Source organism: Rana temporaria, chromosome 5, assembly GCF_905171775.1.
Source record: "Rana temporaria chromosome 5, aRanTem1.1, whole genome shotgun sequence".
In the NCBI taxonomy this organism is placed as follows: domain Eukaryota; kingdom Metazoa; phylum Chordata; class Amphibia; order Anura; family Ranidae; genus Rana; species Rana temporaria.
This window is the reverse complement of record NC_053493.1, coordinates 101,529,564-101,797,036: the sequence shown is the minus strand read 5'-3', so window position 1 is coordinate 101,797,036 and position 267,473 is coordinate 101,529,564. Positions and strand designations below refer to the sequence as shown.

General features: G+C 43.6%; 2 protein-coding genes across 2 annotated transcripts; both read right to left on the bottom strand.

Moving 5' to 3' along the window:
• Positions 1-27,538: 27,538 nt before the first annotated feature.
• OXNAD1 (oxidoreductase NAD binding domain containing 1) lies at positions 27,539-146,697 on the bottom strand. Its single transcript, XM_040352953.1, has 9 exons — positions 146,596-146,697; positions 141,504-141,593; positions 109,793-109,945; positions 109,391-109,457; positions 101,336-101,442; positions 84,171-84,312; positions 74,264-74,506; positions 35,165-35,273; positions 27,539-27,970 (listed from the first exon to the last, which is right to left on the bottom strand). Exons 3-9 carry the CDS (start codon positions 109,912-109,914, stop codon positions 27,816-27,818), a joined length of 945 nt encoding a protein of 314 aa, XP_040208887.1. The 5' UTR covers positions 109,915-109,945; positions 141,504-141,593; positions 146,596-146,697; the 3' UTR covers positions 27,539-27,815.
• A 45,754-nt stretch (positions 146,698-192,451) lies between these two features.
• Positions 192,452-232,930, bottom strand: GALNT15 (polypeptide N-acetylgalactosaminyltransferase 15). The gene is made up of 10 exons (XM_040352952.1): positions 231,964-232,930; positions 224,215-224,381; positions 220,302-220,506; positions 210,854-211,021; positions 208,270-208,387; positions 207,004-207,198; positions 206,561-206,692; positions 204,491-204,592; positions 202,173-202,301; positions 192,452-193,682 (listed from the first exon to the last, which is right to left on the bottom strand). The coding sequence occupies exons 1-10, from the start codon at positions 232,434-232,436 to the stop codon at positions 193,548-193,550; spliced, it is 1,824 nt and encodes a 607-aa protein (XP_040208886.1). The 5' UTR covers positions 232,437-232,930; the 3' UTR covers positions 192,452-193,547.
• Positions 232,931-267,473: the final 34,543 nt, after the last annotated feature.

Sequence of the window (267,473 nt, the reverse complement as noted above, 5' to 3'; positions counted from 1 at the left end):
TCAAATGATTACGCTTCAAGGGGCAGAGCGAAACGCATTGGGAGCATGGCCAGGCTGAGGCTGCCATTCCTCTCATCTCATGCACATGAGTCTGCTTCATGTTGTACAGCTTATGGATCTTTTCCGTTAACATTGCTGCAGCTTGGACGAGCTCCCTGCCTGCACTCATAGCGGTCTAGTTGGACTTTACCCTTTCTACCTGAGCGGCACCCAAATGTTGTCTTTTTTGAACGCCCCCCACCCCCTCACAGTTATTCAATGGAAAGACCAGTGGACTGCTTTCACCTTGTCTCCTGCTGATGTGCCCATCTGCAGTCTCCACCCCCACTCTCTAAGCCCCTTATGCAGCTGAGAACAGGGGTCATGTGATCACTTCAAAAAGTTATTTTCTGAACTGAACGGGTTGCTTTACAAGGTCAGAGTTCAAATATACTTTAATGTGCATGCAGTAGCACACAGAAATTATGATCAGCACCACTTGCCATGTGATGTGGGGCTATGAGGACTTAGGTGGGGGCTTTCCAAAATCACAGACAATGGGGGTTATTTCCGAAAGGCAACTCCACTTTGCACTACAAGTGCAAACTACAAGTGCAAAGTGCACTTGAGAGAGGTATCTTAATATAGCGCGGTCTTCCCCCGAAGCGTCCCACTTGAAATTGCACTGAAAGTGTACTTGGATGTGCAGTCGCTGTAAATTGGAGAAGTAGATCTGAAATTAGGGGAAGCTCTGCTGATTTTATCATCCAATCATGTGCAAGCTAAAATGCTGTTTTTTATTTTCCTTGCATGCCCCCCTCAGATCTACAGTGACTGCACTTCCAACTTTCAGTGTAATTTCAAGTGCACTTTGCACTTGTAGTGCAAAGTGGATTTCTCTTTAGTAAATAACCCCCTCTATGTGCTTTCCATACGGTATGTTTTAGGAAACCTTCAGCCTATTAAATCTGAGCTGCTATAATATATGATTTTAGATCTTAGAAAACATGTTTAAATGCAGTTTGGAGTTTCATATGTTAGATGCTAAAATAGATGTCATGCAATATACTGTATATATATATATATATATATATATATATATATATATATATATATATATATATATAAAAATAGTATACAAAACCTGCACTTAAACCTAAATGTACGCATTCTATTCTATGCACTGAACCAATCCCCTTGGAAGCAACTGGAAAATAATTTATCCCCCAGGATAAACAATCATAAACAAACCAAAAAAGCTGTGCTATCAAAAATCAGTGCTATACTAAATCATCAAATATTGCATACAATGTGCCATAATAAATAATAAATAAAAATCTAATTGTATAATTAATATTTGATTGAACACTCTGACCAAATTCCCATACACCAGCACTCAACATGCGAATCAATCAAAAAATAGGGTAGTCCATGTAGCCAGTTCTTTAATCAGTGCGTCCACCATATGCTGGTACTCATTCTTCCCTTAATCCATCACCTTTGTGCACTATATATATATATATATATACACAGAATGCTCACCAGATGTATATGACCTTTTATTTCTAAGATGGATGTGATGTGAGATGTGGAGAACCTGGAAGTTTTTTTTAGTGTAATGAATCACATTCATGTTGGCCTTATGTAAGTGTAATTTTATAAGCAGAATAAAAGTGTTTTTACCTACTGAACTATGGTGATTGCATTAATTTCTGATGCTGAGCGGAGGGCTGGAGAAGTAAGAATCTAACAAGAGAGGAAACTGAAATTGGAGTGGTGTCAGAGGCGATTAACCCTTTGATTATCAGGCATTATATGACTATCCTAGAATAGAGGTCATATAAATCTGATACGTGCTCTGGATTTACATACAGTATATGTGCTGCACAAAGGTGATGGTTTAAGGGAAGAATGCGTACCTGCATGTGGTGGAAATACTGATTAAAGAACTGCCAAATACTTTGATTCATTCACATATGGAATGCTGGTGTAGGTGTGGCTCCCGGTACCATAGAAGTCTATGGGGTTCTGCTGCATATGAATGATAATGCAACATAAGGTGATCTGTTTTTTAATATCTCATAAGCCTTCCCGATATATACCGTATTTATCGGCGTATAACGCGCCCTTTTTTTCCCCATTAAAATCAGAGGAAAATCGTGGGTGCGCGTTATACGCCGATCCCCGCTTTCTGAGTGCCGACATATACCGAGTGCAGTACACTCGGCTGGGCTCGACCACGCTCGGCTCCAGTCACGGTCATGCCCTATGCTGCCTCCTAGCCTTTATACGAGAGGAGAAGAGCGTGGCCGAGCTTAGCCGAGTGTACTGCGCTCGGTATATGTCGGCGGCGGCATTAAAAAAAAGCGGGAGAAGCGGGGAGGACACCACGAATGCCGCAGACGGACGCCGGACCGGACAAGGCTGCCGATGGACACCGGGCAACTGTAAGTAACTGTAACTGTAAACTGTTAGTATTTATTTTTTTTCCTTAGGATTTCCTTCTAGGTTTGGGGTGCGCGCTATACGCCGGTGCGCGCTATAGGGCGATAAATAAGGTATTAGCATGCCGTAAGAAAGAGAAAGAATTTACACTGTCTGTACTATTTTCCATGATCCATATAGTCAGTCATTGCACAGCTTGTCAGTCAGTGTTACGGACCACCAACATGCTTGGAGGCTAATTTCTCAATCATCAAGCACAGGTGTATGGGAGATTTCCTGGGAGTTCAGATGCTAAAATGATCTTCATCTTCACAACAAATATTTTTATTTATTGCTTGTCAGATGGCAGGAAATTTAACAAATTGAACATCTCCAGTAGAGGTAAAATATACATTTATGAAGACAATGGAGCCTTTCACATGAGCAGTCTGATCGAGTGCGCCTGTCTGCTTTTCAGGTGAACCCGACCGGACCCTCCATTCTCCTCTATGGAGCGACAGATGTAAACAGACTTGTGTCCGTTTACACCCAGCTACCTACAATCTGATCCAATCTGGCAAAACAAAAAAAAAAAACAGAAGGGGATCAGTTCCTCTCCATCTGATTGTATCAGACCAGTTGGGTTTAAACAGACAGCTGGTCCAATTAAATCCGACTGCCCATAGGTCAGAGTGGGCTGTGTCCATGTCTGCTCTGCATAAGTGGAGCAAGCATGGACCTATCATTTGCCTGCCCCTCAGCAGGGAATGGACAGAGCTTCTGCTGAGATCTGGCCCGTGTGAAAGAGGCCTTACTTATATACAATTGTGTTTCTAAGATTATAAATATTTTTTTTAAAGTAGAATTACTTGGCCCTTTCAAATGGGTATTCAGCGTTTGTCAGTTTTTCAGATAGGTCCAGACTAAACCATAAAGTATGTCTATGAGGGTGCAGATGTAAACTGACTTATATCTGCTTGAGCCCTGGTTCACACTGGGCTGCGGGAGTGAAGCCGTGCGAGTTCAGCTGAACTCGCACGATTTCACTCCCGCCAGCAGTCCCGATTTCGGCCGCGATTTAAGAGACATCTGTGCAGGTTTCTGCACAGATGTCTATGTAAATCGCGGCCCGAAATCGCAAAAAGTAGCACAGGAACTACTTTTTGAAATCGGTGTAGCGCCGCAAGTGCGGCGTCGCACCGATTAGGACAGTGTCATTGCCGACAATTGGCGGCAAATGCCGCCGATTTGAGATGCGATTTCACATGTGAAATCGCATCTCAAATCGAAGGAAATTGTACCCAGTGTGAACCTGGGCTGAATCTGAGTCCGTTTATGATGGAACTTATGAGCCTTGTGTGAAAAGAGCAGCTGATGGCTTAATGAAATCTATATATTATTCAGTTGGGTTCCTTAATTTTGTTTACATACATTTTCGATTAGATATTAGTAAACCAAAAATCCAAAATGAAATCTATTGCAGCTTACCAGTCCTTAAATCAGTGTCTGAATTTGTTTTCCCTTTTTCAGTCCTAGGGTGACAACACTTGCTTACTGGACTGCTGTATCAATAAATGCCCGTTACACACAATGAGATTATCGGACGAATAACCTCTTTTTTTATTGCATGCTAGTCTTTATATTGAAAATGAAGAGATTGTTAAGGTTATGAAATTTCTTGTACGACGGAATAACAATTCAGAAGTGATGTCATGTATTGTATTGTATTGTATATGTATTGTATTTTCGGATGAAGACTGTACTGATTACACATAAATCGTACAATCTGGTATCGTACGAGAAACATTTTTGTGTTTATCCCTTCGGATAATATCAGATAAACGCTCATGGTCGGCTCTCGAAAACTGTGTACTAACGATCAGATTATTGATCGCTTTGAAAGCAGTGTTTTTTCATCGGGTGTACGGGCCTTTAGACTAACAACAACCCCCCACCCCAGGCCTCCTGAGCCTTTGGATTAAACATTTAGCTTCATGCTTTTTTTGCAAAAGCTGATCACTAAGGTGTGGATCCAAGCCTACTACAATGGAAAGTCACAATTAGTGAATTGCTAATATATAAGAAATTGATTTATGACCATAGAGGTTGCCCCCAAAAAGTGTAGGTCTGATGTATTCAGGCTGCACTGCTATATACTCATTTGTGATTTGTTACAGTGCTCAGCATAAATGAGTACACCCCTTTTGAAAAGTAAGGTTTTAATGAATATCTCAATGAACACAAGAATAAATTAGAAAATTTTGACAAAACTGAGTTCAATTTGTTAAGTTTTTCCATTTGTTTAGCTCATCACATGAGAGTAAGGTTAATAATATAACTCTGATTACAGAATCTTCACTTTTGCTCAAATTAGTTGATGCAAAAATGAATGTACCCCCAAAAACTACTACATCTGTATTTTGTATGACTGCCATGATTTGTAAGGACAGCACCAAGTCTTCTTGGCATGGAATGAATAAGTTGGCGACCTATTGCAACATCTCTATTTTTCCATTCTTGAACGACCTCTTTTAAAGCCTGGATGCTGGCTGGAGAGTGATGCTCAACTTGTCTCTTCAGAATACCCCATAGGTGTTTGATTGGGTTCTGATCAGGAGACATACTTGGCCACTGAATCACTTTCACCCTGTTCTTCTTTAGAAATTGGCCTTAGATGTGTATTTTGGATCATTGTCATGGAAAAGTGCATGACGACCAAGGGCACGGAGTGATGGTAGCATCTTCTCTTTCAATATGGAGCAATACATCTGTGAATTCATGATACCATCAATGAAATGCAGCTCCCAGACACCAGCAGCACTCATGCAGCCCCACAGAAGGACATTGGCACTAGCATGTTTCACTGTAGGCACCATGCATTTTTCATGGCACTCCTCACATTTGCGACTGCATACAGTTTTGAAACCATCAGTACCAAAAACATTTATCTTAGTCTCATTTCTCCAGAGTAGAGTCTTAGTAGTCTTCTTCTTTTTAAGCATGGGCCCTGGCAAATTCTAGGTGGGCTTTTTTGTGCATGGGCTTTAGGAGAGGCTTCCTTAGTGCACGACAGCCATGCATGTCATTCCTCTCCCATGTACGCCATATTTGTGTCAAGGGAAACAATCAACCCAGATTGGCTTTCTACTTCTTTAGCTAACTGCAGTGAACTTGTATGCTAATTTTCTTCAACCCTTCTCATCAGAAGACGCTCATGTCGAGGTGTTAACTTCCGTGTACGGCCTGGATGTCTCTGTTAGATGGTTGCAGTTCCATCTCTGTTAAATTTTTGTATCACGTTTGCTACATTATTCTGACTGATAAGCAAAGCATTACTGATCTTCTTGTAGCCTTCACCTTTCTTGTGTAAGGCCTCGTACACACGATAGGTTAAACAGAGGACAACGGTCTGATGGACCGTTTTCATCGGTCAAAATCGATCGTGTGTGGGCCCCATAGGTTATTTAACCATCGGTTAAAAAAAAGCCAACTTGCTTTAAATTCAAAAATCAAAACCGATCGTTAGTAGGCACAACCATCGGTTAAAAATCCATGCATGCTCAGAATCAAGTCGACGCTTACTCGGAAGCATTGAACTTCGTTGAATGAATGAATGAATGAAAACTTATATAGCGCAACACATGCGAACTTAATCGCCTCTGGGCGCTTGTTGTTCCTGTCTCCTTTGGTATCAAAAGAGATGAGTCTTGATTTTTCTCCTGAACGCCAAGTGGTTCTCCTCCAACCGAATGCTGGTTGGTAAAGCGTTCCATAGTCTAGGCCCTTGGACCGCGAATCTCCTTTCTCCTTTGGACTTGTATCTGGCTTTGGGTATCTGGAGGAGATTTTGATTGGTGGATCGCAGAACGCGATTGGGATTATGAGCTTTTATTTTTTCGCATAGATAATGGGGAGCATTCCCATAGATACATCTATGCGTTAGACAGAGTGCTTTAAAAGTGATTCTGTCTTTTACTGGTAACCAGTGAAGGGATCTCAGTGAAGGTGAGATTGATTCCCATGGTTTTTTCCCAGTCACAAGTCTAGCGGCCGTATTTTGAACGACTTGCAGACGAGCGATTTGGTACTTGGGGAGTCCGAGGTAAAGGGCATTTGTATAGTCCAATCTTGAGTTTACAATAGCTCCCACCACGACCGCTATGTCTTCCTTGGGAATAAAAGGAGTAAGTCTGCGTAGTAGGCGCAGCAGATGGTGAGATCCGCTGACTACTGACCCTATTTGTGCATCCATTGTCATGTAGGAGTCAAAGTCACCGCGTTCTGACACGATCGTTTTTTTAACCGATGGTGTGTAGGCGAGACGGACCATCAGTCAGCTTCATCGGTTAACCGATGACAAGGGTCCATCAGACCGTTCTCATCGGATGGACTGATCGTGTGTACACGGCTTAAAGAAATTATGTTCTTTCCCAGACCTTGTGACATTTCTCTTCCATGTGGTGCCATTGCCGACAGCATGAAATAGGAAGGGGTTTTCTTTGTTAAGTAACACCCTTTTATAATTAACTGTCAGCTGGACACCTGTATAATGAATAATTAGACTCATCTGTAATTTAATTCTTGTTATTTAGGATTTTGTTGTCTAAAACTTAGCTTTGCGCCTAAGCCTTTCATTGGGGTGTATTCATTTTGCAACGTGGTCTTGAATTAATTTGTTAGGAAAAATACTTTTTTGTGTGTGTAAATTAACAAATCTTGGTTTCAATGAAAGGCCCACATTTGTGGGAGTATTTTGTAGTATAGTGTCCCATAGAAGATATTGATTCTGAAAGGAAAGTAAAAGGGATTTTAAAGGTTTGTTTTTTATTTTTTAAATAGGTTCCTTTAAAGTGGTTGTAAACCCACTTTTTCACTTTTACCTACAGGTAAGCCTATAACAAGGCTTACCTGTAGGTATAAAGAATATCTCCTAAACCTGTACGGTTTAGGAGATATTCCCCTTGCAATGCGGGCGGCGCATGCGCAGGGGGGAATCCACGGCGAAAGGACCGGCATCCGCCGGACACTGCCGATTTTAAATCTCCCACGCACACGCGCGAGAGTGACGTCATCGCCACTCCAGCCAATCACAGCGCTGGAGCGGCTATACCTGGAAGACACGCCGGAGCAAGATGACATCCTGCTCGGCGTGGACCAGGTAAGTGGTGTTCACCTCGTTCCGAGGTAAGTATTTTTATGCGGTGCATACTAGCCGATTATGCCTTTTGCCTTGCAGGTTTTAAAAAAAAAAGTTTATGCGGTTTACAACCGCTTTAAGCTACTGCATTGTTGGTTCACTAACCTTTTCCTTCGATTTGCCTTCTAAATGGTTTTTTTCTTTCTTTTCTTTGTCTGAATTGCTCACTTCCTGTTCCTCCTCAGTAAGCTGTTCTGGCTGACTAACCCCCAGCCAGAACAGCTCAGATGATGGGGGCAAGCTTACTGAGGAGAAACAGGAAGTGAGTAATTCAGACAAAGAAAAAAAACATTTAGAAGGGAAATCGAAAGAAAAGGTAAGTGAACCAACAATGCACCAGCTTAAAGGAACCTATTTAGAAAATAAAAAACAAACCTTTACAAACTCTTAAAGATTTATGCTGAGCACTGTATGTCTAAGATTACAACTAAGGTCCAAAAGCTCCAATATTTGAGGTGGAATACAAGACTTTAGGTTTAGGTCTTCATTGTTTCTAAACTGATTATACGCTAATTATATTAGATTTGCCATATTCTTGCAGACAGTCTTTGATTAGGTTTCTAATTTGTATTTGTTTAGAGCAATATAATAACTTGCCAATTGTCTATTAATTGCATTTCTTCTGAGCATGCTGACTTGCATATACCTTGTCTTATCTATTCCTTTGGTACAACATTGGTGCATGCCATTGTCAGAATTGATATTTCCCATTTTATTACCAATAAAAACTAATTTCGATTAAACCCCCCTTATATCCATTACGTGAGTAATCTCTATTACATGATGTACTCTGTAGTTCACATAAGATATGGGAGGAAAGGCTAATAACAGGCTGCCCAAAAAAAAAAAAAAAAAAAAAAAAAAAAAATTAGGGACTGGCAAGCTGCAACATATTATGTTTATGTTCCTCAGTGTGGATATACTTTAACACAAAAACAGGAAGAAGATCGCGCTAATATATACGACAAGCTGTCTGCAAAAACAGTATATCAAATTGAATGACACCATATACAGTGAGCTGTGACATATACGACTATATTTAGTGAAAAAATATATAAATATAATGTCCTTAGTGAAAAACATGTAACTCTTTGAAGAAAAATGTTAAATTAAATAAAAAATATATTGATAAATGGGTCTTATAAGTGAGCCAAAAGTCCACCATGCAGAAGGTTCAAATCAAGATGTCCCCAGTGCAGAATATATGAAACATCCCAGGAAAGGTGATGAGAAAGGCACTTCCACCAAAGACAAACACTGCCTCTTACCGAATTTTATTGGTCTCTGTTTAAGGAGACCAAATACAGCATGTAATGATGTAATTCAAGCAGGTGTTCCCACCGGTTTATCCAACTCAAAGCTTTCAGAATCGATCAGTCATCTCAGCCAACCAGGGTAAGTATATGCAAATAGAAGAGGGACTCACAATAGTGTAAAATCCTCGCGATTTAATAAGGTAAAAAAGGGTATGCACTTACATCACAATAGATCAGTCAAGGCATCCAACAAGTAAACAAGCCGGCCAGCTCTAAAAACGAACGCCCGTATCTTCCGGGTTCAAACGATATGCGCGGTGACGTCAGAAAGTGTTCTTTTGGCTCACTTATAAGACCCATTTATCAATATATTTTTTATTTAATTGTATTTTTTTCTTCAAAGAGTTACATGTTTTTCACTAAGGACATTATATTTATATATTTTTTCACTAAATATAGTCTTATATGTCACAGCTCACTGTATATGGTGTCATTCAATTTGATATACTGTTTTTGCAGACAGCTTGTTGTATATATTAGCGTGATCTGCTTCCTGTTTTTGTATTTGTTTGGTGTGGTATAACACTTTTTGATCGCAGCTTTTTATTTCATTTTTATATTCAGAACGAGCGCAATAATTTTTTACATTGGATATACTTTAAGTTTACAGCTGCATCAGCTTTTGCTGGTATTCCTAAACAATTGAAACAAATTGTTAAAGTACACGATAACAGCACAATACAAATCCCTTTGCAAGCAAACTTCAGCATGGCCATATATGGATGGGGAGGAAATTAGTCTGGAAATGAAAGGGTTATCAATCATCTTTCTGTAACTTAAAAATGTAAGTCTGTGCATAACACAGGAAGCGAAACAAGTGCAGAGGGAAAGAGCTGAGGTTTGTCTGGTAGAACAGGAAATTTGGTGCATATATCGTGACACCAAGTTTGTAATAATTAGTAACCCTATCTAATACACACACCTGTGCTGAGGAAATCCACATGACATGTATTTGGTGAGGCCTGAGGACAGGGACAAGAAATCACGTATGCAGCTGTTGCTCAAAAATACCACCACTAAAAGAAAGTTCATTTATTAAAATTAAAAGGACGGTTCTGTAAGAGGGTGCAAAATGAGCCCTGTTGGGAGTTTCAGGTCTTCTGGTCTGGTACCACATCTGCATTGTTCAGTAAAAATCAAGACAACTACTTAGCAATCTACTTTGTTTTTTTTGGCCACTATAAACTGACAGAAGGTGCAATCCAGTTTTGTCAAATAATTATAAAAACACTCCCAATTTGTTAAATACTAATAAAGTGCATAAACTCACTACACAGGCCAATAAAGAGTTCAACCACTTAAGGCCCGGAAGGATTTACCCCCTTAACCACTTCCCTACCACACCAATGTAATATGACGGCCGCAGGAACCCTTTGTCCCTCCGGGCGGCCATCGTATGACATCCTCGGCTTCCCGACATTGTGGAGAGCGCGCGCGCACGCCACATCACTCGAGACACGATGTGCGTGCCCAGCGGCCGCGATGTCCGCTGAGTACCTGTGTTTGCTCATCACAGAGCAGGGACATGGATCTGTGTGTGTAAACCGATCCATGTGTTCCCAGTACAGAGGAACACCGATCGGTCTCCACCCCTTGTGAGTCCCCTACAGTAAGAATCACTCCCTAGGTAACACATTTAACCCCTTGATCGCCCCCTAGTGTTAACCCCTTTCTTGCCAGTGACATTTATACAGTAATCAGTGCATTTTTATAGCACTGATCGTTGTATAAATGCCAATGGTCCCAAAATAGTGTCAAAAGTGTCCGATATGTCCGCCACAATGTGGCACTCCCGATAAAAATCGCAGCTCGCCACCATTACTAGTAAAAAAATAATAATAAAAATTACATAATTCTATCCCCTATTTTGTAGATGCTATAACATTTGCGCAATCCAATCAATATACGATTATTGCAATTTTTTTAATCAAAAATATGTAGAAAAATACATATCGGCCTAAACTAAGGAAAATAATTTTTTTGTTTTTTTGTTAAATGGTATATTTATTATAGCAAGAACTAATAAATATTGTGTTTTTTTCAAAAATGGCTGTCTTTTTTTGTTTATAACGCAAAAAATTTAAACCGCAGAGGTGATCAAATGCCACCAAAATAAATCTTTATTTGTGGGGAAAAAAATTAGCAAAATTTAATTTGGGTACAATGAAGCATGACCCCACAATTGCCATTCAAAATGTGAGTGCTGAAAGCTGAAAATTGGCCTGGGCAAGGGGGTGAAAATGTCCTGTATTGAAGTGGCTAATGACCAGGTAATTTTTTTGCAATACGGCACTGCGCCACTTTAACTGAGAAATTGTTACACTGTACGCAAATAAAATGTATGTCCTTTTCCCCCCCACAAATAGAGCTTACTTTTGGTGGTATTTGATCACCTCTACGGTTTTTATTTTTTGTGCTATAAACAAAAAAAGAGCGACAATTAAAAAAAAAAAATACAATTCTTTTTACTTTTTGCTATAATAAATATCCAAAAAAATATAAAAATAATTGTCTTCATCGGTTTGAGCCAATGTGTATTCTTTTACATATTTTTGGTAAAAAATCACAATAAGCGTATATTGATTGGTTTACACCACAGTTATAGGGTCTACAAAATAGGCGATATATTTATGGCATTTTTATTATTATTATTTTTTTCTAGTAATGACAGTAATCATCGATTTTTAGCATGACTGCGCCATTGCGGCATATGTCTGAGGTACCTTTTCCAGGCCATTTCAGCTGTCCAAACTTTTAGACATACGATCTTGTGCATGTGAATGGAGTTTAGAGCCATTCTCTTGACATGTTTGTTCTAGGCTAGGGCATGCAAGCACAAAAGTAGAGCAGAAGGCAATTGCTGTGTAACAGCACGATCCTTAAATACAGGGTTGTTTGTATATTATCCTATTCCAGTTAGCTGCATGTTGACATGCTGACATTGCAGCAAGAGTTCCTAGGGTTAAAGTTCAGTAAAGATTTTGGGAGGGGTGAAAATTATTTTAGAAGTCATAGAATTGTCATAGACTACACATTTTATCTGTTCTTGATAGGTCTCTTTGTACCCAAAGCAGCATGTCCAGACCGATGAGGGTCAGCTTGCACAATGTCATGATTTTTGCAGAGAGAGGCAATGAGCTTTTAAAATGTTAGCAAGCATGTTGTGATAAGCTCCCTCTACAATATAATGCCAATCTGGTGAAGAAAAGTCTTTCGTAGCTCCCTCCAATATTTCCTCAATATCCTTTTAATTTCCCTTTGTGTCTGTGTCCTCTAAGGCTGGATTCACACCTATCCCTTTTTAGTGCTTTTTGCATTTTGTAGGTTTGCACTACAGTCCATTTACCATGGTTTCCTATGGAACACGTTCTGTAGTGCAAATCTGAAAAAAGCACTAAAAATGCATAGGTGCAGCCTAAGACTGGCATAGCAGAATCCGACTCCGGTTGAGAAGCCGGAGTAGGAGAGGATGCATTACTTTTTTTATGGACTGGATGGACATAATCTGTCCAAGGAAATATGACACAGATGTAGAGAATTTTGTTTTTGTCAAATAGGCTGCTTCTTACGTGCCTGAAATAGAGCTGGGAGCAATGATAGAACTGGTTCTTGCTGCGGTGCAAGGGATGCATGGTCACTCTGAGGTTTATTGTGCAGGCCTTTGGCAGAGCAGAGCGAATGGTTGCATGTGAATTTGCATCTATTCCCCCTTGACCGGTCTCCACCATATCTAAATGTTAGGGTATTTCCCTGTTTAGTACTCACGGAAGAGGGTGCATAGTATAGAGCAAGCGTGTCTGTAAGGTATACACGGTAACCCAGATGTAGACCATCCTGAAACAATAGCAGAACAGTCCAAGATACAGGGTGACCCTGTCTTGTCCACGACACTAGCCTGTAAATAAATTCCAGGCAGGTTTCACCCGTCATGGTGAGCATATCCCCCGAAGTTGGCTTTAGGAATTGTATTCCAAAGTGATTGACCTTGACCTGTATAGTATTGTGCAGTTAACTCAACGTGTTACATCAAGTGCCAAGGAGAGTGCCCATGCAGGTTCCAGTGCCTGAACCAATATTATGGGCACTCCACAGTGTGGGGGCCATGTATGGCTCCCAAGGTTTTATAAATACAGATATATTGCTTCTATGTAGGAATTAAAAGACAGTGAGGGTTGATTAAGGATTTGGAAAATAAAAAAATATTTAAGCTAAGGGTAAATTTCTCTGTGAAGGAGAAAAGGTCCATCACCTTTAGACATTAGCAAAAAAACTGATATCTCACAGAGTGGGATAGGGTTTTAGGGTAGACGCTCTGGGGATGTCCTTCAAAACGTTGTCAATCCCCTGAAGGTGAACACCTATAGCCTATGAATGTTCTGCATGTCTCCTGTACTGTACAATTAAGATATAGTGGGCCAGATTCAGGTACATTTGCGGCAGTCTAACGTATCCCATTTACGTTACACCGCCGCAAGTTTTAAGTGCAAGTGCTTGATTTACAAAGCACTTGCCTGTAAACTTGCGGCGGCGTAGCGTAAATGCGTCCGGCGCAAGCCCGCCTAATTCAAATGGTGCGTGTATCATTTAAATTAGGCCCGTTCCCGCGCCGAACGTACTGCGCATGCTCCGTTTTGAAATTTCCCGTCGTGCTTTGCGCGAAATGACGTTGCACCGACGTAATCTTTTGAACGGCGACGTGCGTTACGTCCTTTCCTATTCACCTATAAGCTATGAAATAGCAGCCGTAACTATACGCAGGGAAAAGCCGACTAGCGACGACCTAAGAGAATGCCACGAACGCGCGTACCTTCGTGGATCGCCGTAAACAGCTAAGTAGCATACCCGACGCGGAAAACAACGCAAACTCCACCCAGCGGGCGGCAAAGTATTACACCTACGATCCAAAGGCGTACGAAGCCGTACGCCTGTCGAATCGAAGCCTAAAGCCGTTGTATCTTGGTTTGAGAATTCAAACTAAAGATACGACGCGGCAAATTTGAAAATATACGCCGGAGTATCAGTAGATACGCCGGCGTATTTCTACTGTGAATCTGGCCCAGTGTTTTCAACTTTCTTCATTATTTTTTGCATCTCAGTACTGTTGACCTCCTGCAGCCTCTTTATGCCACTTCCTGTCTACGTGCACTTGCTCCAGTGCTGGGAGCACATCATTGCTCTAGACCAGCATCCTGACGGCAGCAACTGTGTACTATGCCTACGCAATATCATTCAACTGCACCAGCAAAAGGAATACTGCACACAGAGATGCAAAATAATATTCTTCCTTTATCGAAACACTCAGTGGGAACAAGTTTGATTCAGAAATGTTTATGCTAGGCACAGAGCTTTCTATAAGAGTCTAGCGTGTGACATGTTGGAATAGAACTTGTTCCTGCTGGCTATATTATTAAAGGAAGAATATTATTTTGCATTTCAGTGTGTGGTATTCCTGTTGCTGGTACAAATTATTGCTTCCATGGAGATGAGCAAGCCAGCACCTGAGATGTGAAAGTGGTGTGTGCAGCCTTTTCTCGACTGGAATGGGATGTGAATTATCTGACATTGGATGGATACACAATGTGCTTATGGGGAATAAGGGTGAGCTTGAGTTCGGTCTAAACCCAGAAGGAAGCCTTCAATGCCAGCCCAATCAGCTGCATTTCAGAGCAATCCCTGTCCATGTGTGTATGTGCAGCTGAAGGACAGGGAATTTTCTATCTGCAGCTTATTGGGCTGGCACTGACAGCTTCCTTCTGGGTTTGGCCAACATGGGTTCTGGTCGAAAACATCTTCATCCCCAACTGGGTATAGGTAGATATAAAAGACACTCAAGCTAGCAAACACTTCCAGCACTATGAGGTCCTCTGTAGTGGGAAAGAAGGAGGGACAATTAAAATTCCGGATTCTAGGCGGATGCAGCCCTCCTCAGACAGGGTAATCCAACAGATACTACAAAAAACAAACCGACAAGCTGATGCGTTTTGGGGTGCACCTCCTTCCTCAAAGCCCTGAGGAGGAGGGTGCACCCCGAAACGTGTCAGTTCTACAGCCCTTTGTTGTCAATGTTTTTGACATTTGTTCTCGGCACTGCAAGACATTGGGGCAGATCCACAAAGAAATTACGCCGGCGTATCTATTGATACGCCGGCGTAATTTCAAAATTCCCGCGTTGTATCTTTGTTTTGAATCCTCAAAACAAGATATGACGGCATCTTGGCTAGATCCGACAGGCATACGTCTTCGTACACAGTCGGATCTAAGATGCAATTTTTCGGCGGCCGCTAGGTGGCGTTACCGTCGTAATCCGCGTCGAGTATGCAAATGAGCTATTTACAGCGATCCACGAACGTACGCCGGCCCGTCGCTTTTTTTCCCGTCGTTTGCGTTCAGCTTTTTCCGGCGTATAGTTAAAGCTGCTATACTGAGGCGTACTCAATGTTAAGTATGGCCGTCCTTCCCGCGTAACATTTTGAATTTTTTACGTTGTTTGCGTAAGTCGTTCGCGAATAGGAATTTGCGTAGAATGACATCACCATCGTAAGCATTGGCGGGTTCCGGTTTAATTTCGAGCATGCGCACTGGGATACCCCCAGGGACGGCGCATGCGCAGTTCCAAAAAAAACGTTGTTTACGTCGGGTCACAACGTATTAACATAAAACACGCCCCCATTAGATCCATTTGAATTCCACGCCCTTACGCCGCAAGAGATACACTACGTCGCCGTAAATTACGGCGCAAATTCGTTGAGGATTCAAACCAAAGCAAAGTAAGTTACAGCGGCGTAGCGTATCTTACATACGCTGCGCCAGGCGCAGATGTATGTGGATCTGCCCCATTGTGTGGTCTTCTGGCCATTTCTAGTTGCAATTTTGTGAGTTATTTTTTCGGTGATGCACTAGGTGCGTGCGCTTTCTTGTCCGTTTGTCAGCTCTGTATTAAAGGGTTAGTTCAACTTTCCTACACGTATCCCAAAAATCCCCTTATGAATCACAGGAGCACATTAACCACTTCAGCCAGGGAAGATTTGGCCCCTTAATGACCAGGCCATTTTTTTGCGATACGACACTGCATCGTTTTAACACCGGCCACACGCATAGGCTTCGGGGACACGCTGCGGACGCATGCCCCCTTGCTAGAGTGTCTTAAAGACCCGACATACAGCTATGACGGCTCGCGCGGGGGAGCCAACCGGCTGCAGTTATACTGGTCGGGAAGGGGTTAAATACCACTGCACAGCCAGTAAAAAAAACTCTCCACATTTATATAGGTTATATTACGTTTTAGTTAAATACTTTAACTGAAAGTATTCTTACGCAGCCCTTCTAAAGATGTCATTGTAAAAGAAAAAATGTAAAAGAACAAATGGCCAACAAGCGCCAAAATGATAATGAACTACCATGTGCATTTCACTGCAGTATTAAGGTTGCCTATGGGCAAGAGATTACAGATAAAGTATCACTAAACCCACATAGCTAAAACCAATTAATAAATGATGTATTACATGCTGTTCAAAGTCACTCATTTACTATGGGATTAATTTTCTGTATTCTGTAAAAAAAACTGATTAATCCTGTTCTCTATCTCTTCCTTCTGCCCATATTCCCAATTCAGCTAGGGATTTTACAATGTAGTGATGGCAGCTAGCGCACATGCTCAGTTTTCACTGTATTTCCAAACTTGAGCATTTCCTATACAATCTGGGCAGTCCATGTGACTAAAGAGTCACACATGTAAGCGTATACAAAGTGCTAAAGGACAGCCCACTCCTTCCCTCCTTCATGCCCACTAACCAGCTAAACACAATGGTGGTGTGATATTACATCTGGATCGATGGAGGCTTCACCTCCCTCTAATTCTGACACAGGCTGGAGGGGCGTGGCATAGTCTGTGACAGAAATCCACCCACACCACGTTATTGCCAAACAAATAAACATTTGATTTAAAATATATACGTGTATGACAATTTAAAATGGTTTATTGATACTATTTATTTTTAATCTGTATCCTAAAGACTGTTTTTTTTTTTTTTGAACATGTAACTAGTAGCAGAGGACTAGAAGCTCCTCCTACAACTGTTTCCCTACAGACAGGCTGGGATAGAGCAGGGTCATGTACCAGCTCTATATGGATAAGGTATGAAAGAAGGTACTTAAAGATTGTTTTTGTTATTTAAATACTTACAGTGCCATCGTCCATATACATAAAGAGAAGGGATAATGTAAATTAAACAGTGTTTAAATAAAAGTTGTTCTTGGACAGATCAAGAGACAATCACATATCTATAGGCAGTCCAGGAGCCTACCAGCCAGCTTATCTGAAAGTACACAGTGGTCAGAAAGAAAACCTGACCCAATTACTAATGTAATCTATTCATTGGTGTGGTCACTGTGAACCAAGTTATCACATGTTTTTGTCCAGCTGCTGATCCTGATGCCTACAGGTAGATTGTTTATGGCTAACCTTAAAATAAATAAATATATAATACACATACACACTATATTACCAAAAGTAATGGGACACATCTGCCTTTACACGCACATGAACTTTGATGGCATCCCAGTCGTGGTCAATATTGAGCTGGCTCACCCTTTTTTGCACCTATAACAGCTTCAACCCTTCTGGGAAGGCTGTCCACAAGAGTTTAGGAGTGTGTCTATGGGAATGTTTGACCATTCTTCCAGAAGTGCATTTGTGAGGTCAGGCACTGGTGTGGATGAGAAGGCCTGGCTTGCAGTCTCCAATCCACTCTAATTCACCCCAAAGGTGTTCTATCGGGTTTAGGTCAGGACTCTGTCCAGGCCAGTCAAGTTCCTCCACCCCAAACTCGCTCATCCATGTCTTGATGGACCTGGCTTTGTGCACTGCTGGGGGAGGGGGGTTATGGTGTGGGGATAGTTTTTTTTACAGGGGTTGGGCTTGTCCCCTTAGTTTCAGTGAAGGGAACTTTTTTTTGTTTACAAAAGTTTCTGCTTATTGAAGTATATGAATTATAAAATCTTGTGACAGTATACATCATATAATTGATGTAAAAAGGACATCTTTGATAAAAATAAAGAACAATTCCCAAGCATACATGAAAGTCATTAGAAAATACTGATCAATTGTTGACTAAAATAACAAATAAAGAAGTAGGGGAGGGGTATACCTGAGTGTACTGCTCATGCAAGGTCTGGTAAATTAAACTAGCATTTAGTCATGTGATAGCAAAATATGCCTATGGGCTTTCTACGCTTGAACAGGTGCATTTTGTCCTGTAGGGTCTATAAAATCCTCTCCATTATCATAACCATATGAATTCTGTCTAGAATGGAGGATAGGGGTACTACGGGGGACTTCCAATTAAGAGCAATGGCCCATAAGGTGGATACACAAATAGTAAACACATTGAGATTGTGAGCTGTAGAGGAGTACCAGATATTGCAGAGGCAATACCAGTCACTTTCTTCCATACTGTAGAAAGTCGCCCACAATCCCAAAATATGTGTTTAAAAGGTACCTGGAAGCTGGCAGCCCCTTAAACATAGTCCAGAGTGAAGGTAACTTTTAAGGCATCAGCACACCAAGAAATTTTGGACAATCTCAACCCGACAGAACACATTTGGGATGATTCAGAGCGGAGACTGCGAGCCAGGCCCTCTCGTCCAACATCAGTGCCTGACCTTACAAATGCGCTTATGAAAGAATGGTCAAATATTCCCATAGACACACTCCTAAACCTTGTGGACAGCCTTCCGAGAATAGTTGAAGCTGTTATAGCTGCAAAGGGTGAGCCAACTCAATATTGAACTCTGCAGACTAAAACTAGGATGCCATTAAAGGCAGACGTACTAATACTTTTGGTAATATAGTGTATATAATGCTAGCTGCATTTAGATAAACTATTCTTTTAGCAATGACTTGTGTCATACCACATAAAAAAATTAAATTGGCTAAGGGATGATTAGGGTGCCAAGTGATCTTGGAAATTAAGTCATAATTTCAGCTAAATTTGCATAAATGTTCAAAAATACAGTTTAACCACTTAACCACCAGCCGCCGTCATATAACGGCGGCAAGGTGGTTGCTTAACTGGGGGTTGCCGTTAATTAACGGCGCCCCGCAGAAGCAGCAATGCGCGCCGCCTCGGGCGCGCACACAGAAGATTCTGTGCGCGCCGGGTCTATGAGACCCGGCGCTACACAGATCAGGGAAATTGACCAGTAACAGTGGTCTTTTTCCATGTGATCGCGCCGTCCAATGACGGCGCGATCACAATGTAAACACAGCAAGGTCAATGAAAGTTTATCTCCTCTCCTCACACAGTATCAGCGAGAGAGAAGAGGAGATAAACTGTGAGTTTTGCCATCGATAACAGTGCCCCATAGTGCCCATCTGTGCCCATATTGCCCCATAGTGCCAAATCTGTGCCCATATTGCCACATCAGTGCCACATCTGTGCCCATAGTGCCACATCAGTGCCACATCTGTGCCTAAAGTGCCACATCAGTGCCACATCTGTGTCCATAGTGCCACATCTGTGCCCAGTAGTGCCACATCTGTGCCACCTGTGCCACACCAGAGCCGCACCAGTGTCACCGGAGCCGCACCAGTGTCACCAGAGCCGCACCAGTGCCACCAGAGCCACAACAGTCCTATACCAGTGCCAAAACAGTGCCGTACCAGTGCCGCCTGTGCCCACCAGTGCCGCCTGCGCCCACCAGTGCCGTCTGCGCCCACCAGTGCCGCCTGCGCCCACCAGTGCCGCCTGCGGCCACCAGTGCCGCCTGTGCCCACCAGTGCCGCCTGTGCCCACCAGTGCTGCCTGTGCCCACCAGTGCTGCCTGTGCCCACCAGAGCCACCTGTGCCCACCAGAGCCACACCCGTGCCACTACAGTGCACATAAGTGCCGCCTTCTTCTAATCAGTGCACACCAGAGCCACCTGTGCCCACCAGAGCCACCTGTGCCCACCAGAGCCACCTGTGCCCACCAGAGCCACCTGTGCCCACCAGAGCCACCTGTGCCCACCAGAGCCACCTGTGCCCACCCGTGCCACTAAAGTGCACATAAGTGCCGCCTTCTGCTAATCCGTGCACACCAGAGCCACCTGTGCCCACCAGAGCCACCTGTGCCCACCAAAGCCACCTTTGCCCACCAGAGCCACCTTTGCCCACCAGAGCCACACCCGTGCCACTACAGTGCACATAAGTGCCGCCTTCTGCTAATCAGTGCACACCAGAGCCCCCAGAGCCACCTGTGCCCACCAGAGCCACCTGTGCCCACCAGAGCCACACCCGTGCCACTACAGTGCACATAAGTGCCCACCTGTGTCCATCAGTGCCACCACAGTGCTCTGCAGTACAGCCTCACCAGCCACCAGTATGGCAAAAAAATTCTTTACCGGTGAGCAGGCCGTACATCTTCTACTTGCCATGAGCGATGAGAGCAGCGAGGAGTCTCTGTCCGATTCGGATTCGGCCTATGAACCAGTTATAGACAGTGGGTCGGATTCAGAATCTGAAGAGGAACGTGGGCCCAGGAAAAGAAGGGGTGCTGGCGTGGAGAAGCGGCCTACTCCCAGACGCGCAGGGCCGTCCACCTCAAGCGATGTGCCGTCCGCCTCAAGCGCTGTGCCGTCCGCCTCAAGCGCTGTGCCGTCCGCCTCAAGCGATGTGCCGTCCGCCTCAAGAGCTGTGCCGTCCGCCTCAAGCGCTGTGCCGTCCGCCTCAAGCGCTGTGCCACTGCAACAAAGGGGCCATGCCAGCCTTCCCTATGGCCTTCAAAACCCCCTGTGGCTTCCCCCTAATTCCGGAGCAGCAAATATCCCCCCTTTCACTGCCCAGCCAGGTGTCCAGGTGAACACCGAAAACTTTTCAATGCTTAATTTTTTTAATTTACTTTTCACCGAAGATTTGCTATCCTTCATTGTGGCCCAGTGCAATCTCTACGCACAACAGTACATAAGAAGTAACCCTGGTTCCAGATATGCCCGCCCCTTTGAGTGGAGAGAACTAACCGTGGACGAATTTAAAATGTTCTTAGGCCTAACCTTTACTATGGCACTTTCAAAAAAAAACCAATTGTACTCCTACTGGTCCACCAAACCCATTCACCACATGCCACTCTTCTCCTCCCTTATGCCAAGATCCCGATATTTAATAATTATGCGGTTCCTCCACTTTAACGATAACGCCCAGTGCCCTCCCCGAAATGACCCTGCTTTTGACAAGCTATATAAAATTAGGCCACTTCTAAATTTTTTCGCTCAACGATTTCCCCAATTATATACCCCTGAACAGAACATATCCGTGGACGAGTCCCTTGTCAAATTCTCAGGCAGGCTGGGCATCAAGCAGTTCATCCCCAGCAAAAGGGCCCGATATGGGGTCAAAATGTACAAGCTTTGCGACAGAGCCACAGGGTACCTCTACTCATTCATGGTGTATGAAGGGAAGGACTCGCAACTGCATCCCCCTGAATGTCCAGAGTATATGGGAGTCAGCGGAAAAGTGGTCTGGAATCTGATGTATCCACTCTTTGGAAAGGGATACCACCTTTATGTGGATAATTTCTACACCAGCTTGCCCCTGTTTCGCTGTCTTTACCTCCGGAATACCCCAGCATGTGGCACAATAAGACCCAACAGGAAAGGCTTCCCGCAAAAACTGGTGGATCAAAAGCTCAGACGAGGGGAGTCTGCAGCATTGAGGAACCAGGAGATATTGGCTGTCAGGTGGAGGGACAAACGGAACGTCCACATGCTTACATCAATCCACGACGACACCTGCGTGGAAGTCCCCCAAAGAACCGGCCCAATCCAAAAACCAAAGTGCATCTATGATTATAATTTGTTCATGGGGGGAGTGGACTTCAATGACCAGATGATAGAACCCTACCTGCCCACAAGAAAATCCCGCCACTGGTACAAGAAAGTGTCCATTTATTTTTTTAGTTTGGCCTTTTATAACTCCTATGTAATCTACAAAAAGTCATCAGAGAACCCCGTATCATATCTGGACTATCAAGAAGAAGTCATCACCGCCCTTTTGTACCCCGAAAACCCACCGGAAAATATTCGCTCTGATTCTGTGAGCAGACTCCACGAGCGTCACTTTCCTGAGAAAACCCCCTCCCCTGAAACAGGCCACAGAAATCAGAAGAGGTGCCGGGTGTGCTCCAGAAGAGGAATTCGAAAAGACACTGTGTATTACTGTCCCGATTGTCCTTCCCAACCAGGCCTCTGTATTGGAACATGTTTCCGCCGTTACCATACGTTTCTTCATTATTAGGGACGTATGGTAAACGCAATTCTAATTTCCTGTAATTTCCCCCCCCACACCCCTTATGCCACTGCACTCATACCTCTGCCTTCTCCGGAACCGACCATGGCCTGTTATACAACCACTCTTTTGCCTAACCCTAAACATACCTCTGCCTTCTCTGGAACTGACCCTGGCTTGTTATACGACCACTCTTTTGCCTAACCCTAAACTGTACCTACATCTGCCTGCTCTGGAACTGACCCTGGACTGTTTGACCACGTTTTTTGCCTGCCCCTTGGATTGATCTTTTACCCTGCTATACTAGTGGGAACACAGGGGTCTCACATATGTGAGGGGCTCCAGAATTGTTTTTCTGGATGAAAAAACTATTTTTTTAGTTTTCTCATTCCCGGATTAGGGTCTGGTTGCCCGGAGGCTTCAAAGAGATTTGGGTGGGAGAAGCCTCTACCCCTGTCCCCATTCCCCTACCCATGGCCCGCTACTTGGACCATGTTCCTACCAGGACGAATATTTTTCCTGACTATGGACAATATTCCTGCCTGCTGCCTGCTGCCTGGACAATTCCATTCACTGTCGCTGACCAGTGACCACGTCCCTGCCTGCTGCCTGGATCGGGGCTCTCCTTCTGTGGACAATTGCACTACTAAAACCACAGGTAATCTTCTTTTTTTTTTACCCATTACTCAGCAGAATGTATTTTAGGGTGTAATTCTTGGTATGTACATGCTGTGTTAGAAATATGAAGGCCCTTCAAAAATGTGATAGATTGTAAGGAAATTGGATGTGTAATTTATGTCCCTAGAACACCTGATGGTGCTTCTTGGATGTTGGGCCTCTGTATGTGGCCACGCTGTGTAAAAGTCTCACACATGTGGTATCGCCATACTCAGGAGGAGCAGCAGAATATATTTTGGGGTGTAATTTTTTCTATGTACATGCTATGTGTTGGAAATATCCTATAAATGGACAACTTTCTGTAAAAAAAATGCGTTTTTATTTTTTTCCACATTTTCCAAGAACATCTGGAAAAAAATGAACTGTTCAAAAGACTCATTATGCCTCATAGATTATACGTTGGGGTGTTAGCTTTCCAAAATGGGGTCACTTTGTGGGCGTTTCTATTGTCCTGATGCTCCAGGGCCTTCAAAAGTGTAATAGGTGGTTGAGAGATTAGATGTGTAATTTATGCTCCTAGAATGCTTGAAGTTGCTACTTCGGTGTTGGGCCTCTGTATGTGGCCACGCTGTGTAAAAGTCTCACACATGTGGTATCGCCATACTCAGGAGGAGCAGCAGAATATATTTTGGGGTGTAATTTTTTCTATGTACATGCTATGTGTTGGAAATATCCTATAAATGGACAACTTTCTGTAAAAAAAAATGCGTTTTTATTTTTTTCCACATTTTCCAAGAACATCTGGAAAAAAATGAACTGTTCAAAAGACTCATTATGCCTCATAGATTATACGTTGGGGTGTTAGCTTTCCAAAATGGGGTCACTTTGTGGGCGTTTCTATTGTCCTGGTGCTCCAGGGCCTTCAAAAGTGTAATAGGTGGTTGAGAGATTAGATGTGTAATTTATGCTCCTAGAATGCTTGAAGTTGCTACTTCGGTGTTGGGCCTCTGTATGTGGCCACGCTGTGTAAAAGTCTCACACATGTGGTATCGCCATACTCAGGAGGAGCAGCAGAATATATTTTGGGGTGTAATTTTTTCTATGTACATGCTATGTGTTGGAAATATCCTATAAATGGACAACTTTCTGTAAAAAAAAATGCGTTTTTATTTTTTTCCACATTTTCCAAGAACATCTGGAAAAAAATGAACTGTTCAAAAGACTCATTATGCCTCATAGATTATACGTTGGGGTGTTAGTTTTCCAAAATGGGGTCACTTTGTGGGCGTTTCCATTGTCCTGGTGCTCCAGGGCCTTCAAAAGTGTAATAGGTGGTTGAGAGATTAGATGTGTAATTTATGCTCCTAGAATGCTTGAAGTTGCTACTTCGGTGTTGGGCCTCTGTATGTGGCCACGCTGTGTAAAAGTCTCACACATGTGGTATCGCCATACTCAGGAGGAGCAGCAGAATATATTTTGGGGTGTAATTTTTTCTATGTACATGCTATGTGTTGGAAATATCCTATAAATGGACAACTTTCTGTAAAAAAAAATGCGTTTTTATTTTTTTCCACATTTTCCAAGAACATCTGGAAAAAAATGAACTGTTCAAAAGACTCATTATGCCTCATAGATTATACGTTGGGGTGTTAGCTTTCCAAAATGGGGTCACTTTGTGGGCGTTTCCATTGTCCTGGTGCTCCAGGGCCTTCAAAAGTGTAATAGGTGGTTGAGAGATTAGATGTGTAATTTATGCTCCTAGAATGCTTGAAGTTGCTACTTCGGTTTTGGGCCTCTGTATGTGGCCACGCTGTGTAAAAGTCTCACACATGTGGTATCGCCATACTCAGGAGGAGCAGCAGAATATATTTTGGGGTGTCATTTGTGGAATATACATGCCATGTGAGAGAAATAACCTGTTATAATGACAATATTGGTATGAAAAAAAAAAAAAAAAAAAAAAATCTTAATTTTGCAAAGAATTGTGGGAACAAATGACAACTTCAAAAAACTAACTATGACTATTACTAACTACCTTGGAATGTCTACTTTCCAAAAAGGGGTCATTTGGGGGGTATTTGTACTTTATTGGCTTGTTAGGGTCTCAAGAAATGAGAGAAGCTGTCAGTACTTCAGGTGTGATCAAATTGTTCAATTTTCAGAAATTGGTACCATAGCTTGTAGACCCTATAACTTTCACCCAGACTAAATAATATCCAAATTTTTATTTATTTTTTACCAAAAATATGTAGCAGTATGCATTTTAGGCCAAATGTATGAGGAAAAATTACTTTTTTACAAAATGATATGATAGAAATGAAGAAAAATTCATTTTTTTACAAAATTTTCGTTCTTTTTTCATTAATAGCGAAAAAAAACAAAACGCAGAGGTGATCAAATACCACCAAAAGAAAGCTCTATTTGTGGGAAAAAAAGGACAAAAATTTCATTTGGTTACAATGTTGTATGACTGAGTTATTGTCATTCAAAACGTGAGAGCACCAAAAGCTGAAAATTGGTCTGGTTATTAAGGGTGTTTAAGTGCCCAGTTGTCAAGTGGTTAAAACTGCAACTGCCGCATTAGTGTGCCTTTAAATTCCAACCTAAAGCCCATTTTTTTTCTCCCTCGGATATAGCTGGTAACTGTGTCAAGTGTTTTTTTATTTTGTTTTTTTATTTGAGACCCCCAAGGGGGAGATTTCTCCACATTTCCTGTCCCTGACACAAGAAAAGGAACAGTAATCTGTGGTACAGGAAGACACAGACAGTAATAACGCGATAGAGATTCTAACCCTTCTGCATTTTACGTCTAATGCACAGTACTTACAGGGGTTAGACTTATTCACCGACCAAAGCAAAAAAAATATATTCTGGAGCTTAGCTTTACTGAGAACATTCATATAGATAATACAAAGCGACAGCAGATCATGCACATATTTCTGTAAATTGACAGTATGTTTGTTGTGTGCTACTGCTACTTTCAAGCATTTGTGATGTGCTTTTAGATGCCTTTTCTCTCTGTTGTCTACAGAATAGCTATCTCTTGACTAAAGGCCTTTTCTGTGATTTGCCTTTGTAGTGAATGAACAGTGAAGTACCTATGTTGTGTTTACTGCACTCACAGATGAATTATCTCCAGATCTTCCATTAAACTCATCCTTTGTACTCACTCTACATTTCATTGTCTTTCCCAGACTTGCGTTGTGCATTCTTTCCTCTTCCACATATTACATTTTTTTTCACAGGAGAACATAGGGATGAGTCGCATGGAAACATCTTCACTAGTTGGAAATACCCTCCTTGCAGTTTTTAGCAGGAATGTGTAGGTTTGTTAATTCTTCTGGTTTATCCTGTTTTATATGTACTTAAAACAACTCTCTGATGAACACGAGGACACATTCTAAAGTGGCCTCTCATGGACAGCATAAAAGTGAATTGAGAAAGACGTATTTGTAAAGTCTTCCATGGCCAATATTATTTCTTCTGGATAAGGCCAAACGACAATGTAGGCAGACACTCTTCCACAACAGCTTCCTATCTACGAGAGGGGGGGGGGGGGGTTAAAGACAGTGCACTAGCCATGCTAAAAGTCTGTTTTTATATTGACACGTAACTCAATAGAATGAAGGATCGATTGCTCATTTCTACATAACAGTCACCGTCTGTGCTTGCCCGTCATCCACACTGACTCCTTACTTTCTCTGCCCAGTACTGTTATGGGCTGAACACGACTAACAAATAATGAAGGGCACACCCTGGAGGGGAAAAGAGGGCTGTGCAATGGCTTACAGCACTGACTGGGGTCCTCTTTTTAAAATTCTGGCAAGGACTCTATCTGCATGGAATTTGTGTGCTTTCCCTTTGCTTATATGGGTCCCCCCCACACTCCAAAGAGAAGCTGGTGGGCTATCCAATTAGCCCACGAATGTGTGTGCATGTATGTATGCATGTGAGATAGGGGCCTTAGATTACAAGCTCTTGGGAGGAAGGGACTGATGTGAAAGTACAGTATGTAAAACTCTGCATACATTGCCAAGGCTATATAAATACTTGTAATAGAGAAAAGTGAAGGCATTCTAATGAAAGTGCCAAAAAGATTTCATAGGATACACTGCAAGAAGAACAATTGCACACTCCTTTTTTTGTTATGTCTCTTTCTGAAACTAGCCACTCCCCACTGTTATAACATGGTACATACCCAATGAGATGTGTGCAGCAGAAGACATACGCATGTCTTTAGAGAACTGCCAGATATAATGCAAGCTGGTAAGATATGTTGTGACTGTATTGGCCATTGAAAGGTGATCGATTGACCAACTTGGTAAATTCAGCTTGCCCATTAAACCCTGGTTCACACCTATGCAAGTTGCAGTTTACATATTCCAGATGCATTTTTCAATACATGTTTTTGATCCAGTCTATGGAACCAAATACCAGAAAAAAGTCCCTGGCCCTTTCCATAAAATGTACAGATGTGAACGTGACCCATAGGAAGCTATGTTAAATGGACTGTTGTGTGTTTCTGCAAACCTAAAAACGCACTCAAAAATGTATAGGTGTGAACCAGGGCTAACGGTTCAAATCTCAGCCGGTTCCTGCTGAACCAGCCAAGATTCGAGACGTGTATGGCTAGGCAAAAATTGTAGGAACTCATAGACCAAAATAACATTAATAGAATACTTTTAGCCAGCACTTTTCTGTTAGCTCGTGAGATTTCAGTATATGACAACTAAGACAAAATATAGTACAGTTTTAAAAATTATATTTAAATAAAAGACAGCAGATGATACATTGCTTAAAAAACACTCCACATTGATCTTCTTTGCTTTTCCATGTGTGGACTGTTATACTAGATGTAATAAAAATTACGGAGTGATGGCCATGTTCTTTACCGAACAGTTACTCTATTTAAATATTTTTGTCATTGCATGTCAGTGATTCTCCCTGAGAACAGTACCACTTGCTTCCAGCTGAACATCTCTGGTACTTGGATGAGGATATGGCTCCTCTGGCATTCCTCCTCTACCACCACTTTTCAAAGTAAATCCGTTCTCTGGGCACGTGCAGTTCCTCGAGCTGTTTGCACATGGCCTCAATCATTGGAGGTGGTCCACATATGTAACACAGATGATCACGAGAAACACAATTTGCTAGATGACTCCCGGTGACTCTTCCTTCTGTTCATGTTAGACAAAATAACAGCATTTCATTAGTAGCTGTCAAACCTAGAAATACATTTAAAGTGTATTTATCAACAAAATTAGTGTGAAAAGTTAAAGGGGAAGTAAACCCCCAGGGATAACTTACACCTACAGGTAAGCCTAGATTAAGGCTCACCTGTAGGTGCTTGCAATATCTCAGAGATATTTTCCATCAGGGTTTACTTCCTCTTTAATACCCAGTGAGGAAAAAAAATGCCATTGTCTTGTGCTAGTCTTGCGTAATTTGACACCACAATTTTTATGTATTTTTTATAATTCAAATGTATTTATTTGTTTATTCACCATTGTGATATGTAATTTATGATATAAGAGCGCGGTTCCTTTGTTTCTTTTCACGTTATAGGGTTTTTTACACTTTACAACATGCAGTTATTGTAGTTTGTTTATTTTTTGGTCATTGATTTGTACGGGTTTGGAACCTATTGGTTCCTATATTTTTTTTTTATAAAAGAAAAATTCGGAAGTTGGGCTTTACATTTAGCATTTGAAGGACATGATCAGAATCACACATTGCAGATTTCCCAGTACCGTATTTGTCACCGTATAAGCGGCTGGGCAAATAAGACGACCCCCTAATATTCAGTTTAAAACTGTGGTTTTGTGCTCTATTCACTGTATAAGATGACTACCTTGTGCGGTAATACCGTTCAAAAACTAAGAGGCCGCAGCCCGCCGGGGGCTCTGTAAAGCTGTATGTAATTCAGTATATGTGCCACTCAGCCAATCCCGGCGGGCTATGCACTCTGTTGATGACTACAGAGCGAGCTAAGCCTGCTTGGATTGGAGCAACAACCTCTGTCAATCCGAGCAGGCTACATAATGTAGCCTGCTCAGATTTGCAGAGGTTGTTACTCCAATCCAAGCAGGCTCTAGTCATCAACAGAGTGCATCGCCCACCAGGATTGGCTGAGCGGCGCATATACTGAATTACATACAGCTTTACAGAGCACCCGGCAGGCTGATATCTATTGGGCAGCTGCTTTACCCAGCGTATAAGGCGACCCCCGGTTTTCGGCTGTGTAATTCCTGTGTAAAAGGTCGTCCTGTACGCCGGAAAATACGGTACATGATTTAGCTTAAAGGGGTTGTAAAGGTTCTAAATAGGTTCATTTAAGCTAGTGCATTATTAGTTCACTTACCTGTTTTTCCTGTTTCTCCTCAGTAAACTTGATACCATCATCCGAGTGGTGGTTAGTCAGCCAGAACAGCTTACTAAACAGCTTACTGAGGAGGAACAGGAAGTGAGAAATCCAGACAAAGAAAACAAACATTTAGAAGGGAAATTTAAGGAAAAGGTAAGTAAACCAACAATGTACTAGCTTAAAGGAACCTATTTAGAAAATAAAAAACAAACCTTTACAACCCCTTTAAGTCGTAGTAGTTCAGAAAACCCAAATGCAAAGAATCTTGGGCAGTCCATTTTTAATAAATGTCGATCAGTTCAAAATGGGGGAAAATAAAGCACAATATAATTGTCACCAAGTTCATAAAAGTGAACAATTTATCTTATGTTCTGCATGCTGACCATGAAACTATAAAATTTTATACATCCCTGTTGGAGCACATTGCTTGCCATTATTAAAATACTTCTACTGTTATTTTTAAGTACTGGAGCCCAAATGCCAGCTCTTAGCAGTTTGTGAAATATTTTCGTTGCGGGGACTTCACTACCATTCTTTTTAATAAGACACAGAAGAACAAATGTAAGCCAATTATAAGCTTGAGAACGGCAGTGAATAAATGCACTAGAAAATAATACTAACTGAGAAACTTCACTTGAGCAGTCTATTAAAGCAAAGCATAAGGTTTTATATAAACATTAAACAGACGGCAAGCAGCAAAAACCCACCATATGTTTCCATAAAATTCCAATTTAAGTGCTGGCATGGTCAGGAAGAGGTGTGAAATTCCTGCACCTTTGTGTTCTCAAATGGGAGAGTTTCTTTTTAAGTGCGCAAAAGCTTTGTAAAAAAATTAGACCTAATTAGTCAGGCACTGCCTTTACAATAAGAGTCAAGATCATTACCAATGTCTGCAAAGACAGCAACCTATCAGTATTCCTAGGAAAGATGGTAATTAGAGGATGAAAAAACAAACTGCATCATGTCTGGCATATATTTTTAAAATGTCTTTTAAAATGAGAGAGGCAGAATTTAAACCTCTGTCAAATGTTAACCTCTGTCTGTGACCATTTAAGAAGATTTCCTTTCACATCCTTCTTAATGGTAGTGTAGACAGCATGAAAATATGACAGAGGTTCCAACCCTTTCCTACATAACAGGAAGTGAAGGGAGATCTCTCCATTGGAAGTTGGATTGTACCGATACTGTTTTCTTACTGGCGATTACGAGTACCGATACTTTCGGTCAAGTACTCACCAATACCTTTCCACGACTTGTTCACTCCCCGACTTAGTTGGGGTAGGCGGTACACTTTGGTGGGGGTGGGTCAACCCCGCCTCTTGACCATTGACCTCTGGGGACCCACCTTCTGACCACTGACCTCTGGGGAGGTCCCTATTTCAATCCCAGAGTTCTAGCCTAATTCTTCAAGGGGAAACCCTAACCCTTACCCTTAACCCAACCCTACAAAATTAATTGGCTCAAATCGCACTTCAAAAAATCACATGCAATTTGAACAGGAATGCAGTGCGATTCCTGTACGAATCACATGCGATTTCCCGCAACGCTCCTGTGTGAACCCAGGCTGAAGTCACCAAGACAAGCCTTGGTTCACACAGGAGCAGTGGGGGAAACGGCATAAGATTCGGACAGGAATCCCACTGCATTCCTGTTCAAATTACATATGAATCTGTGCAGTGCGATTTGAGTCCATTCATTTTTCATGGGCATCACAAAGGTATTGGCTTCAGGTACTGGAGCATTTGCACAAGTACTTGTACAAATGCTCAGTATCAGCAAAGATAACAAAACCAGTATCGGTGCAACCCTAATTGGAAGCACAAATGATAAAAGAACAACAGATAACCTTGAAATTATCAACAGGCAGCCTGATAAAGTCAATGCACACCAGGAGCGCCTGCACAGTATGTGAACCTGCTAGCTAGCAATCCAAGGTAGCCAAAGTCAGATTAGAGTGCAGATTTGGCACATGAAAATGAGGCGGGGCCACGCTCTATGTACACACACACACAGAAGGGACCCCGCACGAGCGCCCCACACAGCAAGCGGCTTGCTATGGTTTGCACTTGGAGGGGGGGGGGCATGAGCAGCCAGGAGTGCTGACAGGGGACGAGGAGAATCTGGGCTGCTCTGCGCGAAATAATTGAGTTGCATACATTGTGTGTATATATATATATACACACACACATACATACATACGGAACAATCAGAAATGCAGCACACTAAACAGATGATTTCAACCGTCTTCATTCATTGGGTTATTGGATGCTTTCCCAATGGTCCAGAATCCTAATACACGCATTTCAGGTGCATCCCCTGAAATGGCACATGACACCCGCACTGGATCATGATTTGGTGTATTACTACACCTATATATTTCCCATTTTTGTGAGTATGGATTTGGCTGTTTGTTCTTTATACTAATGAACCTTTGGTAATGCACTAGGCCTTTGCACGCTCCTGTGTGCTTGTCTATAGTCATCTACTAGATTCCCCCATGTGAGGAGGGCTGCACCGACAAAGCATACCACACTGTTGATGGTATGCATAATATTGTGACTTTATGGCAATACTCTAAGTGCTAGAAGTGTTTTATGTACGATTGTGGGTTTGAAATTAATATGTTGTTAATTCTTTTCTTTTTTACATCTACACCCATGAAAGCATCTTAAAAGTAGATAAGGTCATATTACCTATATATTTGTTAACATATCCCCTGTAATGACAGGCAACCTATTTTATATTACAATCAACTAATTTGTTTTACAAACTTTCAGCTCATAAGTATCCTTCGCCTCTCTTCTTGGGTGAACCCTTTGCATATTATGTGTATAAATTGTGTATATATATATGTATATATATATATATATATATATATATATATATATACATACACACCAAGTAAAACCTTGGTTTGAGAGTAACTTGGTTTGAGAGCGTTTTGCAAGACAAGCTAATTTTTTTTATAAATTTTAACTTGATATACAAGCAATGTCTTGATATAAGAGTAGCGTCATGTCACAACTGAGCATAAAAGAGAAGAGAGGCGCCTCTAAGTGTAGCAATATGGTTACATTTAATGACGGTACAACATTTAGAAACTCACATGGTTGATGATTAAAACAGGCACATCTAAGTATGTAGGCATCCGGGGGAAAAGCGGTCCACATAGACCGCCATTGATATAGTCTCTTCCATGAGCAGTTCAAACCTCGCTTTCAGACCGCTCTACTCTAGGGGAGTCTGTCCAGGTCACGATTGCAGACTGATAGCAGTGAGGAGGATGGTCTATGTGGACACCTTTACCCAGGATGCCTGCATACTTATATGCGCCTCTTTTAATCATAAACCATGTGAGGTGCTAAATGTTGTACCCTCATTAAATGTGACCATATTGCTACACTTCGAGGCACCTCTCTTTTATACTCTGTAGATCCTGCTGGGTTTTTCTTCTAATTGCTTCTAATAAAGGACTTGTGAATAAATGGTTGTGGAACGAATCATTTGAGATTCCATTATTTCTTATGGAAAAATTTGCTTTATATACAAGTGCTTTGGATTACAAGCATGCTTCCAGAACAAATTATGCTCGCAAGCCAAGGTTTTACTGGATATATATATATATATATATATATATATATATATATATATTCATATATACACACACACACACACGATCAGCCATAACTTTATGACCTTTTTGACTTATCAGTGCCCATCAATACAGCCTATCAGTGCCCATACAGTAAGTGCAGCCTCATCTGTGCCCGTTAATGTAGCAGGGATGACAGGGAGGAATCAGGAGGATTTCCGGCCAGATCGCACAGAGCAGGGATCTCCCGTTGTGACACAGCTTGGAAAGTAGCAAAAGACGGATGGATGGCCGCACACCAAAGAACTCTTGAGTTGTCTTTATTGAAGGAACATGAGCAAACACCGCAAATACACAGCAGACATCAAAAAGGCCCACCCGTTTCACACTTAGTGCTTATTCATGGCCAGCTTGTATATGAAGCACCGGCTGCTGTCAAAGTCCTGCCTCCTGGACCGGCATTGGACCAGTCTGCTGTCTATCATAGTAGTTGGTCCAGGAGGCGGGACTTACAAGCCGTGTCATAGCAGGAGATCCCCACTCTGTATCATCTGGCCAGCAATCCTCCTGACAGTTTCTTGGCTGATCGCTTCTGGCAGAAGCGGTGCGGCCTTTTTTACAGGGCATCAGATGAAATTGACGGTGCAGTCCACCCCTGCTCCACACTCGCCCTCAACTAATTTCCACTCACCAAATGTGAGCATGCGAGGCAGAGAGTGGAAGTGACATAATTATGTCAACACCACTGTGTGCATCAATATAATGTGACTGCAGACTACCCTTCAGGCAGCGGGCCCATGACGTCCTGCACTCGCGGTATGTCCGCTTTATTCTGTATTTGAGTGATGAGTGATGCTGGGTGTCTTTCAACTAAAAAATCTTGTGGACATCTTGTGGCAGGAAAAGAAGTACTGCGGGTACAGCACTGGATTAAGTATTAGTCTGGGCTGTTTTAAAAAAAAAAAATTGCAGGTAGATCGATTTATAAAAAATATAGATGTGTGTTTTACTTGCTAGTTTGTGTTTAATAGTCATCTATAGCCTTTAGAAAAGAAGGGCCAGATTCACAAATGAGATACAACGGCGTTTCTCCTAATACGCCGTCGTATCTCTGTTTCTATCTATGCGACTGATTCATAGAATCAGTTACGCATAGATATCCCTAAGATCCGACATGTGTAATTGTTTTACACTGTCGGATCTTAGGATGCAGTACCGCGGCCGCCGCTGGGGGGAGTTTGCGTCGTAAACAGCGTTGGGTATGCAAATTAGGAGTTACGGCGGATCCACAACGGTTTTTCGCGTTCGCTACGTCGCCGCTAGTCTAGTTTCCCATCGCAAAGTTACACTTTTTTTTGGTGCCTTAACTTTAGTCAGCAAGTGTATTGCTGTCTAAAGTATGGCCGTCGTTCCCGCGTCAAAATGTAAAAATCAACGTCGTTTGCGTAAGCCGTCTGGGAATACGGAAGTACGCTACGCGCGTCGCCGTTCAAAAAAATTACGTCACGGCGCGCAAAGCACAGCGGGAGTTAGGAAACGGAGCATGCGCAGTAGGTCCGGCGCGGGAGCGTGCCTTATTTAAATGGCACACGCCCATTTGAATTGGCCCGCCTTGCGCCGGAGGCCGCGGGCGTAATTTTCATCGCAAGTGCTTGGTGAATCAGGCACTTGCGATGAAAAATTGCGGCGGTGTAACTTATCTAGGATACGTTACGCTGCCGCGATTCTACGTGAATCTGGCACGAAGTTCAATAGTGATTATCATTAACCGAAGTGTGAATTCTATTTATATATGTGCAGCAAGGAGGTAGCAATGTTTGCTTGTTACATATGCTTGCTCTGCTTCCTCCACTTGCTTCTCAGCAGTGTGGCATAGAGAATTGGCTTTGTGGTTTTTCTCTCTGTACAAGCCTATCTGTCTTTACAGACAACAGAATCTCTATTTGGGTTATTGGTTGGAACATCCCAGCAAAAGTTCAGCAAGGACACTGAATGCAATTCAATTATGGAAAAAGCTGCATCAAAACTATTTCCAGGTGAAAGCTGCTAAATCTAAGGATAACTGTAACCTTTTTTTCCCTGCAATTTAATATATTCTTCCTTTGGGACTACCTAACTCCTCAAAATCAGGCAGGTACACGCACAGGGAAGATATATAGTCATTTATCTAGTAGTTTGTAAACATTTCATCTCATTAAAAGGATGGTGAAAAAAAGGATTTCTGGGCAAGACAAATCTCTCCGCAGGGACTTCCTCAAGCTAAAAATAAAATGGAGTTTGTACAAATGAAACCATCCAGTTGTTGTTGATTTCCCAACATTCCATAAGTGGAGAGGCCTCTACATTCCTCAGTAGTGTGTTCCAGTAATTCATGATGGATATTTGAACTGTATCCAGCCATAAGGACCCACTCACCAGTGATAAACGGCTGAAGCTCTGGACAAATTGGTGTACTCTGTTGCGTGACATGAAAGCTGCATCTTATTTTTTCAGGGAAGCTGTGCATCAAATTAAGAATGTTTTTCTGAAAAAAAAAAAGAAAGAAAATAACTCATTATTTATAGAAAGAGGTTGAAAGGAAAATGCAAAGAATAGACTTATAATCCCAGTAGTACAATTCACAGGATATGGAGAAATACAGATCATTCAATATGGCTGCTGGTAACATCTTAAATCTAATCAAAGCTATAAGACCCTGGGGAACAGAGTGGGAAAAGACAATACTAATGGCTGCATTCACATTGAATTCTTTTTTTGGCTATTAAAGTAAGGAGTTCTGCAGGAGTGGCTGACAAAATCTTCCTGTAACCCATATGCTGGGAAATTTCTGTTGCTCAAGGATTTAAGGCTGATGGGATTGTTTATGTAAATTGCAGCTGAAAAAATGACCACATCAATCCGGACTGACATCTGGACTTATGAACTTCAGGAAGATCTAAAAAACAACATTTGCAACTATGTTTTGATCAAAAATGTTCAGTGTATATTTAAAATTCAGCCAATGTGAATAGCTGAATTTGACTTGGTATTCGTTTTTTGCAACGCCATTTATAGTAGAACTCCGATTAGGGGAGTAATTGGCCAATAATTGGTGCTGCATTTACTGTGATAACAAACAGAACAAGAAAAACGAAAGGTTGGTACACACAAGTCAAATATCGGCCGGTTCAACAGAAACCGGCCAACATTCAGCTAGTGTGTACAGCAGCCTGTCCCATGGAAGCCAGTCTTTACACTGGCTTCTGTTGACCAAATGGAACCATGTGTATTAGAACTTCCACTGTCTCAAATTCCCAGCTCCACCCGGTGTTCAGACTGTCAGGCTGCCAATGCCTGTGTGTAGCATGGATCACTAGAGGAAACAGTTGGCATTCCGGAAAACATCAACTAGTGGTCGATTTTTTTATTGAAATAACATGCATAACAACTGTAAAACAGCTAACGTGCTTTGACCATCAGGCTTAGTTAGTACGGCAACCTCTCGTCATCGATCGAAAGAAAAACTTCCCGTGTGTATCTAGCTTAAGCTAGTTATGGGGAGATGAGCTGTAGGGTGACTAAAGACTGATGACAAATACTTTGTTTGCCTTTTTGGACACAGTACAGGTCCTGTTAAGTGTAACGAAACCAAAAAATGTAATATATAGCTGCTTTTTTTTTTTTTAAATAAGAAGATTTTTAGAAAGTACAGAAAATACCTGTTATTTCTTGCCAGGAATGCTGTACCCTTGTCACTTACTGGGAACTTAAAGTGGATCTCAGGCCCCGTACACACGACAGAGGAACTCGACGTGCTTGGCACGTCGAGTTTTGGGATGAAGCCGCCGAGGAGCTCGGCGGGCCGCCTTCTCCCATAGAACAACGAGAAAATAGAGAACATGTTCTCTATTTTCTCGTCGAGTTCCTCGGCGGCTCCATCGAGCCAAAACTGTACAGACGACAGAGTTTCTCGGCAGAATCCGGGTTTTGACCGAGTTTCTCGGTGAATTCTGCCGAGAAACTCTGTCGTGTGTACGAGGCCTAAGCCCAGGTTCACACTGGGCTGCGGGAATGAAGCTGTGAGAGTTCAGCTGAACTCACACAATTTCACTCCCGCTGGCAGTCCCAATTTTGGCCGCCATTAAGTTTCTGCACAGATGTCAATGTAAATCTCGGCCGAAAATCGCAGAAAGTAGTACAGAAGCGACTTCTTGAAATCGTGCAGCGCCTCAGATGGATCAGGACGGTGTCATTGCCAGCAAATGCCACCGATTTGACATGTCAAATCGTACCAGTGTGAACCAGGGCTAAAGTAACAAGGTTTTAACCTTGATGCATTACTGTATATTCTAAAAAACCTTCTGTGCTGCAGGAGCCCTCCAGCCCCCCCCCCTTTTTTTACCAGAGCCTGATCCAATCTTCACCCCTGTCTCAATTCTCATTGGGCAGATTGATAGCAGCGGCAGCCATTGCCTCCCGCTGCTGTCAATCAAATTCTGAGATGAGGGGGCGGGAGGCAGGGCCGAGTTGCTTGGTCTGTGTCAATAGACGGAGACTGGGCTGCTGGGATCAAGCATGCATAGGTGCCCCCTTGGAAAGTGGCTTTCCCTGGGGACTCTTGCCGAAGAGGAGGGACCTGGAGCACAGGTGGGGTACCCCAGAAAAGGAGGATCAGGGCTGCTCTGTGCAAAACCATTGCAGAGAGTAATATAACCATTTGTTATATTAGTTTAAAAAACCTGAAGGTTTAATGTCACTTTAAAAGAAAACACAAATAACTAACTGCTATTCCCATCATTCCACCATATAATGGAGATTAAAAAAGGTAGACATGTTTGAGGTCCTGCCTGTGTGACAACTAGGGGTGCAACGGATCGTGACCGATCCGCGATCCGTACGGGTCGGCCTGTACGGATCGGCACAGATTGCGATCCGTGAAACGCACCGCTGCCGCAGCCTTAGGAAAGGCCGCGGCTTTGGCCTAGCTCCGGAGCGGTCGGCCATCTTGGTACACCCGGCCGCAAAGCAATCTATTCTGCAGTACAGTGAGTTGGATCATTTTTGGACTGGCTTTTATTATGCTAAAACTACTGGCTAACTAATGTAAATGGCTATTATTACTAATATGTGGGGGCAATGTTATACTAGTACTACTGGCTATTATTACTATTGTGATGTGGGGGCAATGTTAAACTACTGGTTATTATTACTATGTGGGGGCAATGTTAAACTACTGGCTATTATTACTATGTGGGGGCAATGTTAAACTACTGGCTATTATTACTATGTGGGGGCAATGTTAAACTACTGGCTATTATTACTAATGTGGGGGCAATGTTGCACTGGAACAGTGATGGTGATGACGAGTGGGGGGCAATGGTGGACATTTTAAATGTTAAATTTTAAATTAAAAGTGAAAATCAGAGGTGTTCTGTCACATTAGCAACCATGTGAGGTCAGCAGGTTTGCTGCGGCTTTTAAAAATTAACATTAACCCCTTAACGCCCGCCGCACGACTATTTACGTCCGCAAAATGGCACGGACAGGCAGAAGGACGTATATATACGTCCCTGCCTTCTAGCGGGTGGGGAGTCCGATCGGGACCCCCTCCGCTGCGTGCGGCGGGCGGATTTCCTCGGGGAGCGATCCGGGACGACGGCGCGGCTATTCGTTTATAGCCGCTCCGTCGCGATCGCTCCCCGGAGCTGAAGAACGGGGAGAGCCGTATGTAAACACGGCTTCCCCGTGCTTCACTGTGGCGGCGTATCGATCGAGTGATCCTTTTTATAAGGGAGACTCAATCGATGACGTCAGTCCTACAGCCACACCCCCCTACAGTTGTAAACACACACTAGGTGAACCTTAACTCCTACAGCGCCCCCTGTGGTTAACTCCCAAACTGCAACTGTCATTTTCACAATAAACAATGCAATTTAAATGCATTTTTTGCTGTGAAAATGACAATGGTTCCAAAAATGTGTCAAAATTGTCCGAAGTGTCCGCCATAATGTCGCAGTCACGAAAAAAATCGTTGATCGCCACCAATAGTAGTAAAAAAAAAAAAAATCATTAAAATGCAATAAAACTATCCCCTATTTTGTAAACGCTATAAATTTTGCGCAAACCAATCGATAAACGCTTATTGCGATTTTTTTTACCAAAAATAGGTAGAAGAATACGTATCGGCCTAAACTGAGGAAAAAAAAAATGTATATATGTTTTTGGGGGATATTTATTATAGCAAAAAGTAAAAAATATTGAATTTTTTTCAAAATTGTCGCTCTATTTTTGTTTATAGCGCAAAAAATAAAAACCGCAGAGGTGATCAAATACCACCAAAAGAAAGCTCTATTTGTGGGGAAAAAAGGACGCCAATTTTGTTTGGGAGCCACGTCGCACGACCGCGCAATTGTCTGTTAAAGCGACGCAGTGCCGAATCGCAAAACCTGGCCTGGGCATTTAGCTGCAAAATGGTCCGGGGCTTAAGTGGTTAAACAGTCTGTTAGATTTCCAAATACTGTATTTAAGCACATGAGCTCCGTTTTGTGTTGATCCGAAAATGATCCGATCCGTGACTCCTGATCCGAGGATCGATCCGATTCGTGAGTGTTTTGATCTGTTGCACCCCTAGTGACAACCACGGCTACTTTCATAGATACAATAGAGAAATAAGTGTAGACACCAAGGGACTGGAAGTGTGTTACTTGCAGGATTAAAGGGTGAAAAGGGAAGGCCTGGACAACCACCACATCTAAGCACTGGTAAACTGCAATATATTATGTGTTTGTGTTAAGATACACTTTAAATACAGATTTACATTGTATTTGGAAAAATTGACATATTCATTTGTTATCCACCTCTGGTTCAAAAAATATGCTTTTCCTTTCCAACCTATGATATGATCCACACTTGCAACATTTAAAATAGGCAAAAGGGGAAAACACAAAGATTGTTTTGGAATGAGCACAACTAAAAAATGTTGTGCAGTATGGGGTGGACACATAAATGTGTTTATGTTTTGGACTGGCTGCATCAAATTTGATATGGTCTTCAAAAAAAGAAGCCATATTTAAGCCCAATGCATTCATCTACCTTTGTAAGAAGGCAGCATTTGCATTTTCAAGGCATAAAGCTGCTGATTTCTTCTTGTGTGCAGCTGTGAAGGTGGCAGAGGCGAGTCATTTCCACTCAAATTGAATGTAGGCAACAAATAAGCTGCAGAAAGCAGTTTAAAGGCTTTTGTTCACACCATTTATCCCAAGCATAGCTTCTCCCTATCCCACTGGGCACCAGTTACGCTCACAATAAAGCAAGAAGCCAGGCTGAGCGCTAGTCGATAATAAACATCGGCAGGCCATTGTTTACAGGTTCAAATGCGCTGGTCTAAATATAGGAAATAAATAGCTGACTTGGAAATAATGTTTCATACAATTTCATGTTCTCCTTTGGAGAGCTTTTTATCCATTTATGACTTCAACATCCAAGAACAAATATCACGCGTTGATGAAATACAACTGTGGATCATTCAGCTAAAAGATATTGCTACAATACAGATTGTTATATTGTGAGCATGGCATACATACATACTCTAAACGCATAGTATGGCTACGCCTGCCTAATTATGAGATCACAGGGAACTGTCATCCACATGAAAGGAGATCATTACTGTGCTGAACTAATAGGGAACATCAGGAAAGGAAACATGATAACATAGAGCCTGTATACGGAGGTCTAACATACTGTACATTGCTTAGAACAGTGTTTCTGAACTCCAGTCCTCAAGGCGCCCCAACAGGTCATGTTTTAAGGCGTTCCATCATTTTGCACAGGTGATCAGTTTCACTGCCTTAATAATTAGCACATCTGTTTCATCTGAGGGAAATCTTGAAAACATGCCCTGTTGGGGTGCCTTGAGGACTGGAGTTGAGAAAAACTGGCTTAGAAGACCAGAGAAAGCCTTCACATGTAGTCTCTTATTGCTCTCACCTAACCAAATTATATGTCTGGGTACCCCATCTGTAGTGCAATACAAAATGATGCCTTCGTCCCCAAAACATCAAATATTGTGCAGTGTATATAAACTTAAATTAAAACCAGCTACATAAAATATTAAAAGTTACAATTAATACAGGTATCAATCAGGGTACATATCATATCTGGATTCCATCATGTAAAGTTGTCTTCAATTATAATTTGTCAATGGTATTGAACACCTCAATGCATATTAACTCATAAAGAGTCCTCATCAGGAGTGAATAATAATAAAAACCAATGATGCGTGAAAGGAATGAGTGCGTGTCCACAGAAGCCCTAGGTGGATTTTGGCAAGAGATGCCTAACCCAGCCACAAGACACAGGGAAGATTTACCATCTGGTGTATGTGGAGGGATATGGAAAAGCCCAGAACATGGTATCCAAACTCAACAAATTGCTGCGATTACCTTGTCATGCTTGGATACCATGTCCTGTGCCATTCCATATATATCCACATACACCAGATGTTCAAGATTCCTTGTATGTTGTGGCTGTGTTTGGCATTTCTTGCATCATACCAAAATCTACCTAGGGTTTTTGTGGACACACACTCATTATTTTCACGCATCAATGGCTTTTATTATTGTTCCACTCCTGATTAAGAATCTCTGAGTTTAAATGCATTAAGGTTCAATACCATTGACAAATTATCATTGAAGACAACTTTTCATGATGGAATAAAGGTATGAGATGTACCTTTGATTTATTGATTGTAACTATTTATTTGATGTTGCTGGTTTTAATTTGTATTTAGTAAAGAAATGTATTTTATATTAGCCTTCGCATCTAAACCCAAGCACATAAAGCAAATCTGTGGTTGCATATGTATCTATAATGTCAAAAGTTAATTATTTATTCTGTCTGTTTTCATTGAAACCATACCTGGAGATCTTACCAAAACAGGCGTCTTATTCCTGGGATGACAACGCTTACTCTATTCAGTGCAATCATTGTCACTCCTTCCTGCATGCTCCAGAGTTGGACTATAAGCAGCCATGCCAATGTGCAGTGCACTGCCGTACCCAACATAGTAAAACTTATATGCTCAGTCGCCACTGGAGTATGCACATGTCCTCAGAGAGGAAACAGGATGTGCAGTGTATTGAGAGAAAACATGGACAAAGTAAGGGTTATTTATAAAAAAAGATCCTGTTTTTCTTAGAGTGTGCTACAAAATCAAGTACTCTTTTGTAAAAGTTTTTGACTACTTTAAAAGTTAATAATCCTTCAACATTCAAATGGTTTCCCAGTCTAAATTATACACAATTATACAATGGAGAGTTCTGCTGATCCCTCCATATATTAACATAGAACAGGCTGTCCTATTACTGGGTCCACTGGGTGATAGATATGAAAATGAGGGAAAGTAGTTATAGGCCTTAAAGTTTATTATCCACTTGCCGACAGCTCTATAGCAGATTTACAGCTACAGGGTGGCCAATCTGTCTAGAATCACTCACACACACACATATATGTATGTATATATATATATATATATATATATATATATAGACACTGCTCAAAAAAATGAAAGGAACTTTTGAATCAGAACTCCTGGGATATTAATCTGGTCAGTTAAGTAGAAGAGGGGGAGGGGTGTATACAGAGGGGGTTGTTAATCAGTTTCAGCTGCTTTTCTGTTAATTGAAATTAACAACAGGTGCACTAGATGGGCAACAATGAGATGACCTCCAAAACAGGAATGTTTTTTCAGGTGGAGGTGTCTGACATTTTTTTCCCCTACTCATTTTTTCTGACTGTTTTTCACACGTTTTGCATTTGGCTAGGGTTAGTGTTACTACTGGTAGCACAAGGCAATACTTGGACCCTATAAAGGTTGCACAGACAGTCCTAATCCTCCAGGATGGCACATCAATACATGTCATTGCCAGAAGGTTTGCCGTGTCTCCCAGCACAGTCTCAAGAGCATGGAGGAGATTCCAGGAGACAGGCAGTTACTCTAGGAGAGCTGGACAGAGCCGTAGAAGGTCCTTAACCCATCAGCAGGACTGGTATCTACTCCATTGTGCAAGGAGGAACAGGGTGAGCACTGCCAGAGCCCTACAAAATGACCTCCAGCAGGCCACTGGTGTGAATGTCTCTGACCAATCAGAAACAGACTTCATGGGGGTGGCCAGAAAGCCTGATGTCCTCTAGTGTGCTCTGTGCTCACTGCTGGACACTGTGGCGCTCGATTGGCATTTTCCATTGAACACCAGAATTGGCAGGTCCGCCACTGGTGCCCCATGCTTTTCACAGATGAGAGCAGGTTCACCCTGAGCATATGTGACAGACGTGAAAGGGTCTGGAGAAGCCGCTGAGAACTTTATGCTGCCTGTAACATCGTTCAGCATGACCGGTTTGGTGGTGGGTCAGTGATGGTCTGGGGAGGCATATCCATGGAGGGACGCACAGACCTCTACAGGCTACACAATGGCACACTGACTGCCATTAGGTATCGGGATGAAATCCTTGGACCCATTGTCAGACCCTACGCTGGTGCAGTGGGTCCTGGGTTCCTCCTGGTGCGCGACAATGCCCGGCCTCATGTGGCGAGAGCATGCAGACAGTTCCTGGAGGATGAAGAAATTTATACCATCGAATGGCCCCCACGCTCACCTGACCTAAATCCAAAAGAACACCTCTGGGACATTATGTTTCGGTCCATCCGGTGCCACCAGGTTGCACCTCAGCCTGTTCAGGAGCTCAGTGATGCTCTGGTCCAGATCTGGGAGGAAATACCCCAGGACACCATCCGTTGTCTCATTAGGAGCATGCCCTGATGTTGTCAGGCATGCATACAAGCACTTGGGGGCCATACAAACTACTGAGGACCATTTTGAGTTGTTGAAATGAAATTTCAGCAAAATGGACAAGCTTGCTGCAAAAGTTTTTCACTTTGATTTTCGGGGTGTCTCTGAATTCAGCCCTCTGTAGGTGGATAATTTTAATTTCCATCAAATGATGTGCCATCCTTTCATTCCTAACACATTACCCAGTCCATATCAGTATAGATATCCAGCATGAGATTTTTGCCCATTGAGATCTGATATGTTTTCAAAGTGTTCCTTTAATTTTTTTGAGGAGTGTGTATATATATATATATATATATATATATATATACACACACACACACACACACGTGATTCTGCACTTCCGAGTAGGGGGCATGCGTGATTAGTCAAAGCAGAAGCTAAGCAATGGGTGCCAGCCAATGAATGGCTATGTTCATGTTGCTCAGGTATAATATTTGGGAGGTGACATTCAATCCAAGGTTCCTAGATTTGTTGGAATTTATGTAGAACATCATATGTACTGTGGAGAGTTTCTCAAAAACATAAGTTGCCTACAGTGTGTTATTAACCAATTCAGCCCTGGAAGGATTTATCCCCTTAATGACCAGGCAATTTTTTTGCGATAGGGCACGGCGTTACTGTAACTGACAGTTGCACGGTCGTGCGAGGCTGTACCCAAATAAAATTGATGTCCGACAATTTTGAAAAAAACAACAATATTTTTTACTTTCTGCTATAAAACATATTCAATAAAAGTACGTAAAAAAATCTAAATTTCTTCATCAATTTAGGCCAATTTGTATTCTGCTACATATTTTTGGTAAAAAAAAAACAATTAGTGTATATATTGATTGGTTTGCGCTAGGGTTGTCTTGATACCACTTTTTTAAGACCGTGTACAAGTAAAGATACTTTTTCAAGTATATATAATATATATATAATACAGATTACCGATATTTTTTTTTATATGTCATGTGACAGTGGCACATGTGTCAGCCCTTTATACATTTTTTTCAATTTATTTTTTGCTATGTTTTTTAAAATGCTTTCTTTTTTTAAGGGGGTGGGGGTGGATGGTGTCAGTGTGTTTTTTATTTTATTATGTATTTATTTTTTATAACAACTTTTTTTTTTAATCAGCCCTGTTGGGGAGCTTTGGTGAAATTTTACATCTCCCCTTTGTGACAGGCAAAGGGACTGAGGACACAGATTCCCCATTCCCTTTCTCTGAAGTCTCAGCTGCACTGAAAATGAATGGAGGGGATGAATAAATGAATGAATGAGAAACTTATATAGCGCGAACACATGCGAACTTAATCGCCTCTGGGCGCTTGATGTACCTGTCTCTTTTGATATCAAAAGAGATGAGTTTTGATGTTTCAGTTACGTGAATGGACAGTCAGTGATTTACTGGCTTCTTCCTCCGCTGTCCATCATGACAGATCGAGGACAGAGGGGGTGGAGAAGGACATGGAGGGGCACAGCAGAACGGAGGGGGACATGGAGGATAATTTGAGGGGGACACGGAGGATAACTGGAGGGGGACAGCAGAACGGAGGATAGCTGGAGGGGGACAGCAGCAGAACAGAGGGGGACACAGAGGATAATTGGGAGGGGCAGCAGCAGAACGGAGGGGGACACAGAGGATAACTGGAGGGGGACAGCAGAACGGAGGATAACTGGAAGGGGGGGCAGCAGCAGAATGGAAGGGGAAACGGAGCACGGAGGAGGACACAGAGGGGGACTGTAGGAAGATACAGGGACATTCAGCGGTGATCGGTGTGGTGGGGGCAGTTACAAGCACTGATCACCCTGTATAGATTTCACTTAAGCAGCTGTAAACTGCGGGGAAGGGGAGGGGAGAAGCGTCTGTCGGGCTTTAGTAAAATCTATATAGTGGTGATCGGTGATTGTAACTCCCCCCGGCCGCACCGATCATCGCTGACTGTCCAGGTAGTGGGTGACGCATCGGAGCATTTGCCCGAGTACAAATACTTAGGCAAATGCTCTGTATCGAGACAGCCCTAGTTTGCGCAAAAGTTATTGTGTCCACAAATTATGGGATAGATTTAGGGACTTTTTATTTTTAACTGGTAATGGCGGCGATCAGCGATTTTTAGCGGGACTGCAACATTGCGGGGTATCAGCGGCAATCAAAGGGTTAAATGTGTTCCCTTGGAGTGCTTTCTGTGTGGGAGCACAGACAACACACAGTCCGGAACTAGTTAAAGCAGGATTAAACCAAAAATATAACATATTGCAGTTTACCAATCATTGGATGTAGTCGTGTATTAGTTTTATTTTTTAGGCTTTCCCCTGTGTTTTTCGCCTGGTGATCTGGTCCGTAACACACCTCCTGTGTGTACAGACGCTACTCTGTCTAAACAAGAACAGGGGGGGAGATTTGCAAAGCAGCATGGTCAGTCTGGGGGGAGGGGAGTGTTAGATGTAGTAGCAGATTTAAAGTGGTTGTAAACCTCAGACATGAAATCGGAAAAAAGTATATCCCTCTATAGTGTATCTCAATCCAGAGGTCCGTGTCATTTCTGTCTGCTGCCTCGTTCTGCCTAGTATATATATATATATATATATATATATATATATATATATATATATATAATACATGTTTTTGCTTTGGGTTTAATACTGCTTTAAGTACTCAGTTCCTGCTCTTGGGAAGCTAGCAAGCCAACGTCGCTACATAAGCATATTGACTTGCATAAACTGTGGCCAGTTTAACATATTCCTTTTTGGACTCTGGGAAGAAATCAGGTCACCCATAGAATCCCCACACAAAGGGAAACATACAAACTCCATGCAGAAAGTATGGTTAGCAGAAAGAAAATAACCTGTACCCTCACTCCCAAACTCTTTTGTCTGGATATATCCATATTGACATTTACAGTGCTGTTGTGTCTTATGCTTTAAGTCTTTTCATTCTTTGGAGAATATCATCCTTCAAAGGGATGCTGGACATGAAAGCTCCGGTATCATATTATGAAAGTGCTACTGGTCCCACATCATACAGATCAATGCTTGATAACTTCAGAATGTTGCAGTAAACTGGATGGAAGGTGCAATCCCATTTAAGCAAGCATGTAGAGATGTCCATCAGCATACCTTTCTAGTAAAAAATTGTCTTTTATTCATACGCGAGTGATGGAAGATATCATAAAGCAAGTCTGAAAGGGGCAGGTGAGGGGTAGTATAAGTCTAATTTGAGTGGGCTGGTGCTGACTATAGCACCTTGAATTTATATGTTTAATCCTTGTTTTGACTTTTAATAAAATGATATCACACTATCCTGGATTATTATCTCTCCCTGGGTCTCGGTTATTGATGTTTGAGGAGATCAGCTGGTGGTGGTTTCCCATATATCCTTCTTAAGGTGGGACATTGTGAAAACAACGTTCAAAAAGGGTGGTACCCTATGACATCAAAGGTGCAAACGATAGATGCTATTGGTAAATGCGCATTTTGTAAACTTTGTGGTGGAGCCCTTATATGAGGAGTATCTGAGGCACCTTTAAAACCAGGCGCACAGTGATTGGAGCTTTCTTCAGTAAGATTCAATTAAAAACTGTGAAATTCATCTCAAACCTAATAAAAATATATTATACTGTACTTACATGTATTGCAGTGCACAAAAAGTGAAATCAAATTCCAGTGCGCCCGTTGATGTCTCCATGACATAACACATAGTGCGGAGCTTATTGATGCAATTCAGAGGTGGGGTTTTGAAAACAACAATAGAGGCATCTCCATGGAAGGCACTTTTTGCTGTATACACTATACATTTTGTTCCACGATCTGGATGCACCATCTAATTTGAGTTTTTAGATTCATAGTTTTAATGCAAAGCACAATGAGGTTTCTTTATGTTTTCTCTGCTTGAACCATATCTATGCTACAGATTTTGAAGGGAGTCACCCACATCATAAATCTGTGGGTCCACCTTTGCACCAACAATACATTCAATTACTGAAATGTGGTCATTTATTGCTGAATATTTTTTGGAGATTTATACTGGGGCATCCACAGCGCATTACAAACAATTGCACTCTTCATGCACTGCATTTGTATTATATGGACACTTTTTACACATATTATATAATTGTGATCCTATACCTTATTGATGCATGATAAAATTACTGAAAGTGTTCTATGTTGGAAGCCCTAGAATTTTGGTTTCATTTTATGTGCATGGTTATAGATAATGTATATACGAGAGTTTTTAACCTCCCTGGCGGTATCCCCGAGCGTGACTCGGGGTGGGTTTTTTCTGCTGCGATCGGTATCCCTGAGTCACGCTCGGGGTAAACATGCAGAGCCTGCAGCGTGCGCTGGCTTACCTTGTCCTGGATCCAGCGATGTCACCGCGCTGTGTGAGCGAGCGGGACCTCGCTCGATTCACACAGCGTCCTCCTGTGCCGCCGATCTCCGTTCCCTGCGACGTTACGACGCACGGGAGCGGAGATCGGCGCCAAATTCAAAAAGGTAAACAAACACAGTACATACAGTATACTGTAATCTTATAGATTACAGTACTGTATGTAAAAAAAAACACACCCCCCTTGTCCCTAGTGGTCTGCCCAGTGCCCTACATGTCATTTTATATAATAAAAACCTTTCTTTCTCCCTGCAAACTGTAGATTGTCCATAGCAACCAAACGTGTCCCTTTATGTCAAAAATGGTTTTAGATCAGCTAAAAAACAGCGATAATAAATTATAATCACTTGCAGAATTGTGCGATAGCGATTTGTGGGGAAATTAAATAATGACAGCAACAATTCTGCAACTGAGAACATTTCAGTGTTTTTGATTTGATTACATTATTGAATAATTTTTATTAGAATTATATTATTATTTGTTATAATTATTTATTATATTATAATTTATCATTTTGTTTTTAAAAAAATGTCATACCCGGGATGCCTATTAGATTCTTGTTTGGTCAGATTTAAGTGAGTTATTCCTAAGAATTGCAGGCCTACAGTATAAAACGCCAAATTTCCTTGCAAATAATTGTACCGCTTTTGGTACGTAATTCCAGACAGAATCATACCGCCAGGGAGGTTAATAACAATTCTGCACTTTTTTTAAATATAAAAAGGCACAGAAACTTTTTGAAGACACCTCGTTTTTTTTATGTTCGAGATGAATTTGACTATTTATTTCTTAAAGTGATACTAGATTCGTTTTTTTTTCTTTTAGCAGCCTGGATGCTACTCTTCTCAGGTCCCTCTTTGATGCTCCTGGCCAGTCCCTCCTTTTGAGTGCCCCCACAGAAAGCAGCTTCCTATAGGGGCACCTGAGCCGAGGTGCAGCTCCCCGTGTCCATTCAGACACGGAGACGCTCCCGGACCCGCCCCCTTTTTCTCCTCATTGGTTGACTGACTTTAATTGACAGCAGCGGGGGCCAATGGCGCTGTGCTGCTGTCTCAGCCAATGGGGATTGAAGTCTAGGGCAGCCGACAACATCGCTGGATCTAGGTGGGCTCAGGTAAGTGTTAGGGGGGCAGAGGGGAACTGCTGCTGCACATAGAAGACTTTTTATCCTAATGCATAGAATGCATTAAGATAAAAAACCTTCCGCCTTTACAACAACTTTAACATCTTATCAATATTGTGTATTGTCATTTTTGTGCAGCTATAATTTTGTTTGCACGTTTTTTGAGAATCATGAACTTCATTCACTAACTCAGCCCTCAAAAATTCCACTCGCATTTAGAGGGCTGGCAAGCTATGTCTGCCTGGAAGTGAGGGGGCGGGCACCGCCGGCAGCCGAGAGAGAGGAGAGAGAGAAGAGAGAGAGATCCAGGTGATCAGAGCAGGGAAAACAACGATAACAGGTTTCATTTCAATTGCTGTGTTCTCTTCCACTCGCTGTCATATACAGCCCCTCCTCCTGGTCCTGGGACTTTAATAGACAGATCACCCGTCCAATCCCGTGATGGGCGATCTGTCAAAGTTCCCCCGGCCAGGGGGTGGGGCTGTATATGACGTTGAGCGCCGGGAACACAGCAATTGGAATTAAAGCTGTTATCGCTGTGTTCCCTGCGCTCTGACCATCCTGTCAGCTCTCCTGTTCCTCTCTTCCCCTGCACAGGTAGGCCACATAGTGGACACAGGCTGCATGGTGGGCACAGGCTGCATTGGTGGACACAGGCTGTATTGGTGGACACAGGCTGTATTGGTGGGCACAGGAAGGTTACATTGGTGGGCACGGATAAAGTTGTTGTTAATATCTATTTTTATAACTTAATTCTGCATAAAACATTTAGGTGTAATTTCATGAGATACTTTATGAGGGCGTGTTTAGGTGTGGAATTAGAAGCAGGGTTGGGTGGAGCAACTGGTGGCGAGTTATCCTTGAGGTCCAGCTAGTAGCTCAGGGATTGAAATTTTGAGCCCTGCACTAACTGATTGCAGCTTTATCATTGAGGGTTAGGTTAGCACGGAAAAATATATAATATAAAATCCTGATATGTGACTGTATTATATCCCTAACCAGACTCAAATGACCATATAGTTACATATCCCCGGGTACACAAACACATGCTTATGTGTCTATTTATTTCATAATTATTTTTTCAGCATTTGAAAGCCCACACTAATCCCGGTATCCTGCTTCTTCTAAACTGACAGACTTCCACACAGATGGAGGACAAAACTAGCCAGCGCTTGGGATATCTTTTGTCTTTCCAGGGCTTTAACTTTGTAGTCAACATCACAGCTGCAAATGTATGCGCACAGTGAGCAGAGATGTAAATAACTGCTGTTTGTAGTATTGTTCCTCTGCTGCTTAGACATGGCAAATGGCCAGGTGTTGTATAAAGCAGCATTTCAGCAAAGGAAGCCATTCATTGCTGTTCTGTGATGAAAACAGTGAGACATCTTGATGTTCTTGGAGGAAGTGTCTGACTGCCAACTTATAATGCAGAGAAACAAAGCGGCATCATTTTTCTAATTTGTGCAAGATGTATGAAACGGGAAGGCTGATAAATGCTCAAAGCACGTACACAAGTATTCATTATTAGACATATGTATGTAGTGTCGAAGCCATGTACAGAATACACGAGGAGCACGAAAACTTAAACGTAAAAGTAACGATCTTATTGTGGAATTCGCCATGCCTTAATTCTTCATAATGGACTATTAAAGTCACTTAAAGGGCTTTTAAATTGCTTTTTCTTGTCCACACGAGTTTATGTGAATGTAAAATTAATTTATAGCTGACCTCCAGACACATGAAAAAAAAAAAAACATACAAATTAATGCAGATCTGCACTAAAGCAGGTTTGCATTATATAGCATAGCTACAATGATCCAGCTTGATACAAGGTAAGTATGCAAATGTCATATCTGTTGCGAAGGCTGGAAATCACTTTGAAGCCTCCGTTACAACAGTGATCACTGCTGTCTTCCAAGTTCCGCGCTGAATGGCTGCCCTGCTGCATAGTAACCACAGGGGTTCGCCCACTTGGCAGCACGAGCACCATTCACAAAACACCTTGCATTATTCTCAATGAATGCAAGGTGTTCTCATTGGACCAGGTGGAGATTGTGGTATAACCACTCTGCCTTTTCCGATTAGAGAATGCCTTGCATTCATTGAGAAAAATGCAAGGCTTTCTGTGAATGGTGCTTGTACCGCCAATGGGCGAACCCCTGTGGCTACTACGCAGCAGCCAAGCATGGGACCCAGAAAGCAGCAGCGATCACTGTAGTAGTGGAGAATACTACAATGACTCCTAGCTTTCACAGAGATCCTACAAGGTATGGAACATGCATACTTAGAACACTGTACAAGCTATACCAATGTAATTATGCTTTAAAATCCATACCTGAAATAAGTTTATATACAGTTGTGCTCATAAGTTTACATACCCTGGCATAATTTATGAGTTCATGGCTCAGAGAATATGAATGATAAAACAAAATCATTTCTTTCACTCGTGGTTAGTGTTTGGCTGAAGCCATTTATTATCAATTAACTGTGTTTACTCTTTTTAAATCATAATGGCAACAGAAACTACCCAAATGACCCTGATGATTTTGGCCTGATAACATGCACACAAGTTGACACAAAGGGGTTTGAATGACTATTAAAGGTAACCATTCTCACCTGTGATCTGTTTGCTTGCAATTAGTGTGTGTGTATAGAAGGTCAATGAGTTTCTGGACTCCTGACAGACCCTTGCATCTTTCATTCAGTGCTGCACTGATGTTTCTGGATTCTGAGTCATGGGGAAAGCAAAAGAATTGTCAAAGGATCTGCGGGAAAAGGTAGTTGAACTGTATAAAACAGGAAAGAGATATAAAAAGATATCCAAGGAATTGAGAATGCTAATCAGCAGTGTTCAAACTCTAATTAAGAAGTGTAAAATGGGGGGTTCTGTTGAAACCAAACCACGGTCAGGTAGATCAACTAAAATTTCAGCCACAACTGCCAGGAAAGTTGTTCAGGATGCAAAGAATAACCCACAAATAACTTCAGGAGAAATACTGGACTCTCTGAAAACATGTGGTGTGGCTGTTTCAAGATGCACAATAAGGAGGCACGAAACTCCGTGGGCTCGTTCCCGCGATGGTTTTCCCCTGCTTGAGGCGGCAGTGGCTAGCCAGGCAGTGGATGGCCACTTCTTGGCATGCTTTGGAACAGGACAGAGAGAAGGGAAGATAATATAATCATTTAGGAAAAAAGAATAGATCACATTGGGAAGGAAAGAGGATCTAGATTTTAGGAGCATCTGGTCTCTATGAAAGATATATAAAAAATAAAAAGGTTTCTCACAAGAAAGAGTCGGCAACTCGGAGACATGTCTGATGAAGGTAATAGCCACCAATAAGAAGGCCACCTTACTGGTGAGATCCCCCAATGGGAAATCTCAAATTGGTTCAAAAGAAGGTCTTTGAAGAACCAAAAGTACCAGATTCAGATCCCAGGAAGACACGGGAGGTCAAAGTGGATGACTGACGCGAGCAACTTCCTATCAGGGATTCACTAAACAGACATTCACCATCAAAAGGCATGTGTAAAATACAACTTTTGCAAGCAAGTTCAGCAAACCAAGCAGTGTCACCCTAGAGACCAGGCAAAATACATTCTCTAGGGCAGTGGTCATCAACCCTGTACTCAGGGCCCACTAACAGGCCAGGTTTTATGAATTACCTTGGGGAGATGCAGACTAGAATACTGCAATCACTCAGCAGCAAATATTATCACCTGTGATGTATTTCAGTTATCTTGCAAACCTGGCCTGTTAGTAGGCCCTGAGCACAGGGTTGATGACCACTGCTCTAGGGCATCAACACATCAAACTATGGGCATGAGTTGCAATTTTTCCATCAGTACAGGATCCTCAAACACAGGATCACATTCTCTATTCATCTACCACTACCAGGACAGACCATTTGTATTTAAATGTATTTTTTCATAAATAAAATAGATAACTCAGCAAAAGCTTTTGAAAGAAGAATGCATTTTCAGAATTTGGCCAATCCTCATACAGAGAGCACAGTTAATTTGTGTGCAAGAGAAAAAGACTTTCCAAACATCAGTAGCTGTTTTGTGCCTATATTAGCTTGTTAAGGCTGGGGAGATGCCGGTGTCACTAGACAAGACTAGTATGTACCACATCAATTAAGTGAGCCTTAGCTTGTATCTCCTCAGGACCCTCTTCTGCATTCACCTCTCCTTCCTCAATATTGTCTTAAAAGAAATTAAAGATGTTCGGGGTCATACACTTGAATAGTCTCCAGTAGTGAGGAGGCAAAATAGTAATTTTAAGCCCTAAAAACCAAAAGGTTCTGAAAAGGCAAAGAGTTTTCCAAAGAAATCAAACAAAGTTACCGTGAAATCTGCCTTAGTCAGATAGGCCATCTATTTTGGGCCGAAGAAAGAGATAGAATCAGGCCCCGTACACACGAACCGAGTTTCTTGGAAGAATTCAGGCAGAAACTCGATCGGAGCCGTATTCTGCCGAGAAACCCGGCCGTGTGTACACTTTCGGCCAGGAAACCGACGAGGAACTCTATTTCCTCGTTAGTCAACGGGGAAACTTGGCTCGCCGAGATCCTCGGCGGCTTCACAAGGAACTCGACGAGCAAAACGTTGTGTTTTGCTCGTCGAGTTTCTCGGACGTGTGTACGGGGCCTCAGAGAAAGGGAGCTGTGTTATTATATGACTTTCCTCCAATGCAAGCAATAAACCTAAGCATTTTGCTCATTATCCTCAGTGCCATGTGCAGCATAAGTGCTATTGGGCCCTTTTTTCTTAGGTCCTCTGTATCTCATCTCTGCCATTCCTAATTGAGGGGTACTCACAAAACATATGCAGACTGACAGGGTATTTGTGTGTCTGGGAAAGAAGCCACTATAACCCAAATGCTGACCGATGTTCTGTTGCTGTGCCTCTGTAAAAGCAGGCAGTTGTGTTCTCAGCAGAAATGGCAGGTGGAAGTATATCAGCCTAAATCTTATTGCAACTATATCGCCACCTGAGTAGCAATGCTGAGTAGTGGTGAAAAAAAACACCAAAATGTTAAAAAGGTAAAAGTTATGGAAACATTAACTTCTGCCAATGTAGCAGAGACTTCTACAGACCGCATTAAAAACCTGACAGGGGTTCTAATCCATCTCCACTCTGTCAAAAGAAAAAGTTATACCTGTAGTTAACCAATTTTAACGTTAATGTTTTCTTTTTTTAAACGGAGTATAATAACACAAGTTATATATAACAAAGCAGGCTAATTTCCCCTAGCAAAATGTCAATTTTTATGGTGTCTAGAGACACGTGAAGAATGACAAGCAACCTTATCCTGTCAATGTATTCCTCCTGACTTTAGGGGAACCAGTATTTTGTGTGGTGCACATTACCTTTCAATTAGTTGATATGAATTTGGTTTTCCAAATACAGTATCTCACAAAAGTGAGTACACCTCTCACATTTTTGTAAATATTTTAATATATCTTTTCATGTGACAACACTGAAGAAATGACACTTTGCTACAATGTAGTGAGTGTACAGCTTGTATAACAGTGTAAATTTGCTGTCCCCTCAAAATAACTCAACACACAGCCATTAATGTCTAAACCACTGGCAACAAAAGTGAGTACATCGCTAAGTGAAAATGTCCAAATTGGGCCCATTTAGCCATTTTACCTCCCTGTTGTCATGTGACTCGTTAGTGTTACAAGGTCTCAGGTTTAAATGGGGAGCAGGTGTGTTAAATTTGGTGTTATCACTCTAAGGCCACGTACACACGGTCGTTCCAAACTGATGAGAATGGTCCGACGGGCCATTTCCATCGGTTCCTGATGGTCTGATGTGCGTACACACCATCGTTCCAGGTCAGAACGCGGTGACGTCAAACACACGACGTGCTGAATAAAACGAAGTTCAATGCTTCCAAGCATTGCGTTGACTTGATTCTGAGCATGCGCGGGTTTTGAACCGATGCTTTCTGTACTAACCATCGGTTTGGACCGATCGGGCAGCGGTCCATCGGTTCGATTTTGAAGCATGTTTTAAAATTTTGGACCGAAGGAAAACAGACCAATGGGCTATACACACCGTCGGTTTGGACCGATGAAACTGAACCTCAGTCCATTCTCATCGCTTTTGTCCGACCGTGTGTACGCGGTCTCACTCGTTCATACTGGTCAATGGAAGTTCAATATGGCACCTCATGGTAAAGAACTCTCTGAGGATCTGGGAAAAAGAATTGTTGCTCTACATAAAGATGGCCTAGGCTATAAGGTTTCCAAAACCTTGCAGCATGGTGGCCAAGACCATACAGCGTTTTAACAGGACAGGTTCCAATCAGAACAGGCTTTGTCATGGTCGATCAAAGAAGTTGAGTTCACGTACTCAGCATCATATCCAGAGGTTGTCTTTGGGAAATACATGTATGAGTGCTGCCAGCATTTCTGCAGAGGTTGAAGGGGTGGGGGGTCAGCCTGTCAGTGCTCAGACCATATCCATCAAATTGGTCTGCATGACTGTCGTCCCAGAAGGAAGCATCTTCTAAAGATGATGCACAAGAAGGCCCTCAAACAGTTTGCTGAAGACAAGCAGACTAAGGACATGGATTACTGGAACCAAGTCCTGTGGTCTGATGAGACCCAGATAAACTTATTTGGTTCAGATGGTGTCAAGCATATGTGGCGGCAAACAGGTGAGGAGTACCAAAGACAAATGTGTCTTGCCTACGATCAAGCATAGTGGTGGGAGTGTCATAGTCTGGGGCTGCAGGAGTGCTGCCGGCACTGGGTAGCTACAGTTCATTGAGGGAACCATGAATGCCAATATGGACTGTGACATACTGAAGCAGAGCATGATTCCCTCTCTTTGTAGACTGGGCCGCAGGGCAGTATTCCAACATGATAACAACCCCAAACACACCTCCAAGATGACCACTGCCTTGCTAAAGGAGCTGAGGGTAAAGGTGATGGACTGGCCAAGCATGTCTCCAGACCTAAACCGTATTGAGCATTTCTGGGGCATCCGCAAACGGAAGGCAGATGAGCGCAAGGTTTCTAACATCCACCAGCTCTGTGATATCATCATGGAGGAGTGGAAGAGGACTCCAGTGTCAACCTGTGATGCTCTGGTGAATTCCATGCCCAAGAGAGTTAAAACAGTGCTAAAAAATAATGGTGGCCACACAAAATATTGACACTTTGGGTCCAATTTGGGCATTTTCGCTTAGGGATGTACTCACTTTTGTTGCCAGCTCTTTAGTCATTAATTGCTGTGTGTTGAGTTATTTTGAGGGGACAGCAAATTTACAGTTATACAAGCTGCACACTCACAACTTTACATTGTAGCAAAGTGTATTTTCTTCAGTGTTGTCACATGAAAAGATATAATAAAATATGAGGGGTGTAATGACTTTTGTGATATACTGTATTTTTTTAATTGTAATATCCATATTTATCTTATTTATAGAACAATTGTTTGTGAAACAAAATACAGTTTAGGTGATAATGGCCAACTCCATAGGCACTTATAAAAAATGTGTTTGGCAGAGCTGCAGTAGGATTAGACCACGCTCTGCTTTCCTGCAGTCATGCTGATGGTATGTCCTCTGGAGCAGACATTAATGGCTGCACACAAAGCCTCTAAAATACAGAAAAGTATAGCTAATATAAAAGTAACAGGGTTTTCCTGGAGCATTACTGCTGGCAAAACATGAAGGGGTGTTGTTCCATATAGAACTATGCCACACATATGCTAATTTAATCATAACAGCAAAAGCAACAAGAGCATTAAACATATCACTGCTATAAATAGTAAGGGACAGAAGCAGTATGGTGAGATAAGCATCATTTTACAGTCAGATACATGCACTAATCATGCATTCAGAGGCAAAACTTGTGTATTGAATATTTTTAAGCTATGCCTTTGACAAACTTTAACCACTTGCATACTGGGCATATATACCCCCTTCCTGCCCAGGCGAAATTTCAGCTTTCCGGCACTGCGTCGCTTTAACTGACAATTGCGCGGTCGTGTGACGTGGCTCCCAAAAAAAATTGACGTCCTTTTTTTCCCACAAATAGAGCTTTCTTTTGGTGGTATTTGATCGCCTGTGCGTTTTTTATTTTGTGTGCTATAAACAAAAAAAGAGCGGCAATATTGAAAAAACACAATGGGCCAGATTCACAAATGAGATACGACGGCGTTTCTCCTGATACGCCGTCGTATCTCTGTTTCTATCAATGCGACTGATTCATAGAATCAGTTACGCATAGATATCCCTAAGATCCGACAGGTGTAATTGTTTTACACTGTCGGATCTTAGGATGTAGTACCGCGGCCGCCGCTGGGGGGAGTTTGCGTCGTAAAACAGCGTCGGGTATGCAAATTAGGACTTACGGCAGATCCACGACGGTTTTTCGCGTTCGCTACGTCGCCGCTAGTCTAGTTTCCCGTCGCAAAGTTAGTCGTTTTTTTTGGTGCCCTAACTTTAGTCAGCAAGTGTATTGCTGTCTAAAGTATGGCTGTCGTTCCCGCGCCGAAATTCAAAATTTAACGTCATTTGCGTAAGCCGTCCGGGAATACGGAAGTACGCTACGCGCGTCGCCGTTCAAAAAAATGACGTCACGGAGCGCAAAGCACGGCGGGAGTTAAGAAACAGAGAATGCGCAGTAGGTCCGGCGCGGGAGCGCGCCTAATTTAAATGGCACACGCCCATTTAAATTGGCCCGCCTTGCGCCGGAGGCCGCCGGCGTAGTTTTCATCGCAAGTGCTTGGTGAATCAGGCACTTGCGATGAAAAATTTCGGCGGTGTAACGTATCTAGGATACGTTACGCCGCCACGATTCTACGTGAATCTGGCCCAATATTTTTTAATTACGATACGTATTCTTCTACATATTTTTAGTAAAAAAAATAAAAAATCGCAATAAGCGTATAGTGACTGGTTTGCGCAAAAGTTATAGCGCCTACAAAATAGGGGACATAATTATTATTTTTTTACTAGTAATGGCGGCGATCTGTGATTTTTTATTGGAACTGCGACATTATGGCGGACACATCGGACACCTTTGACACATTTTTGGGACCATTCACATTTATACAGTGAACAGTGCTATAAATATGCACTGCTTACTGTATAAATGTGACTGGCAGGGAAGGGGTTAACACTAGGGGGCGAGGAAGGAGTTAAATGTGTATCCTGGCAGTGATTCTTACTGTGGGGGGAGGGGGCTGACTGGGGAAGGTGACCGATGGTTGTCCCTATGTACAAGGGACACAGCATCAGTCTCCTCTCCCTGACAGGACGTGGATCTCTGTGTTTACACACAGAGATCCACGGTCCTGCTCAGTTACTGGGCAATCGCGGGTGGTTTAAAATTACTTAACAAAAAAAAAAAATAGCTTTACTCTTCCTAAAGCTAAGCTACTTGGTAATTCATAATAACCCATTACATGAATCCTTTATTTTCTGCCACTTAGCCCCTACTCTGGACCCATGTCAGTCATGGTAACATATCTATCATATTTTGGATTGCTTTACCAACTTGATCAAAATGCCCTTTAGTTTCCAAATTACTTCACTATGTTTGTGTATTATGTATACCAGTCCCTCACATCTTTTTTGTAACATACAGTGGAACCTCGGTTTAAGAGTAACTTGGTTTGAGAGCGTTTTGATTTGCGAGCGACTTTTTTTTTTAATTCTGACTTTGTTTACAAGTGTTGACTCGCAAGACAAGCAGAATTCAAGCTAAATAGGCCTGCAGTACCTCACTTGGCCTGAGGTACGGGGGCGCAGAAGCTGAGCAGAGCCGAAAATAGGCCTGCAGTACCTCATTTGGCCTGAGGTACGGGGGCGCAGGAGCCGAGAAAAGCTGAACATTGGCCTGCAGTTCCTCATTTGGCCTGAGGTATGGGGTGCAGGAAACTTCCCGAAGTGTCCTCTGGCCTTTTCGGACATTTTTGGCGCTCTCTGGCGCCCCCCCACCTCTGGCCGCATTCAGTATTGTATCCCATTGAAGTCAATGCGGAACAAATTATTTTTGTTTCCATCGACTTCAATGGGAAAACTCGCTTTGATATGCGAGTACTTTGGACTACGAGCATACTCCTGGAACGGAATATGCTCGTAATCCGAGGTTCAACTGTACAGTACAACATGTGGTCTTGTATTTAAACTGGAAAAGGGCAACATCACCCTACTCCTATAAACACTGTAATGTACCCCCCATCCCCACCATTCAGAATAGCCCACTTGTCTTGGCTCCCTGGTCAGGCACTCACTACTGATGTGGGACAAGGTAAAGAATATTTTTTTAAGATATCCACACATATAACACATATGCAGAACTCTACCCTAATTCACTGATAACCTATCATGCAGCCCCCCATGTGTCAAATTATGGAGTATTAAAGTGGTAGAAAACACACCAAAATAGGAGAATCTATCCACTATCAGCACATAAATATTCAAAACAAAACAAAAAAAAAAACATTCCCCTGACTCCTATGCCACGATTCTACAAATGTGTTAACACCGCCTTGACATTAACCTTTACTAACTTTGAAGGTATATATTTGCATACATTTTACACCCCTAAGTTCACCTCTTCCTTATATTTGTCCATTAACTGAACACAAAACACTAATGCCCTGTACACACGATCAGTTCGTCTGATGAAAACAGTCTGATGGATTTTTCCATCAGTAATCCGATGAAGCTGACTGATGATCAGTCTTGCCTACACACCATCAGGTAAAAAAAAACGATCGTGTCAGAACAAGGTGACGTAAAACACAACGACGTGCTGAAAAAAATTAAGTTCAATGCCCACCCACCATTGCCAGGAATGAATGCACCCACCATTGCCAGGAATGAACTCACGAGCACCAAAGATTACCTACAGGAGAATCTCCTTTTTACACGGCGGCCTCTTTAATAGAAAGTCCCGCCTCCTTTGATGGACAGAACAGTTGTCCAATGGCAGTGCCGAAGACGGGACATCTTTTGTGGCCCCGGCACTGGGAGATTGTCGGGGGACACAAAAGATATATATGTCCAAATAACCAGGCGGGCCATTCAAAACCGGGGGGCGAGCCGCGTTTGGCACGCGGGCCGGACTTTGGACATGCCTGGTATACACGGACAGTTTTTTTTCATTCAATCAGCAGGTGGAACTAAAAAAAAAAAAAAATATGACAGATTGCATATCAGCACAAGTGATTTTGTTGCGGAGATCTCCCCTGCTGTTCTATTGAATGCCAACAGCGGGCTCCTCCACCCCCCCAGAATGAACAAATCAGCGTTTACAGCCATTGGCTGTGAGCGCTGATTGGATGCTGGGTTTTCCAGCATGTCCCTTCAACAGAAACCGGTCGTTGGGGAGATAGCTGTACACAATGACCTAAAGTCAGCCGGTTCCTGCTGAACTGGACGATTTTCGGCCAGTATGTACCCAACTTAGTATGTACCCAACTTAACTTAGAGATCAACTTTTGACTCATCGCAGAACATCATCTATGTGATCGTTGTCCCCCTCACATCATTCCAGCACTAACATTTGAAGAATTCAGCTGCTCTGGTAATTTTCTCTCCACAACACCATATTCAAGGAAGTTTGTTGTCCTTTACAAGCTGCAACATTGTTGAGATATGCAAATCTGAGCTTTATAGAAAGTGGTCATCCCAATGTAAAAGTTTCAACTTTTACCCTGTTTAAGCTGGCCATAGATGGGTAGAATTTCCCAAATTTTTTTTTAGGAAAAGAAGGTCCTAAGAAAGCTTGTTCATTTTTGGATCATTAGTCGATCAAATCGATGTTTGTTTTAAACCACAGTGACTAGAAAATCTAAAGGAGCAGGATGGAATTTTTCTTGAACAAACAAATTTCCAACAGTGTATATGGTTTTTGTTTGGTTAAAGGAGTTGTAAATAAAACATTTTTTTTTGCTGAAATGACTGTTTACAGAGTATAGAGACATAATAGTTAACTGATTCCTTTTAAAAATGATTAAAAATAGATAAAAATCAATTATATAATGTACCTGTAGTTTCCAGTTTCGTTTTTGCATGTTGTTTCCTGCCTCTGTTGTACAGAGCCACAGAGCCAAAACAGGGCAGTAATGGTTTGTAAAACGAAACTGATTGGTGCTGAGGGGTTCTAGACACACAGTAATCACACCTCCTTGATTAGTGACCACAGAGAGAAAGCTCCCAGTACTGTGGTTATCAGGAAACAGACAACCAGGAAGTGTGGAGATCAGAGAAGAATTACAGCAACTTGAGAGCAAAAACGAACAATGAGGACATGAAAACAGCACTGCATTAAGGTAAAGGAAGCTATTAAGATAAAAAAAAAAATCCTTTACAAACCCTTTAAGTCCATGCAGTCTAAAATCAAATGTTAAAACCAAACAACATGTTTTGGAAGGACATTTAAACATTCTGATCATTTTCGTACAAAAAAAACATCTTTCTCTTAAACCATCTGTAACAAGTAGTCGGCAGTGTACTGGCTGTGATCTAACTTCTGTATTCATCAATAAAACTGAATACATTTCTCTAAGCAACAGCTATTCATTTTTCACATGCACCCCTGGGTGAGGCTACAAGTGGCAAAGCCAACATATATTGTTGCAGGAATGATCCACCATTCTCATAACACAAAAGCAATTGCTAATAATTTGTGTAGAATTTATGTTTAATGGAGTTTACATTTTTTCCCAAGGAAACAGCTGTCAAAATACAAGGTCAATACCCCTCACACATTTAAGCTAGAAAACTCAGGGGTCAAACATGACAAAGGATGGGAATCAAAAGTGATCACTAAGGCTTTCAGGGGAATTGCTGGAAAACATCAGACTGATGAAGGCTTGTTCCTTTCTACTCACAGAAAATAGTAAAATGCATGGACTGCTTTTGCACGGAAGTTTACTTAAAGGGGTGGTTCCCCCTAAAACACATTGCTAACAATAGATTCGTAAGACCCGTTACACTGCGGGTAGGCTGGCTTTTTTTTTAGTACATACCGAGATCTCCCCGTCTCGTTCCTTGTCGGTGGGCGTTCCTAGTTGATTGACGTTCCTCGGACGGGCGCGTACGTGACGTCACGACTTTCCGAAAGAAGCCGAACGTCGCTGCACATGCGCCGTATAGAGCCGACTCTATACGGCGCATGCGCAGCGACGTTCGGCTTCTTTCGGAAAGTCGTGACGTCACGTACGCGCCCGTCCGAGGAACGTCAATCAACTAGGAACGCCCACCGCCAAGGGACGAGACGGGGAGATCTCGGTATGTACGAAAAAAAAAAAAAAAAAGCCAGCCTACCCGCAGTGTAACGGGTCTTACGAATCTATTGTTAGAAATTAGTTTTAGGGGGAACCACCGCTTTAAGTTCACATATAATATGTGGGCAGGTTTAGAGGCTGCAATGACAACAAGCATCTCTCATCCTCTTTTGTCATCAAAGATTGATGTTTACCTAAGGCCTATTCCAGTGCTGTATGTCATTGCTAATTGTTACAGAGTGCTTCCTGACACTCTGGCAGAACAAGAGAACCAACCTTGTTGGCTCTTCAAAACCAACATTAAGCAAAGCATTAGCTTTGACAATAAGTTAAAGTGTAACTCCAGTCTCTAAGGCCTCATTCACACTTGGCGGACACCGTCCCTACGGAGTCCGCCTGCTCCTGTCGGCTCAGCGGGAGATCAGTCCGCAGATCTCCGCTGGGCCAACGGATGACAAGCTCCTCTCTGCTCACTGAGCGGGGAGGGGCTTGTCAGGCACCGCTGTGTCCTATGGAGCGATCTGATGAAAGCGGACAGCATGTCCGTTTTCATCAGATCTTACCCGATCCGATCCGCATGGACGGATGGGGACTTGGCCCCCATACATCTGTTTTTAGCGGGTCGGATGTCAGCGGACATGTCTCCGCTGACATCCGACGCTCCATAGTGATGCATGGAGCGGCCGTTCAGGTCCGTGACAGACGGACCTGAACGGCCCTAAGGCATGCCCCAATATTTTCAAGAGTTCTACCTACCCAAAAGCCATCTAGAACACCTACTTGGTGTCTTAATGAGATGTTATTGCAAGACCCCGAGGTCAAAGCAGATGTCATTGATGAACTGAATACTTACTACATCAATTAGGATTTTATAGACAGTCGTCTCCCCACTCTGGGCTGCTCATTAATTCTATATAAGGGGGATATTAAAATAGTTTTAACTAAATATGGCCACAGGGCTAGATAACGAAGAGAAAATAAAGCTAGCGTACTTATTTAGTAAATTACACAAACTTGAACTGAGCCATAAACAAACCTCCGATAGACTGTTTGAAAGAGGAACACAGTGACAATAACAGATTAGGGACGACTCCCATTGCAAAGCTAAACACATACTCATGAAAGCTCAACACGTACAAGTAAGGGGACAAGTACAGTGGGTGACCGCGATATTGTGTCAATCTCGCTCCCTTTCCTGGCGAGATTGACCACCTACGAGCCCCATCGCGGGAGCCAGCGCCGAGCAGGGCAGCCGCGATGGAGACAAAGCCGTCATAGAAGCGACGGGAGATCCGACTTGGATTCCCGCCAATTCTAGCATCGGCATTTGGTACGCATTCCTGAGAGGGAGAACTCCACGCCAATATTGGAATAAAAAAACGGCATGGGTTCCCCCCCCAGGAGCATACCAGGCCCTTAGGTCTGGTATGGGTTGTAGGGAGACCCCCATACGCCGAAAAACTGACGTAGGGGGTCCCCCTACAATCCATACCAGACCCGTATCCAAAGCACGCTACCCGGCCGGCCAGGAAGGGAGTGGGGACGAGCGAGCGCCCCCCCCCCTCCTGAGCCGTACCAGGCTGCATGCCCTCAACATGGGGGGGTCGGGTGCTCTGGGGCAGGGGAGCGCACTGCGGGGCCCCCCCACCCCAGAGCACCCTGTCCCCATGTTGATAAGGACAGGGCCTCTTCCCGACAACCCTGGCCGTTGGTTGTCGGGGTCTGCGGGTGGGGGGCTTATCGGAATCTGGGAGCCCCCTCAAATAAGGGGGCCCCCAGATACCGGCCCCCCACCCTAAGTGAATTGATATGGGGTACATCGTACCCCTACCCATTCACCTGGAGGCAAAGTGTTAAAGTAAATAAACACACAACACAGGGTTTTTAAAATAATTTATTAGTTTGCTCCGGAGGCCCCCCCTGTCTTCTTTAGCTCTTTTAGCACGGGGAGCTTCTTCACCGCCGTCTGGTTCTCTTCCGCTCTCCGGGGGGGGCTTCTTCTTCCGCTGTCCGGGGGTCTCCTCTGCTCTCCTTCTGCTCTCCGGGGGTCTTCTCCGCTCTTCAGGAGTCTTCTTCTATTTTCGCTGCTCTCCGCTGTTGACTCGGCGCACCCCGGTTCTTCCTCCCGCTGTCCGGTGCCTTATCCTTCAGGGCTGGCCGCCGCTATACTAGCGGCGGCCAGTCCGCTCTTCTGTGACGTCATCTTCTTCACTTCTCTTCTTCTGCCTTCTCCCGGTGTTGACCCGACGCCTCTTCTCGCTGCAATGACGGGTGCGCGGCTTGCATCCGACTTATATAGGCCTCACAGTCCCATCATGCTCCGGTACCTACCCACGTGGTACCTACCCACGTGGTACCTACCCACGTAGGTAGCTACTGGAGCATGATGGGACTGTGAGGCCTATATAAGTCGGATGCAAGCCACCATCTCGCTCGGCGTGGACCAGGTAAGTGTTCTTCACCTCGTTTCGAGGTAAGTATTTCATAATCAGCTAGTATGCGGTGCATACTAGCTGATTATGCCTTTTGCCTTGCAGGTTTAAAAAAAAAAAAATTTATATATGCGGTTTACAACCGCTTTAATTTCACAGAAAGCTATAATGTGTTTTGCCTTCACCAGATTTATATTTTCCTGGATGTTCACACAAATAAAGTACCTGTCCTCACATGAAAAAAAAATTCTGGCATCTATTTTAGCCCAATTCCTACCACAAGGGCTCATGTACAGATGAAAACAGATTTTGCTATTGGCTGTTATATCTGCAAACCAAGGCCCATTCATAAAATGCATTTTGCAATATGTAACCTGTGATGCAGTTCTCTCTGAAAAATGCAACAGAGAGAGTGAGAGCTCGGTTATTGGAGAACTGGTTGTCTGACTCTCATTGGCCGAAAGAGGCTACAGAAGATCAACAGCACTGAGATGAATAAAACAAAGTAGAAAGTGGTAATAGTTTATCATTCAGCCAACAAAATGTCTTCCAGTTAGGGTTCAGGTATACTATAACAGTCACACTATACTAAATGTCATCCGTTAAATAAAAAAATAAGCCATAATCATTGCTTCCTAAAGTATAAAAATGACAGTAAAAACAAAGGAACAAAACTCTAGCTCACTTGTTTTGCCTAGCATGAACAAATAATCAAATAATTAAATTTACAATGCAGATTCTTGATTAGCTCTGGAGATTAATCTTTTATATGAATCAAGTAAAAAAACATTTTATGATAACTGTACAAATGAGCTAAAACCCCCATTGCACTTTGATTTACATTTCTGTGTGAATGTACAAGTAGTACATGGTAAAACCATTTTTAACTTGTGAGCAACTGTTTCATATTATAGTAAGTTCTCACATTTCACGTAATATTGGGTATCCAATTTCATTTTCAGCCAAGAAGCAAATGTTTTTTTCTGATTAAATAATTTAAATATAGCATATAGGTATAATGGTATGGAAATACAGAATAAGGATAATGGAGCTTTGCTGTATTACGTCTGCATATGTGACCAACCAACAACATGTTCAACCAAGTTACTGGACCCAAACTGTATATTTTAGTTATGTACAGCTCCCTGCAATCCAATTTTTCCCTGATGTGTGCACTACTAAAATGCATGCATAATCCAGGAGAAAATAGTTAGAATGTTGCCATTTCCTATGAGGTTTTTTCTCAAGCACCATTTTATAATTGTGCATCTCTGTGAAGCGGTCTCTTCTGATCTCTGCTCCATTCTCATTAACATTCATGGAGCTGGAATACAACACACTATATGGAAATAGTTTTGTGGACACCTGAATTGATCATCACATCTACATGAGTTTGTTGGACAGCCTATAGCCTATTCCAAAACTATAGGCATTAAAGTGGTTCTAAAGTTAAATGTTATTTACCTTAATGCAATCCCTGCAGTGTGTCAAACTGCACTGTGTGTGTCAATAGACGCCCACAGCCTGGTTTGGCAACGAGCCTGCTTGTCTGCACCAACATCAAGCAGTGTGCTATGGTGGCAGACACAGAAGAGGAGTCATCGAGAGCTCCGGCAGGGAACCTCAGAAGAGGAGGTTCGGGGCCGAACCGTACATTGCGATTGAACAGAGAAGGTAAGTATAACATGTTTGTTATTTTAGGGGGGGGGGAATACTTTAAACCCACTCTAATATGGAGCAATCACCCCACACACACACACTAGGTGGCTAAAACAGCTTCTCTTCATCTAGATAGGCTTTCTACAAAATTTTGGGGTGTCTCTGTGGGAATTTGAAGAAAAGGAAATAATGGCAGCTGCTCTAATCAGTTTGAAACTAACACTTTTACACATGGCAGCGTGACTTCAACATATCTTTACAAATGTATGCAATAAAAAAGGGATTTTTAATACAGCTTACCTGTAAAATCCTTTTCTTGGAGTACATCACGGGACACAGAGCGGCATATTCATTACTATATGGGTTATATGGAGTACCTTCAGGTGTTGACACTGGCAATCTCAAACAGGAAATGCCCCTCCCTATATAACCCCCTCCCATAGGAGGAGTACCTCAGTTTTGTAGCAAGCAGTATGCCTCCCAAAATGGTCCCCAAAAAGAGGGGTGGGAGCTCTGTGTCCCGTGATGTACTCCAAGAAAAGGATTTTACAGGTAAGCTGTATTAAAAATCCCTTTTTCTTTATCGTACATCACGGGACACAGAGCGGCATATTCATTACTATATGGGATGTCCCAAAGCAATGCTCACAATGAGGGGAGGGAGAACATCTCCAAGACAAAAGGATTTAATTTAGAGAATACTCAAATCATAATAAATCCAACTTAGTTGAGAAAAATAATCTTAAATTTTAAATTTAACTCAAAAAAGAGGAGCCCCCGGATTCCGAGGGTCTCAAACTGCAGCCTGCAGCACTGCCTGCCCAAAGGCTGTATCAGAATTCCTTCTTACGTCCAACTGGTAGAACTTTGTAAACGTGTGGACAGAAGACCAGGTTGCCGCCTTGCAAACTTGAGCCATAGAGATCTGGTGGTGTGCTGCCCAGGAGGCGCCCATGGCCCTAGTAGAATGAGCCTTTAATGATACTGGAGGAGGCAACCCTTTCAAGCCGTAGGCCTGAGTGATTAATTGCTTAATCCACCTAGAAATGGTGGACTTTGCAGCTGCCTGCCCCTTCTTGGGCCCATCCGGTAATATGAACAGCACATCTGTTTTCCGGATCTTCTTTGTAGCTTTAAGATAGGCCTTCATGGCCCTGACGATATCCAAGGTATGCAGCAACCCTTCCTTTCTGGAAGTAGGTTTAGGGAAGAAGGATGGTAATACCAAATCCTGGTTCAAATGAAAACTGGATACAACCTTCGGTAGGAAGTAGGGGTGCAACGGATCAAAAAACTCACGGATCGGATCGATCCTCGGATCAGGAGTCACGGATCGGATCAATTTCGGATCAGCAAAAAAAAAAAAAAAAGACAAATCTTGTTACACCCACCAGAGTTTTAGATTTCACAGTTCTTCTCAACACAAAATGGAGCTTATGTGCTTAAATACAGTGTTTGGAAATCCGACGGACTGTTTATTGCTAATGTGACAGAACACCTCTGATTTTCACATTTAAACAGTCCGTCAGATTTACAAATACTGTATTTAAGCGTATAAGCTCTGTTTTGTGTTGAAATAACTGCATCTCGCAATACTTATATGTGCAGCCAAGTGGAAGTCGCAGCCCCATGTACGAAAGTGGTGTCATCAGTTCCCTACTGTGACCTGAACTATCCCAATCATCAGATCCCTTTAGTGTCATTGATCGGCGGGCTGAGTGCTGTGTGCCTAGTGAAAATCCCCCCTACGTGCTCAGTCCATACAGATCCCCCCGATCGCCTCCTCTCTCTTCTCTGGCAAGCAGCAGGACGCCCGGTGCGGCGGCGGCAACAGCGGCTCCCCGTGTGGATTTCTCAAGGTGCAGCATGGAGCTCATCGCTGGGCTGTTAGGAGTCAATGACATATTGAGCTCAAGTGCCCACAAACTTCCGAGGAGCAGCCTGCATCCCCCGCGCCGGGTGGACCTCGATGGCCGCCGCTTTGATAGCTAGGCCGAAGCCGCGGCCTTTCCTATGGACCGGGAGGCCCGTGGATCGCTGTGTGTCCCGACCCGAAGGTGCTGATCCGTACGGATCAGTTGCACCCCTAGTGACAATACTTGATGTGTTCCCACTGTCATATGGCATTCTTGTGCCACAGTGCCTACACACCGTCACGGTTTTATCCACTAACCTCTTTCCTTCATCATTATATTTGACAGGGATGCCAAAATGCTCCCATACATGGGGATTTAAATGACGCGGGGCATTCAAGCTCCTCCGTTCGCCATGACCACGCTGTGTGTGGACTGAACATGCGCAAATTATTATATATTTTTTTTTTTAGAAAACAATCCTCGGATCACGTGTGTGCGGTTCGGATCAATCTTTTTCGGTTCGGATCACGGATCAATGACGATCCGTTGCACCCCTAGTAGGAAGGAAGGATGAGGGCGGAGAACGACCCTGTCCTTATGAAAAATAAGATATGGTTCCTTACAGGATAAGGCCGCCAGTTCCGATACTCTTCTTGCGGAAACTATGGCGACCAAAAATACTAACTTTCTTGTCAGTAAAACCAAAGGAATTTCAGCCAACGGCTCAAACGGTTGTTTCTGTAAACTTGACAGAACAAGGTTTAAATCCCACGGGCAAAGCGGGGATTTAACTGGAGGTTTAATACGTAAGACCCCTTGAAGGAAGGTCTTAACCAGCGAGTGGGTGGCCAGCGGCCGCTGAAACCACACTGACAGAGCAGAAATCTGTCCTTTGATTGTGCTTAATGCCAATCCTTTATCCACTCCTAGCTGGAGAAAACTTAATACTCTATCGATGGTAAATTTGCGAGAAAGCCATCGCTTGGACTCACACCAGCCTACATAGGCCTTCCAGACCCTGTAATAAATCACCCTAGAGACCGGTTTCCTGGCTCTGATTAGGGTAGAGATTACCTTCTGAGACAGACCTCTACCCCTGAGAATCAGGGATTCAGCTTCCAGGCCGTCAAATTTAGATGCCGTAAGGCAGGGTGGAGGATCGGACCTTGCGATAGCAGGTCTGGCCGTAGAGGAAGAGTCCAAGGGTCTCCCACTACCATCCTTAAGATTAGTGAGTACCATGCCCTTCTGGGCCATGCTGGAGCTACCAGGATGACTGGTATGTGCTCCACCCGGATCCTGCGCAGCAGGCGGGGTAGTAACTGGAGCGGGGGAAACGCATAAAGAAGTTTGAACCGATGCCAAGGGCAAACCAACGCATCGGTTCCGCAGGCCATCGGATCCCTTGAGCGGGACATGAACCTGTCTAGCTTCTTGTTGAGTCTCGATGCCATGATATCCACGTCCGGCACTCCCCATCTTTGGCAGAGTGCTTGAAAGATTTGTGGATGCAGAGACCATTCCCCCGGCAAAAGAGTCTGGCGGCTTAAGAAGTCCGCCTGAAAGTTGTCCACTCCTGGAATGAATATTGCCGATATGCAGGGCACATGAGCCTCTGCCCATAGGAGAATCAAGCTCACCTCTCTGAGCGGCTTGACTCCTGGTTCCCCCTTGGTGATTTATGTATGCCACGGCCGTGGCATTGTCTGATTGAATTCTCACCGGGAACCCCTGCAATTTTGACGTCCAAGCCCTGAGGGCTAGTCGAGCAGCTCTGAGCTCCAAGATGTTGATGGGCAACTGCTTCTCTGGCGTTGCCCAAGTACCTTGGCGAGTGCAACCATCCAAAATTGCTCCCCAGCCCGTCAGGCTGGCGTCTGTGGTCACTATCTTCCAAGCCACTGGGCTGAAAGACTTCCCCTTCAGTAGATTCTGAGGGTCTAACCACCAGCACAGACTTTGTCGGACTCTTGATGAGAGCGGCAACGGGATATCCAAGGCCTGCGGCCTTCTGCTCCATGCTGACAGGATGGCTGCCTGCAGGATGCGAGTGTGGCTCTGGGCGTATGGTACCGCCTCGAATGTGGCCACCATCTTGCCTAGTAATCTCATACATAGGCGAATAGTCGGTTCCTTCTTGCTTAGAACCAGTAGGATTAATTCCTTGATGGCTTTGACCTTCCTCAGAGGTAGAAACACTCTTTGTTGTTCTGTGTCTAATCTCATGCCGAGATATTCCAACTGCCTTGTGGGCAGGAAAGCTGACTTTTCTCGATTTAGGACCCAGCCGAACTTCTCGAGGTATTGGACCGTGAGGGCCACTGCTCGCTCCAAGCCGGGAGACGAGTGATCTATGACTAGGAGGTCGTCCAGGTATGCTAGGATCGTGACCCCTTGGATCCTTAGTTTGGCTAGGATTGGAGCTAGGACCTTCGTGAACACCCGGGGGGCCGTAGCCAACCCGAAGGGAAGCGCCACGAATTGGAAGTGACGCGAAGCCACCATGAAGCGTAGATATCTTTGATGTGGCTGATAAATTGGAAGATGAAGGTAGGCATCCTTTATGTCTATGGACGCCATGAAGTCGTCCTTTTGGAGTGTGGTAGCTGCTGACCGCACGGTTTCCATCCGAAATGAGCGGATCTTTAGGTATGTATTTACCATCTTTAGGTCCAAAATTGGCCTGACATCTCCATTGGACTTCGGGATGATGAATAGGTTGGAGTAGAAACCTAGCCCCTGTTCCAGGACTGGTACCTCTACTATTACTTCCTGGGAAAGTAGATGATTTAATGCCGACATTAATGCGGCTCCTTTCTCCGGATCGTTTGGAATCCTCGACTCCTGGAAATGAAGAGGAGGAAACCTTAGGAAATCTAATTTGTAGCCCGTGGCCACGGAAGACCGTACCCACTCGTCGGGAATGCTGGCTTCCCAAACCTCTGAAAAGAGTCGCAGCCTTCCCCCCACCTTCGTGGGTGGGGGCGCCCCTTCATAAGGTCGGCTTGGGGGCTGGGTTTGCTGGTTTGCGAACCCACTGCTTTCTGCCTTTAGCAGCCTGTCCTTGTGATTTGCTGTTGAAGCCGAAGTTTGCTTTCGCAGGAGGCCGTCGATACTGTTTGGCATTAGAGGGCCCCTGCCCAGGGGAGTGCTGTCGTTTAAACGCAGGCCCCTGAAACTTCCTCTTAGTTGGCAAGAGAGTACTTTTGCCATTTGAAATGGTTTGAATGTATTTATCTAGGTCTTCTCCGAAGAGTCGTCCTCCATGGAAGGGGAACCCTACCAGGAGCTTCTTGCATGGGGGCTCGGCCTCCCAGCTTTTTAACCATAAGAGTCTTCTCATATGGATAAGGGATAACGATAAACGTGACGCTTGCTGGATAGAATCCTTAATTGCGTCTACTGTAAAACATATGGCCTTAGGGACATCCGAAAATTCTTCTGCCTGCTGGGCAGGAATAAGTTTAAGCATCTGCTTAACCTGATCCGATAATGCTTGAGCAACCCCAATCGCAGCCACAGCTGGCTGTACTACTGCCCCTGCAGTAGTGAAGGAGTTCTTAAGTAGTGCTTCCAAGCGTTTATCAACTGGATCCTTGAATACCTGTATGTTTTCTACAGGGCATGTTAATGATTTGTTAATACATGAGATGGCTGCGTCCACTGCAGGAGTAGCCCATTTCTTGGAAAATTTATCTTCCATAGGATATAGGGCAGAGAATCTTTTAGGTGGTAAGAAGATTTTTCTGGCTTGTTCCAATCTTGGAACAAAACTCCCTCTAGTAGAGGGTGGATCGGAAATACTGCATTGCTTTGAGGCGCCCTCAGTGAGCCCAAAGCTGAAACCGTAGATACCTGGAGATCTGGTACTGGCAAGTTGAATGCATTTATGGACCAAGTCCGTTAAGGCTTGAGTCCACCAGCTCTCCCCTTGGGAGACTGCTCCAGACTCCTCTGTATCCGGATCTTCGATCCCTGAACCTACTTGGTCCTTGTCCAAGAGGTCGTCCAATTCCCCTGAGGAAAGGACCTCCTCTTCTGAGGGTCTGCGCTCGGGCGACGGAGATCTAATCCGTTTACTGCCCCGCATAGCTGTGGCTATCATTTTTCCCATTCTTTTCTCCATCTCTCTTAAAGAGGTGAGTAATACCTCGTCCGTGACCATCTTAGGGTTGGACTGACCCGCGCCAGCTCCAGCCCCAGATCCCGATGGCCCCAAGGCTCCCTGTGGGGAAAGCAGCGGCATAACTTTGTCCGAGACCTTAGACTCTCCGGATGCCATGGTACAATACCAAGGTACACCTGCTACCTATTGGTATTTGGAACTATAAAAGTTAATTGCCCAAACACCTGTTTGGGGGATAAAAAATGCTTCCTCTCCCCTAGATGACTTTTTTTTTTATTTTATTTTTTTTCGTTTTTGTTTCAAATCCAGGAAAGAAAAAACATTCTGTCCCCCTGAGTAGTATTGCAAAGAAAAACTATGAGATGGAAAAGAAAACAGCCTATTTCTAGGCTTGAAAAAACAGTCTTCTGAAGACTGCAATATCCTTTCTGGCCACTGTGTGTCCTCGGCGCCCCGTGCTGCCGCTCTGGTCTTTCCTCCCCCGTTCCAAAGTATTGAATGGAACAAACAAGGAAGGGCCGCCCCTTCCTTAAGCCACTGACCCGCCCTTCCCCCCCCAGCAATCTCAAACAGGAAATGCCCCTCCCGACAGGGGGGGGGGGGGGGTTTGGGAGGAAGGGACCTCTCTGTTCCAGCAAACTGCAGCCTGCAGCCTGGAACCATGAGGAGGTCAGCTCTGAGGAGGAAGACTGAATGGAGCATCGCCTGGAGGCTTGCAGGTAAGCACAGCTCTCTGACACACACATATATTTTTATATCACACAGGCCCCACTCAATGCTTTTCCAACACTACAAGGGAGGTCACATCTTATGGGGAATAATACATATAGAGCCATCCTATCTTTATGATATGTGACTAGTTTGCCAGATGCAGTGCATAACTTTAGGCATGTCCCCTGTGACCCCCCAGAAAAAAACCTGCTAAGAACCAAGTTCCGCAAGTTTTCCCCTCACTTACCTGCTCCATGCCGCAGGACTTTGCCAAGCAAGAGGCCCAATCTTCCCCCATCTCCGTGGGGATGTCTAGACCTTCAGGCCCTGGGTTCCTATGAAGGATCCACTGTCCTGGGCCCATATAGCACCCTGGCAACAGAAAACATTAGGCACCCCACTGGCGTAAAAACTGAGGTACTCCTCCTATGGGAGGGGGTTATATAGGGAGGGGCATTTCCTGTTTGAGATTGCCAGTGTCAACACCTGAAGGTACTCCATATAACCCATATAGTAATGAATATGCCGCTCTGTGTCCCGTGATGTACGATAAAGAAAGTCGTGTTTTAGACCTGAGTAGTTGAGCAGTTTTTTTTTTTTGGGCCAACTTGAAAGTATGGTCAGGACTCGCTTTGTGGGAATTTGTGCTTATTCAGCCCTAAAAACATTTATGAGGTCAGGTAATGATGTTCGAAACAAACACCTGCTTTACAACTGGCATTCCAATTCATTGGGCAAAGGTAACACATGACATCACTTCCGAATTTTTATTCTGTCTTATGAGAATTATCATACTTTAGTCTTCATTTTTGATCTGGAGACTAGCATGCAAAAAAAAAAAAAAAAAAACACGATCATTCGTCCATAATTCTCATTGTGTATACTAGGCTTTAGGACTTTTTGTAGGCTATGCAAGATTCTCCACACCACACTGGCCAAGAAAAGCCTTTATAGTGCTGGCTTTGTACACAGGGGCACAGTCAAGTTATGACAGAAAAGGGCCTTCGCCAAACAGCTGCCATGAGGCTGAAAGCACACGATCGTCTATAATAACTTTGTACTATAAATTGCAGCATTAACATTACCCTTTGCTGGGGACACCTGAAATCTATAAATTGGCACATTTAATGCATATTCAGTAGTTACCTTAAATAATAATTCGGTAGTGTTCTTGGCACAGTAATAAAGCTTCACATTCCCCATTCGGAAACCTCTGCCTGTTGTCTCCAAGGCTTTGTGAAGGTCAGCAACATGTAGTAGTATAGAAAACAAAGGATTGATTCCTACTCCACCAGCGATTAAGACCAAATCCACTGGTGAGTCTGTTGCCTGTGGATCAAAGAAGAACTCTCCTCCTACTCGTAATGCTACTTCTGAGCCGAGGGAACACTGTGAAAGGGAAATGAGAGGAAAAAAATTTATAAGCAAGGACACCTGAGAAAACCTGTACATGTAGCGCAAACACACAGATAAAATAATATCTGTACACTAGTGTGTGCTTGAGATATATATATATATATATATATATATACACATACATACACACACACACACATATATATATACACATACACTATGTATCTTGCATTCCCCATTACTCTCCCATCCAACTATAAACCGCACCCACTTTGACGAAAAGCAGGCAAGGATTTGATGTAGAAGGGCAGAGCTTAAATAAAATACACCTATAATTACTATAAAAAGAAAACTTAAGGTTAAAAATGTTAGTTAATAAATGTACTTCCCCCCAGCTTCCTGCAAGGGGGGATGTCACCATCGTTCTGATGAGATCTCGGGGGAATGCATCGAAATCTTGTGATGATGCTATAGCACAGTGCAAAAACATCTTCACCCATGATTGGGGCTAATCCGCATCCCCTGAGATCTTGCTGGAAGGATGGTAGCATGATTCGCACATAGGCTCCACAGAAGTAGGAGTAGGGTTAGTATATTAACTAACTTTGGCACTAGCATTTTGGCATAGGGGAGGGGGTGCTCGGTAAATAAGAAGACCTAGCATTTTAAGTGCAAAATCCACTTTGAAGCCATGTCGTATCCAGAATAATACACCACTTTGCAGCAGTTATTAAGTCAATTTGAGCTCTTGGGAGCTGTTTAATGGTCACTTACACCCTCAATGACTTCTAATATTGGTATAACCTATGGTAAAGGGTACAATATCTCCCCAACATACTAATCCTGTGTACTGTGCAGTAAACATCTACTTACACAGCCTAGAACATACACTGATTTTATCTAACTTATAATACCACAAATGTATTTTTCTTTAGCAAGGTCTGAGTACACAGAAAATCTAAATACAATGTAAATGTAGTAAATCATTTTTTTTTCTCCCCTCAGGCAATGTATTAGAAGTAAAGGACCAATATTTTCCATCTGTAACTTGGAAGGCAGATATCTACCATCTGCAACTGGCTGCAAGAATAACATGGTATGGCATTAGAAAACACTTGGCAATGCAGCCTGCTGGCATGATCATGATTATTTCATGTTAATGAGAGTCTATACCATTGTGTCTGCTTGCTCATCACACGTGAGGATATCATTTACGCTATCACATGTGTAATGATAGATATAGTATTGGTTAGATACAACCGGACAAATTGATACTATTTTTTCCAACAGCAGCTAAATAGATTTCACCTACTTTCCTTAGCAGGTGTGAAAATCAAAGCAACCATCTGATTGGCTGTATTGAGCACACTTTCCTTTTTTGCCAGTTTTCTTTTTGCAAAAGTGGAATTGCAGTCAATTTTGTTTTGGAAAGATTGGAGAGGGTTTTAGAATTTTAAACAATGTACAATGGGAGGACTAAAGACATCCAGTACACCCCCTCCAACATCTGTTTTACAGATTTACATATTGCTACCAATAGGAGGGAGAACTTATACCCCTGTTTACAAATGCAATGCAAGATCTCTTCCTTTAACAAAAAATAAAAGGTAATGGGTTATCAGTTTGTGAGCAAAGCCCCGAAGAAGAACCTTCATGTAGATTTAAAGGATGGTCAAAAATTAAGCCAGGAACTAGAAAACAACAGAGACGGCACTTATGCATCAAACAAGTAATGAACATGGCACTGTATATTACTTTGTGTGAACCTCAATAGTAGGGATTTGGTGAAATACCTGTTAGATATCAAGTCAGGAGAGATAACATCATGGAGATAGCGACAGCAAAAAAGAAAGACAGCCTCACTCCAAATGAATGAGTGGTCCCATGCAGTCAACATTACCATCCTTCCTAAAATCCCATACTATTTCTAAACTCTAGCCATTCGTGCTTATCTTTCTTCTTATGCCTGCTACAGAATAGGATACTTTCCTTTATCTGGGAGTATAAACGCACCGGGGTCCCTTGCTCCACTATATATGGACAGACTACAAAGAGGAATTTGGGTTCCTAATATAGCGAAATACAATCTGGCAGTGCAGATCTCCCAACTAACCTTACTGTATGCGATCTCGGACGTTCCTCTGGGGCTGCTTCTGGAACTCCCCGACTGTACCCCAATTCCTGTATCGGCCTTATTATGGCTTCTCCATAAGGTTCATCCTCCTGCTCTAGGCACCCTCATGCTTCATAGCCTAAAACCTAGGGAGTCAGTCCGTTACTCAGGAAACCTCCTGACACCTTTCCTTCTGCTTCTTTCCCATTTCAACAACCCTCTATTTCTGGAATGTTCCAAACCACCAGAATCTTTTTTCTGGTGGTTATCTCATGGATTCACGAAGGTTCACCACCTCCTTACGTTTCTCCTCCTGGTCCTCATTCCAGGGAACTCACGAGGCACCACCCACTGAGTTTTTTCATTACGCCCAACTATGCCACTGGGTGACCTCTCTGAGATGGAATTCTACTTACCCTTAAAAAAAAAGGCCTTTGAGCACACCTGCTTACACTTTCCTGGTTCTACAGGCACCATCTCGAGGATCTACACCACCCCTAAAACCATTTATTCCCCTGCTGCTGCCTCCTACAAATCCTGATGGGAACGTGACCTGAATTGGAGTGGAGTGAAGTAAGGCCTGGTCCTTCATTGCAACATGCTTACTTTAACCCTGCTACTCTGGAGACTGCCTATAAGGTCTTCCTAAGATGGTATTGGGTTCCAGCCCATATAGCAAGTTCAAACCCATCCTATAGCAAGAGGTGCTTCAGAGGATGCGGCCAACAAAGAGATGTTATTCATATCTGGTGGTCCTGCTCCCCTTTAACCGGGTTTCCAGTCCAGGGTTTTTGCTCTTCTTTATACTTTGTTCCATTTGCCCATCCGCAAAGATGCTAAACTGGTCTTGCTACATTGCCCGATCCAGGGCTTATTTTTCTACCAACAAAAGCTGGCGACCTACCTTTTTATTGCTGCCTAAAGCCTCGTACACACGATAGGTTAACCAGGGGACAACGGTCTGAAGGACCGCTGTCATAGGTTAACCGATGAAGCTGACTGATGGTCCTTCACGCCTACACACCATAGGTTAAATAACCGATCGTGTCAGAACGCGGTGACGTAAAACACAACAACGTGTTGAAAAAAAACGAAGTTCAATGGTTCCAAGCATGCGTCGACTTGATTCTGAGCATGCGTGGATTTTTAACCGATGGTCGTGCCTACTAACGATCAGTTTTGACCTATCAGTTAGGAATCCATAGGTTAATTTTAAAGCAAGTTGGCTTTCTTTTAACCTATGGTTAAATGACCTATGGGGCCCACACACGATCGGTTTTGACCGATGAAAACGGTCCTTCAGATCGTTGTCCTCTGGTTAACCTATTGTGTGTACAAGGCCTTACGCACAGTTGCCAGGGACTAGGAAGAAACCAATGAAGACCATTTTGTCTAACCTTATGGTTTCACAAAAAAATGTCCAGCATTTTACACAACTCTTATACTAAATATGTATGGACACCCTGGTGGTCATATGTTCTCCCCACCCTGCATCTGACCAGTCTGGCCATTTTATAACCGACTTCACCTAAACCCAAGCCTGCAGGAACTTAATCCCCCCCTTTCTCCCCTGCTATCGTCTCTTTATCCTTTCTTCCCTTCTCTGTCCCCCCACCCTTTATATATTCCCCCCCTTTCTATTTCTGCCACTTCCCCACCTCCCCATGGTATGCTCCTAAGCCCTCAGGCCCCGTACACACGACCGAGGAACTCGACGTGCCAAACACATCGAGTTCCTCGGCCAGTTCAGCCCTGAAGCCGCCGAGGAGCTCGGCGGGCCGAGAGCTCCCATAGAACAACGAGAGAATAGAGAACATGTTCTCTATTTTCTCGACGAGTTCCTCGGCGGCTCCATCGGGCCGAAAGTGTACACACGACAGAGTTTCTCGGCAGAATCAGGCTCTGACCGAGTTTCTCGCCGAATTCTGCCGAGAAACTCTGTCGTGTGTACGAGGCCTCAGACGTAGGTCTCCTTTGCAGACCCACGGCCTGTCTCACAAAGGTCATATTATAGGCTTTTACCCCACTAAACTGTTACATTATATGTCAATCAACCAATGCCATTATTTTTTGCTTTCTTTTCATTACTGGGTCACCAGTTGTTTTGTTACAGCAAATTTTTCAATAAAGATTATTGTACCAGAAGATTTAATGAATGGCTCAGTGCAAGACAGACCACTTGAACTCTGTCGTCTGATGTATTTCACTCACAATCTCCTTACACTATGAATAAGCTAACTGCAAGTAAAACGCATCAGGGCACGAAGTTCAAGTGGTCTGCCTTGTAGTGAACTCCTCATTAAATCGGTATTAGTCCCGAAACCAAAAATGTAATATAATGCAGTTTACCAATCCTTTAGATATGGTGGCTGGAGTATTGCCTGGTTTGTTTTTTTACCTTCAGTTCCAAATAAATTCCCTTTGTTCCCTGCCCACTATAATTGTTATCACACTCCTGTTCTACTGTACCTTACTGAGTCATCAAAAGGTTCTAATTTACAAAATCCCAAACAGATATCATTCCACAAATGGTGTTTTTGTCAAAGGCAAAGCAGGTACATCTACTAGCTATTCATACAGGAGAGTGGTAGAATCATGATTCTCTACCTTGGAGATGCATGCTTCATCAGAACCTAAGTTTATCAGCAGTGCCAAGTTTCTCAGTCCATGTTCATGGTTACCATGGTAATGACGCACACCACTCCAAAGTATATGAACATAATTCTACTAACCTCTAACATGAATGTAACTCCGCTAAAAAGAAGAGACCTTAGCGGTCATACATAATTTCCTTTATTATTAGTTCATTTTATATACAGTTGTTGCCATATCTGTTGTTATGCTTATTGGTGAGAGTCTAGCTGTGGGCGATAGCCACTTGGCTGACTCTTCCCTCCAATCATTATTGTGACTGTATGCGGACTGTGCCTTCTAATGTTTATTGTCCTTTTTCTGTTTGACATGTCGAAATTTCCAATAAACATATTTTCAACTCTAACGTGAATGTAAGGTGGATACCTCCTTACCTAGAACTTTGGTGTCCAAGTCCTTTTTTGGAAAGTTTCAAATTAATTTACATTAAAATTATTATTATATTAAACACAACATTTTTCAGACCTTAAATACTATTTCTTTTAAAACCCTGGCTCACAGTGAAACTTGAAAAATAAAGCCATAATAGGAAAGATTTATAACAAAATTAAAAACACAGAGCAAAATGCAGAACCCAAGAGCAGAGAAAGCCAATCATGTTATGAACTCACTGAGCCAGTATAATCCTAGACTTAGAGAAAAATCAACACTGCTCATAGCACTGATGTTAAGGAATTGTCTTTTTTCTTTAAAGCTAGTGTTAATAGGAAACACAACCTCTACACCAGTGGTCTCAAAGTACCGGCCCGCGGGCCATTTGCGGCCCGCGGACCAGTTATAAATGGCCCGCAGGCAGGGTGGAAGTGAGGGGAGCAAAAAAAAATAATAAAAAAAAATATATATATATATTTTTTTTTAGCTGGCGCCATCTGGTGGTGAGCCGTTGGTATTACAAGTTATTACCACCAGATGTGAGCTGGCGCCATCTGGTGGTGGCCGTTGGTATTACAAGTTAAGCATTACAAGTTAAACAGCAATTCTAATGTCATTTTACACTATTTTCACTGCCATATTCTTCCCTCTAATTAGAACCCCCAAACATTATATATATTTTTTATCCTAACACCCTAGAGAATAAAATAGCGATCGTTGCAATACTTTCTGTTACGCCGTATTTGCGCAGCGGTCTTACAAGCGCACTTTTTTGGGAAAAAATTACACTTTTTTTAATTAAAAAATAAGACAACAGTAAAGTTATCCCCATTTTTTTTTATATTATGAAAGATAATGTTACGCCGAGTAAATTCATACCCAACATGTCACGCTTCAAAATTGTGTCCGCTTGTGGAATGCCGACAAACTTTTTTACCCTTTAAAATCTTCATAGGCGATGTTTAAAAAAATCTACAGGTTGCATGTTTTAAGTTACAGAGGAGCTAGAATTATTGCTCTCACTCTACCAATCGCGGCGATACCTCACATGTGTGGTTTGAACACCGTTTACATATGCGGGCGCTGCTCACGTATGTGTTCGCTTCTGCGCGCAAGCTCGTCGGGACAGGGTGAGTTTTCTGGCTCCTAACTTTTTTAGCTGGCTAATAGATTCCAAGCAAATTTGTCAAACCCTGACTTACACCAGTGCTGGTGGTAATAATGCGCTCGCTGACACCAGTGCTGGTGGTAATAATGCGCTCGCTGACACCAGTGCTGGTGGTAATAATGCGCTCGCTGACACCAGTGCTGGGGGTTAATAATGTGTTCGCTGACACCAGTACTGTTGTTTTTGAAGTTTGAAAGTTTGCATGCGGCCCCCCATGGCATATGAAAACTTGTCTTGTGGCCCTCAGGTAATTTGAGTTTGAGACCCCTGCTCTACACAGTTAAAGGGAGTGGTTTGGTTTGTACTACCAAAGAAACAACCCATTCCTAGCCACTAAAAGAAAATAAAACACAATGAGAACAGGAATGATGATAACTAAAATATATGCTATAATCTACTATGTTATAGTGATTGTAAATGCATTTTTCTTTTTTAATTAACAGAGCGTTCCAAACTACTATTTCTCGGGTCCCCCACCAGCGCTTCTAGCTCCTCCTTTTTGGCGATTTCCCCCATAGGAAGCTGCTTTCTATGGGGGAATTCATGTGGGTTTACTACCGAGCTGCGCTGTCTTCATCTATAGACACAGACAGTGGGGCTTGGCCCGACCCCCCACTCCGGCATCACTGGCTTTGATTGACAGCAGCAGGTACCACTGGCTTCCACTGCCTCAGCAAGGGCTATGAGACAAGGGGTAAGGGGAGAGAGTTGCTGCAGATGGGCACAGGACTGGACTGAATCAGGGCTCATGTAAGTATGTGGGGTGGGGTGAGGGGGATACTACTTGCAAGGAATACACTAAAGCACAAAATGTTTAGGCTTTATAACCACTTTGAGAAGGCACTCTTTCCTGTAGCACAGGGACTTTTTGAAGGGTGCAGAGTCACTCCCTACTTCCTCCTTGGGTAAATTAAAATTACTTGTAATAAAATTTACTTAAATTCCGGGACACCTGATGCTGTAAACTGGGGGCTGTAAGGGGACAAAACCACAATCTTAATGCCTACCTAAAGCACAAAACTTGTAAACGGGCAATATTAATTCTTGTAGCAAGTGTACGTACAAAATTGAACACAACAGAATAAATTACTTTGGTCCATAATGCCCTTTTATGAACAGATTGTAACAAACAAAGAACATACATTCAAAGGGTAGTAAAATCAAGCATAGAGCCCATATTTTGAGTGCATATAAGAATGACAGAATCCAGTCCACAGTAAAGGATATAACAGGGTTTATAAGACCCCTTTCACACTGAAACGTTTTTACAGCGCTTTAGCGTTAAAAATAGCGCTATTAAAACACTCATAAAACGCTCTCCATGCATCTCAATGGACCCTTTCACACTGAGTCCTGCAAGCAGCATCTTTGGAGCAGCTTTTAGGTGCTGAAAAAAACACTCCAAAAATGCCCCTCTCCATTGAAATGAATTGAAAGCGCTGTAAAAACGCCTTACCCTTTCACACTGAGGCACTTCAAAAACGCCCTAAAACGTTAGGGTCTTAGCGCTGCTTTACCAGCGTTTTCCTGGGCGCTGACAGTGTGAAAGGGCTCCGAAAGAACTCAGGCTTTCACATTGGGATTGCAGATGAGGCCTCTTTCAGGCGCTTTACAAGCTTTTTTAAACACCAAAGCGCCTGAAAAACGCTTGAATAACACCCGAAAAACAGGTGATGTTTCTCATAAGCAATGTCTACCTAGCACCAAAACCCATGCCTCAAGAGGGAAAGGGAGGGGGCATATTAAAGACCTATTTAAGTCAACAATGGGGTTGGGGGGGGGGGTGTTGGAGACCCATTTAACTTAACAGAGGGGTGGGATGTTGAAGACCCATTTAAGCTTAACTGTTATTTTAATAAAAATAAGCTTTTGTTTCAAAGTCGTTTTGTCAGTCCGAATGCAAAATTGAGAATTTATCTTAAAAAATCAGAGAACACAATCAGGGAAAATACTGGAGCTGCACTCCCGGGTCTCTGCCTCATCATTGGTTGAGCGACAGCAGTATTGGCTCCCGCTGCTGTCAATCACAGCTAGAAAGGAGGGAGCAGGGGGTGAGGCTGTGCCCCGTTCTGTGTGTCTTATAGACAAACATAGTGAGTCTCGGGTGCGAGCATGCGCGGCTGTCCCCATAGTAAGTGGCTTGATATGGGGGCACTGGGAGAAAAGGAGGAGCTGGGGGAGCAGAGAAGAGGAGGTTTGGGGTTACTCTGTGAAAAACCATTGCACAGAGCAGGTAAGTGTAAGATGTTTATTATTAAAAAAAAATAAAAGTTTAATATCACTTTCATCAGGAATAGCAACTCTTTCATCAGGAATAGTCTATCAGTGCACAGCAACAGAAAAAAATACCTTTTTTTTATAATGCAGTGCACCACAGCATGTGTTGTGCTGCAGTACGAGTCTGTTGGCACTTACTGTACTAATGTATTGGGGTTCCATACCAAATAAATGGCCCCACAGGTACCATTGTTACCATTGCCCTATTCCTAATGACCACCTCCCCATACTAACTGCAAAAGCCTTCAATATAATTGGGTGTTGCTTAGTCATAGCAGGATTACAAGTAGACAGCTTTTGCATTCAGGCCTATGAAGAATTTAGAAAACCTAGCACTCTGCCACCTAACATTGCACCTTCTCGTCACCCAGCACCTCTGACTTTGAACCTTTCTAAATCCCAGCACCCATACCACTGCACTGTGATTCTGAACCTTCCTTCAGCACCCCTGAGAATGTATCCCAGCACCCAGCCACTGCATCTTTCTTCCAGCTAGCGACTCTGCCACTGCATACTACAACACTGCTCCCCCTTGTAAACTTTGAGGGACAGGAGAGAGGCAGAGCCTGAAGTTTCTGCACTATTCTGCCTACTATCTTCCTCCTCCCTAATGAAGCCTGAAAAGGCAAACCAGTCATCCGTCCCCTGGGGGCACTGTGCACATTGTGTGCGTTTCCAGGGGAAGGAAATTCAAAGGCTAAAGAGTAGAGAGAAACCAAACACTGAACCTTTCTACCACCTCCATTACTATGGAAACCTTCCATTGCGGCAGCCATTTACTAAAAGCCCAATATCAAAGTTCATTATTTCTTTTACTTTCAAGATAAACGTTTTATGTTAAAATAAGACACTGATATTAATCATTCCTCTCTCCTAAACTAATGAAACTTACATATTATTATTTTGAACAAGCAAACACTATACCGGCCGAAAGCAAAGGGGGAAACTAAAACTCCAATTTATTTCCTGTATTCTTCTTACATTAGGCATTGGATATCTGTGTAGTAATCATCAAAACACCTGGCAAATGTTTAATAATCACATCACATTTTATATGGAACATATGGTTTTTTTTCTGCCACTACCCACACTGGGCTGGGGCACTGCAGTATTACCTGTGTGTGAATCCAGTGAGCAGGCGGATGTAAATTATACTTCACTGCAAGCTCCAGTACCCCTTCTTTTTCCAGAAGTCCTGGACTTGAGCAAATGGAGAAACCCCCAACTTTAGGTACTCCAGGAATAAAGAAATCTACCCTGCAAAAAAAATTAAATACCGGTATTACAAACTTTAATAGTTTCCAATTTAGAAAACATGCAGTTTACATTCTGTCTTTACAGTATATCTTACTATAAACTAAATACTGTTACACAATGTCATCAGTAAGGATGAGCTCAGGCGTGTTCGCAACTTCACGTGCCCGCCAAGAAGCTGACACTCTGCATCGCTTATCACAGGCAGTGGGACATTTCCAGATCCGCGGCTGCACAGATCGGGAAAAGTCTCACTACCTGTGATTAGCGTTGTGGAGTGCGAGCTTCCTGGCGGGTGCGGCACGTGGAGTTGCGAATATGTTTCTCTTGGCCAAAGTTACCTTTATAAAACAAGGCAAGGAAAATGTAGAAGTAGACTATGGCGACGCAGCAGAATAGTTTTGAAACAACTTTATCAGCTTCTCTGTCACTTACTGATGCTCCAAAACAAGCACGCACACTAAATTCTAAGTGCAAAAGAGTTGTAAACAACCAATCGCATTTCAGCTTTCATTGGTGTAGAGCAGTCAGAACCATAGCAGATGATTGGTTACTATGGGTTATCATATAGTACTTTGCTCTATTTATAAACTATAGGTGGAAAAGAGATTCATGCAATTTCAATATATTATATTGTACTGCAAACCAGCTTTTGTATTGGGGAAATCAGCATTTGCACTCTATGCCCATTTAACATTCCTGACTCCATTACACTGACTGTCAAATAACCTGAACTTTCAATGGCAAGGAAAGCCAGGCTTAAATCCAAAAAGTCAACACATTCCTAACATAATAAAAGAAACAAAGCACACCATAAAATTTTATTTTACAGCTGGATTTAAGCTAGCTACATTTACTTTAATTGTATGTTAATGAGAAACATGTGGCGCACACATCGATTAACAAGCTAAAATACAATGACGCAAAACAGGCTTTTCAAATGTCTTGGCATGAGTAAAACGAAAAATATAGAAATATAAAAGTTGTTTTCTTTGTTTAACAAAAACAATGATCATAAAATGTTACAGAATCATTTAAAAAGAAACAGAATGGAATCTTACAATTGACAGTAAGTTCTATAAATAGCCGTATTACATGAAGGCATTGTTTTTCTTAATTAATTGAATCTACAGACTCATTATCAGACCTGACCTCAGAACGTCCTTGGATCTGATCATTTTCATGACCCAAATTAGAAAATTAGGTGAGTTTTCTAATCTTTTTGTAATACTTTTTTTTTTTTACACTGCGATATATTCCGAACATAGAACATATTTGCGAAAGTCAGCTAGAGATTTGTACTATTATTATTCTCGACAGCTCTCTGCATGCTAACATATTGTTCTGGTCATGAATTAGTAAAACTAGACAATAGCACCCTCTAATGTTTAATCACTTAAACTGGTGTTTCTCAACCTTTTTCCAGTCAATGCACCCTTTAAAATAAATGCACAAATCTCGAAGCACTAGAGATAGAGAATAAATCATTAGAGATTATAGATTTATGAAACGCAAATTCACTTTTGCACACCGATACTAACCAGCATTCCAGCGTTTGTTCTCCCTACTTTTCTCTCCACCACGCATCTAACTTGGCCTAAGTGCTGACAGATAGAGGCGGGGGGGGGGGGGGGGTCAAACAAGGATTCTGTACAGATGCCAGACATCCTCTTTATCAACCGATGTCAGGAATTGTTGGGACAATGGGGGCTGGCCCACGCAGTGCACAAAGTTGTAATGTTGCATGATGAAAACCTGTGGCCTTGCATAACAAAAAGGCAGACATGATCTACCTGTTGGCTTGTAAACAATTTTGGGCAATTTTTAGGCATTTTGGCATGGCACCCCTAAAGAACTCAGATAGCACCCTGGTAGAAAAAGGCTGATTACTACTGAAAAACTGTATGATAAAATACAATGCCTGCATACAGTAATAAAGCAGGATGAATACATTTCTCTGTAAGCATAAACTAGATTACTAAAGATATACAAAATAAAAATAACAGAAGATATTGTATATTAGAAGATTTTAAGCAGCCTATAAGGGCCCTTTCACACGAGCAGACGAACGAACCGTTTTTTACAAGTCCGCTTCCCTATGGGATTGCAGACGTTAGCGGATGATGCATCCACTAACGTCCGCAAAGATCCGCCTCCGCAAAGATCCGCTTTTTCAGATGGAAGAAAACCCTATTTTTCTTCCGTCTGGCGGAACGGATCGGATGAATACGGACACACGGTCCGTATTCATCCGATTCCCCCTAAGGGGAGAGCGGAAGAAAGACAGGGCGGTCTCTGCACATTGTGCGGGGACCGCCCTGTCCGCCGACAGCGGGGATTTACGGATGATCCCCGCTGAGCAGACGGACACACACGGGGCGGATCAATACGGATCCGCTCCGTGTGAAAGAGCCCTAAATCTCTTCTGCCACTTTCTACGATCATTGCAGCTCAAAAGGGAGCTGAAGCGGTTCTGGCATCCACTGCCAGCAGTGCTCTCACTCTCTGATTGGGATGAAGGGATTCAATTTACAAATCGGAAAGATGGAGTGACCACTACCCACTGTGCTGGTGACTGATGGCTTTTACAGATTAAATACGGCTGCTCTTTAACCACTTTTGTACTAATGTACATTTAGTAACGGGGGATTGGTGAGCCTTATTCACCAAGTGCCGTTTATGAGCGGCACGGAATACAGGTGATTGTTGTGTATAGCTGGGTGTGCATACAAACACTGTAACAAGCCAATCTAAGCGTCTGGGTACCATGGGATCGCTGTGACTGATCATCACATCTATTACATGATTTAATTACAATTCTGATCCCTCCCTTTAAAACAGGGGATAGGGACAGACTGAGCATTTGGTAATGTGCAGCTGCTGATCATTTCATTCTGTTGCAGTGACAGGCAGATCTTTGTTCAACCCTTTCCAGCCTCCCCCTCCAAACCACCTCTCCTACACATGCTAGCTATAATGCTGTCTCCATGTGACCTGTTAAATAATACCTCACCTCCATTATCATGTCTATCTGAACATTACCTCTTCACCTCCATCCTGCCACTGTACACAATCAGCACTTTAATACCTTCAGTGCCCTCTTCCTCTGTGTGCAACCTGTACATTAATGTATCAAGTGGACCATTCTCAGGCTCCGTGTTTAACCCCTTCAGTACCAGCAAAAAATAGATCACCTTGGGGTGTTCTCTTTCCAAAAATGTGTCATTTTGGGGGCTTTGATATTTTTCTAGCATTTTTATTTCCCTCAGAAAGGTAAAAGAATTTAAAAAAATGAAAAAAACGATAGTTACTAAACACCACCAAAAGAAAGCTCTGTCCAAAAAAAAAAAAATAATAATAATATATATACATATATATATACACACACACACACACACACACACACATACAGTTGTACTCATAAGTTGACATACCCTGGCAGAATTTATGATTCTTTGGCCATTTTCAGAGAATAGGAATGACAACACAAAAACTTTTCTTTCACTGATGGTTAGTATTTGGCTGAAGCCATTTATTATGAATCAACTGTGTTTAATCTTTTTAAATCATAATGACAACACAAACTACCAAAATGACCCTGATCAAACGTTTACATACCCCAGTTCTTAATACCGTGTATTGCCCCTTTAACACCAATGACCGCGCAAAGTCATTTGTGGATGAGGCTCTTTATCTTCTCAGATGGTAAAGCTGCCCATTCCTCTTGAAAAAAGCCTCTAGTTCCTGGAAATTCTTGGGCATGAACTGCACGTTTGAGATCTCCCCAGAGTGGCTCAAGGATATTGAGGTCAGGAGACTGAGATGGCCACTCCAGAACCTTCACTTAATTCTGTTGCAGTCAATGACAGGTCGACTTGACCTTGTGTTTTGGATCATTGTCATGTTGGAATGTCCAAGTAGGTCCTATGCGCAGCTTCCTGGCTGATGAATGCAAATGTTCCTCCAGTATTTTTTGATAACATACTGCAATCATCTTGCCATGAATTTTGACCAAATTTCCTGTGCCTTTGTAGCTCACACATCCCCAAAACATCAGCGATCCACCTTTGTGTTTCACAGTAGGGATGGTGTACCTTTCATCGTAGGTCTTGTTGACTCCTCTCCAAATGTAGTGTTTACGGTTCTGGACAAAAAGCAAAATTTTGGTCTTATCACTCCAAATGACTTTGTGCCAGAAGGTTTGAGACTAGTCTTTGTGCCATTTGGCATATTGTAAGTGAAATACTATGCAAATGCCACAAAGTAATGGCTTTCTTCTGGCGACTCGACCATGCAGCCCATCTTTCTTCAAGTGCCACCTTATTGTGCATCTTGAAACAGCCACACCACATGTTTTCAGAGTCCCATATTTCACCTGAAGTGGTTTGTGGGTTTTTCTTTGCATCCCGAACAATTTTTCTGGCCGTTGTGGCTGAAATTTTAGTTGGTCTACCTGACCGTGGTTTGGTTTCAACAGAACGCCTCATTTTCCACTTCATGATTAGAGTTTGAACACTGCTGATTGGCATTCTCAATTCCTTGGATATCTTTTTATATCCCTTTCCTGTTTTATACAGTTCAACTACCTTTTCCCACAGATCCTTTGACAATTCTTTTGCTTTCCCCATGACTCAGAATCTGGAAACCTCAGTTCAGCACTGGATGAAAGATGCAAGGGTCTGTCAGGAGTCCAGAAACGCATTGACCTTTTAGTAGTAGTTTCTGTTGTAATTATGAGTAAACACAGTTGACTGATATTAAATGGCTTCAGCCAAACACTAACCATGAGTGAAAGAAAAGTTTTTGTGTTATTCATATTCTCGAAAAAATGGTTAAATGATGCCAGGGTATGTAAACTTTCGAGCACAACTGTGTGTGTATATATATATTTAAAACTCATTTGGGTACAGTGTTGGATGATGGATAATTATCGGACAAAGTGTCACAGCGGCCTGGTAATGAATGAAGGGGTTAAAAAGGCTGGTACTTAACCACTTAACGACCGCCCACTGCATAGATACGTCGGCACTTTAAAGATGAATATCTCGGTAACAGCAGCCACAACCGAGGTATCCATCTTTTCAGTGGGCAGTCCTGTTTACGATAATAGTGGTCTCTGTGGCGGATTCCCCACGAGATCACTGTTATTGGCGGCGGGAGAGGGCACCCCCCTCCCGCCGCTCTCTGCAGCTTACCGGAGCCGTCGGTAGCAGTGGAGTCAATCGGGTCCTTCACCTTCCTTCATATGGATACGAGTGAGGGGAAGATGACACCCACCCATCTCCAGGTCGGAAGCGACGTCAAAATGTCACTTCCGCCCATACCTCTTAAAGGGACATTTTTTGTCATTTTTTCAAATGACAATTTTTTTTATCTCATATTAGTCCAAATATGAGATCTGAGGTCTTTTTGACCCCCGATCTCATATTTAAGAGGACCTGTCATGCTTTTTTCAATTACAAGGGATGTTTACATTCCTTGTAATAGGAATAAAAGTGACCCAATATTTTTTTTATAAAATCAATAAAATAAAGTAAAATACATTTTTTTTTTTTAAATCGCCCCGTCCCGACAAGCTTTGAGGTATCGCCGTGATCGTTAGAGCGAGAGCAATAATTCTAGCCCTAGACCTCCTCTGTAACTCAAAACATGCAACCTGTAGAATTTTTTAAACATCACCTATGGAGATTTTTACGGGTAAAAGTTTGACGCCATTCCACGAGTGGGCGAAATTTTGAAGCGTGACATGTTGGGTATCATTTTACTCGGCGTAACATTATCTTTCACAATGTAAAAAAAATTGGGCTAACTTTACCATTGTCTTATTTTTTAATTAAAAAAAGTGTTTTTCTTTCCCCAAAAAAAGTGCGCTTGTAAGACCGCTGCGCAAATATGATGTGACAAGAAGCATTGCAATGACCGCCATTTTATTCTCTAGGGTGTTAGAAAAAAATGTATAATGTTTGGGGGTTCTAAGTAATTTCCTAGCAATAAAACTTGTTTTTAACTTATAAGCACAGAGTCTGAAAAACAGGCTCAGTCCTTGAGTGGTTAAAGTATAACAAAAGGCAAAACCTTTTTTCTTAGTTCTGAACAGAGAGTAGTTAGATTAGACCACCTATAGTCTTAGGTTTTTATTTTTGTTTGAACTGAATTCTGAAAAGAATAGCCAAAAAAGGCAAGCAGAGAACAAATGACTTGAAATGATTTCAGGGATTGCCTGTGTAAACTTAAGGTCTATGGACCTCAACTCGCATGAAAGTCAGACCAAAGTAGTACAGGGACTACTTTAAAGTAAGAACAACTTGAAGTTGCAGATATATGAATGGTTATCATTGGAAACCATGGGGAACGACTTGTCATGCAACTTTGCAGTCCCAAGTCGCAGGACAAGTGCCACAAGTGTGAAAGGGGCCTTACTGACTTACCATGCCTTGTTCTTACCTGCCTTCTGTGTCTCTGTGTGTGAGTAGCCATTTTGGTAGTTCCTGGGTTTGCATACTCGTGCCAGAGTCTCCAGCGGGGAGAACAATGAGCCACACAACCAGGAAGTCTCCAAATCCCACCCAAATCACCTGAGACTGGCAGTTAAGAGGCAGCAGTGCCTTAGATCTCACACTGCAGGCACACGAGTGCCTGGGCACCCTTACACCCCAGGATGTGCGCTGTTATTTTTCCTTGCAGACAAAAGATACCTTTGCAGGGTACTGCTTAGTTACAGATAACAATCCTATATACTATGATCCCTATAGCAAGCACATTTTCACTTTTTGAGTTCAGTTCTGCTTTAATGTTTGCTCAATATTTGGTCTGAATGACATAATATGCTTCTGTGAGATACTGTTGGCCTTCTCCCATGCACCTAAATAGCCATTTAACTGGGAAATAATATATTATATATATATATCTTTTTTTTTAAATGGGCTTTCGTCTGAGCAGTAGTTTTGCTCCCAGTACCATCATGATGTCAGGGCAGCTGTGTAATGATATCACCGGGTTAGCTGCAATACCATCATCATATATTTTTTTTAGGAGCTGTTTACATAAATCCTACACAAGGAAAGGCTGGTAATGACATCTAGTTATACCAGAGGTCTCTGTAAATAAAGCAATCTGTAAAGCCCCCAAATTGCTTCTTTGGTTAGTAAATTGGCTACAAGCTACAGTTACACCTCTGGTAAACATTAGACCATTCATTGTTGTCTTCCTGGGTGTTTAACGCTTCATCTAGGCAGAAAACTTCCCAAACTGAGACTATCAGGGCTTTTGTGCTTCAAATTTCATGACAAAATACATAATAAAAGTCAAGCAATAAATATATAAAGAACAACATGCAAACAACGCTTGCACCAGTTGTTTTTTTTTTTTTTTCTTGTTTTTTTTTTAACAGAACAGCTGTGAAACAATGCACATACAAATCACTTCCTTTATTAGCATTTGCTAAGCTGAACATGTGAGAAAATCAGTGAAGATTTGCACAAGTGAATTTTTACATTAGCATTAGACATTAGCTTTCTTAGTAAAATACACATACTGATATAATTGTATAGACAGGTTTACGGACTAAGAAGGTTCAAACAACCAAAAAATATACATGTATTTTTAAATATATGAATCAAACATCATTGATAAAGGGATTTCGCCCCCGTTTACACCTGAGCGATATGAAGTGCTATTCCAGAAGCTTCAACACCCAACATGAAGATTCTCATTATATTCAATGGTGTCCATTCACATCTGGGAGATGTGTCACTTGTACATGACCTTCTTTGGTGTAGAATTGCATGTTTTATTATATACTTTAATGGGAGTGCCTGAAAAACCCAAGTTCTCCTCCTCCTAGTAACTAGCTTTCCATTGGCTAAAACAAAACTGCTTAAGCTTGAAAGACGCTCAAGTGTGAATAGGGGCTTAGGCCCTTTTCACACTACAAAATAAATCCGTTTTAATAATCCGTTTTAAAATTCGTCAGATAATGTTAAAAAACGGAAGTTATACGTCCTTTATAAAATATCATTAAAGTCTATGGGATTTTTTTATGTTCCGTAAAGATCCGTAATAGTCCGTTATAACATACGGACGTTAGTTATAACGGAATATGTGACGGGTCTTGCACTATTTTTTGTAAATTATTTGTCCGTTGCAAGTAACGGATATATTAACGTCCGTTATATTTTAACATTGAAGTCTATGGCACATGGACGTTAGTAAATGTCTCCGTAAATGTCCGTTATGTTAACGGACGTTAATTTTACTGAGCATGGATATTCAGGGGAACCCCGCTGTCAATTTAAAACAAAAATGACGTGCGGTTCCCGGTAAATATCCATAACCAGACCCTTCAGGTCTGGTATGGATATTCAGGGGAACCCCGCCGTCAATTTAAAACAAAAATGACGTGCGGTTCCCCCTAAATATCCATAACCAGACCCATTATCCGAGCACGTTGACCTGGCCGGCCGCAGAAAAGAGGGGGGGACAGAGTGCGGCCCCCCCTCTCTCCTGAACCGCACCAGGCCACATGCCCTCAACATGGGGAGGATGTCCCCATGTTGATGGGGACAAGGGTCTCATCCCCACAACCCTTGCCCGGTGGTTGTGGGGGTATGCGGGCGGGAGGTTTATCAGAATCTGGAAGACCCCTTTAACAAAGGGGACCCCCAGATCCTGACCCCCCCCTGTGTGAAATGGTAATGGGGTACACTGTACCTCTACCATTTCACGAAGGAAGTAAAAAGTATTGTAAAAAAACACACTGACACAAAAGAATAAAGTCCTTTATTAAAAAAAAAAAAAAAAACTCCAGCGCTGAAAAATCCACTCGTTCCCGGCTTCCTGCGTTGTCCTGATCCAGCGACGGGTGCGGGTGATCTCCCGCGATGAGAAGATCCAGCGTCGGGTGATCTCCGCTCCGGCGATGTGGAGATCCATCCATCTGGCGCAGCAGCATCCCGGACCTCCTCTCACCGCTGGGCACAGCCCAGCGAATGAGCGGCTGAAGCGGTGACATTTCTTATATAGAGGAGGCAGAGCCACCCGTCACGTGACCCTGCCCCCTCTGACGTACCTCTGCTACGTCACTGGGGAAGACCATGAAGAGGAAAGGTCTTCCCTCTTCTTGGTCTTCCCCAGTGACGTAGCAGAGGTACGTCAGAGGGGGCAGGGTCACGTGACGGGTGGCTCTGCCTCCTCTATATAAGAAATGTCACAGCTTCAGCCGCTCATTCGCTGGGCTGTGCCCAGCGGTGAGAGGAGGTCCGGGATGCTGCTGCGCCGGATGGATGGATCTTCACATCGCCGGAGCGGAGATCACCCGACGCTGGATCTTCTCATCGCGGGAGATCACCCGCACCCGTCGCAGGATCAGGACAACGCTGGAAGCCGGGAACGAGTGGATTTTTCAGCGCTGGAGTTTTTTTTTTTTTTTTTTTAATAAAGGACTTTATTCTTTTGTGTCAGTGTGTTTTTTTACAATACTTTTTACTTCCTTCGTGAAATGGTAGAGGTACAGTGTACCCCATTACCATTTCACACAGGGGGGGGGTCAGGATCTGGGGGTCCCCTTTGTTAAAGGGGTCTTCCAGATTCTGATAAACCTCCCGCCCGCATACCCCCACAACCACCGGGCAAGGGTTGTGGGGATGAGACCCTTGTCCCCATCAACATGGGGACATCCTCCCCATGTTGAGGGCATGTGGCCTGGTGCGGTTCAGGAGAGAGGGGGGGCCGCACTCTGTCCCCCCCTCTTTTCTGCGGCCGGCCAGGTCCACATGCTTGGATAATGGGTCTGGTTATGGATATTTAGGGGGAACCGCACGTCATTTTTGTTTTAAATTGACGGCGGGGTTCCCCTGAATATCCATACCAGACCTGAAGGGTCTGGTTATGGATATTTACCGGGAACCGCACGTCACTTTTGTTTTAAATTGACGGCGGGGTTCCCCTGAATATCCATACCAGACCTGAAGGGTCTGGTTATGGATATTTACCGGGAACCGCACGTCATTTTTGTTAAATTGACGGCGGGGTTCCCCTGAATATCCATGCGACTTCTGGAGCTGGACTTCAAGAAAGGGTGAAATGTTTTTATTAACGGACGTTAGAAAGGAATGATATAACGGATGTATACGGATATATACGGATAAACATTATCCGTTTTCAATAAAGGAAGAATGGTAAAATATTTATCCGTATGTATCCGTTATTAAATCCGTTAATAAACGTCCGTTAATAGGTGTAATACGGATATTATAAAACGGACATACAATCCATAGTGTGAAAGAAGCCTTAGAGCAAAGCTAATAATTGAGCAGATAGGACCTGCTCAGAGGCGGCTCTCTAAGTAGGTGGCCGCTTAAGGCCTCTCACTCACAGGGGCCTCACGGCCGCATAATTTGCCTCTGCTCGATTACTGGACTGACCAACAGGCTTCAGGTGCCATCTGCAAAAGCTGTGCAGGCATCCATAGGGCACACTGGGTGGGCCACAAGTCCATGTGGGGCCCTAAAGCAGCTGAGCTGCCCCTTCTGCCTCTCTACGTCTGGCAGGCTGCCTATTTGGGTCAGGAGTCGGGCCAGGCGGCGGAAACTATCCCTGCCCTATGACTGTCTGTGAAGGGGAAGGAGGAGCTCCAGTTGATGGATCCCAACATCCCATCCCAGCGCCTGCTGCAGTCTGGCCGACCACCCAGAGAGAAAGTAAGTGCCCAGCCGTGCCGTCCTTCTGTGTGCCTGGATAGGAGAGCGGTGGGACAGCTGCATATGGAGAAATGGATCTTTCCATATTCCTCCTGCAGCCACTTAAAGACTACTTCTTCTGCGGGCGTTCATTGGCTGCAGAAAGAATCCCAGTCTGGGCCTGGTGGGCAAGTTGAGCAGCGAGGCTTGCAAGGATCGATAGTCTTGGAGAGAGAAGAGCTCTATAGACCTCCCAGGACTGGAGGACAGGCTGACTGGGGCCGGAAAACGAGGATGGGTGGAAGGTAAAGGTGACCAGGGACCACTCCATCTCACAGCAAACAGATCCTCTGGAAGGAGCAGGACACTGTCCCCACCGAGAACAAGAATGGACCCTGCTTGCTGCTGGTCATCATGAACATCCTGATGGCATGGACAGCACCGTACCAAGCATCGCACACAGCTTCCCACAGACAGGCACTGCAGACTGGGACATGGTACACAGGAGACAGGGCTAGAGATCTGTCTCTCCCCCTCCCTCCCTCTCTCCATCTCCCCCCTCACTCTCCCCCTTCCTCTCTCTCCCCCTCACACTCCCTTCCTCACTCACTCTCCCTCTCTATGCACTGGGATCCCCCCACTCTCCTTCCTCTGTGGATGTGGGATGATTCAGTGACACTCCCTTCCCATTCTCCCAAGGCACAGGGGAAAATCCTAGAGGGGTTGTCACCTTGCTGGGTCCCAGATGTTGTATTGGCTGCATATGTCTGATGGGTGAGGAGGGTGCCCTGAAAGTGGTGCTGATTGTATGTGTGCTAGATCCACGCATCTTTCTGCAGCCATTTTAACTTGCTTGAATTTTTTTTAGCCATTATGGGCGCGAGTGGGGCCTTGTGTCTAAAGGCCTCACAAAGCCTAAAGCCACCTCTGGACCTGCCTTTGTAGTCAACTATAGAGGAGTTAGTAAGAGCTGTGAAAATGTGGAATAGGCTCCCTCCAGAGGTGGTTCTGGCCAGCTCAGTAGATTGCTTTAAGAAATATTATGTACATTTAGGAAAGAATCTAACTAGGTACTAACAATTATAGGTAAAGTTGATCCAGGGAAAATCTGATTGCCGCTCTGGGATCAAGAAGGATTTTTTTCCCTGCAATAGCAAATTGGATCATGCTTTGCTGGGGTATTTCTCCTTTCTCTGGATCAACTGTGGGTATAGGATTGGGTATAGGGGATTGTATGATATTTTTTATTTAATTTTTATGGTTGAACTGGATGGACTTATTTTTTTTTCAACCTGGCTAACTATGTAACTATAATGGATTTTCACAATCTCTAAAATCAGCATGGCTGATCTTCATTACATGTTTTTAAGTCATCTACTCTCCCTCACCATCTACTTTTTCTATGTCTCCTAAGGCTAGTCATTGATGGGTAGATGCTTCAATGAATATATGTGGGTGCGAAGACACTTACATATTGTTAGCAGTGCCATGACCCACCCAACATCTTCTGCAACAGACTGAAGCAGCAAAATAAATAAATAAGAAAGAGCTGCTTATGTAAAGTTTAATATTTTACTGTAACTGCATAACAGCAATAATCAACATCACATTTCAAGGGCGTGTGCGATCGGTTTTTCATGCCTTGACAAAGAGGTTCTACATGCCCTTGGACAAGTGACATTGGTGACTGCTGTTGTGCAGGAAAAGAACTAAACTTTACAGAGTGCTGGGCTTCTCCCATACTACTTTACAAGTGGCACCACTGCTAGTCCTGCATCCCTAAATCCTAAACGCTCTCTACACAGACACACATACTTAACAACCTTTTGTCCTTTTTGCACAGAAAAAACTTGAGGATGAACAGTAGACCCAAAAACCACCATGTAAAATAAAGAAAAAATAGTTAAAGCGGTTGTATACCCGCAACAATTATTTTTTTTTTTTTACACCTGAAAGGCAAAAGGTATAATGAGCTAGTATGCACTGCATACTAGCTCATTATGAAATACTTATCTGGTCCACGCCCAGGGAGATGTCATCTTGCCTCGGCGTGTCGCCGCTCCAGCGCTCTGATTGGCTGGAGCGGCGATGTCGTCACTCCCGCGCATGTGCGCGGGAGACTTCATTCCGGCAAGGTCCGGGCCTTTAGCCGAGGATCCCCGCTGCGCATGCAAGGGGAATATCTTCTAAACCGTACAGGTTTAGGAGATAGTCTTTATACCTACAGGTAAGGATGAGCTCCAGCGTGTTCGCATAGTACACATGCAGAGCCCGCCAGGAAGTCTGCACGGCACTGCGCTAATCACAGCCAGGGAGACATTATCCTGATGCTCAGCAGCAGAGATTGGGAATGTCGCCCTGCCTGTGATTAGCGCAGCGTGGTGCAGACTTCCTGGCGGGCTCTGCACGTGTACTATGCGAACACACTGGAGCTCATCCTTACCTACAGGTAAGCCTTATTATAAGCTTACCTGTAGGTAAAAGTGGTAGTAGTTTACTAAAGAGTTTACTAATACTTTAGGAAGGGGGACCCAGATCTGAAAAGCGTTGCCACCTTTCACGTGTGATGTCACTGTGACCCAGCTGCAGTCGTTAAAGATATACAGTATGAGTGCAGCGCTAAACAAATTTTAACATCTAAAAATATATACCACAAATCAGTGAAAAGATTTCAAGGAATCATAAAAAAATATTACAAATAACTAAATTCACAAGAAGTGTAAATGTTAATAAATGAGACACAAGAGACCAATCAATTAATGGTATATATTTTTAGATGTTAAAATTAGTTTAGCGCTGCACCCATATATCTTTACACACACTGAGGAGAATTGGGTATGTTAGCAGCTAACTCTTCCTTTGTCCACTAATCGCTGACTCAGCATTTTTATTGAGCTTCATAGCAGCTACTTCTTTTATCTGCACAGCTATTCAAGCTGGTTCTTCCTGATTCATGCCTCTCTGTGCGGTTTCCTGTGTCATCTGGTCACTAAAGGAGCTCTCACTAGCATTTTACACCTGAGTGCTGCTGCCTATTGGGACCCCGGACTTTGCCACCTGATGGTATTTTTTTATTACTACAGTTTTCCATTTGAACATATGTAAGTGCATCATTGTTTATTTTTTTATATATAATGGTTTATTAAATGCTGCACTAAGAGTTTTTCCCATGTTCAGCGTTGAAACCTAGGAAAGTGACCCCTGCTGGATATCCTGCAGATTATTTTTATATATGCCATGTCCATCCGATCTCCTGTGAGTGCAATACTTTATTATTTTTTGCCCGTATGCTGACATGCAAGCTACACTCAACAGTGGCACTCTCTCTCTCCTTTTTTTTTTCCTTTATTTTGCATGAACATTGGTGGGAAGTACCTCAGACCCTACCTGAAGATACTGCAGATGCGGCTGAAATGTGAATCCTTATTATGGACCTTTACATATGTTTATGGACCTTTGAAACCCCATTGGACATTTGCGGATGAACTTTAGACACTAATCGTTATATCTTAGAACCCATCCCTTTTTAAAAAATCTGTACCAGGGTTACTCTCGCTTCTGCCAGGGTGTCCACATGCATCCTTTTTACTGTATCCTTGGTCCATTTAGCATACTAAAAACCACCACGAGCAAGTGGTTACAAAATCTTCTATGGATAAATCAGTCTTATGGTAAAACCTATAAAACTGGCCACATACTTAGCCGAGAATGCATTTTACAAATTCAATGCATGCTTCAGAATTGGATGCATAATCTGCGGCTTCCCAATGTAATACAAATAAATATGTATCTTCAGAATTCCATTGCAACTCATCTGAAAATCCACAGCTTTATGTGTTAAAATGACATTGAATGAGCCCTGAATACCTAGAAATTGTTACATTTCAAAGGCTAAGTGCAGCTTTTGCTTAAAATAGAAATAAAAAAAGGGGGGGGGGGATACAGCAACACTGATGTTATGATCAATGTGCATTTAATACTTATTTACAATCATTCCTCAGGTGTGCACGGAGGTATTAGCTTGCTGTTATGGGGCTGATGGAAGGGCAGCTGAACTATGGCACGCCCCAGGTAGGCACTCTACCATGATAGAAGGTAAAACTAGTAGTAATTTGTAGTGGAAAATCCAGGACCTTGATGTCGTGCCTGTGGCAGCGGAGCCACACACAGCTGCACTAAATTTAAAAAATTACAAAATGATGCAGGTAGAGGCTTCCTGCAATTCAAGAAAGGGTTGGTGGTTTGAGTTTTCAGGATCTTGCTTGCAAATATGGCTCAGGTTAGACCCTAAATGTGAGTGGAACCTGAAACCTGGTCCAAGAATTTAGACTTTTTTACATTCAATGGGCTGAACAGAAAATATACTGACAGCTCAGGTTGCATCCCCCCCTGCGATTCTATTGTGTTCTGACAGGGTGATGGGATGGGACATGACAGGACCCCTCGTACCCGAACACTCAGGACAGTGCTCTCAGCCACTGGTTGATTGACAGGCATTTTACGGTCACGCCCCTTTGACAGAAGCAGACCAGCTTCTGTCAGACCAGCTGCAGTACACAAGGGCCAAATTTTGTCAATTTTTACTATTAAACTGGCCAATATGTGTACAGGGCTTTAGCCTTTAACCTTGACTAAGCTGTAGCAGCATACAGGTTTAAACGGAAGAACTCCAAATTCTGACAAAAGTATATCTGTTGAAATGTGCCCATAGCCTAAATATGAAAATTAGTTCAAACATTCAGTAACTATGTGTCGGTACAGGACTGGTGATCATCCTCTTGCTATATGTACAGCACCATCTAGGGGCTGAAAAATAAAAATGCAGCACATTATGTTGGAAATATGTCGGGTAGTGTAGCGTTTCAAAAATTTGTGTGTAACGATTACATGTAGGAGGAGGAGAAGCCACATATGTATTTTTGATTTTATAATTAGAGTTTATAATTATGCTGTATCTCAGGGACTGTTAAACCTGTGTGGATTCTAAGTCCAGGTTCACACTGGTGCGATGCAAGAACCAGCATCGCATCTGACTTGCAGGCAGTTCACACTACTTCCAACTGCTGCGGGTGTTAATGTAAAGTGAATGACACCCCAAATTGTTTTGCAGATCCCAGTGCAAACTGTGAAATCGGACAAGAATCGGATCGGATTGGTCTGAACACCCATGCGATCTGATTCCAGTGTGGACCAAAATAAGGGTCCTGCACCATTTTGGTGCGAATGCAATGTGATTTCAGCCATACAGTTTGTATGGGTGAATTTGAATTGCACAGACATCGCATGTGATGTGCACAGCTATATGGTGCGTATCACATGCAATGTCTGGCATCGCACTAGTGCAAACCCTAACTAAAGACAGCAAAGATGGGCATATGCTTGGCAATTTTGGTAGTCAATGAAAAAAAAAGCTATTTGCCACCCATGGTCTGCACTATTTCTTGTTTTTAAACAATCAAGCTATTGGAGTCTAATTGCAAATTTGTGGTAGTTTCCATCTATTTCCCCCTCAGTTTTGATCATTTGGTGATTGGGAAACCAAAATATGATACAAAGCTTCCAAAAATGGCAAAAACACACTACTTCACACATATGTTCGCATACACAGGGGGTTGCTGTTTCTCTGAATCAGCACTGGGTTCCAGGAGTTCTGCAGATACAATGACTGGAATAACCAGTTCATCTTTACACCTGATGATTAAAACATGGAGCTTGCGAATGGTGCAATAGATACAAAAGCATTTACAGGCCATTCACAGTGTAAATGGGGAGTTAAAGGGCAATAATCTACAGGCAAACAGGAGGAAGGAGATAAAGGGGTTAATGTACAGATGTGCAGGATAAGGCAGGTAAGAGGTTAATATACAGGTCAGTTTAGAGCCGACACATACTGTAAAAGGGTGATGACTGTAGAAGGGGGTGTGTCAGTGTTTTTGGTAGAGGATACATGTTTTATTATTTTTTTCCTGTGTGCCGTCTGTAATCAGGAACTTCCTTCCATCAATTACTATGTGAGATGAAAGTGAAAGCTGCTGCTAACTACAGCCAGTTAAAACTATGTGTGATTGCTGCGATTGGTCACAGAGATCACATGGTACAATGCCACTCTCATGGGCTCTGTACATTTATTCAGTAAGCTGTCCAGTAAACAGTGCGGTCACATTGTAGTGCTCGTGTGCGCTGTAGAGGGCGCACGCAAGCATGTAAAAAGGAAAGGCCATTTTAAAATGCTCTCCTGCCTGGTTAGCTGCACTGTTCAGCCATTTGTGTACAACTGGCAGACAGTAAGTTAGGCGACAGGTTTTCTTAAAAAAAAACAAAAAAACATAGATCATGAAAAGTGTTCTTACCACTGTCCTGCTTTGAAAGTAAATTCACTGTTTCCTACAGATAGCCGCACTCTTTTTACAGTGGAAGATTCATTGGTAATCCCACAAACTGTTGCCGGAGAAATAACCTGCAAAATGAAGTAAATGAATGCTAAAACAAAAGGTCTAGGAGATAAAGAGCTCAAAAATTAAAATAACCCATTAGTGAATATGTAGAAGACAGGCCATGCATTCTACCTGTACACTTTATTCCTGACATGTAAAACTGAACTGACACTTTTATTTTATATAACAATGACTATGAGGTTTTTAGTGTAACAAGGTACAGGGTGGGTATTCCTATCCCACAAAAATACAATCTTATTTTCTTTTTTTGTGCATATTTTATTCAGGTTGTGCCTCTCTATGCACTCTTTTTAAACATTAGATAATCTGAATAAAACATCCTAAAACTGCAGGAATTAGAAAAATGCATCTAAACTCTATGTGTAATTGTAGTCATTGTTGGATAGAGCTGTTTTCCTTCATTAATACTCCCTAAAGTGTGTGTTACCCCAACATTTCATATTTCTAATATGTTTCTGTGTTACCACAGACTTGTATTAGAAAGTGTCCTGTTCTTTTTTTAATTGCTTCCTTTGTGTGAAATACCTAGTGATCCTGCCAGTCCCCCAATTTCCTATTTCAAACTGACGACCCCAAGGCATGCAAGCACATCCATCCCATTGTGGCAAGTTTGATTCTTTGAATTCTATTTGGGAGCAGAGCCTGCCTGTACAGTGACATCTGTTGACAAACCCCCTGTACTGCTAATCACTGGAAAGATCGATACACTGCGGTTTCTCTGTCTCCTGCAGTGTATGTCTTTCTCTGCAATTTACACAGGACTGTGTCTGTGCTCTGTTCAAGCTGCTCCTTCCACGCCCCCATCGTCACCAGCAGTCTTCACCCCCACAATATATACGGCGCTACTTGCATAAATTAAACTTGCAGTGTTCAGGGGTGCCCTATGTACACAGTGCAGAGTTCAGGAGTGACCTATGTACACAGTGCAAGTTTGAGTAGTGCGCTACATATAGACTGCAGGGTTTAGGGGTGGGGTGCACACAACGTGCAGAGTTCAGCTCTCTTGGCTGTCCACATCTCACTTCCACCCCTCCTCTGACCTCTGCATCATAAAGATTTCCTCTTATCTCACCCACCCAGCCCAGCTCTAGTACCTCATGGCAATGCAGGTGGCTCTGCCCCTCTCTCTCACTTGCAGGGAGATCGTTGGTTGGAGTCTGTGTAACCGGGCACAGTGGAGCTTACCACATATTGCCCCATCCCACACTTCACCTGCCATCTAAATCTTCCCTATCCCTGCCATGAGTGCCGGGCAGGCAGAGATCTGTGAGAGTTTCCACCATGTTTAGCTGAAAACAAGCCTTGTGTGTGAGGACCACATGAAATGGCCAAGAGGGCTGAATTTGGCCCACAGGCCTTGTGTTTAACACGTTGTGTAAACCCATGTAAAGCTATTTATTACCATGGGTGGCTATACGTAGAAGCTATCTATCCTGGGCAAAGAAAAACATCTGCAATTTAAAGAGGTTCTTCACTATGTTTGAAAAAAATAGTCAGCAGATAAAAATACTGTAGCTGCTGATTTTTAACCACTTAAGGACAGCCTAACGCTAATATACGTCGGCAGAATGGCACGGCTGGGCACAGGCACGTACAGGTACCTTGCCCTTTAAGAGCCCAGCCGTGGGTCTCGCACGCCGAAAGCTCCATGACCAAGCAAAACGCCAGTGTCCCGCGATTGGTCACAAGAGCTGGAGAACGGAGAGAGGTGAGTGTAAACACACCTTCCCCGTTCTTCTCTGTGGCAGTGTCACTGATCGTCTGTTCCCTGTTATAGGGAATTAGTAATAATTAGTAAACAGACACCATCACGAAGGTCAAGGAACACACCAGACACGTCAGGGATAAAGTTGTGGAGAAGTTTAAAGCAGGGTTAGGTTATTAAAAAAAGCACTGTATAATCCGTCATCCAAAAATGGAAAGAGTATGCCACAACTCCAAACCTACCAAGACATGGCTGTCCATCTAAACTTACAGGTCGGGCAAGGAGAGCATTAATCAAGAGAAGCAGCCAAGAGGCCCGTAGTAACTCTGGAGGAGCTGTAGAGATCCACAGCTCAGGTGGGAGAATCTGTCCACAGGACAACTATTAGTTGTGCAAAAAATTTATCAGAAAAAACCTGCGGATTATTCTGATCCCAGCGCTCGATGGAAAGAAGGTTAAATGTATAATTGTTTTATGCAGTGGAAAAGCAGCTATTATAATAAAATAGTAACATAAAAACGATGTATTATTAAAAAAATTATTAACAAAACATTAACAGCGCTAGAAAGAGCCTATAAAAGGCTTATGAGACCAATACTCATGTACTGCAATGGTACATTGAGAAAAAAGATTTCTGAGACTATATATATATCGCATAAAAAAATATTATGTAACATGTGTTCCCACTCTTTGTGAGTCCATTAATAATAGTCCGTGTAATTTCTCAGATGTACAGTTCTTTGTTAGGAGTGATCTTCACAGGATAGCTATTTGTCTGCTCAAATGCTGGTAGTGACTCTCTGTGATTTCCCCCTAAGGTTTTGTACTCACCAGAATGTAGTACTTTAAAGGCATTGGATATATCCACTTGTACGCATCGGTTCTCCTCCTCTGGTGTGTGGTGATGATCCGTGTGCTCTTCAATCTCTGCAAAGGTTATAGGTAAGCCTGGACCTCCAGATGGCAGCTCCCTCACGGACTCCTCCACTGAGCCTGAATCAAGGATGGTATCACCTTGGGGGAGTTTTCCCTTCACTTCCTGTCACATAGGCAAAACAGGAAGTGAAAGGAGAGGCTCTTTAGAGGCGCTATTTTTAGCGCTAAAGCTCCTGTAAAGCGCTTCAGTGTGAAAGCAGCCTTGGGGGAGTTTTCCCTTCACTTCCTGTCACATAGGCAAGCAAGTTTGCCTATGTGACAGGAAGTGAAGGGAAAACTCCCCCAAGGCTGCTTTCACACTGAAGCGCTTTACAGGAGCTTTAGCGCTAAAAATAGCGCCTCTAAAGAGCCTCTCCTTTCACTTCCTGTTTTGCCTATGTGACAGGAAGTGAAGGGAAAACTCCCCCAAGGTGATACCATCCTTGATTCAGGCTCAGTGGAGGAGTCAGTGAGGGAGCTGCCATCTGGAGGTCCAGGCTTACCTATAACCTTTGCAGAGATTGAAGAGCACACGGATCATCACCACACACCAGAGGAGGAGAACCGATGCGTACAAGTGGATATATCCAATGCCTTTAAAGTACTACATTCTGGTGAGTACAAAACCTTAGGGGGAAATCACAGAGAGTCACTACCAGCATTTGAGCAGACAAATAGCTATCCTGTGAAGATCACTCCTAACAAAGAACTGTACATCTGAGAAATTACACGGACTATTATTAATGGACTCACAAAGAGTGGGAACACATGTTACATAATATTTTTTTATGCGATATATATATAGTCTCAGAAATCTTTTTTCTCAATGTACCATTGCAGTACATGAGTATTGGTCTCATAAGCCTTTTATAGGCTCTTTCTAGCGCTGTTAATGTTTTGTTAATAATTTTTTTAATAATACATCGTTTTTATATTTTTTTATATTAGTTGTGCACTTTACAAATCTGGTCTTTATGGAAGAGTGGCAAGAAGAAAGCCATTGTTGAAAGAAAGCCATAAGAAGTCCTGTTTGCAGTTTGCCAGAAACTATGTGGGGGACACAGAAAACATGTGGAAGAATGTGCTCTGGTCAGAGGATACTAAAATTGAACTTTCTGCCCTAAAAGCAAACATTAAGTGTGGTGGAAAACTAACACTGCACATCACCCTGAACACACAATCCCCATCCCCATGGGGACGCTGGACAGAGATGATGGGAAGATGGGTGGAGCCAAATATAGGGCAATCTTGGAAGAAAACCTGTTAGAGTCTGCAAAAGACTTAAGACTGGTGTGGAGGTTCACCTTCCAGCAGGACAACAACCCTAAACATACAGCCAGAGCTACAATGGAATGGTTTAGATCAGTGGTCTCCAAACTGCGGCCCTTTGCTTGCCTTTATCCGGCCCTTGGAGCACTGTCACTCCAAATGATACGAGACACAATTCTGCCATCTGACACAGACAATGGAGCACCATTTTTCCCACTGACACCACTAATGGGGCACTTCCTCCCTATGATACCAGCAACGGGGCACTATTCCTCCCCCTAATACCAGATGTTTACACCCACTGATGCCAGGAAAATTTTCACTCCGCTGGCCAAAGTCTGGCCCTCCAAGAGTCTGAAGGACAATAAACTGGCCCTTTGTTTAGAATGTTTGGAGACCCCTGGTTTAGATCAAAGCTTATCCATGTGTTAGAATGGCCCAGTCACAGTCCAGACCTAAATCCAATTGAGTATCTGTGGCAAGACTTGAAAATTACTGCTCACAGATACCATCTGTCCAAAGAATGGACACAAATGTGGTTCTGCAAAGGGGGCTGAATACAAATGCACGCCACACTTATATTTTACATATTAATTTGTAAAACATTTTGAAAACCATTCATTATTTTTCTTACACTTCACAATTATTTGTCACTCTGCGCTGGTCTATCACATAAAATCCCAATGAAATACATTTACGTTTTTGGTTGTAACATTAAAAAATTAGGAACATTTCAAGGGGCATGAATACTTTTTCAAGGCACTTTAATTCGTCTCCCATTTTTTTAAACAAAATGTAACCGTTTTAAAATATCAGACACCGAAAAAAATAAAAAAAGAGAACACAGTTTAAAAAAGCTATATGCATAGCAATAAAAGGGCCTTGTGTGAAGCTCCAGTAATATATACAGTGAATGTCCTACTAAGAGTAACTTTTTATTTTATTAAAACCTCCCCAAATGTGTGCTCTAGCTAGAAGCTCTTCAGAAAAGTAGGTATGTGATGTTAAGAAAAAATAATGAAAAAAAATTACACAATGAATAATAGTGTCATGCCATGAGTGTGCAGCCATGTATACAGAACGGTGGTTGTTGAATTCAGCATAACAATAGCATGAAATGATCATACTATAGCAGAAAAACATGTGGGTGTTTTGTCAATGTGTTTGTATTATATGTCAGGGGAATGGCTGAGTGTGTGTCTTCTTTCATGGACTGTCAGCACATGGAACACGCAAACCAACACACTGATTTCATCACACATGAGTGAAAACATTCAGCTCGTAGGAACAATCACCACCAGGTCTAAACTACACAAAGCACAAATCAAGCACAGCTGTGTGCAATTACATAACCCTTTAGGTATGGGTACCACTGCCATATGTAATAATAGGGAACGCCAGAGATTTATGTATACTACACAAAGTCAAATCCATACAAAGTGTGTAATAAAAGAACATAAAACTTTGTAACAGGACCTCCAGTGACAGACACCAAACCCTGGACCACGTTATGTAATGCAGAACAGGCACCTTCATAAACTGCTTGGATAGAAAGTTATAGAGATTTATATACACAAAAGAATTTATAAAAATTATTCATAATTTCCTGTGGCACAGAACATTTTAGGTTACTTTCGTTCTGTGAGTAGACTTATCACTTGATATACTGAATTAAAAAAAAACACCAACTCTTCTAATTAGAACAAAGTTCAAATAACAATTAATTTGTGTTTGCAAATGCATTTTTTTTACTCTGTTTCAGTATTTTTATCCCAATAACCCCTGTTGACACAAATGCCTGGTTCCCAACTTTGCATTTTTTAATGCGTTTTCAGATTTGCACACACACACACTACAGTCCATTTAACATGGTGTCCTATGGGTCGCGTTCACATCTATGCATTTTATGGAAAGGGCCAGGAACTTTTTTCTGGTTTTTGGTTCCATAGACTTCAATGGTTCAAAAATGTGTATTGAAAATGCAACTGGAATATGCAGCATGCATAGGGGTGTGAACCAGGCCTAAACAAATGGTAAGGGTAAGGCTGCTTTCACATTAAGGCACTTTGCAAAAAAAAAAAAAAAATAGCGCCTGCAAAGCACCTTGAAAGAGCCTTTCACTCCAATGCGAAAGCCCAAGGGCTTTCACACTGGAGCGGTGCGCTGGCAGGACGGTAAAAGTTCTGCTAGCCGCATCTTTGTAGCTCTGTAGGAGCGGTGTATACACTGCTTCTAAAGCGCCCCTGTCCATTGAAATCAATGGGCAGCAGGACTCTGCGAGCAGTTTTAACCCATTTTCGGATGCTAGCGGGGGGTTAAAAGCTCCCTGTTAGCGGCCGAATAGTGCCGCAAAAACAACAGTAAATCGCAGCTAAAAATATCGTTGCTTTACGGCCGATGCCTCAATGTGAAAGCGGCCTTAGGGAAAAATCACCCAATGGGACACCTGCAACAACTCTCTAGGATGGGAGAGATTGACTTTGGAGACACGTCGTTTTAAAAAATGTAGTTTTTCGGGTTGTAAAAAATGATCGTGTGTGGGCAAAAACGACGTTTTAAACCCGCGCTTGCTCAGAAGCAAGTTATAAGATGGGAGCGCTCGTTCTGGTAAAACTATCATTCATAATGGAGTAAGCACATTCATCACGCTGTAACAGACAAAAAAGCGTGAATCGTCTTTTACTAACACGGAACCAGCTAAAGCAGCCAAAAGGCAATTAGAACTTCCCCTTTAGAGTGCCGTCGTACGTCACCGTGCTTTGTTCATCATTTTTTTTTAAACAATGGTGTGTGGGCAACGTCGTTTTTAATGATGAAGTTGGAAAAACTTTGTTTTTTGGACATGCTGAAAAACAACGTTTTTTTTTCAAGCCTGAAAAATGATTGTGTGTACGCGCCATTAAAGTAAGAAAAAAATACACTTTAAAAATGCTCTGTAGGCTAAAACGAACTAATCAAGACAAGACAGTGCTACACTCAATGTGAATAATATAAAAAATAGAAGAAAAGACATTATCAGCTGCTAGCTTTTAACATGTGACTAACACAATGTATACAATTAAAGATATGAAACAATTTGATTTATATTTTTCACCGGACTTTATTCTGGAAAAAATGGTTTCACATGTGTGCATATGTTTGAAGGGCCAATTCACACCATAGAAACGCAGTCCAGACACGTTCCAGATGCTTTTCTGCATGTGTGTATTTGATGCGTTTCAGTTCCAGAAAAAAAAGTAGAACATGCTGCATTTTTTTCTGCACTGGATTGTACTGGAACGCTGTAAAAAGCATCAAAAAGGCCCCGTCAGTGCCAGAATGGTGCTCATTGTATATCGGTGGTCATGTTTATGGAAGTGCCAGTATGGTACTCATTGTATAGCTGTGGACATGTTTATGGGACTGTCAATAAGGTACTGATCGTATACTGTATCTGTAGACATGTTTATGGCAGTGCCAGTAATGTACTCAGTGTATATCTGTAGATATAAAAACAAAATAGGAACTGCACTACATTATAAAGATTGTTTTTAAATTTAAATAGACCGTGCCTTTATTGCACAGACGCCTAAATCTGCTATACGCATTACAGGAAATGTGTTAATTTTGTTTAAATAATGCATTAAAAGCCAACTCTTTTCTAAACGGGTGTTGCAGTTTTGTGTGGTTTCTGGCAAAATTTGTAAAATTCCAGCTTTCTTCTTCTTGGGATCTTGAAAAATAAGTTCTCCCTGCCAAAATGTCTAGTTTTGGCCTAAACATATGATAGTATTCCGCTCCCCTGATAGATTTTACATAATATAGAATAAACAGTAAATGGGGAGTACAGGAGTGAGAGAATGACAACACTGTAATGGCCTTGTGGCAGGGCAGAGATCTAAACTACTGTGTGGAAATCTAACCAATGGGGTCTCTAAGAGCTACAATAACCCAGCTGGTAATTCAATATATCGCTGCTCACACAACAGTGAAAATGTGTGGGTGTTAAAATAAAAGAGATGAAGTAAAAAAGGACAATTAAGCAAGGAAGTATTTTATGATAGATGAACCTGTCCACTCACCTCCTGCCTGAATGTGTTTGCCGTCCTCTCCAAATGATCCGTCTTCCTTTGTGATGTCATTTTCCTTCTATCATTAAATAAATCCAAAATCAGGAATTGAAAAAAATATTCTAGTTAAAAAAAAAAAAATCACTGCATTTTTCCTATCATGATAACATAGAATTATTTAATATCCGTGTTCTGAGTTAGTAGAGCAATCCAGAGCCACGAGCAGCAGAAACAACTGTGCTGCCTTGCTGAACTACACAGTGTAGGGGCTACTTACGAAAAGGCCGTGTTGTACAACAGCAACAAAATCTACTGTTTGAGAGTTTACTGAGCATCTCTATCCTAGAACAACAGAACTGCCATCACATCGCTTTTCAAACAATATTTAATAGTGCTTGCAGACAGCTCACCCACCTATTCAGGGTACAAGAGCACAAAGCAGGAGCTCTCCGCAGCAATGAGGACAACTGACCAGTGAAAATTCCAGTAGTCCCTCTGAGCACTTGACAAGAGGCTGAAACTGCAGCAAGAGCCATGGCTGGGGACAACGGTGATCAGCTCTTTAGTCTGCAAGAAACAATACAATAAAAATAAGCTATGATTAGGAATTATAACACAAGAATAATAGTCCTAAACATGATTCACAGCAATCACAGTTCATTAAAAAACACAATTTGAACTATTTTTGTTTTTCTATAAAAAAAAAAAAAAAAAGATATAAAATGCATCTATGGTCAGAATGTAAAATCATATATTTATTCCCACACTGAATTTCAACTATTTCTAGCCTATTCCTATTAACCACTTCAATACCAAACACTTTCCCCCACTTCCTGCCCAGGCCAATTTTCAGCGCTGTCGCACTTTGAGACATGTCATATCGTATGCCAAATCTCAGCCTATTGGCGGCAATGGCACTGTCCCAATCAGTGGGAAGCCGTACCAATTACCAAAAGTATTTCAATAGACATCTGTGCATGAACCCACACAGATGATGTCTTTTAAATCGCCCCCAAACTCGCACTGAAATGCAATTTTGAACTCGTACAATTTCAAACCCGCGTTCAGTGTGAACGAGGGCTGAATGACAATTGCGCTGTCATGCAACACTGTACCCATATGAGATTTACATCATTTGTTCCCACACAAATAGAGCTTTCTTTTGGTGGTTTTTAATCACCACTGAGGTTTTTAATTTTTGGTAAATAAAATAAAGGAAATAAAACAGAAAAAAAAAACAATGTTTTACTTTGTTTTTTGTTATAAAATGTTACAAATAAATAAACTTTCTTCATAAATTCAGGTGAAAATAGTCCAAATCAGTGTATATTATTTAGTTTGTAAGAAAGAGTCCACAAACTGTGGTATATTATATTATATATATATATATATATATATATATATATATATATATATATATATAGTGATAGTACAGTTCCCTGTCCTGGTAATGGTCGCCCAGGATTCTCAAATAGGCAGGTTGAGGGGCTCCAGGGTTATTTAATGTGGAGGAATCTGTTTGGTCAGTTTCCTCCCAAGTTTATAAAATCCACTTGGGGACCTGGAGCCCAGAGATTCTATAGTGACATGGGTGGGATGGAATCTCCAATCCTGGGACCGGGTTTTGGAAACAGCCAGGAGTCTGGCTGGTTGATTGAACAGGTGGTTCCTGGGCTTATAGTAGAGTCAGGACCAGTGTTCTGGACTCCACCCTCCCGAGGAGTCCAGGCAAGCAAGGGAGAAGCATGCATGTCTGCATGGTATAGACCAGTGTTTCTCAACTCCAGTCCTCGGGGCGCACCAACAGGTCATGTTTTCAGGATTTCCCTCAGATGAAATGGCTGTGGTAATTACTAAGCCAGTGAAACTGATTAAATCACCTGTGCAAAATAATGGAAAGACTGAAAACATGACCTGTTGGGGCGCCTCGAGGACTGGAGTTGAGAAACACTGGTATAGACAGAGGACCCAAAGCTGTGGGCTGAGCAGCACAGAAGCTGAGAGAAGGTACAGTGATTTGTACAGGTACTTTGGTACGTGGCCAAGAGGGCTGAAGTGTAAGCCTAAGGGGCTGTATTTCTGAAGAGAGCCAGGTGGCTCGGCATTTTCGGTTGACTATTTCTTTATTGCTGTAGCAACTTGAAACCCCCTGCGTGGGAAATTCTGGATGGACGTTTTTCTTTCTTTTAATAAAAGTGGGTCAACAAACCCTTAAAAAGCACAACTGGCGTGGACTCTGCTCACTGGTATGCTCTACACAGATGCTAAATAACCCCAACATTACAATATATATATATATATATATATATATATATATATATATATATATAGCACTGACCCCCGAAGGAGCTGCTGGTTTAATTTGGGCCTGCACTCTACCAATAAACCCCACTAACTTGGCTCAATCCCCTTGGCACAGCTGTGATGCAATGCAATACAATACAATGTAAGACAATACAAAATACCTGTATTATAACCCCAGGATCCACTGACTGCACTTGGAGTGAGAAAAACAGTACGCCACAACAACTGGATACTTAACCAGAGATATATTTTACTGTGAAATATGCAAAGAAGTGATTACAGTAATTGTGCTGTCATCCCAACGTAAGACGACAGCACAATTGATTTAAACATAAGCTATTTGAAAACAGTATACATAAACATTTTATACCTGGGAGCTCCCCCTACTTTATTAGCTATGCGTGAGATCTCACTTAAAGTACTTGGTCTTGGATCTTCTTCTCTTCGCTAGCTAAAGTGATTTGTAATCCACAGTTTTGATGAGTCAAATTGAAGTGAAAATGCTCCTGGTGTAACTGCAACAACTATTTTAAAATCGCTTGAAACGTCAAATTAGATAGGCCTCAAGCCTTCTCGGTGTCAGTTTCTCTGCTCCTCTGTGGAACTATAAATCCCAGTGAGGCCTGTATGAGTCTAACTGCGTGTAAACTTAGCAAACTGTGGGTCGTGACCCGCTCACCCACTGGATCGGAGCTCCGGGTAGCAACTTTTGTTCAGGGTCCTGTGACTGCAATTTGCTTCTCCGTCAGCTCCGTTCAGCTCCGCTGGATGGATCCCGTTCCCCCGATGCTCGGATGAGTGTCTCTCGGTCTCTGCAATCCGGCCACTGTCCCTCGGGCACCCTCAGATCACTTGCCCCAACCACCGGGATTGTTTTCCCCTGTCTCTCCTCGTCTCCAAGGCAACCAAAAAAAATCCTCAACAAAACATCTCTCTGCATTACCAGTATTTGGGTCTCTCCTCGTCTCCAAGGCAACCAAAATACTAAACAAAACATCTCTCTGCATAGACGTTGTATTAAAGTATGCAAACACACATCAATATACAAGAATGTAGCGCTATATATATATATATATATATATATATATATATATATATATATATATATATATATATATATAAAAATTTAGTAATGACAGCCTGAAAACTCCAGGACAGTACAAATATCCCCCAAATGACCCTTTTTGGAAAGAAGACAGTTAGTAAGAAGCATGGTGTGTTTTTTTAAGTTGTCATTTTTTTGTCACCAGTGCAGTACAGAGTCATCATATAACTGGTGCGACAGTGAGCAGGGACACTGACTGATGACAGTAGGTAAAGAAAAATAAATTAAAAATTGTAATACATTGTTTACATTTTTTGAAATACTTGTTTTCTTGTTTATTTAATTTTTCTTAATTTTTTTTTACATACTGTGACCAGAGCATTAGTGTTACCATAGTAACACTGTTCTACATTGGAAAGGTGATCAGGTTTTTTTTTACACACACTAGGATTACTTATAGCAGTGAATTTCACTGCTATAATCAAGCATTTTTACTGAATATAATAGATTTTTATTCTTGAGCTTAAATACACTTTAAGTTAGGGGTGACCAACCAGTGGCCCACGGGCCACGTGTGGCCCCCGGAGCCCTCCAATATGGCCCACAACCTCCTACTCTGGAATGGCAGGTTGGCAAGCCCAGATTGCAGGTTGCCGACCCGCCATACCACAGCATCAGTGTTGTGAATTAAGCTGGTGGTAGAAGAAGAAAGCAGCTGCGGAGCAGAGCCCCATAAGCCGATGCTTCCTATACAGCACCAGCTTTTGCCACAGGCGGAGTCTATAACAAAGTTCAGCTGACCCACAGGATAGGCACAGGTGCACTAGGCTACGCCCGTGGTGTCTGTAAACCGCAGCACATCAGTGTGAAAGCAGTCTTAGGCCCTTTTCACACAATTGGCCCTGCCCAATCGGACCCTCAATTCACCTCTACAGAGCGGCAGATATAAACAGACTTTTGGCTGTTTACACCCGCCTAGCTCCAATCCGATCCTCTAAAAATAAAATAGAAGGGAATTCGTCCCCTTCCATCCATGCTGATTGGATCGTAGGGCCTTTAGAGTAGCCGTGACCTGTCATCCGCCCGCTCTGCTCATTGTGGCCCACAACTAGTTACCAAGTTGCTTAAAGCGGAGCTTCACCCTAAAGTGGAACTTCCGCTCTTTAGAACCCTCCCCCCTCCAGTGTCACATGACACCTTTCAGGGGGGAGGGGGTGCAGATACCTGTCTAAAGACAGGTATTTGCACCCACTTCTGGCCACAAAGTCTGCGGGTCCGTTGTGTTCTGGGAAACACACGGCTCCCAGAACACAGCAGGGACCAGTGAGCACGGCGCACATGACTCGCGCATGCGCCGTAGGGAACCAGGCAGTGAAGCCGTAATGCTTCACTTCCTGGTTCCCTCACCGAGGATGGCGGTGGGGGCAGCAGAGTGACGAGCGATCGCTCGTCCTCTGCTGCTGACGGCGCTGGACTCCAGGACAGGTAAGTGTCCTAATTTTAAAAGTCAGCAGCTGCAGTATTTGTAGCTGCTGGCTTTTAATTTTTTTCCGGCGGAGATCCGCTTTAAGTGGCCCTCGCTCTTCAAAAGGTTGGGCACCCCTGCTTTAAGTGGTTGTAATCCCTAAAAAAAAAACCCTGTAAGACAAAGGCATAATGAGCTAGTATGCATCCGTCTGTGGACATCTCTCCCGGAGCTTACTAACGTCACTCCCGCGCATGCGCGTGGGAGCCGCCGGTAGCGGCAGGTCTAACTGAAGCGAAGGCACGACCTGCCGTTGCTTCAGTGCGCATGTGCCGATGACTTTGGCACATGCAGACACAGGGGGATATCTCCTAAACCGTGCAGGTTCATTAGTTATCCAGGGAAGCTACAGGTAAGCCTTAATATAGGCTTATCTGTAGCATAAAGTGAGTTGTCTGCTCTAAAGATTTTTATTGGAGCACACCTGTCTACATATTTTTCCTTGTTAACATGTCATTTGTATTGAGTGTATACCTGTATTCATTAGGACCCTTTTACACGAGCGGACCGATCAGGTCCATCAGTCAGTTTTTCAAGATGGACCCGATGGGACCCCCTATTGTCCTATTTTCCTCTATAAAGTGGTGGATGTAAACGGACATGTGTCTGTTTACACCTTCGGATATCCAGTCCGATTCACTAAAAACAAATTGATAGGGATCGGTTCCCTATCTACCCAGAGAATCAGATCGGATGGCAGTCAGGTGTAAACAGACAGTCGGTCCATTTACATCAGACTGCCCACAAAGCAGTGTAAACATACATTAGGTCACATGCAGACTCAGGGAGATATCTCCTAAACCGTGGAGGTTCAGGAGATATCCAGGGTAGCTACAGGTAAGTCTTAAAGTGGTTGTAAACCCACTATTTGGACTTTTACCTACAGGTAAGCCTACAACAAGGCTTACCTGTAGGTAAGGAGAATATCTCCTAAACCTGCACGGTTTAGGAGATATTACCCCCGCAATGCGGGCGGCGCATGCGCAGGGGGGGACTCCACGGCTGAAGGACCGGCATCGCCGGACCCTGCCGATTTTAAATCTCCCGCGCGCACGCGCGGGAGTGACGTCATCGCCGCTCCAGCCAATCACAGCGCTGGAGCGGCGATACCCGGAAGACACGCCGGAGCAAGATGACATCCTGCTCGGCGTGGACCAGGTAAGTGGTACACACCTCGTTCCGAGGTAAGTATTTCATAATAGGCTAGTATGCGGTGCATACTAGCCTATTATGCCTTTTGCATTGCAGGTTTGGGGGGGAAAAAAAAAAGTTTATGCGGTTTACAACCGCTTTAATATAGGCTTACCTGTAGCATAAAGTGAGTTGTAAGGGTTCACAACCACTTTAAAATACTTGTTCTGCTCCCTACAATCCATCATAAATTATATTATTATCACCACATGCCTGCTCTAAAGATTTTTATTGGAGCACACCTGTCTACATATTTTGCCTTGTTAACATGTCATTTGTATTGAGTGTATACCTGGATTCATTAGGACCCTTTTACACGAGCGGACCGATCAGGTCCATCTGTCAATTTTTCAAGATGGACCCGATGGGACCCCCCTATTGTCCTATTTTCCTCTATAAAGCGGTGGATGTAAACGGACATGTGTCTGTTTACACCTTCGAATATTCAGTCTGCCTGCCATCAGATCGGATGGCAGTCAGGTGTCCATTTACATCCCACCGCCCACAAAGCAGTGTGGACACGGACCAGCCGTCTGTCTGCTCAGCAGGGACCAGCGGACAGATTCCCTGCTGAGCTAGTGGAGTTTGCCCCGTGTGAAGGGGCCTTATCCAAGTTTTTTTGTGTGTAAACATACATTAGGTTACATGGGCCAATCTGGCTTATTGCGTGCTTTTTTGTTTTTTGATTTCTGATTGTCAAATCCCATTTGTACTTTGAAAACTTTAAATAAATAGGTTAAAATTCTTTACAAAACTGAGGATTATGAGACGTTTTTTGTTCTATGGAAAGTGGTCGGGCAACATTTGGGGATACATTTAAAATCGCTGAATCATTTATTTCTGTGCTTAAAAAAAAATATAGCAGTTATACCCATAAACTGTATGTTCATGGTGTGTTGGGATAAAATAAAATATTGCCTCCAGCATATATTTCTTATTGTTATAAAGAGAATACATTGCTGAGTAAATACTGGATCATTTTATTTTCAGTGTGCTTGGAAGGGAAGTTGGAAGAGAAATGGCAAAACATTATATATTTTTTAAAGTTTTTTATTTTATAATAAAAACTGCCTATGGATGTAAACAGAAATAAGATGAAATAAAAAAAATCCATATTTCTCTTGCAAAACAATCTCAAATTTAGATGGGTATCTAACAGAATAAACAAAAAAAGTTTTATCTGGGTGAACTAATGCAGAAATGAAAAGCAAAAATTGCTCTGGAATGAAAGTGATAAAATGTTGTAAATAACAGCATCTGTATACTAAGCTACAAACTGCAATTTCAAGTTCGAATTTCGATTATTTTTCCTATTCGGTACTAAAGATTGTGAACAAAAATGTGAAAAATAATGAAAAAATTCAAATTTTCTAATACTAAAAAATTATATTAAACAATATCCCAATTTATGTCTGCAGAATGGGACCATATCTATCTAAATCTGCATACAGCATGTCTGTGCTATGAAAATCCTGGACTGCTTACTATGCTGCTTATCTGAGATAGAAGAGTTACTATGGGAAGTCTGTGCCATAAAGTTCTACAGTTGCCAACAATATTTAATTAATACTTGGCATCTTTTTTTTGGCAAACGCACAGCGGCCATGCATGATCTGAAATCCTGGATAAGTAGCCAAAAATACATACAAACAAGAAACCCTGTTTTGGAGACGATATTTGATCAAGCTATCTGGCAAAATAAAGACAAAGTCTTCATAACACCAGATATGACTTTTAAATGATCTTTAAAGCAGAGTATTTACAATCACTATTTAATGCACTGCAAGGTCCACAAATCACCCATAAATACATCATTTTAGGTTATCATCACTTTTCCTGTTTTAAAGAGATGCTCCATAAATAGTCCCAAAATTGGCACAGCCAGTCTGCCGACTTGACTTTTCTCTGTTAGTTATCCAGTATAACCACCTGAAGAGTACATACCTTCACGTTGTTACAGGCATCACCTCAGTATTATTGTTTCCAGGAGACTATCAGCTTTTTTGTAAAAGCCATTGAAGCAGGTGGCAGGGGGGGTGATGACCCAAACCCACCCCCCACCAGTGCCCCTTTGGAGAACCCAGAAGTGAAGCCGGCAGATCCAGTGGCTTACCATAGTGCTTTTCGGGGACCAGAAGGTCTCTGATCAGCTCTATGGTATTGGAGAACGGAAGCGACAAGCATTTTTATCACTTCCGGTTTCCCTGGAAGTATACAGCGCCATTTTTAAATAATAAAAGCATCTGATCTCACTGATCTTGGTGGGATCAGATGCTTTTAAGGGCAGAGGAGATATCTGGGGTCTAATAGACACCAGATCTCTCCATAAAGAATACCTGTCAAAGCCCATTGATCACAATGCTTGTGACAGCAATAATATTGATCAAAAAACTAAAAATTTTAAATTGAACAGAACAGTGTAAAAAAATAAATGTTTAAAGCGCCCCCGTGCAGGTGTTGGTCACACACACATACCTAAAGATTGCACAACACATGTGGGGTATAGCTGCAAATGTCAGAGTGAGAGCAATAATGCTAGCACCAGACCCTCCGTGTAACTCTCCACTGGTAACCTGTAAAGGCTTTTAAAGAATCGCCTAGAGAGATTTTTAAATCACGTACCATTCCGTGACCGTGTGCAATTTTGAAGCGTGACATGTTGGGTATCCATGTACTTGGGGTAACACCATATTTAATATTTTACCCAAACATTGGGTAGTATATTGTGTGTGCATTAGTATTCATTACATTTTTTTTTTTTTTTGAAAAATATGTTTTTGAAAAATCGCTGGTGCAAATACTGTGTGACAATTTTTTTTTGCAAAAACCATCATTTTATTGTCTAGGGCCTTTGATGAAGAAACAATATATAATCTTTGGGGGTCGAAGTAATTTTCTAGCACAAAAAAAAAAAAGCAGATTTTTACATTCAGTGTCAGAAAAGGACTGGTCTTAAAGTGCATAGACTCTTAACCTCCCTGCCCCCAGCCTGTAATTTGACAGTGATGGAGCAGCAGTAGGCTTATGTGCTGCTTTCTCCTCCTTTTAGAATGTTCATTGTCAGCACATGTAGCTCACCTAATTGGCTCTTAGTTTTGCCCCTCCCTCTTCCTGTCATAGTGCTACTGTACATTGAATTATAAGAGGCTGTTACCAATTGAAATTCTGGTATTTACACAAGCTACAATAAAAATATATTCAAGAATTTGTATTTAATATATAACTTAATCATCTTTTGTATTTGCCTAGAGTTCGGTTTTAAGAAATGCATCTAGACCAGGGTTTGACAAATTTTCTTGGAATCTAGGAGCCAGCTAAAAAAGTTAGGAGCCAGAAAACGCGCCCCGTCCTGACGAGCTCGCGCACAGAAGCGAAACACATACGTGAGCAGCGCCCGCATATGTAAACGGTGTTCAAACCACACATGTGAGGTATCGCCACGATCGTTAGAGCGAGAGCAATAATTCTAGCCCTAGACCGCCTCTGTAACTCAAAACATGCAACCTGTAGATTTTTTTAAACGTCGCCTATGAAGATTTTAAAGGGTAAAAGTTTGTCGGCATTCCACGAGCGGACGCTATTTTGAAGCACGACATGTTGGGTATGAATTTACTCGGCATAACATTATCTTTCATAATATTAAAAAAAATGGGGTAACTTTACTGTTGTCTTATTTTTTAATTAAAAAAAGTGTAATTTTTTCCCAAAAAAGTGCGCTTGTAAGACCGCTGCGCAAATACGGAGTGACAGAAAGTATTGCAACGATCGCCATTTTATTCTCTAGGGTGTTAGGATAAAAAATATATATAATGTTTGGGGGTTCTAATTAGAGGGAAGAAGATGGCAGTGAAAATAGTGAAAAATGACATTAGAATTGCTGTTTAACTTGTAATACCAACGGCCAGCACCAGATGGCGCCAGCTCACACAAGGAAGAGCTGGGGACTTCACAAGGCCGCAAAGCCGCAGCCTCAATTACCGGACATCACGGGCCCCCCGCGATCGAGCGCCGGGGATGGTGGGGGCCTAGTCCGCCACGATCCTGGGGAAAAGGCGCTCCGCGGACTAGGCCGAAGCCGCGGCCTCACCTAAAACATCCTGCCCACAGCGATCCTGGGAAAAGCACGCGAGCGGCAGATGCCGCTTGCGGCCTTTTCCCAGGATCGCGGCGAGCAGGATGTTTTAGGCGAGGCTGCGGCTTTGGCCTAGCCAGCGGAGCCCCGGTCCTATGGAACAAATTTTTTTTTTTTTTGACCACCCTCCAAGCCAAGTCGCCAGGACGCTATTTCTAGTCACCATAGCGACCTGGCAACCGGGATTTGTCGAGCCCTGATCTAGACTGCGGATAACCACAACTTTATTTGGGTGCTGCTGGATAACATTTTATAGTATGTAATGACTGGTGTTGTCCACAAAGGACTCAAAACCTAGGCTTGAGGTATAAATTCCTAAAACAGTCTTATGTTATCTCTATATGAACTATATACACTATTAGGCATGTAAGCTGCAGTTTCTGCAACCTTTTTGAATATGATGAGCCTTCACCAAAAATCAAACACCTATTGCAGGGGATGGCTAAAATTTGACATCACGGTACAGACCTCTGGAAAAAGCAGTAAGCCAATCACACGAGCTGGAAAATTCGATTTCTGGGAGCTTTCTGCACACCAACAGCAATAAAAAAAAATTGCCTTTTTTCCCCCCATATACTGTAGATTAGGATTTTCTATAGCCTGAAACCCCATTAAAGAAAAAATATTTCTTTCAAGCATGGTGCCCAAAAGCAACCAAAGAGAATTCTTCATGACCTGCTCCTGACCCATTACCACTTCAGTAAAGTGAACTCGGCACAAGGCATATTAGCTACTATAAAGGCCGGGTTCACACTGGTACGACAACTGCTCCGACATTGGGAGCTCATGTCGCATGACGTGTGAAAATCAATGTTTCCCTATGGGAGCCGTCTTAACTGGTCTGACACAAGTCGGTCTGACTTTGAAAATGCTCCCTGCACTACTTTGGTCCGACTTTGATCCTACTTCAGCCCATTGAATATCACTGAAGTCGGATCGCCATCTTGCATGATTCCACTTTGGCATGCAACTTGTGCTCTGATGATCTTGAGGAGGAACTCCACGCCAAATTTTAAATAAAAAAACGGCATGGGTTCCCCCTCCAAGAGCATACCAGGCCCTTCGGTCTGGTATGGGTCTTAAGGGAAACCCTCTACGACGAAAAAACGGCGTGGGGGTCCACACCAGGTCCTTATCTGACCACGCAGCCTGGCCGGTCAGGAAAGGGGGTGGGGGACGAGCGAGCGCCCCCTTCCTGAACCGTACCAGGCTGCATGCCTTCAATATGCGGGGGGGGGTGAGTGCTTTGGGGAAGGGGGGGCGCCCTACGGCCCCCCCATCCCAAGACACCCTGTCCCCATGTTGATCAGGACAAGGGCCTCTTCCCGACAACTCTGGCCGATGGTTGTCAGGGTCTGCGGGCGGGAGGCTTATCGGAATCTGGGAACCCCTTTAATAAGGTGGCTCCCAGATCCTGGCCCCCCACCCTATGTGAATGAGTATGGGAAAAAAGTGTCAATAAAAGCAACACACTACACAAGTTTTTAAAGTAATTTTTTAGGCAGCTCCGGGGGTCTTCCGACTTCTTCTGCCCTCACTGGTTCTTCTCCCTCTGTCTGGTGTCTTCTGCTGGGCCTCCTCCGCTATCTTCTGCTCTTTTGTCCGCTCTTTTTCCAGCTCTTGCCCGGTCTTCACCATTGACTTCTTCCCTCTTCTTTTCTTCTGATGTTGACACAACGCTCTCTCCCACTCTAATTCCCACTGCACGGTGTGCCACTACTTATATTGGCATGGGGCGTGACATCATCCAGATGCCCCGCCCCTGATGATATCACCGTCCGTGGCATGGTGGGTAGTGACGTCATAAGGGGCAGGCCTCTGGTGACCCCAGCCTCATGCCAATATAAGTAGTGGCACACCGCGCAGCGGCCATTAGAGTGGGAGAGAGCGTTGTGTCAACATCAGAAGAAGACAACGGAGAAGACCAGGCAAGAGCAGAATATAGCGGAGGAGGCCCAGCAGAAGACACCAGATAGAGGGAGAAGAAGTCAGAAGAGACCCCCAGAGCTGCCTAATAAATTACTTTAAAAACCTGTGCAGTGTGTTTTTTTTATTGACACTTTTTTCTACAGATGAATGGGTAGGGGTACAATGTACCCCATACTTATTCACATAGGGTGGGGGATCTAGGGAAACCCTTTTTAAAAGGGGGCTCCCAGATTCCGATAAGCCCCCCGCCCACAGACCCCGACAACCAACGGTCAGGGTTGTCGGTAAAGGGCCCTTGTCCTCATCAACATGGTGACAGGATGCTTTGGGATGGGGGGCCACAGGGCACCCACCCCCCATGTTGAGAGCATGCAGCCTGATACGGTTCAGGTCCCACCCCCTTTCCTGACTGGCCGGGCTGCGTGCTTGGATAAGGGTCTAGTATGGACTTTGGGGGGACCCCCACACCGTATTTTCGGTGTGGGGGTCCCCATACCAGACCGAAGGGCCTGGTATGCTCTTAGAAGGGGAACCCATGCCGGTTTTTTATTTAAAATTTGGCGTGAAGTTCTTCCTAAAGATTCTTACCAGATACAGTGCCTAGTATTGTCGAGGATCGAAGTCTGATCCCTGTTCATTTAAGTCGGTCTCATGACGGACTTCAAGTCGCAGGGCAACGTCAAATCCAAAGTAGTACAACTGTCATATCGTACCAGTGTGAACCCGGCCAAATCTGATGTGTCCCTGGTGCTGCTGGCTCCTGCTTTCCTTAAAATCTTTAGCCTACGAGTAGGCAGGTAAGTTTATTTTATTGCAGAATAGAAATTGCTTGCCTCAACTGTAATGAAGAGCCTGCCTGCTCACAAATTTTGTTTTATTTAGAGTTAGACTTTAGTTCCACTTTAAGTAGCACTCCCTATTGAAGAAGGCTGTGCACAAATGTAATAGTATTAGTTACCAGCACAGCGATTCTCTGCCCAAACTGACTTCCTTTTGAAACTCCATATCATTTATTTGTGGTCAGCATTATGTTTAACAGATATTTAAGAGTGGTATTCTTGGAATTGCTGACTCTGCAAATGTTTGACCCATTGGCCCCCAACTTCCTTGTTCTGGGTCAGATGAGGAATGCTAGTGAGCACTTAAGAATAACAAAACACAGACTTCAGTGTCAGGCTGTCTCATACTTGGAAAGTAGTTTAAAAGCTATGAGAATGTCCAGTAGTATTACTAAAATCACATCTGGAGCACCCAGGGTTGTACAGCCCAGTTGTGCTGAAGGACACCAGATAAGACATAAAACTGTAGGGCAACTATGAGAATAGCAACTAATATTACGCCTTCCTTATGTTTTTATTATTTTTTAATAATAAGAATAACAATGATTGTGGATTTTTACCATTTTCCATAAGGAAACAGATGGGTATGGAGAGTGCCTAGCGCTTTTTTTTTTTTAGGCAGGCATCTGGTGGCATCCTTAAAGTGAGAGTAAAGTCTTTTTTTTTTTTTTGTTTAAAAAAAACAAACATGTTATACTTATCTGCTCTGTGTAATGGTTTTACACAGAGCAGCCCTGATCCTCCTCTTCTTGGGTCCCTCGTCGGAGCTCCTGGCCCCTCCCTCCTGCTGAGTGCCCCCACAGCAAGCGCCTTGCTATGGGGTCACCCAAGCTGAGATGTTGCTCTGTGTGTCCATTCAGATACGGAGCTGCAACTTGGCCCTGCCTCCTCTCTCTCCTCACTGATTTTGACTGCTCGCTCGTCCGGGCTGCATGCTCGGATAAGGGTCCGGTATCAATTTTGGGGGGCTTCATGCTGTTTTTTGTGGGGTTCCCCTTAAAAAAAAAAAATCGGTACCAGACCCATAGGACCTGAAATAGCTTGGGGAGGATCCTCAAATTGTTTTTTTTTTCTTTTTTAATGCCAGCATTCTTTTGTTTACATTCAGCTGTCAGCGGGGAATCCCACTGTATGCAAATGTATTATTTGTATTATAAGCAATCAGAGTCCACTCTGCTGAAGTGGGAGCAGGTTAAAGCGGAGCTCCACCCTAAAGTGGAACTCACGCTGATCGTTTACTGCGGGCAGAACGTCACCTCCCGTCGTCCCCCCGTTGTGCTCTGGAAACACTCGGCTCCCAGAGCACATCGAAAGCCAATCAGCGGTGCAGCGCAACTCGCGCATGCGCCGTAGTGAAGCCGGAGCGCTTCACTTCCTGGTTCCCTCACTGAGAATGGCGGGGGGAGCAGCAGAGTGACGAGCGATCGCTCATCCTCTGCTGCGGACGCCGCTGGACTCCAGGACAGGTAAGTGTCCTAATATTAAAAGTCAGCAGCTGCAGTATTTGTAGCTGCTGGCTTTTAATATTTTTTTTTAGTGGCACATCCGCTTTAAGATAGATGCTGGCTGGTTGCCATTGGACACCATGCTTGAAGGAAATCTATTTTGATTTTGTTTCTTTGGGAGAGATGCACAGAAGCCATTGTTGACTTCTCGTTCTTCTAGTTTTAGTTACCTAGCTGTCATGCTGGCATCAATACATTTGGAACACACATGCAGATAAGGAGTTCTGGCTTGTTCCAGGTCAGTGACTGAGGAAGTATTAAAGCCAATGGATCAGTAGAACAGCAAGGCAGCTTGCATTTTCAAAAGAAAATCAGCAATGGCAGCCCCAAGTTTCTATCAGGAAAGGTTTGTAGTAAACAAATTTGGTTTGACTTCCCTGACTTCTGGGCTAAGCCTTGCCATCTATTTCCATGGATCAAAGACTGACTAACCACTTGGTATCTGGGCCAATTCTGACACTTAGGGCCAGATTCTCATACATTAACGTTGCTCCTGGGCAGCGTAATGTATGTGCTGTACGCTACACCGCCGCAGGTTTACAGGTTTACATCCTGATTCTCAGAACACTTACCTGTAAACTTGCGGCGGTGTATCGTTAATTCGCTCGGCGCAAGCCCGCCCAATTCAAATAGGGCGGGCACCATTTAAATTAGGCGCGCTCCCGCGCCGAGCGTACTGCGCATGCTCCGTCGGGTAAATTACCCGACGTGCATTGCGCTAAATGACGTCGCCCCGACGTCATTTGCTTATACATTTACGTAAATGGCATCCAGCGCCATTCACGGACGTCTTACGCAAACGACGTATTTTTTTTAAAATTCGACGCGGGAACGACGGCCATAGTTAACATTGGTTGCCCCTGCTAATAGCAGGGGCAACCTTACGCGTCGCGTACGCTACGGAAACGACGTAAATTCTCAGCGTCGGACGCGCGTATGTTCGGGAATCTCGCGTACTTACCTCATTTGCATAGACGACGGGGAAAACGACGATGCGACACCTAGCGGCGGGAAAAAAAATTACTTTTAAGATCTGACAGCGTAACAGCCTTACGCATGTCAGATCTAATGGGTATCTATGCGCAACTGATTCTAAGAATCAGTCGCATAGATACCCGGGGCCAGATGAGGAGATACGACGGCGCTAATGGTGTTGCGCCGTCGTAACGCCTTTGAGAATCTGGCCCTCAGCTTCTACATGTAAAAATCTACTTTTTTATTTTTTTTAGGTGCAGGCATCATTCCGGTATAACTACTGAAAGAAACCTGAAAACCTGAGGACGTCCATGGACGTCAAGCAGTTAAAATTCGGCTGTTCTCATAGCTGAGAGTCTGGCTGTCAAAATACAAACAGCAAGCAGGGATCCACCTTGATGGGAAAATGGAGAAATACTTTATTTTTTATTTTTTTTGCCCTCCGGCTGAACGAAAAAGAATAACTGTGTATACTCAGCTTTAGTGACTCTTTTTAAACAGGTGATTGGCAGATAGTTTGGGTATTCAGGGATAATATAGGGGCTCACAAAAAGGCCTTCTCCAGCCAAGGAAGGTAACAGCGGACACGCTGGGCTGGTCAATTTTGGGCGGTGGTGAATGGGGGGTGCATTTAAATTTAGTGTCTGACAGTTTCACTTTAAATGTTCTAATTATAATCAACTGAAACCTGATTGGCTACTCTGGGTTACTGCACTTTGCGCTGTCATACTGAATAAGCCCAATTGTCTAGTAATCAGACTACATCAAACCCTCAGCTACAGACGGCACTACATGGAGAATTATTCAGGAGATGATTACAGCGCATGTTGAAGTAGCTCAAGAGTACTCTTCAATCACATTATTCCTCCTTGGCACAAATAATGAAATGGCCATTTGCGTGTAATAGAAGGAGTTACTGTGCTGAATTTACAGGACTGGCCATTCCTAGTTGCAATTTAAAATATATAGCAATTACTAAACCAGCACTAATGCTTAGAGCATTATTTACAGATTAGCAATGCAGCACACCTTCTAATTTACAACCTACATAATGCTAGCTTTTTACTTTACAGCATTGCCAGGATTCAGATCTGAAATGATTAGCAGACGGCAACCCCAGCATGATCCACTAATAGCACTGCCTGCTTCCCTTCTACAAGATTCCTACAGATATTCAGAATTTGCTGCCGGAGGAGGAACCAATCAAAACAAAAGCAGCATTTGGCCAATTCATATTTTATTACGATTGAAGCTTGATCAATAGATTGCTAAACCTGAACATGTTTAGTAAATCTAGTGGGATATGTTTACAATGAAATAAAAAATGCCAAGCCGTTTTGCAAACCCTATGGCATGACCTTACTATTTCATGATAAAAGCTCAAAATATACTTTAAAGTGATATTAAAGTTTTTTTTATTTATTCTAAATATAACAAACATGTTATACTTACCTTCTCTAAACAGCGTTTCGCACAGAGCAGCCCAGATCCTCCTCTTCTCGGGTCCCCCACCGGCGATGCTGGCTCCTCCCTCCTTTCAAGTCCCCCCGACAGAAAGCAGCTTGCAATGGGGACTCCCATCCATCTTTCTCCTCATTGGCTCACTGACTGTGATTGACAGCAGAGGGAGCCAATGGCTCCCACTGCTGTCTCAGCCAATGAGAAGTGAGAGGGCTAGTGTGCACATCGCTGGATTGCAATGGGACTCATGTAAGTAAGTATTAGGGGGACTGCTGCACAAAGAAGTTTTTTTTTACCTTCATGCATAGAATGCAAAAACCTTGAGACCTTAGAATCACTTTAAAGCTGAACTCTGGGTACAAATAGTTTTAATTAAAATATGTCCACATTTATAAATCCCTTTTGTGTGCATCAAATGCCTTTACCAACCCAGATATTACCTTCTAAATGTAGCATTGACATTGTTACAGTCTATTGTGCTATACCTAGCCTGCATGGGTGGGGGGGGGGGGGGGGAAGACGACTCAGCAGGTCCCACCCACTACAGAGTGCCCGCTGAAAACTAGATGAGGGGGTGGAGACAAGACCAGTCATCCTGCACAAGGAGAGAGAGCAGCAGTGACCGGTCTTTATTACAGAATGTTCCTGCAGAGAGAAAAGCTTTATTAGACTGTAAGCTCTAACTAGCAGGGCCCTCTTAGGCCCCATACACACGAGAGGATCCATCTGCTGAAAAATCTCAGCGGATCGGTTTCAGCGGATAGATCCCCTGGTGTGTACGTTCCAGTGGATATTTATCCGCGGATATTTCCGATTTCCAGCAGATAAAAATTTGTAGACATGCTAACAAATCTATCTGCTGGAATCGGCTCCAGCGGATCGATCCGGTGGTCTGTACAGACTCACTGGATCGATCCGTCCGAACCCATCCCTCGCATGCGTCGTAATGATTCGACGCATGCGTGGATATACTTATATGACAGCGTCGCGCACGTCGCCGCTTCATCATCGCGGGGACGGCGCGACACGTCACCGTGATGGGAATTCGGCGCGGATTTTTATCCGATGGTGTGTACACTCCATCGGATCAAAATCCTCAGAGGATTTATCCGCGGATACGGTCCGGCGGACCGTATCCGCGGATCAATCCTATCGTGTGTACCAGGCCTAATTCCTCTTCTACCAAATTGTATTGTAGCTGTACTGTCTGCCTTTATTTTGTAAGGTGCTGCGCAAGCTGTTGGTGCTAAAGAAATCGTGTATAAAAATAATAATGTTTGACTACTGCACAGATCTGGAAGAAACTCACAAATCACTCCAAGGTTCAAGTAATAATACACAGCTTTAACTAGTAACAAGACAGCTAACTTTACACTTCTTTCCTGACGAAATATCACATTTAAATTCTTTGCATCCATGGCAACAACCTTCAGTTTGTATTTAGGATTTCCCAGAATCCTTACCTACTTGCTCCTGTAAATGACTTAGGCCTTGTACACACGACCAGACATGTCCGATGAAAACGGTCCGTGGACCGTTATCATCGGACATGTCTGCTCGGAACTTTTGGTCTGATGTGTGTACACACCATCAGACCAAAATTCCCGCAAACAGAGAACGCAGTGACGTAGAAGACACCGACGTTCTCTGACACGGAAGTTCAATGCTTCCACGCATGCGTCGAATCCATTTGACGCATGTGCGGGATTTCGGGCCGCTGGTTATACATCATAACAAGCGGACATGTCCGATGAGTCGTACTAACCATCGGACATGTCGAACGGACATGATTCCATGCTAAGAAACTTTTGTCTGCTGGAAACCTGTCCGCTAGGCCGTACACACGGTCAGACATGTCCGTGGACATGTTCGGTCGTGTGTACGAGGCCTGACAGAATTATCTCTTCGGAATTCAGTACCACCCCTAAGTTTGCAGTGCTAGGAGCATTTAAAAATAAATTTTGCAAACATTTGCACAGAGTTATACGTGTCTAAAGGCATGCCAGGTGCGTAGCTTGTCCTTTACAAAACTGAAAGTGATAATTTGGTGAAAGTAGAGGCTGAACTTTCTACCTAGCTTACTGTGGATGTTGTTAGCATTTTCAAACATGTTGGTGCATTTCTGTGTTAAAAAAAAACAGGAAAACACCCCTAAAATAACCCTACAGCAAATCAATGTACAATGCCTCAGATACTCTATGAATGGGTCACAGATGGGGATGAGCTCTGGCATGTTCAGATCCTAGTCTGTTTAAAGCGGAGGTCCCGTGAAAAAAAAAATATTAAAAGCCAGCAGCTACAAATACAGCAGCTGCTGACTTTTAATGAATGGATACTTACCTGTCCAGTGCGCCCGCGATGTCGGCAGCAGAAGACGAGCAAACGCTCATTTCTCTGCTGCCCCTGCCGCCATCCTCGGTGAGGGAATCAGGAAGTGAAGCCTTGCGGCTTCACTGCCTGGTTCCCTACTGCGCATGTAAGAGTAGCGCGGCACTTTCCCAGTGATCCCCGCTGTCTCCAGGGACCAGTGTGTTTCCCAGAAGGCAGCGGGGGGGGGGGGGGAGTGGAGTGACTCCCGTGGGTGTCTCGCCACGGAACTGGGTGCAAATACCTAAATTATACAGGTAGCTGCACCCCCCTCCCACCTGAAAGGTGTCAAATGTGACATCAGAGGGGGGGGGGGGGGTTCGACTTCAATCACCAGGGATCCGACTTTGATCCCTGACAATACCAGACGCTGTCTGTTTGGTATGAATCATTAGGGAGAACTCCACGCCAATTTTATTTTTTAAAAACAGCATTGGGTTCCCCCTCCAAAAACATACCAGGCCCTTCGGTCTGGTATGGATTTTAAGGGGAGCCCCCATGCCGAAAAAAACGGTGTGTGGGTCCCCCCCCCCAAAATCCATACCATACCCATAAAAGAGCACACAGCCTGGCAGGTTAGGAAAGGGGGTGGGGACGAGTGAGGGCCCTCCCTTCCTGAACCATACCAGGCCGCATGCCCTCAACATGGAGGGGGTGGGTGCCCTGCGCCCCCCCATCCCAAAGCACCTTGTCCCTATGTTGATGAGGGACAAGGGCCTCTTCCCGACAACCCTAGCCGTTGGTTGTCGGGGTCTGCGGGCGGGAGGCTTATCGGAATCTGGAAGCCCCTTTTAATAAGGGGGCCCCCAGATCCCGGCCCCCCACCCTATGTCAATGAGTATGGGATATATCGTAACCCTACCCATTAACCTGAAAAAAAAAAGTGTCAAAAATAAAACCCAGCACACAGGGTGTTAAAATAATTTATTTGCCAGCTCCGGCATCTCTTCTGACTTCTTCTCCCCCCTCTGGCTCTTCTGTGTCCTCCGCTGACATCTTCTGCCTCTCCGGTTTTTCTCCTTCTGTCCGCTGTCTTCTCCGCTATCTTCTTGCTCTTTTGCCCAGTCTTCTCCCTCTGTTCTTCCAATGTAGACCCAACACTCTCTCCCACGTTAATGCCGTGTGCATCGACTTATATCGGCGCGGGGTCACAGGGTTATTATCTTAAGGTGACCCCGCCCCTTATTACATCACTTTCCGGAGCATGATGGGGTGGTGACAACCATTCGTTCCGACTTCAAAGTAGTGTAGTACTTTCGTCTGACAGTTACACAGGCATTCCCTGAAATCACAGCAAAATCGCGGCCGCGATATCAGGGTGAAATCATGCGACTTTGAAGTTGCAGTAGTGTGAAAGGAGCCTAAAGCAGAGATCCACCCACATTTAAAACTTTGCCCCATCCAGTTCTTTGTTGAAGGTTAAAAACGCATTGGAACTTTTTTGTTGTTGTTCAATTTACCTTTTTATCAATGGCATTTTTGTTCTCTTCCTGTGCACCTCGATGGGGAAGGTACATCTTTTTCTGTCAGCACATCGGCTCCTGGGAGATTAGGGTCAACAATCCAAGGAGCCAATGGGCATCCGCCACGTATAGAATCACAAGTACGCATCACTACGCACAAGAACAAGAGGTGCATGCTGGGTAGCCAGCAGCGCCATATCCTGGAAAGAGAACAAGTGGGCTTCAGATGCCCACACTAAAGATGGGGTTGCACTCCCTGGAGGCTACAAAGTAAGTTTTTTTTTTAACTACTTGCCGATCAGCCGCCGTCATTCTATGGAGGCAGGGCGGCTCTCCTGGGCGAGAGCCCGTCATACTATGTCGGCTCTCTTTGCGGCCACTAGGGGCGCATGCGCGCGCGCCCCCCTGCTTGTCCATGACTCCCCGGCGGGCACGATCGCCGCCGGGCACCCGCGATTGCTCGTTACAGAGCGGGGACCGGGAGCTGTGTGTGTAAGCACACAGCTCCCGGTCCTGTCAGCGGGGGAAATGCTGATCCTCTGTCCATACAATGTATTAACCGAGGATCAGTGTTTCCCCTAGTGAGGCCCCCCCCCCCCCCCCCACAGTAAGAACACACCCAGGGACATACTTAACCCCTTCCCCGCCCCCTAGTGTTAACCCCTTCACTGCCAGTGGCATTTTTATAGTAATCCAATGCATTTTTATAGCACTGATCGCTATAAAAATGCCAATGGTCCCAAAAATGTGTCAAAAGTGTCTGAAGTGTCCGCCATAATGTCGCAGTACCGAAAAAAAAAATCGCTGATCGCCGCCATTACTAGTAAAAAAAATATTAATAAAAATGCCATGAAAATACCCCCTATTTTGTAAACGCTATAACTTTTGCGCAAACCAATCAATAAACGCTTATTGCGGTTTTTTTTTACGAAAAATATGTAGAAGAATACGTATCGTCCTAAACTGAGGAAAAAAATGTTTTTTTATATATTTTTGGGGGATATTTATTACAGCAAAAAGTTAAAAATATAATTTTTTTTCAAAATTGTCGCTCTATTTTTGTTTATAGCGCAAAAAATAAAAACCGCAGAGGTGATCAAATACCACCAAAAGAAAGCTCTATTTGTGGGAAAAAAAGAACGCCAATTTTGTTTGGGAGCCACGTCGCACGACCGCGCAATTGTCAGTTAAAGCAACGCAGTCCCGAATCGCAAAAAGTGCTCTGGTCTTTGGGCAGCAATATGGTCCGGGGGGTAAGTGGTTAAAGAACAGGATTTAGAATACCGACATTTTATACACATTCCATTGTAAATAGCATTAGGTGTGAACATCCCAGGGGTTATTTAAAAAAAAAAAACTGGAACTTCCACTTTAAGGAGAGGTGGGCTCCCTCCAGGCATACCTACATTTAATCTTTCCATTTTATATGTAGGGCTGAAATAACTCATCAACATAGTAAATTATAATTGATTAGTTGGCCTGCATACAGAATGCATTATTTGTTTATAATACAGTGCAGCACACATACAGCTCAGTACACCGCTCACTAATATCAGTATACACAGTGCAGCACACATGCAGCTCAGTACACCGCTCACTTATATCAGTATACACAGTGCAGCACACATACAGCTCAGTACACCGCTCACTAATATCAGTATACACAGTGCAGCACACATACAGCTCAGTACACCGCTCACTAATGTCAGTATACACAGTGCAGCACACATACAGCTCAGTACACCATTCAATCATGTCAGTATACACAGTGCAGCACACATATAGCTCAGTACACCGTTCACTCATGTCAGTATACACAGTGCAGCACACATACAGCTCAGTACACCATTCAATCATGTCAGTATACACAGTGCAGCACACATATAGCTCAGTACACCGTTCAATCATGTCAGCAATGCCTGAGAACATGTGACTGTAGAAAGAGCCATGGCTCATGGACATGTAGTCTGGTTCAGAAGGAAGTGAGTGATTCTAAAAGGAAGAAGTTGTTTTCTCTTGCTATAGCGGCACTCTACTATGCTTTGGGCTTGCTATAGCGGCACTCTACTATGCTTTGGGCTTGCTATAGGGGCACTCTGAAGACAGAAGGAGCCAGAAGTGCCTGGGGGAGGAGAATCAGGGCTGCTCTGTGCAAAACCATTGAATGGAGCAGGTAAGTATATGTTTGTTGTTCTAAAAAAATCACATTAAATATACGTATAAATTAACACCTTATAGTCGTGATTATCTGTTGTTTTTGTATTATAAAGGTCTAAAAAAAATTAACCCCATCATGACGACAAGTGGAAAAAAAAATACATGATGCTGCTGCTGCTGCTACTAAGGCTCAGATTCTCAAAAGAGATATGACGGCGCATCTCCAGATACGCTGTCGTATCTCTGCGTAGCGCCGTTGTATCTATGCGACTGATTCTTAGAATCAGTTACGCATAGATATTTATTAGATCCGACAGGCGTAAGTCTCTTACGCCGTCGGATCTTAACTGCAATTTTTTTTTTGCCCGCTAGGTGGCGCTTCCGACGATTTCCCCGTCTAGCAAATTAGCTAGATAAGCGAATTCTCGAACGTACGCGCGGCCGACGCAGTAAAGTTACAACGTTTACGTTAGGCTTTTCCCGGCGTAAAGTTGCCCCTGGGTCTATGAGGCGCAGCCAATGTTAAGTATGGCTGTCGTTACCGCGTCGAAAATTAAAAAATTTACGTCGTTTGCGTAAGTCGTCCGTGAATGGGGCTGGACGTCATTTACGTTCACGACGAAACCAATGACGTCCTTGCGACGTCATTTGGAGCAATGCACACTGGGATATTTTAGGGACGGCGCATGCGCAGTTCGTTCGACGCGGGGACGCGCTTCATTTAAATGAAACACGCCCCCTACCTGCCGAATTTGAATTCCGCCGGGTGATTTACGCTACGCCGCCGCAACTTTACAGGCAAGTGCTTTGTGAATAAAGCACTTGCCTGAATATTTGTGTCCTGGGTCTCTTGAGACCATAGCAATGTCCCTACTTTCTGCTGATAATCCACAGGTTTTCTATGTTTGTGTAAAAATTAGGGCTGTTACTCATTAAAATGTTCGTGTTTGATTAATCGATTTTCTTTTTTAATTGATTAATCGACTAATTTCGATTAATTATAACGCACATACAGATGCAACTGCTTTTAGCTGATCTCCTTGCAGGCTGATTCCCAGTGCAGCTACCAACCACTGGGAAAATGGATAGCAGGATACAAAACACACACAAAAGGCAGCGCTCAATGGGAATAGCATTAAAACTTTTATAGTCTTCAAGTAGGTAACAAAATAAATATTGCACTGGATATAAAATCGATGTAGCTACATAAACTGTAAAAATGGTGCGAGTAATACCAAACGGTAGCAAAAGCAGTCATAAAAACATGTAGCTAAGTATGATACTGGTATAAAAATGTGTACAACGATACCACTGCTGAACCCAGATGAGGAGGGGTTAACATCAGTCTGTCGGCATGTAGATGTCCTGTGAAGGGAACTATGACAACTCCCAGTGGATGGTTGTAGAATCCCAGGTTGATAGAGAGAAGAGATAGAGGGAAGTGTAACAGCCCTTGCGTGTGGCAGATAGTAAGGTCCCGCCGGCATGCAGATATGAAGACACAGCAAAGGAGCCCTTCAGATAGACACGGCAAGCCCCGCCGGTGTGTCCGTGACGTCACCGGATCTCCGACGGAACTCCCTGAAGACCCGGAAGCCGGCAGAGTAGTGAGTACTAGGGTTGTCCCGATACCAGAATCGGGACAGATACTGAGCATTTGCGGGAGTACTTGTACTCCCGCAAATGCCCCCGATGCCAGATCCGATACTACCCCCCCGCCACCGTAATGCCGCCGCATACCGCAACGCCCCCGTCGCCTATTTAATCAGCGTGCGGGGAACATTACAGCTTTCATTTGAATAGTTGTCTGTTCCCCGCCGCGTATAGACACTCCCCCTTGCTTGTGATTGGACGGGTGATCTGTCTATCAAAGGGCAGATCACCAATCCAATCCCGAGCAAGGGGGAGTGTCTATACGCGGCGCGGCGGGGAACAGACAGCTATTCAAATAAAAGCTGTAATGTTCCCTGCACGTTGATTAACTTGGCCGCGGCATCTAGGTATGGGGGGACATGGCTGCATATGTTGGGGGACATGGCTGCATATGTGGGGGGACATGGCTGCATATGTGGGGGGACATGGCTGCATATGTGGGGGGACATGGCTGCATATGTGGGGGGACATGGCTGCATATGTGGGGGACATGGCTGCATATGTGGGGGGACATGGCTGCATCTGTGGGGGACATGGCTGCATTTGGGGACACATTTAAAAAAAAGTATCGGTATTCGGTATCGGCGAGTACTTGAAAAAAAGTATCGGTACTTGTACTCGGTCCTAAAAAAGTGGTATCGGGACAACCCTAGTGAGTACCGATCAAAAGAATTTTGATCGATCAAAAAAATGTACTATTAATCAAGGAATTAATCGTTAATTATACCTCAGACAGGAGGCTCATATCTTATGCATTATCTTTCTTTAATAATGCCCATAGCAGAAATACAGTAAACATTTATTGTAACTTAAAAGAAAAAATTCAAAGAACTACCCTTCCCAGCAGTCCCTGGGCCAGCCTAGCCCCTCCCAGACCGTAATCTATATAAGGGACTGTCTGAGGTAACCTATTCCTCTTTCTTTTTGCTCATGGCAGAGCACACAAGATAAGTATTTCATGTACCTTTATTATTTACAGGATAGGTACTTCTTGTATCTTTATTATTTACAAGATAGGTGTTTCATGTACCTTTATTGTTTGATTGTATATATGGTCTCTGATACCGGGTGATTTTGTTCAGTCTTGACTGATATGTTTGAGGTATTGTGGAACATGGGGAGTTTCCCTGGAATTCCTCCCTGATACCGAATGCCCCGGTGTCAGGTATTTTGTCGGAATTGATTGTTCTGTAGTTTTTGGAAGATGTGGAATACTGGGGGTTCTCCCTGCTATCCCCCGTTTCTGCGCTTTATTTCTGTCTGCCTGACACCGGAGCGGTGTCAGGCAGATATGTTTGAGAGGCCACGTTTGTTTGTTTCCAATTCTTTGATTCTTTGCTCGAGTTTTTTCCCTTTCTTTGACGCCGGAGCACTGCGGCGTCCGTGCGGGATCCGCGCTGTTTTTCATTCGCTCCCTCGGCGGGCGCCATGCCTGGGCAACTGTGTCCCCCCCCCCTCCCTCCCCGCGCGCTCAGGTGGGGGGCGGGGTCTCCGCCGCGGCCGCTCCTCTCCTCCTCTCCTCTCTTTCGGTGCCTCTCTCGGTATCGAGAGCGAGACGGGGGAGAACGGTTCTCATCGACCGTTCCGTCTCTCACAACCTCGGGCCAATAAGAACTCCAGAGGCTGTAGTCTCGCGAGACTTCGCCTCTGGAGTTAGAATCTCGTCAGGCTCCCCTCACACCGCAGGATGTCCTTCCCAGCGATGTCGTAGCCAGGAACCTGCTGCTGTTTCACCATGCTTTCAACCACTAGATGGCAGTACATCTTTTCAGATATATATATATATAAATATATATATTTCATTCCAATGAATCAATATCTAATAAATAAATAAATAAATAAATTAAATTAAATAATTTAAATAACGAATCTACAATAAATAATTCAATATATACTCAAATTATATTTCTGGGGAATTTATTCCCTAGAACATATACCTTATTTATCCTAATAAATAAATAATCAATATGTAGATAGATCAATAAATCAATAAATTAAATAAAGAAATTATAGCATGTTTATCTCCGGGGAATTTATTCCCTACAACATACTCCTAATAAATAATGAATTAAATAACTATCTAAGGATTGAATGAATAAATACATTTATTATTAATGATTTTATTATTAATATATATTATTACTTATAATATATAACTAAATCCATTATTCAATTTTACATATAATAAATTATAGATGGATTATACAAATTATATATTCATTATATAAATAAATTATACAAATATGTATAAAAAATTGTATTGAATTGTACAAAGATTCTACAATTTAATGAATATCATGGCATTGTTCATGCCGGTCCCCCCCGATAGGGTGGACACAGTCCTAGGAGGCCAAATCTCAACAGTGTTACACAGTTGTCAAAACTGATCGGTAGACCAATCTTTACGACCAGGGCGTCGGTTACCCCCGCCTGCACACCATATGCCCGGACCATCCGGCAACGGTCTACCGCCCCTGAGAAGGGCTGGGCGTTCCAAAACGCTGCCACGTTTCTGTGGCCCTTGACTCCCCGACAGGGGAAGTAAATAATATGTCCCAGGCAGTACCCTACCCGGACTGCCGACCCACTGCCCTCCCAGACTCCGACCGACCCCCGGGGAGATGCACATGCAGAGGCAGCGATCCGTTAGACGGACTAAGCCAGACCCATTCGTGGACTCTTCCAGAGTTGTCCGCAGAGTCTGAGGCGGCTAACACCTTGAGTCTGAGGTTGTAGATGATGAGAATGATGATGAGTGTTAGGGCAGTGGGCACATGGCGCTCTATGACGACGCCAACCCTGTTCCCAGGGTGACACTCTATGAATTCTCGTAGAGAGCCATTATAGATCCGGGGGCGATATGCCATCCACACTCCGATGACTGGGCACCTCCGCCCGAGGTGATCCAATATATCACATAATGGACCCGGAGATCGATCGAAAAACTCACCGAATCATTTTCAGGGCGTAACTCCCTTCCTTTACCATTTATGGCTGTGCACACTCCCGAGGTGAACCCCATACCCTGGGGGTATCCCACCATACACGGGAAATCCCCCAAGCTGGGAATAGAGAGGTCCTTCGGATCATACAGACCAGGGCCTTGGATCTTTGGGACCTATCACCATCATCCCACACCTTAGTGAGCAGGCCACGCCACTAAACAGCCGACTGACCTGTCCCAAATCGGGGCTGGGCCCAACGGGCGGTCGTTTCCTGGGATGCGTGGACACTACGGGTCCGACTGGACACCGCCGCTCGAATCTTAACGTGGCTTGTTCCCCAGCTGTCTCACCTAGCCAAATCAGACCCCGGTCCGACCACCGAGGGCAGGCTAGTCGGGATCACGCTGATTAAGATATTCCAAGACGGTAGGGCTCTATTCCATCCCGGATGAGCCCTAACGTCATCAAAGTCTAACACGGTACAGTGCCGATCTATCAGGATTATAGGACCGGAGATGGACCTAGTCCCTCTTTCCTCGGTCTTCAGACCTGAACACCGCCCTAATAGACAACGAATTGCAGGGCCTCTGGTTCACCCAAACGATAGTGGAGACGGACCCGCTCTCCCCGGGTTTCCCCAACAACGTCTTCCTGGTCAGGAAAGGAGGGCGGTTATCGCCCGGTAGTAACTTGAGAAATCTCTCGTAATTACCGTATACAGTGACGACATTCTGCGACACAAAGGGTGAGGTTGATTATCTACTTGGACGACCTACTCTTAATGGCTCGTACCCCTCGCCTGGCGAACGAACACGCCTCCAGGACAGTCCCCCATAGATCACAGGGAATCTATCCTCTCCCCATCTCAGGAGGTAGAGTTTTAGGGTTCTTGGTGGACACCAACCTAGTGCTCCTTCGGCTACCCATGACCACTTGGCAGCCATCTGCACGAGGTCAGTATCATGCTGGGCTAACGACAGGTATCCTTACGCGGACTGGCTCGCCTGGTCGGCCTGTTTCTGGCGTTAATCCAGGCCATTTGTCCAGCTTCTTTTCACTATCGAGACCTTCAGTCTCAGTCCCTACGTCTTTGCCAGGGGCTTCACTGTGCAGACGTCGTCACTCTGGACACGGAAGCCATAATTGAACTACGGTGGTGGCTACGTCAGGTCGACAGACGGCACGGCAGGTCCACCTGCAACTCCACGACGGATACATCTTGGAATAGGTTGCCAACCACCTTGGTTGGGGTACTCGATGCGGTCCCTCGTCCACAGGAGGGGCGTGGCCCACAGCGGAGTCTCTGCTGCACATTCACACGTGGAAATCCTGACGACCGCCTTGCCATCAGGACTCTTATGCCACACACGTCCACCTACGGTGTGTTCTTGTGTATGGACACCGTATCCGCGGTCCAGTACGACCTTCGCTTGGGGGGTCCTTGACCCAAAATCCTAACGGATCTAGCAAGATCTCTGACATTTCTGCCTGGAACGCGACATCGTTCCAGCTGCGAAATGTACCCCAGGCACTTCCGCTATGGTGTTAGATTGGAATTCTCGTTACCCGCCCAATTCCATCGACTGACGACTGCACCGGTCAGTGTTCCTGGCCCTTGCTCCCTTATGGGATCCTTTCTCTCCCCAGTCTGTACGGGGATCTGCACCCTCTATTCACGACGCACGTCCTACTTCTCTTCGCATGGTTGGGTTTTCGGGGTGTCGGTCACGGACAGCGACCTTTTCTTTTATAACGGGGGTTCCACTTGCCTTGATCTAGGCCTTGGGACTAGATATACATTTCGATCATCCGGAGGACTCTGGGTTAGTTGGTGATCAACGACAAGTTAACCTCATGAAGGCGTTCGTCTGAGATGACCAACTACCTGGTGGACTCGTTTGAGTCCGGGCGGTCCTATAGCTCCCCTGCACCTTCCGCGCTGCGAACTCGGACTACCGCTCCCTTGTAGACTTACTACCGGTGGGATAACACCCATGGTGTACCGACTTAGTAAGCGTTAAGTTTCAACGCCCATCACACCCAGGGTATCAACGCTCTTGGGAGGTGATCAGTGGTCCTGACCACGCGCCAGGACTGGGGGGACAATCTCACTCTGTCGGAGGTTATTGTCGTTTGAGCTACTGCCCCCTCGTGTCTGATTCCGTCAGACGCATATCGGGTGTCACGACGTTGGCCATTCCAGGCGTCGGATCCCGCCTCGGAGAGTCGGGGTTTTTCCGTCGTGCGTAGGACAGCGGCGGCACTTCATAGTTTTTTTCTACCCGTTCTTCCCCGCACATCGTACTCCGTTGTCTACGGATTTCTTAGTCCTTCACGGTCCCACTGCGATCTTCGCATCTCTTCCTACTCCTCATTCCTACGCTAAACCTCAGTTTCCGGTTTCCTCAGCTACGCTAGCCAGAGGGGTACGATCAATCATGGAAATGGCAGGGTCTTACGTAACCCCGTTGGGCGCCCACCCCTCCAGAGGAGCGGTGGCTCCTAGGTCATCACCCCGGGCGGCTCCCTATAGGATTTACGGCTAGCGGCGGACTGGTAACCACGATTGCTTTCCGCCAATTCTGCTTGGATCGGAGGAACACATATCTATATCAATTTTGTAGTTGTTTCATTTGTTATCATCTATATATGCATTGTTATAGCTTTGAACTTGCATAAGATATGAGCCTCCTGTCTGAGGTATAATTCGAGATTTTCCTAGCTTGTGACGGAAAATATTGATTATATGAAGACAGGAGGCGAGTATCTTCCCTCCCGACCCAACCCTGTCACGAGGTTGTCTCTCTCTCGTTCTAGACTGTTGAACCACACACCCTGCAAGTCGGAGGCTGGTACGCCCCGGCAGTTCGTTTTTACTAACCCCGTCGGGATTGCTGTTCCGTTTCGATCCATGGGTTTAGTTCACCGCAGATGGAGGCTCCTACTACGTTCCAGATCCGGAGTCGGTGTGACACTCCTGACACTTTATTAATAGCAGGTACGATTTGATCTCAGCAGAAAGAGGTTTCTCAGGTTTAACCACCAGTGCACTCTCTTATGTATCAGAAAGTTAGGGGTTACATCATCACAACCTCATGTGAGTTAATTAAAGTATATGAGCTTATTCTTCTATAAGTTGAAGTATGGGGATTATATTAAAGTCCTTCAAATACAAAGGTAGTCAGACTGTATTAACTTTACTACACCGTAATTATGATAAGTCTCTATGCAGCAAGTATTTAAACTCTGGCAGTCATATTGTTACTTCACAATATTAAGAGTACTTTTATCTATAGAAACAATCCCTTAGTTTGTGAGTAGAATAGAACCAAGAAGGATCAGCATTCCTTAGTAACAATCCCAACAGCTTGTATGTATTAGATATCTGATCACAATGCAGGGAATTAATCTTAATTCAAGATACTTGCGGTTCTGCTGGTAGTTGTAGTACACAAGTGGAAGGTTGTAGTTCATAGGCGAAGGGGTCCAAGAATCCTGGAAGCTGTGGATCTCTGGTCAAGCTGAGGCTGGGTGTAGTTGGGTACAGGCATGCAGCCTGTGAATCAGGGGGATAGAGATCCGAGGTGTGGAGGAAGGCTGGTGAGGAGTACTGCAGTGGTTCCAGGGCTTGGTGCTGGGAGCAAGTGCTTCTCGAGTGGCGGCAGGGATCCGACAGAATAACCGAACACCCTGCCGCCATCTCTGAGGAGTTTAAATAGCCCCGAATTCGCGGGGAAATCGGGGAAGGACGCAGAGTCGCACTTCCGCGTTCCACGCTGGAGCGCAAACGTCCGCGCACCGGAAATGACGCGGACGTCTTGCAGAACGGAGCGCAGCTGCTTGGACAAGGCTGAGCTGCGCTCGTTCTGTACAGGGAAACATCAGAGATGTTACAGTCGGGATGCCGTTGACTGAATCCGTTGGTCCATGTTCCTGAAGACGACTGACCGGTCGGCTCCGAATGGTTTTGGTTTTCCTATAGTCCCCGTTGGGATGAAGTTGGTCCGGATGAAGTTGGTCCGTGTTGGCCTTGTCCTTTCGTTTCCTCCAGATTCAGATGTTGTGTTCCGGTCGGAAGGTTCCCGGCAGCCGCGGAGATGTCTAATTGGACTTTCGGTTCCTGTTTACACTAATTCGCATGAAGAAAGAGGAATAGGTTACCTCAGACAGTCCCTTATATAGATTACGGTCTGGGAGGGGCTAGGCTGGCCCAGGGACTGCTGGGAAGGGTAGTTCTTTGAATTTTTTCTTTTAAGTTACAATAAATGTTTACTGTATTTCTGCTATGGGCATTATTAAAGAAAGATAATGCATAAGATACTCGCCTCCTGTCTTCATATAATCAATATTTTCCGTCACAAGCTAGGAAAATCTCGAATTTTCACAGCCCTAGTAAAAATTGACTCAGCTCTGCAGGTGATCAGTAAGATTTGTATGTATACATTTCTGAGATCTTTGAGCACTAGAATTATTACCCATAATCCCCCTTGATATAATGTACACAGGAACTTTAATACAACAGGGTTATGGGTCCCTTCCTATCATTATCATTGCTGAAAGTCAGGATCCCAACAACAACAAAAAGAATTTCATGACTTATGACAACACTTTATGTGCAGTCACCTACAACTAACCTGGAATCCCGGCTTGGCAGCTTTGAAAGGTCACAAGGTAATCATGTTCATCACATATAAAGTTGGCAAGATGTTCTTTCATAAGACTACCTGAAATTTCAGCAAATGGAAATGTTACAGAACAAGAAGCATCTCCCAATAGCATATAATCAATATAATGAAATGTTATTTTGACGGTTCAACCAGAATGTACCGACATACAAGAGTCAGCTTGACACTAAAAATCAGATACAAATCAAGTCACCAGCCACTTCTCTTCCTGTCACCCTAATGATTTTGTATAGAAAAAGTCGAAGAGTAAGAATCATTTACTGGTATAAACCGCAGACTAGAGGTCGACCGATATGGGTTTTTCTCTGGCCGATGCCGACATTTGGAAATCGGGGTGGCCGATATGTGTTGCCAATTTTTGCGGCCGATATTGTAGGCTGGTTTTTTTTTTCCCTTCATCTCAAAAAAACTAGGGTGGGGAGGAGATAATTGTTTAGGCTGGAGAGGTGGGGTGCAGCCTGTCAGTGCCACATCAGTGCCCACTGGTGCAGCCCATCAGTGCAGCCTATCAGTATCCATTAGTGCCCACCAGCACAACCTCATCAGTACTCACCAGTGGAGCCTATCTGTGTCCATCAGATCCATATCAGTGCCCACCAGTTCAACCTGTCAGTGCCACCTCATTAGTGCCCACCAGTGCAGCCTATCCGTGTCCATCAGTGCCACCTCAATGGTGTCTATCAGTGCCCACCAGTGCCACCTCATCAGTGCCCACTAGAGCTGCACGATTAATCGCGGAGAGAATCGCGATTTCGATTCTCCGCGCCCATGATCTCCCTGTGGGATGACCCGCGATTCTTCTGTGTTCACCGCTGGTTCCACGTAACCAGCGTGGAACGCAAATGCCGCCGACATCCGCAGCCTGCGCCGCTGGATAGATGCCTGAGCTTCTCTCACAACAGTAGTTTGTATCCATGCGCCACCCAGTGGTTGCCGGCGGTACTGTTTCTGATGTATTAAACCTTCTCACAGTTCTGTACAACTGTGTGTATCCATGCGCCACCCAATGGTTGCTGGCAGTACTGCTTCTGATCTATAAAAAAAAGAGACCAGTGATATGTCTATAATGTTAACCACTTACCCCCCGGAACATATTGCTGCCTAAAGACCAGAGTACTTTTTGCGATTCGGGACTGCGTCGCTTTAACAGACAATTGCGCGGTCGTGCGACGTGGCTCCCAAACAAAATTGGCGTCCTTTTTTTCCCACAAATAGAGCTTTCTTTTGGTGGTATTTGATCACCTCTGCGTTTTTTATTTTTTGCGCTATAAACAAAAATAGAGCGACAATTTTGAAAAAAATGAATATTTTTTACTTTTTGCTGTAATAAATATCCCCCAAAAAAATATAAAAAAACATTTTTTTTCCTCAGTTTAGGCCGATACGTATTCTTCTACATATTTTTCGTAAAAAAAATCGCAATAAGCGTTTATTGATTGGTTTGCGCAAAAGTTATAGCGTTTACAAAATAGGGGGTATTTTTATGGCATTTTTATTAATATTTTTTTTACTAGTAATGGCGGCGATCAGCGATTTTTTTTTCGGGATTGCGACATTATGGCGGACACTTCGGACATTTTTGACACATTTTTGGGACCATTGGCATTTTTATAGCGATCAGTGCTATAAAAATGCATTAGATTACTATAAAAATGCCACTGGCAGTGAAGGGGTTAACACTAGGGGGCGGGGAAGGGGTTAAGTATGCCTGGGTGTGTTCTTACTGTGGGGGGGGGGGGTGGCCTCACTAGGGGAAACACTGATTTTCTGTTCATACAGTGTATGAACAGAAAATCAGCATTTCCCCTGCTGACAGGAACGAGAGCTGTGTGTTTACACACACAGCTCCCGTTCCCCGCTCTGTACCGAGCGATCGCGTGTGCCCGGCGGCGATCGCGCCCGCCGGGCACACGCACGGGAGTCGGGGGCGAGCAGGGAGCGCGCGCGCGCGCCTCCGGCGGCGCGCACGCGCCCCCTAGTGGCGGCTATACGATAGGACGTATAGCTACGGGCTCTCGCCCAGGAGAGCCGACCTGCCGCCGTATAATGACGGTGCGCGGTCGGCTACTAGTTAAAGACCATATAACTCCTATGAAAAAATCAGAATCAAAGTTTTATTCTGCTTTTTTCATAGGAGTTATATGATCTTTAACATTATAGACATATCACTGGTCTCTTTTTTTATATATTCATATTTTCAGATAAATCACAGGTTTATTTATTATTTTTTTTTGGGGGGGGGGGGTTGTGGCATTACATTTTTGAGAATCGTGATCTTTTGTCTAAGCAAAAGAATCGTGATTCTCATTTTGACCAGAATCGTGCAGCCCTAGTGCCCACCGGTGCAGCCCATCAGTGCCACCTCATCAATGCCCACCAATGCACCAGTGCATCCCATCATTGCCCACCAGTGCATATCACCAGTGCCCACCAGTGCATCACTTCATCAGTGCCCACCAGTGCATCACTTCATCAGTGCCCACCAGTACAGCTCAATGCCATTCACTGCCACCTCATCAATGCCCACCAGCGGAGCGCTCCAGGCTCCGTTCCATCTCCTAGCTTAGCACAAGAAAGCTCCATTCGTCCCTGGCCCTGACTTGCTGCCCCGCCTCTGCCTACAATCCTCAGAATTCAGATCGGGCCGGTAAAAGCCAATCGGCGGCCGCCGCTGCCGACATCCTCCACTCTAAAAAAAACGTCCCCTGACGTGCTGCGCCCCCTGCCTTGCCTACAAACCTCAGAATGCATATATCAGTCGACCTCTACCGCAGACACCATTAGATCATTACTAGGGCCATAAATTTGAACTCTGAGCTGTCCAAGGGACTGAATGCTACCTATACAAGCAGCCAAATTCCATATGTGTACAGATGTGCTGCAGGGTTTCAGAGCCACCGGAAACCTATGGCACATCCACAAACATACGGGGGGTTTCCTGCGTATGCACAAAGATATTGCAGGTATGAGGTCCCAAATCTCTGGGTATCTGCTTGTGAGGGAAACCCCTGACATGTGTGTGCGCATATGTGCTGCAGGTCTCCACCATTTCCTGAATGCTGGGCAGAGACATGTGGCACACATCTGAGCACATGCCGGATTTTTAAAGATGGTGGTGCCAAAATTAAGTGGGAATAAAGTCCCTCTTAAAGCGGAACTTCACCTAAAATGGGGAATCCTGCTTATCATCCCCCTCCTCCCTTCCTATTGTTAATCATTAGGGGGGGGGGGGGGCGAGTATCTGGTTTTGACAAGTACCCACTTCCGCTGGGACTTCCTAGACCAGGAGTATTGAAATAAATTTCAATCAGTAAAAAAAAAAAAAAATCCACAGTGATCCAAATTGCATGTTTGCACACACATAGCAGCCCCCCCCCTCTTCTCTCGTAACACAATTGCAATCTTACAATCCTGCCCCCCTTCACATTACTCCCTCAACAGCACTGCCCCCTACAGCAGTGCTCTCTGCCCCCTACATCACCCCCACAGTAGGGATCCCTGACAACCTTTCACATCCACAGTAGGGCTCGCTGCCCCTTTGCATCCCCCCCCCCCCCCCCCACACACACACACTGGTGTCCTCTGCCCCTCTACATCACCCCCCCCCTCAACTTCCCTTCCCACAGTAGACCTCTCCTCTGTACATTGACATCAAGCATGCCCAGCACCCCCATCCTTCAGTGTGAGGTCCTCTGCCCCCCTTACTGCTACTTCACAGGTACACAGCGTGGGAGGCAGGAAAGATCAAGAGCGAGAGGCACAGAAAAACTGCATTGGGTCGGGAGCTGACAAAGTTAAAGCGGATCTCCACTCTAAAGTGGAGTCCCGCTGATCGGCACCCTCCCCCCCTCCGGTGTCACATTTGACACCTTTCAGGGGGGAGGGGGGTGCAGATACCTGTCTACAGACAGGTATCTGCACCCACTTCCGGCCCTACGATGCGGGCAAAAGACGGGTTTTTCCCTTGCTTCCCGTCCGTCCCCCGTTGTATGCTGGGAACACTCGGCTCCCAGCACACAGCGGGAGCCAATCGGCGGGCGCAGCGCGACTCGCGCATGCGCCGTAGGGAACCGGGCAGTGAAGCCGGAGCGCTTCACTTCCTGGTTCCCTCACCGTGGATGGAGGGGGGAGCAGCAGGGTGACGAGCGATCGACTCGTCATCTGCTGCGATCGGCGCTGGACTCCAGGACAGGTAAGTGTCCTAATATTAAAAGTCAGCAGCTGCAGTATTTGTAGCTGCTGGCTTTTAATATACTTTTTTAGTGGCACATCCGCTTTAACTTTGCATTTTAAGGAGCTGGTGATTGGTTGCTAGGACCGCTCTGTGTCCTAGCAACCGATTATCTGCTAGTTGAAATGCAAAGTTAACTTTGTCAACCCTCCACCACCACCGACCACCGACCACCACCACCACCATGCAGTTTTACTGTGCTTCTCGCTCTTTCCCACCTCCCGCTCTGCTGTGATAATGACAGCGGCGGGATTTGGGGGGAAGAAAGGCAACTGCTGTCCACCATTCAGTGATGCCTGGTCAAGGCGATCCAGGCTGAAGTTGCCCCTTCCAATGCCCGAACCTCCTGAGACACATCACGGGAGGCTGCGGGATGTTTCACAGGGTGCAGAGCGGCTTACGCATCTGAAGTGGGGAACCAAATGTGACGGTGCAGGGAGAAACAGCCATCTACCCACAGTCAACATGGCGGCACCGGGGACAAAAGACTGGCGAGGGGACAGTCCCCGGAGAGTACAGCACTGGGTCCCTGGGCAGGTAAGTGTCCTTTTATTAAAAGTCAGCAGCTATATAGCAGTATTTTTTTTAATCTGTCTGAAGCTCCCTTTTAAGAAGAACTCTACATCAATCCCCCAAAAATACAGGAACACAAGGGAGGAAAGAGGGACAATGGAGTTTGATTCCAAGTAAGATTAAGCTATGGGGCTAGAAGTGCCACCATGACCATGGAATGCTGGCATTTGTAGTCCCACACGTGCAGAAATCATGCAGCATCTATAACTACAGACCGGACAGACACGGAGCACTGACCTCCCACCACCTCTGTGATCACACCATTCCACAAACATGCCGGGTGACTAGATTCACCCAGTGACGTCACAGGAAACATGTGACCCGGAAGCAGGAAATAGAGGGCGGGAGCATGAAGTGAATAGGAGGATACGAGCAGAGCACACGTTTTCACCTTGAAGGTCTCTCCCTCCCTCTCTGTGACTGTGATGTATACTCCCTGTATACTCCCCCCCCTCTCTGTATACAGTACCTCTCTCACTGTGTGTATATCGCTCTCTCTCTGTGTATACCCCTTTCTCTCCCTGTATACCTCTCTCTGTGTATACCCCCCTCTCTCTCTATACCCCCCCCCCTGTGTGTGTGTATATCTCTCTCTCTCTGTGTATACCCCTCTCTGTCTGTATACCCCTCTCTCTCCCTGTATACCTCTCTCTCTCTGTGTGTGTGAGTGTGTACCCTCTCTCTCCCCTCTCTCTCTCTGTATACCTCGCTCTCTCTCCGTATACCCTCTCTCTCTCCGTATACCCTCTCTCTCTCCGTATACCCTCTCTCTCTGTATACCCTCTCTCTCTCTGCGTATACCCTCTCTCTCTCTCTGCGTATACCCTCTCTCTCTCTCTGCGTATACCCTCTCTCTCTCTCTCTGCGTATACCCTCTCTCTCTCTCTGCGTATACCCTCTCTCTCTCTCTCTCTCTCTCTGCGTATACCCTCTCTCTCTCTCTCTCTCTCTCTCTCTCTCTCTCTCTCTCTCTCTGCGTATACCCTCTCTCTCTCTCTGCGTATACCCTCTCTCTCTCTCTCTGCGTATACCCTCTCTCTCTCTCTGCGTATACCCTCTCTCTCTGCGTATACCCTCTCTCTCTCTCTGCGTATACCCTCTCTCTCTCTCTCTCTGCGTATACCCTCTCTCTCTCTGCGTATACCCTCTCTCTCTCTCTCTCTGCGTATACCCTCTCTCTCTCTGCGTATACCCTCTCTCTCTCTCTGCGTATACCCTCTCTCTCTCTCTGCGTATACCCTCTCTCTCTCTGCGTATACCCTCTCTCTGCGTATTCTCTCTCTCTCTCTGCGTATTCTCTCTCTCTCTCTGCGTATTCTCTCTCTCTCTCTGCGTATACCCTCTCTCTCTCTGCGTATACCCTCTCTCTCTCTGCGTATACCCTCTCTCTCTCTGCGTATACCCTCTCTCTCTCTCTCTGCGTATACCCTCTCTCTCTCTGCGTATACCCTCTCTCTCTCTCTCTCTCTCTCTGCGTATACCCTCTCTCTCTCTCTGCGTATACCCTCTCTCTCTCTGCGTATACCCTCTCTCTCTCTCTGCGTATACCCTCTCTCTCTCTGCGTATACCCTCTCTCTCTCTCTGCGTATACCCTCTCTCTCTCTCTCTGCGTATACCCTCTCTCTCTCTCTGCGTATACCCTCTCTCTCTCTGCGTATACCCTCTCTCTCTCTCTCTCTCTCTGCGTATACCCTCTCTCTCTCTGCGTATACCCTCTCTCTCTCTCTGCGTATACCCTCTCTCTCTCTCTGCGTATACCCTCTCTCTCTCTCTCTGCGTATACCCTCTCTCTGCGTATACCCTCTCTCTCTGCGTATTCTCTCTCTCTCTGCGTATTCTCTCTCTCTGCGTATACCCTCTCTCTCTCTGCGTATACCCTCTCTCTCTGCGTATACCCTCTCTCTCTCTCTCTGCGTATACCCTCTCTCTCTGCGTATACCCTCTCTCTCTCTCTCTCTCTCTGCGTATACCCTCTCTCTCTCTCTGCGTATACCCTCTCTCTCTCTCTACGTATACCCTCTCTCTCTCTCTCTGCGTATACCCTCTCTCTCTCTCTCTCTGCGTATACCCTCTCTCTCTCTCTCTCTGCGTATACCCTCTCTCTCTCTCTGCGTATACCCTCTCTCTCTCTGCGTATACCCTCTCTCTCTCTGCGTATACCCTCTCTCTCTCTCTGCGTATACCCTCTCTCTCTCTCTCTCTGCGTATACCCTCTCTCTCTCTCTGCGTATACCCTCTCTCTCTCTCTGCGTATACCCTCTCTCTCTCTCTGCGTATACCCTCTCTCTGCGTATACCCTCTCTCTGCGTATACCCTCTCTCTCTCTGCGTATACCCTCTCTCTCTCTGCGTATACCCTCTCTCTCTCTCTGCGTATACCCTCTCTCTCTCTCTGCGTATACCCTCTCTCTCTCTGCGTATACCCTCTCTCTCTCTGCGTATACCCTCTCTCTCTCTGCGTATACCCTCTCTCTCTCTCTCTCTCTGCGTATACCCTCTCTCTCTCTCTGTCTCCCTCTCTCTCTCTGTGTATACCCTCTCTCTTTTTCTTTCTCGGATTTCCTTTTCCTTGGATCTCACTTTTCCTTGGTTTGCTCTGGTTTGAAGTCACCAATTTACCTACAAGAGGACTGTACATCTTTTAGCCTTTTTTTTTTTTTTTTTTTATCATCATCTGATGTGGATGGTGGGGGTGTGTATAGGGGGTGAGGTGTGTGGGAAAGAGGCAGGTGAAAGGGGGGAGAGGAAGACGCCTTAGGAGCAGCATGAATGATTAGAGCTGAGTGGGGCGCTCTTTAACAAACTTTATCTTTTAATCTTTGATGGGTCTCATTTGATTCCCATACAGACTGACCAAAGGCTTCATTAAAACCGTCCGCAAATATCCCTTCCCTGTGAATTTACCCCCCATCTCCAGCCCCACTCAGCTCTGGGCATAATCATTCATGCTGCTCCTATGGGGAGTGTCTTCCTCTTCCCACTTCATCTCCCTCTTTCCCACACTCCTGACACATCACCCCCTATATACACCCCCACCATCCACCGAATTTCTTCCCCCTTCCACCTCTACATTATCTCTTTTCTTCCCCTCCCTCCCCTACCCCTACCCGATCTCTTTTCTCCCTCCCTCCTCCACCTTCTCTTTTCTCCCTCCTTCATCCCTACCCTCTCTCTTTTCTCCCTCCTTCATCCCTACCCTCTCTCTTTTCTCCCTCCTTCATCCCTACCCTCTCTCTTTTCTCCCTCTCTCTTTTCTCCATTCTTTCCTCCACCTCCTACCCTCTCTTTTCTCCATTCTTTCCTCCACCTCCTACCCTCTCTTTTCTCCCTTCTTTCCTCCACCTCCTACCCTCTCTCTTTTCTCCCTTCTTTCCTCCACCTCCTACCCTCTCTCTTTTCTCCCTTCTTTCCTCCACCTCCTACCCTCTCTCTTTTCTCCCTTCTTTCCTCCACCTCCTACCCTCTCTCTTTTCTCCCTTCTTTCCTCCACCTCCTACCCTCTCTCTTTTCTCCCTTCTTTCCTCCACCTCCTACCCTCTCTCTTTTCTCCCTTCTTTCCTCCACCTCCTACCCTCTCTCTTTTCTCCCTTCTTTCCTCCACCTCCTACCCTCTCTCTTTTCTCCCTTCTTTCCTCCACCTCCTACCCTCTCTCTTTTCTCCCTTCTTTCCTCCACCTCCTACCCTCTCTCTTTTCTCCCTTCTTTCCTCCACCTCCTACCCTCTCTCTTTTCTCCCTTCTTTCCTCCACCTCCTACCCTCTCTCTTTTCTCCCTTCTTTCCTCCACCTCCTACCCTCTCTCTTTTCTCCCTTCTTTCCTCCACCTCCTACCCTCCCTCTTTTCTCCCTTCCCACCTCCCTCTTTTCTCCCTTCCCACCTCCCTCTGTTCTCCACCCCCTACCCTCTCTCTTTTCTACATTCTTTCCTCCACCTCCTACCCTCCCTCTTTTCTCCCTTCCCACCTCCCTCTTTTCTCCCTTCCCACCTCCCTCTTTTCTCCCTTCCCACCTCCCTCTGTTCTCCACCCCCTACCCTCTCTCTTTTCTACATTCTTTCCTCCACCTCCTACCATCTCTCTTTTCTCCCTTCCTTCCTCCCTCCTACCCTCTCTCTTTTCTCCCTTCCTTCCTCCCTCCTACCCTCTCCCTTTTCTCCCTTCCCACCTCCCTCTTTTCTCCACCCCCTACCCTCTCTCTTTTCTACATTCTTTCCTCCACCTCCTACCCTCTCTCTTTTCTCCCTTCCTTCCTCCCTCCTACCCTCTCTCTTTTCTCCCTTCCTTCCTCCCTCCTACCCTCTCCCTTTTCTCCCTTCCCACCTCCCTCTTTTCTCCACCCCCTACCCTCTCTCTTTTCTACATTCTTTCCTCCACCTCCTACCCTCTCTTTTCTCCCTTCTTTCCTCCACCTCCTACCCTCTCTCTTTTCTCCCTTCTTTCCTCCACCTCCTACCCTCTCTCTTTTCTCCCTTCTTTCCTCCACCTCCTACCCTCTCTCTTTTCTCCCTTCCTTCCTCCACCTTCTACCCTCTCTCTTTTCTCCCTTCCTTCCTCCACCTCCTACCCTCTCTCTTTTCTCCCTTCCTTCCTTCCTCCACCTCCTACCCTCTCCCTTTTCTCCCTTCCCACCTCCCTCCCTCTTTCCTCCACCCCCTACCCTCTCTCTTTTCTCCCTCCCTTCCTTCACCTCCTACCCTCTCTCTTTTCTCCCTTCCTTCCTTCACCTCCTACCCTCTCTCTTTTCTCCCTTCCTTCCTTCACCTCCTACCCTCTCTCTTTTCTCCCTTCTTTCCTCCACCTCCTACCCTCTCTCTTTTCTTTCTTTGTTTCTTTCTTCCTACCCCCTTCCTTTCTTCCTACCCTCTTCCTTGTCTTCCTACCCTCTTCCTTGTCTTCCTACCCTCTTCCTTGTCTTCCTACCCTCTTCCTTGTCTTCCTACCCTCTTCCTTTCTTCTTTTCTCCCACCCTCCTACCCTCTCTCCCTCCCTCCTACCCTCTCTCTTTTCTCCCTTCCCTCCTCCACCTCCTACCCTCCTCTCTTTTCTCCCTTCCTTCCTCCACCTCCTACCCTCCTCTCTTTTCTCCCTTCCTTCCTCCACCTCCTACCCTCCTCTCTTTTCTCCCTTCCTTCCTCCACCTCCTACCCTCCTCTCTTTTCTCCCTTCCTTCCTACCCTCCTCTCTTTTCTTCCTTCCTTTCCCTCTCCACCTCCCTCTCCCTCTCCACCTCCTACCCCCTCTCCACCTCCTACCCCCTCTCCACCTCCTACCCCCTCTCCACCTCCTACCCCCTCTCCACCTCCTACCCCCTCTCCACCTCCTACCCCCTCTCCACCTCCTACCCCCTCTCCACCTCCTACCCCCTCTCCACCTCCTACCCCCTCTCCACCTCCTACCCCCTCTCCACCTCCTACCCTCTCTCCACCTCCTACCCTCTCTCCACCTCCTACCCTCTCTCCACCTCCTACCCTCTCTCCACCTCCTACCCTCTCTCCACCTCCTACCCTCTCTCCACCTCCTACCCTCTCTCCACCTCCTACCCTCTCTCCCTCTTCTCCCTTCCTTCCTACCCTCCTCTCGTTTCTCCCTTCCTTCCTCTCTCCACCTCCTACCCTCTCTCTTTGCTCCCTCCTTCACCTTTACCCTATCTCTAGTGAGTGTACAGCTCGTATAACAGTGTAAAGTTGCCCCTGCTATATGAGGGGCAACCAATGTTAAGTATGGCCGTTGTTCCCGCGTTGAAATAAAAAAATTTAGGTTGTTTGCGTAAGTCGTCCGTGAATGGGGCTGGACGCCATTTATTTGTTCACGTTGAAACCAATGACGTCCTTGCGACGTCATTTGGAGCAATGCACCCTGGGATATTTTACAGACGGCGCATGCGCAGTACATTTGGCGCGGGAACGCGCTTAATTTAAATACTACACGATCCCTACCCGCCTAATTTGAATTAGGCGGGCTTGCGCTGGGTGATTTACGCTACGCCACCACAACTTTACACGCAAGTGCTTTGTGAATAAAGCACTTGCCTGTAAAACTTGCAGCGGCGTAACATAAATGAGATACGTTACGCCTGCACAGTTTTGCGCGATTCTACGAGAATCTGGGCCAAAGTGTCAATATTTTGTGTGGCCACCATTATTTTCCAGAACTTCTTAATCCTTGGGCATAGAGTTCACCAGAGTTGTATACTATGCAGGATTGTTTATACTGAATAAAGAAATTATTTACAGTAATAAAGTTGAATACACTTATTTGTGTTTTTCATTATGATAATAGATAATAAACAAAATGTATTTTTTTTCTATTTGATTTTGTGTACGTTAAGGTGCCTCGTGTTTGACCTTATGAATGGATGATATCATAAGAGGATCTACATGTCCCCACTATTTGCACAACCCTTAACATCGTAGTGAAAAAACTAGACTGCCCATGTGATAATGTATGAAAATAAACACAAATCTCCTGTTCCCAATATATTATAGAACACCTGGCTTAGAGCTTGAACTTGGCAGATAAAAAATACTTATAAAACCCCAGCTTGTCTAATAGATGGGGAGGGAAAATGATTTAAAAATTAAATCAGGAGCCCATGATAAAGGGAAACAGAAAAAAAGCTTAAATTCTGTGATAATATATACAATTATTTTTAGTTGCCACTTTAAAAAGATCTAGATCAGGGGTCTCAAACTCAAATTACCTGAGGGCCACAAGACAAGTTTCCATATCCCATGGGGGGCCGCATGCAAACTTTCAAACTTCAAAAACAACAGTACTGGTGTCAACGAACACATTATTAACCCTGACCACTACACTGCACACTGACCACTACACACTGACCACTCACCATCAGGGTACAGCACATCAGGGCACGGGGCACAGCACACATGAGTGCACAGTGCACATCAGGGTACAAAGCCCAGCACATCAGGGTACAGGGCACATCAGAGCACAGCACGTAGGGGTACAGCACAACAGGCCACATCAGGGTGCACGGCACATCAGGGCAGGGCATATCAGGACATGGCACATCAGGGCACAGCACATCAGGACAGGGCACATGGCACCCCATGTACCCTGATGTGCTGGGCTTTGTACCCTGATGTGCTGTTTCATGTGCCCTGTACCCTGATGTGCCACGTGCCCTGATGTGCTGGGCTTTGTACCCTGATGTGCCGTTTCATGTGCCCTGTACCCTGATGTGCCATGTGCCCTGTCCTGATGCGCTGTGCCATGTCCTGTACCCTGATGTGCCCTGATGTGCCCCATGTTCCCTGGTTGTGCCTTGATGTGCCCCATGGCACATCAGGGTACATGGGCCACATCAGGGCACAATCAGAGCACATGGGGCATATCAGGGCACATACAAGCACACCAGGGCACAATCAGGGAACATGGGGCACATGAGAGCACATCAGGGCACATGGGGCACAGCACATCAGCACAGGGCACATCACATCAGGGCACATGAGAGCACATCCGGGCACATGAGAGCACATCAGGGCGGGCACAATCAGGGCACATGGGAGCACATCAGGGCACATGAGGACACATCAGGGCACATGAGAGCACATTAGGGCACATGAGAGCACATCAGGGCACATGTCAGCATTTACTTGTCGTTTTCTTCAAAGGCAGAGTAGCGCAGGAAGCGTCTGTTCACTTGTCTCTCATGTCACGCTGCTACTCCCCGACAGCCCCCCCCCCTCTCTTCTCGTCCATCTCAGATAATGTCACAAGCAAATGGGGATGGACGAGAAGAGAGGAGGGGCCGCCGGGGAGTAGCAGTGTGACATGAGAGACAAGTGAACTTATGACAGACACTTCCTGCGCTACTCTTCATGCACCTCGATCTACACTTCCGCGGCACCCGCGGGCCATTTAAAACCGGTCCGCGGGCCGGTACTTTGAGACCACTGATCTAGATATATCATTTATATTCTAAATAATGCATAAAAATCCTTAAAAAAAAAAAAAAAAAAATGTTGTAAGTTACTGGAGACCATGGCTTTGTATTTTGGAGTGGAAGAACCATAATGAGGGATTGTGAAGTTAGTACCACTAAGTCTGTTCTTAACATTCCCGTATACTAATAATCCAAATACTTAAAGGTACATATATATCAAAAAAGAACTAGATCCCTCATAGTGAACTGTCTAGTTCCCTTCCCTCTATATGAGCTGTATGGTAATAATGAAGAAAGGTCATTTAGCAGGATGGGAACTACCTCCTTTATAGTGAACAGTCTAGTTCCCATCCCTCTATATGACCTGTATGGTAATAATGAAGAAAGGTCATTTAGCGGAATGGGAACTAGTTCCCTCATAGTGAACCGTCTAGTTCCCATCCCTCTATATGACCTGTATGGTAATAATGAAGAAAGGTCATTTAGCGGGATGGGAACTAGCTCCCTCATGTTCCCATCCCTCTATATGACCTGTATAGTAATAATGAAGAAAGGTCATTTAGCGGGATGGGAACTAGCTCCTTCATAGTGAACAGTGTAGTTCCCATCTCTCTATGACCTGTATGGTAATAATTAAGAAGCTAATTGGCTTCAAAATGGGTGCTCTGCGCCCCGAACCCACCCACTTGTGTGACATAAGGAAATTAATATTCGCTAATGTTTTCTTGCTTTTCCTCTGATGTGCGGAGGACGGCCTCCCTTACAACTCTGACTCCGAGCCCCTGATAGAGCAGACAGGAGGCTCAAGAGTGCAAAGTCGCACGAGTGCCTGGCAGAATCACTGGTGAGTTGCTGGGCTAGAGTCGCTGAAGGGATCGCAGGAGGACACTGGTGCAGGAGAGGCCCAGGAGCAGCTGTCAGCAGGTAGCAGTAGTAGGCAAGCCGGGTCATACACTATCGGGCACGTCGGGAACCAAATCGGAGGCAGGAGCGAAGTCAAGGTGCAGGCCGGGTCGGTATTTGGCTGGAAGTGAGGTAGCAGGAGCGGCAGGCGGGAGCAGGGTCAAACAAGCCGCGTCGGGTGCAGGCAGAGAGCAGGAGCGTCAGAGACAAGCCGGGTCAGGTAAACGGAACAGGATTCAGGATAACAGGTTAACAAGATCAGGTAAGCTAAACGTTATAGAACGGACAGCACCTGAGTCCAGGAAATGGCTAGTTTAAATAGCCTGTTTGGCGCCAAAACGTTCAGGAGGTGCATGGCGCGTGTGCATGCACGCCAATGGCGTGCCCGCAGGAACAGAAGTTACTGGTCGACCTTTTTGGGCACTGGCATGCCCTTCCTGACAGCCACCCAGGAAGCTGCTGAGGAGGAGAAGCAGTGGAGAAGCCACCAAGGAAGAGAAGCAGTGGGGAAGCCACAAGGAGGAGAAGCAGTGGGGAACCCGCCAAGGAGAAGAAGCAGTGGGGAAGCCGCCAAGGAGGAGAAGCAGTGGGGAAGCCGCCAAGGAGGAGAAGCAGTGGGGAAGCCGTTAAAGGAGGAGAAGAAGCAGTGGGGAATCCGCCAAGGAGGAGAAGCAGTGGGGAAGTCGCCAAGGAGGAGAAGCAGTTGTGCAACCGCCAAGGAGGGGAAGCCGCCAAGGAGGAGAAGCAGTGGGGAAGCCGCCAAGGAGGAGAAGCAGTGGGGAAGTCGCCAAGGAGGAGAAGCAGTTGTGCACCCACCAAGGAGGGGAAGCCGCCAAGGAGAAGAAGCTGCCAAGGAGGAGAAGCAGTGGGGAAGCCGCCAAGGAGGAGAAGCAGTGGGGAAGTCGCCAAGGAGAAGAAGCAGTGGGGAAGTCACCCATGACCTGAATGGGGTAAGTAGTGTGGCAGATTGGGAGTGGGGCGATGACTAGGAGGTTTTTTTTGCTCAAGGAACCCTCAGCAACTCCAGAAGGTAACCTAAGGGGTTCCACAGAACTGATGGTTGACAATGGCTGATTTAAAGCTTCATTCAACACAGGGAAGATGCCCTTAGTGAATTCCACACAATCATCCTTGGCTCACAGGAAAACCGGCTCTAATATATCACTTAGGAAGGTTATAAGGGACACATACTATTCTATGCCAGCCAGCCAGGGCTGTCTTAATGAGAGGGCACACCTGGGCACTGCCCAGGGGCCCCAGTTGCATGGGGGCCCCCTGCACTTTCCCCAAAGCAGCTGGTCCTTGAGCACATGCTGCCCCGGAATTGGGGGCCCCATGATGGCACTGAGAGTTATAGATACACAGGGGAGGCAGTCTGCCTCCTACTATCATCATTGTAGGGGCCCCAAAGCATTATTTTGCCAAGGGGCCCATGATGCTATCAAGACGGCCCTGCAGCCAGCAATGTCTTAAAACTGTCACAATCAAAGCTTTATGTTGCAGAAGGGGAGGAGGGGCAATAGTTTATGTATAAAACAAATCTTAAAATGATTTGAATAATAAATGTTATTTCTTAAGCACAGCTGCTTTCTCATTTTATTATAGACGCATTGTTTCTCTTCTAGACGCTTTGCATGAAATCAAAGGATTTCCTCCAAATTAGATTCTTCCTCTTCAACTATTCAGAACAGCTAAGCAGAGCACATCATTCAATAGTATTTGTAGGTTGTATTCTGTAACACCCACATCTCAGCATTTGTTTTAGTATTTGTACAAGGATGTGGCATACAATTGTGGTATTTTCAGTACTTTTTGGTTCCTGTCTGAGCAAATAATATATGTACGAGAAGAAGGCGGCATGAAGTAAATGTTAGTTAATCATGTTTCCATTGTCTAAACTGACCTCAACAAACCCCATAAAATCATAGTGAAATCTTTGCCAGTCCAGATTTAAGAGAAGAGAGAAATGTGATTTAAAGTCCCATTACAAACCACTGCTCACACATTTGTGTTTCTTACTGTCCCCTTTACCACTTAAAGACCTTAGGTGTTTTTCAGATTTGGTGTTTGCAAGACTAAAACAGTTTTTTTTCTGCTAGAAAATTACTTAAAACCCCCAAACATTATATATATTTTTTTTCTAACACCCTAGAGAATAAAATGGCGGTCATCGCAATACTTTTTGTCACACCGTATTTGCGCAGCAGTCTTACAAGCGCACTTTTTTTGGAAAAAATTCACTTTTTTGAATTAAAAAATAAGACAACAATAAATTTGGCCCAATTTTTTTATATATTGTGAAAGATAATGTTACGCCGAGTAAAATGATACCCAACATGTCACGCTTTAAAATTGCGCCCGCTCGTGGCATGGCGTCAAACTTTTACCCTTAAAAATCTAGATAGGCGACGTTTAAAAAATTCTATAAGTTGCATTTTTTGAGCTACAGAGTAGCTCTAGGGCTATAATTATTGCTCTCACTCTAACGATCGCGGCGATACCTCACTTGTGTGATTTGAACACCGTTTTCATATGGCGGCGCTACTCGCGTATGCGTTCGCTTCTGCGCGCAAGCTCGTCAGGACGGGGCGCTTTAAAAATTTTTTTTTTTTGTTTTCTTATTTAATTTTATTGATTTTATTATTTTTTACACTAAAATATAAAAAAAAAAAAATGATCACTTTTATTCCTATTACAAGGAATGTAAACATCCCTTGTAATAGAAAAAAGCATGACAGGTCCTCTTAAATATGAGATCTGGGGTCAAAAAGACCTCAGATCTCATATTTAGGCTTAAATGCAAAAAAAAAGGAAAATTTGTCATTTAAAAAAATGACAAAAAAAAATTGTCTCTTTAAGAGGCTGGGCGGGACTGACGTTTTGACGTCACTTCCGCCCAGCAGAGCTATGAGGACGGGTGGGGGCCATCTTGCCCTCACTCAAGTCCTCACACACCAGGCGGCAGCATCGGATCTCCTCCGCCGCTACCGACGGCTCCGGTAAGCGGCGGAGGGCGCGGAAAAGCGGCGGGGCCCTCTCCCGCCACCGATAACGGCGATCTCGCGGCGAATCCGCCGCGGAGACCGCCGTTAACGTTTACACGGCCGCCCGCTGAAAACATGGATATCTCAGTTGTGGCAGCAGCTGCTGCCGTTACTGAGATATCCATGTTTAAAAAGAGGACGTACATTTACAATAGGCGGGTCTTTAAGTGGTTATAGAGGTTGTAAAGGTACAATTTTTTTCCCTAAATGGCTTCCTTTACCTTAGTGCAGTCCTCCTTCACTTACCTCATTCTTCCATTTTGCTTTTAAATGTCCTTATTTCTTCTGAGAAATTCTCACTTCCTGTTCTTCTGCCTGTAACTCCACACAATAATGCAAGGCTTTCTCCCTGGTGTGGAGTGTCATGCTCTCCCCCTCCCTTGAGGGGGCGAGCAGGAAAGTCAGGACGCTCACTACGTTGCAGATAGAGAAAGGAGCTGTGTGTTAGTGGGTGTCCTAACTCTACAGTAGTCCAAGGGAGGGGGCGAGCACGACACTCCACACCAGGGAGAAAGCCTTGCATTACTGTGTGGAGTTACAGACAGAAGAACAGTGTCAATTTGCTGTCCCCTCAAAATAACTCAACACACAGCCATTAATATCTAAACCACTGGCAACAAAAGTCAGTACACCCCTAAGTGAAAATGTCCAAATTGGGCACAATTAGCTAATTTCCCTCCCCGGTGTCATGTGTTACAAAGTCTCAGGTGTGAATGGAGAGCAGGCGTGTTAAATTTGGTGTTATCGCTCTTACTCGCTCATTGAGGGAATATGTGAAATATTTTGGTGTATACCTTACCATGCACCCGGTTTCATATATGCTATACTGTTCTCTAGAAGGGATTTACAATTTGCCCGCGACTTATGACTTTAAACAGAAAAATCCTTTTACTTAACCACTTAAGGACCGCCTCATGTACATATACGTCAGCAGAATGGCACAGGCAGGCACATGTACGTATATATACGTGCCCTGCTTGACGTGGATGGGGGGTCCGACCGGGACCCCCCCCCCCCCCTGTACATGCGGCGGTCCCCGTGGCTTCAGGAGCGATCCGGGACGACGGCGCGGCTATTCGTTTATAGCCGCTCCGTCGCGATCGCTCCCCGAAACTGAAGAACGGGGAGAGCCGTGTGTAAACACGGCTTCCCCGTGCTTCACTGTGTCGGCGCATCGATCGCGTCATTCCCTTTATAGGGAAGACACGATCAATGACGTTATTCCTACAGCCACACGCCCCTACACTAGTAAACACACACTAGGTGAACCCTAACTCCTACAGCGCCCCCTGTGGTTAACTCCCAAACTGCAAACTGTCATTTTCACAATAAACAATGCAATTTAAATGCATTTTTTGCTGTGAAAATGACAATTGTCCCAAAAATGTGTCAAAATTGTCCGAAGTGTCCGCCATAATGTCGCAGTCACGAAAAAAATAGCTGATCGCCGCCATTAGTAGTAAAAAAAAAAAAACTATCCCCTATTTTGTAAACACTATAAATTTTGCGCAAACCAACCGATAAACGATTATTGCGATTTTTTTTTACCAAAAATAGGTAGAAGAATACGTATCGGCCTAAACTGAGGAAAAAAAAATGTTATATATGTTTTTGGGGGATATTTATTATAGCAAAAAGTAAAAAATATTGCATTTTTTTCAAAATTGTCGCTCTATTTTTGTTTATAGCGCAAAAAATAAAAACCGCAGAGGTGATCAAATACCACCAAAAGAAAGCTCTATTTGTGGGGAAAAAAAGACGCCAATTTTGTTTGGGAGCCACGTCGCACGACCGCGCAATTGTCTGTTAAAGCGACGCAGTCCCGAACTGTAAAAACCCCTTGGGTCTTTAGGCAGCATTTTGGTCCGGGGCTTAGTGGTTAAGGACTGGCCAACGCCGATATACGTCGGCAGAATGGCACGGCTGGGCACAATCACGTACCGGTACGTGATTGGTTAATGCCTACCCGTGGGCGCGCGCCCGCGACCTGGTCCAAAGCTCCGGGGCCGTGGGACCCGCAGACCCGATCGCTGCCGGAGTCCCGCGATCGGTCCCCGGAGCTGAAGAACGGGGAGAGTTGTGTGTAAACACAGCTTCCCCGTTCTTCACTGTGGCGGCGTCATCGATCGTGTGTTCCCTAATATAGGGACACACAATCAATGACGTCACACCTACAGCCACACCCCCCTACAGTTAGAAACACAGATGAGGTCACACTTAACCCCTTCAGCGCCCCCTTGTTATTAACTCCCAAACTGCAATTTTCATTTTCACAGTAAACAATGCATTTTTATAGCATTTTTTGCTGTGAGAATGACAATGGTCCCAAAAATGTGTCAAAATTGTCCGATGTGTCCGCCATAATGTCGCAGTCACGAAAAAAATCGCTGATCGCCGCCATTAGTAGTAAAAATAAATAAAAAAATAATAAAAATGCAATAAAACTATCCCCTATTTTGTAAACGCTATAAATTTTGCGTAAACCAATCGATAAATGCGAAAAATAGGTAGAAGAATACGTATCGGCCTAAACTGAGGAAAAAAATGTTTTTTTATATATTTTTGGGAGATATTTATTATAGCAAAAAGTAAAAAATATTGCATTTTTTTTCAAAATTGTCGCTCTATTTTTGTTTATAGCGCAAAAAATAAAAACTGCAGAGGTGATCAAATACCACCAAATGAAAGCTCTATTTGTGGTGGAGAAAGGACGGCAATTTTGTTTGGGAGCCACGTCGCACGACCGCGCAATTGTCAGTTAAAGCAACGCAGTGCCGAATCGCAAAAAGGGGCCTGGTCCTTTACCTGCATTTTGGTCCGGGTCTTAAGTGGTTAATTGTTACATTGTATACTAATATTTTAATGCAGATCAATAAAATGTGTTAATTTTATACATACACTATGTGCCTATAAAGTCAATGATTTTTCTAGTCTCGAATACATTGATTTTAGGATGTGGCACGGTTAATATACAGGGTACCCATGGGTCCCAATATGGATACCAGATCTATTTATTTCAATGAATGCAAAATTCAGTGAAGGGAGCAAGAGACTTCTGGAAATATTTTTGGGAGCACACAGAAAAATTTGTTGGTAACATTCTATTTTAATTCTTGTCCTAATGAGCACCGTCACTGGCAAATGGTTTTATCATGGTCTGCTTATGTTTTTGAGCCATTTCTCTTCAGTCTAATAGGAAGTGAGGGAAAGTCATAGATACAGCATTCAGAGGTTGTAATACATTATAGCCCCAGTCAGACCTCAAAAAGGATTTTGGCTCAAGTTCCACAGTAATTCTACAGTGGACATTCACATTTAAATGTGTATTCAACACTCCCAGACTGGAGATAAACAATGCTTTAAGGTGTGCAAGGAAAACTGCTCAATGCTGAATTCTTGCTGGGACCTCTTCAGTCTGTCTGCTAGCAGTTACCAGCTAAGACATCAATAAATATAGTAGCAGAGACATCTACAGGCTCTGTGAATGTACTACATGGTATAGAAAAAAGTGTTGGCCATCACTTATCACTTTGTAACTTTTTTGTTTGCAGTTGTTTGTTCCTTCCCGCATATTTTCCGTGTCTTATTCTCAATTTGTTACTATGGAGTCATTTAAATTCATGGTAAAAGATACTCTGGTTACAATCTAATTTCAAAATCTACCAAAAAAGCGGTTGTAAACCCAGAATTAAAAAAATAAATAAAATAAAAACCTGCAAGACAAAGGCATAATGAGCTAGTATGACTAGCATACTAGCTCATTATGAATTACTTACCTTAGATCAAAGCCATCCTTGTCTCCCCCCTTCTGGCCGCAGACATCTCTCTGGAAGGTTACTTCCGGATATCGCCGCTCCGGCGCTGCGATACTGCCAATAGGAAATTACATCTAAAGGGATGCCGGCCCAGCAAGTTCATTAGAGCCCTGCAGGTGCAGCAGCTGATTGATAATTATGAAACCACTCCTATTAGATTCACTTACCACATGGACACAGACAAACACAGGGATTTCTTCAGAATTACAAAACGTAGGAATCTGCAACATGTTTGTTAAAATCCTTGGAATATACATAGATCACCCAGAGGGGAATTTTTTTTCTCAACAAAAGTGGAGTTACCCTTTAAGCACTTTCCTTGAGAAAAATAACACTTTCATGAGAATTTCACCGGCATTATTGATGCTTTTTTCCATGCTTAAAAGAAAAAAAAATCAATGCTATAGGTCATATACAGGTATCTCTTATACATATGTGGGCTTACAAATCAAATCAAATCACCATATAGTGTAAATACCAGTGATACCAAAAAACAACAAAGCAAGTGCTCTAACCCGTAGCTTCAATAAGTGAAATGAAATCAAATAAAATACATAAATTCAGATATGTGAAAGTGCATAAAAGTCCATTGCTCTAAAACTATTGCAGATTCCATATGTTAAGTGACTCTTCCACCCGTTGTGTCACCACCACCTATTTGCAAAATGCACACTCACCAGAGCAAGCAATAGTAATTGCCTATAGGGATAACCAGATCATGGACTTATTCCTTTCTCTGCAGCTCTCCTGCTGCGTTCCTTTCTCAATGGGGTGAAATGGTTCTTAAAATATAAAGACTTTATTAAAAGTTGTAAAAGATTTACGGTGGTGGGCACAGTGAGTAAAGGCTGCAATGGTGGGCACAGTGAGTAAATGCTGCAATGGTGGGCACAGTGAGTAAAGGCTGCAATGGTGGGCACAGTGAGCAGAGGCCGCAATGGTGAGCACAGTGAGCAGAGGCTGCAGTGGTGGGCACAGTAAGCAGAGGCTACAATGGTGGGCACAGTGAGTAAAGGCTGCAATGGTGAGCAGAGGCCACAATGGTGGGCACAGTGAGCAGAGGCCGCAATGGTGGGCACAGTGAGCAGAGGCCGCAATTCTGTGCGCAGTGAGTAAAGGCCGCAATGGTGGGCACAGTGAGTAAAGGCTGCAATGGTGGGCACAGTAAGCAGAGGCCGCAATGGTGTGCACAGTGAGCAGTGGCCGCAATGGTGGGCACAGGGAGCAAAGGCTGCAATGGTGGGCACAGTTAACAGAGGCCGCAATGGTGGGCACAGTGAGCAGAGGCCGTAATGGTGGGCACAGTAAGCAGAGGCTACAATGATGGGCACAGGTGTGGCTGCACTGATAAAGTTTGTAACTTAATTCTGCATAAAACATGTAAGTGTTATTTCATGAGATAATTTTTGAGGGCGTGTTTAGGGGCGGAATTAGGGGTGGTGAAGGGTAGGGATTGGTTGGGTCAACTGGTGGCGAGTAACCCTTAAGGCCTATCTAGTAGCTCAGGAAATTTTGAGCCCTGCTAGGTGCATTATCGAACGTTGCTATGTACATTAAGTTGTACGTTTCAAACACTATCTTGTTCTGTGCACTGCACTGTATGTTCCCTCTTCGGCCCCATACACACGAGAGGATTTATCCGCAGATACGGTCCAGCGGACCGTATCCGCGGATAAATCCTCTCGAGGATTTCAGAGGATTTCTATGCGATGGCGTGTACACACCATCGCATTGAAATCCCCGCTGAAATCCTCTGCCGATGACGTGTCGCGCCGTCGCCGCTATTATGACGCGGCGACGGGCGCGACGCTGTCATATAAGGAATTCCACGCATGCGTCAAATCATTACGACGCGTGCGGGGAATCCCTTTGGACGGATGGATCCGGTAAGTCTGTACAGACGAGCGGATCCATCCGTTGGAATGGATTCCAGCAGATGGATATGTTGAGCATGTCAGCAAATATCCATCTGCTGGAAATCCATCCCAGGGGAGATTTATCTGCGGATAGATATCCGACGGAGTGTACACACCATAGAATCTATCCGCAGAAACCCATTTGATGGGATTTATCTGCGGATAGATTCTATGGTGTGTATGGGGCCTTCCACGCTGCCTCATTCCATACTGTGTAAATTGTCTCAGATTCTATGTACCGTACTTCATCTCTTTAAGCCACACCCAATAATTAGCACAATGAAATCCACGACCATTTTTCTCCACGGTGCACTGAGCATGCTGCATTTAATTTTTCTCAGATAAGGGGACCAAACCTATGCTCTTGCACAAAGGCATATTGAATACAGAATACTGTACCTCTGTGCCTTGTGGCTGCATTCACACTTGGGCATTTGAAAATTGCGGGGAGATTTGCCATGATTCTGTCCGCGATTTCAAAATGCCCAGGAGTGAACGACAAATCACACAACGCACATTTCAGACGCCATTCATTTGAATGGCACCTAAAAATGCAAACTGCATTGCGTGAAGCGTGTCACCCAAAAGAAGCTCCTCAACTTTTTTTGGGCGACAAGCTTCAAATGATGCGATTTTCTGCGATTGCAGCGAGAACAGAACCACACCACGTTTTTAGGTGCCATTAAATAAATGGCATTTGAAATGTGCAATGTGCAATTTGTCATTCACACCTGGGCATTTTGAAATCACGGGCAGAATCTCTGCAAATCTGCCCATGGTTTAAAATGCCCTAGGTGTGAATGCCGTCTAATGCTGTCGAAGATGTATACAGCACGGAGGGGCTGAGGGACACCATTAGTATGGCTGCTATTTTTTTTTCTAGCCTGTTTTTTTTTTTTTTATCCTTTTCTAAATGTGTCTATAGGCATAACCAATTCAAAATGCAGCTGTGAATGCAGCCTTGTAGGTGTTAAAGGCAACAGCAAAATAGAAAAAAAAAAACATGTTATGTTCCATTGTATTCAAAACATAACAAGGATGCAGAACTTCCACTGGTCTATTTTTTTCATTTAACCACTTTATTACTGGGCACTTAAACCCCCTTCCTGCCCAGACCAATTTTCAGCGCTGACGCATTTTGAATGACAATTGCGCGGTCATACAACACTGTACCCAAATTATATTTTTATAATTTTTTTCCCACAAATAGAGCTTTCTTATTTGATCATCTCTGCGAATTTTATTTTTTGCCCTATAGACAAAAAAAGACAAAAAAGTTGGAAAAAAAGCACAATGGGCCAGATTCACGTAGAAGTGCGGCGGCGTAACGTATCGTAGATACGTTACACCGCTGCAAGTTTTCATCGCAAGTGCCTGATTCACAAAGCACTTACAATGAAGATCTACGCTGGCGGCCTCCAGCGTAAGCCCGCATAATTTAAATGGGCGTGTGCCATTTAAATTAGGCGCGCTCCCGCGCCGGACCTACTGTGCATGCTCCGTTTCGAAATTCCCACCGTGCTTTGCGCGAAGTGACGTCATTTTTTCGAACGGCGACGTGCGTAGCGTACTTCCGTATTCCCGGACGTCTTACACAAACAATGTGAATTTTCAAATTTCGACGCGGGAACGACGGCCATACTTTATACAGCACATACGTGTGCTGTGTAAAGTTAGGGCACCCAAAACGACGACTAACTTTGCGACGGGAAACTAGACTAGCAGCGACGTAGCGGACGCGAAAAAACGTTGTGGATCGCCGTAACTCCTAATTTGCATACCCGACGCTGGTTTAGGACGCGAACTCCCCCCAGCGGCGACCGCGGTACTGCATCCTAAGATCCGACAGTGTAAAACAATTACACCTGTCGGATCTTATGGATATCTATGCGTAACTGATTCTATGAATCAGTCGCATAGATACTCTGAGAGATACGACGGAGTATCTGAGATACTCCGTCGTATCTCCTTTGTGAATCTGGCACAATATTTTTTACTTTTTGTTATAATAATATCCCAATTTTTTTTTTTTCCTCAGTTTAGGCCGATAGTATTCTTTTACATATTTTTGTTAAAAAAAAATCGCAATAAGCGTATATTGATTGGTTTGCACAAATGTTATAGGGCCAGATTCAGGTACATTTACGTTGCGCAGCAGCGGCGTAACGTATCCCATTTACGTTACACCGCCGCAAGTTTACAGCGTAAGTGCCTGATTCACAAAGCTCTTACCTGTAAACTTGCGGCGGTGTAACGTAAATCCGCTCAGCGCAAGCCCGCCTAATTCAAATGGGGCGGGCACCATTTAAATTAGGAGCCTTCCCGCGCCGAACGTACTGCGCATGCTCCGCCCGTCAAATTACCCCGACGTGCATTGCGCTAAATGACGTTGCAAGGATGTCATTGGTTTCGACATTAACGTAAATGGCGTCCAGCGCCATTCACGGACAACTTACGCAAACTACGTGATTTTTCACATTTCGACGCCGGAACGACGGCCATACTTAACATTGGCTAGTCCACCTAGAGGGCAGCCTTAGTTTTACGCGGCGTATCTCGACGGAAACAACGTAAAGTTAGAGCGACGGGTTAAGCGTACGTTCGTGAATCGCCGTAACTAGTCATTTGCATATTCTACGCCGACCGCCGTCGTATCTCTTTTGTGAATCTGGCCCATAGCGCCTACAAAATAGGGGATAGATTTATGTATTTTATTTTTTATTTGGTTTACTAGTAATGGCGGCGATCTGCGATTTTTTTTTTTTTGTCAGGCCTGTGATATTGCGGCGGACATATCAGACACTTTTGACACTATTTTGGGACCATTTACATTTATACAGCGATCAGTGCTATAAAGCCTCTTGAGGGGGGAGGGGGTGAGCAGGAGTGTCAGGACGCCCACTAACACACAGTTCCTTTCTCTATCTGCAAAGTAGAGAGTGTCCTGACTTGCCTGTTCGCCCCCTCCACCTCAAGAGGCTTTCTCCACACCAGGGAGAAAGCCTTGCATTACTGTGTGGAGTTACTTGCTTGGTTACTGTGTGTCCTGACTTGCTTGGTCAGTCCATCACCTTTACCCTTAGCTTCTTTAGCAAGGCAGTGGTTGTCTTGGAGGCGTGTTTGGGGTCGTTATCATGTTGGAATACTGCCCTGTGGCCCAGTCTCTGAAGGGAGGGGATCATGCTCTGCTTCAGTATGTCACAGTACATGTTGACATTCATTGGTTCCCACAATGAACTGTATCTCCCCAGTGCCGGCAGCACTCATGCAGCCGCTGACCATGACACTCCCACCACCATGCTTGACTGTGAGCAGACACACTTGTCTTTTTACTTCTCACCTGGTTGCTGCCACACACGCTTGACACCATCTGAATCAAATACGTGTATCTTGGTCTCATCAGACTCCAGTAATCCATGTCCTTAGTCTGCTTGTCTTCAGCAAACTGTTTGCAGGCCTTATTGTACATCATCTTTAGAAGAGGCTTCCTTCTGGGACGACAGCCATGCAGACCAATTTAATGCAGTGTACAACGTATGGTCTGAGCACTTGACAGGCTGACCGCCCACCCCTTCAACCTCTGCAACAATGCTGGCAGCACTCGTATGTCTATTTCCCAAAGACAACCTGTGGATATGATGCTGAGCACGTGCACGTGAACTTCTTTGGCCTAGTCTGAGTGGAACCTGTCCTGTTTAACCACTGTATGGTCTTGGCCTCTGTGCTGCAGCTCAGTTTCAGGGTCTTGGCAATCTTCTTATAGCCTAGGCCATCTTAATGTAGAGCAACAATTCTTTTTTTCAGGTCCTCAGAAAGTTCTTTGCCATGAAGTGCCATGTTGAACTTCCAGTGACCAGTATGAGAAAGTGAGAGTGATAACACCAAATTTAACACACCTGCTCCCCATTCACACCTGAGACCTTGTAACACATGGCCAATTGGGCCCAATTTGAACATTTCCACTGAGGCCGGGTACTCACGAGCAAACATGTACGATGAAAGCGGTCCGTCGGACCGTTTTCACCGTACATACCTGCCAGAGGGCTTCTGTACGATGGTTGTACACACCATCGTACAGAAGTCCGCGCGTAAACAATACGCGGGGCGTGTCCGCGTCGTCGCCGCGATGATGACGTGGGCGGGCCTGCCATTTAAAGGCTTCCACGCATGCGTCGAAGTCATTCGACGCATGCGAGGGACGGCGGGCGCCTGGACATGTACGGTAGGTCTGTACTGACGACCGTACATGTCCGAGCGGGCAGGATTCCAGCGGACGGTTTTAAAACACGTCCACGAATATTTGCCCGCTGGGAAAAGGCCCGGCGGGCAAATGTTTGCTGGAATTCGGCCCGCTCGCGCCTACACACGACCAAACATGTATGCTGAAACTGGCCCGCGGACCAGTTTCAGCATACATGTTTGGTCGTGTGTACGGGGCCTTAGGGGTGTACTCACTTTTGTTTCCATCGGTTTAGACATTAATGGCTGTGTGTTTAGTTATTTTGAGGGGACAGCAATTTTACACTGCTATACAAGCTATACACTCACTGCTTTACATTGTAGCAAAGTGTCATTTCTTCAGTGTTGTCACATGAAAAGATATAATAAAATATTTACAAAAATGTAAGAAGTGTACTCACTTTTGTGAGATACTGTAAATAAGGAAAATAAATCAAAACTTCTCTTCATTTGGTAAGAAAATTCTTGTTTAGAATGTTGGATTATTTTTTATCAGTCATTTACTTTGCTTTTGTAGAGTTGTTAAAAAAAAAAATATTATATTTAGTTTAACAGATTATAAAATATTACCGTTTTATTATTCAAGAAAAACGTTGAAAAAAAATAAGGAATAATTATTTTTATGTATATTTGTTGTTGCCACCAGATGGCAGTAGAGGAGCACTTTTGTAATGCAAAATACTTGGTTGTTTTTTCCCTTCCCGCTGTATGTTTATAATTTTAGTGGTATTTATCTTGCCGAATGCCAATATGTAATTAATGTGACCGCAGATTTAAAGTTCTGACTGGGCACTTAAGGACGATTTCACTCCAAAACTACAACTTTTCTTGTGGCTATGAACACAACTCTGACCTTAAATTCAAGCAGTAATAAATGAATTAGATCAGGGGTGTCAAACTCAAATTCATCGGGGGCTGCATCAGCAGTTTGGTTGCCCTCAAAGGGCCGGTTGTATCTGCACTCCAGTTTTCTTGCGCTGCATAAGGAGCGCAGGGTTCAGGAGTGCGCTGCGTAGGGAGCGCAGGGTTCAGGAGTGCGTTGCCTCCTCCTCTCTGGTGTCACTGGTGTCCCCCCCCCTCCTCTCTGGTGTCACTTATATATTTTCACTGGTGTCCCCTCCTCCTCTCCCCTCTGGTGTCACTGGGGTCCCCCTCCTCTCCTCTCTGGTGTCACTGTGGTCCCCCTTCTCTCCTCTCTGGTGTCACCCTCCTCTCCTCTCTGGTGTCACTGGGGTCCCCCTCCTCTCCTCAGTGACACCAGAGAGGAGAGGAGGGGGACCCCAGTGACAGCAGAGAGAAGAGGGACCCCAGTGACACCAGAGAGGAGAGAGACCCCAGTGACACCAGAGAGGAGAGGATGGGGACCCCAGTGACACCAGAGAGGAGAGGAGAGTGACACCAGAGAGGAGAGGAAGGGTCCCCCTCCTCTCTGGTGTCACAGGTGTCCCCCTCCTCCACTCTGTACAGACAGCCATACTCCCCGGGTGATGGTGTCTCTCCTACCCGCAGGTGCAGATCTCAGATACTTTCTCCTCATGTCTGCGGTTGTGGTCCCGGGTCTGTAATCAGCGAGCTGAGGTGGTGCAGAGTGTCACGCTGTGCACTGGTTACTAGGCAAGCCGACTGTCTCTACTGGGGTGGAGCAAGATGGCGGCGGCGAAACGTCACTTCCTGACGAGACAGCCGCCGCCCGGTGTACCAAGATGGCCGCCGCTCCGGAGCTAGGCCTAAGCCAGGGACTTTCCTATGGCCGAGGCTGCGGAGCGCTCCGCGGATCGTGTGGTGTGCCGATCCAAACGGGGTGACCCGTTCGGATCACGGATTGGTGACAATCCGTTGCACCACTAATCACGTCCATGAGAGCGATCCCCCTGTTGATGGGGGCTGCTGCGCGGGCCACATGGCAAGGCCTGGCAGGCCGGATTCAGCCCGCGGGCCTTGTGTTTGCCGCCCCTGAATTAGATTGCATCTCACCAGTTCTTAGATGTGATGGCTGCATTTGTTTTACTTTTTTCCACCAGTTGATTCAGGATAGTAATTCTTTTTGTTATCAACTTCCTTTAACAGACCAAGCTGTCTAAACAAAGTAGTAGTTAATTAATTAAGACAAACTATTTAACATTGACGGGGGTGCTTACCCTGGTCAGCTTTTAATCAGTTATGTAAAACCTTTATCTCAAAAGGAAAAAAAAGGTGTTGTAACTGCCTAAAAAGGTTAGAGTTCGGCTTTAAGTTAGATCTAAATTTGCTAGTGCATCTAACAATACCCTCTGAAAATGGAAAAAGGCCCAAATAAAAGAAAACAAATGCAGCCATATTTAAGGATTGTAAACTGCAATAAAAAACATTTTTGTTTTGGGTGTAACACCATTTTAACCTAAATAAATTTACAATTGCCTAAAAAAAAAAAATCCAACGCTCATTGATTTTTTTTCGCCGAAAAGGTATTATAATGTACCCTCAAAATATTGTGACCACTAAAATCTTTCTAATGTTACATACAGTAGTGCCCCATCAAAGGAACTTGAATGACAAAACCAAGTGGTCTGCTATGTAAAATGGCCTATGTAATTTCTCCTTTAGGACAGTCATAATAAATGCAGTCAGAAAACCTTGTTGATCCTTCAGTAATCTTAATTGCCTACTTAAAAGGAGGAGATCCTGTGACAATGACTGTTCAGAAACTATAATGGTGACTGCAAAACAAATAAATAACGTATTAGCATTAGTGAAATATACTTTAGAAATAAGGCAAAGACCTTGTCCTTAAAATATAACTCCAGACACTTTCTTTTTTTTCTAGTGAAGGATAAGGTCCCTTCTAAGTATTTTTTGCTGTCTGAGGATCTGCTGGGGAGATCTCTCCTAGCTTTGTGTGTATACGACCATACATGGCACCAGTATAATAATCCCCAGAGGGGGGAGAAGCATAGTGGGTTGAAGGTCATATCAGGACATCTTAACTAGTTTCATGGCTAAAGTGCCACTTCATCAGAAGAGTCTAAAAACCCCCCCACACACAAAGTAAGCGGGGAGGGCGACCACCACCTCAGAGGGTCCCGTGTAACGACCATGGGGCACGTGTATGGGCGAATGGACCTACTTGAATACAAGGAATTGTAGTACAAGTAGGGGGCCCCGGGTACGGAAGCCCGGGTTGAGATTTCTCGAACCAGATGTGACCTCCACAAGGGGGAATCCATGGTACTGGACCCCAAAGGGAGGGGGACCACAGAGGGTCCCATGGTGGCGTCAGGGTAGTGACGCCTACCAGTGACACTGTGAGCCAGGTAGGGCCACAGGAATCCCGGGGTCCAACATCCATTGCGAGGAAAAGCAGGTAATTGCCACTTGGCTCTTTGGCTCGGACCAATCTTTTTATATATCTATATCCTGGATGATGGTACGCCCCTTTAAATTGTTAATTCTTTACACCCTCAGAGGTTACATATCAATGTACATCACCCAGACCAGTGTTTCTCAACCTTTTTCTAGTCGGGGCACCCTTAAAAAGTATTTTCAGTCTTGAGGCACCCCAGTCCAAGGCTTGGGTCACATTACGGTGTGTCGCAGAACACGGGCAAAATCGTGCTCACAGACAAATGCTCTGCTCTTTAGGGGTACCATTAATTCTTAATGGTACCCCCACAGATTGGAAAACATGGGGTGCTTTTGCTGCAGTGCAATTTAAAAAAAAAAGTTTGGGGACTTGTTTCCCTGCATTTTGTGGGTACGGAAATTAATGGACTGCCCTACATGCAGCTACACAGATGTGAACCAAGGACTTGTTCACATGTCATAGGGGCGGTAAAACCACATGGTTGAGCTGTTTTTACCACCCCCAACTTCTCCACCTTTAGCTGCCAGAGGCAACAGCTGAGGGTGTTCACATGCTGTGGCTGCAACTGGAGGTTTACCGAGGGTGAATAGGGCTGCACTGCAACTACCCCGCAACTGTGTGCATTGCACAGTTGCAGTGTAGTGATGCTGCATTTACGGGCCTAAAACAGGTGGTGAGGAAGCAACATAATGCCTCTTTACCGCCTGTCAAATGCCTCTGAAAAGCGATCTGTGCATGGATTGCTTTTCAGAGGAGCAGCAGTCCTTGCTGCTATCAAACAAGCCCTACAAAAGCCATTCTGATGGTACAGGAATGGGGGGGGGGGGGGTCAGGATTAAAAGTAACATACACACATACATACAGACACATGCTTACACACATGCTTACACACATGCTTACATGCATACACACATGGAAAAGAGAAAAGCCCTAAGGCTGACGCAGCGCTAAAGGAAATTAGTGAAGATAAATGATTGTGTATCATATGTTGAACAAATAAATTAAATAAATGAAGCAGCTAGCACTAAAGTTCAGCACAAAAACTTCAAAGCAATACATAATACAAAGGAGTGCAGCGCTACAATACCCACTCATACAGAAAAATAAAGTGAAAAAAAAAATAATAATTATGGATTTATATACCACTTTTTTTCACTTTACGCATACACACATGCTTACGCACGCATACACACATGCTTACACACACACATACCTACATGCACGCATACACATACATACATACATGCACTCACATGTGCACACACACACAGACACATGTATAAAGCCATTTTAAAATGAATCTAGCTTCTAGCTCAGTACCTTTCCAGATTCCTCATTAAGCCCGGTACTGCACTCTAGGGGGAAGCAGAGAGCACAGCACACTCCTATGCACTTTACTTTCTATTTTGAAGCCGACAGAGCTTCTCACAGTTCGGCAGGAGAGCAGGCTCATCTAACAGCCTTCTCTCCACTGACCCCGCGGCACACCTGAGAACCTCTGACGGCACACCAGTGTGCCACGGCACACTGGTTGAGAAAGGCTGACCCAGACATACATGAGTATGCATTTTATTCTGCCACATCTAATATAAATTCCAGAATTGACTACCTACTGGTCTCACTATCTCTTTCCTTGACATCTCTGAGACCTCGATTGAAACCCAGAATCTCTCTCACCATGTGCCGGTCACCATTAGGGATGAGCCCACTGTTTGAGTCGAACGTAAGTTCGACTCAAACATCGGGTGTTCGCCGAACAGCGAACAATATGCGGCGTTCGCGGCAAATTCGAAAGCCGCGGAACACGTTAAAGTCTATGTGACACTAACATGAAAAACCAAAAGTGCTAATTTTAAAGGCTTATATGCGAGTTATTGTCATAAAAAGTGTTTGGGTACCCGGGGTCCTGCCCCAGGGGACATGTATCAATGCAAAAAAAGTTTTAAAAACTAAAGTTTTTACAGGAGCAGTGATTTTAATAATGCTTAAAGTGAAACTTGAAAAATGTAAAATTCCTTTAAATATTGTGCCTGGGGGGTGTCCTTAGTATGCCTGTAAATTAGCACATCGTTCCCGTGTTTAGAACAGTACCACAGCAAAATTACATTTCTAAAGGAAATGTTTTATTTAAAACTGCTCGCGATTGTCAGATCCCGGCAATATACATAAAAATCATTGAAAAAATGTCATGCCCCCCCCCCAGTCTATTTCCAGGCCCTTTGGGTCTGGTATGAATATTAAGGGGAACCCGCACCAAAATAATGCATTGGGGGGCCCCCCAAAATCCATACCAGGTCCCCCAGGTCTGGTATGGATATTAAGGGGAACCCTGCGCCAATTAAAAAAAATTACATAGGGGTCCCCCCAAAATCCATACCAGGCCCTTCAGGTCTGGTATGGATTTTAAGGGGAACCCCCAGCCAAAATAAAAAAATTGGCGTAGGGGTCCCCATACTAGACCCTTATCCGAGCATGCAACCTCTCAGGCTGCAGAAAAAAGGTGGGGGTTTGCAGGCAGTGCCCCAAGACGAAGTGACCTATCACAAAACGCGTCGGGCGGAGCGAGCGACGTGCTGACGTCATCCCCCTCATCGCAATATTCGAAACACGAGCGGCTTTTCCTGGAAACGTCCGGCCGGCGTTACAGGCCTAAATATTTGTTTTGTCTGCTGAAATGTGAGTTTACATCTACATGTTGGTTTTTAAATAAAATACCCCTGGTTTTTATGCTATGTGGAGCATTTCTTTTTTTCATAGCCCTGTACCACTTGAGCCCTATGTGAAGTCATATCCTGCTGGGGATACACCATTATCCAGTCTCCCTGTCGTGGATACGCTAACATCTAGCCTGCTATTTGGAGTGTTATGCTGGGTTTGGTCCATAGGACTATTGCATCTGGTAAGCAGATTTTGCACACGGTGGTGGATTCACATGTGGTGTGCGGTTATCATTGAACAGTGGGATTGAGCACGGGTGTCCTTTTCAAACTTGAACCCCTCATGAACTTTCTTTCTGCATGTATTCAGACAAACATATGGACTTTGATTACTCATTTGTCTGAATTTATTCATCTATTATTGTTTTGTTTATATAATTTGTTACGTTTATGATTGCTTTTTTGTGGTGTTCAATCACTGAATGTACCAATAGTTGTCCTATCGGCTGAGTGCCGCACACACCTGATCCTGGGTTTCGGGTGGCCGCGGTTTCTTCCGCCCAGATGCACTAATACACTTGGTTACACACAGATTCATTATTTGTTCCTATTAAGGTCATAATTCACAATGGCACACTGTACATTTTTTTGGATATAATTTTGGTTATATACCTTTCACATGGGTTTTTCTTGAGGAACAACCATTTTGGTATAGCGCAATTATTCTCTTTATCCTTGCAGGCAGGGGGCTTATCGGAACCTGGAAGCCCCCTTTAACAAGGGGACCCCCAGATCCCAACCCCCCTATGTGAATGGGTATCGGGTACAATGTACCCCTACACATTCACCCAAAAAAGTGTCAAAATGATAAAAATGACAGTAAACAAATTGGGACAAGTCCTTTATTTAAAAAAATATCCATTCATCTTCAATTACAGCGTCTGAAGGACCAAGACAAAAAAATGCCTCCCCCTGACGTTACGTGATGTCACATGACGTCAAAAGGGTCACCTGTTTACGTCACCGGATAGCCCCGCCCTCAGCTATAAAACAGCTGTCAATGCAAGAAAGCATGCAGTCAGCGGGAGCATCCCATGGAGGCTGAGTATTTTCCAGGGGGGGTTTTCAGTCCTTTGCACGCTGTGATGGAAGATGAATGGACATTGGGGTCCATTTTTATTTCTCTCGTCCCCCCCCCCCCTTTTCCTGCGGCCTGCCAGGTTGATTGTTTGGATAAGGGTCTGGTATGGATTTTGCAGGGGACCCTTATGGCATTTTTTTTTTTTAATTTTGGCTCAGGGTTCCCCTTAAATGGGTTGTAAGAGTAAAAAAAAATTCCCCTAAATAGCTTCGTTTACCCTAGTGCAGTCCTCCTTCACTTACCTCATCCTTCGATTTTGCTTTTAAATGTCCTTATTTTTTCTGAGAAATTCTCACTTCCTGTTCGTCTATCTGTAACTCCACACAGTAATGCAAAGATTTCTCCCTTGAGGGGGCAAGCAGGAGAGTCAGGACTCTCTCTACATTGCAGATAGAGAAAGGAGCTGTGTGTTAGTGGACGTCCTGACTCTCTTTCTTGCCCCCCTCAAGGGAGGGGGCGAGCATGACACTCCACACCAGGGAGAAAGCCTTGCATTGCGGTGTGTAGTTACAGACAGAAGAACAGGAAGTGAGGATTTCTCAGAAGAAATAAGGACATTTAAAAGCAAAATCAAAGGATGAGGTAAGTGAAGGAGGACTGCACTATGGTAAAGGAAGCTATTTAGGGGGAAAAAAATGTACCTTTACAACCCCTTTAACCACTTCAGCCCCAGACCATTTCGCTGGCCAAATACCAGACCACTTTTTGCGATTCAGCACTGCGTCGCTTTAACTGACAATTGTGCGGTCGTGCGACGTGGCTCCCAAACAAAATTGACATCCTTTTTCCCCCACAAATAGAGCTTTCTTTTGGTGGGATTTGATCACCTCTGCAGTTTTAATTTTTTGTACTATAAACAAAAATAACGACAATTATGAAAAAAATTCAATATTTTTTACATTTTGCTATAATAAATATCCCCCAAAAATATATAAAAAAAAGTTTTTCCTCAGTTTAGGCCGATACGTATTTTTCTACATATTTTTGTTAAAAAAAATCGCAATAAGCGTTCATTGATTGGTTTGCGCAAAAGTTATAGCATCTACAAAATAGGGGATAGTTTTATGGCATTTTAATTAATATTTTGTACTAGTAATGACGGCGATCAGCGATTTTTATCGTGACTGCGACTTTATGGCGGACACATCGGACGCTTTGGTCACCATTTTGGGACCATGCATTGCTATAAAAATGCACTGATTACTGTAAAAATTACACTGGCAGTGAAGGGGTTAACCTCTAAGGCACGCTGAAGGGGTTATGTGTGACCTAGGGAGTGCTTCTAACTGTTAGGGGGCGTAGCTTGCTGTGACATGTCACTGATCTCTGTTCCAGACGATCAGCGACAGTGTCACTAGGCAAAACAGGGAGATGCATGTTTACACTTGCCTCTCCCCGTTCTGCAGCTCTATGACCCAATCGTGGGACACCGGCGGACATAGAGTCCGCAGGCACGGTCACTGAGCTTGCGACCACACGGCTGGCAAATTAAAGGCAAATCCACTTTGCACTACAAGTTGTTGTAAATCTGAGGGGTAGATCTGAATTGAGGGGAAGATCTGTTGATTTTATTATCCAATCATGTGCAAGCTAAATTGCTGTTCTTTTATTTTCCTTGCGTGTCCCCTTCAGATCTACAGTGACTGCACTTCCAAGTGCACTTTGCACTTCCAAGTGCACTTTGCACTTGTAGCTTGCACTTCAAGTGAAAAGTGGATTTGCCTTTCGGAAATAACCCCCAATGTGTCCATGTGTCAAAACAAGAGTTTTACCAGCTAGTATGCAAAACACAGAACATACAGTAATTCTCTCCAGGTAGGCAACAATTTCTCACAGTTCCAAAATACATGTAAGATGGAGCCTGGAGTAGTGCATTCATGAAAACAAGAAGAAGAGATATGTGGGGAAATGATATGTAAACCTTGTGGAGTATAGTACCAACTTGTAAAGAGTTTAAGAGCAGTTTCATGTATTATTAAAGATTTGGTACATTTCCGTGTGTTAAGCGATTTAGACTCCCATGTTTGAAGACTCTATTGAATGTTCTTCCAATTGAGATATATAAAGTAATTTACAGTTATCATCAGAGGAAACCATACATTTATAAAGAGTGGAAATGAAACCTTTTGTCCAGGAGAATTGCAACAAATATTCTCAAAAGGAGTATAAGAATTAGTCACATAATGTGCTGACTCTCTTAAATGGATATTACTCCCTAGTTCTTAAAAGACTAAAAGAGATACATTTATTTTCCAATTGTAATTGCTAAAGTGGTTAAACCATTATCTTTCCACCAGTGAAAGGAGTGATAGTCATTATATGCTTCAGAAAATCTAGGATCCCCAAAGAAGGATGGTAAAGGGGAGATATCAGAAATAAGTGAGAAATGGGCTTTGTATTTAATCCAAGATTTCAAAGATTGAGCAACTATTACCTTACGTTTCAAGATATGCGTTATTTAGAGGACCATAGAAGCCCTGGTAAAAAAAATAATGGATAGATTGATTCTTGATCAAATCTAAGCCAAGGGATATGATGATTTTTAACATTCCAGAGAGCCAATTCAGAAAATCTACTAGCAAGATAATATAACCAGATTTGTGGAACACCAAGACCACCCAATTTATGTGAAAGATATAAAACATCTTTAGCAAAACGTGAAGGTTTATTATGCCATATAAAATTATTAAGAGTAGATTGCATTTTAAGAAGAAAAGTTTTGGATAGAAAATGGGTAAAGATCGGAACAAATATAAAAGTTTGGGAAGAATAGACATTTTAATAGCTACTACTCTACCTAAAAAAGAAATATGATATGTGGTCCATGTTTTAAATAGTAATTTAATTTTGCTAAGTAAGGGAGGGTAGTTATAACTAAAAACTCATTTATATTCAATGGGAAGAGTAATTACTAAGTAGGAAAGAGAAGAAGTGGACCAAGTAAATGGAAAATAAATTTTAAGGGAATCAATTTTAGGAGGAGAAAAATTGATCGGTAAGGCCACTATCATAGTGATATTATTTGTAAGGCTTGCTAGCTTATCGAATTTAGCAAGAACCTTAAGTAAATTTGGTAAAGAAATAAAAGGATTGGACAAAAACATCAGAACTTCATCTGCATATGCATACATACAGAGTTTGTAATTAGAAATTCTAATAGAATAACCAATAATATCAGGATGACTTAAAATGGCAGTAGCCAGAGGTTCTATGGCCAGTGCAAAAAAAAGCAGGGATAAAGGGCATCCTTGTCTCGTACCTCGACCAAGTTGGAAAAAAATTGAATTACAGCCTGGTAATCTAATATGCATTTTAGGATGATGGCATAGTGCTTAAAAGGCATGAATTAATTAATCTCTAAAGCCGTAACGTTGCAATAACATGACCATATATTGCCCAGAAACACTGTCAAATGCTTTGTTAATATCCAGGCCAATAAGTAATTGTTTCTTTGAGGTCAAATTAGCATCTTGAATAATGTTTGCAGCTAAACTAATGTTATCTGTAATATAACGTTTGGGAATAAAACCACATTGATATGGTGAAATCAAAGAGGGGAATAATAGAGGATAAGCGATCTCACTATATACTATCTTTATTCATCATAGACTTTTTGGTAGTCACCACCCACTCATCACCCTGATTCACTATGAAGATTGGCAACCTGTGTTCTGGGGGGCTCTGTGTGTGCACCCCATTGGCACGCGGCTCCATAGTACCTCAGCTACCGGGACAGACAACCCTCCTGGCCCTGGCCCCACATTCACCATATCCCATCACTAACTCATTGCATGTAAGTATCAAGGACTGGCCTTCTCCTGTTATGTTTAGTGCCACACTAGATTAATTATATTTCATTCTTCATAGATATCCATGAGCATCCACCCCTGATGAGTGTTCACACATGAAACGCGTCCGACATATAGGATACCGATACATGCCTGTATCAGCAATCAATCCAGTCTATTGTCTACTAAGCAATCATGTTCATATTACTTTACATCATGTTACTTATACTGCAATGTAGCGCCCCAATGACCTGTATATAATTTTGGGGCAATAAAAGGTCTTGGGTTGGGTTTTGGAATCAAGGACATATTGGCTAAGAGCATTTCTTCAGGAAATTCTTTCTTCAGGAAATTTATGACCACTAAGAATAAAATTAAAAAGCTCAACCAATTTAGGGGCTAATAGAGAAGAACATTTTGTATAGTATAATGATGAGAAACCATCAGGACCAGGGGCAGAATTTGTTTTCGGAGATCCAATGACATTTTTTACTTAATGTAAAGTGAAAGGTGCATTCAAGGTAGTTTGTTGTAAAGGTGTCAGAGTGGGAATCTGAAGAGATGTAAACCAAGAAATTTCATTAACAGAGATTTCATGTTGGGGGGGGGGGGGGGCAAGAAGGTTTGGATACAAATGTTCAAAACATTTTTGTATATCCTGTGGATGATAAGTAGGAAGACATATAGATGTATTTAATTTATAAATATGAGGAGTGTTTATAGAGTGATTGAGTTTTTTTTTGCAAACATGGTGGATGAGCTTTTGCCATATAATAAAAAATTAGATTTAGACCTTCGCAGTGCTTTTTCAACTTTAGCAGATAATAAAGAATCGAATTCTAGACGTTTATATTCAATTAATTATCTAATGTTTGAAGTATTAAAGTCAACAGATGTTTTATATAATTGGTCTAGTTACTTCATAAGAGAAAATTATTTTCTGTTGATACATTAAGGGGCAGATCCACATACCTTTCCGCGGGCGCAGTGTATCTAAGATACGCTACGCCGCCGTAACTTATCTTTTTTTTCGAATCCTGAAAGAATTTGCGCCGTAAGTTATGGCGGCGTAGTGTATCTCTCGCGGTGTAAGGGCGCGGAATTCAAATAGATGTAATGGGGGCGTGTTTTATGTTAATACGTTGTGACCCGACGTAAACAACGTTTTTTTTAAACTGCGCATGCGCCATCCCTGGGGGTATCCCAGTGCGCATGTTCGAAATTAAACCGGAACCAGCCAATGTTTACGACGGTGACGTCATTCTACGCAAATTCCTATTCGCGAACGACTTACGCAAACGACGTACAAAATATAAAATTGTACGCGGGAATGACGGCCATACTTAACATTGAGTACGCCTCAGAACAGCAGCTTTAACTATACGCTGAAAAAAAACGAACGCAAACGAGGGAAAAAAAAATCGGCGGGCCGACGTACATTCGTGGATCGCCGTTAATAGCTAATTTGCATACTCAACGCGGATTTCGACGGGAATGCCACCTAGCGGCCGCCGAAAAATTGCAGCTTAGATCCGACGGCGTACTAAGACGTACGCCTGTCGGATCTAGCCGAGATGCCGTCGTATCTTGTTTTGTGGATACCAAAACAAAGATACGACGCGCAAAATTTGAAATTACACGGCGTATCAAGAGATACGCTGGCGTAATTTCTTTGAGGATCTGCCCCTTTATGTTTAGAGGATGCTAAACTAATGCATTTGCCCCTTATAACAGCTTTATGTGCAACCCATTCAGTTGTAATTGGTATAACAGGTGAAGAATTAATAACAAAGTATTCTTTTAGAGATTGTAAAAAAAAAATTCCACATACATATCTGAAAGTAATGTTTCATTAAGTCTCTAATTATATGGAGTAGGAGCAAGTCCAATAAATTTAGTGGTATAGAAAGCGATTTGATGATCAGACCAAACACAACTATGAATTGCAGCATCAACCAAGTTAGCTAAAATAGTAGGTGTACAGAAAATATAATCAGTGTGGGAATATAGCTGTTATGGGGATGGGGGACATTTTTTTATTATTTAGCTCCTATATTATGAGCTCTCCAAGTATCAATTAATTGGGAGCTCTGAATGGAGAAAGCACCTGCCAGTGTCTGCATGTTTTTTTTTTTTTACCCCCACCTTTCTCCCTGTTTCACTGAGTCTAATGTAATATGAGCAGACACACACAGAGCTGTTCACTGTGTAGCCTCCCTTGTGCCCATTTTGGCAGTAAAAAGAAAGCCAATTAAAGGCACAGTTACAGCAACCAATCAGGGAGACTGTACTGAACTGCAGGAAGCAGCTGCAATGGATTCTGGGACATGCAGTTCCCTCACAAAACAGCCCCAATAGACTGGTATACAGAGAGAAACTACAAAGCCCAGCATGCTCTGCACAAAAAGGAGCCGCGGACAACATTTTGTGTCCTGGGGGAAAGTCACTCACAATGAGGCAGTCAGAGAGATCAGATTCTGGCCTCCGCCGTGAGTCGGAATGCCCAGCTTGAGAGAGGGGAATACCAGGAGAATATCGAGGCGCACCTGCACCGACAGTGAAGCGTTCCATTGTGAGGTTACCTGGCAGTCACCTGGAAAGCCTGCTGTTCCAAAGACGTTCGTTTAGGCCTTGATTGCAGGATTGGGTGAGAGGGCATTTTGCCCATCTGCAGGGAACATAGAAGGAGTATGAACACTGTATACAAACATTGTTGCGTGTAGTCATCTCACTGACACTTGTAGTGCCACAGGGATAAGGGATAAGACTAACCATTTCTGGGACACTGTATACAGACATCATTGTCCTCTCACCTTGTTGAGGAGGATCCTGCCTGTTTCACTTGATAAGCTGGGCCAGTTGTGTTGTTTGGGCCCACTATACAGGGGTTTAAGTGCACCAATAAAAGTGGCTAGTTGAAAATACCAAATCTTTTCTTTTCTTCAAAAGGACTGAAGCCAATAGTGCCATACGGATCCGCACACACATTCAGGGCTCTGTATATGCATTGGGTGTGTGGGACAGTTTTTCTAAGAAGTTAAGTCATTACCTGTTGACTTGTATAGAGTGTTTAAAGTTCCTTTGCCTGCACAAACATAGCCGCAGTAAACCGCAATCGTGTGAACCTAGCCTTAGATTAGGCATCTATGTTTGTAAAGGGCTCCTGTTTATAGCAATGTGACATATAAGCTTGCTGATTGCTCTGTATCACTAAATCTATATAATACGTGATTCTGCGCTTCCAGGTAGGGGGCGCACCATTTCTGCTGTGATATGTCACAGCAGAAGCAAATAAGTGGGTGCCAGTCAGTGGATGTCATATGGCACCAGCTGATCGTCTGGAAAACACTGTATGTAAACAGGGCAGAGCTCCATCCTGACAGGGGGGAAATTATGGATTTTCTTTTGTTGCAAGGCAGCGAAAGATAATCCATCACTTCTCTTATCACATGACCTCACACAGTATACACAAACACTGGCTAGGCACACATTTAACCCATTGATTATCCTAGCTGTTTAACCCCTTCCCAGCCAGTGTCATTACTACAGTGACAGAGCATATTCTTAGCACTGATCACTGTATATGTGTTACTGGTTCCCACAAAGTGTCAAAAGTGCCAGTTAGTGTCAGAATTTCCACCACAATATCGCAGTCCTGCTATACGTTGCTGATTGCTGCCATTACTAGTGTTAAAAAATATAAATAAATAAAAATTCCAGTATATATCCCATAGTTTGTAGGCACTATAACTTTTGCGCAAACCAATCAATATACGCTTATTGGGATTTTTTTTCTTCAAAAATAGGTAGCAAAATACATATTAGCCTAAATTTATAAAGAAATTTTATTTTTTACATTTTTTTATTGGATATGTTTTAAAATAAATAACATTTAATTTATTTATTTACCGTATTTATCGGGGTATAACACGCACAGGCGTATAACACGCACCCTAACTTTAAGAGGGAAGTTTCAGGAAAAATACTTTCCACAGCCCCCTGCGTATAACACGCAGGCACAGTTTCCCCTCTATTTTCAGGGTAAAAAAGTGAGTGTTATACGCCAATAAATACAGGGCCAAATCCTCAAAAGGGATACGCAGGCGGAACTGCTGTTCAGCCTGCGTATCCCTGTGCCTATCTTTGGAACTGATCCTCAGAAGCAGTTTTCCAAAGATAGGCAGAAGATCTGACATCTGTAAGACACTTACACTGTCAGATCTTAGGATGCAGTACCGCATCCGCCGCTGGGGAAAATGACGTCACGAGCATGTGCAGTACGGCCGGCGCGGGAGCGCGCCTAATTTAAATTGTCATCGCCCCCTGGATAACAGGACCGCCTTGCGCCGGGAGAATTTAGGTTACACTGCGTGAAATTTCTAGGTAAGTGCTTTGTGGATCGGGCACTTAGGTAGAAATTTTCCGCCAGTGTAACTTAAATGGGAAAAATTAAGTTAGGCTAGGATTTTGAGGATTTGGCCCACAGTATATATTTTTTTCTAAATGTTCAGTTTTTTTGTTTATAGCACAAAAAATAAATAAAAATGCAGTGGTGATCAAATACCACAAAAAGAAAGCTTTATTTGTTTAAAATAAAAATTGACAAATTTTATTTGGATACAGCATTGTATGACCGCACAATTGTCAGTAAAAGGTCAAGTATTTATAGAAGGGCATAGCAAAAAAACAAAAAAAAGTTACTGAATATTAAACATTGAAGAAAGGACAATTTATATATTAGGCCCTGTACACACGACCGGATCTATCCGCGGATCAGTTCCAGCAGATAGATCCGGTCGTGTGTAGGCCCGAGCGGACAATTTTCGGCGGACATTTGTCCAGCTGACGGATTTTCAGCGGATAAAAATTTCTTAGCATGCTAAGAAATCTATCCGCTGGAATCCTGTCCTTCGGACTTATCCAGTCGTCTGTACAGACTCACCGGATAAGTCCGTCCGATCCCCATCCCTCGCATGCGTCGAAATGATTCGACGCATGCGTGGAAGTATTTACCTTCCAGCGTCGCGCACGTCGCCGCGTCATCGTCGCGGCGACGGCGCGGCCACGTCACCGCAGATGTTTTCCGCACGGATTCTGATCTGATGGTGTGTACAGCCATCAGATCAAAATCCGGAGGAAAAATGTCCGATGGAAACGGTCCGGCGGACCGTTTCCATCGGATAACCCCTCGTCTGTACAGGGCCTTACAGGTAGGAAATATGGGGACATGGCTATAAACCTATACATGAGACTAAATGAAGTCTCTCATCAGATTCTAGACAAGGTTTTTTTTTTTAGAACTTTGTTTTTGAGTATGAGAGTGCAGTTCACAATGTGGGTGGCCAATACATTTGACCAACAAGACAATGCACAGATAACACTAGTCAATTTGATAGTATGGCATAATGTTAAGTTAGTAATACCGCATCTTGTGGTGCCCAATAAACAAGATGCCTTAAAGGGGTTGTAAAGGTTCGTCTTTTATTTTCTAAATTGGTTTCTTTAAGCTAGTGCATTGTTGGTTCACTTACCTTTTCCTTCGATTTCCCTTCTAAATGTTTTTTTTCTTTGTTTGAATTTCTCACTTCCTGTTTCTCCTCAGTAAGCTTTCCACCATCATCCGAGCGGTGGAAAGTCATTTAGAACAGCTTACTGAACAACTTACTGAGGAGAAACAGGAAGTGAGAAATTCAGACAAAGAAAACAAAGAAAAACATTTAGAAGGGAAATCGAAGGAAAAGGTAAGTGAACCAACAATGCACTAGCTTAAAGGAACCTATTTAGAAAATAAAAAACGAACCTTTACAACCCCTTTAAGTGGATGGTGGTCAGTTTTGTTTAGCTCACAGCTGCAGGGTCTATACAACTTCTAATATTGTCTTTACTCTATGCACATTTTTATTACATAATGTGGTAGAAACTCAGGAGCCTAGATAAAACTCAGCCATGAAAAACATTCCCATGGCCTCCACAACACTGATTTTAACAGTCTGGGCTTAAAAGTCTGCCAGTCGAAGGCTGATGTATCATATATTCCAATGTGGTGGGTGGCAAGCTTTGTTTTGGTGACAAACCCAGGTTTTACGACTTGGCTAAGCAGTCCCAATTGTAGCTTTGCCAAATATAGGATTTGTGTGAGTTTGTGAAGTACTATGACCCCACTGCCATGGTTTTGGTCAGTTTTAAATAATCACTTCATACAATGACCATTGACATTTACAGTGACCAAGATTTATTGGTCTGAATAGAAACAAACTTTCTCTTCTGCTCTTCTGTATGTGTTTAATGGCAGGCAAATCGCTCCAAGAGTCTATAGTGTAGAGACAACCAAAGCCAGAGCACAGGGGGAACACTAATTCAGCCGCTTTGACTGAAGACTGTATAAAGTATATATTCTCTTTGGGTTGATTTCCTAAGAAAATATATTTTTGATGGCTGAGAGAACCTTTGGTTAAATGAGAACCTGTGAGGTTGTAGATAGAAAAGCTGTGATTTTTTTGTGCTTTTTTTTAAAGATGTAAATTTTGAGGCTTTTATTTTGATCTGGTCTTCACTTCCTAGTGAATCACTGCCCTGAAACAGACATGCAGCCATTGCAATCTGAAAGGTCTGCAATAAGTGTGAATTGGATTAGGATGAGACCCTCAGAACTAGTAATCACCACTTCCATATACAGTTTCTGTCTTCTTAGATTGACTCAATTTTTTGTTTGGACCACAATCAATGAAACCCTGTAGTATAATTTATAGGTATATATGTACAGGGGTCAGCTTCATTTGCTCATTATATATGCAAGTTCTTCTTTCAGTTTTTTAGGGCTGCACAACAGATCTACCGTATTTATTCGAGTATAACGCGCACACGTGTATAACGCGCACCCCTAATTTTCGATTAAAAATCGGTATAAAATGTTGTTTCACACCAAGCATTGTAATTGACAAAAAAACATTGAATTACCGGTAACAATATTTATTTAAAATGCTTCAAAGTCAGATTCATCATCAGATACACTAGCTGCTAGCTGCTCGATTTCCGTGAATTTTAGCACGATCAACAACTTTGAGCTTGAATGAAGCGTCATATGCAGAACGTTTTCTCTTGATACCCTGAGTTGCCATCTAACGGGTACCAGTATATCAATTAAAATATGAAGAACACTGAATTATGGTACGCAAAACACTGAATTGTACAAAAGCAATGCTTACCGTAACGTGTGGGCGAGGCGAGGAAATGAAGCGGCGACCATACAGCGGATAATAAGAATTCTCACCCCCAGTTCGGGCCGCCCACTGTACGCGACGTGGGGACGTTTTTTTTTTCTTCGCCCTCGCGTACAGTGAGCGGCTGTAGCCCGGAAAAGGCGCAGTGCGAACTCACAATTCGCCTGCGCCCTCAATGGACCGGCCGCCACTGCCACCCCACCCCAGCCCTCGTTTATAATGCGCACCCAAACTTTGATTTCTTTTTTTGGTAGAAAATTATGCGCGTTATACTCGAATAAATACGGTACTTGTAATGGGGGTTAGTTCGCCCGCCCTGTTGACAGCTAATCTGGGCTGGGAGGGAGGGGTGGAATTATTTAATAGTAGGGAGTTATAAGAGGTGGAAAAAGATATACAAGAGAAGCTATGTTTCTAGTTGGTTGGCATCCATCTGGTGGCCATCCATCTGAGCCTGGTGATCCAGATACTCTGGAACAGAAAAAGGAAATGCCTAAAATGGGACTATACCATATGCCTGACCAAGGCATAGACAAATTAGCTCAAGCTGCTCATTGTCCAAATGTTTTGAGTGACTCTAGTGGCAAGGACCGTACCATGATACATTGCTTCAATCCATTATCTGGACTATGTACATATGCATTGTTTAAATAAAAATGCAAAATTCAAATCTATCCAACTGGACATTGCATTTCTGTGTGAAGAGCTGGGATCTGCAGTAAATGTTTATACTTCTTTGCAAATTCTGCTATTAGCGAGGGCTGGAGCAGTCGGTGTCCATTCCAAGAGTTGGAGTGTTGAGAGTTCCACTCCTGGCCTGGTCTATAGGAAGAGATAGGGACTTACTTTCAACGCCAGATGTATCACTAGGTCTCTCTAGACATTCAGGGGACCTGAGTAAAACATCCTGCAGGCTGTACAGGCTGTTCTGAGGGAAGGTGATGAGGGAAGTGAGTAGAGAAATGATTGTGCTACTTGGCTTTGAGCCACCCACTTAAAGGGTTTGTAAAGGATTTTTTTTTGTATCTTAATAGCTTCATTTACCTTAATGCAGTGCTGTTTTCATGTCCTCATGGTTAGTTTTTGCTCTCAAGTTGCTGTAATTCTTCTCTGATTTCCACACTTCCTGGTTGTCTGTTTCCTGATAACCACAGTACTGGGAGCTTTCTCTCTGTGGTCACTAATCAAGGAGGTGTGATTACTGTGTGTATTAAACCCCTTAGCACCAATCGGTTTCGTTTTCCAAACCATCACTGCCCTGTATTGGCTCTGTTGCTCTGTACAGCACAGGCAGGAAACAACATGCAAAAACGAAACATTAATCATTTTTAAAAGGAATCAGTTAACTATTATGGCCCAGATTCTCAAAGGAGATACGACGGCATATCTCCAGATACGCCGTCGTATCTCTGAGTCTGAGTCGACGTATCTATGCGCCTGATTCATAGAATCAGTTCCGCATAGATTTCTATTAGATCCGACCGGCATAAGTCTCTTACGCCGTCGGATCTTAACTGCATATTTACACTGGCCGCTAGGGGCGTGTACGCTGATTTACGCCTATAAATATGTAAATCAGCAAGATACGCAAATTCACGAACGTACGCCCGGTCGACGCAGTACAGATACGCCGTTTACGTTAGGCTTTTCCCGGCATAAAGTTACCCCTGCTATATGAGGCGTACATGCGGCGTACCAATGATAAGTATGGACGTCGTTCCCGCGTCGAATTTTGAAAATTTTGCGTTGTTTGTGTAAGTCGTCCGTGAATGGGGCTGGACGTAATTTACGTTCACGTCGAAACCAATACGTCCTTGCGGCATACTTTGGAGCAATGCACACTGGGATATTCCACGGACGGCACATGTGCCGTTCGTGAAAAACGTCAATCACGTCGGGTCACAAGTTATTTACATAAAACACGCACCCCTGTTCCACATTTGACTTAGGCGGGCTTACGCCGGCCTATTTACGCTACGCCGCCGCAACTTAAGGAGCAAGTGCTTTGAGAATACTGCACTTGCCCGTCTAAGTTGCGGAGGCGTAGCGTAAATAGGATACGCTACGCCGGAACAAAGATACGCTCTTCTACAAGAATCTGGCCCTATGTCTCTATACCCTGTAAACAGTCATTTCAGCAAAAAAAAATTTTTTATTTACAACTCCTTTAATGACTCCTTCTCACAATGCATGTTTATGCTGGCCAACTCACTACAAAGTAATCAATACATTCCCTGTGTGGATAATATCTCAACAGCTGATAAGCTTAGTGCTTTTACTCCAAAACAGAATGTTTTCTTATTGTTCATGTACAATTCAAGTGGACCAAAATTCTAAAATTAAACTTATTTAAATTTAACAGCGATATTCCACATATTGAGAAAATGTTCATACACATACTGATTACCTTCTTCTGTCATGCATATGATTCAGAATCCTATTGGAAATGCAATAATTTTAGTAAATGTAAACTGCTAAATATCTTTTTGTCATCAGCAGTTAGCGCAGTCTTGTGACTTCTATCAGTATCCAGCCAAGTACTGGTTAAAGCTTGTACGAGGAGTTTTGTCATTGTCCTATGAAACTGCATAGCATACTAGCTCATTATGTAATACTCATCTCTGATCGAAGCCTCTGCAGCCGTCCTTGTACACCGCCCGGGAGGTTGACATCTCTCTTGTGGCTCCGGCACTGTGATTGGCCGGAAGCCGTGATGATGTCACTCACACGCATGCACGCAGGAGCTGCCAGTCACGGCACAAGCTCCTTCAGGAACGGCACGATCACTGTTGCTAAAGTGCGCCTGCGCCGTTGTCTAGACGTTGTAGACATCAGCACCTGTCATTTCTGTAAATATCTCCTAAACCGTGGAGGTTTAGGAGATATTTAGAGCACCTACAGGTAAGCCTTAATCTAGGCTTACCTGTAGGTAACAGTGGTTATAACGGGTTTACAACCACTTTAATCTTTGCTAATAAAACCTGGAACCTGACTATTTCTGTGTAGAGCTGCATCAGATTTTGCTTGCACCACTTTTATTAAATAAGGGCCATGATGTATATGCCATGGCACTAGTAGAAGATCCAGGAACCCCAATGTCACAGAAATGTCACTGGGCGTATCTTTCGTACCATGATTTAGGAAAAGCCACTCTGAATGACTATGAACAGTTCCTGAGATTGTGGGGCAACATCCTTGGAACTTCATGTACCAGAGGAAACCTCCAATGTAATGCCACCTACGATATTAGACACATACGCTCGTACCTCGAGCGTATCTCTGCGGCGGCGTAACGTATGTCATTTACGTTACGCCGCCGCAAGTTTTTCAGGCAAGTGCTTTATTCACAAAGCACTTGCCTGTAAAGTTGCGGCGGCGTAGCGTAAATCACCCGGCGCAAGCCCGCCTAATTCAAAATAGGCGGGTAGGGGGCGTGTAGTATTTAAATTAAGCGCGTTTCCGCGCCGAACGTACTGCGCATGCGCCATCCGTAAAGTATCCCAGGGTACATTGCTCCAAATGACGTCGCAAGGACGTCATTGGTTTCGACGTGAACGTAAATTGCGTCCAGCCTCATTCACGGACGACTTACGCAAACTACGTACATTTTTAAATTTCAACGCAGGAACGACGGCCATACTTAACATTGGTTGTCCCTCATATAGCAGGGGCAACTTTACGCCGGAAAATCCTAACGTAAACGTCGTAACTTTACTGCGTCGGCCGCGCGTACGTTCGGGAATTTGCGTATCTAGCTAATTTGAATACTCAACGGGGAAAACGACGAAAGCGTCACCTGGCGGGCAAAAAAAAAATATTGCAGTTAAGATCCGACGGCGTAAGAGACTTACGCCTGTCAGATCTAATGGATATCAATGCGTAAGAATCTAAGAATCAGTCGCATAGATACGACGGCCCAGATTAGGACTTACGACGGCGTACATGGCGTTGCGCCGTCGTAAGCCCTTTGAGAATCTGGGCCATAGCTTTGAACAGGTAACCTCCCATATGGTTAGATTTTTTTTTAAGCAGTCTATTATTTGAATGTTTTGCTTTTTGCAAATTAGATAGTAGGTTCTTTATATTCCATAACAATATTTAGCTTCAGTTCACTTAGGTCATCTATTTTTCTCCTGCTATGTACTTACATTCTTCTTGCTGCATTTATATTGCAAAATAAATTGAATGTAAAACAGACAGAGTGAGACCCTTTTGTAACAGCAATAATAGAATCTGCAAACTGCAGAACTCTCTTTGCTGGAGACCTCGAGACATACAGGAAGCCAAAATGAGTTTCCTAAAACTGGGAATAAACAGGACATGGACACATTCAAGACAAGTGGTGTGGGCTGAAGTTTGGCAACAGCGTGCCTATTAGAATAAGTTAACACTTTATTATTTTTTTAAATTTGTCTCAGAAATTACAGAAAATAGCAAATGTACAAAACAGATTGCTACTACAGGTTAGAAAATAGAAAGCAAACATTCTCATCAGATACACTTCCCGTTTACTGTCTTTACCATTGCATAAAAAGCTGAATATCTTTATACAGTTTAAGTAGATTGTTAATAACTCTGTTATAGAAATTAGCACCTACAGTACATGTACAGAAAGACAGTGTTGCATGCAGTGCTTTATATACAGAAATGGACCTTATACTGTAAAATGTATTAAAGTTCATTCAACCACAGTAATCAAAGATCTGCACATAACCTGAACCTGTACAAAGTCTCTGGGGGGAAACAAAAACACTGTTGTTAATGTTTTAAAGCACATTAGACGCATAAATGAAACTCATAATAGCAATGTGAATGACATTTGGTTGATCATAATATTTTGTCACTCAGATGAGAGCTTGTCTAATGTATGATGCTTTCAATCACTGTCCATGTCATTAATTTAGAACTGAATTTCTTGCAGCAGTAGTTAGTAAAACCAGCAACAAACCATGTCACTCTTGAAATGCTTACTGTCCCTTGACTTTCTGGAATTTATTAGGTGTTGGCCCAAGAACGTGTCCCTGCTCGGCAACCATATGTCAGAAGGAAATTAATGGGCTGCATACCAATAAAGTATTTTTTTTTATAACAATTTATTCCAATGACACGAGTTCACAGCATGACATGCCTCTTTTCATCTACCCATCCAACGCGTTTCGCCCAGGGAGGACTAACTCACTTCTTCCTCCAGGGATCTCACAGATGAAACATGAAACAGAAAAGCAGCTCCATCGTGCAACCAGTTTATTTAAAAATTATAAAAACAAAGCACGTGACCAGGCTACGCCGCCGACGATCGTTTCGTAAATGTTACTTCTTCAGGGGGACGTCCCCCTGAAGACGTAACATTTACGAAACGATCGGCCGAGTCTGGTCACGTGAATTCGATTCCCCAACCATCCGTCCCTGTGAACAGCTGACGGCGGTACGCGGACACACGCCGACACGGAGTTGGAGGTTCCTGTTTTCACTGACGAGCCTGCAGACCCAGTGCCGGGATGGGCACTTTTTAGTGTAAGTGGCCACTTGGCCCATGCTTTGTTTTTATAATTTTTAAATAAACTGGTTGCACGATGGAGCTGCCTTTCTGTTTCATGTTTCATCTGTGAGACCCCTGTAGAAAGAAGTGTCTATGTTAGCAGTGGAGGATGCACTATATGCTTGCAGGCATCAATATGCACAAGCGATTCTGACCTTCTTTTTAAGTAAAGAGGTCCAATCGCTCTAGTAAGCGCATTACCATTTACCAACACTTTGGGTGTCGATCGCTTAATGGTGAAGGAATATAGAAGCACAAATTTCATGAGAAGATTTTTTGCTTAACCATTTCTGAATACACAGTGGAATTGTTATCATTTGTACGAGTGCACTTACCCTACCCTGGGTATTCACGCACATTGTTATTATTTCATTGGACATTTTTTTGGTTTTGTGGGTCACATCACATTGGTTCCAGAATTATTTTTCACAGGATTGTACCTTTTTCACTGAATAACATTTTTGTGGACACTGGTTATCAATTCATCCATATCACTGTTTTATATATTTATATATATATATATATATCTTTTTTATGATTGTATTCATCACGGACACTGCCAAGTGTTTTGTATTTATTTATACTTAATTGTATTCACCACGGACACTGCCTAGTGATCCCCACTTCCCTCTTAGTTTCACTAGCGCCCCCTATCACCTATCATCTCATACAGTTATGCCTTGTGAGATTATGTTATTAGGAAAGAAAGATATACTACTGTCTAAAAAAAATCCAACTCATCTGATCTACTGTGGAGATTGAAAATACCCACGGGCTATGTGTTACTACATCTCCAACAGCAGCCCTTTAGTTGTGGATCTTGTTAGAATTGCATTGGAGTAGTGAATGTCTACATATTGCATAGATCTGAAATGTTTGACTAAAAAATATAGCTTAAAAAACAACATTTATTTACATGTGCAATAGTTATGCAACATTTCTGTAACATAAAAACTACTTTAAAAATAGTCTACAACATATTTACAATTTGTCCTGATTTCATGAGATTAGATGTATGAGGCTTTATAGGTTTTGTTTCTTTTGTGCCCTATATTTTAACTGGCATAGTGTATTTTAGGGCCTATGTTGATGGACTGTGAGTTTTGTGGACGGGATCAGTTTGACACAATTCTGAGATCATTCAGAATTCATTGACATGTGCAGTTAACCTCCATCAAACCTGCTTCAAGTGGGTTTTGCATTTAAAACCATTTTGAAGCAAATACAAAAGCCCATCGACACAGTTACAGTGGAACCAAAACGTTTTACTACTTTTGGATATAATGCAAATAGTTAAATTCTCTGTCGTTTCTTTATTGGCTTCTATGTCCACAGGGAAAAGTGGGGATACAGACAGCAGTTAAAACCTGACAGAGGTTCGGACTTACCCTAGTCTTCCCAATAAAAAAGAGAAGTATTTGGCTGGAGTTCCACTCCAACAAGGTAAAAAGCCCCATGTTTTAGGAACATTCTGATTAATGTCATTTTTGTACACAAAATTTGGCATTTATACTTAAAATCTACATGAAAACCATCGTAATGCCCAAGAGTGCAATAAGTTTGAAATGAGATGCTGTATGATGCTTTGGCATAGGAAAGGGGAAAATCCTTTGTCTGCGGCAAAAAATAAAAATAAATGCAGTTTTCAGATTAAATAATGTCCAAAATTTCCCATTTACATCCTCACACCAGTATCATTTTCCAGGTCTGGTTCCCTTGGTTCTTCTTACACAAGCTAAGGAAGAGAAATGTCTTGCCAGTCTCTATGCTCACTGTTTCCACACATTTGCTTGTGGGAATGTGTATCAGTTGTCCAACCTACAAGAGTGAAAATCATATTTTTAATTTACGATATTGCTCAACAAAGCAACGTTTTTGAGACAGATTATGGCTACAGAGAGAAGTTGTCGGTGTTCCCTTCATCTGACACCTTAATATCCAAATACAATTTCCTGTTTAGGCAGACACATTTCTAAAACTGCCATGCAGTCTCTTCAGAAGACCCTGCAAATGACTTTCTAACTAGCAGCATTATGTTTTAACTACTACAACTTCCTAGTCAACCCACCATTTGTTTTTTATAATCTATCTTATTTTATATAATATAAAATAGGATAGATTATAGGCAACAAATGGTGGTTCTACTTTCACGTTTTCACTATGCAAACTAACCTTATGCCTATAACCTTCCTCTAGCACATACACATTTGTCTTGCCTCTGTATCCCTTCTCCAGCAAACACAATGGTCGTTCACCTGTATCCCACCTCCAGCACATGCACATTGGTCTATCCCCTCTATCCTTCCTCCTGCACATTTGTCTTGCCTCTGTATCCCTCCTCCAGCACGCACATTGGTCTTTTCCCACTAAGATCTCTTCTCCAGCACACACATTGGTCTTTCCACGGTATCCCTCCTCCAGCACACACACATTGGGTTTTCCCCTGTATCTCTCCACTAGTAAACACACATTGGTCTTTTCCTTTTAGCCTTCCTCCAGTACACACACATTGTCTTATGCCCTGTAGCTCTCTTCCAGCAGACACACATTGGTATTGTCCCTGTATCCCATGTCCAGCACACACATTGGCCCGGATTCACGTAGATGCGAGTAACTTTATGCGGGCGTAACGTATCCTATTTACGTTACGCCTCCACAACTTTTACAGGCAAGTGCCGTATTCTCAAAAGAAATGTGCAGCGGCGTAGCGTAAATAGGCCGGCGTAAGCCCGCCTAATTCAAATTGTGAAGAGGTGGGCGTGTGTTATGTAAATTAACCATGACCCGACGTGATTGATGTTTTTCACGAACGGCGCATGCACCGTCCATGGAATATCCCAGTGTGCATTGCTCCAAAGTACGCCGCAAGGACATATTGGTTTCAACGTGAACGTAAATGACGTCCAGCCCCATTCACGGACGACTTAGGCAAACGACGTAAATTTTTCAAAATTCGATCCATACTTAACATTGGTACGCCGCATGTACGCCACCATATAGCAGGGGTAACTTTACGTCGGGAAAAGCCTAACGTAAACGACGTATCTGTACTGCGTCGGCCGGGCGTACGTTCGTGAATTTGCGTATCTAGCGGATTTACATATTTCTAGGCGTAAATCAGCATACACACTTTGAGAATCTGGGCCATTGTGCTGGAATTGTCTGTCAGTTAAAGGGTCTTATACATTTTGAAGTGTTGCAAAGTTCATTAAAAAAATCAAATCCTCAGTTCCCTGCCAGGCCCACTCCTGGGGATTGGCTGAGGGCCCATAAATATTAAGGACAGCTCCTCCTCACCTCCATCCACTAGTTCCAGAACATTCCAACATTCTACAAACAGGGGGAGGCACCAGGAAGCTGCCAGGATGAGTCACCCAAACCTGGCCTCTAATAACCCTGACCCAGATTCAGTGACTTAGGTTTATCCCTGGGCCAGACTATAATTTACCTACTCTCACTTCAAGTAGCACACACTAGAGCAGACCTGGGCAAACTACGGCCCGCGGGCCGTATACGGCCCGGCGGACCTTTTAATCCGGCCCCCCCGCCGCCGCCGCTGCCACGTTAATCACCGCGGCGGGGAAAATTACAGACAGCGTTCGTTTGAACAGCTGTTTTCCCCGCCGCGCATAGACACTCCCCCTTGGACGGATCTGTCCAATCGCGAGCAAGGGGGAGTCACATAGACACTCCCCCTAGCTCGCGATTGGACAGATCCGTCCAAGGGGGAGTGTCTATGCGCGGCGGGGAAAACAGCTGTTCAAACGAACGCTGTCTGTAATTTTCCCCGCCGCGGTGATAACAGTAGGCAGGGCCGGGAGGGGTCAGCATTTTTGATGATTGCTTATTTTTTTTCCCTTTGATGCGGGATGCTTGTTAAAAAATTAAATGAAGCATTCAGTTAGCCGAGCTTGTTATACCGCAACCCTAAGAGTAAAATACACGTAGAAAATACCATCTGCGCAGCTTACAACATAAGTGCTAATACATTTCTCCAGGGTGAATGGGTAACCAATAATCTAGAAGAGATGTTTTTATTTCACGCTCACCCCCTATCCTTTGCAACTACATCAATGTTTAAAGCAAATCTGTTACCCATAAAGCAACACTGAAGTATTGTAGAGCTGAGAATGGAATTTCACTTTATAAGATCATGCTGTCATTGATCAGCGGTCATACATGACCAGTGGATGTCTTCCCTGATAGTACAGATAGGTCTCTGACCAGTGGCGGCTGGTGCTCAAAATGAAAAAAAAAACCTCAATTGCAGCCACTGTGCCTATCAACCACAGCCACTGTGCCAAACGCAGCTACTGTGCCATCAAACGCAGCTACTGTGCCATCAAACGCAGCTAATGTGCCATAAAACGCAGCTACTGTGCCATAAAACGCAGCCACTGTGCCCATCAAACGCAGCTACTGTGCCATCAAACGCAGCTACTGTGCCATCAAACGCAGCTACTGTGCCATCAAACGCAGCTACTGTGCCATCAAACGCAGCTACTGTGCCATCAAACGCAGCCACTGTGCCCATCAAACACAGCTACTGTGCCAAACGCAGCTACTGTGCCATCAAACGCAGCTACTGTGCCATCAAATGCAGCCACTGTTGCCATGAAACGCAGCTACTGTGCCAAACGCAGCTACTGTGTCATCAAACGCAGCTACTGTGCAGCCACTTGTGCCAACACACGCAGCTACTGTGCCACCATAAATTGTCGCCACTGTGCCCATCACACGCAGCCACTGTGCCAATCACACGCAGCCACTGTGCCAATCACACACAGCCACTGTGCCAATCACACGCAGCCACTGTCCCCCTCCTGTGTCATGTCCCCAGCGTCTGTCCCCCTCCTGTGTCATGTCCCCAGTGTCTGTCCCCCTCCTGTGCCATGTCCCCAGTGTCTGTCCCCCTCCTGTGCCATGTCCCCAGCGTCTGTCCCCCTCCTGTGTCATGTCCCCAGCGTCTGTCCCCCTCCTGTGTCATGTCCCCAGCCTCTGTCCCCCTCCTGTGTCATGTCCCCAGCCTCTGTCCCCCTCCTGTGTCATGTCCCCAGCCTCTGTCCCCCTCCTGTGTCATGTCCCCAGCCTCTGTCCCCCTCCTGTGTCATGTCCCCAGCCTCTGTCCCCCTCCTGTGTCATGTCCCCAGCCTCTGTCCCCCTCCTGTGTCATGTCCCCAGCCTCTGTCCCCCTCCTGTGTCATGTCCCCAGCCTCTGTCCCCCTCCTGTGTCATGTCCCCAGCCTCTGTCCCCCTCCTGTGCCATGTCCCCAGCCTCGGTCCCCCTCCTGTGCCATGTCTATAACAAGTACTCGTACCAGTTTTCCAACAATGATATTTACTGCTTTTTATAAAGAAATACAATTGATTTTATGCAGTATTGAGTTTAGCCTTTTGGCCCGGCCCTCCAAAATATTTTTAGTTTCTCATGTGGCCCCATCGAAAAAATAATTGCCCACCCCTGCACTAGAGGGTGCTGCATTTGATTACAAGTAAGGCCTCTAATATCCAGTATGTGAATTGTATGATCAAATCCCAAGACGTTTATATTCTGGTGACAATTGTCCAAGAGGAAAATCTTCCCTGAAGATGCAAAGATCTCCTTTTACATCCTGTGGTGTGTCTGGAAAAGGAAGTGAAGGCAACTCTCACTAATTGGGCACAGACAGGGGTCTAAAACCTTCCCTACTCTATCCAAAATTAAAACGTTTCAGCATTGTATAGATTTTATTTATAAAAATGAATGTCTAAACCAGCAAAGTATCTGATTTTTAATATTGTGTAAAGTTGAATGCATATAGTGTACTCAGTGGAACATTTGAAAAAGGTATGCACTATCATTTACTACAGCCACCATATAAGTGATTATTTTCTGCTGATGAGAAATACAATTTGCTGCTTATGGTGGCTATGGATGTATAGTAACATTTGAAAATTACTGATGGATATAATTGCTGTCAGTTGATTTTATTGCATTAAATCCAAATCTGTTTTACTAGAACTTCAAACACATTGAACCGCCTAGCTTAAAAAAGAAAGAAGTATACTGTTAATGTTTAGTGTTACAATTACTAAATGGGCAGAGCTATGCAGTTTATTTGTGCTCTAGGTAATAATTGGCAGCATTATGTACAACACTGAGATCATACTTGTAAAACTTTAAAGTTCATAACCTTGTAAAGTGATTGTATTTGGTTCCTACAGAAAACCTGCAATAATTAAACATTCTGTAAATCTTTTACTCTAACATTTAGGTTTAGGCCTACGGTCTTTCAATCTGAAAAAGTGTTTTAAAAACACAGAGGTTTTCTTAATTTTACATTGTAAAATCCAGAATACCGATTCTCCCTTCTTCTACATTATAGACTGTATACATAAAGCAGCCAAGTGTAGGGCCACCTGAACTTCTAGCCTGCACCAGAATGAACCACCCAAGGAGACTAGGAGGTGCCAAAGATTGGGGTGCACATCTATTTATTAACCACTTAAGGACCGCCTCCTGCACATTTACGTCGGCAGAATGGCACGGCTGGGCACATACACGTACAGGTACCTCCTCTTTAAGTACCCGGTCCCAAGCTACGGGAACCGCGGACCCGATCGCCGCTGGAGTCCCGCGATTGGTCCCCGGAGCTGAAGAACGGGGAGAGCTGTGTGTTAACACAGCTTCCCCGTTCTTCACTGTGGCGCCGTGATGCCTTTTATAGGGAAACACAATCGATGACATCACACCTACAGCCACACCCCCCTACAGTTAGAAACAGACATGAGGTCACACATAACCCCTTCAGCGCCCGCTTGTGGTTAACTCCCAAACTGCAATTGTCATTTTCACAGTAAACAATGCATTTTGAATGCATTTTTTGCTGTGAAAATGACAATGGTCCCAAAAATGTGTCAAAATTGTCTGAAGTGTCCGCCATAATGTCGCAGTCACGAAAAAAATCGATGATCGCCACCATTAGTAGTAAAAAATTTTTTTTCGAAAAATGCAATAAAACTATCCCCTATTTTGTAAATGCTATACATTTTGCGCAAACCAACCGATAAACGCTTATTGCGATTTTTTTTTTTACCAAAAATAGGTAGAAGAATACGTATCGGCCTAAACTGAGGAAAACATTTTTTTTATATATATATTTTTGGGGGATATTTATTATAGCAAAAAGTAAAAAATATTGCATTTTTTTCAAAATTATCGCTCTATTTTTGTTTATAGCGCAAAAAATAAAAACTGCAGAGGTGAACAAATACCACCAAAAGAAAGCTCTATTTGTGGGTAAAAAAGGACGCCAATTTTGTTTGGGGGCCACGTCGCACGACCACGCAATTGTCAGTTAAAGCGACGCAGTGCCGAATCGCAAAAACTGTCCGGGTCCTTTAGCTGCCTAAAGGTCCGGGTCTTAAGTGGTTAAGTGTTATGGCCCTTTGCCACTAGTTAAATAAGTTTTAAATCGCTGAGCTTAGCTTTGTTAGAGCACTAGAGTGGTGTCAGCATCCAACACTTCTGGATGGAACTGCATCGTAGAGCAGGGGAAACATGAAGGTATGTCACATTTACAAGATTGTTCAACCACTGTAGCCCTTCAAGGGTTGAAATGGGTTAAACGTATATCTGAAACCAAAACTTTTTTAGTAAGAACTAGAGAAGGATTAGAACACCTGTAAGCTTTTTATTGCTGTCTTTGTTCCAACTGGGGAGAGTCATGTTTTCTATATGTCCTGATGAACTTTGCCAGAGAAAGGGAAGGGAAATCCAAAATGTTGGGTTATCAACAGAAGAGGAATAAAGGGGATATTTTCCAATGGAGACACATATTTCTAGTTACATCTCAATTAAATGAGATCTCCTTTTTATCAGAGAGGATTTCACTTTCTTCCAGTTGTTTCTATAGGACAGGAAGTGAAAGGTATTATCTTCTTACTTTAAAAAGCTTTCTAATTTAACTTTCAATTTATCAACCCCCAAACCCACATTTCCTAAAGAACAATTGTAGACAGTAAATGAAACTAGTGAACTAATGAACTAGTGAACTTTCCAGCAAACACTGCAGTGGTAATAAAGTCCAAAAGCTCATTCAGTTTACCCCAAGTTAGGTTTTCAATAATTATTTTACAGATTAGTTCATTTAAGTTCACCAAAGCGTCAATGTGAGTGTACGCCATATAACCTGGCGTATGTAACTTCCTCTCTTTCTGTATCACCAATTAAATTCAGGTCCTATTCACACTTGTGAGTTGGGGTACCAATGTGAATTGCACCCCCAATGCACTGTAAAGTAGAGTGCAATGCACAACCTTAGTGAACCACAATGCATGGTATGTGCTATGCATGTGCTTGCTAGGAAAGGGTCATGTGCATCTTTTCATTTGTTATGGTGTGCTGTCTGTCAATAAATCACCTAAGTAAAAATGGGCCCTTAAACTTCCAAGGCAGGTTTAAACTTGGTCAGTAGCTGTGAGACATTTCATAATACTGATATCTTTTTTTTCCATCAGTCTTTTTGCATTGGATATGTTTAGAAATTTTCTTTGTGTATACAAAAAAGAGGTTGTCAAGTCACTGGGTCACTGATAAAAATGAGTATGGCAGATTAATGCAAATGCAAATAGAATGTGTTCTCTGTGTTTATGTAAATTCTTACATTTCAATTCTGACCAAATTATGCCTTTAATAGTTAAAACATGCAACTATTTCAGTATTTCAATTTTCATGTTATCTCTTTTCTACGTGCAATGGTGATCCAGCTGTTAACGAAACGTATGTCTTTAGGTAGCTACACTCAATCCTCCACTGTGTCTATGTAGAAGCAACCTAGACATCTTTGGACAGCAGCACTGTCCACCTGTGAGGGGGATATATAAGTGACTAGCAAATGAAATCTTACCTCCAGCGAACACTTTTTAATACGTTTTAATCAGTTATAGTGCCATTTGTTTTCTCTTTTGGAATAAAGGTTTTAACAAGCCAAGGATTTTTGAATCTAGGTGGGAGGTGGAGCCTGATGGGCATTTAGTGATACAAGTTCACTATCAGGTCCGCTCCCCTAGTGATCCACAGTGGGCGGATCCTTAGCCAGTTGACAAAGCCTGCTATTAGCTATAGAATCTGTCCGCTTTATGCTGTTAATCACAAGGAGAGAGCGGACCTGATGGTGAACTAGTGTCTTTGTTTACCCATCAGACTGCAATCACTGTAAGCATCACTAGTTGCTAGGAGTATAGTTAAGGGCAGGTTCTTTAACAACCAATGGGAGGTGGGGAGTGGACAAGCTTGCTCTCTGTACTCCAACTTAGGCTAGCCATACAGGGGGTGTGAATTTCTTTCCTGCAATCACCGGTTGCAGGAAAGAAATATGCTCTATTCCCCCATCAATACAGATAATGTTGATGTGGGAATCCCTCCTGCTTGGCAATTGCCTTCTGGCAAGGGGTAGGGAAGCCATCCCAGTGGGGTGAAGACAGGGCGAAGAGAATTCGGCAGACTGGTTATACCCAAGTTGATCAATTGATCAACTTGGTACATTCAGCCTCCCCATTAACGGTTTGAATCTCGGCTGGTTCAGCAGGATTCAAACCATGTATGGCCAGCCTTAGCATTGGTCTTAAAGGCATTATAAACTTTCAAATGTCTTCATTGTTTTAACTAGGTGTTAGCCTATTTACATTGCCTGTGTTATTTGTTTGCCTTACCATATACTGTATGCTAAAGTGACGGGCAACTCCTGGTTCCAATTCACACAAAATTCAGTCTATGCCTCACCATTTCTCTGTTTTGCATCATAAATGTGTGAGTACTAATGTGATGAAAACACATCTCTTAGCCTTCATTGCTCTGCCTGCTTGTAGCTGTGTCAGATCTAACTACTAGTAGGTTCTCACCTGCAGAACACTAGACTGAGAGACACAGGGATTTTTAGATATGTAGTTTCTTCACAGAAGCATTGGTGCTTAATGCACATCTTATGCAGGTAGGAAGATTTATAATGTCTTTATTTACCTCCAGTTTTGTTATCAATAAACTGGAGGTCATTATTATTGAATTTGGTACAGTAATAGTGTCTCTTTGTAAAATAACTATTTAGAACTATTTGAATCTGCCACATGCTTTGGTAAAACTAACGAAAGTGGTGGCTAGGCTTTTTTAAATTTGGCACAGGACCTTTGAAAGGACCATACCACCAGAAAACTGACACTAATACTTTATTGAATTCCCCTGTAAATATAAAATTAGGAAAATAACATCTGTAATTCTTTTACATTCAGTATAATTGTTATTGTAAATTTTATACATTGACATTTAAATACCTCATTGAAATCCCACACGGATGCTTGTTTCACAGAGCAGTTTGTGAGCACAATCTGTTCATACATTAAATCAAAGCAGAGTGATTCTGTGAAGTTAGAATGGATCTTCCTATCGTGATAAACGAAAAGCTGCAAAGTAGAAATGTGTATTAATCAATAACTTTTCACAGATTATCACATGCCACCAAAGACCTGGCATCTTTGTTATAAAGAACTGTTTACCGGATACTGATAGAATATTGACAATGTCACAGTTAAAAAAATAACTTATCAGAATGACATTTTTGTCTTGTTATAATATCAGAGCTGTTGATCTTTCTGAAAATGCCTTTCTTGAATACAGCAGGTCCCACTGAGCTCAGTGTAAGGCCAGCTCAAGTCAGTGACGCTGAACAGTATGTAGATCAAGAAATTTGGGGAAGTATCACAAAGCTTTTCATTCAATTACAATGTGCCTTTGAACTTGCTAGCAAATCTGACTACTCCATGAGAGTCAATTCTCCAACACAGCCCACTTCATCCTTACACGTCTTAGCCCTCTCCTCTTCTGGGAGTGTCTAATTACTCTCTTTGTTGGTCCAGCTCTTTTGCCCTGTACCCAAATTGATATAATTTTTTTAGACAGAGGAAGCTTTCTTTTGTTAGTATTTATTAACCACTGTTGTGTTTTTTTGTTGTTTATACTATACAAAAGGGAAGAAAGACAAAAACACGTGGGTTTGCTTACATTCACATTTCATTTTTTTTACCTTAAAAAAAAAAGATCCCTCAATCATAGTTGGTCAGTGTCAATTTAACCCCCACCACCATCTTTCCTACAATCATTAGTAGTCAGTGGCACATCTCTAAAAATAACCACTATCCAATATTTAATCATCATTAGTGGTCAGTGGCACTTTAGAACCCCACTACCTTTACCTTCGATCTGCTGCAATTCTTTTTTTACAGACATTTTGCCCATTCACCATGAAGTAAGGGGAGCTTCCTCCATGGTGAATGGGCTAAATGTTTGTAAAAAATGGGTGGGGGTGGGAGAAAGAAGAACCCAAAAGTTGCCCTTAACTCCAGAGTAGAAAAAGGGAATTGACAGCACTTTTCTCCTAAATAAATCTTTATTCCAAAAATGAAAATGTATTGAAAAGGCACAGACCATAGGTGATTGCAAATTACAAATAAATAAATGACAACTTTTTTTTTTATTTAATTTGTAATTTGCAATCACCTATTGTCTGTGCCTTTTCAATACATTTAAATTTTTTGAATAAAGATTTATTTAGGAGAATACTGCTGTCAGATCCCTTTTCCTATTCTGGAGTTAAGGGCAACAGTTGGGTTCTCCTTTCTACCCCTCCCCATTTCTGGCTATTTGCCTTGTTCTAAAGGAGAAATCCACACATAAACGGGTGAGTCGGGGCTTCTGTTACCTGATTGGACCAGTGAGACTTTTGGTCATCAGGATTCTGACTGTTTTTAAACATTTATGACCTGTATGTTTGTAAACGCTACTAGTGTTTATGCTTGGCTTACAGCAATCTCAAGCTACAGAGCCACTGTGATTGGCTCTTTACAATGTGACTGTTTTCTGAGCTGCCCAATGACAGCTCAGATCACAGCCATCACAGACACACTGTCTTTTCAAATGTGTTTTCTCAAGTGCCATTTATAAAAAGCAAATCCCCAAATTGTTCCTACACAGTTAGAAGTACACAATCATGGTGGCTTCGCACTGCCCCACTGCACTTTTGCTTAAGCGTAGCTAACTCGCGGTTCTCCTGTGGGTTAGCTGCACTTTACCATAGGCGTTTATGGGGTCCTGCAGGTTTAGTGTGGTTTTAGAAAGCATACCAGAAATCCTGCATTCTGTATCTTTGTTGAGCTGTCTAAAACTGCACCAAACCCACTGACCATCATAAAAGACTATGGGAAAGCGCAGCTTATCCCTGCACAAAACCTGCGAAATAGCGGCACTTTGCTCAAAGCTCTACAGGACCACACTGGGGCAGTGTGAAGCTGCTCTTATCTAAAATGTCTTTGCACTGTATGCTGTAGCATTAACAATACCCCATATTCGTACTTTATGCTATACCATTAACAGCACCCTTCACTGGAAATGCCTAAACTCAATAGTTAAGTGTATCTACACACCTTTAGGCTGTGTTCACACTAGTCCAAAATGGATGCGGGTTTCCCCGCAACCGAATTCGCATGTCAGGACACTGTGACCGGCTTTTAATGGAGCAGGTTCACACAGCTCTGGGCATAATTCAAAAACAATTCCACCATAGCTGAAATAATAGTGAATACATGTTCACTTATACCTGATCCATTTTTACAGCACAGTCTGAAAGTTCAACCATGTGATGTGACATTCGGCTGTTGTACATGGCCTGCACACAGGAGTCTGCTTCCGTATTAAACAGCTGTGAATACAAATAAAGAAAAATATTATTTTTGATTAGATTTTTTTTTTACACCCATTTCCATATACTCTGTATTCACAGGAGATAGGATTAACCAAAACTAGTGCAATGTACGTTGCAGCCTGTCGAGAAGTGTGGTACCTGGTATAGGTGACAGATGCTCTGGTAGTGAAGAGGATGGTAATCTGTCTCTCTTCCCAGCGGTTGGTTTCCCGAAGCAACCGGGACCAAATCGGCATAATAGAGACTCATAGCCTGGCCGCATTGGAATGGGAGAGAAGAAGTTAACTAGTGCATGCATGGGGATCCATGCTAGGCGCATGGCAGGACCCCACTCTGTTACTGGGAGCGAAGTGGCAGTGGTACGCTGGATGGAAGGAGAGGGCGCGGGCTCAGCAATGTCTCTTCTAAATATAACATACATCAAGTTAAAGTATGTATTGACACGGGACAGTACTTTTACAGAGGGAATATGAAATTAATTACTGCAAACTGTATAAGACTCCTCTCTAAGCCCAGGAACCGTCATAATGTTTGATTCTCATATGAACGTGGTCCCTGCCTGGTCCTAGGCGTTCTGCGCGAAAGGTATCCTCATGTGCAGGGCGAGTGGACCGGACCACAAGAATTCTGAATTCTAGCTGCTGATTTAAAAATGAAAAACCAATGTTTCTCTTTAAAGGAGTTGTAAAGGAAAAAAAAAATTGCCTAAAATTAATGTCTGTAAGATAGACAGAATAGTGTAATGATTCTGTTAAAAAACGAGTAAATACCTATTAAATTCCTTCATCTATATCACCTCCGGGGTTCTAGTTTCTGTTCTCTCATTCACTGCCTGGTTTGTGGCGCTCGTTCATGTAAGAACTACATTTCCCAGTATGCACTGCGGCACGCCCAGTAATTCACACCTCCTTGAAGTCTCTAACACGTAGAGAGCGTCCTGCCGCACAGTTGTAGTTCCCAGGAGGGGGCAAGCACGTCACTGACCACCGCAGTAAAGCCTCCCTTCACGGTGGTGAGTAACAATCAGACAAGCAGGAAGTGAACAGAACAGAGAAGAAATAGAGCAACTTCTGAGCAAAAATGAACAATGAGGAAGTGAAAAGAGGAATGTCTGCAGGTAAAGGATGCTTATTATGAAAAAAAATGTTTCCTTTACAACCCCTTTAAGCATGAACAAAATTGAGTCCATACTTCCACATCCATACTTCATACTGACTTGCCAGATCTGCATGTTTGTTTCAGATCAGTGACCTAAAGTACTGAAATCAGAGTAAACCAGACAGCTAGCTTTTTCTGAAGAACGTCAGAAATAGCTATATATTTTTTCAGAATAGCTTTTGTTTAAATTTATGTAGTACGTAGGTAAAAGACTTAAAGTGTTACTAAACCCACGCCCCTGCATTCACTGTATCTGGTCTCCCACAGTACACAGAAATGCAATTATTTTAGTAAATATAAACTGCTAAATACCTTTTCTCATCAGCAGTATATAGCAGTCTTATGACTTTTATCAGTTTCTTGTTAAAGCTTGTAGGAGGAGTTTTCATTCTACTCTGACTGTCCTATGGGGCTGCAGGACCCCTGACCTTCTGTCTGGACAGTGATGATTGGCCCTGTGTTGATCACAAGAAAAAACCTCTTTAGCAATACACACTAAACTGAGCATGTGCAGAGTGCCCCAAGGCTCTGTTCTATCAGGAGATGGATTGGAGACTGTGAAAGAAGGGGAAGATCAGAGAAGACAAGTTCAAACAACCTTTTTACACAATACGTAGGATAAACCCCTTAGGTTGCACAGTGAGTATAACAAGCATGCTTTACTGCATATACAGACTGATTTTACTGTTGTGGGTTTGGTAACACTTTAAATATTAACCTTCATAAAATCTTGGACAGTTATTAGGAAATTGTATGGATAGATCTTAAATTAATACACACACACACACAACATAAAAAAAGTATTACTAGGCCATATGATCCTTGCACCGAGACTGAGTTATTGATTTCTGGATAGATATTTTCTAAAAACCACTGGAACCCTTTGCAGCCAAGTCTCAGTCGCAGTTGTTTACGCTCAGTGACATCAGTCTTCTTGCTCTAAAAGATGAAAAAATAAATTAACCATGATTCTACATAGTATCACAAGGTGGAACAATAGCTGATAAATAATAAAGTTCAAATCCAGCTAAAACTTTAGAGAAGGCCTAGAATCTCCACCATGTTTTTTTTTTGCTATCTGTGACTCTGAGGAGATTGGCCATTAGCTATTTCCTCAGGACAAGATAATAGGTAAGTATGTTTTACCAGAGCAGAAAAGCACGGACAACCATAAAAAAACATGCACAGGTTAAAGTCCTCCCCCATGTTACTAAAAAAGCTTTTAAATAAAGAGAAAACTTTCCACTGACCAGGTTGCTTAAGAGCTCCGTTCCAAAGCTCTGATAGAAGACATCTCTGTATGAATCCATCCAAACCTCTGCTATTCGGATTTTGTTTCTAAGAATTGCATCATCTTCAGTTATATTAGATGTGCTGTGAATTTGAGACAGGTGGCCAACTCGTGAACATGGTACAATTTCAACTAAGCCACCACAGAGCCAAACCTGTCAACAAATACACAAAAAAACAATAATAAAGACTTTGTTAACACCACAGTCAGAGAACATTGCTACAGACCTATATATACGTTGTACAACATACACTCCATGCTTTGTAAAACAGAAACCATACCCCTAATGTATCAGAATCTATTAGGCCTTAGGGTGGTTGGGATGTTTAAAGATGGTGTACAATGGATGGACCAGAACACAAGGATATATATAGGTAGATTTAGGTAGAGTGGCTTAAACTTGCGGCGGCGTAGCTTAGCGTGTTTAGGCTACGCCGCCGTAAGTTAGCTAGGCAAGTACTTGATTCTCAAAGTACTTGCCTGCTAAGTTACGGCGGCGTAGCCTAAAGCGGGCAGGCGTAAGGGCGCCTAATTCAAATGTGTGTAAGGGGGCGTGTTTTATGTTAATGGGGCTTGACCTTACTTTTTTGACGTTTTTTTCCAACTGCGCATGCGCCGGGCGCCTACATTTCCCAGTGTGCATTGCGGCTAAGTACGCCGCACGGGCCTATTGCTTTCGACGTGGACGTAAACGATGTAAATCCCTATTCACGGACGACTTACGCAAACGACGTAAAAATTTCTAATTTCGACGCAGGAACGGCGGCCATACTTAACATTTGCAACGCCACCTAGGGCCCAGCTCTAACTTTACGCGGCCTATCTCTAACATAAACGGCGTAAATGTACTGCGTCGGCCGGGCGTACGTTCGTGAATCGGCGTATCTACTAATTTACATATACTACGCCGACCGCAATGGAAGCGCCACCTAGCGGCCAGCCTCAAAATTGCAACCTAAGATAGGACGGCGCAAGCCGTCGGATCTTAGATATGTTTAGGCGTATCTCTGTTTGAGCATACACTTAAACATAAGTCGGCGTAGATTCTGAGTTAGGTCGGCTTATTTACTGATAAGCCGGCCTAACTCTTTCTGAATCTACCTAATAGTATATAGCATGTGATATTAGCTGTCCCTTTTCACTAAACCAGCCAACAGTCAGTTGGCTGAGTTTAGTTTTCTTTTCTTTTATATTCCTCACCATGATTCATGATATGTTAACTCACCCGAAGAGAAAGCTCAATATTTTCGACTCCTGAGTACTCCATGCCTGTATCGAAGGCTCCAATATTCTGGAAGTAGTGACGGTCGACAGCTATTACACTTCCTGGTATTACAGGAGTTCTGGGTGAATATCGCACATTATTACATGATGTACATTAAAACACTTAAAATCACAATCCATAAGTTATTCATTAGGTCAATAGTCACTGAAATGGTAATACATGTTTATAAATCATGTCATCTTATTATTACATATGTATTACAAGCTTACTCTGAGACTTTATAAGAATGCAGGAGCATTACCATCATAGGGTAGGCTAACAAGTAGCACTTTCCGAGGGGTGTCACAAAGTAAGTCAATAATTTCATGTATCCAAAAAGTTGACGTGTTTGCTGTACCTGCAGTTTTATACACTGGGAAATACATTTTCAAAAGTGCTGTTTTTTTTGTCTTGTTTTTACTGCAGTCAAAGACTTATTCAGTGAGAAGTAAGTGCAAAGAGTAGTAGTGATGCTCAAAGTACAGTAACCCATTACAGGCAATCCAGTGTCAGTTTAATGCAGTAGACTTCAGATCATGAAAGAGGATTTCAAATTGGTTAGTGTGGCCACTGTTCATTGACCTTCATGTTAAAGTGGATGTAAACCCGATTCATGAAATTAAAGTGTTTTGTTATCTCTCTTCAAAGCACTATGTCCCATAGCTGTCTCCTGCTCCTTTCTTCTGTTATCAGCATGAGAACTTCTGACAAGGTCTTTGTCAACTGAGATAAAAGCAGCCTAAGTTTTGTGTCAGGGAGGATGCTATTAATACAGTGCCTTGAAAAAGTATTCGAACCCCTTGACCTTTTCCACATTTTGTCATGTTACTACCAAAACATGTAAATATATTTTATTGAGATTTTATGTGATAGACCAACACAAAGTGGAACATAATAGTGAAATGGAAGGAAAATGATAAATGGTTTTCCATTTTTTTTTACAAATGAAAAGATTAAAGATGTGTTGTGCATTTGTATTCAATGCAATGCTTTGTAGAACCACCTTTCGCTGCAATTACAGATGCACGTCTTTTTGCGTATATTTCTATTAGCTTTGCATATCAGAGAGTGACATTTTTGCCCATTCTTCTTTGCAAAATAGCTCAAGCTCTGTCAGATTTGGTAGAGAGCGTCTGTGAACAGCAACTTTCTAGTCTTGCCACAGATTCTCAATTGGATTTAGGTCTGGACTTTGACTGGGCCATTTTAACACATGAATATGCTTTGATCTAAACCATTCCATTGTATGTTTGTATGTTTAGGATCATTGTCCTGCTGAAAGGTGAACCTCTGCCCCAGTCTCAAGTCTTTTGCTGACTCTAACAGGTTTTCTTCTAAGATTATCCTGTATTTGGCACCATCCATCTTCCTAACAACTCTAACCAGCTTCCCTTTCCCTGCTGAATAAAAGCATCCCCACAACATGATTCTGCCTCCACCGTGTTTCACAGCTGAGATGGTGTGTTCAGGGTGACGTGCATTGTTAGTTTTCCACCACACATAGCATTTTGCTTTGAGGCCACAAAGTTGAATTTTGGTCTCATCAGACCAGAGCACCTTTTCCAAGTTTACTGTGTCCCTCACATGCTTCCCACAAACTGCAAACAGGACATCGTATGGCTTTCTTCTTGCCACTCTTCCATGAAGACCAGATTTGTGGAGAGCACGACCAATAGTTGTCCTGTGGACAGATTCTCCCTCCTGAGCTGTAGATCTCTGCAGCTCCTCCAGAGTTATTTTAATTCTCTTGGCTGCTTCTCTGATGAATGGTCTCCTTGCCCGGCCGGTCAGCTTAGTTGGATGGCCATGTCTTGGTAGGTTTGCAGTTGCGCCATACATTTTCGGATGATGGATTGAACATTGCTCCATGAGATGTTGAAAGCTTGGGATATTTTTTATAACCTAACCCTACTTTAAACATCTCCAAAACGTTATCCCTGACCTGTCTGGTTTGTTCCTTGGCCTTCATGACGCTGTTTGTTATTTTGAGGGGACAGAAAATGCACACTGTTATACAAGCGATACAAGCTGTAGCAAAGTGTCATTTCTTCAGTGTTGTCACATGAAAAGATACAATAAAATATTTACAAAAATGTGAGGGGTGTACTCACTTTTGTGAGATACTGTACATTTTTGGTTGTAACATGACAAAATGTGGAAAATGTCAAGGGGTATGAATACTTTTTCAAGGCACTGTAGATTTGCAGAGTGCTGAACTATTCAACAAACAGTTGTAAAAGTCTCTACCTATGAGGAGAGGGTGTGTGTGCTTTTCCTCCAATCAGCTGTCTTGGCTGTATGCTCAGGCTTTACTTCCAGTGCTGAACAGGAAAAGAAAATCTAACACGATCTGAGCTTTCTAAAGAACATATAAAGCTAAACACAGCAGATATACATGTAAAACTTATGTAGGGAGATTTGTTTCATCCCTGTGTATCATCTGAGGCTATAAACTTCACTGGGTATATGTTTACATCCACTTCAAATAAGGCCAAGCAAAGTAACGCTTTGTATCTTTCGTCTTGGCTAAATAATTAAACATTACCTGAATGGAATGATGGGAGATTGTCGTACCTTCTCTTCACTCTCTGCCAGAGTAACCCAGTGAAAATCAAGTTTCCAATCAAACACGCCTTGTCTCAGGTCAGGTGAGTGATAATAGTCGTACATTTTCCAGTCAATGACATCTAGAATGGGCGACACGATTCTATTTCTATGACACGAAAAAAGAATGGTATTTTATGTATTTTATTGAGATTTTATGTGATAGACCAACACAAAGTGGAACATAATAGTGAAATGGAAGGAAAATGATAAATTGTTTTCCATTTTTTTTACAAATAAAAAGATTAAAGATGTGGTGTGCATTTTGTTTCTGCTCTCATACATTATCTTATAGAGAGGCAGAACCAGGTTAATAACCTTTTACAAGCAGACGCAGTCAGAAGTGTGGGCAATTTCCAGGTCAACAAGATTTCCCGTCTTTCGTAAAAAGTTGCATAGGTGAGAAATAACTTAGCATGTCTATTAGCCTCCACATCCCCCATTATATCCAGCAAAAGAAAGAGTGGGTCAGGTCTCAAGGCAAAGTCACAAGTATAACTAAGAGCATCAACCACCGATTCCCGTAAAAGGACGGATCATAAGACAGGTCCACACCATGTGTATGAAGGTAATGGTAGATATAACACAATTGACGGTAAATACTGTCGGCGGGTGTAGTAGTGTTGGCGGGTGTAGTAGTGTTGGCGGGTGTAGTAGTCCCTGTGATTTAGAGGTTTAGAGGCTCGGGTGTTTAAAGGCATGAAAAAACCCACAGCCAGGAGCAGCAAAGTTTTGTATAAAAAATAAATGCTTGACTCACCTAAACATGTGTACACACATCTGTAACGGGAGGGCCTGTGGAACCCAGAAGCTCTTAGAAAGCATGAGCCAGAAAAAAATGGACATTCAGAATATGTCTTGGACTGCTTTAATATGGGTCTGTAATTCACAATATATTCCAGGATATCTGTAAAGAACTATTTACTGGTTGTTGATTCTGAACTCAATGGGTTAATTGAAAGAGTGACTAATTCATAATGTGGGGATACATACTGTTAGATGCTAATGCCATCAACTCCAGCCCACCTTTCTGTCTGTTGTGATGTAAATGAATCTAGAATGGCCTCTGAGGATCTTTCATTGGGGCGTGTGCTAATTGACCCTGTATTGTGTGAAGGAGTCCTGTGATAATGTGTATTGTAAGTTAGCAGACAACCTAAAGGTCAGGCGTCTGAGTCATCAGCTGTAGTTAATTAGCTCATGTAAATTAGGTCAGGTGCCGGAGCCAGGATGTCTGCTAAAAGATGTATATAGGATGATGTGTATTGGGGGGGCTCGTTAGGTACCATTGTGTGATGTTGTGGGTGGATCCGGGCCATATCTCCTGTGGTATACTAAAGTGTATATAAGAGCCTGTATTTCTCATTAAAGGCATTTCCTGTTTTGAACCTCAAACAGAGCTGTGTGTCTCATTAATGGGGGGGGGGTTTAGGCGTCGTGTTCGCCGGATTGTGGAGTGTCGCTAGCTGCCTTATGTTCCGGAATGGAATATCCTAAACGGCGTTAACCCCTGTCCCATTTGGGGTGCCGTTACAGCATCTAAATGCGCCTAAGCACTAGGCGTGTTTTGCGCTTGGGCATTCATTTATTTCAATGGCCATTTAAATGAATTAGTGTCCCGGCGTTTGATGCGCCTAAACATGTTGCACAAGTTTACAAACGTCAAGCATTTTTTCTGCCACTACTCTGCTGCCAGAATTAAAGGAGTCTAGGAGAGTTAGCAAGGCCTAAAAGGTGCCCACAGGCTGCATGTTGAGCACAAGGGCTTTAACCACTTCAGCTCCGGAAGATTTACCCCCCTTCATCACAAGGCCATTTTGTGTGATACAGCACTGCGTTACTTTAACTGAAAATTGCGACGCTGTACACAAATAAAGTCGATGTCCCTTTTTTCCCACAAATAGAGCTTTCTTTTAGTGGTATATGATCACATCTGTGTTTTTTTTTTGTTTTTTTTTTGCGGCATAAACAAAAAAAGACCAACAATTTTGAAAAAAAAAGAATTTGTACTTTCTGCTATAAAACACATCCACATATTTTTGGTAAAAAAATTCCCAATAAGCATATATTGATTGGTTTGCGTTAAAGTTACAGTGTTTACAAATCATGGGATATTTTTTATTTTAATTTTTTTACTAGTAATGGTGGCAATCAGGGACCTATAGCGAGACTGCGATATTGCGGCAGACAGTCAGACACTAACTGACACTTTTGACACTTTTTGCAGGAACACAGGATCCTTGCTTCCCCTTCTGACAGAACGGTGGTCTGCCTTGTTTAGATAGGGAGATCGCCATTCTGCCTCTGTGCTGATTGATCAGCAGGGGGTGCCGGCGGACATCGAGTCTGCGGTACCCACAGATCAGCTCCCGGTGTGGATATTCACAGCGGGAGAGTGTTGCCGGTGGTGTGCATGTGTGCCCCAGACCCGCAAGTGTCGGTTTATGTACTAGGTACATGATCTGGTGCAGCAGTGCCACCTTGCCACCATATAAGTAAGTTATATGGATGGCAAGTGGTTAAACAGTGCCTGGAATTCATAAACTGTGTCGTAGATACTCTTTAGCGATCAGATTCAAAGTAGTGCTACAAACAACAGAACATGCAATGTTTCGTAAGATGTATATGAATCTGTTGCAACTCTGACAAAACTGTCACAAGCACCTCTCCCGTGAAGTGGTGGAGTTTTACAGCCAGCGAAGCTATATAGAGAAGGAAGGGTAATGGAAATGCCAGTAAATACCTTATACAACCCACTTCCTGTTTTTTGTCTGGTAAAAAGCCTAGGCTTATGACATCATGCACAGCTCTTTCTCTCACTCTTGTGCGAGTTTGGCAGGAAGGGAGGGGGGATGAGTCATAAGAGTGCCAATGAGAGCTGCAGAGCTGGAGGTGTGTCTGTGTAAATCCAGGAAGTGAACAGGCAGCAGCTTCAGCTGCCCACAGTTAAAGCGGATGTGCCATGGAAAAAAAATATTAAAAGCCAGCAGCTACAAATACAGCAGCTGCTGACTTTTAATATTAGGACACTTACCTGTCCTGGAGTCCAGCGCCGATCGCAGCAGAGAACGAGCGATCGCTCGTCTCTCTGCTGCTCCCCCCGCCATCCACGCTGAGGGAACCAGGAAGTGAAGCGCTGCGGCTTCACAGCCCGGTTCCCTACTGCGCATGCGCGAGTCGCGCTGCGCCCGCCGATTGGCTCACACGCTGTGTGCTGGGAGCCGAGTGTTCCCAGCACACAACGGGCGACAGACGGGAAGTCAGAAAAACCCGTCTTTTGCCCGTAGCGTGTGGCCGGAAGTGGGTGCAAATACCTGTCTTTAGACAGGTATCTGCACCCCCCTCCCCCCTGAAAGGTGTCAAATGTGACACCGGAGGGGGGGAGGGTTCCGATCAGCGGGATTCCACTTTAGGGTGGAGAACCGCTTTAAAATGGTTGCAGCCAGACTCAGTGGAGGGAGATTTCTGCAGCATAATTAGCAAGTATAGAATCACAGTATATATAAAGTAATATGCAAAGTCGTTTGAGGGAAGCTTCAGAATGGCAAATATGTTTTTATTACAAATTATGTGAGCAGACTGCAGTTCCTCTTTAAAGACAAGTTTCATTGCAAATTGTTTCAAATATGTGACAATTAAATAGTTATAGCTAGATTCACATCAGTAGATACGCCGACCTAACTCGGAATCTGCGCCGACCTATGTTTAAGTGTATTCTCAAACAGAGATACACTTAAACATATCTAAGATACGACGGCTTGCGCCGTCCTATCTTAAGGTGCAATATTTAGGCTGGCCGCTAGGTGGTGCTTCCATTGCGGTCGGCGTAGAATATGTAAATCACTAGATACGCCTATTCACGAATATACGCCCGGCCGACGCAGTACAGATACGCCGTTTCCGTAAGAGATAGGCAGCCTAAAGATAAAGATGCCCCCTAGGTGGCGTAGCCAATGTTAAAGTATGGCCGCCGTTCCCGCTTCCAAATTCGAAAATTTTACGTCGTTTGCGCAAGTCGTCCATGAATAGGGATTTACATCATTTACGTCCACGTCAAAATCAATAGGACCATGCGGCGTACTTAGCCGCAATGCACACTGGGTAATGTAGGTGTCCCAAAAAAACGTCAATCACGTCAGGCCAAACTAAATTAGCATAAAACACGCCCCCCTCAGCCTATTTTGAATTAGGCGCGATTGCGCCCGCCGCATTTACGCTACGCCGCCGTAAGTTAGGAGGCAAGTACTTTGAGAATACAGTACTTGCCTCTCTGACTTAAGGCGGCGTAGCATAACTACGATACGCCACCTTAAAGTTGCGCGGGGCTACGTGAATCTAGCTATTATGGTACAGTAGTACTTAGGTTTCCACCCACACTCCAAAGACATGCTAGTATGTAAACTGGCCCTATGATGTGTATGTATCATATAAGATAGGAACCTTAGATTGTTTGCTACTTGATGGCAGAGACGGAAGTAAATGTATAACTTATGTAAAGTCCTGCGTAAATTGTTTTCGCTATATAAATACATGCAATATATAAATAAAAGATAAATGTGCAACTTTATCAACAATTCACTCCAGCATGGGATAGGTCTCATTTACTTCCACTTTACTTATTACTGTTATGGCCGTATTTCGATGATTTTGGATGTTGGAGCAAAGTGTGTGAAGTTAGTCTGAAAGTCTAAAAATATATTTTTTTCTTTTTTTTTGTGCTACAAACATCTGGTGTTGTCTGAGAATGTCTGATTATTTTAACATTGTGAGTCACATTTATCTTATTAGTGAAGATTTATATAGCGCAACCATTTCCTGCTCTGCCTCACATGCTGATACAAAGAGAGGTAAGCAACACATATAGAACACATAAAACATACAATTGCATAGGGGGAAAAAATACAGCAATAAAAAGATACAATCAGAAAGGAGAACCTGTCTGTACAAATTTACAGTCATTCTGTAAAAAGGCTTTTTATAGGCCTTCAAATAATGAAAAACATAGACCTTAAATTCTTACCAAGGCCGGAATCCGAACCATAGTACTTGATGGGAACAACTATATTTAGAAACCGGAGTTTACGGCTAACATCTGTTTTACAGTATACGTTTCAATTAAACAGTAATTAAGTTTGCATGTGAAATATTTGTTAGTAGCAATTGTTAAAGTGAAATTATCCAAATAGTGCGGTCCCAAAAGATGCTTTTGTAGTAGAAACCATTTCATGTACGCATACCTCCCAACTTTTTAAAATGGGAATGAGGGACACCTATCAGCAAAAGTATGCAGGTAAAGGATACACCCCTTTCCACGCCCCCTTAACCACTTAAGACCCGGACCAAAATGCAGGTAAGAGGCCCGGCCCCTTTTTGCGATTCGGCACTGCGTCAATTTAACTGACAATTGCGCGGTTGTGCGACGTGGCTCCCAAACAAAATTGGCGCCTTTTTTTCCCACAAATAGAGCTTTCTTTTGGTGGTATTTGATCACCTCTGCGGTTTTTATTTTTTGCGCTATAAACAAAAATAGAGCGACAATTTTGAAAAAAATGCAATACTTTTTGCTATAATAAATATCCCCCAAAAACATATAAACAATTTTTTTTCCTCAGTTTAGGCGATACGTATTCTTCTACATATTTTTGGTAAAAAAATCACAATAAGCGTTTATCGATTGGTCAGCGCCACATTTATAGCGTTTACAAAATAGGGGATAGTTTTATTGCATTTTTATTTAAAACATTTTTTTTACTACTAATGGCGGCGATCAGCGATTTTTTTCGTGACTGCGCCATTATGGAGGACACTTCGGACAATTTTGACACATTTTTGAGACCATTGTCATTTTCACAGCAAAAAATGCATTTAAAATGCATTGTTTACTATGAAAATTACATTTGCAGTTTGGGAGTTAACCACAAGGGGGCGCTGAAGGGGTTAAGTGTGACCTCATGTGTGTTTACATCTGTAGGGGGGGCGTGGCTGTAGGTCTGACGTCATTGATTGTGCGTCCCTATATTAGGGAACACACAATTGATGACAGCGCCACAGTGAAGAACGGGGAAGCCGTGTTTACACACAGCTCTCCCCGTTCTTCAGCTCCGGGAACCGATCGCGGGACTCTAGCGGCGATCGGGTCCGCGAGTCCTGCGGCTGAGGTCACGGAGCATCGGACCGGGTCGCGGGTGCGCGCCACTACTATTCCTTTATATTGGCTTTTGGAATTTAGAAATGCAGCAATATAGAAATTGGATGAAAGGTTTAGCACTGGGGAACACTTTTTGATAGATAAAAAGTGCATTTGATATAAAACTATATAGATCAGACCAAAATGAGGGACAAATGAGGAGGAATGAGGGACAGAGGGACACAGTTCCAAATCAGGGACAGTCCCTCAAAATCAGGGAGAGTTGGGAGCTATGGGCCAGATTCTCAAAGGACTTACGACGGCGCAGCGCCATGTACGCCGTCGTAAGTCCTAATCTGGCCCGTCGTATCTATGCGACTGATTCTTAGAATCAGTTACGCATAGATATCCATTAGATCCGACAGGCGTAAGTCTCTTACGCCGTCGGATTTAAACTGCAATTTTTTTTCCCCGCTAGGTGGTGCTTCCGTCGATTTCCGCGTCGAGTATGCAAATTAACTAGATATGCGAATTCCCGAACGTACGCGCGGCCGACGCAGTAAAGTTACGACGTTTACGTTAGGCTTTTCCCGGCATATAGTTGCCCCTGCTATATAAGGCGCAGCCAATGTTAAGTATGGCCGTCGTTCCTGCGTCAAAATTTTAAAAAGTTACGTCGTTGGCGTAAGTCGTCCGTGAATGGGGCTGGACGTCATTTACATTCACGTCTAAAAACCAATGACGTCCTTGCAACGTCATTTGGAGCAATGCACACTGGGATATTTTAGGGACGGCGCATGCGCAGTTCGTTCGGCGCGGGGACGCGCTTCATTTAAATGATACATGCCCCCTACCCGCCGAATTTGAATTCCGCCGGGTGATTTATGCTACGCCGCCGCAACTTTACAGGCAAGTGCTTTGTGAATAAAGCACTTGCCTGAAAAACTTGCGGCAGCGTAACGTAAATCGGATATGTTACGCCGCCGCAGAGATACGCCCAAGGTACCTGAATCTGGGCCTGTATCTGAATGTGTACGGTCAAGAGGAAACCTTTTTGGACAGGCATTGAGAGGGGATCCCAACAGAGGCACAAATGTCTGCTTCTTCACTGCCCAATCACAGGAAAGAAGCGGGAAGGTGACTGGGCTACAGGCCCGGACTGGCCATAGGGCAGACCAGGCATATGCCCGGTGGGTCGACCTGGCCAGGGCCACCCGCGCCGTAGCCTATTGCTGTTCAGGCTGCACAGCGGTAGGTAAGTGCCGACCGCGGCCTGAACATGGTTAACACAGGCCGCGGCCGCCGCTCGCCGATACCGCTATGCTAAGGTGACCAGATTTTTAAAATGAAATCCGGGGACATATTTTTTTTTTTACTAGTAATGGCAACAATCAGCGACTCTCCGCCCGCCTCACAGCCTCTCAAGTCTTACTCTTCAGGCCCCGGCTACTACTGGGTGGGGAGCGGAGGAAGACCACTCCGCCAGGGAAGGCAAGGAGATAGGCAGGTGGCTGGCCAGGATTTGAGCCAAGGCAGAATAACATGCGAGCGAAGCTGAATGGGCATGTGCCTGAAACTGAAGAAATATTCCCTCCACTCTGACCAGCACATGATCATCAGAAAGGGGCACAGATAATGGGAAAATACAACCCCCCCTTATGCTAGTAGGCACGGCGGAGCGGGGGGTGTAATTCAAATTTTGTTATTTTAATTCTGCACGGACTGTCTTTGAAATTGACCCTGCCCCCTATTAAATCCAATCTGGGGACAAAACCAGGGACAGACTTGGTCCGGGGACAGTGTCCTCAATCAGGGGACTGTCCCCTGAAACTGGGGATGTCTGGTCACCCTACGCTATGCGGCCGTGCCTGTGCCTTCAGCGGAACTTTCGGCTGCATCGGCTGAGCTGTGTGTCTCACTCACACACAGCCCAGCCTCTGAGCCGATACGAACAGTTCCGCTCCTCTGCTCCCAGGGACTGCTCCTCCTCCTCCTACAGCCAAAGTGTCACGGTCTGCACGGTGGGGAAAGGGGGAGAGCTTCAGGCTGCTGGCAGGACGTTTCCCCCGCTCACCCCCTCCCCTTCTCTTGTCGGGACTCGGCAGCACATGTGAGGAGATGTCCCCACAACAGCAGCCAATCGGAAGAAACAGAAAGGCATTATGGGAAATGTAGTCCCAGAGATAGTTGGCCCAATTGTTTTCAGCAGGCAGCTAACTACACTCCCCAGCATGCACTCTGCTGGGGGGGGGGGGGGAGAACCAAAAACACGCTAAAGGAGTGCCATAAGGCAGCTATTATAGGAGACATGTAAATTGAAAGAGAGGACTGTGCTGGGGGAACTAATAGCCCCAGCACCAACAAAGAGAGCCACGCTGTAGCACACCACCAGGGAGAGCCACGCTGTAGCACACCACCAGGGAGAGCCACGCTGTAGCGCACCACCAGGGAGAGCCACGCTGTAGCGCACCACCAGAGAGAGCCACGCTGTAGCGCACCACCAGGGAGAGCCACGCTGTACCCACACTACCAGAGAACCATGCTGTACAGTACCACACCACCAGAGAGAGAGCCACACTGTTCCTGCACCACCAGAGAGAGAGCCACACTGTTCCTGCACCACCAGAGAGAGAGCCACACTGTTCCTGCACCACCAGAGAGAGAGAGAGCCACGCTGTACCGCACCACCAAAAAGAGAGCAGGTCAGTGTCACTGGGCAGTGTGGGCACAATAGGAGACAGACAGTACTAGCATTGTATGGCCACAATAGGACTGGGACAGTGTAATATAAAGGGGACTGCACTGTAAAGGGGCACTGTAATCATTGCAGTGCCCCTTTACAATGCAGTTCCCGTTATATTACAGTGTTTCCTGTACATTACAGTGTGGAGGGCAGGGCCGACACCAGCCACCCACGAATGTCTAACGCGCCGCGCCCCCCCCCCCCCTGGTCCCTGGAAAAATTGGCTGCTCAGTCTAAAATGCCCGGGCCTATTTTTTGTCCCAGTCCGGGCCTGCTGGGCTATATTACTTTACTACAGTGGCAGAGCTGTGTAAATCTCAGGACTGGTTGGACCAAAATGACAATCCTTTGTCAGGTAAAACAAATTCCACATATGTATTTCAACTGTGTATTTTACTGTTTGCCTGAAGATCAGAAATAAAGAAACAATCTGGTTGGTTTTTATGGTTGACTTGTGTTTTTCTGACATTACACACATTTTGCAGGTTGGCAGCAGTGCTTTTCTAGAAAATGTCTTACCTGTTATTCATTATTCTGTTCAGCAACGGTTCTAGCCAGCCTGGGTGGCATTCACAATGTGGATCCATGAAGACCAGAACCTCCCCTGTTGCTCTGGCTGCCCCAAGCATACGGCCTCCTATAACACCAAGCCTTTTGTTGCTTCTTATGAGCTTCACTCCACCAATTCGAGAAATGTATTCACTCAGAGCAGACTTAAGATGACCTGGATATAATACACAAGAATGGAAAAACTGACCAGGGTAGCATGGTAGTGTAACCGTACCCTATCTGTAAGTAGAGATCTGTTTATTTTTCTGCCATACTACAAGGGTTAGGTCTAGGGAGAGATAAATAAGCTGTAATACCTTATTCCTTGCTCTGGCAGGCTTCTCCCAGGCTATGCCCTCTTCTCTAAGGTGTTTTGGCCAGCGGCCGCACACTGACATCATCAAGAACAATGCAGAACCATTTACCCTGCCTTGTACATGAGGATGGAGAGGGCCCACCTGAAGAAGCAAGGAATAGAGTATGGGCCAGATTCAAGTAGATCCGCGCATTGTTACTGCGGCGCAGCGTATCGTATTTACGCTACGCCGCCGTAAGTCAGAGAGGCAAGTGCTGTATTCACAAAGCACTTGCCTCCTAAGTTACGGCCGCGTAGCGTAAATGGGGCCGGCGTAAGCGTGCCTAATTCAAATGAGGATGAGGGGGCAAGTTTTATGTTAATTATTGGTGACCCGTCCGTGCGCCGTCCGTGGAATTTCCCAGTGTGCATTGCTCCAAAGTACGCCGCAAGGACGTCATTGGTTTCGACGTGAACGTAAATTACGTCCAGCCCCATTCACGGACGAGTTACGCAAACGACGTAAAATTTTCACGTTTCGACGCGGGAACGACTGCCATACTTAACATTGGCTATGCCACCTAGGGGGCAGCTTTATCTTTACGCGGCGTATCTCTTACAGAAACGGCGTATCTTTACTGCGACGGGCAAGCGTACGTTCGTGAATCGGTGTATCTAGTCATTTACATATTCTACGCCGAAAACAACGGAAGCGCCACCTAGCGGCCAGCAAAAAATTACACCCTAAGATACGACGGTGCAGGCCGTCGTATCTTAGCTAGTTTTAAGTGTATCTCAGTTTGAGCATACACTTAAATTTACGACGGGCTTAGATTCCGAGTTACGTCGGCGTATCTACTGATACGCCGGCGTAATTCTTTATGAATCCGGCCCTATGTGTTAAAGCTTATTCCTCTATCCCTAAACTTAAGAAGCATTTAACACTTGTTGTGTGAGGTAGCTCCACTGCAAGGGTGTTTTTGTGTAACTCCTGGATTTCAGATTTCAAGTAAGGTCATGGGTCAAATTTTTATTACATTTTTTTCGAAAATCTTAAATAAGAATTTGAATGCGAATTTCGCACCCTTGGTGGGTTGCAGGAACATCAGATTTTCGTGCGGCCATCAAATTTAAAGTGGATGTAAACCCACTCTCATCCTTTCTAAACTACTGCCATAGTGCTGATCTATAAGGATATACATGCCTCCTGATTCTGTGGGTGGGTCTGTTGTCTGGAGCTCGGTGGGTGGAGTCGTGATGTCAGTAGACACCCCGCCCACCTCTACACTCCCCTTGTCAACATGCATTTTCTCCTGTGTATTCCTTACACTAAATTCTGCTATGATCACTAACATCCAGTCAAAATCCAGAAAAGTAACCACATGACTTCAGAAAAGGAGTGGGGGTGTGAATAAAAAAAATAATGCCTGTCTCAGGCTAGTGCATGAGATATGTAAATAACCTGTCATTCACAGCAAGGGCGAAGAACGGACAAAAGTTTTCTCCTGTTTGTCCGTTTATCTCACTGAAAAAATAAAAGAGGATTGCTCAGAGCTGGATTAACTCCTTTGTGTCAAGACTGGGCACAGATGATAGGAAGTCTTATATTCTACATCAGGGGTGTCAAACTCAATTTCATTGTGGGCCGCATCAGCATTATGATTGTTCTCAAAAGGGCCGGTTGTATCTGTAAGATTAGATGTCCAGCGCATCCCCTCCCCTTACGTTAGATGTCAAGAGCCATCCCACCATCAGAAGTTTAGTCCCCCACCCTCCCTTCCATCACAGTGCACCCCCCTTTCCTTATGCTGCTGCTGGGGAGAAGCTGGATGCATTGCTTGAAAGCAGAAAGTAGGGTCCAGATTCTCGTAGAAAGGCGTAACTTAGGGCGGGCGTAAGGTATCTCATTTACGTTACGCCGCCGCAAGTTTTTTAGGCAAGTGCTTTATTCACAAAGAACTTGCCTGTAAAGTTGCGGCGGCGTAGCGTAAATCACCCGGCGCAAGCGGCCTAATTCAAATTAGGCGGGTAGGGGGCGTGTAGCATTTAAATTAAGCGTGTTCCCGCGCCAAACGTACTGCACATGCGCCGTCCGTAAAATATCCCAGGGTGCATTGCTCCAAATGACGTTGCAAGGACGTCATTGGTTTCGACGTGAACGTAAATGGCGTCCAGCCCCATTCACGGACGACTTACGCAAACAACGTAAATTTATAAATTTCAACGCGGGAACGACAGCCATACTTAACATTGGTTGCCCCTCATATAGCAGGGGCAACTTGACGCCGGAAAAACCTAACGTAAACGTCATAACTTTACTGCGTCGGCCGCGCGTACGTTTGGAAATTCGCGTATCTAGCTAATTTGCATACTCGACGGGGAAAACGACGGAGGCGTTCCTAGCGAACAAAAAAAAAATGCATTTAAGATCCGACGGCGTAAGAGCCTTACGCCTGTCGGATCTAATGGATATCTATGCGTAACTGATTCTAAGAATCAGTCGCATAGATACGACGGCCCAGATTAGGACTTACGACGGCGTACATGGCGTTGCGCCGTTGTAAGCCCTTTGAGAATCTGGGCCTAGGAGTCTGGAGGGGGACTAGAGGAGGGCTGGAGCTCTCCTGCAGGTGCAGGAGAGGTGCAAGGGTCACATGAAATGCCCTGGAGGGTCGGATTTGTGTTTGACACTTGTGCTCTACATTGTGACAGCAAAAACATTTTTTTTATGAAAAACAAATGATTTTCTAATCAATGATGGGAGAAGTGTGCAAGAAATAAAATGCATGAATCTATGTTATTGTAATCAGTGGCGGTGCAAGAGCCAGAGGGGGCGGCGCTCCAGCGCCCTCTACAGAAGCACCGCCACAGATTTAGCAGATACTAATTTCTGAAGTTGAGTTTACTACCGCTTTGAGAATTACTTTCTATGTTTCACTGTGTTTTCATGCTTGTACAATAAACCTGCTGTGTCAGAGGGGCTGAGGGTCACGATCAGAGGCTCCTGTGGGGGGGGGGGTTCTGTGCTACACTAATTTGTGAAGACCCCAACACCTTTATTTTCTTTTTCTGACACATAGTCAACATGCCTTGTGAGCAGACACTACTGGGTCACACATTTCACAGAGCTTGCCTTCTGAACTACAGAGGTGCTAAATGAATGAGTTTGAAGGGGTGGTGTCAGTACAGGAATCACAACGTGCAGGTAGCAAGGTACCATGGGATATGTGGTCCTTATTTTTTTGAAGGTAAACAGCAGAAAAGAAGCTCCAAAGCATACAGGGAATTCACAAATTTGTGGAAAGAGATGGCCAGCAGGCAGGCAGCACTCACAACATGAAAGGAGATTTTTCAAGTACACTTATATTCAGTTGTCAAAAATAACTATTGTTTGTATTTTTACTAAATTGCTGAATTAGGACTGGAGTTGCGACTCTCCAAGAGAGAGTGTTTCTGGTTCTATACCTGCTGTGGGGTAGGAGGTTCTGTAAATATAAAGGCCAGCGACAGCCAGGCTACTAACACATATAAAAAAATTGCCAGCCACTGTATTTCTCGAATTACAAGTCTTTCTGCATCAGAGGTTACCTTGATAACTGAGGTCATCTACCAAGATAATTTCCTTCAACATCCTTCTGGGAGAGTTGTCTAGAATACTGTGTACTGTCCTCAGCAGTGTAGACCAGGCTTCATTGTGAAAGCAGATAATGACACTGGTTGTAGGGAGATTTTCATTGTAAATCTGCTGGTGACACCTGTGTGTAGCAAAGAAAATAGATTTCCTTAATGTATAGCTAATGCCAAAACAATTCTGAATAGAGAAAAGAAGGGCAAACCCCATTATCAGGGGAAATCTGGGAAATTAGAGGCTTGTCTGCCATATTTGTCCCACTGGGGAGATTTTTCCTCACTTCCTGTCCTGTAGACACGGAGGGAAGTGACAGAACATCTCTTTAAAGCAAAGAAAAACCCTCTTATGCCTCGTACACACGACCGGTTTTCCTGACGGAATTCCTCTCAAGCCTGCCTTGCATACACACGGTCACACAAAAGTCCGGTGGACTTTTGACTGCCAAGAACACGGTGACGTAAAAGACTAAGACGAGCCGACAAAATGAAGTTCTATGCTTCCGAGCATGCGTCGAATTGTTTCCAAGCATGCACGTTTTTTGTCCCGTCGGAAAAGCATACAGACGAACGGTTTTCCCACCAGGATTCTTTCCTGACGGGAAAAAAGAGATCCTGCTCTCTTTTTTTGTCCGGTAGTTTTTCCGTCGGAAAAACTGCGATGGAGCATACACACGGTCGGGATTCCCGGCCAAAAGCTCTCATCGCAGGTTTTCCGATGGGAAAACCAGTCGTGTTTATGAGGCATTAGATAGATGTCACTAAAACAACGTCCCCATTGGAAGATTTCCCCCTCTATTGCTGTTCAGATGACAACTCAAATGTTTTTATTTTTTATCGAGTGGACCTCCCTGGCAGGAATATAGGCATTAAATAAAAAACAGAGGTTCTAACCCTTGACTACCCTTGGCTTTAAATACAGAAATGTTTTTAATACAACAAAAGTAGTATTAAAATATGTTGGTTGCCCGTAAAGTTTTAGTAATAATTGTAATACTAAAAAGATTTGTTTACACTTATTTTTTTTGAAGGAATATCAACAGTATGAAGTATAGGTTACTGCTAGCACTGAGCTCCAGACAAGCAATATAACACAAATTAGAGGGAATTACATTATTATACTTTTAAATACAAAATATATTTTAAAAGTAGTGACAAGATTACCTGCTATTTTTTTAAACTCTCAGGATTGCTTTTGATCTCTCTTTGTTCCCCTCAGGGAATGGTATGGTATATAAACCACACCTTTTCACAATATGACGAAGAAGAAACATATAAAAGGCTAACATGACATAATCTCTCAATGTGCCAATGTCAAATGTATGCTTCATAATCTTTTAATAAACTCTGATTGTGAAAAAAAGGCTAACAAACCATGCAAAAAGCATTTAATTTAGTAAATAGAGCATAATATACCTGCAATAAAAAAATAAAAAAAATAAAAGTAATAGGTGCATATCATTCATTCATTATTGAAACAATTCTCATATTTCACAAACCACAAAAAAAGTAAAAATAAATAACTTAGAAATCCCCCTATAAACTACTGTATAATAAAACCAAAGTTGACTATTAACCTCCCTGGCGGTATGATTCTTTCAGAAAAAACATGCTGAAAGCGGTACCATTATTTGCAAGGAAATTTGGCGTTTTATACTGTAGGTCTGTAATTTTTAGAAATAACTCACTTAAATCTGACCAAACAAGATTCTAATAGGCATCCCGGGTATGACATTTTTAAAAAAACAAAATTATAAATTATAATATAATAAATAATTATAAATAATTATAACAAATAATAATATAATTATAATAAAAATTATTCAATAATGTAATCAAATCAAAATCACTGAAATTTGCTCAGTTGCAGAATTGTTGCTGTCATTATTTTATTTTTTTTATGACGAATTTCCCCACAAATCGCTATCGCATAATTCTGCAAGTGATTATAATTTATTATCGCTGTTTTTTAGCTGATCTAAAACCATTTTTGACATAAAGGGACACTTTTGGTTGCTATGGACAATCTACAGTTTGCAGGGAGAAAGAAACGTTTTTATTATATAAAAGAACATGTAGGACACTGGGCAGACCACTAGGGACAAGGGGTGTGTGTATTTTTTACATACAGTACTGTAATCTATAAGATTACAGTATACTGTATGTAAAGTGTTTGTTTACTTTTTTGAATTTGGCGCCGTTCTCCGTCCCCGTGCGTCGTAACGTCGCAGGGAACGGAGATCGGCGTCACACAGAGGCACTGTGTGAATCGAGCGAGGTCCCGCTCGCTCACACAGCGCGGTGGCATCGCTGGATCCAGGGACAAGGTAAGTAAACCATGCCTGTGGATCTAGCGAGGCAAGCCCGAGTCTGACTCGGGGTTACCGCTCGCAGCAGGAAAATCTAACCCCGAGTCAGACTCGGGAATACCGCCAGGCAGGTTAATAAACAGGCCACCACCTGCTTCTTATGCCGTGTACACACGGTCGTTTTTTGTCTTGTAAAAAAACGTTGTTTTTTCTCATGGAAAAAAAAAACGTTTTTCAAACTTCATTTTAAAAAACGACGTTGCCTACACACCATCGTTTTTTCAAAATGCTCTAGCAAAGCGCGGTTACGTTCAGCGCGTACGGCGGCACTCTGTTCCATTCAAGCTCGCGTCATAACTTGCTTCTCAGCATGCGCGGGTTTAAAAACGTCGTTTTAAACGTCGTTTTAGCCCACACACGATCATTTTTTATGACACAAAAAACAATGTTTTGAAAAACGACATGAAAAATGTAAGCATGTTCGAAAAAAATTTTTGTCTTTTTCAGAAGACATAAAACAACGTTTTCCCCACACACGGTCATTTTAAATGACGTTTTTAAAAATGTCGTCTTTTTTTCATCACAAAAAACAACTGTGTGTACGCGGCATTAGTATATTGTAAACTTGCAGTTTTTATTCTTTCTTTTAAAGCTGAGTAAATTCAGTGACTCATCACCCAAGCATCATCAAGAAGTAAGCATGATCTCTTTCACTCCAAATTTCCACAAAATTCTTAAATTTTATTATGCACGTTGAAGAAGTGATGCATGAATATTTTGGATCTTACATTATGTCATTCTGTCAGACGCCACATGGGCTGATTTACTAAAGTTGAAAATCGTCACGCAATAAATTGTGAGACTATTTACCAAAATTATCCAGTTGTGCTATGTCAGCATAGTTTTGTGGCTACAGTACTGTGTTTTCCAAAAAACAACACATTTTTTTTGAAGAATAATATGTTAAGAGATAAAAGTTAGATTTTTTTCAAATGTATTTTTATCATTAATTGCTTGCTTCTAGGTCATGGCTGAAATTATATTTCACTTTAGTAAAGCCATGTATAATACAACTAAACCAAAATTACAACTTGGTTGACATAATAACTACTAATAACATTCATGAGAATTTTTTATAAAAGTTTTGTTGACTCATCAGAACTGAATATGTTTGCGGCAAAGACATTCCTGCAGTCATTTTTAGTAGTATTGTATAAGTATAAGTAAAATAAGTATTGTAAGTAGGCGATTTAAAGGATTATAACATTGTCAGTTTTAAAGGCTAAGTTCACCTTTTAGGAAAAAATGTATAAATACATATATTTTCGCAGAAAAAAAGTGTAAATTCTTTATTTTTGCCTACAGGAGCCCACAAAGCATTGTAGCTGCAGTCAGTGGATCGGAGGGACACTGTCAGCCTCCTGCAGACATTTCTTCCAGCATAACCCAGATTTTAAAATGTGACAGCGGCTGCTGTCACAGGGGAAGGGGTGAGGTGGGTGAGCAGGGCACGAGCTGGAACATGTTACACCCATAATATAACATGTTTCAAAGGTAAATGTGGCCTTTATTATTTTAAGAGCAATTCATTAAGATTGGAGCAGGCTGAATCTGGAGCAGCTGTGCATGGCAACAGGGCTGGTGCAAGGATTTTTGACACCCTAGGCGAAAATGAATTTTGTCTCTCCCCTTGGCTCCACCCCTGACTTCACCCCCTTTGCCAGCTGCCCATGTATGCCCCACCTTTCTAATGAAGTGCCTATCAAATGCAGCCTCCCCAGTGCATCAATGCAACCTACCATCACACATCAATGTAGCCTCACCAGTACCCATCGAATGCAGCCTACCAGCGCCCATCAATGCAGCCTTCCAGCGCCCATCAATGCAGCCTACCAGTGATCATCAATGAGTGTTTGCTTGCTTCCATTTATTTGGGAGTCTGGACACAGATACAGTCCTCCGCCAGGTGCTGCGCCTCTGGCACTATGTGCGAATGGAGTGGTGGCTGCCTGCTGATGCTGAGACTTAGTTGCTTGCTGCAGAGAGAAGTGAGTAGGGACACCAGCGGCCAAGCACCCTAGGCAGCAGGGTGCCCTAGGCGGCAGTCTAGTGGTAGCACGGGCCCTGTATAGCAACCAGTCAGCTTTTAGCTTTCATTTTCAAAGCTTAACTGAAGAAGCTGAAGCTAAAAGCTGATTGGTTGCTGTGCACAGCTGCTCCATGGTACATACATTTTCAGGGTCAGGAACTTGAAGCAACACATTTTGTCTTGGGGCTTTTGGTACTAAAAACATGGCTCCTCAGTTTTACGTGTCTCTAAAAATGATTGCGATCCTCCATCACTTAAAGTGGTTTTAAAGCCTTAAAGTTTCTAACCTTAATGCATTCTCTGCATTAAGATAAAAAACCTTCTGTGTCCAGTATCCCCCTCATGACCACCTTTATACTTACCTGAGTGTGATTTCGATCCAGCGATGTGCATGAGAGCATCAGCATCACCTCTCTCCCTCCTCATAGTATAGCTTGATAGCAGGGGGAGCCATCCTATGACAATGGGGGCAGGGCAAAGTTCAATGGGTGCTGACATTGATCAAAGTTCCCCCCCACCCCTCTCACTCACTGTTCATGTCAAACACCCTCCCCAGTGTTCCTGCCCACCGCTCCTACCCACCATTACCACCTACAGCCCCCATTTACCCTTCCTGCCCATCTCTGAATCATAGAAATTGTCCTCTGCAGTTTACCAACAGGTCACATGGAAGATAAAGTAAATGCAGGGAAAGGAAATGATAGATATTGAAACAGTAAGTTCTTGGGCAAAAAAGACAATACTGAAGGTTTATGTACATACTGTAACTAAAAACGTTGGTCCAAAGGTTGAATTTAGCCAAGTGTATCCAAACCCAAGAACAAAAGTGTAATAGATTGCAGTCTTTAGGTTAAAGGAGAGGTACAGCCAAAGCTCATTTGGCTGTACTCCTCATGTGGATCACAGGAGTGCAGTTCTTTCTGCACTCCTGTGACTTGTTTTCATCAGAGAGTGGACTGGAGCCCACTGTTGGCTGAAGTCACAGAGCCAGCCCAGGCTGGGGCAAGATTGCAACAATAAAGTCGGGTTCCGCCCACATACCTGGAGCGGCACCTGGCTCAGCCTCTCAGCAAGCCGCCGAGAGCCTGAGCCGGACCTGCTTCTGCCACCTCCACAGCCCAGTGCTCCAGTGAGCATGGGCGGGGCAGAGCAGAGAGTGGTGACTGACAGTCACCAGTTCTCTGCTCACAGATCTCTGAGAACCGAGCGTTGAGTGGTCTTTAATGGCTTGGTTCTCAGCCTTAGAGTTGGCATGGGACAGATACAGCATTGGACCGATGCTGCATCCACCTAGGTAAATATGATTTAAAAAAAAGTCCAACTTCTCTTTTAAGTCGATTTTCGGGAAATACAGAACAATACCTGTTGATCCTGTCGAAAATCTAGTGTTCTCGTAACTTACTGTGCACTGAAAAAAGTTATCCGTCTTCCCAGTTTGGTTATGTGGACTATAGAAACCTGCCCTTTTCATATTAAAGCGGAGGTTCACCCAAATAACATGTATATAAGATCATATTCTTTATACTTCCAACATGTACAGTATGCCCTTTTTTTTTGGCTCTACATACCTTATTATGGCTATTTTCCACCCAGCTTCCGGGTACTCACTCCCGCGGGAGTAGGCGTTTCTATGCAGAGGCTCAATGTCACCTGGGACTTCGCCCAGATGATTGATGTCCTTGAGAAAAAGTCCCCCCCCCGCGCCCCCCTATTGCGTAGGTGCGTCACGAGAGTCACGGAGTTTCCGAAAGTAGCCGAACTGCGAGTCAGCTCTATACGGTGCCTGCGCAGTCAGCTCTACACGGCTCCTAGTCAGTGCACAGATGCCGTGTAGAGCTGACTCGCAGTTCGGCTACTTTCGGAAACTCTGTGACTCTCGTGACGCGCCTACGCAATAAGGGGGCGCGGGGGGGGGGGACTTTTTCTCAAGGACGTCAATCATCTGGGCGAAGTCTCAGGTGACATTGCGCCTCTGCATAGAAACGGCTACTCCCGCGGGATTGAGTACCCGGAACCTGGGTGGAAAATAGCCATAATAAGGTAGAGCCAAAAAAAAAGGACATACAGTACTGTACATGTTGGAAGTATAAAGAATATGATTTTATATACATGTTATTTGGGTGAACCTCCGCTTTACAGAGTTGTTCTGTAGTCCTAGGGTAACATTGCTGCTCCTCAATAGATACAGATGAAAGAATCATCAGGTGAAAATAAAGGGAAAAAAAGTCTACAACTGAAACTAATGCAGCCACAACATGCAAGGCGTGGTAAGCTGCAATATATCACATTTTGTTTTGGGTTTAGATTCCATTTAAAGGAAACCTGTATTGAATGAAATATGTGGACTGGTATTGTTGACAATTGCTGCAATTTCTAGTTGCTTAATATCTTCAGCTTCAATGCTTTCTAAGTCCCTGAACTAGTATAGAAATTCTGCAGATGAAATCAGAGTGAAGTCACTCTCAATCTGCATATTCCAGCTCAGTGATTTAGAAGACTCAGGCCCCGTACACACGTCCGAGGAACTCGACGGGCAAAACTCATCGTTTTGCTCGTCGAGTTCTGTGTGAAGACGCCGAGGATCTCGGAGAGCCAACTTTCCTCATTGAACAACGAGGAAATAGAGAACATGTTCTCTATTTGGCTCGACGAGGAACTCGTCGGCTTCCTCGGCCGAAAGTGTACACACGGCCGGGTTTCGCGGCAGAATTCAGCTCCGATCGAGTTTCTGGCTGAATTCTGCCGAGAAACTCGGTCGTGTGTACGGGGCCTCAGAAACAAATTCATTGGATTAATATGACAGTTAGAGAACAAGTATTTACAGGAGAGGTCAACAATGGCAGCCAATTAATTCTCTCAAAAGAGATTTCCATGAATCTCAGTAGAAATTCCCAAATAACCCTGAGATGTATTGCCTAAACAATTGGCCAAATTTCACCAAAATTATAGGTGCCCAGTACTAACACTCCTCCTTCATTGAGAAGAACCTGTACCTACTTTCCTTTTAATATGCAGCCTTTTACTTAATAGGCTTGCATGTCCTGGAAAACTGCTGAGCATAGAACACCACTTGTACTTCCAGGATCATATGCTTTGCTGTTACTCTTTACTGCAGGCACTGAAACATTTTGTGTGATATGACAAACCCAGAGGAGATATTCTATCCCAACTTTAATGGAACTACAAAGATCAGTATTACATCAAGCCTGCCATGTCTACAATGCTAAAACCAGCATGTCTATGGTCAGCATCCCAAAGGCATTCTGTTTTTTTGTGTAGCATTATTCCCAGATCATCATTTTCAATACTCACAATGGATGGCGACCCTCTGGTACTGTCCTATGTAAAGGAATTTTCTGGTTTACATCTTCATTAAACTCATGTCTGTTCCTTCCATTCTCAGTCTGCCAACTCTGTGTTACAATATTAACTTCATCCTTCCTCTTGGAGTGCTTCACAATCTTATAAATGTTTCTCCTGATCTTCTCAAGGTTTTTACTGTGTCCAGGAATCCCAATGGCAATAAGCTCCTCATCCCTTAGAGAAGACAGCGGCGAAAGAAGCTCTACTTTATACTGATTGGCATCTTCAGACTGCTCCAATAAGTAGCTACCTGCCCATCTTTGCCCAGTGCCATGGTGCTGGTAAATATAACCAGAGCTGTCTTCACTCTGTACCTCTGGGTCCAGAATAGCCACCATCACCAGCAGTAGAACCAATGCCAGAAGTAGGACCAGGACTTGGAGCTGGCACAGCAGGGATCTGCACCTCTTCCTCAACAACATGTTTTTGGTTGCACAGTAAGACACACACCGTCATGGTATTTGCAATTATCTTCATTCCAGATCAGTTTCCCTCACATGTATTTTCCCATACAGGTCCGTATTTCCTCTTTGCATTCCACTTGCATGCTCCTACTGTGTATATTTTCTTTTCTTTTTTTTTTTTCCCTCTCCTCTAAACCAACCAGCCCACTGCAGATAAATTCCTTCCAGTCAATGTAAGGAAATATATAGGATAAACAAACAGGTCACCGTAATCCCTTGGATTTCTTCAGGATAAAAAGTATTCAATGAAATGCCACATGGTAGTAATAAAATATTTCCTCTCCTATAGATGTCATTTTATAGACTGGATTTTCATTGCCTTGTGCTGGTGCAGTGTTATCATTTCATCCCAGTTGATCGTAGGGAAACAAGTACAGATGTGTGATCTCTGCACTGTTGTGATACTGCACTGAGATCTGATGAACAGATGTACTGTAAATAGGCAGCAACACTGCCTCGCCTTCACACACAAGTTCAGCACTGCCAGCGACTTCTGCACAATGCACCCTGGTCCTAATGCCCACTATGTATTCCTATGAAAAAGACCATTTCGCACTCTGACTCAACCAACGGAGCCCCCAAGATGCAAGGGTCAGCTCTGTAACCTAAAATATACTTATATTCTATGTAGGAGTTTGAATTTATAAAGTGAAGGCTTGGAAAATATTTATATGCATTTAGAGTGTATAGACAAAAAAATATACTTGCAGTGGTCATCTGCCTGCACTGCATAGGGTAACTGCTCAATAAGCCTAGGGGTACATGGCCAACGTATAATACTTACCTTATTCCTCACCCCAGCAGGGTCCCTCCTCAAGCTGTGCAAACAGCCTTGTGAAGTTTCTTTTCCAAGGAGCTTTCAACCGCACATCTGCCTCCTTCACGTACAATGCAGGGTTAATAGGCCTGCATAGTACGCAATGACACAGAGAGACCGCCCTTTTCGGGGGGGTAGAGGACAGCCCCAGAGCTATAAGTAATGCTGCCTTTATCCCATAGTGCAGGCATGTCCAAAGTCCAGCCGCATTCTGGTTTTGAATGGCCCGCCGGGTTATTTAGACATATATATCTTTTGTGGCCCTGACGATCTCCCAGCGCTGGGGCCACAAAAGATGTATATGCCGTGGAACAGGACAAGGAGGAGGCGGGACGAGCGCCTCCGCCGTACACACACAGGAGAATTTTTCTGTTTACGGGCGGCCCCTGTAATAGGAAGTCCCGTCCTGCCATTGGACGACTGTTCTGTCCATCAAAGAAGGCGGAATTTTCTATTAAAGAGGCCCCTGTGTAAACAGGAGATTCTCCTGTAATTAATTTTTGGCTCTCGTGAGTGCATTCCTGGCAATGGTGCTGCATTCCTGGCAAATGGTGCTGCATTCCTGGCAAATGGTGCTGCATTCCTGGAAATGGTACTGCATTCCTGGCAATGGGAAGTGCATTCCTGGCAATGGTGCTGCACTCCTGGCAATGGCGGGTGCATTCCTGGCAATGGTGCTGCATTCCTGGCAATGGTGCTGCATTCCTGGCAATGGTGAGGCTACATTCTTGGCATTGGTGGGTCTGCAGGTGGGCACTTGTGAGGCTGCAGATGGGCACTGACCCTTATTTTGCTTCACAGTACTTTATTAAAAAAAAAATCCTGAAACGTCGCTCTTAAAGTGAAGGCGTGTACTATACGCCAATAAATACGGTATATTCAAATAATACGCCCAAGCTTAACTCTTTACTCACACACAGCCACAAAGGCAAGACAATTCTTGTTGGGCAGTGTGTATTAGTGCTGGGAGGAACACACTTAGACCGAATTTGAATGGTTCAAAGAATGTCAGGCAAAATGGTCGGCCCTCACGCATGTTCACTTCATCAAATCTGGCCCTCTTTGAAAAAAATTTGGACACCCCTGCCATAGAGCATTTAACCTTTGTTGTAAGGGGGCCCTACTGCAAGTGTAGATTTTAACAAATTCCCAGATTGGGCTTTAAAATATTTGCTGTTAAAAGATGTACTGTCCTATTGGTGAGTTGGTGAGCAGTCTCCCGATGATGTCAATCCTGACAAAATGCGTTGGAGCATGTTCTACTCAGCAGTGACCTCACTTCTGGGTGTCAAATTTCCTGGTTAAAACCACAGTGGAACACACGCCAGCTTCTGTTACAGAGCGGTAGAAGTGGCAGTGTTCCCTTAGGAGATTGGGCCAATTATTGTTGTGCTCATGTGTAAAGGTCACCTGTTAATGTGAGTGTGCATTGTAATTTATTTTAAATAAACTTGGTTTTATGGTTTTAAGTTCCCCTTTTCTTTTTTTAATTTTATATGCAGCTGGAGTTAACCTGGTGTGTGTAGGAAGAGGAGTGGAGATCAGCTTGCCTATAATGTATACCTCATTCATGCCCTGCTGACCTTTATAATTATAAGGTTCATTGTCTCTGGTGAGTAATATCTGTCCAGAGGGAGTTCACTAGAGCACTATAATTTGCATTAATGTGGATGGAGCACAATCTTGAATTTTGTGTGTAGCACAATTGGAATTTTCAGTTTTAGGTGGAACATAATAATATTTCTTATTCGGAATGGTCCTCATTTACACATCTTGCAAGGGCACTTTATTTTATATTGGATTGAATATTATACCATTTTCAGTTCAGCGTGGAGCACATGCGAAATTTTGGAATTTCTTCACATGGACACTTTGTTGAGTGCACGTTAAGTGAGTAGTATTTGGTGCACCGTAATTGAATAGAACTTTGGCACACAAATTGTTTATATATATATATATATATATATATATATATATATATATATATATATATATATATACTGTATATATATATATATAAATTCGGTACTATACTTCCTTATTTTCCTATAAATTTAGGTTTTACATAGTCTGTATTTTTAGCATTTATCACTGTCTTTAATATGCATTACGTATTTTTAGATTTTTGGCACTTTTTGCACTTTATTATTTGTGCATTCGGTTTATAAGCTATTAGTATCGGCCCTGCCTTTATTTATCACCATTGGTGAGAGAACCACCATTGGTGGTGCTCCACTTTCTAAAATAAATATATTTCAGGTAGCACTAGGTTGCTCACTGAAATATTTATTTAAATGCATTCCTTTTTGGATAACTGGAGGATCTGTCCACTTCGGTTTAGCTGATGAGAATGTTTCTTTAGTGGTGCTAGATACCCTTCACTTCCTGTCCTGGAGACACAACAAGAGGTGAGAGGAAATAGTCAGGGGACATCAACTCCTAGACAGATGTTATGGGGGAAAAAAAATGTTCCTTCACTTCCTTTTCCACTGACAACTCTTAAATGACAATGGTCACCACCAGGGCAAATAGAACAGGTGAACCTCTCCAGTTTAGGTATATAGATAAGGACTTCAAATTTTCAATGAGATCTCCTGCATATGGGTGCTTGAGCCTGTTCAACGTAAATTTGGGTTCCCCCACTCCCGAAAATTTAAGGTGCCTCATAAATCCTCACATAAACATGAATGGCTGTGCGCAGCTGTAGCCTGGGTATACAGTAGTGCTATCATAAACACAAATGTTGTACAGACATATGTAAAATTGCCAAATCTATTTCTAATTTTCTATTCATGTCAATGGTAGGCTGTAAGCAGCACCTGGGATTTCTGGATGGGGAAAAACACTAGAATTTATGTTGAATGGACTCAGGTGCCCGTCATGGTCCTGATCTAAATATGCACTGATCAGCCATAATTTTATGACCACTGATAGGTTAAGTGAATATAATCTAAATGACATCTAAAAATGGATGAGGTATACAGTACTAGGCAAAACATATTGCCCCTGAAGTTGAAAGCAGAAAAAATTGGCATAGCAGTTTGTTGTATGGGGCTGCATAGATAGGCGCAGACTGATCAGGGTGCCCATGCATGGGAGCAACAGAACTGGACCACGGAGCAAGGAAAGAAGATGGCCTCATCTAAATAATCATGTTTTCCTTTGGGTGAATGGCCAGGTGTGTATGTGTCACTTACCTGGAGAAGAAATGACACCAGGACGCAGTATGGGAAGAAGCAAGCTGACCGAAGCAGTGTGATGCTTTGAACAATATTCTGCTGGGAAACCTTGGGTCCTGCCATTTAGTTGGATATTACTTTACACGTACCACATACCTAAGCATTGTTGCTACCCAAGTACACAACTTCATAGAAATGGCATTCCCTGATGGCAGTGGCCTCTTTCGGCAGCATAATGCGCCTTTCTACACTGTAAAAAAATTTACAAAATGGTTTGAGGACCATCACAACGAGTTTGAGGTGTTGACTTGGCTTCCAAATTCTCCAGATCTTAATCCAATAAAGCATATGTGGGATGTTATGAAAAAACAAGCATGTTCCATTCAGGCCCTACCTCACAACTTGCAGGACTTCTGTATTTCTCATGACAGTTATATTTTAAAATCTGATACACAGATACAGACTTATGTAGCTCCACCCTCAAAGGAGTCGCTTGTATATTTGGATCCTCTATTCCTTTCTTGGCCCGATACGGAGCCCCACTTCAACTGACACCACCAAATTATCTTGGTCGAAGGATCTCACAGCAGCCACACAAGAAGAATACATTCACACAGTTGTAAAATAAATGACTAAGTTGTATTAATGGCAATAAAAAGAATGGCGGATACTTCAACAGTTAGCAAAACGGTTAAACAGTAAACAAGGTGAATCAGCTCAAGAGCAATACAGACTGGTCAAACACCCTTTAAAGCTTGGCCATCTGTCCTGCAGGATTGAAGATATAAACAATAGCCCTCTGTCTGAGAGATTACTCCCCAAATGAGATGTGTAAAATGAACAAAGAATTAGGGCTAGCTCACTTGTAGGCCCTCAGTCCATAGAGTCTAGATTTAAGCACTAGGAAATGTGTCAAATCTCCTGCACATTAGTACTTCAAAGAAAGATAGTCCCTGAGCACAAACAGTCTAGAAACTTGATTCTTCTGCCAGCTTAGTTAGGGCCCTTACATTGGCATGTGGTGGAAAGTGCAGTCCCCTTAAGATGTGGAGAAACAGGGTAATTCCCTTTAAGAAGCAAAGTGGTTGGAAGAGCTATCCTAATTTGTGAAGTTGGTGGGAAAGGTTACTTTGGGATATTGAATTGTAAGCAAGAGTCACTTTAGTGGTTGAATTGTTGGTAATGATCACTCTAATGCCTCTTACACGTGATCAGAATTTCCGATGGAAAAAGTCTGTCTGATATGTGTATGCCCCATCTGACTTTTTTCCGAGGAATTCCATCAGAGTTTAGATTAAGAACATGTTCTCTTTTACTCCGTTGGAATTCCGTCGGAATTCCAATGTTAGTTTGGCCGGGCAAAAACCTGATTGTGTGTACGGGGCATAAGAGGGGGGGATTGACAGGCGTGCGTCCCTTTAAAGAGAGAAGTTGAATTTAAAGGAGTTGTAAAGGCAGACTTTTTTTTATCTTAATGCATTCTCTCCAACTCCCCTCCATGTTCCCAGGCTTTTGTTTTTATGTGCTCCCACTCCATTGTGCGATTGTCTCTTGGCTTTGTAGTTTATACTCAGCTTCACGGTGAGGAAATATTCTGCTTTCAGCATACAAATCTCAACAGTCTCTGTACTCTTGTTTAGAGGCTATGATGAGTTGCTAAACACTGCCATCTTGTGGTCAAATATAAATCTGCATTACAGTAACAGCGCACAGTGTTACACTTATTTAACTACTTACCCGTCCGGCCTACAGAGAAATGTTATCCTGGGTGGACATCATACAGAACACAGCAGATGACAGAACAGTGTAGCAGGCTACTTCAGATGTCATGTGATCTATGTGACCAACCACATCAAATCACATGACAATTGATGGGTTTTTTATTCATGGCATTCATTGTGTACTATAGTAATGATTTCTGTGATTGGTCACAGTGATCACAAAGTACAGACAGGGCCAATCGCAAGCCCATACCATGCGAATAGCTGTGGCCAATTACAGTTAATCACAATAGTACACATTACATAAATAGATTTCATTCAGAGAATAAATGGTTGATTATAGCAGTGATATTCACTGTTATAAGCAATCATAGCGTGTAAAGAAAACCTGATCACCTTCCCAGAGTAGTACAGTGTTACTATGGTAACACTGTATTGCTCTGGTCACAGTATGTAAAAAAACACTCTATTGCTCTGGTCACAGTATGTAAAAAAAAGTAAAACAAGAAAAAAATGCAATAAAAAAAGAAAATATATATATATATAACAATTAAAAACAAAACGATTTTATTTTTTATTTTTTTACGTACTGTCACCAGTGTCCTTAATCATCGTCATGTCCATTTTATATCACTGTACTGCACTGGTGACAGTATGTAAAAAATGTCCTAAAAATGTCTGAATTTTCCAAAAAGTTGTGCGAAAAAAATTACAACTTCAATTGTCTACTTTTCAAAAAGGGGTAATTTGGGGGATATCTGTACTGTCCTGACATTTTCGGGCCTCAAGAAATAGGCCGTCAGTACATCAGATATATAAGTAAACTGTATAACATAGTTTGTGGACTCTATTACTTTCCTACAGACTAAATAATATACACTGATTTATTGTTTTACTGGTTGTTTTAATTTAGAGAAATGTAGCAGAATACAATCTGGCTTACATTTTTTTAAGAAAGATTATTTATTTGTAAAATTTTAAAATAGCACCAAAAGAAAGCTCTATTTGATGTGCAAAAAATATATAAAAATGTCATATGGGTACAGTGTTGCATGACCGCGCAATTGCCATTCAAAATGTAACAGCATTGAAAGCTGAAAATTCGCCTGGGCAGGAAGGGGGTGTCCAGTATTGAAGTGGTTAATAAGGCAAAGATTGCACAATGTGTAATAGCACATAGCAGTCAATCGGACATTACCTTTTAATTATCTAAAGCTTATGTTTGAATTAGATTTCTTGCCTTGGACCGCTACACTTCGCACTTCATTATTGCACATAGATCTGTCATACTAAATAAACTCGGCAGAGCACAATGTCAGAATAGTCAAGCAATGATCTCATATTTGAGCAGAAGGTGGGCTTGTAACTGAAACCTAATCCAGCAGCTCCCAGTCTTGGAACAAATAGGGGTCCAGGATTTTAAACTCTTAAATTACAATAGAGGGGTCTGAAGCACCTGGGAAAGCACAATTATTATCATGAAATAATGAAAAAAAAGGATAGCAGCCAGATGGAATGACAAAATCTATAACTTTTCCAGTAAGGCGAGGTTAAAGAGGACCTGTACTGTGGAAACTTTGCCTAAAAAAGGGCAAGCAAGCAATATTGGTGACTAGAGAGAAAATTACTTATCACTTGTGCCTTTGACCTCCCTGCAGCTCATCTTTTTTCCATTACTAACTTAACTTGCCTCATTCCTCACCGTGTCTCTGTGTGGAGGCGGCCATCTTAGCAGAGACATGGCATTGCTTCCTTATATCAGTGCTGCTCCTTGATGACTGGTACTCTGACAACTCATAGGGTATTGATAAGGAAGCATCAAGAGAAGTGGAGTAAGCGTAGTCACGTAGAATGAATAATGCAGAAGAAGGGAGATCCTGAAAAGCTAGAGCTTTCTCTCCAGCAAGAAGAACAGTGAGCAGCACTGTAATGACATCACCGACAAGTAAAGACAACAGTGCCGTTGTCTGGAACTTATTGCTATTTATCAGGAAGAATTCAAGACAAAACGTAAATCTTTTAGGATGCTGTTTAGGCAAACTAACTTTTCTAGGTGCACCCTATATGAGAGCAAGATGTAACTTTCTGAGTTCAGATTTGGCCAGCAAGATTAAGGATTAGCTTTGCTGAAAAGATGCAAGATTATGAGAGAAACAGAGCCGTGTACTTGATTCTTTTTGCAGGAAGACATTTAGCAGTGATCACCAACCTTTTTTGCACGCCCGGGGACTGAGGAAGGGGGGCTGCACGCGGATGGCAAGCAATTTTTTGCAGGCAATGGCTGGTGTTGGCACTTCAATCATCACGGCACCATGGTTGGTATGGTGTCAGGGTGATTGAAGCACATTATTCTATTATTACATTGTAATATATAATGAAGTGGTTCAACTTACCATAAAGTAGAATCAGTGGGAGCCCCGAGTGCATCACTTGCCACACCTCCTGCCACCAGATGCAGCTTGTCACTTGCCACCGTTGCCTGCCACCTGATGTGGATTGTCACTTGCCACGTCATGTGCCACCATTTGCAGATTGTCACTTGCCACTGTTGCCTGGCACCAGATGTGGATTGTCACTTGCTACTGTCACCTGCCAACTGATGTGGATTGTCACTTGCCACGTCACCTGTCACCAGATGTGGATGATCGCCTGCCACTATTTGCAGATTGTCACTTACCATGCCAGCCATTGCCACCAAATGTGCATTGTCGCTGCATTGGTGGCAGGCTGGCAGCACTGGTCCATTTTGTTCTGAATGAGGGCAGGGGAGCGGTGATGCGGGGCAGGCAGTGAGAGATGATGTAATCTTGCTTCTCTACACTGCACCTCCGATATTGAAGAAGCCCACGCTGTGAGGGCAGAAGAGCGGTGATGTCATCTCTCCTCGTCCGCTCGCTGGCTTCTCTCATGCAGAATAATTTACAGGTTATGACAAACAAACACCTTGTAATAAAAATGTAATCTCGCTGCTCTACACCGCACCTCCAATATTGAAGAAGCCCACGCTGTGAGGGCAGAAGAGCGGTGATGTCATCTCTCCTCGTCCGCTCGGTGGCTTCTCTCATGCAGAATAATTTACAGGTTATGACAAACAAACACCTTGTAATAAAAATGTAATCCTGCTGCTCTACACCGCACCTCCAATATTGAAGAAGCCCACGCTGTGAGGGCAGAAGAGCGGTGGGGTGGGCGGAGAGAGATGATGTCATCTCTCCCCGTCCGCTCGCTCGCTTCTTTCATGCAGCCTGCCCGCTGGGAACCCGGGGCCCGGCTGCAGAGAGGCCACAGCTTGCTGGTAAGGCAGGGACCCCTGCAACAAGAGACTCTGGGCTATGGGCCCCAGATTTGGGGCTATAGCCTCAATAGCCACCCCCTAGTGACGCCACTGACGAGCCCCATTGAAAACAATGTGATTTCCAAGGTCATACAATTCTGTGCGACTCAAGTCACACCTGAAATCGCACTAGTGTGAATGGAGCCCAAAGGGGAAGTAAATATACATTGCATTTGGTATATTTGTTAAAGCCAGGCAAAAAGTAAGCCTCCTCCCTTCTTTCCCATTCAGACCTTTTTTTAACCTATCTTCTTGAGCAGGGACATGCTTACCTAAGTCCGCTGTTCAGGTCTCTCGCCAGTGCTGTTTGCAGGTGCAGGGAACTGGTAATTCAGTGCTGCAGATATGCTTGCAGTGGCTGATCTCTGCTGGTCCCCTTTTGCTGACCAGTAAGTTTACCACATAAAAACCAAGTAGAAAAGGTAGAGAAACTTACCTTGTATATAGATGATAGTACTTACAAAGTTTTAGCAGCCTGTTAAGACCGCTATAAATTTTTGCCACCTTCTACTGAATTCCTGTGCATGTGTCAAGGATTAGGTATAATGTGCTGTACGCTAAGATTATGTAGTATGCATGAAAAGATAATCTATGGAAAAAAAACATAAGCCTAGCTTGTTTAATTTATAAAAGATTCAATATTGTCCCATTTCCAAGGGGAAATATACATTTTGCGGACTGGAATGAAATGCCCGAAAGAACAGTAAATGTCAAATTTTATAGGTTCTGTGAGCAATGCCATACTGCCCATATGGCCCTTGTTAGCTGCTTTAATAGATGGCTTTTGACATCAGCCAATCCGAATTCTGGCACTAGCTCTGCTATCCAAAAATAGGATTACAGTAATATTTAACACAACTGTAAAGCTAAATTGGTCATTTTGAGTAATCAATTAAATGTTAAATATTTGCATTTGACTTCAGAAAACTGACTTGATCTAGAAGCTATGGTGTGTGGTACTGGAGTCTAGAAAGAACTTATAGTAAATAATCTTTTTTTTTAAAGTGTATAATTTACAGGTTATGACAATCAAACACCTTGTAATAAAAATACACTATATTACCAAAAGTATTGGGACGCCGGCCTTTACACACACATGAAGTTTAATGGCATCCCAGTTTTAGTCCATATGTTCAATATTGAGTTCGTTCACCCTTTGCAGCTATAACAGCTTCAACTCTTCTGGGAAGGCTGTCCACAAGGTTTAGGAGTGTGTCTATGGGAATGTTTGACCATTCTTCCAGAAGCGCATTTGTGAGGTCAGACACTGATGTTGGACATGAAGGCCTGGCTCGCAGTCTCTGCTCTATTTCATCCCAAAGGTGTTCTATCAGGTTGAGGTCAGCACTCTGTGCAGACCAACCAAGTTCCTTATCCCCAAACTTGCTCATCCATGTCTTTATGGACCTTGCTTTGTGCACTGGTCACAGTCATGTTGGGGGAGGAAACTGTTCCAACAAAGTTGGGAGCCTGAAATTGTCCAAAATGTCTTGGTATGTTGATGCCTTAAGAGTTCCCTTCACTGGAACTAAGGGGCCAAGCCCAATCCCTGAGAATCAACCCCACACCATAATCCCAGCATCATGTTGTGGGGAAGCTTTTCTTCAGCAGGGACAGGGAAGCTGGTCAGAGTTGATGGGAAGATGGAGGGAACCAAATACAGGGCAATCTTATGCCCTGTACGCACGATCGGTTCATCTGATGAAAACGGTCTGATGGATTTTTTCATCAGATATCCGATGAAGCTGACTTTCATCAGTCTTGCCTACACACCATCAGTTAAAAAAACACGATTGTGTCAGAACGCGGTGACGTAAAACACAACGACGTGCTGAGTTCAATGTTCAATGCTTCCGAGCATGCGTCGACTTGATTCTGAGCATTCTTGGATTTTTAACTGATGGACGTGCCCACAGACGATCGTTTTTTTTCTATGGGTTTTTTAACCATTAGATAATTTTAAAACAAGTTCCTGGTTTTTTCACCGATGGATAAAAAAACGATGGGGCCCACACACGATCGGTTCGTCTGATGAAAAGGGTCCATCAGACCGTTTTCATCAGACGAACCGATCATGTGTACGCAGCATTAGAAGAAAACCTGTTATGCCACGTACTCACGGTCAGAAAAAGTCAGATGGGAGCTTTTCGTCGGCTATTCCGACCGTGTGTATGCTCCATCTTACTTTTTCTGTTGGAATTTCTGACAGACCTAGATAGAGAGCAGGTTCTCTATTTTTCCCGAAAAAAAATTGTATTGGAAAATCCATTTGTCTGCATGCAATTCCGATGCACTAAAAACCATGCATGCTCAAATTCAAGTCGACACATGCTCGGAAGCATTGAACTTAATTTTTCTTGGCTCGTCGTGGTGTTGTACGTCACTGCGTACTCGATGGTCAGAATTTTGTGTGACTGTTTGACAAGCTTGAGCGGAATTCCATCGGAAAAAACATCAGATTTTTTTCCAACGGAAAATCCGTTTGTGTGTACACGGCATTAGAGTCTGCAAAAGATTTGATACTGGGGTGGAGGTTCACCTTCTAGCAGGACAATGACCCTAAACATACAGCCAGAGCTACAATGGAATGGTTTAGATTAAAGCTTATCCATGTGTTAGAATGGCCCAGTCAAAGTGCAGACCTGAATCCAATTGAGAATCTGTGGCAAGACTTGAAAATTGCTGTTCACAAGACGCTCTCCATCCAATCTGACAGAGCTTGAGCTATTTTGTAAAGAAGAATGGGCAAAATTGTCACTCTCTAGATGTGCAAAGCTGGTAGAGACATACTCAAAAGACTTGCAGCTGTAATTGAAACGAAAGGTTATACAAAGTATTGTTTTCAGGAGGGCTAAATACAAAGGCATGCAACACTTTTCAGATATTTATTTGTAAAACATTTTGAAAACCATTTATAATTTTTCTTCCACTTGACAATTATGTGCCACGTGGTGTTGGTCAATCACATAAAATACCAATAAAATATATTTTCGTTTTTGGTTGTAACATGACAAAATGTGGAAAATGTCAAGGGGTATGAATACTTTTTCAAAGAACTATATATATGCCAGATATATTGGGATGGGATTATTATATAATGTATTTTAAATTGCCCATTGGGTTACAGCTCCTCTCCACATCATACCACTACAGTGCTGGTGGCAGTAGTGAGAAGATGCTGTTGGCTTGAGATTGGTTTACTTTTTTTTTAAATTAAAGAATATGTTTAAAAAATGTATATACTGAAAATTTAAACAAATATTAAATATAACAGATTGTTATATGGTATCTCAATTTTCAGAGATTAGATTAGGACCTTGGCTCCTTTTTATACTGTGCTATTCTTACTGCTCATCAGGGCCCAATCCGATCTAGCGATGTGCACAAGCGCATTGAATAGATTGATAGCCATTGGCTCCTGCTGCTGTCAATCAAAAGCTGGAACATGGGAGCGGGGGGAGGGGACGAGTCCCGCTGTCTGTGTCAGTGAACGCAAAAGCGGGACTCAGGAGTGAGCCCCCCTGGGTGCCCCCATGGAAAGTGGCTTGATTGGCACCCGATGAAGAGGAGGAGCCTGGAGCACCGACAGAGGCCCCCAGAAGAAGAGCATCGGGACTGCTCTGTGAAAAAACATTGCTTACTATAGACATGTTTGTTATTTTAAAAAAAAATTACACTTTATAACCACTTTAAAGTGTTTGTAACCATAAAAAAGTGAGCTACTATTCCCTTATAGCAGGTTAAACAGCACAGTGCTTGCCTGCTCGCATTCCCCAGAGCAGCCAGGTTACTGCTGCCTGCTGAAGGCCATGGTCCCAAGAGAAAGACTCCTCCCCGGACCAGGCTTTGTATGTCCTCAATCAGCATTTTTCTCTCTCTCCCAGCCAGCTGGAACTTGTAGTCTGCAGCAGTCTGGCTCCAATGCAATTCCTGGCACCGGACCACATATCCCATGTTCCCTTGCTCTCAGATGAGGTCTGTGCTTGCTCTGCATTCAGGAGATGATGACATAGTGTCCAGGCTGATCACTAGAGGAAAAAAAGTCTCACTAAAGCTGGTGTTACACAATTTCCTACGATGACGAAGGTGACGTTAGCCAGCACCTGGCTACATTTATATTGGTCCAAGCTGGACCAATGTAACTATGCAAAAAAAAAAAAGAACATTGTCAATATTTTTTTGCCTTGGATTAATAGACAGGCACTGAGCACATGCCAATCATATGAAAAACAAGAAGCAACAGAAGCAAACCTGTTTAGAATGAACACAGAAAGTCTAAGGCCCCGTACACACGAGGGGATCTCCGCTGGAAACGGTCCGCCGGACCGTTTCCAGCGGAGATTCCTCCTCCGGATTTTGATCCGATGACTTGTACACACCATCGGATCAAAATCCGCGCGGAATACATCCGCGGTGACGTGTCGCCGTCGCTGCGACGATGACGCGGCGACGTGCGCAACGCTGGAAGGTAAGTACTTCCACGCATGCGTCTAATCATTACGACGCATGCGAGGGAGGGGAGCGGACGGATTGATCCGGTGAGTCTGTACAGACGACCGGATCAATCTGCTGGACACGATTCAAGCGGATAGATTTCTTAGCATGCTAAGAAATTTCTATCCGCTTGAAATCGATCGGCCGGAGGAATCTCCGCGGATAAATATCCGCTAGGCCGTACAGACGACCGGATTTGTCCGCTGGAACTGATCCGAGGATCAATCCCAGCGGATAGATCCGGTCGTGTGTACGAGGCCTAAAGGATAACAAAATGATGCATATTGGAACAATAGCAGCTGTATCAGGTAATCATTAAAAAAGGAAGTGAAGAAATAAGCTACTGCTCTGGAATGGTAGGCATCAAGAGGCTGTTGGAACACAACAGTCAAAATAAAACCTAGATTATACAGAGCAAACCTGGGCATGTTGCTTGCCCTTGAAATAAATACAACATAATCTTTTCATCAGCATGAAACCTAGTGCTAGATAAGGGAAAATTATTCAGATAGTACAAGGTAATAATGTCAGCCTCAGTTGCCTGAACAGAAATATTACCCATCATTACAAAGTAAATGCTAGAGGGAAGAGAATTTTTATATACAGTAGATAGAAACAACACTCCCCCACCCCACCACCTAAAAGTTATAAGTTGAAGTACATTTTTGCTGTCCATGACTTGCGTTCCCTGTTTCAAGTTGGGGGGGCTTTTATGTACCTAAAGTCATTGCATGGCCTAATTTGTTCTAATGGGAAACAAATCTTCCTGATTCTCAAAGGCATTTCGATCAATGCAATGTTATTTATTATAAATAATATATATAATATTTTTAATAAATAATTAAATAATATTATTAGGCCTAGGTTCACATTCATGCACAAAGTTGCGCAGTCCTTTTGCAGATGCATGACAATGCCATTGATTCTTAACAGCACCATCACACATCTAGCTAACATGCACGTTTACATGAGCCAAAATGCATGGTAACTAAGCAATGTGCATGATTTTACGGTGTGATCTTTCTAAGGGTCATACACTTCTTTAGTGTGTTTTTCGCAGGTAGTGTAGCCCATTGAAATGAATGGGCTGCCCTAAACCCAAAGTGTGGAAACATGCAAAAACCTGCAAGAATTCTGTCGCATCTGCGAACAGAGCCACACGGTCGGACTGAACCGATGAGAATGGTCCGACGGACCGTTTTCATCGGTTTACAGCAGAAGTAGCCTGATAGTCTGATGTGTGTACACACCATCGTTCCAAAAACCGATCGGGTCAGAACGCGGTGACATAAAACACACGACGTGCTGAAAAAAACGAAGTTCAATGCTTCCAAGCATGCGTCGACTTGATTCTGAGCATGCGCGGGTTTTGAACCGATGCTTTTCTGTACTAACCATCGGTTTGGTCCGATCGGGCAGCGGTCCATCGGTTCGGTTTTGAAGCATGTTTTAAAATTTTGGACCGAAGGAAAACAGACCGATAGCCTATACACACGGTCGGTTTGGTCGGATGAAACTGAACTTCGGTTCATTCTCATCGGTTCGGTCCAACCGTGTGTACGGGGCCTTAGTGGGCACTTATTTTGTGCATGTAGAAACGCATTCAGCTTTTTTTTAAATCAGTCTATTGAGTTCAAATACATATACACTGCTCAAAAAAATAAATAAAGGAACACTTTGAAAACATATCAGATCTCAACGGGCAAAAATCTCATGCTGGATATCTATACTGATATGGATTGGGTAATGTGTTAGGAATGAAAGGATGGCACATCATTTGATGGAAATGAAAATGATTCACCTACAGAGGGCTGAATTCAAAGACACCACCCGAAAATCAAAGTGAAAAAATTAGTCAAATAGTCAAAATCTGCAGTCGTTTGCCCCCTTCCATTACCCCGCAGCTGTAATCCTCCAGTGATGTGGGGGTTAATACCAGCACTGGACCTTTGACAAGCACTCTAAAGATGTAAAAATAATAAGCTGCGCTGCATAAACAGTAAGAATCAATTGAAAACAATACTGATATATAAAACTGATAAATATGACTAATAAATAAATAAAATATGTGCACAAACTAATTACACATGCTCTAATTTTTTTCGGCGTTTTTAACGTCGTAAAAAATGGTCGTGTGTGGGCTTTAACAGCATGAAAAAAACGTGCATGCTCAGAAGCAAGTTATAAGACGAGAGCGCTCGTTCTGGTAAAACTAGCATTCGTAATGGAGATAGCACATTCGTCACGCTGTAACAGACGAAAAGCACGAAGACTGAAAAGCGCGAATCGTCTCTCACCAAACTTTTACTAACACAAAATCAGTAAAAGCAGCCCCAAGGGTGGCGCCATCCGAATGGAACTTCCCCTTTATAGTGCCATCGTGCGTGTTGTACGTCACCGCGCTTTGCTTGAGCATTTTTTTTCACGACCGTGTGTAGGCAAGGCCGGCTTAACAATAATCGGGTTGAAAAAAACGTTGTTTTTCCTAGACCATTAAAAAATGGTCGTGTGTATGCGGCATCACTCTGAATAGTGGTATACCCTAAGGTTTAGTGTTGGGACCCTTACTTTTTTATATCTTTATAAATTATATTGGGTCTAGGATCAAAAGTAAAATTTCTGTCTTTGCAGATGACATCAAGCTATGCAGTGGAATAACGTCCTTACAGGATGTCTCCAACTTAAAAACCAACCTCAATACACTGTTTCATTGGGTAACTACGTGGCAAATTAGATTTTAAGTTGATAAATATAAAGTTATGCACTTGGGGGCTAAGAGTACAACTGGGGTAATCCATAGTGGAGAAGGATCTGGGGGGGTTTTGGTAGATCATAAGCTTAATAATAGCATGCAATACCAAGCTGCATTTTCAAAAGCGAGCAAAGTACTCTTTTGTATTAAGAGAGGTATGTACTCCAGAGAGCGAGATTTTTATTTTCCCCTGTACAAATCATTAGTAAGACCTCACCTGGAATATGCAGTTCAGTTTTGGGCACCAGTTCTCAAAAAGAATATCAGGAAACTGGAGAAAGTGCAGAGAAGGGCAACTAAACCGAAGGCATGGAGGAGCTCATCTATGAGAAAAGATTAGAGAAACTGAATTTAGGGGGGATATGATTGTAACGGAATTACCCGGGACACCCAGAGACTTTGTAAGGATGAGGGGTACTCCTGTACCGGCGTCACCAAGGAGTCTTATGTCTAGGGTCACCTTATGTCCGATAGGGCCATAGGGTGACTGAGAAATTATGTCCTAAATTACAGGACAGGGGACATCACTGATAGTTCATATTGCAGGATTTTGAGATACTGCAAGATGTTGGTTAATTGTGACCCAACCAGTCAATAGTGACTCATTTCTATGATTAGCCCTGACTATTGACATGCTAATTGAGTCTGCTTCTGGAAGACCTTTCATTGTGTGATAACACTGCTTTAAGCCTATTGATGCTCAGAGGTATGAATACCTTTTGGTCAAGCTGTATGCGAAGACAGAACGTCTGTCTAGGGATATGGATTAAGAAGAAATCATTGTGTGTGATGGTGTTTTGTTTGTTATGCTGTTAATGAAGGAATGTGCAGTGATTAGATGTTAGATGATAATTATAGGCCAGCACCGACATGTCTAGAATGATTATTAATTAGCTCAAAGAATGTGATTGAAGCCCCCACGGTGTGATGTGTGGGTGGGGAGTTGATTGTTCCTTTAATGCCTTGTACTGTATAAAAGACTGAAAGAAACCATTAAAGTTGTCATTACATTTGGAACAAGTACAGAGCTGTGTGTCTCGTCTTGATTCTGGGGAAATGGGATGTCTGATGTCTGTTGGACGGTTGGAGTGTCAATAAGATGTCGTGGGTTGATGGAAGGTCGTAAACGGTGGTGACTGTTACAATGATCAACATGTACAAATACATAAGGGGTCCATATAATGAACTTGGTGTTGAATTATTCACTTTAAGGTCATCACAGAGGATGAGGGGGCACTCTTTACGTTTAGAAGAAAAGAGATTTCTTCTCCAAATACAGAAAGGTTTCTTTACAGTAAGAACTGTGAAAATGTGGAATAGACTTCCTCTGGAGGTCCTCTGGCCAGTTCAGTAGATTGCTTTAAAAAAGGCCTGAATTCTTTCCTAGGAGTACTGTACATAATATAACTGGGTACAAACATTTGTAGGTAAAGTTGATCCAGGGAATATCCAATTGCCTCTTGGGAAATCAGGTAAGGAATTTCCCTACTGTAGCAAATTGGATCATGCTTTGCTGGGGTTTTTCGCCTTCCTCTGGATCCACTGTGGGTATAGGATTGGGTATATGGGATTGTATGTTTTTTGTTTATTTTTTTCTGGTTGAACTAGATAGACTTATGTATTTTTTCATGTAAATGCTACAAATATAATGACAATTAGTAATTAGCACTAATAATAGTGAAAAATAATCTAACCATTTGCAAACAATATGCATATAATGTGCATATAGGAAAACAAGAATGCTCAAATCCAGACATAAAAGATGAAATACAGTGGGTAAGTTCATAAAAAATAATAATGTTCACAAAGCATTTGATAGCCCTTTATGTTGAGTATGAATATTTCTAAGCAGGCAGTAAACTTGCCAATGGCTGACGTTTAACCATGTATGCGTTCGTAATTAGAGCAAGGGTTACCTTAAAATGCACATTTTCTATCAGTTTATAGATAAAACTAATGCTACAGCAAATTGAAAAATAAGCTGAAAAAACAGAATCGTGGTTTCACAGCACTATGAAATGAGTTTAGCTGGCAGGTAAGGTGATCTCTTTGTAAAAACAGTACACGTTGAATGCAATAGAAATAAGTGCAAGGGAGCTACATAGGTATTTGTGCATAAAAGCCCATATTTCATTTCTGAAATGCCAGTAATATATGGCAACCTGTCAGTAATATTTCTAAAAGTTCACATTTATGGCATTGTGGATCAATATCCTTTGGATCCCTTAGCCTAGAAAGGGTGGACTTGGATGGAATTAGGCAGCTAGATGTGCCGCCAGTAAAAGTGTTGTTTCTAACTTTTCCTGAAGAAAAGGAAAACATGTATTTTAAGATAAATCCAGCGGGAGAACACTGGAAGTACACCAGATCTAATCACACAAGATGAAATGTATTATTCAGAAATGACCTCTACAAATCATATTCACTTAATATTGTTGTGTTAATATAATTTAACTTGATGTTTGTGACACAAATAGACTATTTGGAAATTGTGCTGGCCGGGGGAAAATTGTGAGTAGTGATGCCCCTTAGTACATAACCCATCCCTGTTGTCAAAAACATGTTACTTAATGTGTATCTTTAACTATAATGTGTTGTTATTTGTGACGGAACGGTCAACCGCCCAACTTGGGTGACTCCGTCAAGATATAGCTTCCTCCAGTCTGGAACCAGACGGATATGCCATCCCTCCTGCATTGCTCTTTGAAGAGGGATTTCACACAAAAATTAATTTTTCGTTGGACATGGTTGAGGCGCGCCCCCATTCACTTGATGCCCTACTTTTTTTACTACATCACCAAGCACAGCACTGTGGCCATGCCAATATGGAATGTGCCATATCAGTGTTACTTTCTATTATTCTATCTCACTTTTAAACAATGTTTATTGTGACTGACCCAGCTCGGACAGAGGCTTTTTGAAGGGTCTGTAGGGTAGCATCTTGCCTAGCGAGTAGCGACTATGAGCCCTGGCATTTGAGGGAGCTACAATAATCCAGGGAGATGTCCTGTTATATAATGCAAGATGACATGTTATTACTACATTTAACAGTCAAAGAAGCCATGGTGGTCTCTGCCAATTTAAAACTCAGTAAGATGATTGATGTGAAAAGAAAGCTGGTTAATGAGATTTGGACAGCCCTGGTTCTTCTTGAAAACTGGAGAACTGGTGTTGGACTGTCTGGCGTGGGTATTCCCTGACTAAACAAGGTTTGTCTAGGTGCCTAGCTGTTAATTAGCTTACTGGTTAGTTAACTATTAGATTATTGTTTAATTAGATCACTGTTAGCTGATAATTGGATTGGTGTTTAAAGTTTGAATTGTTCATGTGGTGACACCCCTTATTTTTGAAGTGTATAAAAACCTGTATTTCTGTTCAAAAACATGATTCCTTTGGTTTTTACCTCAACATCTTGTCTGTGTACAGTGCTTGGGGTAAAGGGCTGGTATTAGCTATTGGTCTGTTGGAATGGTTTGTGTGGGGCAAGAGGTACTATCTGGCGAGAAACTTAGGCAGGGTGCCAGGCCGTCACATTTATACAAACTGTGGTACAAGGTCTGTTTTTGACAGTAGCAATTGTAGTATCTGTAATATTTACATAGCAACTCCCAGCAGTCATTTTGACAGCTGGGAGCAGAGGGGTGGAGCAGCATCTACACATAGGCCTCGTACACACGACCGAGTTTCTCGGCAAAAACCAGCAAGAACCTTGCTGGGAGATATTTTTTGGTCGAGGAAACCAGTCGTGTGTACATTTTCGTCTAGGAAACTGTCGAGAAACTCAACGAGCCAAAAAGAGAGCAAGTTCTCTATTTTCTCGACGGGAGTCTGATTTGGCTCGTCGAGTTTCTGGTCGGGCTGGTTTCCAACGAGAAACTCGGACGTCTGTATGCTAAGAAACCAGCGCTTGCTCAGATTAAAGTATGAGACGGGAGTAAAAGTAGCATTTGTAATGGAGATAACACATTTTTAAAGCTGTAACAGACTGAAAAGTGCAAATGTCTCTTACCAAACTTTTATTTAACACGCAAACACATGAAATTAGCAAAAGCAGCCCCAAGAGTTTAGACAGTGGAATCGAACTTCCCCTGCCGTTGTATGTGTTGTATGTCACCACGTTTGAGAACGAGGAGATTTTGGCTTGACTGTGTGTACGCAAAGCAAGCTTGTCGAGTTCCTCGACAAGCCTAGCAAGGAACTTGACGAGGAACTCGATGTGTTTCGCCCGTCGAGTTTCTCGGTCGTGTGTACGAGGCCATAATCTGTGTACTGTGAAGACTTTTGTTTGGGCATATGCAGCACTCCAAGGTCCAGGGTATACTTGCAGTATAAACTGCCCCCTCAAGATATATCGCCTCCTCAACACCTGTAAAACACCTCTGAAAAGCAATCCATCACAGATTGTTTTTGCCCAAAAGTCGCACTGGTAAATGTACCCTTTAACTTCACACAACTAAAACATAGCACATTTAATTTCACCTTATAGTACATTTTCCTCTTTCATTTGAGATCAAATATTGGGTAAAACATAATGAGTAATTTAATAATAGGTAAAATAAATACAATGATATAATGATATATTTAAAAGCCATTTACTTCAACTTCAACTGTTTATACAATAGACATACAAACATCATACACCAGTACATATTTACACTTATTCAAGTATAGTAGAGAATGTAGCACTGATAACACGCATTGTGCGGTAAACCACAGCAACCAATCAGATTTTAGTTTACGGAATGAGATCAAACCCATATGCTTTTGGAATACTGGAAACTTAGACAACTGTTGAAACACAGAGTGCTGGGGAAAATAACAAGTCCAGTCATAATTACATAACACGGCTCAGTTTCTTGGGAAGTTTTACAATATTTTTTTTGGAATTGAAACTGCACATACACCAATTGGTAACAGGTCATAGTGGATAAAAGAAATCATATGTTTTACTACTCATGCTTGGTTCCTTACTCATTTAGAGCTCTAAAAATGATCACTATGATAAATAAACAAGACTTTCAGTTTGATGTGTGTGTGTAGTTCAGCCAGGAGCGATTCTAACATGTTTGTTGACCGAGGCGTACTTTCAAATGAACTTCCCCTGGGCAGCTGCACTTCAATTATATCATACCCCCTTCCCTCTGACCCTGGCCATGAACCCACCACCAAGGCATTTGTCTCTTGACTGAGGCATATTTGACTCATATAAAAGTACAATACAGCCACATATACCCTACCCCTACCTCTCAGAGCCACATACCCCCCTTCTCTTCAGGCACACAGTTCCCTCTCCTCAGCCACAAATTCCCCTCCACACACTTATCCCCTCTCCTCAGTCACATATACCACAAATGTAGTTTGTGATTACATGATCCCAATTGTTTGTACTAGCAATGTCAATGCCCATATGTTTTAACAGATATTACTTTAAAAAAGTGTAAGACATTTTACTGTCATTATAGTAAACCAGGTACATAATATAAGTGACAACAGGTGTCACCTATGTGTTAAGCCCTGTACACACGACCGGGATTCCCGGTGGTATAAAGTCCACCAGGAACCCCGACGGGAAAACCAAGAACCTGATCTGTAAGTTTCCCTGTGTACACACAGCTGGGTTTCCCGTTGGGAAAACTGCAAGGAGAGCTTTGGCCAGGAATCCCGGCCGTGTGTATGCTCCCTCGCAGTGTTTCCCCATAGGAAAACTTCCGGGTTTAAAACCGCCTGGAATCCCTCCGGGAAAATAGAGAGCAGGTTCCCTGTCAGGAAAACTGCGAGGAAGCATACACGCGGCCAGTTTTCCCAGCCAAAAGCTCTCCTGGCAGGAAAACCGGCCGTGTGTGAGAGGCTTTAGAGTGCATCAGAATTAATAGTCTGGAGATGGACACAGATACACTGCAAAATGCAAACTGAATCTTAGTGACATTTTTCTATTTAATGTTTAAAACTTTTAAATTCACCATACTGTAGCTACAGCCTGAGAAGAATGGGCACTGCCATGGAAGGATTGAACCCACTACTTTCACAGGTAAGGTCAGCTATGACAGGGTCTCTTTAAGTACGTTCTCATCCACCAGGCTATATATATAAGTGATATTAAAGGCTTAGTCCACCTTTTCATTATACTGTACTCAACACTGTATCTTGGCTTGGCCAACAAGGCCCAGGCCTAGGGCAGCAATGTGCAGGGGGGCAGCATGAAAATAGTCCCCACTCTTAGTGTAGTGCCAGTCTTATGAGGTTGACTGGGCCACAAGACAAATCGGTCTGGTGCCCCCATAAAGCTGCCGCTTTCTTCGGGGCTTCTGGGACAATTCAGAGTGATGCTCTGTGTAAGTGCTGACCACTCATAATAACTCTGATCTGTCCCAGAACCCCCGAAGAAGGAAGAGAGATAAGAGTGGGAATTTCAAATCAAGGGCACCGACAGCTCATCACTATCAGAGATAAGCACAGTAAGGACCGGGGAAGGTAGAGAAGGTAGTATACAATGTTAGTTAAACTTTTCCCTTTTTTTCTGAAAAGACCACCCCCACATAGCAGCTGATTAAATTACTTACTGAGTTTGCAGGGTTACTCTTTTCTTGCAGCATTCTATGGAATATGAAGTTGTGTTTCCCTATACTGTGTGCATCACTAGAAATACAGCCCTGGGATAGCAGGGAACTTCCGTGCCTCTCCTTCCTCCTCCCTCTCCATTCTCCAAGCAAACAGACTGGCTGAAAACTGCGCTGTCCACTGTTAACTTCTTCCTGTGAAGACCAGAAGTTCAGGGAAGCAGCACCAAGAGAGCAAGAGCCAGCAGCACTGAAAGTTGAAAACAGCATGTGCTGGAGTAAGAACTCTAATGCCTCGTACACACGACCGGTTTTCCCATCGGGAAACGGTCGTGTGTATGCTTTTCCTAGGGGGAAAAAAACATGCATGCCCAGAATCAAATATGAGACGGGAGCGTTCGTTCTGGTAAAACTGGCGTTCGAAATGGAGATAGCACATTCGTCACGCTGTAACAGACTGAAAAGCACAAAGACTGAAAAGCGCGAACCGTCTCTCACCAAACTTTTACTAACACGAAGATCAGCAAAAGCAGCCCAAACGGTGGTGCCGTTTGAATGGAACTTCCCCTTTATAGTCCCGTTGTACGTGGTGTACGTCACCGCACTTTGGACGGGCTGTATTTGGCCTGAACGTGTGTATGCAAGGCAGACTTGAGAGAAGTCCAGTCGGGAAAAACTGAGGGCCAGATCCTCAAAAGAGATACGACGGAGTAACTGCTGTTACTCCATCGTATGCCTTGTCCTAACTATGGAACTGATCCACAGAATCAGTTTTCCATAGTTAGGACGAAGATCCGGCATGTGTAATTGAATTACACTGCCGGATCTTAGGATGCAGTACCGCATCCGCCGCTGGGGGCATTTCGCGTCGAAATGCCGCTTCGGGTATGCAAATTAGGACTTACGGCGATCCACGAAGCTATTATGCTTCGTTTTGTCGCCGTAAGTTTTAGTTTGCAAGTGCAAAATTAGGGCTGCTTTTACAAAGTGTAAACTGTTTACACCATGTAAAAGCAGACCCTTCTTCCTCGCGCCGCGCTTTTTTTTCGATTTTGAATTTTTTTTTTGCCGCCGTATCTTTTTTTTTTCCCGACGCAACTTTATTGACCCGTCGCGATCCACAAAGCCCGACGTAACATAATTTCGCGCTATGCCCGTCGGGAAAATGACGTCACGAGCATGCGCAGTACGGCCGGCGCGGGAGCGCGCCTCATTTAAATGGGATTCGCCCCCTGATGATGAGGAACGCCTTGCGCCGGCCCGATTTAAGTTACTCCACTCAAAATTTCTAGGTAAGTGCTTTGTGGATCGGGCACTTAGGTAGAAATTTTGCGGCGGTGTAACTTAAATCTGAATATTTAAGTTAAGCCCGTTTTTTGAGGATCTGGCCCTTAGTTTTTTTTCCTGCCAAGAAAAATGGTCGTGTGTACGAGGCATTACAAATCATTTACTGGGGAATGTTTATTTTACTATGCTCAATGTGGTAGACTAAAATCGCTCAGGGTTTAATACTACTTTAAATGTTAAAGCAGCAAGATGCTGACTGCGCATGTGAAAAAGATCTGCCCCCCATCCTCTTTCAAAGTTCTAGTGATGACCAAATAGTTTGAGGTCTTTCCATTTGTCTTTAGCTTGTTAGATACTTGAGGGTCCCGTTTGAACTACTAAAGTGATTTTGATTGGTATTGTTGAACAAATATTTAATGTATCATATTGGAGAATATGCTCCAAATTCACCACTGGTTGGGTGCTGGCTGTTACCTCTGCAGTAAAATCTTTAAAACGTTTCTCAAACTTCCCATTGAGACTTATCATGCATGTTCAGATCTAATGAAGGTTAGAACGCCAATGGTCATAACATTAAGGCCTTTTACACACGAGCAGACATGTCCGATGAAAACGGTCCGTGGACCGTTTTCATCGGACATGTCTGCTGGGATCTTTTGGTCTGATGTGTGTACACACCATCAGACCAAAATCCCTGCGGACAGAGAACGCGGTGACGTAGAAGACATCGACGTTCTCTGACACGGGAGTTCAATGCTTCAACGCATGCGTCAAAGCAATTCAACGCATGGGCGGGATTTCGGGCCAGCGGACATGTCCGATGCGTCGTACTAACCATCGGACATGTCCGACGGACAGGCTTCCAGCGGACAAGTTTCCTAGCATGCTAAGAAACTTTTGTCCGCTGGAAACCTGTCCGCTAGGCCGGAAAACTGTCCGGTAGGCCCTACACACGGTCGGACATGTCCGCGGAAACTGGTCCGACGGACCAGTTTCAGCAGACATGTTCGGTCGTGTGTACGAGGCCTCAGTTTCATATCCAGTCAGATCAACTTAAATCCTGGCTGTGGTTTCAACAAAATACTTTAATGACAGTTCTTGTTTGTGAATCATTCTGCCAAAAGAACTTGTTGAACTTCCAGTAATCTTACTGTGTAATAGAATGTCCATTTATTCACATTATTACACTATTTTTCATTACACTTCTTTCTGTTCCACCCAGCTTCTTTGCGTACAGGCAATTTTTCACTTAGATAACTGGATATTTTCTCGATGTGAGCCAAGAACACTATTAAAATCATTTTATTTGGGTAAATCCACATATTTTTATTAGTACTTTATATTAAACTTTTTGTACTTCATTACATTGTTTGTTTCCATACGTGCTTTGAATTTGAGCAAAATACATAGGCCCGGATTCAGAGAGATCGGCGTATCTTTAGAGCGGCGTAGCGCATCTGATAAGCGCTACGCCGACGTAACTTAGAGAGGCTCGTACTGTATTCACAAAGCACTTACTCCCTTTCTTGCGCCGGCGTAACGTAAAATGGCCGGCGTAAGCCCGCCTAATTCAAAGTAGCAAGGCAGTGGGCGTGTTGTATTAAAATTAACCGTGACCCCATGTGAATGCATGGCCGAACGAACGGCGCATGCGCGCGCATGCTCAGAATCACGTTGCAAATACTCCCTAAGATATGTTGGCTCAATGCTTTCGATGTGAACGTAACCTACGTCTAGCCCCATTCACGTACGACTTACGTAAACGAGGGAAAATACGACGCTGTTCCCGTGCCCATACCTTAACATGACTTACCCCTGCTTTATGAGGGGTAAACTTACGCCGAACGTACGCCTTACGTAAACGGCGTAGCTTACTGCGACGGGCGCAATCGGCGTATCTAGGTCATTTACATATTCGACGCATAAATCAACGGAAGCGCCTCTAGCGGCCAGCGTAAATATGCACCCAAGATACGACAGCGTAAGGAGACTTACGTCGGTCGGATCAAGCTGAAATTCAGGCATATCTGGTTTCCTGAATACAGCGCATAGATACGACGGCGCATCCTACAACTTACGCGGCGTATCAACAGATACGTTGGCATAAATTGTCTGTGAATCCGGGCCATAAACAGCATTTTGTGTAAAAGCCAAGGTTAGCCTCGCCTCCGAATACTTCCCTTTTGTCAATTTATATTGTGTATATATGTGTGTATATAAGTGACATTAACATCTGATATAAAATATAAATGTATTCTTAATGCAAAATTGACATTCCATTTCTCTCAGTCAACTCCAAATTATTATTTTTTTTACTACTGGGATCTGGTTTCCTGCTAGAGGGTGGTCGCTTTCCATGGTCCTAACATATAGGAAAATGGCTTCCCTTTCTTGCTCCCTACCATGAAGGACCATGGCATGGTTTATTATATTTTCAATAAGGGCCCTTTAACACATGCGGACCGTATGTCCGCTTTTTCATCCATCCATGTACGGATGAAAAAGGGATATACATTGGTCCCTATGAGATCGCGGGTGTCAGCGGATGAACATCCGCTGACACCCAATCTCGCCCGCTTCCGCATTCCTCCGATTCTGCAGACGGAGGAAACCCTTATTTTTCCATCCGTCTGCGGACCGGATCGGGTGAACACGGACAGACGGTCGGTGTTCATCCGATCCCCCCATAGAGGAGAGCGGAGAGCGATCCCCGGTAAGCAAGCGGAGGTTCACGGGGCGGGTCATTACTGATCCGCCCTGTGTGAAACGGCCCTAAAGTGTCATTAGCATTAAAGATAAACTGATGCATTTTGAGGGCTTCAGTGAGGAGTGAAATGTATTAGAGTTGGCTGCACCTGATAGACTTGTCTGAGCAATAATTTGATTTACTCAACTTAACCTTGGCTTTTATGGTGAGTGGCTTTTTCCTTCTTTCTCTGAGGACTGAGATGTTGAATGGTCTATACCAGTGGTCTCCAATCTTCAGCCCAAAGGCTGGATGTGGCCTTTTGCTTGCCTTTATCTGGCCCTTGGGGCACTATTTCTCCCACTAACACCAAGAATGGGGCACTATTCCTCTCACTGAAGCCAACGATGGGGCATTATTCCTTCTATTGACACCAGTTATGGGGCACCTTTTTTCCCACTAACACCAACGATGGGCACTATTCCTCCCTCTAATACATTTGATGGGGCATTGGTTACATCCAATGTAATCAGGGCATTTTGTACTTCTACTGGGCAAAGTCCGACCCCCTTAAAGTCTGAAAGACAACAAAATGGCCCTTTGGAACAATTTGAGACCCCTGGCCTATACTGTAGTCTGGAGAGCCCAAAATCACCAGCCAGCCACTTGTAAAAGTAACAGTCTTTATCGGTCTCTCAAAACAAGCAAACAAAACAGCTTTCTTCAGTAAAAATAAAGCAAACAGTCCACACTCCTGGTTCAAAAATCAAACATTTGGCTCACCGCCCACAAAACTTGTCCCTTACAGGGCTAGGTCTCCGCCTCCCTCAGGGGTCCTAAAGAGTAGGTTTTTCAGTCATAAGCAGTCCACAACACTGACTCTTTTGTGTGCCCTGCTACACACTTCACTTCACAGACACCCACTGACAGCTTCCTGTCCCTCTTTAGGCCTCTCCTGCAGGTGGCTTAACCCCGTTCAGGACCAAAGTCCCTGTAATCAGGGTTTAGAGGCTCTTTCCCACCCAGAATCTTTTTAAGCCTTCGAATTCCAGGTCCCAAATGAGGACTTTTATATAAAAGAAAAACTGTGCTATTGAAAATAAGTATGTAAAGCTGCAACTCACATGTTATACAATACAAAATAAAAATAATAAAAGAAAAAAGCTGCGCTGCAAATTGACCTGTGAAGCACTAGCCAACTAGTGCTAGTATGGGTGCACTCACCAACAAATTAATTAGTGAAGAAAACAAGTGATAAATCTAAACTTAGGAGGACGTTTAAATCCAATTATGTCTAATGAAAATAGACTATCAGTTTCTACATTTAACACACACAATGTAGGTAGTTAAAATTCCCAGGGGTGGCACTTAAAAAACAAACAAACACAGAAAGTCTTTGGTTGATAGCATAGGCGTGCGCAGCCTATTGCATTAGGGTGTGCACCCCAGAGGTAAAACACACATGAACTTTAATGGCATCCCAGTCATAGTCCGTAGGGTTCAATATTGAGTTGGCTCACCCTTTGCAGCTATAACAGATTCAACTCTACTGGGAAGGCCGTCCACAAGGTTTAGGAGGGTGTCTATGGGAATGTTTGACCATTCTTCTAGAAGAGCATTTGTGAGGTGAGGCACTGATGTTGGATGAGAAGGCCTGGCTCACAGTCCCCACTTTAATTCATCCCAAAGGTGTTCTATCAGGTTGAGGTCAGGACTTTATGCAGACCAGTCAAGTTCCTCCACCCCAAACTCACTCATCCATGTCTTTATGGACCTTGTTTTGAGCACTGGTCCAAATCATTTTGTGGAGGTGGATTATGGTGGGGGGTTGTTTTTCAGGGGTTGGGTTTGACCTCTTAGTTGAAGGGAACTCTTAAAGCGTCAGTATACCAAGACATTTTGGACAATTTCATGCTCCCAACCAGGGGCGGACTTACAACTCATGGGACCCCCGGGCAATTGGAGATTATGGGGCCCCCCAGCAAGCTGCATGCTGTGGTGGCACTCAATATGAGGGAGGGGCCAGGAGCAGCGAAGAGGGATCCAAGAAGAGGAGGATCTGGGCTGATCTGTGCAAAACCAACTGCACAGATGAAGTATGACATGCTTGTTATTTAACCGCTTGCCGACCACCCACCGTAGTTTTACAGCGGCAGGTCTGCTCGGCTGTGCAAAATCACATAATATAACATGATCTAACGTGATTTTGCATTGCGGCCACTAGGGGCACACGCGATCGCCTGTGACAGAGCGAGAACCGGGAGCTGTGTGTGTGTGAACACACAGCTCCCGGTTCTTTCAGGGGGAGAAATGACTGATCAAATGACATACAAAGTATGAACAGCGATCTGTCATTTCCCCTAGTCAGTCCCACCCCCCCTTCAGTTAGAACATAATGAGGGAACATAATTAACCCCTTGATCGCTCCCTAGTGTTAACCCCTTCCCTGTCAGTGAAATTTTTACAGTAATCAATGCATTTTTATAGCACTGATCGTTATAAAAATGCCAATGGTCCCCAAAATGTGTCAAAAGTGTTGGATGTGTCCGCCATAATGTCGCAGTACCAATAAAAATCGCTGATCGCCACCATTACTAGTAAAAAATAATAATAAAAATGCCATAAAACGACCCCCTATTTTGTAAACGCTATTACTTTTGTGCAAACCAATCAATAAACGCTTATTGCGATTTTTTTTTTTTACGAAAAATATGTAGAAGAATACGTATCGGCCTAAACTGAGGAAAAATATTTTTTTATATATATTTTTGGGGATATTTATTATAGCAAAAAGTAAAAAACATTGCATTTTTTTTCAAAATAGTCGCTCTATTTTTGTTTATAGCGCAAAAAATAAAAACCGCAGAGGTGATCAAATACCACCAAAAGAAAGCTCTATTTGTGGAGAAAAAAGGATGCCAATTTTGTTTGGGAGCCACGTCGCGCCACCGCGCAACTGTCAGTTAAAGTGACGCAGTGTCGAATCGCAAAAAGTGGCCCGGTCATTGTCCAGCAAAATGGCCTGGAGCTGAAGTTGTAAAAATAAATTAAAAAACAAGATTTTACAATCCTTTTAATTAAAACCAGCAACTGTTGAGACAACACATTGGTCAGATCGATGTACAGTGTAATGTACAGAGTATGTGGGTACAGACACAATATACAAACACGGACACACGGACACACAGTATACGGGGACACACACACAGTATACAGACCCAGAATAAAGACACAAAATACAGACACGGACACACAGTATACAGCCACAGTATACAAACCCAGTATACAGCCACGGACACACACACAGTATACAAACACACACAGACTATACACACACACACACACACACATTAAGCATATACATACACACACACACATTAAGCATACACACACACACACATTAAGCATACACACACACTAAGCAAATACATACACACACACACATTAAGCATATACATATGAATGAATGAATGAATGAAAAAACTTATATAGCGCGGCACATGCGAACTGAATCGCCTCTGGGCGCTTGTTGTTTGTGTCTCATGCCTTTCAGAAAAGCAGGGTTTTGATCTGCCCTCTGAAAGACAGGTGGTTTTGCTCCAACCGAATGCTGGTTGGTAAAGCATTCCAAAGCCTGGGGCCCTGGAAAGCAAACCTTCTTTCTCCTTTGGACTTGTATTTGGTTTTAGGAACCTTGACCAGATTTTGGTCGGTGGATCGCAACATGCGATTGCAATTGTGCGATTTGATCTTGTCGCATAGATATCTAGGAGCCTTCCCATGGATGCACTTATGTGTCAGGCAGAGTGCTTTGAATGCAATTCTGTCTTTCACTGGCAACCAGTGAAGGGATCTCAGTGAAGGTGAGATTGATTCCCAAGATTTTTTCCCAGTCACCAGTCTAGCGGCCGTGTTCTGTACGACTTGAAGACGAGCGATTTGGTACTTGGGTAGCCCGAGGTAAAGGGCATTTGCATAGTCCAGTCTGGAATTCACGATAGTTCCCACCACGACTGCTACGTCTTCTTTGGGGATAAATGGAATCAGTCTGCGTAGTAGGCGCATCAAATGGTGCGCCCCGCTGACTACTGACCCTATTTGTGCGTCCATTGTCATGAAGGTGTCAAAAGTGACTCCCAGACTTTTGACTTTGGAGCTAGGGGCGATGATTTGTCCCAGGATGGGAGATGGTGTCCAGTTTGTTGTCGGTGGTTTCTTCCGACTGGCATCGAAGATAAAGAGTTCTGTTTTAGCACTATTGAGTTTGAGATAACTCTTAGTCATCCAGTTTTCTATTGAAGAGAGACATTTCTCTAATCTGAGATGATGATCCTTTTTGTGGCAGATGCGAAAATACAACTGCGTGTCGTCTGCATAAGAGTGATAAAGTAGTTCATGGCTACTGATAATATCAAAGAGAGGACGAAGATAGATATTAAACAGCACCGGTGATAGGGGGGATCCTTGGGGGACCCCACATGGCACCGTGCGTTTTTCTGACGTGAAGGATCCCAGTTTCACTGTTTGTGATCGGTTTCCAAGAAAAGAGGAGAACCATGGTAAGGCATCTTCTGAGACTCCGGCGACTTCTGTTAGTCGTCTCAGTAGCAATTTATGGTCTACTGTGTCAAAAGCTGCGCTTAGGTCCAGCAGAACCAGGAGACAAGATTCTCCTTCGTCTGCGGCCTCGAGCGCATCGTCCCATATTTTCAGTAAGGCCGTTTCTGTCCCGTGTCCGGGACGGAACCCGGATTGAAATGGATCGAGTAGGTTGTGGGTGTCCAGATGCTGTTGCAGCTGATTAACCACCACTTTCTCCATTATCTTGGACAGAGCATTTAGACCTGTTATGGGACGGCGGTGAGTTGGGTCCATAGGATCCAAATTAGGTTTTTTCAAGATCGGCAGGATTGTGCCCTCTTTCAGCAGGGAAGGCACTATGCCTTCCTTAAATGACTGATTTATAAGCTGCGTGATCGGAGGCGCCAGGATGTCGGCACATTCCTTCAGTAGCTTAGTGGGAATGATGTCATTCGGTGCTGTGCTGTTGCGCAGCACACCAATGAATTTTTTTGTTGTATCGATGGAGATGGGTTCCAAAGTGAACTTAGTTGATTGTAGAGGCGTTCCGTCGTTGTTTTGATTGAAGAAGGGGCTGAGTGGAGTATTGTTTTGCCGAATACTTACCCGAATTTTTTCAATTTTGTTGATGAAGAAATCCGATAGTTCATTGCAGAACTCTTGGGTGTCTGAAGTGGGGACTTCTAGACATCCCGGATTCATGGTCTGGGTGACCATCCTGAAGAGTTCGCGTGGGCGATTCATTGCGCTGTTAATCACCCTGGAGAAGTGAAGTTTTTTAGCTTTGAAAATTTCCTTGTGATATCGTGTTGTTACTGCTTTGTAGAAGTTGAGGCGGTCTTCTGAAGGACTTCTTTTCCAGGCGGCTTCCGCCCTTCTGCGCTCTTGCTTCAATAGCGACAGCTGGTTATTGAACCAGCTGGACTTTTTTTTTGCCCGGCTGCGGAGTTTGCGCTTTGGTGCTGCTAAGTCGGCTGACTGTAGCAGAGCTGCATTTATGGCATCCAAAGTATCTGAGGCTGCTAGCTGAGGAGGAATAGCCCCAATTCGGTTTCCCAGGGTAGATCTGAAGAGTTCCGAGTGGAGCTTCTTCTGAGATCTAGCCCAGTGTATTGTCACCGGCTTGGGTACTTTCATGACTAATGGAGTTTTGGGAATTATGAAGCTAATTGCATGGTGGTCTGTCCATGGCAAAGGTTCATTTCCCAAAATGTTTATTTTCAGATTTTGTCTGAAAATTAGGTCGAGTGTGTGACCTGAAGCATGCGTTGGTCCGCGTATAAGTTGTTGAAGTCCTAATCCTTCCAGGTGGTCGATGCAGGCGTCCGCGATGGGATCCTGTGAGGAGTTTGCCCACAAATTGAAATCCCCGAGCAGCAAAAGATGATTGCTGTTAAGGGAGTAGGTGGAAATGAACTCCGTTAATGCTGAAATCAACTGCGATTTGGGCCCAGGGGGCCTATAGCAGAGGAGAATGTGAACGGTCTCTTGAGAATGAGCTTGAAGTTGAAGCGTAAGGGTTTCCATAAAAGGTAGAGGATTTTGAAGGACCGGTTTAGTGATTGCAATATGCGACTTATGAATCACCGCCAGGCCTCCTCCCCTTTGCCCTATTCTATTTTCCGTTAAGATGCGATAGTTTGCTGGTACCAGTTCTCCGAGAATGGTGTTGCAATCGTCCGACAGCCAACTTTCCGTAATAAAGAGGCAGTCTAGATCGTTTTGTAGTAAGAAATCATGGATTTCTGAACGGTGTTTAACTGCTGATCTAGTGTTAAGCAAAGCACATGATATGTGCTTGAGCTGTGTTAAATGATTGAAATTTTTGATGATCGATCGATGATCGAATCTCAAAAGTTGATCTGATTTTAAGGCTATTGTGGTGGCGGCAGGTAATGTAGTTGCGAATTGTCTCAGACCCCAAATGGTTTCTGCAGAGTATCGCAACTTAACCATTGTTGCCAGTCACCGTGGGCGGGAGTGCGGACGTAGGGTGAGAGAGGATTCAAGAATCCTAGCTCAAGGGGAATTAGGTTTTTGGTCCAGAGGAAGGCAAAAAAAACCCTGGGCAAGCTGGCCAATGTGCTGCGGCAGGGAAAAAATTCCTTCCTGATCCCTAAAGGCGATCGGATCAAAACCCTGGATCAAAAGGCTGACGGCTATGGAGGGGAAAAAAGGGGGGGGGGATGCTGGGTGTCACTGCTGCTGGGGTGTACCAAAAATAATGGCCGCCAGGCAAAGCACAGGACCCAGGCTGGGGGGGGGGCTGTCAGCTTGGTAAAAATAATATTTTACCGATGAAGTTGCTGAACAGGGGGCCTCTGGGGGTGTGGGGGTGAAAATCCAGAGCAATCTGTGCTTTTGGAGTTAGTGTAGGGAGAAACGAACGGCGCGCCGGTAGGCCGCGGCTGAAGCCGCGGACTTTCCTAAGGTGCGGCGGCCGCGAAAAGGAGCAGGCTGGCGCGGGGGCGAAGGAGCACCAAAAACGCCGGAAATACACCCAGGGGGGGTGACTTGGGACCACCACAAACGAGGGTGGCCGTGCGGGCGATGATGCCGGCGAGAGATAGTATAGAGAGCCGCAGTGTGGGGTCTGTGTGACGGCTGCCCTGATAAGGACGGCCGTCAGTGGATCCCCAGGATGTCAGGCCCTGAGAGGCAGGGTCTTACCTGCGGAAGTAAAGAGGAGTCCTCGTGGAGAGCGAGGTGCTGGTTCCTGGTTCCAGGGAGCTGTTTCTTGGAGAGTCTTGCCTAGCATCTGCCTAGCATCTGACTGCCAGGTCTGGGTGGAAGCAGGCTCGTATGCGGAAGGTCCGAAGCGCCCTACTCCACCGCTGACACTGACTGACTGACTGACTGACTCACTGTGCGAGGCATCATTCACATCAGGCAATGCTTCTTGTGAAAAACACACAGTATACACAATTTTCATCTAGAAATCAGCCTAATTGAACACTCTGCTGCCCCCATCTCCTGGCATGCTGGGACTTGTAGTTCCCCAGCAGTATACAGACACATTTAGTGGCAATACAGGAGTGGAGTGTTAGCCTGTGTATTGATGGGCAGGCAGTCAGTAGGGAGATGTAGCAGAGATTAGGGGAGAAGTTCAGACCATGCTTCCCCCAGGAGAAGTGCATATCTCACACACAGAAACACCTCTATCAGCCTGCTAGAAGAAACACAGCCTCCCCCTCACCAGAGAAAGCACTGATAATGATACGACATTTTACTTACCTTGCATCAGCTTGAAGTCCATCCCACACTCCATGCTGCGTCCCCGCCTCCCTCTCCTCCAGCTGTCAGCAATCTTCTCCTGCTCTGTATTCAAAGAAGCCGCGCGGGGGAAGGGGGGCGTGTACACCATGTTCCTATTGGCTAAGGAGGTAGTGGAGGGGTGGAGCAGCCTATTGGCTGGTGTTTGATGGCTGTTCGGCCCGCCCACCCCCGAAATCACTTTGACAGCTCCTCTCTACTCTGCAAGAAGTTTTACACACAGTGAGCGGCTCTCTCCTCACGATCTGATCTGCTGTATGTGAAAGTGATTCACAGGCAGCGCAGTCCACACACTGCTTGAATGGAACATTTGA

What these genes read in the sequence shown, in the direction of transcription:
- OXNAD1 (XM_040352953.1), bottom strand. Translation starts at nt 109,914, where the DNA reads ATGGCTCTTGCTGCAGTTTCAGCCTCTTGTCAAGTGCTCAGAGGGACT. An exon ending in TGCTCTTGTACCCTGAATAG is followed by an intron (nt 109,458 to 109,792) that starts GTGGGTGAGCTG and finishes ATTTAATGATAG; the next exon opens with AAGGAAAATGACATCACAAA. An exon ending in CTACCGAATTATTATTTAAG is followed by an intron (nt 35,274 to 74,263) that starts GTAACTACTGAA and finishes TTTTTTTTTCAG; the next exon opens with AAAAACATTCTTAATTTGAT.
- GALNT15 (XM_040352952.1), bottom strand. Translation starts at nt 232,436, where the DNA reads ATGTTGTTGAGGAAGAGGTGCAGATCCCTGCTGTGCCAGCTCCAAGTC. An exon ending in AACAGAATAATGAATAACAG is followed by an intron (nt 211,022 to 220,301) that starts GTAAGACATTTT and finishes TTCGTGTCATAG; the next exon opens with AAATAGAATCGTGTCGCCCA. An exon ending in TGCAAGGATCATATGGCCTA is followed by an intron (nt 204,593 to 206,560) that starts GTAATACTTTTT and finishes TTGTATTCACAG; the next exon opens with CTGTTTAATACGGAAGCAGA.